This window comes from Rhinolophus ferrumequinum, chromosome 26, assembly GCF_004115265.2.
Source record: "Rhinolophus ferrumequinum isolate MPI-CBG mRhiFer1 chromosome 26, mRhiFer1_v1.p, whole genome shotgun sequence".
NCBI classification, from domain to species: domain Eukaryota; kingdom Metazoa; phylum Chordata; class Mammalia; order Chiroptera; family Rhinolophidae; genus Rhinolophus; species Rhinolophus ferrumequinum.
Genome location: NC_046309.1, coordinates 9,696,109 through 9,984,466, shown reverse-complemented (window position 1 = coordinate 9,984,466; position 288,358 = coordinate 9,696,109). Strand labels below are relative to the sequence as shown.

The 288,358-nt window shown below is 45.3% G+C and overlaps 4 protein-coding genes across 16 annotated transcripts in view; 2 read left to right on the top strand and 2 right to left on the bottom strand.

Annotated features, from left to right (window-relative positions):
* The window catches only part of LUC7L2 (LUC7 like 2, pre-mRNA splicing factor), a 59,723-nt gene extending 12,641 nt beyond the window's left edge, over positions 1 to 47,082 (top strand). For 3 of the 6 annotated variants that reach the window (XM_033099240.1, XM_033099241.1, XM_033099239.1), the window contains exons 2-10: positions 3,112 to 3,206; positions 18,113 to 18,211; positions 20,894 to 21,004; positions 24,327 to 24,470; positions 27,550 to 27,726; positions 28,956 to 29,047; positions 31,219 to 31,248; positions 41,730 to 41,921; positions 45,767 to 47,082. In XM_033099240.1, coding sequence (XP_032955131.1) covers positions 18,116 to 18,211; positions 20,894 to 21,004; positions 24,327 to 24,470; positions 27,550 to 27,726; positions 28,956 to 29,047; positions 31,219 to 31,248; positions 41,730 to 41,921; positions 45,767 to 45,944 — 1,020 coding nt within the window. In that variant the 5' untranslated portion in view covers positions 3,112 to 3,206; positions 18,113 to 18,115 and the 3' untranslated portion in view covers positions 45,945 to 47,082. Of the gene's footprint in view, positions 1 to 514; positions 1,509 to 3,111; positions 3,207 to 6,922; positions 7,086 to 18,112; positions 18,212 to 20,893; positions 21,005 to 24,326; positions 24,471 to 27,549; positions 27,727 to 28,955; positions 29,048 to 31,218; positions 31,249 to 41,729; positions 41,922 to 45,766 lie in introns of those variants that run through there. The other 3 variants (XM_033099242.1, XM_033099238.1, XM_033099237.1) reach the window with 3 other exon arrangements.
* Positions 47,083 to 51,149: 4,067 nt separating this feature from the next.
* Positions 51,150 to 62,786, bottom strand: KLRG2 (killer cell lectin like receptor G2). The gene is made up of 5 exons (XM_033099052.1): positions 61,942 to 62,786; positions 58,795 to 58,896; positions 58,258 to 58,403; positions 51,902 to 52,005; positions 51,150 to 51,351 (listed from the first exon to the last, which is right to left on the bottom strand). The coding sequence occupies exons 1-5, from the start codon at positions 62,714 to 62,716 to the stop codon at positions 51,231 to 51,233; spliced, it is 1,248 nt and encodes a 415-aa protein (XP_032954943.1). The 5' UTR covers positions 62,717 to 62,786; the 3' UTR covers positions 51,150 to 51,230.
* A 13,283-nt stretch (positions 62,787 to 76,069) lies between these two features.
* CLEC2L (C-type lectin domain family 2 member L) lies at positions 76,070 to 93,385 on the top strand. The gene is made up of 6 exons (XM_033099292.1): positions 76,070 to 76,259; positions 83,670 to 83,744; positions 86,111 to 86,277; positions 87,148 to 87,248; positions 88,920 to 89,032; positions 91,327 to 93,385. Exons 1-5 carry the CDS (start codon positions 76,070 to 76,072, stop codon positions 89,029 to 89,031), a joined length of 645 nt encoding a protein of 214 aa, XP_032955183.1. The 3' UTR covers position 89,032; positions 91,327 to 93,385.
* A 5,079-nt stretch (positions 93,386 to 98,464) lies between these two features.
* HIPK2 (homeodomain interacting protein kinase 2) lies at positions 98,465 to 270,529 on the bottom strand. Of its 8 annotated transcripts, none has more exons than XM_033098886.1 (15): positions 270,327 to 270,529; positions 216,167 to 217,250; positions 151,305 to 151,428; positions 150,904 to 151,023; positions 148,974 to 149,060; positions 147,230 to 147,414; positions 142,602 to 142,764; positions 139,214 to 139,421; positions 138,147 to 138,271; positions 130,404 to 130,546; positions 127,469 to 127,648; positions 124,476 to 124,757; positions 115,541 to 115,785; positions 111,421 to 111,581; positions 98,465 to 110,341 (listed from the first exon to the last, which is right to left on the bottom strand). In XM_033098886.1, the coding sequence occupies exons 1-15, from the start codon at positions 270,343 to 270,345 to the stop codon at positions 109,877 to 109,879; spliced, it is 3,591 nt and encodes a 1,196-aa protein (XP_032954777.1). In that variant the 5' UTR covers positions 270,346 to 270,529; the 3' UTR covers positions 98,465 to 109,876. The 8 variants fall into 8 exon arrangements, with proteins under 8 accessions (XP_032954777.1, XP_032954780.1, XP_032954778.1 ...); XM_033098889.1 differs by having other exon boundaries at positions 130,404 to 130,543; XM_033098887.1 differs by having other exon boundaries at positions 138,147 to 138,268.
* Positions 270,530 to 288,358: the final 17,829 nt, after the last annotated feature.

Sequence of the window (288,358 nt, the reverse complement as noted above, 5' to 3'; positions counted from 1 at the left end):
GAAGACGTGTTCAATAATAGGTTTGGTTCTATCATTTGAATCCAATATTAGTGTAACAGGGCAATTGTTTTTTTCTTAAGTAATTTTTATATGACTATATGCCCAGAAAATCCAAAGACAAGTACACTGAATTCATAAAATAATTCTTTGTATTACAAGATTTTTTTTTTTTTTTTTTTTTTTAAACAAATGGGTACTGTTTTACCTAGTTTCTTTTGAAAAACATGGTTTGGGCCAGATATCTTGAAAGAAACCAAAATTACCAGTATTTTTATTTTAAAATTCTGCGTTGGTTTAGCCAAACTCTAATTTCATGGCATAAGCCCAAATTTATTAAATGCTACATGGACTTGGTAATGTAGCCAAATTACTTTAAATGTTACCAAATTACTTTAAATTACTTCAAATGTTAAAAATCTCTTAAGTAAAACTTTAAAAATAACAATAAACAGATACTGTTACTAGTCCCTCAGGGTATTTCTGTATCTCAAATTAAGAGTCTTATTATTTCGCTGTTCTAAAAGTTTCTGTAATATATAGGCTGATATTTGATAGCTGTGTATATTATTTAATGCAGTTAGCAAATGTGTAGAGAGCCACCACTTACATGCAGTGAGAAGTTGTTTTAAAATACTTTCTGGCATTTATGGAAACTAATTTTTTTAAAGCTCATCAGGGATAATGTTTGCTGAATTCGTATTTGGAATTGTTCATATTTTATTTGACAGCTGTGTCTTCAGGGCACATGTATCTTAATATTAGATTTAATGCGATTTCTGAAATAAAAACAGTCACCCTACTTGAGGAAATGTTTGCTTGGTAAAATTTGTGTGAATCTTGATTTTACTCTAAGGCCTGGCTTACAATCTTGAGCCATTAATATGTAGTTCGACAAAACACTGCTGTTGCATTACTGAAAAGCTTAGATACTTGTAGCAGGGAGACTCCTAGATATAGAAGGTATATTTTTCCTCTACTTAAAAAATTTGTATTTAAATTTCTTAGTATAACTTGGGTACAGATTTAAAATAAAACTTCTTTTTAATATGTTAGGAAGCAGAAAGCCTCTAATACAGCATTGTCATTCTGGTGTGAGCCTATCATCATACCTACCAGGCTAACATGAGCTTTAAGGCCCTCACCAAAGTCTCAATGAAATATATATTTTTAAAAAACATTTTGTAAAATCCCAGGTGGTCCAAGAAGCACTATTCCAGAGCGCTAGCCTTGGACTTTCACCTCCGGTCAGTCATATTTTTCTCTTAGCACTCATTAAGTTAATAGTTGAAAAATAAAACACCCTGATTTTGTTCACTTTTGTTTTCATATACAAGAATCTTTACAGTCAACATGTACTTCTAGATGCTGTATTGAAATTGCTGGCACAGTCTATTCCATACAAACTGAACAATCTGGCCCCTTGTTTTATTTGTAAAGGTTCAATGTATCTATGCCTGCCTACTTCAGTCTGCAAGGGAGTGTCAGAAAGGCCCCGCATTCGCCGAGCCGTGAGTTACTGCTAACTTTTCAGATGTGTTAATGAATGTGGAACAAAAGCAGTTGTGTTTAAAAGGAAAAAAGGATCATCAAAATAACCTTTATTATAGTAGCAGGCGTGAACACTAAATGAATTATTCCAAATTGTGGTGTCAAAAATAACCTACTTTACTTAGAGACTAGCCTCTAGAAAACCTATTGTTGAACTGCTCTGAAGCTATCATTTTAGCAGTAAATCACCTTTTTAAAAATTTTTATATACCCTGGTTGCAAGTCAGAATGTTCTTTAAGCCTTTTTAACCAAGTTAAAACAATTTGAACAAAATCTTACCCCACCTAAAAATGACAATATTTAGTTGACTTTGAATTAAGCTCTTCAAAATGAGACCATGTTAAAGGGGTAAAGTTTTAATCTTTCTGTAATTTACATGTGACAAACAAATTAATTGAATCACTTCCTAGATGAAAGTTTTTGGAGTGCTCCAGGCATCATGTGAAGTACAGTTTTATTTACAGTCTATTTTGGTACCAACAGTTCTCGCTTCAGTAATTCACCAGTAGGTTTTCATTCATCAGTGATGATATCAGTTTAAGGCTAAACCAAAACACCGACATTTCTTAGGGCTTATCACTGTACATAGAGGAAACGTCCTTAAGAGCTTTTCCTTTTTTTCCCAAAGAGATTCTAAGCAAAAAAAAAAAGTGTAACTAACATCTGTATTTGCTTATTAGAGCTAGTTACCTTTCTTTTTCTTAGGTTCTTCAAAGTTTTGAGTAGATAGGCATATTTGTTTAGCAGGTTGGATGCTTCTCTTGCTTAGGTGTATTGTGTTACAAGAGGACACAATGAATTTAAATGTACCCAGTTTGACCATATATATATAGCACAGGCTACATAAAACTTGGAGGTATGGGACCTTTGGAGGCATTACAGTTAACTTTTCATTTAGGCAATGTGCCTTTGTTTGACTGGTGTGTAAGTCCTTCTTCCAGGTTTGTACGCTCTTAAACACCTTATTCTACCCTCTCTAACTCCTCCCAGCAGCAAAAGGGAGACACTTCAGCTGGAACAAAATAGTGGAAGAAATGGCGTCTGGGGTTCAGTGGGGATTCGCAGTGTGTATGCAATGTTTGCAAGATTACTTTTATGTTTTTCAATTAATGTAAATAATTACAAAATAAATCAATGCTTAGTGTCAAGTAGGGAACGTTGTAAACCAGTAGAAACTCTCCTAGTGGGTCTGCTACAAGTCGCTTAACCTCTCCAGGCCTCAGTTTCCTCATCTGCAATGTGAAGGAGTTGGACTCGATAATCATTAAGGTCCATTCCTGCTCTAAATCCTATGCTTTTCTGAATTACTCTTTTTAACAGAATGCATTGCTTTCCCACTTTGACTATTGAATTACATGTGCAGTACACATACTGCAACTGCATGTTGTCTAAAATAGTTTTTCTGTAAGATACTATAGAAAACACTAATCCCTCCTGAGCTGATTTATCGATGTGTGTGTGTGTAAGCACACAGGAAAGCTAGTGATAGGAGGGCTCTTAGGAGAGGAACATTGTCCAGTTGTCGGCTAACCTTGAGTGTTATTAACTTTCCTATATTACAGGAGATACTACTCGTCAGCGAATCAAATTCAGTGATGACAGAGTATGCAAGAGTCACCTTCTCAACTGTTGCCCTCATGATGTCCTCTCTGGGACTGTACGTATTTATTAAATCTATTATTTGATTATTGGCATACTATAGAAATGAAGTACTTGATAAAGTCTTAATTCCTTGTCAATTTCTTGCTCAATTTTTTTAAAAAAAAACTGTTACAGGAGGGATTTGCATCCCTTACATTGTGTGTGTGTTTAGGTTGATTTAAATCTGCAAAACTGAGATCCCTCACAAAAGTAGTTGCTATGCCTTTATAATTATTCAGAGCAATTTTTTAAAAAACATTTCTTGTTTGGAATATAGAAACAGTTACATAGCAGTTGTACTTTTAGTTCAGAAATAATATAAATTGTCTTAAAAACAGTTTTCTTTACTGTTGAGCAGAGTAAACTTTATCCAAAACATCATAACATTTAAGATTTGTCATATTTATATTGTGGAAATCATTGTAGGGAAAATATATTAGTAAATACTTAAATTCGCACAGCCTAATGTGTGAGTAGTGTTGTCACTTAAAATTTATTTATATTGCTGACTCCTAATAATACACAGCTCACTTAATTTAGATGCTGTGTCTAGTGATGTTGGTTGATCTCAGAATATCATTTTAGTTTGGAAGATAAACCACATGATGATGGACCTACTTAAATGGAAAAACGGATATGATCCCTTTGGTTTGGATTTGGATGAAATCATTACATAGGCAGGAGCTTCCCTTCACAGGCTACATCTGATGGCAGAGGAGGGCTAGAAGGGGCTAAACATTTAGCTGACTTTATTTCTCATTTACCAGAAATGACTGAAATGAAGATTTTCGACTTCAGTGTTCAGAAGCGTTAAGTTCCTTTACTTACAGACTAAATGAGTGGTTTCTTATTGGTAGGAAGAGTTAAATACCCCAAACAGATAGGCATCGAGGCATATACAATATAGGAAACACCTCTGACTTTTTCCAGTAGGAAAAACGGTTGAAACTGTATAATGCTAAAAGGAAAAAAAAGTCTATATTAAAAATACAGTACTACATTTGTAAAAAGTGTAATACTACAAGGGAAGAAACCCTGTTTCTGAGCACTTGAATTAGGACTACGACAGATAATTAACCCTCATATCTATAATACAGTTGAAATCATCTACAGTATACTTTTATTCTCCACGTTTACTATTGTATTCAATTTAACAATTCATTTTATTTAATGGCTAAATTATCACTTCAAATAAATTTTGAGAACAAAATTTAATTAACAAAATGGCAGAATTTAGTTTTTTCCTTTTTTTGATACATAAAAAACAGCCATAGCAAGACTTTGACATATTGTTATAGTCTTCAAGTTTGGCATTAATAATGGAAATCTAACATCACAGTTGTGTTTTACATTGTATGTTGCAGATAATGCTATTTATGTTCATTTTTTTCATAAAACAATTCTATGAGGCATATGATTCACAGTTAGCCTCAATGATAGTGACTTATTCAAAATCATTCAGTTCTGTTGATTTAAAGTAAAACTAGGACCAAACACAAATTTTCTGAGGTGTAGTCTTATTCAGTATGTTTTCTACTTTGTAGGGAATACTAACTCCATCATGTTAAATAAAAATGAGTGGTTGGTCTTGGACTTCCCTTGTAAAATTCTTGCTGGTGGGTTTGTAAGATGGCATATTTTTTTTCAAATTTTAACATCTCTGAAATACACGTCCTAAAATTGTGGATAGAAAAATGCTATCTTAATTGGTAACATTTTCCTCATGATACAGAATTTGATGAGGCTTAAAATTGTTGATACATTATACCAAAAAAAAAACCAGTTGAGGAAAGCTCATTTAAAGGCACTAGCCAAGGAATCTCTGGACGAGAAATATCTCCCTTTTGTCGTTCTGATAGAGAAGAGATTGTCTTAAGTGAGGATGGGGTTTAGTAGTTGTCAACCTCGGAGAATTTAAGCAGTTTAAGGACTGGCTTTAGGGCTCTGTGAGACTCCAGGGTTGTTGCACAGTGGTATTCTTGAGAACTTAAAACTATCTGTAGTGTGACTTTCTCATTACCCGTATTACTGAAAAGGGCTATTTATAACAGTTTATCTTATGTACAAATGGTTTGCAATTACAGAGCTGTGACTTCCTTAACAACCAATCTCTGTAGAACAAATGCTTTTCTGGCACAGGGTTGAACACTTCATACCTCTTTACGTTAAAAATGACCTTTTCTCTCTTTTTTTTTTTTTTTACACATTACATGAAGGATAAAAAGAACTGAATTCTAACTATTGATCTTGTAATGTTTTTTGTTATACAACTAAAGGTTGCCCTTTAGTTTTCATGACCTTGTTCCACAGATCTGTCATTTTTATCAGATATGATTCACCAATATTCTACATTATTTAGCAGAAGAATACACACAGATGTATTCTCTGGCTTCATTCATTATAAAATGGTTGAACTTTATGTCCAGCACTTGATGATAGTGAGTGTGGTTTCTAAAAATGTACTCATAACTGACAATTAGTATGGAATATTTTTGGAATTAAGTTGGATGAAAATGCCTCTGTGACATTTTACCTTTTATTAATCTAGTATGACTAATTCTTTAGCTAATAAATTATTCAGAGGAAGCAAAATGTAGAGCAAAGAATCAAAATAATTGAGTGTGTATGTTATCTTTGGATTATGATTTTTATAAGAAGTGTGAATGTTAGGAAGCTAGTATTTTTCAAAGGCTTGGGTTTTCCTATTCATCTAGAATATTTTCTTGATTTAGTCCCACTTTTTTCTTCTCTTGGCACACTTGATTTCTCCCTGTTCTATTTGTAGAGAGCATCCCCTTTTAGGCAAAACAAAAAACCTAGGTAGAGTGGTCTTTTCCCCCCACCCCCACGCATATCTGGTACATACCTTCCCTGAGGGAAGATAAGTATATTGAAGTACTTAAAACAAAAAAATCCTTCCATCTAGTTCCTAGTGATCTGGGAAAAAAATATGTGATAGTAATAATTTACAGAAAGCATTAAATCTAAAGCAGAGATGGTAACAGAAGCTTGAAATTTAAGACCTGCAGGGATGGAAATGTTTACTCTCATAATGTGCCTGTCCTCAGTTCAGAAATGGCCACTACTAATTTTGTTATAGCCTTCATCATAGTATAATTTTAGCATTGACAGGTCATCATGTTTTCTTGTGTAAGGTCATCATTTTGTAGATGGGAAAAATTAAAGTTCATAGAAATTGTGCTAGTCAGATGTCACATAATTAAAGAATTACAGTATATTCTGCCACAGAGGAATCTCCGAGTAATTTAAATCTAAATACTTTTGAAATGTTTTTTGTTGTTAGTTTTTTAGATAACACAATTGCCTAGGGTAGTGACTTTCAGATATTTCTGAAATGTCCTTGGAGGCATCACATGTACTGAGGACATGGGGATAGGCCGGTCTTTCCTATTTCAAGTAGAATTTTGCACATTTTAAATATAGAAAATTTGGGGACGTATACAAAATTCCAGGAAATTTTGTTTAAAGAAAAGAAGCTCTGCTCAGAAATAGAATTTAAATTTAAAGAACTGATATTGAGAAATACTTAGGAACAGGGATAAAGTAAAACTTTTATCTGCCTTTTTGAAGTGATTGGATGGAAGTTACTGGTTGTAAAACTATTTTGACTGAGTTGATTTAATGGTGCCCCAGTAGGTTCTGGGTTTTATCCAAAGTGTAATTTTTACTAATTGAAACTCCTTTATTGCTTCTCTAACTCTTTCTTTTAAGGCCTGGTCTAAAATCAGTTACTTGGGTGCATACAAACCTGAACTTTAAAACTGCTGAAGTCTGTTTGATAGTACATATGTAAAAGAGCCATGAAAGTATGGAGAAGCAGAATAAGTGATAAGAAGTAAACCTGCACAAAATTTTCTCATCCAGCCACTAGAATGTAAGTTTCATTATAAGGGCAGGGACATTGTTTTGTTCAGTGATATATCCCCGGCATCTAGAACAGTGTCCCTCTATTGTGTTGAATGAATAATTGATACACCCAAAAGTAGAATGCTAAATAAATCTGTTTCAAAAACTAACTTTGAGTTTCAAAAATTGATAATTGTTAGTGGGAAATGTGTTTTAACAGATAAGGAGTTGAAGAGTATTTCGGTGTTGAGTTGCTTATCAAAATAAGACAGCAGTGGGTTCACATGCAGATGTGAAAAATTAGTCTGTAGATGTTTTAAACTAATCTATTCCTCACAAATGGTTTGTTTTGGGTTACTTTGGTATTTTTTAACAAGTGTTTTTATCATTAGTTCAGGTTAGTGACGTGATTTTTTTCATTTTAAATTAGCCAATTTCTAGAGCTTCCCAATTTGCAAAATGCCAGTTAACACAAGTTTTACAAGATTTGGCTTTTGAAGTATATTATGTTCTTATATAAAGCAGATGTGCTGTTTGTATTTTATTCTTCTCAGTTACTGCAAAAATATATATTCCTTTAATAAGTATTTCTGGAGACTGCCTAAACCAAAAATATATTTGATGCTTAGGAAATCAGAGACATATTAAAAACTTCCCAGTGAGTAATTAAAACTTTACTGTAAAACTTGAAAAACCAAGTCCTGAATATAATTTGGAGCATTGTTGGCATTTGGCACATTAATACACTGAACTATTCAAGTTAGAGTACATATGCTTTTATGAAATTACCTTTTTCTGTCATTATGAATATTTTCAGTCATTCATTTTGTATACTTAAAGTGACTTAATATACTTCAGGCTTATAAAGGTGACTTTTTCTTTTCTTTTTTTTTTTTTTTTAAATAACCAACCCAGAGACCAGGTATTCTAGAATCTTGTTCTAGTTTAGGCTGTCTCTCATTGAGGTTCGTCAGCATATTTGTCCCTTACTTGGATTAGTGGTTAAATATAAATATACATGCATGTATATGATGAACTGTAGCCTGATGCCCAATCTCTATAAATCAACTACAAATTAATTTCACTTTAAATTTTTATTATGTAATACAATATTCTCTAATATATTTTATGATCAGAATCAGTCTGAGGGCAGAATCTTTTTTAATTCCTTTAATAGAAAATTTCAACTATAAATAAAAATAGAATTATATAATGAACTTCATGTACCCACACCAACTCAGTAAATATTTTACCCGTGGCTACCTTATTTCCTTTATAATCACGTATGTCCTCTCCATCCTTTTGTAGTTTTTTTGAAGTAAATCTTAAATCTTGAACCTATCTATTTTAGGATGACTCTTGAAATAATAGAAAGTAGCAAAGACCAGTTCTTCCAAGAAAACAGAATGAGGTCTGGAAGTCATTGTTGAAGCAGATTGTTTTTCATAGTCTGGTACTTGGTTGACATAGTTCAGTGTCACCTTTGTTTGTGTGTACAATGATTTCTCAATAAATGCTGGTTACCTAACAAGGAATCATCTTCTTGGTATTCCCTGAACTCTTCATCCATTTTTTAGAGATATGTACACTTTTGTAAGCTGCATTTTTTCTGTTTTCTTTTTTCTCTTATGTTTCTTTCTTTGTAAACTGCATTTTATTAATAACAAGTCTGAAGAAATAGTGTGTTCTCTGAGGCTCTTTGTTCAAAAAGGAAGGGTTGGGTTAATAAATGCATCGTTTAGACGATATAGACAATGAACACAGAAAAGAGCAAATACATGGTAATAAATGAAAACCTGAAACATATTTTTGTTTCACAGATGATTAACCACAAACACCAAGTAAAGTCATGGATTCACTAACTGGAAATATTTTTTTAAATGTGATGAGTTCTACCTTGATACACAGGTAGCAAGACCAAATGAGTTAGTAAAATCTTCTCCAGTTGGATGGTTCTTACTCATTAAGGGAACTTTTAAAAGCATTTGTTGTTTTACTTTGACCTATATAGAATTAAACATCTTGAATATATATCATCCCATAGACATTTTTAGGTCTATCAGATTAAAAAACATACGTGTAAGCACATATATTGACGTACTTGGATAATGAATTTGTAAATTTTCCAAATTTAGATAGATTTTTGTTTTTTCTCCTTTAATGTATTTAGTTTAATAGTGCTTGGAGTAATGAAATTCAAGTAATACTGGAACTCAGCACTGGAAGAAATAGAAAAGGGTGAGCAAGCGGTGTCAGTTTACTGAAGGCTGAATGGAGAAAGTAAAGAGAATTCACAGTAAAAGTTAACAAAAAATTGCCCTTTAAGAATTGATTTATTATTTCATCTTTCTGGGACTGGTGCTGATGGCTGTGATCAGCATTCATTCATTCACTTAACAAGTATTTCTCAAGGACCTACTATGTGACATGTGCTACACTGGGGATACAGAAAAGGACACGGGTTTCTGCTTTAGTGGCGGGAGCTTATATTCTAATGTGGGAGACACACAGCCAAGTATGGAAAGAAATAATGTGATTTCAGATAGTGATTTAAGTGCTATGAGAAAAAAGCATGGCTAGATAAATTAGATAGTCGGGGACAGTGGGCAAGCAGCTACTCCTGCAAGGTGGTTAGAAAAAACTTTTTTGATGAAATGACATTTGGAGAGATCTAAATGTTAAGAAAAGAACCGGTCTTTCCTGAATGGGAATAAACTTAACCATATGTTGCTTCCACACAAATATTTTAGTGGTTCCCTATTGTATATATGATCAAAAATCTAAAATCCTTGGCCCAGTCTACCTCTCCCTTGAATGAATAAATCAGTTTGGTCCTCTCCTTGAACCAGACTGATTTATTCATTATTGTCTCACTACTTTCCTTCCTCAGCACACTTCTCATTTTTGCCTGCTCCTTTTTCTCTGCTTGGAATACCCTTTCTCTACAGGTTTTGACTCTGCCTGGCTTACTATACATCATTGTCTGAGCCTATAGAGGTTAGCCTGTGAACCCCCATGTGGCACCTGCTCTTCATACTACTGAATAGGCACTTGTTTTATTTTGTTTATGTGTGTGTTCTCTCCCAAGTATATAGTATAATCTTTGTAAGGCACGGCCTTTTATTTTAATATTATCTAGATATCTTTATCTCGAGGGTTAGAAATGGATAGCAAAGTATTTCCTGCTAAATTCTTCGAAAAATATTAATAAAGGGTGGAAGAGCTTTATTTTTCTCTATCCACTCAGGGAAAAATGCAGTTGGGGTTGGAACATACGAGTGGGAATGGGCAGTTAAAAATGTGGGAAGTGTTAGAAGAGCAGGAACTACTTCCTGCTTACTGCTCAGTGTGCCCCATTCCTCTTCACCCAGCACTCCTGTGTGACTTGTTCATTTTGAGCACCAGGATTAGAATTAGGAAAGAAGAACGTCATTATTTTAAAACAATAGTGGCATAACTGAAACGCATATCCGATTTTGTTATTTGAAGACTTTCCCCATATTATCCTGGGCTTTCTCTTGCTCTTGAGCTGGGTGGTGAAGCAAGCATTGAACTTGGATGGAAGAGAGATTTTACAAAAAGGAAGAAAGTGAAGGTGCAAGAAGTGAGGATCAGAGTGTAGAGATGATTTGTGTTTTAGAAAATCACATTGCCATTGGATCTATGTATGGAAGGGTTCAAATGCTTGGCTGCATGTTTGTATTTTTTTGTGCTCTCTGTGCTGCTGTCCGGTTTTGTTTCCCTTTCTCTCCAGCTGGTATTATTCCTTTTAGTGTTTTTTCAATCTTGCCATTTGTTTTTATATTCCTTGGTGTCTTTCAACTTTCTTTTACTTGAGACTCTTTAAACACAGTGTAAGAAAATGTAATAAGACGAATTGGAAGAATTACTATTTTAAACAAACAAATAAATGGAAGAAGTAAACCAGGTTAGATGAAAAGAGAGCTATTGCTCTAATGAAGGTTTAAAAAAAATGTTAAAGAAAATTACCAAGGAATGGGGTTTGTTTTAAATCTTAAGTATGATGAAAGTTCTTATTTACATTATTAAGGCACATTTTATAGAAATTTATACTGTTCCCAAGTATTCTTCCTCACCTTCTTCTTCATTAAATTTTCCTATGGTGATGTATTATGATCTTGCAGGTGACGCGGTTTTTTAGAAATACTTTTCAGTATCTTCAGTATTAATAACTTGACCTAGGGAGGTCAGACTCCTATATAATTTGTTAATGAGGGTCTCCTAGAAAAATACTTGGGCTGTAGTTCCAAGGAGAAGTATGTTACATCAAATTCAACATGTTCAAAACAAACGTCACAGATTAACTCTCCCATTTGACTTAGTTCTCTTGGTGGCATCATTTGCTCATTCTTGAAATACTTGAAGCCTTGATATGACCCCTGACCTTTTTTCTCTGCACACTTCATTTCCATTCAGTGAAAACTTGTTGATTGAGAGTCACTGTGTTACTGAAAGCATATTGATTGAGCTGTGTTAAAGACTGGATTCCAATTTTTACTCTGCTCCCACTAACTTATGATCTTGTGACTTCTCTGAGCCTTGTTTTCCATATTTGTCAGAAGGTGATGATGGAATTGATTTCAGACATCCCTCCCGTCCTTAAAAGGCTTTTATTATTCTTTAGCACTGTTTTATGTCCATCGCTTCCTTTCTCTTCTAGTTCAACCCTTACGGCTTTATTTCTGGTTTGTAGCCTCTCCAGCCCTTGGTCTCTTTCTTCTTGTCAGTTCATCCAGTAGTGTGGTGTTAATGCTTCTAAAACATGGTTTTGTTATGTCATTTTTGTCCAAGTAGGCAAGCATTCTTCTTTGCCTACAGAATAAATTCTGCACGTGTTAACTCATATTTAAAGTCTTCCACAGTCTAGTCAGTCTATAATGTGATCCATACAGCAGTCCTGAAGTACTTGAGAAAAGAGGTGTTCATAGAGATTAAGTGAATTTCTCAGAGTTAAATGGATAAGAGACAAAGGTTTTTGTCCTTTTTAGCCTGACTTATTTCACTTAGCATAATACTCTCAGGATCCATCCATGTTGTCACAAATGGCAGAATTTCATCTTATCGGTGAGTAGTATTTCATTGTATCCATGTACCACGTCTTTATTCAGTCATCCATTGAAGGACATTTAGGTTGTTTCTGTGTCTTGGGTATTGTGAATAATGCTACAGTGAACGTAGGGGTGCATATATCTTTATGAAAAATTATTTTCAAAATTTTCAGCTCGATACCCAGAAGAGGGATTGATGGGGGATATGGTAATTCTATTCTTAATTTTTTGAGGCATCTCCATACTGTTTTCCATAGTGGCTGCACCAGTTTACATTCCCACCAGCAGTGTATCAGGGTTCCCTTTTCTCCATATCCTCTCCAACACTTGTTATTTCTTGTCTTAATTGATAATAGCCATTCTAACAGGTATGAGGTGGTATCTCATTGTGGTTTTTTGATTTGTGTTTCCCTTATAACTAGTTAAGCATCTTTTCATATATCTGTTGGCCATCTCTATGTCCTCTGTGGAAAATGGACTATTCAGGTTCTCTGTCCATTTTTTAATCTGATTGTTCATTTTTGTTGTTGAGTTGTATGAGTTCGTTGGATATCTTGGATATTACCCCTCTATCAGAAGTGTGCTTTGCAAATATCTTCTCCCATTCAGTTAGTTGCCTTTTTGTTGATGGTTTCTTTTGCTGTGCAGAAGCTTTTTAGTTTGATATAGTCCCATTTATTATTTTATTTTATTTTTAGTGAAGTAAGTCAGATGGAAAAGAAAAAGAACCATATGATTTCACTCATGTGGGATATGAAACAAAAACCAATCAACCAACCAACAAACAAAAAAACTCATAGATACAGACAACAGAATGGTGATTAACAGAGGGAAAGCGGGGTGAGGAGTGGATGAAGAGGCTAAAGGAAGTCAAATACAAGGTGATAGAAGGGGAGACTATAGACTTCGGGTGGTGAGCACACAATAGAGTATACAGATGTCTTATTACAAAGTTGTCCACCTGAAATTTATATGTTAATAACCAGTTACTCTAATGAATTTAAAAAAACAGAGGTAAAGGGAGGTTTTCTGAGTTGATCAGTGCCCAGTCTGTCTTATTTTGTTTATTAAGCAATTTAGTCTTCAAGGATAAAAGGATAAAACATGAGTGTTTCTCACTAATATCATCCCCCTTCCCAGACCTAAACCCTGTCAACCGTTTAATGCACGTCTTTCACTCTCCTTTGTGTGCATTTACAAGTGTGCGTGTCTGTGTCTGTGTGTGCGTGTGTTTTAACAAATATTGTTTGAATTTTTCTCGCTTGTCTTAGAGAGGTTTCTATATACCTGGTCTCCTTTTTTGAAAAAATGACTGCATAATATTTCATAATACAGCTGTTGCCTAAATTATTTATGCAGTGACTTTTAATATGTCAGTAGTTTTTGTTTCTGTTTTCCGTGTACAGTGTGGCAATGAAATCCTTGTGTATACATTTTTGTCCACATTTGCGACTGTTAGTTTAATGTTTTTTTCCATTGAGAATATAAATTCCTTGATAGCAGGTATTATATTCTCGTACTGTTTTATAATTCCCTTTAGGATTTAGCTTATAGAACTGAGCAAATGTCCTAACATCTAAGAAAGCAAGAATATTTGCAAATACTTGGAGCTGTTAATATACCCAGTTTCTATCACTGATATATTCATATTACTGCCATTAGTTTACACTTGGCAGTACACTCAGATGTGTAAGTTAACCCTTTAATTTGCTCTACTGAAATACCATTTTATTTGATTTTGATGTATAATTTCCACATACCTCTATTTCTGTTATTTAAATATTTTTCTCTAAAATTAAAGTGGCTTTATTGATTTTTTCTAACTATAAGAATAACATATACTCATTGCATTTAATTCAGCCAGTATATAAAAAAGTTCAAACCAACCAACCTCACAGCAATATCTGAATTTATAAAAATGGCATTTTATGTCTTTGCCATCTTTTCTCCACTTAGTCTCAAGAACGGCATTTCTCATGGCTATGTTACGTGTTATATGGCTATTCAATAATCCAATCCTGTTGCCAAGCTCTTAAAATGTTTCTAATTTTTTAGATCAAAAACACCATTGTTAAATTTTATTACCAATGTCTATTTATGTGTACTTATTTCATTGTTTCCTCAAGTTCTTAGAGGTACAATTCCTTAGTCAAACATCAAGTTTATTTAATAGTCATGGGTTGAGCAAAACCTGATCTTTTATGTAGGATGGAACAATAAAAGAAATAAACCATTTTCCTCATGAAGCTTAGAGTCCATTTGGGAGATAACGTTCACTTTTGGAATTTCAAACGAATAATTAAAAAGCACTTAACAGAATCAACTTTTTATGTTAAATAGTAAAACATAGTATAAAATGCTGTGAGGTTATAAGAGAAGTTACCAGGATCAAGTACAGTTACTTGGTCAAGACTTCATGGAGGAAATGGATTTAGGATGGAGAAGACAAAATGCAGAACTGAATTTATCCAGTTAAAGATAAGCATTTTTTTCATTTACAATCTGAGAATTTGATTATTAAGTAAAATACCAAGAATAAACAAACATGGAAAGAATTTAATAATGAAGTAAATTACTTGTTAAATTAAAAAATTCAAAACTCTTCCTGTGGCTTTCATCACAAAGTCATTTTAAGTTAAAATGAATAACCAAACATTTTCTTTTGTTCAGTTTGAAGCTCACTTACTTGAAAAGAGAACAGCAGCAGTAACTATCTGTGCACCTGGTGTTCAAAGCACTGTTGCACCCTCAGTGATGAAGTCAGGATTGATGTGGCTTTTGAGAACTGGTTCATAGTTAGCCATGGTGTGGTTCCATCATGTGTCCTCTCTGGAGACATGGCTTCTTTTTAATTAGATGACTAGGGTCACGGAGAGCATTAACGTAGGCATATGTACTTTGCCTTCACTCACATTTACGGTGGCCGCTGGGATTATTGGGTTTATTTTGGCTTGCATATTTGTTTTTTATTTATATATGCCTCACATGCATGGCACAGTGCCAGACTAGGTGCTTAGTCACGATGGTATGGACAGGGGAAAATAGATGGCTGGTATCTAGAATTCTGAGAATGTGCCTGACTACACGTGTTGTCCTGCCAGGTCCCTGAAGAAATAAGCACTGGGGCTATTCCAGGCCACAAAAAATAAATAAAAAACTATCACTTGGCCCTTCCTTCTAGGGCTTTGACCCCAAAATCTGTGGTGAGCGAGATTTGACTGGAAAGCGAGCTGTAGGCGCTCATGGTCCAGGATAGTGAGTGAAAAGCCCAAGTAGTCTCCCTCCTGGAGGAGAGGAGCAGAGCACATAGTGAAAAGAGAGGAATCGCTCGAAACATTTAAAGGAAGGAGTCCAAGCAAAGGAGATCATCCAAGGAGAGGCTGTAGAAGACCTTCCAGAGCTCAGGCCAGTTTTTGTCCCGGGTGCATCTTCACCACCTTGCTTGTTAAGCTCTGGGCCCCTTGTGCCAAATGTTCTTCTCTGCCCTCTTTTCCCAGTTTAGTTCATTCAACAAATATTTACTAAGGCAGATACATAACGGGTAAAAAAAAAAAAAAATCCTCGTCCTTGTGGAGCTCACATTCTAGTGAGTAATAAATCTTTCCCCTCCTATAAATTCCCCCCTCTCCCAAGGCATACATTCGCTTCAACTCTCCTCCCCTCACCAACACTCCACCCCTATTACAGTGCTGGTAATATCATTGTGGCCTTTTTGGAGTTCATTTTGTTCTTGACCCACATAGTTGCTTTTCTTCTTTTGGTTGGTTGTGTGATGTTGGTTGTGATGTAGAGTAGGGGGAAAGCCTAGAATTCCTGCCAAAGGGTAGTATAGGTGGGCAACAGAGATATTTAGGTTAAACACAGTGAGGCAAAGTTTATATGTGACTTCAGTTTTTGTTGAGAACAGATTGGAAATACAGTTAGAGAATAAAGATAAGGGAGATAACTGTAGGAAAGGCAGTAGACAGCTGCTTTGAATGTCTGCTGTGTGCTGAGCTTGTTCAGATTGTATGGAGGATGGTTATCTAAAAATATTAAATGATAAGTTAGTACTGAAATAATTGGAATTAGCATGATAAAATAAGTGGAAGGGGTATTAGGCTAGAAATCTAAACCACATTTCTTATCCAAACCAAATAAGTCAGTCTGAGCTTCAGTTCTGTAGAAGGGAAGTAGAACTAGATCAGTGAGTACATGGTTCTCAACACTGTACATTAAAAACCCCTAAGAGATTTTTACAATACAATTTTTGGAAGGTAGGGCTTGGGCCCCTTTTCAAAATTCTCCATCAGTATTATTTAAAAACTGCCCAGGTCCAGGTTGAGAGCCACTTAAGTGGATGAAAGACATTTCAAACTGTGACATCTTAACATTTTATGAAAGCAGTTTGGCCTCCCCTGAGCAACTATAGCTGCGGAAATACATACAAATGCAAAGGGAATTGTTGGAGTGATTAATATTACGATGCTATTAATTAAGAAATGCTATTAATCAAATGGCTGGTATAGCAAAGAGGGTAACAACATTCTTTTGCCATTAACTTCTTTTATTCCTGTCTTATTTTCCTGCATGTTCTGTTTTAAAGAATATTACCTTTTTTTTCTGCAGCCTTAATAAATGTTGCTTAATAAGCAGCTTTGAATTTCCACATGTCTATATAAGGTTTCAGTTGCTGTTTCTCATCACTGGAAAAGTCCTTAGTTTATTAACCCGTAGACTAATGAATGAGAGGAAGCAATGGGGCCTGGGAAAGCTTGGCATTCTCAGCAACACAATGAGACTTCAAAGCCATTAGTGTGATATGAGGGCTTTTATACTCGAGGTGAACATTCCTTATTATTTCCCAAAGGATATCTTCGACGGCATTGTCTACTTACTTGCCCATTTGTTCCTTTATTTAATCAAGAACTGAAATAATGCAGTTCGAGAGACCTTTTTTTAGATAGTCATAACATCTCAGAGTTGGAAGAATAAAAGCTACCTGGTGGTTGAATTCTTTCCTCAATATCCTAGAAAAATGGTTGTCTAAACTATATTTGAATCTCTCCGTTACCTGGTAACTCAGTAACTCCTGAGGAAACTTACTCCATTTTTGGAAAGCTCTGATCATTAGAAAGTATTTTCTCACATGGAAAGAGTTAAAATCTGACTCTGCAGTCCCTTGGGGCCATAATAAAATCTATTTCTATTTCATACTGAAAGTTCTTCAGTGGATAGATGACTAGGTTTACATGTTGATTTTTCCTCCATCTAATTACTTCTTCTCGGGCTTTTTTGTATAGCTTGATTTTGAGACCATTTGTCTAGTTTATTTGTATCCCTTTTGAAATATGTTAGCACACAGAATGTGTCTTTCGGAGAAGAGGTTTGATTTTAAAACCAGCCTTCAGTAAGATTTCTCACTTTGTTCATACTATATCCTGTAAGTTACTTTTATATCACATAAATTTACCTCAGTCATGCCACCTTGTACCCCTTAACTCTTGACTAGTAAGTTTTCCAATTTTTCTATAATTTTCTGCTCATACCTAGTTACTTATAAACTTGTCTTCTTAGATATAACTATAGGACTTCATATTTCTTTTTTACATTTTATCTGGGATATCAGTCTTTTTGAATCGTAATCCAGTGAATTCACTGTCCTTTTTAGCATGGGATATTGTCCAGAATAGGTGATCATATCCTTTGTTATACACATAAGCAGGTTGTGGCTAAGAGCTTTTTTCAGATTCTGACAGGCTTTTTTCCCTGTCTATTTGTTCTTAAGTACAAAAGTGATCACTGTTCCCATCTGTTGGTAGACAGAATTGATATGGTTTTTTTCTGGCACCAAGTTTTATACTTGTCTATGAAATTTTGTAATTTGGAAGTCCATAAATAAAGAAGCATCTGTATGACTTAATATGTATTTTGAAGATTACTGTGATTGTTAATGAGTTTTTGAAAAATGTTTCTATTTCAGTAACGTGTCTTTTTTTCCTTTTAGAGGATGGATCTTGGAGAATGTCTGAAAGTCCATGACCTGGCTTTAAGAGCAGATTATGAAATTGCATCCAAAGAACAAGATTTTTTCTTTGAACTTGATGTATGTGATTTTGCTTTAATGGGTTAGGTTATCTTTTGCAATAAAACATTTTGAATATGTATTAATTTCTCTTAATAGGAAAAGGCTCTTAGCCTTTGGTTATATGAGGTAGTACTAAAGTAAGATCATATACTTTCCTAACTAACAATATTTTTTAACAATGTAAGATGAAGGGCAGCCGGTTAGCTCAGTTGGTTAGAGCACGGTGCTCTTAACAACAAGGTTGCCGGTTCGATCCCCACATGGACCAGTGAGTTGCACCCTGCACAAGTAGATTGAAACAACTAGGTGACTTGGAGCTGATGGGTCCTGGAAAAACACAAATAAATAAAAGTTTAAAAAAAAAAAAGTGAAACTGGGTATTTTAAGAAAACATGCGAAAGTCATGCAATTCATGTATTCTTTTGAAAATTGAGCATATTCTTCCCAATAAAGTCGTCATGATTAAAGAAATATCAATTTAAGTAAAATATAAACAACTAATTTCTAGTTTATATAAGGTCCTCTAATAATCTACTGAATTTTTACATTCATACTCATTTTTATATCTGTAAATACACAGGTGGAGAGAGGGAGGATGTTAAGGACACAGTTTTTTATGTAAAACTAACAGAAGAACTATTAGAGGAAATAAAAGATACCATTTAGGTATCTGAAGGGCTCCAAATCTGACTATATTGTTTTTATACAAACATGGGAATTGTTTATGTAAAAATAGGGAAACTTTTTTTCATACTTCAATAAAACATACCAGTCAGCATTACATAAAACTGATGAGCATAAATCTTACAACACTTTTTATCAGTGAGGTGATAGGTGTTTTATTTGGTTTGGGAGATAACAGCAGTAAGTAGGCCCTCCATCTGCTTTTCTGAACTTCTAATTTCTGCTAATGGAAATGAAAACCATCTATATACACAGAATTTAATACGTGGCTGAAACAATTGGGGGAAGCATCTTAAAGTAATTGGGTTATCATTTAATATACAATGTGCATAAAATACAGCAGAAATTCACCATCTGGATGTAAGGGTATGGGTAGGATATTTAGGTTATTTTTTAGTCTTTTTCTATTATAGTATGGTAAAGTACTATTTTTACATATCAAGTGTCTAGAATAAATGTCTAGATATAGAATAACTGAGTCAAAGAGTAATTTTGCCAGATTGCTGTCCATCAGAATTAACAAGTTAGTATAAATAAGCTTAAGGAACCTGAGAGAAATACAACAACTTTGCTGTTTGTTAATAAATTTAGCATAACATTTCATTGTAAGTAAAATAAAAAGACTTGGAGTTTCAAAAAACAGAATTACCAATTTATCGTCCCACCAGTAATATGAGATTGTTTCCCATATGGCCACATAGTGTGTTGTCAAGATTACTTGGCAACTTTGATAGATGAAATGTGGAATATAAAGTGTAGTTTTAATTTGCATTTCTCTTATGAGTGAGTCTGAACATATTTCATATGTTTTAATATCTGTTTATAGTTCCTTTTCAGTGAATTATCTGTACAGTTACTGGTTTGGGCTATTGGCTAACTTTGGGTGTTAGCATTTTTCTAGCTGATTTGTAGTAACTTTACATATTACAAAAATTCATACGTAATTATCAGAGTCCTTTGTCTCTGATAATACATTGGATTTTTTCCCCCGTTTTTCTTATGGTGGTAATGGGCCTTGCAGAATATTTTTGTCTAATTTATTAATCTTTTAAAGATATGGGATTAATTTGAAAGGCCATCCCTCATTTGAGGTTATGATTTCTCTCACATGATTTCTTCTGGTATTTTTATGGCTTCATTTTATACACTTAAACCTTGGATCCAACTTAAATTTATTCTTGTCTAAGGAATTGAGGTAGATACAGCTTTCTTTTTACAGATAACTACTTAGTTGACACAATACTATTTATTGGTTAGTCCATCTTGTCTCTCCCAATGCTTTGAGATGCCACTTTTATCTTCACATAAGGAAATGTTAATATGGTAGATTTTTGGTTTAATTTAAAGATGAATTTTAAATTAAAAGAGTTAATAGCTATTTGTCATCACAAATAAAAGCTTTAAGTGACCTCTACTGCTTTTCACTTTCAAGAAATTCTTGGGTTGACCAACCATTTTTAGAATTCTATATATGCTGAGTAAATTTATATTTTCAATTAAAACATTTCCCAAATTATCTGTATATCTGTACAGTAACATATGGAAGTCCAAATTGCTTAACTTGGGAATAAATTTTAAAAGTTTACTTTTAAATGAACTATTAAAAATAACACTGTGAAGAACATCTTTGAATATTAATATCTCCATACATCTCTGATTACTTTTCTTAGAACAAATTTCTGGAAGTAAAATTACTAAGTTGGGGGACATTTTTAAGGCATTTGATACCAATTACCACATTGCCTTTTTATAAAGGCTGCCACTGGTTTAGGCTTCTTCCTTCAGCAGAATATGAGAATGGCAGTTTGTTTACAGCCTTACCTTTCCTGGGAATTACTGATGTTTACTCTTTGCCAATTTGATAGATGAATAGTATTTCCGATTCATTTTTTAATCTGCTTTTTATTTTACCTTCATAGTAGCATTTTTTAAAAAAAGTATAATTTTTTGAGAAAAGATATTTCTGAATAAAGTTGATTTTTCTATCAATAATTGTCTTTTAATTAAACTTTGTAGGCTATGGATCATCTGCAGTCATTCATTGCAGATTGTGATCGAAGAACAGAAGTGGCTAAGAAAAGATTAGCAGAAACTCAAGAAGAGATTAGTGCTGAAGTGGCAGCAAAGGTAAGTATTTCAATCATTTCAATAGTACAAAATACAATTTCAGTGTACTATTATTAATTTATTATTTTGAAAAATTATATTCACAGAGATTGTAAAGACATTTACAGGGAATTCTATGTACTCTGCTCTAGCCTCTCCTTACGTTAACATCTCACACAACTATGTAGTACAGTAACAAAGCAAAGAATATTGGTCCAGTCCTTACATTTTATTCAGATATCACCAGTTAATCATGCGCTCATTTGTGTGTGTGTGTAATGTAATGTTATCACATGTGTAACGGGTAACTACCACCATAATTAAATTAACTGGAGCATCACAAGACTCCCTTATGTAGCCCTTTTATAGCCAAAGCCACCCACCCCCTTTTCTCTAGCTGCTGGCAATCACTGATCTTCATCTTTATTTCATTTAATATTACATAAATGGAATCAGAGAGTGTATATCCTTTTGAGATGGCTTTTTTCACTCATCACAACTTCCTTCAGATTCATACAAGTTGTATGTATCAGTATCAGTTCGTTCCTTTATATTTCTGGGTAGCATTCCATGGCATGGATATATCACAGTTTAATCATTCACACAATTAAGGAGACATTTAGGTGGTTTTCAGCTTTTTGGTTAATATCATTAAAGCTTCAGTAAACATTTGTGTACAGATTTTTGTGTGGACTTAAGTTTTCATTTCTTTAGGATAAGTGCCCAAGAGTATAATTGCTGGGTCATGTGATAAGGCCATTTCCAGTTTTGAAAGCAAGTGCCAGACTTTTTTCTAGAGTGGTTGTCCCATTTTACATTCTTACCAGCAGTGTATTAGTGATCCACTTTCTCCACATCCATGGCAGCATTTGATGGTGTCACTGTCTCATTTTATCCCTTCTGAAAGGTGTTTAGTGATATCTCATTGTGGTTTTAATTTGCATTTCCCTAATGACTAATGACTTTGAACATTTTTTTCACATGCTTATTTGCCATCTGTATATCCTCTTCAGTGAAATGTCTGTGTGTGTCTTATGCCTACTTTCCAAATGGATTGCTCAGTTTTTTTAAATGTTCAATTTTGAGTGTTTTTCAGATGTTCTACTTTACTACTTTTTAAAAATGTTTCATTCTGAATTTATATGCAAAAAGTAGAAGGGAAAACTATAGTGAATCAGTGGATTCAAAGCTGTCAGCTTTCAGTTATTGTTTATTTTAAAAGCAAATTCATTTCACCTCTAAAACATAACCACAAAATCATATCCATAAAGTTAGTAATTTTTTAAATATTATCTAATATCCACAGTGTGTTTATTTTTCCTATATAGAGTTGGTTGGTTCAAATGATCCAGGAAGTGCCTGTATATTGCATTTTGTCGATTGATGATTTACTACTTTATAATATTCTATACCATTCAGTGTGGTCTGGTACATTTTATGAAAATGTAGAATGGAGACAGAATTACACAGAGAGATTTCAGATGACATTAAACATAATGCTTAGATATGTACTCATATGTACAAAGGTAAATGGATTCCCTTATTTGAGGAAAGCTTACTTTTAACCAACTTTTTCTAAAATGTTCTCTGAAGATGGGTACTATAAAGATGGGCATCGTAAGTACAAGCGATCTAATACCTCATGGTTGAAAGAGATGCACAGGTACTGGCTGGACCTCACGCTGTATTGGTTATCCATCACTACAAAAATACTGTTTAAAAAAGTACCTCAAAACTCAGTGATTTAAAACTGTATTTATTTAGCCCATGAGTCTGCAGTCGATGATTTAGGCTGAACTTGACTAGCCAGTTATTATTGTCTTAGCTAGGCTCACTCCCATGTCTTCCAGTTAGCTGGATGCTACTGAACTGTGTTCTCATGATGGGAGTAGAGGTGCAAAAGCATGAAGCCTAGTCATATGAGCGTTTTTCAAGCCGTGTATCATGTTTGCTACTGTCCTGTTACATGTCCAAGTTATATGTTGTATGTCCAAGTTGAGATTCAGAGTATACTTGGTTACATAGCAAAAGGCATGGGTGCAGGGAAGGGTGAAGAGTTGCAGGGCATTAATGCAATCATTCCATGACAGATGTTTAAAGAAAAATCCCACTTTGTTAAAGAGGTAAGGTAATGATAATAGAGTTGGGGATTTCTTTGAGGGGCAAATATCTTAGATTGAAAGAAATTTGAGATGTAAAAATTGTTGGTACACTAGTTTGTTGGGACTGGATGTCTGTATCAAATTAGAACCTTCTTTCTGATATAATTGGCCACACAGGGTGAATACTTATTTTGTGGCCAAAATAAAAACTATGTATATGTATCATGTACCATTAAAAGAATAGGGATGAAGTAGATTTCCAGGATGACGGTGGTGCTGCTGCTGAGGAGGAGGAGGCATCTCAAATCCCAAGTCAAGAATTAATCCTACTGGGAAGACATGAGCTAAGGGAGAAGGGGCGCCGTGCTGGTATACTACAAATCAGTCATGTACTGCGCAGTATGTGCACAAGGCACGTGTTCTCAGTTCTCACAGCTGTGTGAGATAGGTCCTAATCCCTACTTCGCAGATGAGGAAGTAAATTCAGGTTAAGTAACAGGGCCAAAACTGTACACCTGGTAGCTGGTTTGGCCATAAGCCAGATCTGTTGGACTCTAAAGCCGTATCTTTGCTTGAAAGAGTATTCACCTATTCATTTTTTAAACTCACATTTGACTTGATGCTATTTGTTGGACATTAGAACATACAGATTGCTATATATATAAAATATACATATATATATATTATCATAAAATATACAAGATGGCGCAAAAGGGGGGTGGGTCTCTGCTTAATGTAAGTGGTGGTGAGATGGGATTGATTTTCAAAAACGTCACAGAATAGACTCTTGAGTTGGATCTTGACAGGCAAGGGAGCTAAGGGATGACATCCCAGGAAGAGGCAACAGTATGTGCAAAGTCAGAGGCAGAAAACAGGATAAATTTGGGAAACAAGAGAAATACGGATTTTGTTGTGAATTAGGACACCACCAAGAGATGGTTTGAGAAGGTACAGAGGGGGCTGGACTGTGGGAGCAAAGGTATCTTATACTTGGAGTGCACTGCCAAAGCGAGGTTGGAAAGTAATAATTATATCAAGATCAGTTGTGTGTATCCTTGACTTTACTGAAGTGAAGACAGGCAGGCTCAAAACATCCTGATATCCCACAAATTCATTTATGATGTGCTTAGAAAGCATTGTTTATTCTCATATTGCCTGAGTTCACTTACGTCTTCTCTGAACACTGTGGACTTTGATTCTTACTCTGCTTTTTATTCACGATCTTTTCTGTTTTTTTCTAGGCAGAACGTGTTCATGAGTTAAATGAAGAAATTGGTAAATTGTTGGCCAAGGTGGAACAACTAGGAGCTGAAGGGAATGTGGAAGAATCCCAGAAAGTAATGGATGAAGTAGAGAAAGCACGGGCAAAGAAAAGAGAAGCAGAGGTAACTAAATTCTTATTGGTGGTGTATAGAGCCTTAGTATCTGTACTTCTTAAAGCACATATATTTGACTTGAAATTATTGCAGTTACTACTATTAAAGGAAATTCAAACCAGTGTAAAAATATTTAATTAGTCCATGTTATACTAATGGGTGTGTGTCAGAATGAATGGTTTTTAGAATTTAGAGCCATTGATAATGTTGAAATTTATAACTGGTAAATAAAATTAACTACACCAGCTAGTCATACTTAACAGTCTCTACACAACCCAACAGGCACACACATACACTCTGCATGTACCTGGTTACAGTGACACCATATCCCCCAGTCTACTCCATGCAGCGTCAGCATTCTCGCTTCTCTTTCCCCCTCAGTACAGTCTGCTAGTACCTTGGAGCCTCCTGTCATTTTTCCTCCACAGCCCAGCTCACAATCTGATGTCCTGCAAACAAAGTCTGTTTTGTTTAGCCCAACTGATGTTTTTTTTAGAAAATTGCCTTCAGATGGGATTGTACTCTCTGCTTTTGCAGTTGTCGTCATTGCTTCTGTGTCATGCAGCTGGGTTTAATTTGTCATTGTAGCATCTTAAAGTAGAAGCTTACTGTGTTTCCCCAAAAATAAGACCTAGCGGACCATCAGCTCTAATGCATCTTTTGGAGCAAAAATTAATATAAAACCCAGTCTTGTTGTACTATAATATAAGACTGGTCTTATATAATAAGATGGGGGCATGCTGTACGGTAATGTAATTCCTGGAAAACAAAGTTATAAAACAGTAAGAAAAGTTAACACGTTACTAATTCTATATTAAATAGCCCCTTACGCCTATGTAAGGAGAGGCTGTCCACTCAGGACCAGCCTGCACACGATGATCCACACGATGAATGCGTAGGCGATGGTGATCATGGCGCAGGAACGTCTCCTGCGGTTCTTGCTGCACGTCACTAGGTTTCCACACACAGACACACATAAACGCAGATAAGTTGATTAACTGTAGGGCATGAAGGTTATTTACTGTTCATTAAGTGGAAGTGGCTCGTCACCAAGGTCTTCATCCTGTCATCTTCACGTGAGGAGGCTGAGGAGGGACTGGTCTGGCTGACTCGAGGGTGGCAGGGGCAGTGGACGGGGGGGCAGAAGACAGGCAAACTGGGGGCATCTGTGGAATCACACCATAGTTTTTGGCGGACCGTTTTGCTTTTTCATTTCTCTGAAGGTTTCCGTAAGGTACCAGTCCTTCTTCCGCTGTTTGTTTTAGTTTCAGTGCCCGTGTTGTAGAAGGGTCCGTGGTGTAAAAGAAGTCAAAAGCAGTTTTGAGTAGCGGACCCCCTTCTGCCCGAGTGTCTGATGTCAGTTTGTGTTCTGACACTGCTCCTCCTGCGTCGTCTTCCTCCTCGTCTGGCGCTGGTTCAGAAGCGCTCCTCTCCATCAAGTCTTCTTGTTAGTGCCTCGGATGTGATGTCTGTTAGCTCTTGAAATTCTCCGAGATCCTTATGTTGAAACCCTTCACCTCACCTGTTTTGTCATGTCCCCAATCTCTGTAGTGATTTCCTTTATCAGCTCTCTGGTGAATCCTGTGAAGTCATGCGCAGCATCTGGACAGATTTCTCCAGCAGGAATTGCTCGTTGCGGGCTTGATGGCTAGAACGGCCTTTTCTGTAACCACGTGCCGTGGCATCTTCAGCGGTATAATCCTAGACTTTCATGGTGTTCGATCGGGGTTCTTTCCCCTCGCGTTGACAGTCCTTTCCATAGAGCATTGTGTGTAATGAGCCTTCAAGGTCTTTGTGACCCCCGATCTAAAGGCTAAATTAAGATACTGTGTTTGGGGGCAAGTAAACCACTGGCCCGTCAATGTTGAACTCCCGGGGTCTGGGTGGCCACAGGCACTGTCTAAGCGCAAAGAACGGTAAAAGGCAGTCAGTCCCTTACTAGCAGGGGACTTCCTGACGTCAGAGCATTGATAGAACCAATCCAGACAAAAGTTCTTGTTGTCCAGGCTGTCCTGTTGTACAACCAGAAGACTAGCAGCTGGTGTTTGTCTTCTCCCTTCGAGGCTCGGGGCAGCAGCTTGATAGATAAGGGCGGTCCTGATCAGAAACCTGACTGCATTTGCACAAATCTCCAAAAAAAAAATTGCCAATATATTTTAAATCTTCATATAAATGGGCCCACGCAGTTCAAACCCATGTTTTTCAAGAATCAGCTGTACATAGTAGCTTAGTATCTTTAGCCTATTATGTATTATCAGTTGATTTTTACTAAGGACAGTGCATCAAAAAATTTACTTGCTCATTATAGATTGTGTTTATCTGCACATAGTAGAAAACTTATAATGGCTTAACCACAGAAGGGTTTTATTTTTCTCATTTAATAAATATTCAAGGTTAGGGAGGTTAGGCTGGTGCAGCAGCTCCATGATGACTTCTGGCATACAAGCTACTCTAGCTTTATGTTCATTCATGCTTAGCTCTATGGATTCATCTTTATACTCATCAATTTGCAGTAGCAATATGGCCACTAAGCCTGAAGCCTTTTCTCTATGTGCAAGTAGAAAGAGGAGGATTAACAAGGCACAAAAATTTAATCGATTTGCCTTTGTGTCATACATTTGTGTTTTCCTTTTTGAAATTGTTTTACTTTGAAGTATTTTTGAAAAGTAAAATAGTATAAAGAATCCCACATATCCTTCACCCGCAGTCCCCAAGTGTTAACATTTTACATTTCCTTTATCATTCTCGTGTGTCTTTCAACTATTTAACAGTAAGTTGCAGATATATGATGCCTCCTTATCCCTAAATACTTCAGTGTGTATTTCCTAAAACAAGGATATTTTATTACATAATCACAGTACAACTATCTGAATCAAAAGATATTTGAGGCTCTGATATTTTATCTCCAGTGGAGCAGTCCAGAGGACAGAAGATGAGGGTAATGGGAAATCTGTAATTTGCATGACAAAATAGCCATGCTTTAGTGTATCCATGAGAAAATATTTTTGGTGTAAACATAGTATATTTTCTTCAATTGTATGACTTTCAGTGAGGTTTACATGACATTGTTTTTCTCACTTTTGTTTAGGAAGTTTATCGGAATTCTATGCCAGCTTCCAGTTTCCAACAGCAGAAACTCCGAGTCTGTGAAGTCTGCTCTGCATATTTAGGTCTTCATGATAATGATAGGCGACTGGCTGATCATTTTGGGGGTAAACTGCACCTGGGATTTATTGAAATAAGAGAGAAGCTTGAAGAATTAAAGGTACATTGGTAAATTAATATCACTCACTTTATCCAACTTAGCCACTCATGCTTTTGATCTGTATTGTCTTTTTGTATAGTATTCTTGACTGTGATTCTCTTAACAATTCATATTGAGTAGTGTAGGATTTTAATGGAGATGATAGCTGGTTTAATGGATGATATCTAAGAAATAGACCTTTAAATACTTAACCCATCATGGAGGCAGTAATTTGTGTTGAATGTGTTAAATTAGGAATCTTGCGAACTGAGTTGTAAACTAATTCTTTTACACAGAGTCCCCTAAATTTTTTATTTTTTTCTGTGACATTAATAATTATAATACTTGAAAGGAAGGTTGAGAAAATGAGTCCAATATTTATTTGAAATATTTTGCAGTTATTCACTAAATAGCAAGCTTGTATGACTTAAGGTTTTATTTTACATTTCTGCCCCCATTTCAGAAGGGTTTAGAATGAAACCTATTTTAAAAAGGACAGTCACTGTCACTTAAATATGTAGGCTATTGTGAGAAAGGCAACACAGTTTTTACTCATCTGCTGAGTGCTTTTGAGAAGAGAAAAGCAAACAAAAAAAGGTATTTCTGAGGAGGTATACACAAGCAGAGTCAGTGGATATTGTAGTTAACAGTGAGTTCTCAGTATTCTGAGTAGCTAGAATGATCTTCAGTTCAGTTTTTTTAAATGATGACTTTTACTACAGCAAATGGTTATTGGACTCTTAAGTTAAAACTCAAAAATGGTACCTTTTTGGGCGTCTTTGCAAATATAAACCTAGCAACAAAACTGTTGACGTTTTACTAGTGTTTTTAAAAGCAACATCAGGATGATAATTGGAAGTGACAGAAGATATTTCTTTATTGGAAATCAGAGCATGGGAACTTGTAGTGATATGTAATGGTTGATTTCTTAGAAAAATACAAAATAATACTAGAAAACATTCAGAGGAGAAAAAGCTTAACAGAAGTGATGTAAAAATATGAAAAAGTCATAGGTAATGAAATTTTTAAAAAGTTCCCCAAAAGGGGAAAAGATTTTGAAAACCAGACTCATAAGCCTAATGATTACAACTGTCAAAACTTCAAATTGAATTGTTCGTAAACAGATTTTAATGTTACTGGTGTAATATGGGAAACCAGATATGGTCAAGTGTAGGATAATGCTCACTAAGAATAGGCCCAGTAAATAATGCTCCTCATTTATATTATTTAAAATGTCATTGTTTTTGAAGAGAGTTGTAGCTGAGAAGCAGGAGAAAAGAAACCAGGAACGCCTGAAGAGAAGAGAAGAAAGGGAGAGAGAAGAAAGGGAGAAGCTGAGGAGGTATGGAGTAATGAGTTGAATAGTCCACCTGTCTGAGGTTGAATATCCCTTGGTTCTAAAAAGAGATGTGATAAGCACAAGATGTTAAAAAATCTGGACATGGGAAATTTTTGTTTACTCTTTAAAATGTTACCATGCAAAACAGTGTTTATACAAGTAAGTTAGCTTGTGGCCATTTAAGTCGAGGTGGTTTCCTTCATAATGTATGGAAGACGTAATAAACAGTGCTTTACATACATCTTTGTTTTGTAAGATAAATAACAAACTTTTGTTTAGCCCTCTGATTTTCATAGTGGGCTATATTTGGACCAGGTTGGCATAGAACTGTATTTTTATGGTATATTTTATAATTGATAAAAGGTTTGATTATTTTATATTGTATTTTCATTCTATACTTCTTCAATTCTAGGATCTATAAGCTATTAAAAATTTTATTAATTTAATAATAGACAAATGTACATAATTATTTTTATATTGTTATTCACTAGTTGATAGAATCCTATAAATCTTCGTATTTAGAATGTTTGAATGTTCTGAGTCACTTTTACCCATTGGCAACAAATTGCATGGCATTGTGATAGCCATGTTCTTTGTACCTTATGTTCATATTTTCTTTAACAACGTTAGGATGGACAGGTGTGCCACACAAGATTTACCTATTCTAATTTCTAGTGTTTCCTTAATTGTATCTCTGAAATTTAAATAACTTCTCTTCAGCAGATGTTGTGCCTGTGTTAATCAAAACCCTTTATAATATGTGGTAGGTCATGCCAACTTCCTCCAAGCTTTGAGCACTATATAGTCAGTCTATTCTGAGATGTTTAAACTGACTTCATTTGTGTTTCATCACTTATAGCAGATAATTTTTTTGCACTGAAATACAAAATGAAACAAAGCTGTATGTGGACATCTTCCTTTTTAGGGGAATTGCTGTTATTCTGTTATTTGTTCATTTGCCATAAATTTTACCTCAAAGCTTTATCTCTGTTCTGTTTTGTGTATACTAAGATTCTATGGTAATATTGCCCAGTATTATAATATTTAAGACAATGTAAATGGCATTGGAAATCTCAGCTTAAAGTTAAAATTTAACTGAAATGAGTCAAATTAGAATAAAAAGTCTTTGCCGAACTACATTTTCACAACTGTAGATGTCGTTAGTCCTTTGTTACCATCTGGCAAATTTCTTTCAACATTGGTTATAAAATGTAATGACTTTCAGAAATGATTTTTAAAAGAAATTTTTTTAATTTACCTGTAACTTGAGGAAATATTGTAACTAAGTATGGAAGACGAAGAAATTACAAATGAGTTAAAAATTAGACAAGATGGGATTCCACCTATGGTAGTGAAAAAGGTAATGATAAAAATTACTGTCACTTACTGTGCTTAATATGTGCCATAATATGTGAGAAGGATTTACTATATTCATCTAATCCTTACCATTCCCCTGTGAAATTTACATTACTATCCCTTTTTTTACAAATGACAAACTAAGCTGAGGGAAGATAATACAATCTACCTAGGTCACAGATATTAGGGGAGGAACCAGAGTTAAAACTTACTTCAGGCTGAGTCCACAGCCATGCTATATATTCTCCACACAAAAAAATCCCTGTGACTTACTGGTAACCATAATATTAGCTATTACTATTTATTGAGTATTAATTGTGTGCAGGAAATATGAAGAATATTTATATAAGAGTGTCATGTGTTGTGTTAAGAAACATGTTGTAAGGTAGAATTGGGTGTTCTACGGATTATAGTATGAAATTGTCGATCCAAAGTGTGTGCATCTCAGATCCTAGAAATTTTACTCTGTTCCCAGAGAGAAAGAAAGATTGACAGAGATATACGTAACAAAGAATTTTTTCCTAGCTGGGAAGTGGTTTCTGGAGAATTAGTGAGTTGTAATGTACTGTTTTTCAGTCTTCTAGAAGCGTGTTCTTTTTTAAGAACTAGGTATCCTAGTTAAGGGAGCTCATACGCCAAGGTGGGGAAGTCTGTAGAATTTGTGGTGCATTTAGGAAAAATTTGTGTGCCTTATATTTATAATACGTGCCTTATATTTAAAGATCAATATAAAAAATAGGTATCAGAAAAATTTAATTTTAACAGCACATTGTACTTATTCTCACTTATTCTAAAAATAGATTTTTTTTCCCCCTTAGGTCTCGATCACATAGCAAGAATCCCAAAAGGTAGGTGTTATACAAGTATTAACTAGTAAAGCTGTGTTTTTCAAAGGTCGTTTTTGTAGACGAAATATCTTTATAAAATGAATGAGAATTAATGGATTAGTACTCTTCTTTTGTAGTTCAGGTTTGAGCAATGTCATTTGAAAAGAAATTGGTTAGGAGATATGCATGAACTATAGTTTAGCTGTAATTTTACTCTGATAAAGAGTAAAATTATACACAGTGCCCTGGAATTAGAAGGAAAGCTAAAAATATTTCAGAATATTTCTTTAAAATCTTCTTTAGAAGCTCACGGTAAATATGTGACGAGATTTATTTTTTAAAAATCAGTTTGGGTGGTACATCTAAGAAACACATTCTAAGAGGTTGTACCTGTTGAGAATAAGTAGGTTGAATAGTGGCGTACATTTTTGATTGAGGGCTCCATGAGGGCTGTTAGGGAAACTAAAATGTTTAGTTTATGTCCCGATCTTGACATTAATTGAGTTTATTACTTATCCCTTTATATGTTATAAAGCTTTTTGATCACAAAATCTTCAAAGGGGTCACTTAAGGGTCAGCCTTAAAGAGGAAGAAGACAAGATAACGCTTTCTTTTGATCTTTAATATTTGGGGGATTTTTAACATCTTTTTTTATAGTTTATACTAGCAACTGGTAATTTTTTTTCCTCTATCTAAGGTGGGAAAACATGGTGTGCTTCATGTTAATTCTTCACTTGCCATTCTCATTCTTATCATTAAGCCTTTCTTGTGAATTTATTCCAGCCTAGAATCCCTTTCTCATTCTTTTTCAAATCTTACCAGTCCTCTTATTTAAATCACATCATTTTGAAACTTCTGAGTATTCTTAACTCTAAAGAGTAACTATTTCCCAAGAACTTTGCCCTGTAAACTAAAGCATTTGTCCTTACGAAAACCGTTACATTTCTTGTAGATGCCCATTTCTGTTAGATACCGCTTAGTGCTTTTCAGAATCTTTTCTATGGTTTTTCTGCTTAAAACACTAAAAAAAAAAACAAAACAAACCTAAGCTATTAGTAAATACGTTCAGTTGTGTTAGCAAATTTATATTGTTGTTGAGTTTCTCAAATCTAGAAAGAGAAGCAGAAACATTAAGTGGTGATACTATTCTTGTTTACTGGTTGATTACTGCAGTCTGGTCCCCTTGTTGACAAAGATGTTTAAAGTATTTGTACATAGAATCTATTTAGATATTCCACCCAGAAGTTTAATTTCTGCCACTTCTTGGTGTTACGATAGCCTCTTAACTGGTCTCATTATTTCTGTGCTTGCCCACTCCCCTTCTCCACCTCAGTCTGTTTTTCATACATCAATCAGAATGAGATTTTTAAAAATTGATATAAATCATGTCAGCTCTTCCGGAGGTATTCCATTTCAGTCACAGAAGCTGAAATCCTCACCATAGCTTTTTGTAAAAAATAATTTTTACTTTTCAATTACAGTTTACATACAATATTATATTAGTTTCAGGTGTACAACATAGTGATTAGAGATTTATATACCTTACGAAGTGATCACCCCGGTAAGTCTAGTACCCATCTGACACTATATGTAGTTACTACAGTATTATTGACTATATTCCGTATGCTGTACTTTACATCCCCATGACTGTTCTTACAACTCGCAATTTGTATACTTCCTTATCCCGTCACCTTTTTTACCCACCCCCTCAACCCTCCTCTCAGCTGGCAACCATCAATTTGTTCTCTGTATCTATGAGATTGTTTCTGTTTTGTTCGTTTTACAATCCACATGTAAGTGAAATCATATGGTATTTGTCTTTTTCTGACTTATTTCACTTAGCATAGTATGCTCTAGGTTCATCCATGTTGTCACAAATGGTAATATTTCATTCTTTTATATGGCTGAGTAATATTCCATTGTATATATGTACCACATATTTTATCCATCTATCTGTCAGTGGACACTTAGGTTGCTTCCATATCTTGGCTGTTGTAAATAGTGCTGCAGTGAACATAGGGGCACATATATCTTTTCAAAGTAGTGTTTTGGATTTCTTCAGATCAGTACCCAAAAGGGGGATTGTTGGGTCATCCGGTAATTCTATTTTTAATGTTTTGAGGAACCTTCATACTGTTTTCCATAGTGGCTGCACCAATTTACAATCTCACCAGCAGTGCACAAGGGTTCCCTTTTCTCCGCATCCTCTCCAACACTTGTTTATTTATTGATGATAGCCATTTTGATAGGTGTGAGGTGATGTTTCATTGTGATTTTAATTTGCATTTTCCTGATAATTAGTGAAAACAAGTTCTCACATGTTTATTGGCCATCTGTATGCCCTCTTTGAAGAAATGTATATTCAAGCCTTCTGTCCATTTTTTAATTGGATTGTTTGGTTTTTGTGGTGTTAAGTTGTATGAAGTCTTTATATATTTTGGATATTAACCCCTTATTAGATGTATCATTGGGGAGTATATTCTCCCATTCAGTAGGTTGTCTTTTTATTTGTTGATGGTTTCCTTTGCTGTGCAAAAACTTTTTAGTATGATACAGTCCCATTTGTTTATTTTTTCTTTTGTTTGCCTTGCCAGGAGACATATTCAGAAAATACTGCTAAGAGCAATGTCAAAGAGTTTACTGCCAAATTTTCTTCCTGGAGTTATATGGTTTCAGATCTTACATTTAAGTCTTTAATACATTTTGAGTTTATTTTTGTATGTGATGTAAGGGAGTGGTCTGGTTTCATTTTTTTGCATGTAATTGTACAATTTTCCCAGCACTATTTATTGAATAGACTGTCTTTACCCCTTTGTATAGTCTTGACTCCTTCCTCATAAATTGACCATATAGACATAAGTTTATTTTGGGGATCTCTATATCAGGTAGCATGATACCTCCAACTTTATTCTTTCCCAAGATTGCTGTGGCTATCTTTTGTGGTTCCATATAAATTTTAGGATTATTTGTTCTAGTTCTGTGAAAAATGCCATTGGTAGTTTGATAGGGATTGCATTGTATCTGTAGATTGCTTTGAGTAGTGTGGACATTTTAACAATGTTAATTCTTCCTATTCATGAGCACAGTATATACTTCCATTTTTTTACATCTTCATTTTCTTTCTTCAGCGTCTTAACAGTTTTCTGAATACAGATTTTTAACCTCCTTGGTTAAATTTATTCCTAGGTATTTTACTCTTTTTGATGCAATTGGAAATGGGATTGTTTTCTTAATTTACCTTTCTGATAGTTTGTTATTGGTGTATAAAAATACAACTGATTACTGAATATTCATTTTGTATTCTGCTACTTTACTGAATTCATTTATTCTAATAGTTTTTCTGTGTGTAATCTTTAAGGTTATCTATATATAGTATCACATCATCTGCAAATAGTGACAGTTTTACTTCTTCCTTTCTAATTCAGATGCTTTTTATTTCTTGTCTGATGTCTGTGATCAGGACTTCTAATACTGTACTGAGAGAGTTTTTATCATAACGGATGTTGGATTTTGTCAAATGCTTTTTCTGCATCTGTTGATGTGATCATATGTTTTTATCCTTCATTTTGTTTATGTGGTGTGTCATGTTAATTGATTTGTGGGTATTGAACCAGCCTTGCATCCCTGGAATAAATTGCACTTGATCATGGTGTAGGATCTTTTTAATGTATTGCTGAATTTGGTTTGCTAATATTTTGTTGAGAATTTTTGTATCTGTGTCCATCAGGGATATTGGCCTATACTTTTCTTTTTTGTAGTGTCTTTGCCTGGTTTTGGTTTCAGGGTAATGATGGCCTTGTAAAATGAGTTTGAGAGTCTTCCCTCCTCTTCAGTTTTTTTTTTTTTTTTTTTGTAATTTGAAAAGGATAAGTATTAATTCTTCTTTGAATATTTGGTAAACTTCTCCAGGGTTTTTGTTTGTTAGGAGTTTTTTGATTACTGGTTCGATTTTGTTAGTAGTTATTGCTCTGTTCAGATTTTTTGTTTCTTCCTGATTAGCCTTGGAAGATTGTATGTTTCTAGCAGTTTATGTATTTCTTCCAGGTTGTCCAATTTGTTGGAATATAATTGTTCATAGTATTTCCTTATACTCCTTTGTATTTCTGTGGTGTTGTCACTTTCCTTTCACTTATGATTTTATTTATTTGGGCCCTCTCTTTTTTTTTGATGAGCCTGGCTAAAGGTTTATCAATTTTTTTTATCTTTTCAAACAACCAGTTTTTGGTTTCATTGATCTTTTCTATTGTTTTTTCAGACTGTTTCATTTATTTCCTCTCTAATCTATATTATTTCCTTTCTTGTGCTCACTTTGGCTTCATTTGTTCTTTTTCTAGTTCCTTTAGGTGTAAGGTTAGATTGTTTATATGAGATTTTTGTTTCTTGGGGTACTCCTGTATTCCAATAAATTTCCCTTTTAGAATTGCTTGGCTGTGTTGCATAGGTTTTGGGTTGTTGTGTTTTCATTTTCATTTGTCTCAGGATATCTTTTGATTTCTTCCTTGATCTCATTGTTAACCCCGTCATTGTTTAGTAGCATGTTATTTAACCTGTATGTGTTTGTGTATTTTTCAGTTTTCTTCTTGTAATTGATTTCTAGTTTCATTACATTGTGATCAGAGAAAATTTATGTAAGCTTGTTTTGTGGCCTAACAGGGTCTATCCTGGAAAATGTTCTGTGTGCACTTGAAAAGAATGTATATTCTGCTTTTGGGTGAAATGTTCTAAAAATACCTATTAAGTCCATCAAGTCTAATGTATCATTTAAGGCCACTGTTTCCTTGTTGATTTTCTGTCTGGATGATCTATCCATTGATGTCAATGGGATGTTATAGTCCCCTACTATTGTCTTACTGTTGATCTCTCCCTTTACATTTGTCAATATTTGCTTTATATATTTAGATGTTCCTATGTTGGGTACATAGATGTTTACAAGAGTTACATATCCTCTTGTAGGATTGATCCCTTTATTATTATGAAATGCCCTTCTTTGTCTCTCATTACAACCTTTGTCTTAAAATCTGTTTTGTCTGATACAAGTATAGCTACCCCAGCTTTTTTTTTTTTTTTCCCCATTTCTATTTACATGAAATATCTTTTTCCATCCCTTTACTTTCAGTCTGGGTGTGTCTTTTGATCTGAAGTGGGTCTCTTGTAGGCAGCATATGTACAGGTCTTGTTTTTTTCCCCATTCAGCCATGCTATGTCTTTTGATTGGAGGATTTGGTCCGTTTACATTTAAGGTAACTATCAATAGGTATGAAGTTATTGGCATTTTAGTAATTGTTTTCTGATTGTTTTTGTAGTTCCTCTTTTATTCTCTTGCTGTGTTCTCTTGTATGTTGATGACTTTTCATAGTGTTGCATTTGGATTCTTTTCTCTTTATTTCTTGTATATCTCATAGATTTTTGGTTTGTGGTTACCATTTGTTTCATATATACCAAGCTATGTTTATAGCAGTCTATTTTAAGTTGATGGTCGCTTAAGTTTGAACACATTCTAAAATCACTACAATTTTTACTCACCCCCTTCACATTTGTTTCTGTCATTATTTTTTACTTCTTCTGTATGTTCCTTAGTTTATTGTTGTAATTGCATATGATCTTCCTACTTTTGTCTTTTAACCTTGATACTAGCTTTACAGTTGGTTGATCACTGCTTTTATTATTTGCCTGTCAGTGAGAATTTTTTTTTCTTTCCTATATTTTCTTATTCATATTTATTCTTTTTCTACTTAAAGAAGTCCCTTTAATATTTCTTGTAGTACTAATTTAGTGTTGATGCACTTTAGCTTTGTCTTGTCTGGGAAACTCTCCTTTGATTGAGAGCCTTGCTGAGCAGAATAATTTCGGTTTTTACATTTCATCATTTTGAATATTTTGTGCCATTCCCTTCTGTCCTGCAAAGTTTGTTGAAAAATCACCTGATAGCCTTATGGGAGCTTCTGTGTATGTAACGAACTGCTTTTCTCTTAACTTTTAAGATGTTCTTTCTATCTGAAACTAACATAATAGTGTGTATATCAACTGGAACTGAAAATTTAAAAATTTTAAAGACCTCTGTCTGTCTTTAACCTTTCATTTTAATTATGATGTGTCTTGGTGTGGGCCTCTTGGGGTTCACCTTGTTTGGGATTCTGTACTTCCTGGACTTTGCCAGATTAGAATTTTTCAGTCCTTATTTCCTCAACTTGGATTTCAATTTCTCTCTCTCTCTCTCTCTCTCTCTCTCTTCCGGTGCCCCTGTAATACAAATGTTGGTATGCATGATATTGTCCCAGAGGTCACAAACTATTCTCATTTTTTAAAATTCATTTTTCTTCTTGTATTTTTGATTGGATGTTTTCTATATTCTTCATTTCAGTGATTGTTTTCTTCATTTCTGACTGTTTATTTTTTTTGTTTCCTATACCCTTTTTTTTATGTTTTCTAACACTTGAAGTTCTAACTGCATCCATATGTTCTTCCCCAAAGTTCATTGAACATCCTTATAACCAGCGTTTTGAACTCCATATCTGGTAGATTGCTTGTCTCCATTTCATTTCGTTCTTCATATGGAGTTTTGTCCTCTTCTTTCATTTGGGACATGTTTCTTTGTCTCCTCATTTCGGCTGACTCCCTGTCTTTGTTTCTATATATTAGGTAGATCTGCCATGTCTCATGGTGTTGAGAGAGTGGCCTTTAGAAGCTGTCTCATGGGGCCCCGTGGCACAGTCTCCCTGGTCACCTGATCTGGGTGCTCCTGGTGTGTCTCCTGTGTGGGTTGTGTGCCTTCTTATTGTAGCTGGGTCTCAATTGCTGCTAGCACATCAGTTGGTGGGACTGACTGGCTGTGTGGGCTGCCCATGATTACAGCCGACAAGCTGTTATTCAGGGGCTAACCCCACAGAGCAGGAGTTGCTTTAGTGGGGCTCTAGTGCTGTCTGAAGCCAGGTCACTGGGTATGTTGGGTCTGGAACCCTTTGGGAGAAGCTCCAGTTTAGGACATGGTCAGCTGCTGCTTTTGCCAGCTTTGGGGCCACTTGGTAGGAGCTACAAACTGATACGCAGTAGGTTGTACTGGGCTTGGAGGCTCTTGGAAGCTGGACTGTGGACGAGGGCCAGCTGCCGCTTCTGCCAGGCTTGCAGGTGCTTAGTTAGAGCTACATTACAGGCCAATCCTGGCCACTGCTTATGCCAGATTTGGGGCCACCTGATGGGAGTAACAATGCAAGCTGAGACCGGTCGCCTCTTGTGCTGGGCTTGAGACCTGCTTGCTGGGAGCTACAATGCACATCAAGACTGCCTGCTGCTGTGAGGGATTTGTAGGCTTTTGAGGAAGTCTGCAGCGCAAGCCTAGGGCATCCACCACTCGTGTAGGATTTGTGGTCTTTTGAGTGAGTCTGCAGCACGAGTTGATGCAGGCCACTCCTGTGGAGGAACCGCTGGAAGAGGCTTGGGCTTGTGAGTATGTTGGCTGTGTCGAGGTCTCAGGGTATCACCAGGATGGGGGTAAACAGTGCTAGCCAGGTTAATGGAGAGCACAGAAATGGCGCCTGCCAGTGTTTCCACCCCTGGAGAGAGTTTCCCCAACCCCTGCCCCTCCAGCCCTCACCCTGAAGGTAGTCACTTCAGTTCCTCTCTGTGTGTCCCTGGTGCTTTTCGAGCTGCTGCTCCTGCACTGGAGCTCAGAGTTAGTGATTCTGCAGGCCCTTTAAGAGCAGTGCCTTGGTCTCTAGTAGCCCTTTGTCTTTCTTGGATACAACAAGCTCGCTTGTTTTCACAGCCAGATGTTATGGGGAGCCTAATGTCAGGCTGGGACCCCTCTCTCCTCAGAAGGAATCTCTGCAGCTGAGATACCTTTCTGTTTCATAATTGCCACACCATAGGTGTGGAACCTGCCCGTTCCAAGTCTCTACTAGGTTTGAAGTGGCTTTTATATCCTTGGTTATAGGACTCTGTTGAGCGTGTCTTCAGATGGTTGTCAGTGATGGTTGTTCTGTAATGTAGTTGTAATTTTGATGTTATCGTGGGAGGAGTTTACCTACTCCACTATCTTGAACAGAAGTCTTCTTCCCATAGCACTTGGGGGGGGGGCGGTTACAATTTTTATTTGACGATCAGCAGTTCTTACCCACATTAACTGTTCGTAGATTTTTGAAAATGGTAGCAGGTACAGTAGTACCTCGGTTTTCAAACATCTCCGTCGACAAACATTTCGGTTTACGAACATCGTAAACCCAGAAGTAAATGCTTTGGTTTTCGAGCACGCCTCGGAAGTCGAACATGTCACTTGGCTTCCGCTAAGGGCAAGATCCTGAGGTCTAGCTGTTGGCTGTTTTCGAACGTTTCAGAACTCGAACAGCCTTCCGGAACGGATTACGTTTGAAACCCGAGGTACCACTGTACATAGGTTACCAGCGTATAGAGCTTGTTTGGTGCATCTTCATCTTCATTACTTTTTTTGGACAACCACACCTGGATACAGTATGGGACATTCCTTATTCCTTTGGCCCAGATGGCTTTGTTGAGCCTGCTGTTAATGCGTACATATGGAGTGCCCCAGGGGCACACTTCTTGAAACCCACTCCATGGAGACACTTGTGAATGTTGATGGTGTATTCTCTGGCCACTACCTCGTTGATGGCAGAATGGTCCTCTGCTACTCACTACCCTTCTTTGTAGGAGTCGTTCTGCCTGGCCCAAGGTGGAACAAAAGTCACCGTAGCTTTTAAGGTGATCAATCTGCCCAGGGTAGTTACAGTGTATGTCTTGTCTCTGCACATTTATTTATAGCTCTTTTTCCCTGTGTGTAATTTATCATTGAGAACATCGTGGTTTGAATGATAAAGTACTTGCTCATCCTGTCTGTAAGACACCCAGAATTACTCCCCGTTCCTCACTTCATTCCTGCCTCCCAGGTCTCTCCCTTCAACGTGCTGAGCTTTCTCCCACCGCAGGGCCTTTGCACCTGTGTGTCCTCTACCTGAAGCACTCTCCTCTGAGGTGATTGATGAGCTGATTCCCGTACTTCACGCTTAATGCTATCCTGTCAGGAAAGCCTACCTTGCCTATTCTAGATAAAAGATTACCACCTCGTTTCTCTTTCCTTTTTTACCCTTCTTAGTATATCATTTCTTTACCTGACCTATCTTTATTTACTGCCTATATAACTGTGTAGACATCTTTCTGGAGGATATGCTCCATGAGGCTAAGGACTTGGTTTGCTACTCAGTCTCCCCAGTACCTAGAACAACACAATCGGCACCCAGTAAATATTTTTTGAATAAATGAATAACTTGTCTAGAATTTTTAAAAAGAATGAAATTATACATTGCAAGCAATAGATTCATTATAATAGCTCAGAAAAAATAAAATTAAAAAAATAAATAAATAATAGCTCAGAATGAGTGGTTAAATTATCATTTGGAAAAACTTGTATTAAATAAATTTTATGTTCTTTTACCCCTGCCTTTTTTCAGAAATATTGTATTCAGTTATGGAAATATTCTATTCAACTCTCGTTGATATTTTGTCCTCAAAATGGGCCTTTGATTGACAATAATGTTGACATATGCTGAATGCTTTTAAACTTCACTTAACAAAATAATCATTTGAAAATAATCTGTTTGTAAATTGTATCACCTGAATCACATGCTTTTGAACTTACTGTCAAATTAAGTAACTCTTTTAACAAAATTGCATACCTTTCTTCCCCGTTGTTTTTCCTCACATGTTCTCTGTTCTGTGCATTTGTCGTTCCCCACCTCACACACACACACACACATACACACGTACAGCAGTTAGTCTTGTGACACAGTGGAGGCTACAGTAGTGTTTTTCCTTCTCGCTGCTTCAAAATGTTTTTCCCTCTCTGTACTCATACACTCGTCGTAAATGCATTTTTTTTCCAATTTAAGTAAAATTGTCTAAAATGGTATATGCATGTTAGTTTTTTTCTTCCAATTAAACTATGTACCACTTGAATAGAGAACTGTCTTACTGTGTTTTGATTATACTGTGACTAGGCATATTGTGAACATTCAAATTTATTCTGATGGTCACATGACCTCTGTAATTCAGAGAATTAGTAACTTATTCTAAACAATAGTCTTTCTCATACTTCTCCCTTCTATCCATGTCCATCAGATACATACTTTGTCTAAAGCATACTAAAAATCTTAGAAGTTGAAATGAAATTAAATCCATACAGCATCTAGATAATACAATCCCTGGTGTGTAGTTGTGGTATAGATTGTTTCCTTAATTTTTTTATATCCTTGATGTAAATTTATACAATATTGATTAACCTTTGAGAGCTTATGCTTAATTTTTATTTTGAAATTTGTGTAGTTATTTAATATACTATCAATTTATTTTAGTGCAGATTTAGCTGACCTGAAATAGAACTATCGTTAAGTAAAGCTACTGAGGGATAGTTTCTCTTTACGAGAAATTACGAGGCATCAGTAATTGAGAAATGTAGTGCTGACAAAGCTGAAAACTAAATCAAATGTCTTTTGTAGATCCAGGTCCAGAGAGCATCGCCGACATCGGTCTCGCTCCATGTCACGGGAACGGAAGAGGAGAACTCGATCCAAATCTCGGGAGAAACGCCATCGCCACAGATCTCGCTCTAGCAGCCGAAGCCGAAGCCGCAGCCACCAGAGAAGTGGACACAGTTCTAGAGACAGGAGCAGAGAGCGATCCAGGAGGAGGTACTGAAGTGTCCGTAAAAGGATAATGAACTACCTTTATGGTTTAGAATTGGAATACTGTTGGTTTGAAACTTGCATCTGGTAATATGTACACATTTGTGTGTGGGTGTATAACATTTTTTCCCCTGATTATATGGGTAGTTCAGAAGGAATATACTTATGAGCCAGAGTAAGAAATTGGAACAAACATGTGCAGAGGTTGTTGCCTTTCTCTTCTTAGTGTGTCTTGGAAAAAGAAAGTACTTTATGGGCAAATAATTTTAGGTACCAGTAGTCTTTTCCGTATGTATTGATGAATTAGGGGCTCTGAGAAGTCCTTTCATTAAAAGAATTGTTCGGCTTTGTTTGACTTACTGTTTTCCAAACTTCTTTGAGCTGGTGCACTTTTTCAGAGCAGACACATTCTAGTATATTCTTGTTTAATCTGCACTGTAGATATGCATTATTATATACAGTTAGCTTGACAGGGCAGATTCAGAATCTTAAGGAAGTTAGGCTTCCTTGGCATGAAAATTCAAAAGGTGCATGGAAGGCAGACCCAAGCTAAAGTATATTTAAGGACCTGAATTTTTAATCAGGCCAAGAATTAGAATGTGGTGGAATCTTAGCACTCAAATTGTATAGACCAAACTCCTAAAACTCAGGTCAGATGATAGCCCTTAAGCTAGTTCATTTCTGTGGAACATAAACCATACTTAAAATTGCTTTTTTCTTGACAACTCTTCTTAAGCATATATATGATAAACATTTTTTGAGTGCCTGGTACCTACTAGTCTTAAATTTTCTATGGATTACTCCACAGAAAGTCCATGACAGAATCCACAGAAAGCCATTTAAATTTTGGTGTTTTTTTTTTTTTTGACCCTCAGCTAGCCATTCTCTGAAACCACTCACAAGCTAAGTTGGTTAATAGACTCAATCCATATTTTATTTCTTATATTCTTGCTTTATTCTAAATAGGTCCTTTTTTTCCTTTATCGAGGTTTAATTGACAAATAAAATTCTAAGATATTTAAAGTGTACATTGTGGTGATTCAGTGTACATGTGCATTACGAAAGGATTCCCACCATTAGTTAATTAACACATCCATCACCTCACGTACTTATCTTTTTTTTAGTGAGAACATTTAAGTTCTACTCTTAGCAAACCAGTAGTTCTTAAGGTGACTTTAATCACTTAGAATTGTACACTTTCTACTGTACGAGGCCTAGCAAAAAATAACAAAGAAATATAACATAGTCGAGCGACTTTTTTCACATGAGCTAGAACACAAGACCAACATCTCTGACAATAATCAGACTGGTAGAAGATGTTAGCACATTATGAAGTGCTAAACGGTATGACATAGAGCAAGTAATAAGAGTTTAGATGAGGGAAATGCCAGAGTAATGAAAAATGGCTTCAGGTAGTAGGTAAAGCTTGAATAAAGTAGGTAACATTTGAATAGGTAAAACCAGGGAGGAGAAAGATGCTACAGAGTGCGTATCAGGCACATACAGAGAATGAGCAGGGACTTTAGACGGGACAGAATTCCTGACAATGTGATTGTAGGCCTTTTGTGTCATATTCTTAAAACTGGGCACGCAGTGCCGTGCACAGAAAACTCATTTAAAAAAAATTATCCATGAGTCTTAACTGCACTGCACATTTTGGGAATCATTCTGCTGGTTGATGAAAGGTCTGGACAATTCGTCTTGAGAGCCTCCCCACCTGTCATTGTTTCTGGTGTCTGTGACCTCTTAAATGTCTTTGCTCGTGGTGAGGATGGAGGGGATGCCCCTCTGAGATTGTGTCACCCCAGTCCCTAATGCTTCCTGCGTTTGCGAAGTTGTGTAGGAAGTTTTTCCACCTTACTACATAATGCCCCTAATCTGATTTTTTCAGCATGTTCATAAAGGGATTATTTTTGTGAAACTATTGAAAGTTTTGTTTTTCTCAAGAGCACTTCTAATCTTGATACTCAAATTACTCTTTCAAAGCAACATTCTTTGTTTTTACTAAAAATTATCAGACAATTGCTATTAAAACCTATGTTGTTACATGTAAGATGACAAAGGTATTGCTACATATTTGAGTTTAATTTTCAAGGTAAAAGTCCTAGTTATGAGTCACTTATGATTTACTTTTCTCCTGTCCCGACTGAAATATTGGTTGGTCTCTGATTCAAGCAGTGTCCATCTGTGACCTTTCCCTGGCAGCAGTCAGCCTTGGTAAACGAGGGCCATTGACGTTTTTCTGCTTCCTGCTCTGTTCAGACACATACAGTGCAGACTCCAGAGTCAGACTCCTTGGGTTCGGTGGCCTTTGGCCAAGTAATCTAATTATCCCACCTTTCTTTCCCCGTCGAAGTAGAGACAGTAAAAGTACCTGCTCTGTTAGGATTATTGGCAGTTTGAGTGAAATGGTGACTGGGAACTGCTTATGTATAGGACATTCTAATCTCGCACAAAACACTCATTGATGCTCATCTCATAATCATTTTCTCAATTATTATTCCTGGCCCTCTGGGACTTACCAGCAGCTCATGTCCTTAGTTTTCGTCATCATCTGTATCTCTTCATATTCCATTCTTACAAAGACTTGTGGGTAGGATTGCTATAACCAGGTGTGCACTGTGTGATTTTTCTTTTTCACACATAATTTTTAAATTAACGTTATTAAAACCTTAATTAAGTAGAATGCTCAAAGTTGACATTATTTAATCTTTCAATCTTTTTGGTTTGATCCTCCTTTACTGTATTTCTAAAACTGAGTATAGTAGTAGTAGTTTTTTCCTGCCTTAGAAGTTGAAAGTATTACTTAATCAGGCCTGAGATCCAAATTCGGAACATGGGTTAAATGAGATAATTATGTAAAAGTACCATGTCACCTGTAAAGAACAAAATAAATGTAATATATGTTACTGATTTATTCTAGATGTTGAAAATATAGAAGATTCCATATTAATTCTGACCCCATAATGTCCTTTGGTTTTCCTTCTGATTGAATCTTTGATATGAGCTTGTTTTGTTATTATTTGCCGTATTGAAGTTGGGTGTGGGAACAGAGAAGGTGGCATTAACAAACAGTTTTGGTTAATCGATTTATTATAATGTGGTCATTTTTCTCTGTTTTCCATTCTGATTTTTTTTCTGTTGGTTGAATGAGCTAACTCAGGAGGAGTAAAGCAGATTTTTAAAATAATAAATGGTTCTTTAAAACCATGTCATTAATTGAGTAGTTCTCTTATCTAAGTCAAGTGTTGGGAAACTGTTGCCTGCAGGCCACCTCTGGCCCCCTATATTATTTTTGTATAGACAGCGAGATTTGAATGGTTTTCACATTGTTAAAGGGTTGATGAAAAGAAAAGAAAGCATATACCACAGAGACTGTATGTGACCTCAACACTGAAAATATTTACACTCTGGCCAGACAACAAAGAAAAAAAGGTTTGCTGACCCTCTGTGTAAGGCATTGATTTCCATCCAATTTGGGATCTATATTCTGTTTTTTAATTGGATCATACTTTTTACTTTTTTAAGGTATTGTCTATATATTATTTTTATATTAAATACATTTGTTATGAATGGGAGAAGCTTTATGATTGCCTCTGAGATAGTGAGAATATTCTATAAATCACTAGTTTAGCATATGGTTTTGACCCTTAGCTATTTGCTTTCACCCATCTCCTGGTTTTAGTACCTTATCCGATATGGTAGTGTGCTTCTGTCAGAACACTGACTCCTGGCTTTCTTGGATGTATTCTGTATATCTTCAGCTATCAATACCTTAATATTTATCCGATTCTCTCATTTGGATTTTGGGTTTCCCAACACATTTTGCTCCTCAAATTAATATTTTTCAGATCCTCAAAAGAAAGATTCAGAGACCAAGACTTAGCATCACGTGACAGAGACAGGAATTCAAGAGACAGATCACCTCGTGACAGAGATCGAAAAGATAAGAAGCGGTCCTATGAGAGCGCTAATGGCAGATCAGAAGACAGGAGGAGCTCTGAAGAGCGCGAAGCAGGGGAGATATAATTAGCTGTGTACATATCCTCAATCCTTAAGCTTCCAATGGAGTTACATACTATTGTTTAGTTTACAGCTGTTCGGGGTGACACAGTAAGCAGTTCCAGACACCGGTCCAGCTAGGCTAGATGCACAGTATCTCAGTGGATCTGAACTGAACTTGCTTTCCTTGATGAAGCCTAAAACTACATCCATAATTTCTGGTGAACCTATAATACAATTCTGAACGTACCATTTTATATACAACGCTGATGTCTTTATTCTTTCTAGTAGGAGTGATAGTGAATGAATTGTTACCTGCATTGGGATTTTTTGAACATTTGTAAAATGCTGTCTTTGTTTCTAGTCCAAACAGCAGAAGCTTTGGGAATTTTCCTTTTTAATTCTTCTTCCTCTGACTTTTGTATCCCCTAGTACCTCCACCCTCTAATGATGAGAGAAGAGGGTCAGGAAGCTATGTAACTTCTATTCCCATTATTAATTAACTAGCTGATTACAGTTCAGAGCATTTATACTGGAATGTGTGCTGGAGGAATTTAAATACTGGGAGTTTTTTTGTTTGTTTAACGGTGCCTACTTAGAGTTGGAAGTTGAACAGCTATTGCATTATATACTTTGCTTTTTTTATTGAAAATTTGAGATCAAACAAGTCTTGATTTTTCTGTTCTATTGAATTGCTATGTTCAGGGTGTTTTGAAAAGGGGGGTGGGGGCAGGGACTTTTTCATAAGCACTTCTTGTTTTATTTTGTGTGTGTGGAGTATAAAGGCTACACCCTTATTGTAAAAAATAATAATAATAAAATGGAAGAAACAATCACCACCACCATCATTAAACTGTAACTTGTCTAGTAAATTGTCACTAGAACTATTTGCTGTGGGCATTTCTTCTATTCTGTTACATCATTAATAGTGCCTTACCGTGCAAGGCACCAAAGGAATAAATACACGCTTGCAAAGATTCCAGATGAACTGTTGTCCCACCGGGATCCCTTGCTGATTATATTCCAGCTACTTTGGGGCCGTTTGTAACAACCGCTATAGAGAAGGACTGGATCTGCAGAAGAAACTGGGTTTTTCATTTGTTTTCTGTTTTGTATTTCTTCTCATTCAGCAAACTGAAATAAAAACATGGTATAACCAACTTAATGAGACTAACGATTTCTGCATTGAAGAGCTGTATACCCAGTGATTTAAACAGTAGTTGGCAAGTATCACTTGTGATTCTAGAAAATCTGAGGAACAAAAATAAACATGAAGTAATGGAATTAGTGTGTGAGTGTAGTTAACGAAGATCGCTTTTCAAGAACTTTGTCTTTGTTCCCATAAGTGACATATTTGATGTTACAGAGGAATGTGGGCCTCAGAAATGGAAACTAATATTCTAAGTGATGTCATATTTACATCTAAAAGGGACACTCGCCTCATTAATTGAGGTTTTCTGCTATATTTGGTTCCACACATTGAATTTACAGTGTAATCTGAGACTCAACCTGCATCTGTGGCCCCATTCCCTTCTCTTTTTGGTGGCTGAGAAATTGCTTGGTATCTGCTCTGTTCTTAGTGGTCTGCACTGTTCTCCTATGTCCTTACAGGCACTTTGGGTTTAGTGCCTTGGGATGCAGTCGGGTGAAAAGGTTAAGCTGGTGGGTACATGGAAGACTGGGACCTGATCTGTTACGGTTAGTGACACGTCTGGGGTTGGACACCAAACTCAAATATGATGAAAAATCGGTTTCAGCATTGTGTTTGTATAATTGGCACGTAGTACTCATTCTCTGCCTAACTGTACAAAAATCTGTATCATCAGCTGTTACTGCAGTCATGATTTGTGGGCAGTGCAGACTGCCAGACCAACGGGTCAGTGGTGGCCAGTGTTGGATGTGGTCACCCTGAGCTGGGCACCGTGGTGGATCCCTTCACTGTGGTTCTTTACATGCATAATCCCACTGTAAAAACCCTTTCGAACGAGTGTATAGCTTAAATACTTCCAGTATTTAGACTTTGGGGTAAAAATCTACAATCATCCTTAAACCAGGGCAGCCGCTGGTGAGTAAGAAGAACGCTAAAATTTCCATCTTAATAGCTCTGTTTTTCCTACAGTTTTTGGTACCTTTGTGTTAGCTGGTGACTATAGTGGAAAGTGTAAGTTTAGTCACATACTTGCGGAAGCTCGTAACCCTCTGGGATGTCCTGCTTAGTTTCTCCTTCAGTAAGGCCTTCGTTTTGCTCTCTTCAGGCATTTCCCCCAAAGCTGCTTTGCCAAGCTGTATCAGCAGCAGGAACCGAAACTGAAGTAAAACCCCTCCATTTCTAAGTAGGCTTCATTTTTTAAAAACTTTCTTGCCTCTCTGATAACCCTAAAACTAATGTTTAAATTTTCCAAGTTCCCAGTTTTCCCTCCAAGAGTCTATTTGCTCATGAAGGAAGCTCAATATTATCAGTCATCAGGAAAATGCACATGCAAACCATGAGACCACCAAACACCCACAGGAATGGCTCAATGCAAAAACACTGGCGACACCAAGTGTTGATGAAAATGTGGAGCAACAGGAACTCGGGTTTTGGTAGGACTGTAAAATGGTGCAGCTGCTTTGGAAAATAGTTTGGCAGTTTCTTATAAATTAAACATATCCTTACCATAAAACCCAGTAATCCCACTCCCAGGTACCCACGAGAGATGAAAACCTATGTCCACACAAAGACTCATATGCAAATGTCCATAGCAGCTGTATTCATAATAGCCACAAATTGGAGACAACTGTAACCACCAACTAGACAAGATAAATCCTAACCCAGTCCCACAAACCAACTGATAACACACAGCAACATGAGTAAGTTGTTAAAACCTTAGACTCAGCTGAAAAAGCAGATACAAAAGAGTACTTCTCTTTCATGTGAAGTCCTAGAACAAGCTGAGCTTGAGCCATGGAGACAATACAGATTTGCTCGGGGCTGGAGGAGGGTGGGTCAACTACAGAGGGACGCAAGGAAACTTTCTAGATTGTAGGCACTATTCCCTGTCTTGATTGGCAATGATTACACAGGTGCCTATATTTGTCAAAAGGTACTCTTTGAGATCAGTGCATTTTCTTTGGTGCAAATTATACGTAAAAGTAGATTTTAAATAACATATGCTTTTCACCCCCTGGTGGCAATCTGGGCTCTCTTAGACAAGGGTTCTCCAAATGTAGTTTCTGGACCACCTGCATCAGAATCACCAAGAAAGCTGATAGAAACCTGACTTGGGGGCCCTGACCCACTGGATCAGAATCTCAGGACTTGAGGGACTGAGTTCCTTGTACTTAACAAACTGGGTGTCCAGAGCCGCTGTCAGAGGCTGGTCTCCAAGCTCCATGAAACAAGCCGCCGCCAGTGGCAGAGTTACTAGATGTTGATTTCAAACAATAGCACTTGGCAGTGCCTGCTGGGCAGAGACTAGAAAATCTACTCAGAGGAATTCCATGCAGACCAACCTGCTCTGTAACTTTTCCAGCTTTTGTTTTGTAGAAAGGGAAAGACGTGCTGTGAAGGCGAGACCGAAACTTGTGTGAGAACGTACATATCTCAGTGAAAGAAAGGGAAAAAAAAAATCAGTCTCTCTGTAACCTCATTCCTGTTCCTTGGAGACAGACGTTTTAGTTTTGAATCTTAGGTGTAACAGCTTGATGAGTTTTTACATGTATGCACCCAACCCCACCCTGATCAAGACCTAGACCACTTCCAGCACCCTAGACTGTCTGTCCCAGGTGCCCCTTTGCCAACATAGCCACTATCCTGTCTTCTGTTACCAATGATTATTTTTAAGGCAACCACTTAAAATCATTTTTGCTGTTTATTCTTGTATTTGTTTCCGTATTTGTAAATAATAAGCTTACACTGCTATTTCTTGGTTTGTCAGCTTTGGACAGTAACTAGTAGCTTCCTAGTGTGGTAAGTCGGAAGTTCACTCTCATTCCCCGTCCTCACCAAGTGAAGATAAAGAACTTCCAGATTTCCAGGCCACAGCACCGCACCCTGGGCACCTCCACAGGTATTCTAAGTGGGACCTGGACCCCGAGGAGCCCCAAGCCAGCGATCCTTGTCCTTGAAGCTGGGAGGAGCCAAAGGGCTCCTGGTAGTAAACCAGCCTGATGCCCCACACACAGGACGTCTGCTGAGAAGGGCTTTGAGGTGAGTTAAAATCGAACATGTTGTTAAGCTCGGGGGTTAATTTGTAGTTGCAGTAGAAAAGCCACAAGAAAGACCAAAGTGTTTCTAAGATGTTTATTGCTTGTCAAGTGTGCCCTTTACAACCTTCTAATAACCCTTTCTCCCAGATGCCTGTACAGTCTGTACAAGCTACTGTTTTCAATGAACTAATGTGGGTCTTTTCAAGGGGAATTGGGACGCATGGTCTGAGTTTAAAGAGGGAAATTGGTTTGTATAGGACAGTTGTGTCGCATGCTTGGCTCTGGTGTAAGATGCAGGTCCGGTCCCCTGCATTGGAGAGGTCCGTACAGACGGGGGAGACTAAACAAGCCTTTCCAGTTCACTGGTGGCACTCCCTCTAGCCCTGAGGCCCTTCATTGAACCCCAACACAGACATCTCCAGGCTGGTTCCCCACAGCTGCAGTGGAAGAGTTGCCTTGAACCCCCCCACATTTCTCAAGTTTCCTTTCTTGGACCGTATGTTTTGCAGCATCTTGCACCGCCCTAGTGTGGGGAGGAGGGGTGGATATGTTCCCTTGGCTCCTCCTGCCCAGGCGGCCCTGTCCTCTGCATTGCCCCAGGCGTGGCCATCAGGGCAGACCCTCTTCCTCCTCGGGCCCACCACTTCTCATCTGCCATGGCACTGCTGCTCAGCTGCCTGGAAATGGCATTTAGAGCAATAACGTCACTGCTGCCAAACCCCATTGCCACAGAACAATGGAAAACACACGGTCTCAATGAGAACCCAGGTCGGGCTCACCTGTGATCGCTAATTCATTGTGTTCCTCTAGGACTGAAAGGGTGTGATTTGAGCAGGTAAGGGAATGGGAAATGGTCGTTTTAATGAAGGAGAGACCAAGGCTCAGAAATGCTTAAAACCATCCCAAGGTCACCAAACAAATCCTCATTAGCAGCTGGAGACCAAAACGGGGCACTCGGCCTCAGGGCCACAGAACGCCTCCTGGTTCCCTGGGTCACTCAGGCAGAGCCCCATGAGCAGGGGGACGAGGCAGCCTGGGTCCAGAAAAGAGGCTGCCCCAGCTCTTCACTCGGTCCCCTGAGGGGGGCTGCATGCCCCAACAGGCTCAGGTGGGTTGGGACACAAGTCACTTGGTCCCCTTGGCGCAGGCCCAGGGTCTTGAAGAGGCGCAGTCCAAAGCCACGAGCTTGCCTCCCTCCAGGCCCCCACACTCGAGATGCGGCTTGTCCTCAGCTTCCTCTGGGAGTCTGGGGAAGGACAGGGAAAGGGGGGTGCTCAGGGTGAAGGGGCTTCCTGGCGTCATGGGCCCTCCAGCCTGCTTGCCTGCCTCCGCTGGCCTGGGTACTGTTTGAATCATGGCACAGGGCAGGGGATTGGGAAGAGCTCTGGGGTAGGAGTCCTGAGGATGCACCGACTCATCAGCTGTGGTGCTGGGCGAACCACCAAACCTCTCTGAGCGGCACACCCCTTATCTGTAGAACAGAATGACAGTCCTGCTTGGGTGAATGTGCTGGGGGTCCCAAACAAGGGATGGGGTGATGGGGACTAAACAAAACCAGGCCCCGAGCATGGTGTGGCCTCAGCCTCCCAAGAGGAGCCCCAGGCCAGGGGTGGAGCTGGGGAATTGAAGCTGGGATGAGACGGAGGACCCGGGACAGCAGTGGGGGAGGAGGTGTCCGCAGAGAAGGGGAAGGCCTGCAGCCCTTTGGCGGCTGCTGTGATGTCACTGCTCACATTGGGGAGCCCAGGCTAATGTATTGGGGAGGAAGGGCCCCCCCCAGCCCCACAGTCACTCACAGCTGGCGCGGCAGGGGGGCCCCGTCGATCCAGTGCCAGCCCTGGGGGCCTCGCCGGGCTCCCACCCAGGAGTACTTGGTGACTGGGTATCTGGTCAGGAAGTCCTGAGGGAGAAAAGCAGCTGGTCATTCTCCGGACGCTGGCACAGCTCACCTGGTGCGTCTGCAAGTTCCCAGCTTGCCAGGCCAGAGAAGCAACACAGCTCAACCCAACTCGTCCCAAACATTATAGGAATTGGAAAGCTCTGTTGCTGGTTGCCAGGCACTGGTCTCAGGAATGGAGACCAGAAATGGGGGTGATCCCATCAGCCCTGAAGGGGAGAGGATGTGAATGCCAACCCTCACTGAGCAATGCACGATGGGTATTCACATTGAGCAGAGAGAGGAACAGAGGGGCTCTGAAGAGACAGGGAAGGCACGAGCAAAGCTGGGCGGCTACAAAGCACACGCAGGTAACAGCAAACAGCCTAACTGGGCAGGAGGCGAGGGATGGGGTAGATTAGGCTGTAGAGGAGGCCTGGGAGCAGACGGCCAACAACACACTTGCCAGCAAGAACATCGAGGACGTTACATCAGGTCAGGACAACACTGGTAAGGCCACTTAAAGTCTGAAGACCATGGAGCGATATGGGGGAAGGTATAGTACGGTTACAGTAAGTGACAAAAGTGAATCGAAGTGGTGACTGGACTATAACAATGAAAACAAATAGGTACGTCCATGGACGCGGACACAGGACCAAGAACCAAAACAAGTACGTTGGAGAGCTATTAGAGATGGTTATTTCTTCTCTTTGTCCTTGATGTCATGTTGCTTTTAACAAAGAAGTAAAGCAGAAGAGTGTATTTAAAATTTTCACCTTGTTTGGAAAGTGCATTTCAATTGTATTTAAAAGATGTCTCAACAATGTACCTCCTGATGCGGGGACCCAGTCCACACGAGTCCAGTCTTTTTGGAACATACGTTGGTGCTATATACATAACGAGCGGTAACATCGTTCCTGTCGCTCTTGGATGGGCGATTCTACTTTGAGGAGTAAAGCCAGTAACATAAAGGGGACAAGAGGAGTTTACCCAGAGGTAACACAGTGCCATTGATAAAGACAAAGTGGAAAACACCCAGGTGAAATTGTGGGACAGCAACAAGATGGAAAAGTACAGTGCTGTTTAAGATGACAAGTACATAGAAACTGTAGTTATGCAAGAAAATGGAAATCCAAGATCATGCCAAGTGAAAAAAAAGTCAGACCACACCAGCAAGTAGATACAAGAAGCATAGATTCATGTTAGCGAAGATCAGAAGCGGGACGGTATACATAAACGTTATGCTCCGTTCTTCCCCAGAAAATGGTTTGGTTGATGCCATCTCTGTATTTAACCCTGGGAATTAGTAAGTAAGCACCGGAGTGATGACTGTGTCTTGGTGCCACTCCCATTCGTCCTTCAGGTCTCAGCTTAAAGGTCCCTTCCTGTAAGGACACCGTGCTGCCGCTTTCAAGATGTGCGCCCTTCCCTGTGCTGCCATAACGCTCAGAGTTGAGAGCTTGGCGTGCAGCATTTCAATGGCTTGCTTACTTGTCAATTATATTAGTGAACTTGGAGAGGAACGGGGGCCAGTCTTTCTCACCATGGAGCATGAGAGCCTAGCACACAGTAGGCCAGCTCAGCAAAACTGCCAGTAACCACCAAGGGCCCCAGGTAACACCCAGGCCAGCAGGCCGATCAGAGATGTGCCCCAGAGGTATCTTCCCAAGGGAGCACAGCCGAGTGAAGCCAAAAGCAGCTTCCGGGCTACCCTTGCTAACCTACTACCTGAGATCCCGAAGATCACACTGCACATGGAAGTGGAGCGTGGGGGCCAGAACAGGTAAGGCTCACACGGCCCTGCCTTGGCTGGCCATTTCCTCTCTGGCTCCATGCCACAGACTGGGGCCTGCAGGCAGGGCTGGGCGGGCAGCTTTGGAGAGGAGAAGGAACCTGGGCTGGCCCTGAGGTGTGAGTCAGAAGGCAGGGCAGCCCCAAGCGTCTTGCTGCCGTGACTGCAGCAGATCTGGGGCTCCTGCTGGCCAGCACCGCCCTCCTGGGAGCAATCAGCTGCTGCTTCAGGGCCGAGAGTTTCTCTTGGGGCTCAGAGCACGACTGCCACTGCGGAGAGTAGTAGAGCTTTGACGCCAGATTACCTCATGTTCAAATTCTGGTCCTGTGACTTGTAAGCTCTGTGACCTTAAGCAGGTTACCCAACCTTTCAGAGCTTCAGCATGGTCCTCTGTAAAATGGGGATGTTTGTAATGAGGTCTGAGTTACTAATACAGAAGGGGCCAAAAAAATGTATACACATTTTAAGAAAGGAAAAAACTGGATTAAAATTGTGATAATGTGTACTGATACAAGTCATGCGTATCCATTTTTTGGGCACCGCTGGTATGTATAAAGCCATAATACACACTTGTTAAATGTCCCTCCTGCTGAGGGAACCTGCTGGGCGGTATGCAAAGCTGCGTGCCCTGCCCCCACACGTGACCTCATTTGATGCAATGCCTGCCCAGAGCTTGCTACCCTTCTTTCTCTCCCAGCCCCAGGCCTTCTGGCTCTCTTCCACTCTGGGTATACTGGTGACAGGAGCCTTGGGCTGTCCCCACCCAGCAATACCCACTCCATTCGGTTCTTCTTTTCCTTGCAGCTCAGACTCCATTAACCTTGTTCTCACTGCCGGCAAAAATCATGGTGTGGGAAAAACAATGTCTCGAGTTATAAATTCCAGAAACTTCCGACTCAACGGACTGCTCTGCAATGATGGCACAGAGATCGTGGGGCCTCACCGCCTTCAGCTTGTGCATCTCCAACTTCCCCACCAGTGTAGGGGGGAAATTCTGATCCAGAGCAGAATTTACTTGAAATCTCATATTTTACATCCTAAAATTCAGGTAAATTATTTTCTCTGCCTTCATACATTTCTTTTTTTAAAAAGTATGGTAAAATATACACATCATAAAATTTACCATTTTAACCATTTTCAAGTACATTCATGTTGTGCAACCATCACCCCCATCCATCTCACGAATTTTTCCATCTTCCCCAACTGAAACTACCCGTTAAATACTAACTCCTCATTCCCTTTCCCCATCAACCACCTACTTTCTGTCTTCATACATTTCTGCTTTAATATTTAATTGCTCTGAATTACTTAATTTTCTTACTTGCATGACATGTATTCAGTCATTTTAATCTTTCTGAAATCAAGGTGTGGCTTCTAGTCAACATATACATCTAAGGTAGCTACTTTCCTCCACCCTACAAAACAAAGCTGTTATTAAACCAATGGCATGTGAATCTTAGATGGCACAGGTGGCCCATAAACTTTCTTTGTTTTGCTAACTGAGCAAAACCAGCCCTCGGGGAGGCAGAGCCCTGTTTATCCTGGAGCTGTGTGTGTTCCGAGCACCTTGGCATGTCCCTGCATCCCAGCTCATGGAGCCTGGCCTTTGCCAGCCTGTATTCCCCCCACCACCCCTGGCTTGGCACCTCCTGGAGCTTCTGGTCCTCATCCAGACCCGGGGAGGACCCCAGAGCTTCACAGTCGTCATATTCCAGATTTCAACCGCTCAGGACCCAAATCTTAGTTTGGGTCTTCTTGCAAGGAGCTTTTTGGAAGCTTTTCTAGAAGAAGCTTATCCAGACTCTGTGACATAGTTTCTGGATGTTTACTTGTGTTTCAAATGATGGATCCTGTGTGTTTAGTTAGTTGTTTGTGTTTTTTTTTTTCCCCCTAAACCCGATCCCACCTGTGAGCACCCACCAGCCAGAAGGAGGCCATTTGCTCAGCCCAGGTCCAAAGTCATTCTGGATTGAATCGGCCTAGAGAGCAGGGACCCTTTCTGTCACTGGCTTCCTGATGACATTTGTTGTGCTCAGTGGGTCTGTCACAGGAGATGGAAAAATGATGCTGGCCTGCTAAGTCCCTGTTCTGCGAAGCCCCATCCCCAGCTCCAAGCACTCTCTACAGACCCCCCCACTGGTCTTCAATTTGCAGATGAAACCAGGCTGGGTCGTTTGACGTCTGACGCAGGGGCCTGGGAAGGTTTCTCTGCCCAGCCTGTACTCATCTCACAATGTTAAGAATTCAGGGCCCAGCCCAGGCCCTGGGCAGAAACTGTTATGTCCTGATCTCTTGCCTCCATGGGATACCATGCCTCTAGCATTTCCCCCTACTTCTAACTAATATTATTTGTAGAACATTTAGAACAGTTTGAAAAAGCTTTAAAGAAGAAAAAAATATCACTCATAATCTTGCCTCCCAGTGGTATTATTACTGGTGTATTTCCTTGCAGTGTTTTTTCTTTACACACATATTTACCGTACTGGGATCACAGACTTAATTTTTCACAGTCTACACTGCATCCTTTTCATTTCCCCAGGGTTTTTTTGTTTTTTGTGTTTTTTTTTTTTTTTGAAAAATAAACGTTATTCCTGGTAATGAAATAACCCATGTTTATTGTAAAATATTTTCTCCAGCAGATTTTTATATCTACTCCCGGGACATCTCCCAGAGAAAAGAAAAAGACAGAAATTGCCCTCCCTACTTTATGGGGCAGAATTCCCTTATTTCAGGACTGGGCAGGAGCAGTCCAAGAAAACAAAATTTCATGCATGCGAAAACCTTCAGTAAAATAGTAACAAGTCAAATCTGGAAGTATTTGGGGAAGAAAAAATCATGGCTAAGTAAACTTGATCACAAAAGTCCAAGACTGAAACAACCAACTGTAATTCACAAGAAGAGATTAACAGAGGAAACAAAAAGAGATTTTATCATCTCAGTGTACAGAAGAAAAAGCATCCAATGAAATTAAACTCATTCATGTTTAAAACTCAGCAAAATAGAAACAGAGGGGAACTTCCTTAAAGGCTAATATAAGGGGCGGGGGGTAAGGGCAACAAGAATGGGAGAAGATAATAGTAGATGAGAAATGTCAACAGAATTGTGGAAGCTGGACAACTGTGATTGGCTTAGCAGACCCACGAGAACTCAGTGGGTTTCCAAGGAGGGGGTGGGAGGAAGCTGAAAATACACCAATTTCTATTACGAAGCACCAAAAGGCTCAACTATTAGAGACAATAGTTCCCCCTGAAGGCTGCCTGGCTCAGTCTCCCAGGCCTTTGTTTTTTTTTCTTTCCTTAAAAGATCCATATTGCCTCACCCACGTTGACCTTTAGGTCACGTCCTTCTGTGATATACTCTCAGAACACTGTCCACCTTCCCTTCACAGCGCAGATCAGTACAGTACTTAAATACCTCCTTCTGTGATTTCTGGATTAACGTCTGTCTCACTGCTCTCTTAGCTGTGCAAAGGTGGAGGCTGGGCTGTTGGGGCTCATCACTGAACCCCCCCACCCCCCCCAAAATAAAACAGAGTAAGTGCTCAATGAATATTTATGAAAGCACTGACTGAAGGAATGCTGTCTTTTCATGCATATCAGAACAGCTAACAGAAATTCTTGGCACCTGCCCTAAGTAAAGTAAAAGGAAGCCAAGAGATGGATCCAGGTTGTATGTAGATGCTTTTTTGTAATTACTCTCCAACCCATTGGTTGGATTGTTTTTCAGCAAATATTCCCTCCCCTACGTCTCTCCCTGGGATGGCGTATACTCCCGTATTCCTTTGATGTTGGACTTGGCTGTGCTATTTGCTTTGGCCAGTGGGATGTTAGCAGATATAACTGAAGCCTTAAGTGGTGCTTGATTCTGCCATTTTTCTCATGAAGACTTTCTCTCAGGTAGAAGGAGGAGAGGCTCCCGGAGCAAAGCCAACCAGGAGGCTCAAGCCAAGCCCAGCTAATCGGTACCCTGCAGCTGAGCTGCCTGCCAGACCCAGCCAAGATGAGCCTGTCAACAGTCCTCGCACAGACCAATGAGCAAGAAAGAAACGTTTCTGGCCTTCACCGAAGTTCACCGACTTCAGCAGTGACTTGTTCCCCAGCATTCTCATAGCAATAGCTGGCGAGCATGAGCACTACATGTAATTTCTGTTCCATACGACCTCCCAGAGGGTACACGTGTCCCCCCACACAGACCTGCCAGCACAGGTTTCTGAGCTCCCTGTTAAGTGCGTGGCCACCAGGCTGGATGCGTGCGTCCCTGCTCCAGCTGTCCCAGCGCCACCTCCACTTCTTAGAATGAAGAGTAAATTGAAGACCTTGGCGACTTGAAGTCTGGTCCCCCTGCATGTCACTTTACTTCTGCAGGCCTTGGTGACTTTCTCTGTAATGTGGAATTGGACTCGATTTTACCAATTCCTTGCCAGTCTAGCAATCTAATCTGTAATACCCACATGCCTAGGCTGCCCAGCCACCCTCCCTCCTCACCTGTGTGTGGATCAGCAGGGGTAAGGTAGCGTGGTGGGCAGAGCAGAAAGCCTGGCTGGCCTCCCAGGCCTGAGCTTCAGCAGAGAGGTAGTAGCAATGCTCCCCGGACCACAGCCAGCCCTGGGGGCATGGCCGGCACCTGGCCCCTGCAAGCAGAGACCACTGGTGAGCTGTGGGGTAAACTGTAAGGTGAAAAATCAAAACCTGGCCATTGCCTTGAGGGGCAAATCTGGAGGCATGGAGTTGGCAAGACTTTGCGTGGCGAGCGGGGTGGGCAGGGCCCCCGGAACACTGTATAATGTGTGTAGTGCACAAAGCGCCCCCATGGGGCGGGCATCCAATTGCTTGTCAGAGCACAGGCTGTATCCAACGGGAGGAAGAAGCTCTTTTCCTGATCTTTGCTCAGCAGGCCCATGGCTTCATTCTGCCTCTGTCCAGTGGGGATGTCCTTTTGTACTTCTCACAAAGGTGCTGTAAGGACTAGACACCCCAGAAGTGGAGCCAGGGAAGAGAGGGGGCTGGGAGGAGGCACCATACCTGCTCTAGAGGCCAGGGCCACAATGGCGACCGTGGACACCGCCAGGAGCACGGCCATGACTGCCAGGGCCCAGCGCAGGGACTTCATGTACATGGGCAGCCCTGGGGAGGGGAGGGGACAACCAGGAAATGCGTTAGGAGGAGACCATCCCAACCGTGCCCAGCTCAGAATCCCTGACTTATCCACCAGCACCACGCGCACCTGAGCACCCATCCCCTCGGTCCAGTGGGCTGGACATCCACTGACATCCAACTCCCTCTCGCCTTTCCCAGGGCGGGCTGGAGGCGAAGAATTTCTGATGTGTGCCTTGAGATGGTTAGGGCCGTTAATTTAGTAATTATTTACAAAGCACTGATGTGCCAGGTGTTGGAGTTTCAGTGAAAGTCTAGACTGTCCCCTTCCATGCTGCCAGGGGTTTCAGAATCCAGAGGAGGATATTTTCAAAGGGACCAGGAAGGCCACAGTAAGCAGTACAAGGACCAGTGCTGATAGGAGCATGGAATAAGGACACGTAATCCAGCCTTGGGGACCAGAGGAAATAACTAACCAGCGCCTCTGAGGATCTGGCTTTCCCCCCAGTTTTAGACTCTCTGCAAACATGTGTCTCCCCTGGGCTAAGTGCTGCCATTGAAAACGTTCTCTGAGTCTTTGATCCGGCTGACAGCTGGACAGTACCTTTGGACACTCGCCCAAATGAGCAGGGGAAGAGACAAAGCAGCGATGTTTCCAGCCCTCTCCACAGTGGCTTCCCTTTCCGGTTCATGCGGAGGGGGCTGTGAAACTGCTGGGTTAGGGCATTCCTGCGTGGGCTTGGGCAGGTCATGGAGCCTGGGCCTTGGTTTGCCCTGTTGTTCAGGTAACCAGCTTGATCCCAGGTGGTAACAGCCACCATTGGCAGAAACCACTCTGCAGAGCTCCTCATCCAAGCAGCAATCCTCAGACCAAGCTTCAGCCCGGCCCTGGGAACCCCAAGCTTCCTTAATCCCAGAGAGCAAGCCCACAGCACCCAGCATCAGCATGCCCCCTCTATTGTGCTCTGACACCTGGCTCTCCCACGCATTCTTCTTCACATCCTGGTTTCCTGTTCCATCCCCCAGCACTGTTTCAATGTGATAGCACTGTCTAATCGTCCAGTCCCAAACCTGCCTCTCCCCTGATGCCTCCACAAGCATTTGACACTGTTGCCCCACACTCTTCTAGAAATTCTTCTTTTCCTGCTTCCACGTGTCCTGAGTCTCTTCCTACCACCGACATTTTTCTTTCCCAGTCCGTGGCTGGCTCCTCTTCCTTTAGATGAGTTCTCTACCTGGAACTCCCCAAAGCACCTTCCTATTTATGTCTCTCATACCTCTTGCCCCGTTTTCTCTCTTGGATGGATAACGCGGTCCATCATCCCTTTACCCCAGGCAACAACATAGGAGCTTTCCCCACTCCTCCCGTTAGCACACCTTTATCAGTTCAGTGGCCCAGCTCACTAATTAACCCCTGGAATCCTCCTCCCTCCCACCTCTGCCATAGATCACGTCTTCATCATCGCTTGTTGAACTAGCTATCATCTCCTACCTGCCCTCCTTCAATCTTATGCCTGTCCTATCCTTCCTCCACAATGCTATCAGGACTCACTTTCTAGAATAAAAACCGGACCTTGTCACCTCCCCGCTTGCTCCTTACTTCCTTTTCATCCCACTCTTTTTAGTCACAGACTCTCTCATTATTAATCTGATTTTTAAAAAGCTATAGACTCATTGAGGTGGGCAGAATAAGGTCCCCCTAAAGATGTCCACATCTTAAGATGTCCGTGTTAGGGAATATGGCACAGGGGAATTAAAGTTGCAGATAGAATTAAGATTGCTAATCCGTTGACCTTGAGATGGGGAGATTACTTAGGATTTTCTGGGTGGGTCCAATGTAATCACAAGGGTCCTTAAAAATGGAAGACAGAGGCAGAAGAGCAGGAGAGTCAGAGAGATGGCAGTGGGAGAAGGATTCAACCTGACATTGCAGCTTTGATTACAGACGGGCCATGAGTTAAGGAACGTAGTGGCCTCTAGAAGATAGAAAAGGCAAGGAAACCCCAGAAAGGAAATCCTAGAGCCCCAGAAAGGAACACAGGGCTGCTGACAACTGGACTTTAGACCACTGAGCCCATGTCAGACTCCTGACCTACATAACTGTAACATAACACATTGCGTTGTCTTAAGCCACTAAGTTTGTGCAGTTTGTTACAGCAGCTATAGAAAACTCATACACCATCCTGCAGAAAATGTGTTCACACCAAACTTTGCAAAAGTTCCTAAGTGATCTGAGTCCCTGTATTCTACCCGTGTTGAAGAACCCCTGGCATATGGGCCCTTGGGATTTGGGGCCTGTCTAGCTGGCTTGTTCTTCCTCTCTGGGCAGGCCACTCACCTCTCCTGGCCTGTTCCTGCAGCTCCAGGTAGAAGGGACCTCTCCCACCCCCAATTCCTACTTTCAAGGCTTAACTCCAGGAAACTTTCCCATGCTACCAAGTTCACCAAACATTCCCTGGATTATTTAGTTGTTTATTATCTATTTCATGCTCTTTCTTTTTTTCCTGCCTACTGCCCCCCCCCCACCAAAGAAAAACCCACACACACCCAGCACAGTTTGGTTCCTGGTCCCCACGCAGAAGCTGCTGAATGGATGAGTGTGGGGCCAAAGGTATTTGGTGGAGAGAAAGGCAGCCTGAGCCTGTGAGAAGTCGGTCCTGGGTAGAGTTGCAGTCCCGCCACCCTGGAGCCGGGCAGGAGTCCGGAACCTGTGTTCCCGCCCGGGGATGTGGGTATGTCGGGGTGTGTGTGGGGGTGTCAGGTGACCCTGAAAGACTTCCCCTCGCCTGGAATTTCCTTCCACCTCTACTTCTCAAAGATGCTGCGCACGATGAGAGGGAATGTGAAAGTTCTCGGGAAGGGGGAAGAATAGTGGGTTTATTCTTTTATCGCAAACAATTTGAATTATAATTATAGACCAGAATGTTATATTGGTTCCAGGCCAGAGAGAGGCCAGGTGGGGTCGGGATGGTCGTCTGGGTCCCCTAGTCCCTCCGCTGGGTGAATGTTGGGGGGGCCTCAGGCTGCGAGGATCCGCATCCGGAGGCGCCGATTCCACGCGCCCGTGCGCCTTACCTATGAGCTTAATCGCCCGGTGCAGCTTCTTGTCGCCGTCCACCTGGGCGCGGTGCAGCAGCACGGCGTCCTCCTGCTCCTGCTCCTTGCAGCGGCAGCGGCACGTGGGGGAGCCTGCGGGCTCCGCGGCCCCCTCGGCGGGGCTGGCCTGGCCCTCAGCATCCAGGCCGCGCTCCGCCGGGGCTGCGGCCAGCTGCGCGCCCCGGCCCCACGTGCTGCCCATGGACGCGGTCCGCTGCAGGAGCGGGGACGCGGGGGAGGCGTGGCGGGAGAAGGCTGGGGACTCAGGCACCGGCACGGTGATGAAGCGCGTGGAGGGCGTGGGCGAGGGAGCATGGCTGCCGCCCGCCGTGCCCATGGGTTTCACGCGCACGTCCACCTGCAGTTCCATGGGCGCCCAGGCTCCGGGCGCCGGCTCCCCCGGTGCGGCCCAGGGCACCAGCTCGGCCCCCGGAGCCTCGCCTTCCCGGGGCTGCTCGGCGGCGGCGGGGCCCGGGGACGGCAGCTCCCGGCTGGTGGACGCCTGGCGGCGGAAGGCGCCGTAGCCCAGGTTGGGTGGCAGCAGCCGCAGGCGCGCGGGGAGAGGCGAGGGCAGCTTCTTTCCGCCAATCGCCTCCTGCACGGCGGTAGCCGGGCTGCTCTCAGGACTCTCCTGTCGTCGCTCCTCGGCGGGGACCTGCGGTTGCTCCAGGCTCGGGACCTGGTTTTCCAAGGGCTGCATCGGGAACTCGGCCCCGGCTTGGTCTCCTCCGGATACCGTCCCGGCCCTTTCCATCCTGGGCACCGAGCAACCGACTGATTCAGAGAGGAGCTCACCTGGGCCCAGGTAGAGAATCAGCTTTGCCTCTCTGGTCAGGATCGGTCCCGCCAGTCGCTGTAGTTGTCAAGCCACACCCCTCTCCGTCATGCCCCACCCACCCAGCCAAGCACCCCGCTGGGATTGGCTGTGTTTGGGGTTCTGTTGGCCTTTCCCCTTCAGGCCATCGACTCCGCCTTCACAAGGCACAGGGGGAAAGAGAGGAGCAGAAGGGCCTGGATGAGTGGTTACCCCGAAAGGCAGAGCTGGGAGCAGACGTTTGAAGGAACACCCAGAGCCTGTCCTGACTTGTTCCTCTTCTTTGTCCCTGGTCCCCCACATTCTTCCCCCACCCCCAGCCCTCTGCCATTGTGCTGGTTTGGAGAGGTACAGTTTGGGCGGAGAGCGGTTGGTTGCCTGCGCTGGGGATGGCTCTCCAGACACTGGTGGTCTCTGCACCCCCACCATTCACCATCACTGACTCAGCTGGGCCAATCAGATTTCTCCCTGGCTGGAATTTAGCACTTGATCTGAGAGATGCAGAGCTGAAAGTTGTCACAACTCACAATAGGGCAGCTGTCTAGAAAGAAAACCCACAAGCTCCTCCTTAGGTCCCCGGAGTCTCTCTGGTTTCAGCCCTTCCTAAAACTTGCTTGTTCAATTCTGTGGATTTCATGAAACCCAGAAGTATCCTTTCCCTACCTCCCTTTTTTGGTCTTAAGTTAGCATAGCAAGTGGTAAAAAAATACTCCAAGTCCAACCACTGGCTGCCTTGGGCTCCCTGGGGCTCTCTGGGGATGAGAACCACTTTTTGGAGCAGTCTCCATTGCACCTTTCATGACAGAGTCACGGAGGCCCTGGCATCGGTAGGTCATTTACAACTTCTGTGGTGGGAGATCCCGAGGCAGGTATATTACCAAAACGTTTCACGGGGACTCAGATCCTGGCCAGCAAAAAGAACAAATATCTACTGCATTCCTTCCTTCCTTCCTTCTCTCTCTTTAAAATCCTTTTTTTCTACTTACAACAGCAATACCTGCTGTGATACAAAATTTAAATATCACAGAAATACATACTGTAGAAAGTAAAAGTTCCCAGTATTTCATGCCCCAGAGATCTCTGTTATTAATGATTCAGGGTACATTCTTCTGGGTTTTTTTTTCTATGCATACCCTAAACTATATTGTTATGATATGTACATATTTTTATTTCCAAAACTTTACTCACTATTAAATGTATACCTATACTTAATTTATTTAAGCAGTCTCCTACTGATAGACATTTGAGTCGTTTACATTTGCGTGACATCATTACTGCAATGCTGCAAATGCCACAGTTATCATTCCTTTTTTTCTTTCTTTCCTTTTTTTCCTTTTGCTTCTTTCTTCCACAGTTATAATTCAATGACCATTCTTGTACATTGTTTTTTATAACTCACATCTCTGATGACATCTTGAGACTAGATTCATTAAAATGGAACTGCTGAGCCAAAGGATGCTCACAGTTTCACATCTGATGGACGAAGCCACAATTACCCAAATTACTCACAAGAGGCCGAGTGAACAATGGAGGAGAGAGCGTTGTTTCCCACAGCCTCACCAGCATTCGATATTATCCATCTCTTAGTCTTTCCCAATCTGGCGGGTGAAAATATGAAATTTCAGCTTGCATTTATTTTAGGTATAAATGAGGTTAACAAATCTTTTCATTTGTTACCTATGTTATGTCTTTGCCATTCTCAGGGCCTGTGTAAAGGGCCACTGCGATTCCCTCTAAGGCCGGCTCCAGATCACCAGCTGGTTCCAGGAAGTGGTTCAGCTGGCGCCCCCGTCACCCTCTCCTGCCCCTGCCCCACAGAGTTCACTGGTTCAGGGAAGCTGATGGTATCTGGGTGAGTGCTAAGAGCATAAACTTAACCATGGCTGGCTGCTCCAGAGAGGAAACAGACATGCCCACCCCTGGCTCTTGGCTGATGTCACCCCCTCTGGCATCTTGGGCCTTTCTAGGGCCCCTGGACAAACAGGTGAAGGGAGGGAAAGGGTTCTGCCTGGCCAGCGCCCTGGCATGGTCCATCCTCAGCTCACATTCCATCTGCTCAGAGGCTCGGGGGCAGTCTCACCCCCCAGACCCATGTCCCTCACCTGTGGAGTGTCCTCATAGCACTCAGCACTGTCTTCTGCCAACATGTTCACCTACTTGTCTTGTTGTTTAACGTTTGTCTTTAGCCCTCTGGAAATCATGGCTGTATCCCTAGAACCGTACCTGGCATGGCCATCCTGGTGCTTAGCTGTTGCTTAGCTTAAGCCCAGTGGCTTAGTGACTATTTACAAAATAAATACTGCCGAACAGGGCATTGTGTGGGGTGTTTGACGTACCTTGTCTTTATTCTTTTTCTCCCTCAATTTTTTCATTGACAAATTTTAAACATTAAGCAAAATGAAAAGAATAAGTTGTGAACACTTGAATAATTTTCACTTAGATTCAACAGTTAGCCTTTCCTTAATTTGCTTCATCTCCATGCAAACATAATTTTGTTGTTGTTGAACCATGAGTGTGCTGCAGACCTGGTGCAACCTTTCGACGCTTCAGCAAGTGTCTCCTATGAATACACATATTCTACCCAAGTACAAACCATTCGGAGGCCATATTTAAATTTCCCCCTTTTTTTAAAACAAGGACCTCATCAAGTCTCATATATTGCATTTGGCTGTTATGTCTATTTACTCTTCATAATAACTGTGAGGAAGGCACTAAAATGCCTACATTACAGATGAGGAAGTGAGACTCAGGAGGTGGAGGAACTTGCCAGAATCACATGAATCCAAGGCAGGAAAGTTAAGATGCAGTTGTGCGTCTCTGACACCAAACACATCTTTTTCCCCCTTTCCTACATCTTGCTCCCCTCATCCTCTTGGTTCCCTGGAGGTTTCAGTCCCAGTCTCTGGCTGGTCTGATCCATGCAAATCATGGGTTGGAGCCACGGTGGAGGTGTCCACCCAGTTACTCATGGGACTAGGCTGCACTTTCAAGTTTCTCCAGCCACACCCCCACCCCTCACCCTTATGGGTGCTGCTGCTCTGAGACATTAGCTGGAGATTGGGAGGGGCAGGATTTCCTGTTTCTGCCTCACTCATTTAGAGGAGGATCCACTTGCAGCTAGGGAAGAGACAAACACAGCACCAGTAGAGGAACAAATGGTGGCATTGGGTCGGGGTGTAGGTAAGCCTGCAACAGGGACTGAAAAACATTCCACCTAGATGTGTGCAAACTCACCCAGGGAGACTTGTAGAAGAGCCATAACAGGGCGGGAAAATGTCTCCCTGAGTCACCCGCGGCTTGCCGGCTGCAAGTCCCAACACTGATCCTCCCGTGTTGGGAGCTGCACTCCTAGAATTCATTCCTGTCGGATGCACGGATTGTGAGTAACTAACGTGTGTGAATAGACAGCCCCACTCAGTAACATATGGGGCAGACCTACCTCTCCTGTGTATGTGGCACCCCCTTAGCTGACCTCTCTGGATCGCAGGCTCAAAACTCGGAAAGACCTGGGTGGGAGCGCGTGCAAGGACCAGGAGACCAGGGCACTGAAACTGATAAGGGGGTTCAAGGGGACCAGAAGAAGCAGCACCCACCACCTCACATCACAGGTGTGTAAAAGACTCTTTTCATAAGGCTGGTGGGGACCCCATTGCTGCAAAAGGAGAAGACACAAGTACCCAGGAGCACACCTTAGTAGGGACACCCCAAATTTGGGGGTAAAGTTATTACCCTCTGCCCCTCTGAGCCAAATCACCCCACGCGAATGAGGTTTGCTAGCGAGTCCTTAGGCATAAGGCATCTCCCAAGTCAAATCAGGCTTTGTGAAAATCTAATGAAAGGGCTTGCAGTGTTGCAGGAAAAGCGATTCCTTGGCTTCACAAAGGAAAGAATTCAAACGTGAGCCAATATAGAGTTTAAAGTAAAAGTAAGTTTATTTAGCAGAGAGTGAGAAAAGAAAGGCCATCTCATAGACAGTGGCGGTGTCTAACCGCTAGTGGAAAACAGACTCCCTCCAACCCCCAGGCTAGGGTTGGTATGTGTTTTCTGCTTTCATGGAAAATTCGTTGGTGTGGGGGAAAAGGAAGATAGAACAATGGTAAATTTATCTTTGACTTCAGTAAGATGCAGGAAGAGTAGGGGCAGGTTGGTTTTTAACTCTTGTAAAGCACAACCTGTGTTTAATTTGCTGTGGGCCTCATTACAGGGATGGTCCTGGTGGAATCGCTAGTCTTCCGGAGAGATTGCTCTGGATCATTGATTAATGTCTGCCTGAGTTCTGGGTCTCGGAGCATGTAGGCAGCAGGCTGGGAATCCACCCTCTTAGTTTCTTCTTCTGTCCCCACCCAGACTCCTCTGTCCTTGGGACATTCCTTGGACCGACACCATGGAGTCTTCTTCTATGCCCAACCTCCCGTGTATGATTATTTTAGTTTATTTTTTTGTATGATTATTTTATGAGTCTAAGCTTTTAAAAATGAAACACTCAACTCTCCCCTGGGGCTAGGAACACTAATTTCAGGACAAAAAGTCCAACTGTCTTCTGAAGGGGAAGAAGCAGAAAATACCTCTCTTTTTTGGTAGTGAGTCTATAGGAAAGTAAGATGGTGGTTTCTTTACTGCCTCAGCTTCCGTGAAGCTCAGCCCTCTCTCACCTCAGGGTCTAGTTGAGTGGCAGGCCCTGGGCTCAGCAGTTCACAGCCTGCACTGATGAATGCACAGCCTGGTCAAGAGCCCTTCTGCTGGGCCCTGTGCCTGAGCCCCGGTGGCGGACTGGGCTGCAGAGGAAGATGTGGGGGCCTCCTTGCAAGACCCTGGCTACCCACCTGCTCTAGCTTGGACTGTGCAGAGCTCAGTGAGGACAAAGAGCCTGAGGTAATTTCAAACTCACCAGATTCTGGGTTCACTTGGATCTAACAGATTGGTCCTCACAAGGAAGTTGGGCTGCTGGGTGCTAGGCATTGCCGAGGCCAGCAGGCAGCCCTGGACTGCTCAGGTTCAAAGGTCAGATGTAAGACCTCAGCAACCCCACAGCCAACAGGGATCGATCTTCCCTGGCTCTCTCAGGCCTTGGACTTGGAGCTATTGGGACTGAGCTGACCTGACTGCCTCTGTCTGTTAAAAACATGGGCTCTCCTGCCCTCCCAGGCCTTGGTCCACTTTCATCCTTTTCTGCTTCGGGGACAGCTCCTCTCACCTTCTTCCACCTGTCCCCTCAGTCCTCTTGGCCCACCTTAAGATAGGTGGACCTGCTTCCTGATAGACTTGTCTCAGATTTTGGAGGGGTCTTGCATGAACACTGTGACTCCCCGAGGACACCTTCACCCCTCACAAGGGAGCAGTCCTTGAATCCAGGGATTGTCCACATGTTGCCACCAAGTCACAGTCCTGCCAGTCCGATGCCAGCACATTCCATGGCCAGGTCTTCCCTCAGGCCTGAATTCAAACCAAACCTGTCCCTTTTCTCTAGGCGTTCAGGGGCCTGAGCCCATCTCCCACCCACTGATCCAGCCACACCTCAGTGGCCCCAAAGGCCCAAGGCTGGCATTGGCAGGGGGGACCACAGCCTGGACTTGCTCGCCCGTGGACGTTTTGTGCCAACCACATTCATGGACTCCATCAAGGTCCACCTTTCTCTCTAAAGGAATAGACACTTCTATTCCTGGATACTCATCAGAGACCCCAGGCCACAGGGGATCACATCATCTGTCCTTGTGTAACCACACGCACCTAGCCTGCACGTTCCCAATTAGAAATCCACATTCATAACCTTAACAGGAACTTCATGGTCCAGATTGGGAGATTAGCCACTGTCAAGTTGAAAGGTCTGGCTCCCATTGCTAACAATTCTAAATTTCATGATGAGCTTCTACACTTTAGAAGAAAATTGAATTTACTGTTCTATCATAAAGATGTGTAAGGAGATGGGTGTTTTCAGGGCAGTAGTCCCTAAATGGTTTGTATATAGATCCCTCTGAGACTCCAATGAAAGCTGGGAACCCTCTCTCTAGTAAAATACATTTTGCAGTTTTCAGTTTTAGGGGGTCACAGATTTCATGAAGCCCACCCATGAGCAGCAATGTAAGGAGGCCTGGTCTACAGGGTGGAGCTCTAACCAGCTGGCTTATTGATTCCACGCATTTCTGCCCATGAAGCTTTCATAGGCCATTCGAGGGCACTTTTCCACCTGTCTCATCTGGGCCCCAAACTGGGATTATGGGTGACTTTTATATGCAACAGATTGAAATACCATGACTCAGATAGCATGAGAACCAGGATGGCCACGATGGTCGAGAATTCAATACTTTGATTTTCAGCTGCATCTATGATATTTCTGCAAGCAACATACATTGGCTAACACAGACATTTGAGCTATCGTTCATTTTAAGGAGACCTTCACAGTGATGGTTAAGAAAGCTTATGATTTCAAAAGCCGAAGGGGCAGCCTCCTGCAAGGTCTATGATGGCTCATGCTGACCAGCCTTTCCAGGCCGTCTACAGAACTGTTTTCTGGCCACTGAGAAATTTCAGGGTCTGTCTGGGCTATCGAAACCTCCCTCTCCTTTGTGGACTGGGAATACATAAACAAGAGATTATCTGTCTTAGAGATTTTATTGGGTACCTGGTGATCACACACAATCCTGAGACAAACCTGACACAGAAAGAAAAGCTTTCTTATAGCATTTACGAACTGAACTTCCTGTCCCTCCAACATCTCCTTCTGTCACCATGGTGATGGGTAGAAGACGAGGGTTTTAGTGCTGTCTTGTTTGGGATCTTACTGTATAGGTTGAACTGTGTACCCCCTCACACTCACGCACACGCACACACATACACACTGAGATGTTGAGGTCCTAACCCCCAATGTCTTATTTGGAGACAGGGTCATTACAGATGTAATTAGCTAAGGAGAGGTCATTAGGGTGGGCTGTAATCCAGTATAACTGGGCCCTTATAAAAGGAGATTGGGACACAGACACCCACACAGGGAGAACGCCGTGTGAAGATGAAGATGAAGGCAGATTGGAGTGATATGTCTACAAGCCAAGGGCCACCAAAGACGGCCAGCAAACCAGCAGACGCTCTGGGAGAGGCCTGGAGCAGGTTGTCCCTGACAGTCCTCAGAAGGAACCAATTCTGCTGAGGCCTTGATCTTGGACTTCAGACTCCAGAACTATGAGGCAGTACCTCTGTGTTGTTTCAGCCACCTAGTGTGTTCCAGCAACCCTTGCAAGTGAATACGGAAATGAGTCAGGGCCCACAGAAGCCAAGGAGTCCTGGGCTGGGGCTCTGTGCAGGAGCCTTTTCTCTAAGGAGAGTCCGCTAGCTCCCCACAGGCTGCAGCTGACCCCCCTACCCCATCTGTGCCTTAGTGAGCCTTAGGAAAAGGGGGCCTCTGAGGGCAGGCACAGCCGGTAGAGCTTGTGGGCCTACTCACAGAGAGCAGGTGAATTCAAAAGTGCGCCTCTTGCTCCCGGCAGACAATGCCTTACCAGGTGGCACTGCTCTGTGATGGGCTAAGGGCTGAATTCCAGATCCCAATGGCCCCCCCAGGACAGGCACCCTTGTGCAGTGAGCAAATTGCACAAACGTACATGGCAGCACTGATTGCTCTTTGCAGTCTCTGTTTGCATCTGCTTCTATTAATGCACTGATCCCATTTGCATGGGGGATTTGTCCTGTTGCCGGAGAATGGCAATGAAGGCCCAAAGCCGTAGACAAGAGGTGCTAAGTGCCCCACATTCTAAGTGCAAGGAACCTGAGCAGTCGGGCCAAGCCTGTCCACCGGGCATATTGAGTGGGGCACATTGAGTGGGGCACATTGAGTGGTGCCACTTGCTTTCCCTCTCCCTGATGCCCTCAGTATCAGATCACTAGAAGGAAGAGAGGTCATCAACCTTTGGGAGCACAGTGCCTGTGAGGACGCATTATCCTTTAGAGGGGGTGGGTGCTTTCCCTCCAAGAAGCCAGGCTCTGGGCTGCAAGAAAACCCCTAGTAAATATTAGGGGAGACTAAGAAAAGGAGAGTGGATTCTCACCAGGCCTGAACGTTTACTGACCTCGGGTCTGTGCCTGGAGTAAGTGGGAGTATGTGTTGGGGGGGGGGTCAGGGGAGGGGTTAGCTTTTGGGGAGACTTCCAGGAACCTGGGAGTTCTGCCCTTCCCCTCCCCTGTCTTCAGGTCTCTAACCGGAGGGGGACTCAGGGAGGCCAGGAGGCAGACCTGTTTTCTCTCTCACTGGTGGAGCTCCCTCTGGCACCTCTGACTCCCTGAACGCCTTTCCCACTGCCAACCAAAAGTGGGGTTTCCTAAGCCAGAACTACTTCCAGACAGGTTTTATGCCGCACTGGGGCTTCCAGAGCCAACCTCAGTAGGGCTACAGGCCTCGCTTTTTGAAAGAACAAGCGTATTGTCCACAAGAGGTCTGACTCTGTATTTGGACCTGACACTTCTTCCTCTGCAGAAATGGCCCCACGCCGCGTGTTGCAGGGGAGCGAAGGGCCACCAGACACCCTCCCCGAGCAGGGTCTGTAATTGGCTCCACTCCCCACCGCACAAACCAGAACGTTCCAAAGTTGTAGCGTTGTATGCCTTCACGTTAGGAAGTAGTAGTATACCCTTGTTGTCACTAGATGGCAACCCTGTGTAAAGGTACAGCAGCACGCCGAGGGAACCGCTCACCACCAGGCCGCCCGAGGCAGAAAGGGGACCACGATTTTTCCCCTAGGCGGGGTCCCTCGAGGGAATCCAGATGAGCAAGGCTGGATAAAGAAGTCGCAGCTTTCCTGTGGGCCCCGGGCTTAGGAGTTGCGGGTCTGGAAGGCAGTTCCTCCCCGGCTCCGGGCGGAGGACCCTGCAGCCCGCCCAGCTCCCCGGGGCCCCGGGCTGTGCGCAGACGGCAAGGGGCACTTCGCCACGGGGTTGGGAACCTGTTTTGCCCCCAAAACGGTGTTTTTAGGCGAAGTATTATCTCAACGCAAGGACGTGGGCCTTAAGAAAAGGAGGAGAGAACAAACACCGAGGGACCAGGAGGCTCCTCGAAACACACGTGGGACTCAAGGCCACCGCCGAGGGGGCGTCCGCGCGCCGGGAGCAGCGCGGGAGCCGCACGCACCATCGGACCGCAGAAGTTTTCTCGGAAAACCAGTGTCTCTGTGTGGTCACAGCTTGTACAATTTATCAACAATAACAGCTCTGACTGTGTTTGGAAGCTCATGGAATTGCTTCGCAGTCCTGCACATCACCGCTCCAAAACCAAAGGGTCTGAGTACGGATGAGTGTGTATAAGACACGAGAAACAGCCACTAAGCGAATTTTCTGCGGCCGGATTACACTTCACGAGTGATGCCAATTCACTCATACCCTGCCAATATACTGGGCTCAGGTGCCTTAGCGTCTGCCCAGAACTTCAGGGTGGAGGCACCGCAGGGATTGGCGTCACCTGGGGGTTATCAACAGCGAAAATAAGGGATGGGGGAGAACTTCAGAGAAACTTTCTACGTTTCCAAAGCCAAAAGCTGGGAAAGCAAGGATGCGTCAAGGCTGTATTTTTACCCCATTCAAAATGAAAAATAGTTTTAGTTCGACAGGGAACAGTGCTTATTCTTACAACCTTGGATACCTATTTAATTGAATGCATGCAAGTAACTTCACCTTTGTAAAAAAAGAAAAATTGTAAGTACAAAAATTTTACATACATTAAAAAGTGCTTAGAAGCACACCGGGTATAGCAAACTCTAAAGACAAGTTATTTTAAAAATGTATGTACTGTTTGCGTGAAAACAGCCAATGAATTAATTTTGTAATAAGAAAATATGTGTTTATTTTTGTCGGTTGAGGAAAAAAAATACAAAATCGGATTTGGGTTTTTTCCTCAGCGAGTGTGAGTTGAATTTTCCGTCAGGTTCCTGTTACCCTTCAGGGAGAGAGCTAATGCGAGAGACAGTGGTTTTTGGCAGGATGATTATTGAAGACATCATTCTCATCCAAAAGTCAGTCTTTTGGCCAGGACCAGCTTTTCTTGACTGCAGATTTGGGTTCCATCAGGAAATGCTAAACATGGTTGCCTGTTCTCTGTCAGAGCTGGTACCCAGGCTCTCATCTTGTGGTGGGTGAGTGGGGCCTGGTGGTCTCTCACTCAGGAATTTCTAAGGAGAAAGAGAGACTACCAAGAGGCTCAGCTTCCGTCCACACCTTTTGGTACACAGTCTTCTGCACCTTGCTTTCTTCCAACTTAACTTATCTTGGAAATTGTTCCAAGTCAGCAGACACAGATTTACCCACTTCTTTTTAACTGGCTGCTTACTATTCCTCTGTATATATGGCAAACATTGGCTATTTTCCCTTCACTAGCAGCAGCCCTTCTCCTGTAACAGTAGCCTGCATTTCCTTTGTCTCTTCCCCACTCAGTCCTGTGATTTGCGAGGGAGTGATCCTGACCACAGCTCCAGGCTTGGACATATGACCCAGACCTTACCACAGTGATTGGTTCGGGGATAGGCACGTGACCCACGTAGCAGTGTAAGGACCCAAGGGGATTGGCTAGCAGAGGGTTTAGTTGCTGCTCCAGCCTTGTCATACAAAACTGGGTCCCCCTCGAGGGGGGCAGCACACAGCCTGCTGGCTCGTGGCAGCACAGCTGCTGCAGCCTTGGCCACCCCTGTCCCCGAGGAGAGCCATCTCAAAACCTCTGTGCTCTCGCAGAGCGAGGGGTCGGGGGTCTGGATGAGTTTTATCTCAGTTGTAGTGTCCATTCTCATGAGCCTCTCTTGGTGACTGCAGCAGCCCCTGCAAAGGACTCTAATTTAGACAGCCCCAATTGTCATTGTCTTAGTTTGGGTTTCCCCAGAGCACATCCTGACATAAAGATTTGAATGCAAGTCGTTTATTGGGGAAGTGATCTCGGGAAGCCTTGGGAGGGAGGCAGGGAAGCCAGTAAGGATGTGTTGGGGACTCTGGGAGTCTTAGTTCTTACCTCTGATCAGGTCCTAATGGCTCTCGATTGGCCATTGGAAAGCTTCTAAGGCCAGCTCCACTGGAAGTGTTCTGGTATTATGGCTTCGTCTCCACTATTTATTGCAAGAGCTTCCTCACTGATCTCCCTGCTCCCAAACCACCTTGCACCTGATACCAGAGTTCATTTTCCCGAAGCATGTTGATCATGGTATTTTTCTGCCCAAATGTCTTTGATGCCCCCTCATGCCTATGAGATGAAGTCTGACGCTTTGGGCCTTGTATTCCAGCCAGGCACTGCGCGAGGAGCAGGGGCTATAGTAGTGCCTACCCCCACGCAGCTGGCCCCCTGGCTGAGGAGACAAGCGGTGACCGTAGGGTGTGGTAAGGGCTGTGATGAGAGAGGAAGAGGGTGTTCTAGGAGATGTGCCAAACACAGCCTTGGGTCCCAGGAGGCTTTTGATGCAGACACTGCTGGTTGGGCGTGTGATCCATTGGCCCCTTCTTCCTAACAGATCTGCATTTTGGGCGGTGGCAATGGCTCCAGCTGAACACCACCACATTCCCCAGACTTCCTGGCCGATAGAAGTGCCAGTGAGAGATGAGCAGAAGTCATTGGGTTTCCAGAAAAGCCCTTTAAAGGAGCCTGATTCAGTAAGACACACCCTTTTCCCCTTTCATCTTTCCTACTTCCTACACCCTGGTACCAGGTGTGATGGCTGGAACTGTAGTGGCCGTATTGTGATTATGAGGGAATCTTGAAGACGGACGTACATGCTAGGGATGATGAGCAGAAAGATTGAAGGAACCTAGGTCTCTGATTACGCGGGAGATCTCAATCCATTCCTGTATTGACCTCCAGACTTCTTTTATGGAAGAAAAAGTAAACTTCTTTCTAGTTTAAGCCACCGTTATTGGGGTTTTCTCTTGTTGTGTGCTAAACCTAATCTGCACCTCATCTGCAGTGTCCTAGAGGATGTGCAATCTGAAGCATTAGCATAAATTAGATTGGCAAACTGGTATTTGAGGGAGCTGCAAGGAGGAAATGTGTGTCAGGCAGAGGGGAGAGAATGGTTCAAGTCCTGGAGGAAAGAGAACATAGTTGGGTGTGTCTGGGGCTAGCAGAGAAGGGGTAGAGGAGATAAGGCCTGAAATAAGACTTTGTAGCCTGGTAAAAAGTTGAACTTAACCCACAGGCAGAGGGAGCCCTGAATGATGGCTGAGGTTTTCACTTGAGGAAGATCCCTCGGGTGCTGAGACAGAGGGGTTGGATTTGAGAGAAGAAGAGTTGACCCGACCATTATGAGGCTGCCACTGTGGTCAGACAAGACATGACATTGACTTGTACTTGGCAAGTAGCTGTAGGACAGAGAGAAATGGGCCGGCTGAGACTTAACAGGGAGGATTTGGAGAGCTGGTGGGTAGTTGGGTGTGGAGGGAGAGAGCAGGAGGAGCTGGGGATGATGACCCTCCAGTGAGACAGGAAACAGGTGGGATTGGGTCTGGGAAGAAAACAAGTGCAGGGTGGGAGGCGTGTAGTCTGAGGTGACTCTGGCTCAGCTGCTTGTAAAGACTGAAGGAAAGAGCTCTGGCCTGGGAGTCAGAAAACCTGCCATCCACACACTTGACGATGCCACCTTCAAAAGTGCCCTTGACCTCTGAAATTCCAATTCTCCGCCTCAACTGAGGATGCTGTCAGCTGATATATGTAAAAGTCCCTGGCGCTTAGGGATGCTCAATGTTAATTGAATTTGAAATGTTGCTCCACGTATCCCCTCGGACCCGTGCTCACCGAGTCTGTCCTTTCCCCCTCATCTGCCAAGAGTCTGGGCCAAGTCACAGCTCCCACCCCTCTGCCCAGAGGAAAGCCCCTCATCTTCCTGAGCTTCGCGGCATCGTCCCCGTAAACTTTCCCCCGCTATTAACAGAGGTCGAGTAGGCGGCTGGCAGGTGGAGCTGGTTTAGAAGCCAGGTGTCCTGGCTCCAGGATCCGCGCTCCTCGCTCTGCGGCATCTGGCCTCCCGCCGAGGATCGGTGGCCGGCGGGGGCCGGGGACCGTGGGGGTGTCCTTGCTGCTCGGCGCCTCCCCCCTCCCTGCTGCCCCCCCTCCCCCACGCCCGCGCGCCGGCCCCGCTCCTCCCGGTTTCTTCCGGCGCCGGGCTCGGCGCGGAGGCTGCTGCGCGGCAGGGCAGGCGCGACCCGGCGCGGCGGGTCAGCGGCGGGAGCCGGGCTCAGCCCCGGCGTGCGCCATCCTGAGGCCGGCCTGGGGGGCCCCCAGGGCGCCCGGAGCGCCGAGTGCGCGTGGAGCTGGGCCCCGCACCCGGGCGCGTTGGAGCCCCGGGCATGGAGCCGGCCCGGCAGCCCCCCGCGCGGGCCCGCCCGCCGCCGCCGCCCGCCGCCCGGCCCGCGCCCGCCCCTGCCGCGCCCAGGCCGCGCTCGCCCGCAGAGGCGGAGGCGCGCGGCCCCGAGGGGCAGCTGCGGCGGTCGGGCTCCGGCTACGAAGGCAGCACCAGCTGGAAGGCGGCCTTGGAGGGTAAGAGCTGAGCGGCCCTCCGTCCCCTGGCTTGGGGACCCGGGAAGGCGGGTGAGAATCACCTTGGCGGGTCTCCCGGAGGGGAGGGCGGGGAGCGCGACTCTGGAACGCGGAGGATTGATTTCAGGGCAATTAGATGCCATCCTGGGGGTGTGGGGACCACCTATAGTTACAGCCTTGACTCTATCTCTGCAGCTAACTCACTCTTTGACCTTGGGAGCAGGTTTCATGCTCTGAGTCTCAGCTTCCTCATGAGTAAAGGGGGACAGTTACTGTCAGGGGCTCAGTTACTGCCCACTAGGTGACCTAGTGGGCATGTTGAGGGGACGGCTTGACTCTGTAGCACTGGAGACACTTTGGGCAAAGTGACAAAAGCTCTAGACCCCAGAGAAGGGTCCGGTGCTGTGTGACAAGGGAGTTGGGGGACACCTCGTCGTGATGGGGCCAGGTAGGGAGGGGAGAGATGGAGAATATACGCAGGCTCTTCCGTGTAATTTCATGGGTCCCCCCGACCCCTTCCAGTCAGAGGGGTGACTCCTGGCTGACCAAGGAGGCAGTAAGCAAAGTGGAAAATAAATTTCAAGTTCACGAGTTCTTTTAGGAAACTTGTGTTGGCCACTGGTGGTGTGTGGTGTGGGACATGCTAGAGTTGGCAAGAGAGGGAGGGTCCTCTGGAGGCTCCTCGGTGCTCCTGACATCCCAATCCAAAGGCTGAGGACCTGGGTAGCGTTACCTAGGAAAGCCCAGAGTCTGGAGCACCCAACCCTTAGGGAGGAAGTACCAGAAAAGAAGGGCTTCCTGGGGTTGGTGATCTCTTAGGAGGTGTGGAGAGAAAGAGGTGAACTAGGCTCAAGCAATGACATGTTCAGGGACCAGATGGCTAGAGCCAGCCTGCCTGTCCCTTGGGAGGCACTGAACTTCAGAATCCCAGGATGGGAGGGAGAGGTGAGAAGAGATGAGTCTGAAGGGCCCAGACGGCGAATGGTCACCAAGGCCTTGCCAGAGAGTTTGGACTTAGAAGGAGCCATTGAGAGATTTAAAGCACAGAACGAGACCTTGGGTTTGCCCTGGGAAGAGTGCCGGTGGCCTAGCGGGGTTAGAGCAAGGCAATATCAGTGAGGTAGGTGGGGCAGTGCTCAGGGGAGGGATATGAGCAGTACGTGCCAGGGCCGGTGCCTTGCTGCGGAGGGAGAGGTGGGCGTTCGTCATGCCAGTGTCTGGCCCATCGGCTGCTGGCCAGGTGATGTGGATTGCCTGAGAAGGAGCTGTGCAGACTCTGGAGGGGAATCGGTGCCTGGGTGGTGATTGGGACGAAAGAGGCAAAGATGTGGGATCTTGGGGCAGAAGAGCCCAGGCCGAGGAGCCTCAGGCTGAGAAGAGTTGAGCTGAGTAAAGGTGGCCTCTCTCTGACACGTATCTCCAGACGCATTGTTGGAATTGCCTGTGACCTCCTGCCTCCATCCTGTCCAACTGATTCCTGGAAGTTGCTCTCTCCTATTGCCTGTATTTCTTCATTCGTTCATTTGTAAGATTTCAGCAAGGTCTGCCCTAATCTAACTCTAACCCCCAATGGTTTGGGCCACGTCAGGGTGGTGTGGCCTCTTTCAATGCCTCTGGAGTGCTAGTTTCTGTTCTCCCTCCAGCCCTGACCTTGGCTGGGCTGACCACCTGTGAGTGAGGCAGGAAGTGGCCCAGGGGCTGTCTTGGGACGCCAGGTCTTCTCTCTGCTGGGGAGTCTGGCCCACTCCCTGTTTAGTGCCTACCTGTGGTCGGCCTTGTCTTGGATATCCTGCTGGGGCTCCCTGCCTGGCCTGCCTCTGTGTCTCATGCCCCCTCTGGTCCTGCCTTCTCCAAATGTTCCACCGAAGATCAGCCCCACGCTTGATACCTGTGGTCCTTGGGGGCTCAGCATCTGGGCCCCATGGACTTCTTCCCCAGGTGTTTTAGGTTCTGGAATCTGCGTCCCTGTGAGGGGCCTCCCATCCCCTGAGAGTCTCCTGGGTGTTTGCTGGGCACCGCCATCTCCTGTCAGAAGGGCGGAGCTTGTAGAGCAGGACTGGTGCTCTCCAGGGTGCTGGTGTGTGGGCCCAGGGCCAGTCTTTGCACGCTCTCCCATATCCGTTTATTCTTCCTTTCCTTTCACAAACATTTATGGAGTGCCCACACTGCCCAGGCACAGCTCTGGGCACAGGGAACATCCCTGCCTTCGGACAAATCACAGGACAGGGGCGGAGGCAGCCTGCTGAGGGGCAGAGAGCATAGAGTGTGGAGTCAGGTGAACCCAAGCCAGACCCTCCCCCTGACCAGGTTTGTAAAACTTATTTGAGCCTCAGTTTCCTCATCTGCCAAGCTAGATAATCATTTCTCTCTCTCAGGGCTACACAGACCAAGGTGCTGGGGGTGGCTGTACACAGGTGACTCTTTTCCCCGGTGACGTAGACGTGGCCTCCTGCAGCCCTGATGGGGGAGCTCAGCTGAAATCCTTTGTCTGCTGCTCTGCCTACCTGGAGTGCAGTCCCCACCTCAAACGAGTTCATGTCATGAACCTAGTCCATGGACACTGAGAACACCCGTGATGGACGAGGGGTCTACCACATTTGGGGGCATGGGGACTTCGTTTAGACAAACACCTGTCTTGAGAGAAGCAAGAGATCTCTTGACTTGTCCAAGCTGAATACTCAGGGGACCTGTGCTCCTTTATTACCATGAGCTGAACATTTATCAAGCACCTACTATGTGCTGGAGGCTTTCACAACAGCTGTCTCCTTTAATCTTCACATCTGTTGTGGGGAGTTGGCAAGTGTTCTATCTATTTTATAGAGGAGGAAACTGACACTCAGAGAAGCCACGTGTTGTGCCCAAGGACGCATGTTGGTTGTTAACACATGAAACCCCGCTGGGTTTGCCACAGGGCCCTCTGACGTGGAAGCTCTTACACTGTCCTGAGCTAACCAAGGACATCGGGCTTGGTGGGGCTAATTGGAGAGACTCAAATTGCACTTCAGACGCAAGTTGCTCTCCTGCTCTTGCTCCTCAGACAATCCCCCCACCTCCAACTCAGACAATTTTTCCTCCTCACAGGTTAAGTGAAATGGAGAGCTTCTTAAATCATAAGGTTGGGAATAGGGCTCAGGTCATTAAGACTTTCCTTAGATGAGCAATTAGCTTTATAAATAGAAAGCCAGTCAGAGGTTCTCTTTATTAGGTCTTCTCGGTTAATATCTGTGGATATTAACCTTTCCTTCCACCCCCAGCCTTTGGGGAGAGGCTGGAAAAGGTGACCCGGAGCTCCTGCCAGGTTCTGGAAAGACTGGAGGTGTTTTGAGATGGGGATATTTCTGGCATTGGGGTGGGAGTAGGGCAAAGTGGCATGGGGGCATGGTGGTGCGGGCAGAGTGATTCTGCATATCTCAAGCTATAGATTTTTTTCCAGTGCTCACCAATTCTGAATTTTTAATGCGAAAGTTTCTTGATTAGGCATAAACCCACGACTTCCTGCTCAAAACCACACATATACATTTAGCAAAGCCTCTTAAAATTTAAAAATTACCCAACTCTACATTGGATAATTTTGAGCAATCAAGACTGTGCTCGCCAGGCTGTGGCCCTGACGACTTAGAGATATCCACTGTGGGTATGAGGGTGATGGGAGATGTGTCTGGGCTTGGGAGCCAGCTTTTTCCCAATTGTTCCTTCTAACATTAGGCTAAATCATATCCATTTATAAACATAATAAGAGCCTTGCCTAGAAGGAAGGATTGCTGAGTTAGACATTTGTTACGGCTTGAATTGTGTCCCTTCCAAAGAGATATGTTGAAGTCCTGACCCCCAGGACCTCAGAATATGACCTTATTTGGAAACATGGTCGTTGCAGATGTAATTAGTTAAGATGGGGCCATACTGGAGTAGGGTGGGCTCCTAATCCAACATGACTGGTGTCCTTCTAAGAAGATGGTCACATGAAGACCGAGGCTCACAACGAGAAGGCCATGTGACAGTGAAGGCAGAGATGGGAGTGATGCAGGTATCAGCCAAGGAACACCAAAGAGCGCCAGCAAAGCACCGGACGCTAAGGCGAGGCAAGGAAGGACTCCGTACAGGTTTCCGAGGGAGCCTGGCCCCACTGATACTTTGACCATGAGCTTCTGGCCTCCAGAACCGTGAGACAAGAAATGGCTAGTGTTTTAAGCCACCTCGTTTGTGGAACTTTGTTCCATCTACCCTAGGAAACTAGTACAACATTGTTTTGGATCGTCCAGCCCCACAGTCGTCCTATGGGAGGACAGACAGTGAACAGTGAGTCGGGCGTCCTAGAGTGTCCTCTCTCTGGCCACAGTGCAGCTGTCCCCATGCGAGGATGAAGAGGCTTCTCCGTTCCAGTGATGCTGGAGACGCAGGCACAGACCCCCTTTCCCCAGAGAGCAGGTGTCTGTCTGCCCAGGGGGCCCTTTCCAACAAACTCAGTTGACTTTGAGGCTGACCAAGGGCATTGCCATTCAGCGTAGCTAAGTCCCCTGTGTTTTCAGTGCCAGTGGGTATTCTGTTACATGCAAGGCTGTGGCTTAGCCCTAGTAGAGGAATTTGAAAGGGGAGTGGAGCACAGCTCTCACCCTATAGGAGCCCGTGGGCTCATCATCTTCGTCAGCAGCATGGCAACGCCTAACACTGACGGAGAGTTAACCATGCCAGACCCAGTTCTAGCTACTATACATTGAATTTCCATAAAATTCTAAGAGGCGGATACTACCAAGTACTTCATTCTAAAGAGGAGGAAAATGAAATAAAATAGAAGCTCAGTAACTAAGTCATTTGGAATGTGACAGAGCTGGGATGTGAACCCAGTTGAGAAGCTGTAAGACACTATGCTCTGATCCTCTGCACAGAGCCAGTATTCTAAGAGAGGATTGAGAGGTGTGAGCAGAGAAGAAGGGCAGGAGACATCCAGTGCACTTGCCACAGGCGGCCGTCATGCAGCTCAAGGGGGACCCACCTAACGACAGCTTGCCACTGAGGACAGCAGAGCAGCTGCAGGAAAAGCGAGGCCCTCGAGGCATGGGCGTGAAGATGGAGCTGAATACAGGAGGACTGGATCAACACTTCTTTAGCAAGGCTTTAGATCCCCAGATCCTCTTCCCATTCTGTACAACTTCTTCCCAGCCCTGAGGGTGAGTCTCCTGAGAGAGGGTCTCTAGACGCCAACACATCTGAGAGCAAGCAATTAAGGCGACATTTACATATGGAATGCCAACGATGGCCTCCCAGCACTCCTTCTGGCCCAGCCTACGCCTTCTAGGAGGGAAACCAGAAGAGCCTTCCCCAGGGCTGACCCACCCAAAAGGAAAACCCAAGGAGGTCCACATACAGAGAGCCCAGCTGGATCAATCTGCCGTGACCCTCCACAGTTAATAAACCTCTCCATGGTCTCAGAGACTCCAGTAAACGCTAGTCCTCCTGCCTTAATCATGACAAATAACCAAGGACCTCCAGACATCCAAGGAAAGTCCCTAACATAGAAGTTAGAGACCAAAACTAATGAACAGAAGAAAAGCAAGTTGGAGGAAACAGAGACTATACCAGGAGGAATAAACTTTCTGCGCCCCGCCCCCAATAAAACCCTATCAGTAATATTCCCCAAAGAGATGAGAGAAAGGATTGCATCATTAAAATAAGAACAGAATGCTTTAAGAGGAAGTCTTCAGTGCACAGCCACAACAAAGCCAAAAAAACTTTGGAAATTAAAAATAATCTCAGAAATGAAAAATTCAGCCAAAGGGCAGGAAAATAAAGTTGAAAAAAGTCTTCCAGGAAATAGAGCAAAATGGCAAAGGGACAGTAGTAGATAAGGGAGAGGGAAAGAGAGAGAGAGGGAAAAAAAAAAGAAAACTCAGAGGACCAATCTAAGAGGTTTAACATTTCCCAATCTTTTGTGAAGTACAATACAAATGAATTACTAGAAATATCATGCATGTGGAAGGTACAGCATGTTAAATTGCTATAAAAGTTTCTAGATACTTCCTCTCACTTCTGTTACTCACGTCATCATGGATGAGTAACAGTGGACAGACGAGCACTAGAGCTGCTGCTTTCATCTATGCTCATGCATAACTTTGCTTTTAAAAACGGACTTTTAAAAAAGGGAGTTCTCACTGCTAGGAAGGCTGTAATACAAATGGAAAACAGGAAACTGAAAAGTGTTGGTGAGGTGGTGGAGAAATTAGAACTTTTGTGTATTGACATTGCTGGTAGGATGTAAAATGGTGCAGCCCGTGTGGAAAACAGCATGGTGATCCCTCAAAGAGTTAAACATAGAATTAGAATATGATCCAGCAATCCCACTCCTAAGTATATGCTCAAAAGAACTGAAAACAGGGACTCCAGCAGATACTCAAATGTGTGAACATGTTCCAATGTTCACAGCAGTGTTATTCACACTAGCCAAAAGGTGGAAACAACCCACGTGTCCATCAACAGGTGAATGGATATATAAAATGTATATATTCATACAATGGCCTATCATTCAGCCAGAAAAAGGAATAAAATTCTGATATATGCTATGACATGGATGAACAAGTCAGACACCAAAGGACAAATACTGCGTTTTCACTTCTGTGAAATATGAGAAGAGGCAAATTCAGAGAGATGCAAAGTGTAATATTAGAGGTTGCCCGGATTGGGGGAAGGTGGGACTGGGCAGTTAATGTTTAACTGGAACAGAATTTCTGTTTGGGGTGATGAAAAAGTTTTGCAAACGAACAGTGGGGATGGTTGCACAATATCGTGAATGTACTTAACGCCACTAATTGTACATTTGAACATGGTTAAAATGGCAATTTTTATGTTATGTATATTTTACCACAATAAAAAGACCATTAAAAGACCCTATGTCTAAAGTCTAACATGATTCTTTCATTACATGTAGAATAAAAACTTTAAATGGTAACAAGGAAATACAAAAAGGGAGCAGCCAGGAGATCAGGAAAGGTTTTGGTAAGAGAATGATGGATGGTGTAGGGGTGGGTGGGATTTCAAGAGGTAGCAGTGGAGGTCAGAACACTGGGGATAAAGACCCAGCTGCAGGGCTGGGAGGATGGACTGCATTATTTCAAGGAGTCTGTGTGGCTGAAACCAGGGCCCAGGTAGAGAAGCGGCAGGAGATGAGAGGCTGGGAAGCTCTGATGGCCACAGAAGGAGTTCGAGTGCAAAGCCCTGGAGGGAGGGTTATCAAGCTGGGAATCACAGACTCAGGACTGTGCTCTGGAATAGTGACTCCCAGTCCTCAGTACCTGGAGGGCTTGTGGCTGGTCCCTATCCCCAGAGTTTCTCGATATTAGGACGTGGGCCTGGCTGTGGGGACTGGTGGTGGGTGGGGGAGTGAGTGGCCAGCAATCGAACCCTTTCTTTTCTCCTCAGACACCACCACCCGTCTCCTGCTGGGAGCCATCGCCATCCTTCTGTTCGCCATCCTGGTGGTGATGAGCATCTTGGGTGAGCATGGATGTCGGAGCACGTATGCAATTCTGTGTATATCACCTTGTCAAAAGCACGTCTATTTAGGTCAAGGAAAGTTCCAGATGTATCGTGAATTCTGTGGGAGACAAAGTAAATAGAAATCCGAGTATTAGTTCTAGAGGAGATTTTAGTCTGTAATAATTTATTCACACATCGACTCCACAGGTCCCTTTTACTTGAATGTAAATGCCACAAGAACTCAGAACCGACTGGGGTGGGTTAGACAGGCAATGCTTATGCTTCTCGGAGGAGATGAGTTTGGGATAAGATCACATTCATTCATTCAACAAACATTTCTTGAGCCGTGCAGTGGTTCGGTAGGCCCTGGGCTAAGGGCTAGGGATTTAAAAAAGGATGAGGCTGACATGTCAGGTATAGAGCTGTTACTGCCGGGGGCTTCCATGATGAGGAAACGTGTGCCAAACCCTGAAGAATGAATACGGGTTTCCAGGAGACCAGGAGGTAGAGGGAACAGAACAATCCAAGGGGAGGCACCTGAGCAGCACCGAGTGGTGTGTGGGACGGAAAGGGCAGAGGAATGAAAGCGGAGGACACGGTCACTAAGGGCAGCGAGGCTAGATGACCAAGGAATTCGGCTGTTTTAAATGCATTCAAGTCAAAGGATGTCATGGGTTTTGAAGGGTTTGCAAAGTGATTTCTGTGCCTCTGTCTTTAATCTTTGAGAAGTGCCGCAGGACCAGAGGTGGGCACCTCAAAATGGGTGAAAAGTCCAGTGACATTATCAGTCCCTATTACATCCTCACGTACAAGGTGTGCACGATAAGCAGGGCGTTTGTAAGTGTTTAGAAAAGAATCTGGTGACCACTGGCGCCAGCTTGGGTTCACCTAGAATAATGCCTACAAATGAAATTGGTTTCCTTTTGTCTTTTGCTGGGTTGGGAGGTCAGTGCCATGTGTAATCGCAGCATAATGTGATATCAGTAAAGCATCACAGAGTCTCCTCAGAGATCCTTGTGGAAAAGCAGTTGGAATGTGGCCACACCATGGTCAGTACTCCCAAGTGGACCTGTAGCTCACCAAGCGGATACGCAGAGTCCGCTGATTCGCCGGTGTCAGTGTGGCCGGAGGTCCCGAGGGGCTGGAGTGCCGTGGGCCTCTTCTCGGCTCTGTCCTGGTCTACATTTAATCAATCACTGGTATGAAAACAAACACAAACGATGCTCATAGAATGTGTAAAATATACGATCCAAAGAGGGATGTTTAATATGACAGGTGAAAAAAAATCAAGATTAAAATGTATCTTTAAAAACACAAATGAGCCAACGTGAGTGAGATAAATGTGGAAGAAAGAAATATAAGATCCTTCATTTGGTTATAAAAAAGCGATTTACGCCATGTTCGGGCCACTGGGGAGACCCGACTTGGAAACAGATCACATGAAAACAATCGCAGAGTATGGTTTATTTCGTTTGGGCAACGAGGCCCTTTGAGAAGCTGTTGGAAGCTCTGGGCTTCCTTCCCAGAAAAGTGCACGTGTGCACAAACCCCCAGATTCTCCGCTCGGAAGCGGTCTGCAGGCGGGAAAGTAGTGGTGCGTGATCCCTTGCTGCTGGTGGTGGGGCCACTTCTGTTGTTCCCTGTCTGTTCTGGTGGCAGCGTTTTAGTGGCAATGGGGGCAGCCTGCAGTGAGCCAGGCAGGATGGAGAAGGGTCTGGAGCGCAAACCCTGCTAGGAATTGCAGAGGAGACGGTGTCTGATTAAGCCTGGAGGAGGTGAGGCTGGTGTCCTTCTAAAAGTCGGCACTAGATGGCAGAGTGGGTTTGCCCTGGGTCACACTGTCACAGGAAGGCAGATTGGAACTCAGAACTGCCTTGTTAGCTAATGAGGGCGAGGCCAGTGAGAGCCGGCCCACCGAGCCTCTAAGTGGTTCCCACCCTGGCTGGAGGGGGAGGACCAGTGGCCTCTAGGGTCCACCCAGGTCGGAGTTTCTGGGGTTCCATGCTCTGAAGAGTTCAGAGAGAGAGAGAGAGAGAGAGAGAGAGAGAGAGAGAGAGAGAGAGAGAGAGAGAGAGAGAGAGGAGGTCTTACCAAGGGGCTAACCTGCTGTCTCAGCCCCTCGTGGTGGAGTTCTGGCCAGTCCCCCAAATTCCTCTTCCTTATGCCTTAGCCACCACCCTTCTTCCTGCCAGGCCCTGTGAGAGGTGCCACCTGAGAAGGCGTCCTCATGAGTCAGGTCAGTGAAGGGCACCAAAGTTGAGGCAGGTGGAGGGACCTGCAGGGAGCAGAGGTGGGTTCTTCGGGAGCCAGGTGGGGCCAGGCAGGGCCAGGGTGGGGGGGCAGGAGCGCTGTTGGATGCTGAGCCCCCTCTCTCTTCCCTGCAGCTTCCAAGGGCTGTATCAAGTGTGAAGCGCCCTGCCCAGAGGACTGGCTGCTCTATGGAAGAAAATGCTACTTCTTCTCTGAGGAACCGAGAGACTGGAACACGGGCAGACAGTACTGCCACACCCACGAGGCCGCGCTGGCTGTGGTTCAGAGCCAGAAGGAGCTGGTGAGTGCCAGGGGACGGGGAACCTTCGGGAGGTATCGCCCCTGTGACGTGTCTCCAGAGCACACCCAGCCACCGCACAGCCCGCCGTGTGCACATGGGCCCCTCAGTGTCTGAGCAGGTTCACGGTGGCCTTCGTTTTCACCTGCTTTTGTCAAGGCCAACGAGGTCATTCCAGGCCGGTTTGCTGAGCTCAACTCAGTATTGTAACATGTAAGGATTGCGCATTGCAAATGCACCTGTGAAATAGAAAAACACACCGGCCTCTCCTATTGGGCCATAGCAGGACACGAGCTCTCATGGAACACCCCAGAGTTTTACCCGTAGAAATGTGAAAGAAACACAATCAGTGAGTCTATTGGCCCTTCTGGATTTGGAGGGTAACAGTGGTGTGGCACTCCAAGATAGCACGTAATCTAAAACTCACTTCTGTTTGTCTCCGATACCAGTATAATGGCCCCTTGCTGCAGAGGAAGCCCCAGAAGTAGGCAGGTAGAAGGACAGCCAAGCTGAGTATGGAGATTTGTCCCAGGTAACCCAGCAAGTGGGCGGTCTCAGCTTCCTGCAAATTAGGAATGCTGTCACCCTGGGCCCTGAGCCAGAGGGACAAACCCTGTTCCAGGCTTCCTGGCCCGGTGGGCAGGCTCCCAGAGCCAGGTCCCTTGGAGGCCGCTGCAGGTAACTGCTGGGTGGTGAGTGTGAGCGCAGGGCTCTGTAACCCCAGTGCCTCACTTTTGGGGTACACTGAGGCACCTTTCCTCTTGGCATCTGTACATGTTGGCAGTCAGTTTTCAAGCTGAGGTTAGTCTCGGGAAGTGTGAGCATCCAGGAGACTGCATCTGACTCTGAGCTTTCCCTCTTTCCTTGGTGCAGGAATTTATGTTCAAGTTCACGCGGAGGGAACCCTGGATTGGCCTGCGCAGAGTGGGGGATGAATTCCACTGGGTCAATGGGGACCCGTTTGAGCCAGACACGTGAGCTGCGGCTTCATCTTCTGGCCACCGAGCTTAGACCGGGCAGGGCCCAGCCCCCCTGACACCTCCCAAGGGAGAACCACTTGGTTTTGTGCTAACTAGAGTCTGTGCCTTGCACGTCCCTCTATGTTGGCGAGAACTTAGCCACATGACTACACCTGGCTGCCAGGGAGCGTGGGAGGCGGGGCCTCTATTCTGGGCAGCCATGTGCCACCTAAACGCTGTTACTGGGGAAGAAAGGGGATCTGAGTCCCGGGCCCCACGAGCGTTCTCTTAGAGAAAACAGCTCTGAGGGAGCTAGGGCTGTGTGCAGTGGTGGTGTTATTTGTGGCCCACGTGGTGTGGAAGTGAGCGTGCGAGGGGGGTGGCAGGTGTGTGAGGCCAAGGCTGGTTTGTGGTGTGGGCGATGGTGGCAGCTGTCATGGGTGCGGGTGTATGGCTGTGGCAGGGGGGCTGCTGATAGTGTGTGGGGAGCAGTCTAGGTTAGGGAAATGCAGGGATTAGGGGAATAAGAGCCTCGGCTTCCGGTCCAAACCCTGCAGCTGGAGGAATAGGCCCCGAGGAGCCAGGTGGGGGCGTAGCTGCTGACCTGATGATGACACGTGAGTGTCCTCCCCCAGGTCCCCACGATCCGAGCCCTCCACCATGGCCAGAAGCTGGTGATCAGCTGCTTTCCCGGCCGACTTAGGGCGAGTGGCCCCCCTGACAAGCGCTTCCCCTTCTCCTGCACTCTTCGTATTTCCACCTCTCTGTGTCCTCGTTGCCTCTTCCTTGTTTTCTCTTTCTCTTTCCTGCCCAGATCTGTTCTTAGCGCTGCTGAGGTCTTGCTCTTGCTGCCTTCTTTTTTCCCCTTCCAGAAGCTTCCTACTCCCAGAACCAGGGAGAGCCCTGGAGGCTGAGGTCTGCACAGTGCCAAGCACCTGGCAACCAAGGGCCTCCGGTCACGTTTCCCTGACTCTGAGAGGTCCTGCTCGCCCCCCACTCCCTCTTGGGGTCATTCTGACGTCCTCTCTTGTGAGGGCCCAGCTCCGGCCTTGGCCGGGGTCTCAGATCAGGGTAAACAAATGAGGTGAAGAAGAAACCTTGGGACGTGAAAGGGATGATTTCAGGCAGGGAGAGCCTCCCACCCCCAGGTCCACGAATGATGTCAGTGGTTTCCCGGGCAACACAATGCCGGGTGTTAAACATTGGGGTTATTTGGGTCCACCCCTAACCTGCCAGTTGATTTAATTCTGCTCCTCTCTACTGAGCTCTTCCTGTGCTACGCTGTGCCATAGGGGAGCCCGCTGTCCAGGAGCTGACCGTCTGGGGCTGCTGGGGACAGACAGACACAGGCCCCTGGGAGGCTGTGATGTGGTGCCCCCCGGAGCAGGCAGGCTGCTGGGGGAGGCAGGGTGGGCAGAGGGGGATCCTCAGTGACTGCTGCTCAGGGACGAGCGAGCTGACCCTGGGAGGTTGTGGGAGCAGATGCAGAAGGGCAGTGTGCCCAGGAAACTGGGGCATCGGCAGGGTGGCTGGGGCCGTGGTGCACAGAGTAGGGAGACAATGCAGTCCCTGCTAGAAAGGTCTTGGGCTGAATGCTCTGGGAGGTGACTGTAGAGAGAGGGGCAGACACCACAGGGCCCGGTGGTGGATGGGCTGTGTGCCAGGTCTCTTCTCTCCCGGCCACAGATTCCCCGTCGCGGGCCTGGGGGAGTGTGTCTTCGTGGAGCCCACAAGGCTGGTGTCGACGGAGTGTCTGATGACCCGGCCCTGGGTGTGCAGCAAGATGGCCTACACATGAGGTGGGTCAGGCCAGTGGCGCCCTGCAGCGCGGCCAGACCTGCTGCCCTAGTCTCCTCCGCGAGGCGAAGCAGAGAGGAAGGTGGCCTCCGCCCCGGCCCCCTGCAAGGCCCATGGGCCCTGGGTCCTGGTCTCCTTGGCCCCAGGCAGGTCCTGTGGCTCAGCAATGCCACATGCTTAGTAGTGTAGGCACCTGGCCCCCAGCACGCGCACACACGCACGCAAGCGCGCAGTCCCCTAGTGCTGACCGAGCGTCACTGTCCACACACACACAGCACCTCCCCGCAGCCTCCAAGCCATTTCTCTCCTGGTTCCTGGGGAGGCAGGGAGGGCAGGCTTCCTCTCACCTGGGTCCCCCTTCCTGTCCCCCGTGGTCTGCCTGGGGAGGAAATGGGGGCTGGCAGTTCCCCTGGGCCTGGGGAGGCTCTGCATGCCCCCTCCTCCAACACACACACACTTGGAGCCCCAGAGCAAGCTGCTGGGGGGGGGCCTCCCCAACCTCTTCCTGGTGCCCCTGGCCGGGTGAGATGTGGGCGGCCTGCCTGGTAGCTGCCTGTGTGAATTTGGGTCCTGGCCCACTTTCAGAAAATAGCTCAGGGAAAGCAGGTGCAGCTCTGCTCTGCTCAGATCTTTTGTCAGCTTTCAGACAAAGCCATCAACTTGGTTTGGTTGACCTTTTCGCATGCTTTCCAGATTTTTAGCAAAATATGGGTACTTTGTGGTTTTGTATTTTGTTTTTATTGGGAAGTGAGTGGGGAACCTGGGTGGACAGTAAGTTAAGGGAGCTCAGTGTGGTGGTGGGGGGGCCTGTGGGGGTGGCAGGAAGCCCCCCACCCTCCCAGCCCCTGCGGGATGCACGTTGAGGGGCTGAGGGTTGAGGAAGTGGATAGCTGCTGCTGCTACGTGGGGGTCGTGTCACCTCATTTAATTCTAACAGAAGTGCCCCAAGGCAGGTGATGCTCCACAGGGGACAAAACTTGACCTTGGCAGGGTCCCAAGGTCAGAAGAAGCAATTGAGCTGTGCTCTGGGGGTTCAGAGGGGAGGGACCAGCGACAAGGTGGGCTGGGAAGGAGCTGCGTGAAAGGACAGGGCCCCGAGAACCCGTCTTACTTCTCATTCGATTCTCCAAAGCGTGTTGCCTGAAGCTTTTGAGACACATTGGCAAGTAAGCTCCCCTAACCTTGGGTTTGTCCTGGGGCCAGACAACAATTCTCATCAGTTTAGTAAAGCTAGAGGAAACCTGACTCAGGGTCATCAGTGTTGTAAGAGTTTTCCCATCTTGTTCTTACCGAGGAAAGGAGCACAAAACTAAAACAAAACGCTGGCACGCCAGGCTTCAGAAACACAGAAAATCCTTCCCAAGGTTATAAACCAGCCGAGCGCCCCCACCCTCCCACGTGGTCAGAGCGAGGCCAGGTTTGCGGTGCTCGCGGGGCTGCGGGGCCCGGCGCTGTGCTCTCCGGCGGCCACACGGGGGAAGCACTGAGCACGCTTAGCTCCAGCGAGCGCTGCTGCTCCCTGGGCGCGTTCGAACCCAAACTCCAGCGCCGTCCTCGGTATAACCTCTGGAGCGGGCAGGGGGTCTTTGGAAGGCGGGGGCACGCACACCCGGCCCCCTTCATGTGTCTTTTGTGAAGATGGAGGGTGCCGGGAGGGCTTTTTCAGGAAGACTCACTAGGGTGGTAGCTGTTCCGCTGCGGTGCTAGGGTTAACTAGTGTTTGCTGAGTGCATGTCCCACAACCCTGCAAAGTCTGCATCATCGGCTTGTTTTTCCCCCAAAGGCTTTTATTTTATTTTATTTTATTTTTTATTAAATTTATTGGGATGACAATGGTTAGTGAAATTACATAGGTTTGAAGTGTACATTTCCATAATATATCATCTGCAAATCACATTGTGTGCTTACCACCCAGAGTCAGTTCTTCCATCACCATATATTTCTCATCTGTTTGTGTTTACAGATGAGGAAACAGGCTCAGAGAAGTTAAGGGACTTGCTCCATATTACACAGCTCGGAGGTGGGGGAGGCAGTATTTGAACGCAGACCCACACCCACAGGGCTTTTGGGAAGCCAGTGTGTGGTCACGGTGTGTCCCCCACCCAGCCACCCAGCTCTAAGGCCAGCTCAGAGGGGGGGTGCCGGTGATGGAGTAGGGGCCACCCTGGGAAGAACGTCCACGTGCCTGCAGGCCATTCTTTTTCTGGACACTTTTATCTTCTTAATGTGATTTCCGTATGAATTGCCATTAGAGACTGGGTAACGCAAACAATGACTTCTGTCCTCTACCCTCCAGGGCCCCGCTGGAGCCTCCCTGGGACACCTTCCAGGACAGCAGCAGCCCTCAGTGCCACTCCCTTTCCCCAGCACCTCCAGCACTTAAGACTGAGCCTCTCCTGTGGCCCATCTGTTGCCTCGCCATCGATGACTTGTCTCTTCATGTCGTCAGACTGCTCCTGTCATCAGATTATAAACCCTGGAGAGCAAGTACTGTGTGTTGTTGGTCTCGGAGTGGCACACATAGCGTGTGCTGCCTGTGGTACCCGCCAGTAAGATAGCCCACAGCATCCTTAACTGTTTGCCAGTTAACGGTGGGAGACAGCAGTGGCCGCCATAGTCAGATTTGTCCTTTGGGCTTCGGTGGGCATGGCATGATTTCAGAGGCACAGCAAAGATGAACTCTATAATTTGTTTTGCTTCCATTAAATGAGCTCACAGCCTTCCCTAAAGCATGCACATACATCCTGGGTGGGCTCAGTAAGGGTGGTCTGGAAGTATGGGGTGGGGGTAGGGGGGAGGGAGAGTAGTCTAGCCTCCAAAATGTCCTTTGCATCGTACGTGGATTCCAGTGGGTGAGGAGATGGTGTGAGTGGGAACCAGGCTCAGGGAGGGTGATGGGGCTGGCTGCTGAAGGTTCCTGGGATCCCCAGGATGTCATGCTAGTATCACTGTGCTGTTCCTCGAAAGACAAGACCTGGTTTTCAAAAATGCCCACTATTTGCTGAGTACTTACAGCAGGAGGGATGGAGGTGGGGGAGGTAACTGCCTCTTTCCTCTTGGTCTGTAGCCAGACTGGGAGTGGGGGCATCCAGGAAGCCTCTTGCCATGCTCACCTCTCTGCCAAAGCAGCCTGGAGTGGATACACGAGGCCTGGCTCTGAAGACTAGTTGGGCACTAGCTCTATCAACGAGCAGTTGTATAGCTCAGGCCACTGTGCTAAACCTCTCTGACCCCAGGCTTCACGTCTATAAAGTAGAAATCAGGCCTGCCCTGCCGACTTCACAGGGTTTTGAGAACTGTAGATGTTAGAATTTCAGGACTATCAGGGGTTAGAAATGATCCACCCCATTCTCACTATCCGCGAGGCCCAGAGAGGTTAAGTAACATGTCCAAGGTCACACAGCATGTGGCAGAACTAGTCAGGTCTCGTGGCTCTTATTTCCTGTTTATACTCTTATTATTGCATGGATCATGCTTTGTTAATTTGTTTACTTGTTTGCCATCCATGCAGAAATGTAAGCTCCTAGAGGGTAGGGATTCACTTGTACACTTTTTTGTTTCTCTAGCGCCTGGTACATACACAAGGTGCTCAATAAATGTGTGTTGAACTTAATTGATCTTGACTCCTAGTTCAAGTGCTCTTGCCTCTACACCACACTTCTTTGATCCCGGAACTCTGCACTTCCAGTTCAGCTGCCCACTACCTATGAAAACGTTCAGATGTTTTAGAGGAAGAGAGAAGAAAGATGCTCGGCTGCCCTGCAACATCCAGGAGTGTCCTGTAATCTAGAGCACGGGATCCATTTGAGCAAATACAGACACATATGTCTAAGACAGAATTGGAATGACAATAACAATTAACACTACTAATTGAGAGCTTATCAGGGCCACTGTGTTAAGCATTTCTTACTTAGCCCGGCCCATAGTAGGTGCTTAATAAAAGTTTATCTTCTCAGAGGCTTCATTTCTCACATAGTGCACTGCTGATTCAGACAACGCTCCAGGAAAGCTGTCTGCCGCATCTTGACTTAGTGTTTCAAAATGTTTCGGTCCTATGAAACCTCCAACTTGACCAATCACGACTGGGGGGAGGGCAAACACGGAGAAATGTGCACCGGTTCTTCCATGCTTCTACCTGGAAAGGACTCGTGTCACTTTTCCTTGGTTTAAAGCAAGACAGCTAACGTCAGACGAACCAGGAAATACAATCCTTCCATGTGCGGGAAGGAAACTGAAAAACTCTTGGTGCGTGGCAGGCCTGCTCCACCACATTCCCTACAACACGTCCTATGTGAACCTCTCCATTCAGATCCTGGAAGGAGCAGAGCCGTTCACCGTCACTGACCTGCATTAATCTGTGGTGTGACCCAGGAAGAGAGCCTTACTTTGTTAAACCTCTGAAATGTGGGCGTTGTTCCAGATGTTAGCATACTGTAATACCCTACTCAGCCTACATTATAGTTAAAGAACCCTAAAATTTCAGTGGCTCAAATATAATAGACTTATTTCTTACTGTTTTGTGGTTTTTGTCCAGTGTGGTTTTATTAGGAGACCAGGAAGCCATTCAGTGACCTGGGCTTCTGGTGGCCCACCATTCTCTAGGCCCTCAGAGTCCTGTCATCGGATTTTCCACGTCTGGCCAGAAATCCAGGGAAGAGAGTGTGGATAAATGTGTGAGAGTTTTCTTAGGGTCCATCTCTGGCCATATTTATCTGCAAAGAAAACTAGGAAATATAATCTAGAAATGTCTTTGGGGAATATCCAGCCAGTCTTTGCCACGGGTAGTATTATCCCCATTTTACTGCTGAGAAAACTGAAGCTTGAGAGGTGAGGTTAAGCGGTATCCCAGCTTTATGGGTGACTTCATAAGCCATGCTTGCAATTACCCTGCCACCAATACTGCCTCCTCCCCTAATACCTGTAATACCTGCCTGGCCCTCGCCTCAGAAAGACTTCCTGCATCTCCTTTGCCTTCTGCCTCGGGCCTTTTATCTATGCCTCCCTGGCCCCTTCTGTGCTATCATCTATCCATCTATCTATCGGAATTTGTTCTTCCAAGTTAGCCCTCGCCTCCCCTCGCCTCCCCTCGCCTCCCCTCGCCCGTTTTGGGAGATGAGAGGCAATATACGAAAAAGAAAGGTTTGCAGACCTTGACGATGACGATGATTTCAATCCTCCAAAGGAGGGTGGGAGGAAGGGTGGGACTCGGCAGCCGGCCGGCAGCTGCCACGCTAGCCCAGTGGGCCAGCAGCGTGGCGCAGGGGGCCAACGCGGCCACCGGCCGCTCAGAACAGCAAGCACATGAGAACAAACAGCCAGCACAGCACGGGCAGCGCAGGGCGGGAGCGCACGGCAGCCACACACAACACGGCGGCACTTGGCCGCTGACTGCCGGCCACTCACTCTGGCTCCCGGCTGGCCGGGGAGCTGTCGTTCACAGCCTTAGCTGTAGAGGGCACGGCTCGCTGGGCCCATGTGGGAATCGAACCCGAGACCTCGGATCTCGGCCTTAGGAGCACGGCACTCCAACCACCTGAGCCACCAGGCCGGCCCGGCAGGTTCCTGCTTTTATACTCACTTAGTGTTTGCTTACAGATTCTAGGGAAGAGTTAGAAACACATAAATCCGGGGGTTCTCTGCGTTTATACTCAGTGTTTGCTTAAGCTAAGGGACTCTAGGGAAGAGTTAGAGAACATGTAAGTCAGGCTCTCACGAAAAATGTATATGTGGCTGTTTGGCCTGTGTGGGAATCGAACCTGAGACCTCAGACCTCGGCCTTAGTAGCAAAGCACACCAACCGCCTGCACCACCGGGCCCACCTGGTGGTTTTCTGCTTTTATACTCACTTAGTGTTTGCTTAGAGATTCTAGGGACGAGTTAGAAACACATAAATCCAGGCGTTCTCTGCTTTTAAAAACATATACCCGGCTGTTGGCCTGTGTGGGAACCGAACCTGAGACTTCACACCTCGGCCTTAGTAACACAGCACACCAACCGCCCGCACCACCGGGCCTGCCTGGCGGTTTTCTGCTTTTATACTCACTTAGTGTTTGCTTAAGCTTAGGGATTCTAGGGAAGAGTTAGAAAACATATAAGTCAGGCTCTCACGAAAAATGTATATGTGGCTGTTTGGCTTATATGGGAATCGAACCTGAGACCTCAGACCTCGGCCTTAGTAGCACAGCACACCAACCGCCTGCACCACCGGGCCCACCTGGTGGTTTTCTGCTTTTATACTCACTTAGTGTTTGCTTAGAGATTCTAGGGACGAGTTAGAAACACATAAATCCAGGCGTTCTCTGCTTTTAAAAACATATACCCGGCTGTTGGCCTGTGTGGGAACCGAACCTGAGACTTCACACCTCGGCCTTAGTAACACAGCACACCAACCGCCCGCACCACCGGGCCTGCCTGGCGGTTTTCTGCTTTTATACTCACTTAGTGTTTGCTTAAGCTTAGGGATTCTAGGGAAGAGTTAGAAAACATATAAGTCAGGCTCTCACGAAAAACCATACACCTGGCTGTTTGTATGGCCCAGGTAGGAACCGAACCCGAGACCTCAGCATTAGGAGCACGGTGCACCAACCACCTGAGCCACCAGGCCAGCCTAGCAGCTTCTTCCTTTTATACTCATTTAGTGTTTGCTTAAGCTTAGGGATTCTAGGGAAGAGTTAGAAAACACGTAAATCTAGGGGTTTTCTGCTTTTATACTCAGTGTTTGCTTAAGCTTAGGGATTCTAGGGAAGCGTTAGAAAACATGTGAGTCAGGCTCTCACAAAAACTGCACACCTGGCTGTTTGGAACTGGCTCCTGGGAATGACACCCCCCCACCCAGTCACATGCCCCCCAACACACCCCGCCACCCCCCACCCATGGGCGGAGTCCTGAGCTGGCCGCTGGGTGACAGCGCCATCTAATGGTTGGTTTGGTCCTCTTCTAGGGGCTCCTTGGCTCAGCGGGGAAATACCCGTAGTACCTGTTGCGGGGTCTAGAATTCACCTTCCTGTTCATCGTCAGTTTGAGTGAGCAAGGAAGACAATTTAAAATTAGTTATGACCACAGTATTGGGTATACTTGAAAGAACATATTGTCAGGAATATGTCCTTCCACTTTAGATTTAAATAACTTTCCAGAGACACTGGTGGCAAGACCCTTATACACAGCTGCATTGTGTTTCTATTGACGCACTCTTATCCCACTGGTGTATGGGGTCTGCTTTCCTCTCCATTTCTACAGGTTGTGATCCCCAGCAGTGCATTTCTAATTTTTTAAAAAAAAAGGTTATGACGGAAGAGTTTTGTCTCAATCTTTTGCATGGATTTTTAGTAACTTGAATTTTGGCTGAGTTGAATTAATCCCAAGTTCAAGAGTTGCCTGCACTTTTGGCTTTATTGCTATTATTACCTGAATTCTGGGAGACACGGAATTTGGAGAGTGGTAAGGTGGATTGTTTGGGCGATGAAAATGGGCCAAGCACATATCCAAATATTTGTTGGCCATCCGCTCTGTGCCTGGTATTGTAACAGATACCCTAGAAAGAGATGAGAGATAAATCCTTACCTGCGAGGATTTTGTAGTTTTGTGGGGAAGGAAGATCAGGGAAAAAACGCTGACACTGTGGCATAATAAGAATTACGCACTAGGGGTTGGGAACCTAGACGGGGACCCCTACCTCATCAGGAGCGTGAGGGCAAGCCTCCCGGAGAGATGACTCCGGCTGGTTCCTGAAGGGCACAGGTGTGAGAAAGCACAAAGGTCCAAAATAGGGTGGGAAAGTTTGACAAGAGCCCTGGAGAGTGAGGGACAAGAGGTAGGTGCGAGGCCCTTCTTCCTGAGGCTGAAGGGACAGACATGTAAGGCAGACAGGTTTGTGGAAGGGGTGGGATTGTGGGAGCTCTGGAGCTGCCTGGATTTCTCTGGGTCACTTTGGGGAGTAGAGGGGCCGGCGAGAGAGGAGGTAGGAGCTTGGAGAGCCTGGTGATTTCCAGTTAGCCACAAGAGGGAGCTGATAAGCACGGAAAGCCGGACCTCGTCCACGGGTTGGGTGGTCTCCAGCAGCTGTGGGAGCAGAGATGTAGGTGGTTGAATCCATCTACAGCAGGTAAGTGTGGCAGGGAGCTGAGGGTACCGGTGAGAAGGTGGGTGGGGTTTAGGCTGGTTGGGAAGCCTGTGAGACCAGGAGGCACAGAAGATACAGGGCCGGGAGGCTGGTGGTCCGAGATCCGAGGACACTGGCAGTGTAAGCTATGGTAAGAGTGCCAGGTGAGGAAATCGGGACCCTTGAGCGTTGCTGGTGAAAGTGTCAAATGGTGCAGCCATTGGGGAAAAGTTTGGCAGTTCCCTAAAAAGTTAAGAATTACCATCTAATCCAGCAATTCCACTCCTAAGTATATATCCAAAAGAATTGAAAGCAGGGACTCAGATGCTCGCATACCAGTGTAGCATTATTCACAAAAGCCAGAAGGTGGAAACAGCTCACCCATCAACAGATGAACAGATAAAATGTGATACATACATACACACAATGGAACGTCATTCAGTCTTAAAATGGGAGGAAATCCTGATTCACGCTATAACATAGATGAAACTTGAAAACATTGTTAAGTGAAATAAGCCAAAAAAGGGGCAAATATTGTATGATTCCACTCACATGAGGTAGCTAGATTAGGCAAACTCAGAGACAGAAAGTAGAGGGGCGTTTGCCAACGGCTGGGAGCGGGCATCGTTTAATGGGTACAGAGCTTCTGTTTGGGATGGTGAAAGTGCTAGAAATAGCTAGTGGTGATGGCTGCACAACACTGTGACTGTATTTAACGTCACTAATTATACTTTCAAATGGTTAAAATGGTAACTTTTATGTATATTTTACCATAAGAAAATGCTGGAAGCCGCAGTGAGAGGAGGATGTGGAGTTTCTTATGCTTCCTGCGGTGGCACGGCTGTGGTGTGGTGGCCAGGATGTGGGTGGGTTGTGGAGCTCACGGCTCAAGCCGGGAGTCCCAGGAGGGTCCTGGTTCCTGGTGAAGGGCCGCCTGACCGGATCTGGTGAGGGCAGGGCCCAGATGCCAAGGAAAGCCACACACTGCACCCGGACCTGGGAACGTTGCAAAGCTCTTAGGGCAGCAGATGACAGCGAGGACACAGGCCTCAGGAAAGGAGTTTGAAAACGGACGGGGCTGAAATGGCTCAGAAGAGGCAAAGGGAACGAGGAGACTCTCCGCTGCCAAGCTGCACAGGAGTTGGCAGTGAAAGGATCTCTATGCCCCCTCCCTACGGCCACACATGGTCATCTTGGCAAATTTTCAATGCAGTAGCGGGTTATGAACATGTTCTGATGTAGTAAATAATTTTCGAAAGACGTCACTGGCAACAATAACCTCTTAGGTCTTATAACTAGTCTGGTTCTAGAATAAATAAGTGTGCCAGGCCGAGTGTACAGTGACTCCAAACAGTTTAATGTAATTCCAAGACAAAGTGTGATTACATTTCTACACATATACAATATGCATATGTGAGTTTACAAATTTTAATAACTCGTTTCACCTCAGAGACCGAAAAAATGATCAAAAAGAAACTGTGAGTAACAAGCTATAACATAGTTCACCACAACGGGACCCCCCCTTTCTCACCCTACAGTTAGTAATATTACAATTAAAATAACTATATTCTTCTATAATTTTTTCTGTTAAAATCATCTCATAAATTTACAATGCTATTATTAGTTTCCAAGACTAATATAAATTCACTCCATTTTTCTACAACGAAAATGATTATTAATTTAGAAGCACACGACGTCATGATGAAAAACACAAGCATTTTAGTAGCAAGGACTTGATCAGTTAAGAATTATTTTTCTTGTAAAACATTCTAAAGCCAAGTAAAATATCCATTCTTATAACATACCTATAATATGAGACTAAGGAGTAGGTTACATAGAGGTCTACGACACATTGGTTTGTCTTTAAAAAAAAAAGTAGACATTTATAAATAAAAAAGAAAAGAGGGACAATTCACATAGGAAAAAGAGGTACACGAGAAAATACTGTTGCACGCAATAATTTTCACAAAGATTAACGTGGATTAACACTTTTTATTACAGAAACCGTACAGTGAAGGAACACAACAGACCAGGGCTTTCCTAGGGTTATTGAGCTGAGATGACCTGGTAGAAAGATCTAGAACGAGATGACCTTGGGGAGGGAGCCATGTCCCTTGGACTAGTGAGCGAGCGTCACCAGGTCTCCTCTTCCCTGTTCTCATTCCGGGGAGTGAGTCTTTCTATCCAGAGTGGACTAAATTCATGGGCAGTTGAAAGGTAAACATTTCTACAGATCCGTTCCCTTTCCATCCTAATGGATACCATTTTCGGAAACGTGATATAATATCAGAGGCGGCAGCTCGATACATGTGGTCAAAGCAAAACAGGATGGAAAATTCCAGTCATTCTGATTTGTTGCCTCCCTCCCGCCCTCATCTATGCCCTTGATGCTGGGGACCCAGAGAGCGCAGTGGCACCTTCAGGGCCACCTGCCTCCACTGTGGTGAGGTGAGTGACAAGGTGCGCAGAGCCCCGCCTCAGGCCGGGTGTGGAAGGTGCGGCCTGGGGCCGCCCCGGCTCCTCTGCTAGGCCCACTCGGACTCCAACTTCCTCCTCATCCGTAAAGCTATACTTCTCCTATCCGGAATTTGGTTTGATATATATATACACAAACATATATATCAACATCTATATCTATACAGTGATTCTACTAAACTAGACATTCTGCTGCCCCAAAGTGTGACTTCCTGGTCTACTTCATTTGGTTAAAAAGACGCACACAAAGAGGATGAGGACATGCTCTGGGGGCCAGAAATGATTGTGCCCTGGCAAAGCCGTGGAAGGAAGTTTCAATGAGCAGTAACACAAGTGAGGAGAGTGACGGGGTGGGGAGAAACCATGTGACGTGGCGGCGGCGCCCACAGGAATACCTGCCTGGAAGGGAGCAGGGGTGAGTGGGGTGGGGGACGCTTTCTGTTCCATTCAGAAGTCACAGGAAGCTACAAAGGATGGGCACGGTCAAGTCACTTTTCACTTCCCAAGTTCTTCCTTATAACCTGAGCCAAACTATTAAAATAATAATAATACGATAATAATAATAATAATAAGTCCATTGCCCCTTCAACCAAGCAGGAGAATATCTAACAGGGAAGTAAGACCACCACTCACAAGGCTAAGTGGGACCTGCTTCCTGGCTCTTGAGAGCTACCTGGGAAGCCTGGGTACCTGGGCGTGGGGCTGTGGTGACAGCAGGGCAGAGGCTGAGGTGGCCACAGAGACAGTGACCCAACATAAGGACGGGAGGCAGCTCCAGGACTGGTTGAAAGGAAACTACAGAGCAATGGCGGAGCCCTTTTCCGGATACAGTATATTTAGTTGTGTGTTTTTTTTTTAAAGCCAATTTCTATACCTCTAGTTTTTAAAAATATGGTTAAGCCCCAAAGATGAGGACATAAAATTCATTTGGTTAATTACAGCAAAGGAGAAAACCAATCAGTGGAAAGCGGGAATTAGGAGGGGCGAGATGAAAAATATTTTACAGTAACATTTCTAACAAAAAACTGTAATAAAAACAGACTACCAACAGAATTCACAGGGAAAAAGGAAACGCATTTAAAAACAAAACAAAACAAAACCAACAATGCACAAACAGTTCCCTGGTCCCAGGTATTTTGCAGTTTTCAAGGTCTTATCTGCTAAAGGGATGCCCTTTAGCAGGTCCTCCTCACAAAACAAAAAATGAACCAAAACTCTTAGAGGAACCCGCATTTTCCAGTCTGTTCCTGCATGACAGTGGGGCCCTCCCTCTGAAACGTCTCTCTTGCCATTACAGTTACGGTCTTCACTTTGATGGGTCTCAAAGGCCCCGGCTGCCTCTCAGTTCCCCAGCTTCCCCTCCTCAGCAGCACTGATAATCTCTAGGAAGGAATGGCGCCTCCCCCCACCCCACTGACCTAGGCTTCAAATCTAAGTTTGACACAGTGTAGAAAGTAAACACATCCTTTTGCATCATTTTGTTTTAAAGGAGCAAAGGAATAAATGACAGCAGATGTATGGAAAACCTAGCCAATGAATATGGGCGTAGGGGTGTGTGACTCTCTCCTGCAAAACACCGATCAGAATACTGCCAGGGGGCCCAGAAACAGCCGCCAGGGGGCCCAGAAACATTCCGGGCCCCCTGAATCCCAGTGTCTCCTACTGCCTAGTGATTGGGAGTCAGTGGATCAGTTAATAAGTTAAACATTCAAATCAGGACAAAATCAACAAACCAGGTATCTGTTCTCTCTGCCTCTTCCAAGATGTCAAAGAGAAGGCTTTGAAGACAAGTGTTGATACAACATGGCATGAGGTCTTCGCATCTGGCCCAGGCTGTGGACTTAACCTGGAAATCCTTTCACATTCTCTCGAGTTCACATGGAAACCAATGACATGGCGGGAAATGCTGGTGTTGGGCTACACAACACAACAGTATGGGTAGAACATACTTGCCTTGGGGGGACATGGCCTCCAACTAAAGAGGCAATCGCTGGGGTTTGAAGATGTCAGCTATAAACAGAAATTTTCTTCAAAAAGTACCAGTTTAAATGTAAACTATAAAACACTTTAACTATAAAATGTAGCCAGAAATATGCTTAAGTATCCACAGTCAATTATTTAGTTTACGCATTTAAAATGTGACTCTTCCGGTATTTTAGAAGGCTAACAGCATTTTACAGTAGCTAAAAACATATATACTTAACATGTACATTTGAATATCACATTTGATTATAACACACAAAGTATAATCTTTGCCTTGGTATAATGTTTGTTGTAAGATTAGCTATTTCAGAATTCGCTTAAGCAACAGTGACCAGAGTGTGCATTAATCATTTTCAGCCCACACGGAGTTCATAGTCTGTTAAATCCCAAGATCAAGCTGGCTACATGATTTCAAAAAAGGCTAAAACCAGGATGAATGCCCACATTTGAGGTAATTATTGCCATTAGGTCACAGTTTGTGTAAGATAATGTATCTAAAACCTTCTTTAAAAAAATCTGTAGGTGTTCTGTCAGAATTCCAGAACATCTATTGAAACCAACCAGGATCTCAAATTCTGATTAGTTGGGTTTGCTTCCAATGGAGTTCAAGTTCTAGAAGGTTCTAGAACTTGTGTAAACTACCTAAGAATTTAGGTAAACAAGCCTAGAGCCAGTCACTAAAGACATTTTTAAAATAAAACAGAAACCAAAAAAAAAAAAAAAAAAAAAAAACCCATCCAAAACAACCAAGGAGATGTTTCATAACAAGAGTTTTCTAAAAAATTAAAAACCTAGTCCTAAACTTTTCTAAATTCTGTCACCTTTCAACCATAATAAAGGTGCTTCTGTTTCTATTAATTACTATTAATCCCATACTTCAGCAAGAGACTCTCCTTCCTTAAGTCTTAAAAGTTGGCTGGTTTCCTCAGTTTACACAACTATTGCTTTCCATGTCTTTGAGAAGGCTATCTCAAGAGAAAACTTAGTTTTGTTCCTCTTTCTAAAAGTCATCTTGTCTTTCTCCTCCTGTTTTTTTTTTTTTTTTTTTTTTTTTTTTTTTTTTTTTTTAACACAAAGAAAAAGGTTCCTGGACACCAGACCCACACACGGTATTTACAAATTTGGTGTGAATCCTGCACCTGGTTCTACCCAGAGCTGAAGAGTGGATCAATTACAGAGACCAGAGTTGTTATGATATTTATCAGTGCAGTAAAAAATAGCATTTAGAAAAAAATATATACCTTTAGTATTGCCTTTTCTAGAATTAACTATAAGCAAGAAAAAAATTATTTTTTTTTTAAAGAAGAAAACACTTTTTTTCTTCACTCTCGTAAGAGTCTGTTAGCAGCACTACTAAAGCTAGTTGGTACACTGGAAAGGAATCTAAAATGATTTCTACTATGAACCAGAAGAAACTCCTACCATTTTCTCTAACAAGTCAAACTAATTCTGCCCCTTCTGCTTGCACCCAATTCAGGACTCCCTCTGCTCACACACCTTGTGGCAAGTTCCACACATGGGCAGGGATGGCGTGGGGTCACATTCCTCCCAGGCCTCTCTTTGTATCTATGCACAGGAGACAGCCGCGGCGAGCGGCTGTGAGCTCCGTTCTGAAGCCAGGCGACCCAGCTTCGAGGCCTGGCTCCCTTACTAGCTGCGTGCCCCTGGGCAGGTTACCAGCTCTCCAAGCCAGCTGCCTCATCTGCAAGAGACTAATATTGCTGATTTCACAGGGTTATTATGAAGACTAAATTAAACAAGATCGTCAGTGGGCAACTTTTAGCACCGTGTTTGGTACACAGTCAAGGGAGTATCGTTAAATGGTTTGTCAGAAACACGAGGCCATGCATTGATAATTAAAAGAGAAACAAAAGCATAGCTCAGTGAAGGCCTCGTTAACAAAAATTTCACTGGAAATGTGGAGATTTCGGACCGCCATTACGTTTTCTTTCCTTGAACACATGCTACTGTCTTAGGGCGTCAGCTTCCTCATCATAAATGGGGTGACTCTGAGGGCTCCACGAAATCACCCTCACACAGGGCTTGGCGTATCAAAAGCATTCAACAAATGTTGGCTGTCACTTACTTGAGGGACTCTGCATGTTTCACCAAATAAGAGCTAGTCAACATAATGTTTGAATGCAGGGTCTGAGCTGAGGGGCGCTCAAAGGCTTGTGGGAGTCGAGCTGGGGGCCTCAGGGAGATCCCGCTGGTACAGGTATCCTGAGAAAGTGTGCCCTGCCGAGGGTCACTTCTTTGGAAACTCTCAGAGTCTGAAGGGAAAGACTGGCTTGGAGCGGGCTCTCTTGAACTTCTGGAAGCTGCAAGCAAGATGTTGAGAAGCTTCCACAGGTTGGGTTACTCTACTGAACAGTGGCACCAAAAGCCTTTGAAAGATTTCTATTGCATTTAAATGTCATTTCACCACCTTCAATTCTCTAGTAGCCCGACTAAGATTTTACAGCGTCTAGTGGATGGAGATTAGAAGGCAGCAAAGTGGAAAATCACTGACACCCCAGCCCAGCTCCAGCATGCACCCAAACGCGACGCAGCCAAACTTCATGGCGGGTCTGCTTCGGTCACACCCATGGTGACACCAAGACCTGTTAAGCTCACACAGTGCTCCCAATAGCAGCAGTGCTAGGGTGACCGGTCTCCACTTCTCTTGAAAGACGAGTACAGTTTTGAAATAAATGCAATAAAAAAAAATACAAGTCAGGATAAAGAGGAGAGGGTAACTGGAACTGCATCACTGACGATGTCATTGTTGCCCAGAAAGGAGAGAGGAATGAATGCCATTTTGTCCATATTTGGAGGTGTCTTTGAGAAGGGTTCTTTGGCTAAAGAAAGGAACAGCTTCACCTTCGTTTCCAATTTGGTAAGGACATCTCTGGCCTGCTCAATTTGGAGGGTTCCCCATCTGAACTCTGTAAGATTCACCAGAAAGAAAAGACAGAGATAGGCCAGAAGCATGCAAAGGCCCTGGGGCTGGAATGTGTCATGGCAAAATCGCTTACGCAGGCCTTGTGAAGTCCCAGATGAGGCCTGCGGAAGGAATCTTTGCCTCTCTGTTGAATTCTCTCTGCTACTTGAGGGCTCCTGGTTATTTTCTTCTGTCCTAGCAGCTACTGGGCAGGCCAGCAAGAGCCCCACAGCCCACCTTGGCCCCGGTACCGGACAGAGAATCTGGAATGACAGCCGAGTCTGCCTGTGGACGCATCTCGTTTCATCAACCACAGCCCACCAGTTACAGCGCCTTAAGCCTCCTCACGTCCTTCCTCCGGTTTCCAAGAAAGTCTGCTCCACTCACACACACTCACACAACTCCAAGTCCTCCACCACAAGCTTGTTCAAAAATGAGTGTTTGCAATTCTAAAGGTCCGGTCAAGGCAAATCAGCCTGTTAGCAGCTGTCTACTCTCGCCTTCCCTTCCTCACATCCAACAATCTGGTGTCTGGGCGGGATGAGTCTTCCAGGGTGAAGAGGATAAGGCCAGCTGGCTCCCACAGCCTGCAAGCCACTCAGCCGCCAGGAAGGCCAGAATGCAAGTACAGTCCAGGAGACAACCCAACCGTCGGTTTGCCTCAACCCTTCTTTTCCCTCTGAATTCAATCAGCCACATGCCCCACTTCACAGTAATAACTGGCATCAAGCCTCAGACTCTCCCACCCACCGGCCTGCTCACCCCTTCCCTTGGAAACAGCTAAAACGTCATGAAAGAGGCCCTGAGCGCAGAGACACGGGTGCAAACACCCAGATGGGTCAGCACCGACCCACTGAGCAGGAGCATATCAACCTGTGGTTCCTCAGGCTCCGAACTGCACGGTTCTCCTTGACCTGTCCTTGGAAATCTTCCCCTCTTACTCTAACGATGTTTCTTCAGCAAAGAAGGATGGAGCCGATTAAAGAACAGATGATGTTCTAGGTTATTTGAGGGCTAAATAAAGATTCGGTTGGCATCCCTCTACTTGAGAGCTTGGTTCTAGGGACGGGCAGCCTTTTATTCCGAGGTAGAGGACAGGATGGCAGATTCGGGCAAGTGCTAACGAGCACACGCGGGGGCCGGCCTGTCTCACTGGGGGCTTCAGATCCCACAGCTCTGTGCTTGGGACTGGAAGAGGGAGGCAGGTGGGGCGCGGGGAGGGTGCACTAATGTTGGCTGAGTGTCTGCGGACTGGCTACCGCGTGACATCTCCCTGTGCAAGCTGCTGCCTCCCTTTCAGCGGAGCCAGCCATTTCAAGCCTTTCTTCACCCAGGGCCGTACTTTCTGGGTTCGGTGGGCAGCGTGTGGATACCTTAAGCTGGTTTAAAGTCCATCACACACAGTGCAGAGCACCGAGGGGTGCAGTCGGAGCCCAGTGGGGATGGCCATGAGGGCCCTGCTGTGCCCCTTTCTGGCCAATGATTTCAGGGGGGGCTGTGGCCCGTAGTCTGGGGAGCTGCTAGACTTTGTCAGTGTCCTCTGGCCTCCTACCATCAGTTCGCCTTTTTCAGGCTCTTTAGTTTGTCCCTAGAATTGTGTGCCAAGAAGATGCACTGGGGGCAAGGGAGAGACAGAAGAAGTGTGGTTAGTGAGAGGAAGGAGGCAACGTGAGGCTGAAATTTCTCAGGGAACGGTACCACCTGCCTGGTACCTTACATCAGCTCATTACACCCAGTGGCTTCTAGGAGGGGACAACTGCCTCTACTCTGAAGGATGTAAGCCACACTCCTGGTGCATTATGGGAAATGGGAGGACATTTGGGAAATGGGCTGGGTCAGCTCTGGGGAGAGGGTTTTTGTTTTTGTTTTGCTTGCTACGTAAATAGCAGATGTGAGGCAGGCCAAGGGTCTAGTTAGCAGATTTCAGAAGCAAGGAGAGCACAGGGAATGTGGGAGAAAAGCACGGCAGCCCGTGTGATGCCTCCTCCGACCTCTTTCCAGGCCACTGAGAATCTAGAAATGTACAATATTGGTCGTGCCCGTGTTCTCTGTACAGAGACAAAGGCCTTGATTTTCCAAACGTTTGCTATGTGTCGGATCTTTCTTGACAGCTCTTAGTGGAATAGAGATGACAGAAACAATTTTCCTAATTCCTGGGTCTTTCCTTTTTTCTGTCTGACAAAACTGGACATCCGTATGTCCCTTCTGTGTACTCACAGACTCACAGATATAATAAAATAAGTTTAAATATTAAAGAGAAAACACAAAGATACACGGAATAAATGTGCATTTCAAACCCCAACTAAAATATCCACATGATGCTAATAATGAAAATAATCACAATGCTACGAACCAAAATAATTAGTCCAATAATATTATCTTTATGAGCAGCATGGAACTTTCATTCCTGATCTGGAAGGGAAGGAAAGAAAATGTCAGGTAAAAGAGTGAGACTTCCAACTTAGTAGACAAAATCATTTTCTTTAAAATGGAAGGCCATGTTTGTTGTCTTTCCCTGTGCAAGAGCAGATGTAGAAAAGGCCAGAAGTGAACTGTGTGCCAGGGGATCCAGGATGCCACCCACTAAGGCAAACAGAGGCTCATTTGCAGCCGAGACGTGTGTAACTGGCCATGAGGACGTCTGTTGGGCTCTGCTGCCATCTGGCTGCCCACAGTCCGGGGAGGACGGGTTTTCTAGGCTGGTGTGGCCCCAGGAGGACTCTGGCTCCTGCGTCCTCCACTTGACCCCACACCCTCTCTGGACTGGCCATCTTCCTGCTGTCTCAGAACGATGGCACTTCCCCACCTCAGGATACAGACTATGGATCATGGCACCACGAGAAGGGCATCTTGGCCCATCGCATCCCACTGGGTACCGGGCGGGGGGTCATGGTGTCCTTCCCTTTAGCCTAAGGACTGGACTAAGCTGGCTCCAGTTTGGGGACCGATTTCTTTGTAAGGTAAGTAGAACTTAGGGTCGGGGAGGGGAAATTTCCAGAGTTATTTCACATTTCACAGCTAAAAGCTAAGGAAACGGTTTGGCTTCCTCACTGAATTAGATCTGGTATCGCTATAAAAACACCTTTCACAGTAAATCATTAAGGGAGGCTGTGCAGTGAGGAAGGGAGCGGGAGATGAGGTGGAGTGCCGAAATGGGGAGCCACCTCTTTGCACTCTGGAAACTTGGCTTTGGGGTTAGTTAAGTACTCAGCATTGAGAGTCAAACAATTAGGACCACCTTTTAAAGCGCCTTCTGTGATCAGCTAGTCTCCTAACCTTCATGTGTGTTAAGCGCAATTTACTGTGAATGGAGAGACCCTCCACCCAGCAGATTCAAAGCCTGAGAAAACTTCCAGAATGTATCAATGGTGCGAGAGGGCAAAGGGAGTATTTCTTTGGAAATGTAACTGGCGGTGGGAGAGTTTTCCAAGGTGCAGTGTGAGACCCCCGATCACCCTCATAAGTGTCCCTCCAACCTTCTGCCCAGCAGAGCCCTTGAAAACCAAAACAAAGTCATGTTGTGAGTAGACATGGGTAATGTGAGGAAAGACTCTGCAGTGACCAAGGGTTGATGGTATATGTGGAGGGAAGGATCCAGCAAGACTGTGAGAGCGAAACACAGCCAGGGAACCAGAGGAGAGAGGGGCAGGGCTGACAGTGACGCATGGGGCAAGTCTGAGAACATGGGGCTGGGGACCAGGCCTCCTCTCCAGCCCCCGGACAGCGACAGGAAGGGTGTGCCCGGCCTAGAGGCTGGAGGCAGCCTTGCCTCCTTTGTCCCTTCCACACCAGGAAGGAGGCAGCCACCTGGCAAGACCAGCGTTCCTAAAACTGAGAGGGGACCTCTAGTTCCACAATTGGCAGAGCTGACCGCACCGGTAGAACTGGGGGAACAGTGCGGTGAGGGTGCGGGGTGGGGAGTCTCTCTTGCTCTGACTCCAAATAGAAGTCAACTGAAACCATCATCGCCATCAGATTCAACCCCGACCATCCATCTGTCATGTCCCTCTCAAGACCGGTGGGCTCTCCTAGCCCTGCCAGCTCCCTGATAGCCTTCTGTAGCAAACGGCCCAAGAAAGACAACGGGGATTGAAACAAAATGAACTTAAAATTAAAAAAAGAAAAAGAAAACAGGAAAGACCAGAGTAAAATGTTACAACAGCACAAAGGAAGAGCCGAGAGGCTCCGACTCGCTTCCATCAGCTTCTTGGAGTACCATGGAAGTAAACCCTCACGCGCGTCTGTCGTCGGTAAGGCACTAGGAGGGAATGGTGTAGAGTCAAGAGTGCGGCAGCGTGCCCAGGGACACGGGGAGGGCGGCGGCCGCACGCACCCCCACACGCGCTCGCTCACGCGCACACGCCTGGACCACCACATTGGTTACTTGCCTATGTTATATCACTTTTTTTTTTTTTTTTTTGTGCAATTACACTGAGAATAGTCTATTGGTATCACTGGAGTTGAACACAAAGCAGAAAACAAGGGTGCAGAGTGCTACATTCCACTAGGGTGTCAGCAATGACCGTGAGCCCTACGCTACGTGACTAGGGATTGGTTCCAAGAGAAAATAAACCTTCAGAAAAGGAAAAAACCCTCAAGTTTGCAACACACATTATTAATGACATTTGAGGCGTAACATTGCTTAGGGATTTATCCAGAGAACTCAGAAAGAGAAAATGTGCCCTCTTGGGGCCTGGGGTGGAGGGGAAAAGTCTTCCTTCAGCCTGGCCACCCCGCATCAGTCCTGGTGAATGAGCCAGAACTGGGCTTTGCCGACCCCAGATCAACCCCCAAATATCAGACCCCTCAGGCCACGGCCTGAGCTTCTAGAGAGCTGCTGACCCTTTTGAGTTCTGGAAAAATCCCTAATTCTTATGTTCAATAATTAAAAATCTATTGGATTTCATATCAGGTGTCCCCTGACAGCAAATTCTTAAATGTCACTTGCTGCCATATGAAAATAATCTTTGAAAAGTTCATAAAGTTCTTCAAAAACTGGGGCCCCCCCCACTTCCAGAATCTTCCGTTGCTCTCTTCTTCTCCTTTCCAGTTTGGTGCAGAATGGGTTCGTGAGCTATGTTTTTTTGTTATTGACGTTTTCTTTTTTTTCTTTTTCTTTTTAAAAATAAAAAGCATAGATTCCCCTCCCCCCCAATCCCTTCCTTTTTAAAATGTTCTCTGCTCTAAGTCCTCCCACTTCCTAGTTCAAGTTTCATTTGCCTCCCGTCCCTGCCCCGTTCCCCCTCCCCTGCCCCATTTGCATTGTTTCTGTGCGGCATCTTCAGTATAAAAAGCCCAGCTCCCACGAGGACCCTCCCCCCACCCCCTCTCGGCCATCTTTCCCTCCCTCCCCTCCCGTTCCAGTGTTTATATGTAAGGGTACTGGTTGACCTTGGCGGGGCTCAGTGGGTATCCAGTGTAGACAGTGGAGGCCGGAGAGGCGCTGATGTAGGTCTGGTGGGCAAACTGGGCTGGATACTGACTCGGGTGGATGGTGGGCGAGGGCAGCACCCGGGGGCCCATGCTCACGGGGACCTGGTGGACGATGCTGGCCGGGTAGGCAGTGTGCTGCACGGTGTGACGCGCCGAGCCTTGGGAGGCCACCAGGTGGGCCACGGTGCCGGTGGAGCCCAGGGCCGTGGGCGCCGTGTAGGTGTAAAGGTGGGGCTGGGTGGGGAGGTGGGCGGCAGCGGCAGCCAGGTGGGGGTGCACAGTGCCGTGGCTGGGGCTGTTGTGTGGGAAGGAGTACGGAGCCTGGGCCATTGTGGGCGTGATGTAGGCCTGCTGCCGTCGGTGGCTCCCGGTGCGGTCCGCGGTGATGTGCTGCTGAGCCTGGAGAAGGAGAGGCACCAGGACAGGGCTGCACTGGGGGCTGGACACACGGGGGAGGGGGCAGCGAGGAGCAAGGAGGAGGGAGAACGGGGGAGGAGGCAGAGGAGAAGCAGGAGGGGAGGGAGGAGGGAGAGGACGCCAGAAGCGGTGGGAGTGACACAGGATGCCTTCCCAGTAACGCTGGGAAGTAAACATTACCCTGCACTGAGAAGGGAACACTGTGCGCTGCGCCCAGCACCCCCCCCCACCGGCTGGATGACACACACACAAAGCCGGCTGCGAGTTAATAGGAGACGGTGTGTCTCCCCAGGACGCACTGCAGCGGCAAAGGGGCAAAGGAGCCCCTTCTTAAGTGATGACTGGTTTCTCTCTCACTGTGAAATCTTTATCTCTAAAATCGATGCCCTCAGAGACTGGGCTGTTTGAATTGGTACAAATATACCAGCCCTCTCTTACCTGGAGAATCTAAGGCACAGTGACACAGAGACACAGTCTCAGTTTACAACCCAGGTGCAGCACTTCACGTCAGGAGTTTCTGAGTACAAACTTCCCACTTACCTCAGCTCCGTGGCTTCTAAGGAAACAGGCCCGTTTCCAGACCTGAGTTGACCCTTTACATACAGGTCAGCTCTGCCCTCGGAGACTGCTTCATTTACCTTCCTCCTAAACGTCACCTTCTTTCTCCAAATCCCCCGACTCCTGCCCTTGGTTTGGGGCTTCGGGTGTGTGGCCTCCCTCACTGCAGGAGTCAGGAAGCCTGTGTTGTGCTGCATGCCTGTCCCTGGCGCCCTGGCCTGACTGGGTTGAGAGAGCAAGGTGGGGGCCATCCTATTTTTAAGCTCTTGCACCTTATCACTCAGTGCTCTGTCATTCTGCTTTGGGACAGCTCTCCGTGAACCAGTGATACCAACTTCCCCAAGAGTGAACCATGGAGGAAAGAAAACAGCAGAGGTCACTCAGGGCACTTGCTGCCACCGCTAGAGGGATTGCAGCTCTGAGGGGGTGGGTCTGCCACAGCGACCTTCTCTGAAGCTGCAAATGGAGGGGACGAGGCAAGACAGCCAGTGGGTGGGGCCTACCTGGCTGAGGTTGAGAGGCTGCTGCTGCTGGAAATGTGGTCCTGGCCGCTGCTGCCGGTAGGCGATGGCTCCAGACGAGCTCCCTGAAGAGTGACCGCTGGTGGAGGTCACGTTGCTGGAGGACTTGGGCTTGTAGGAGGACGAGTGGTGACTGGTGTTGACTGTGTGCAGAGGAGAAACAGGTCACGGATCGCTCACAGGTCCTCAGCTGCCCAGAAGATACTACCCCTCTAGGGGGCAACAGTGGCCTTCCAGGAAGGAACACATTCCTGAGACTGGCCAATCACAAATCAGCCTCATCGCCCCCAGGCCCAGTTAAGATTCTGCCTTGACCCTGGACTGGCCACTGGGCTCTGGATTGTTCCACTGGTTGGGAGCAAACCTTGTGGGCCTTTAGAATTACAGTCTGGTGACACTGAAAAGCGCAAGGAGAGCCTAACAGAGGAAGGCAGGAGAGATCTCTGCAGCTTTTCAGCGTCCCACCTAGGGTTGCAGTTGGGGGCTATCCGTTGAGATACAGAGACACAGTGACAGATACAGCAGGATAAAGATGACCGCCTCTCAAAAAAAAAAAAAAAAAAAGACCACATATGTCTTGGAGGGAAAAAACAACTGGAATAAAATTAACAGGGTAAGAAGTTTGTATTAAATAAGCCATATGAGTCAATTTCGGAGTTAGTGATCTGTGAATACCAGCTCCCAGCTGAGTGGGACCTATGCCGCCAGGGGCCCAAGTCAGAGGACTGCCACACACCATGTGGGACATGGCAGAATTGGGCGCTACTGCCTCTCCAGACATCAAACATCTCTCTCCTGAAGCTTTGCCTAGTACAGATAAATGAAAACCAGGATGAAAACATCCACAGTCAACATGAAAAAGGCGTTTGACACCGGGAATCCAGTCACCCGCCAAAACCTGCGCTGTCTTCCACAGATTCCCAACTCTTAGACTGTCCACCCTCGAGGGAGCTGCCCAGAACAGGGGCGTTCAAGAGAAGAACCATACAGAGTCTAATGGCAAGGACAGGCACAAACGTCAGAAGACAGGTCTACTTCTCATGCTGTTCAGCAGGAAGAATTCGGATTCCCTGGGCCTGAGCCTCTTCGGAAAACAGAAGCCTAACGTAGTCTCAGGCCATGATCGCTAGTGTAAAACGGGTGAATCTGGCCATTCTTGGGGGTAGAGGATGCTAAGTATTAATATGCAGCTCACAGAATAAGGATCAGGCCTTGACAACACTGAGTTGGATCGATTCCACCACAAATCCCAGGGAGACAAAGTCAAAGCCAAAGAGGAGACGCCTGAGGCTGGGGACAGCAAGGGAGAATGCTGATTAATTGTTGGAGAGTAATGTGTAAAACATGGGCTCCATAAACTTGTCTTCTCTCGGTGCTCACCTTTGTGGTTTTTGAAGACAGAAAACTGCTGTGTTCAGCCCGGCATGGCTGGTCTTCAGCTTCCTCATCTGTCTTAAACTAGGGAGGTTGAACTAGGTGGTCTTAAAAATTTCAGAAACTCTTGCCACCATGTTGTTGCCTCCCACAGAGTGGCACCAGCAGTATGGCCGACAAAGCTCCAAGACGGAAGATTCCTACCAGGAAACCTGGCCACTCTCTCAAACATCCTCCATCTTGGTTTAAAAGGCCAAGAGAAATTTAGCATTGGCCACTTTTTGGAAAAAAAAATCAATTCCTAGGGGACCTGCATAAGGTCTGTCATAAACCAATTCTTACATACCATTATCATGCATTTTTAAGGGATAATTATTGTTACAGAATTTCCCAGAGATGTCTTAGAACCAGGCACCCTTGATTTAGAAAACTCACTGTAGCATCCTGTGGGTCTATAATGCCTGATCAGAAATTGCTGGGGTCAGACATTTTTGAAATTCAGAATTTCAGACTTCAGAAAGGTAATTTGGTACCTAGTCAATATATTAGGTTACCCCCAGCGGGACCTCAGTACCACCCTGTCCTCAAAGACACAAATATAACTATGTCACCAATATGATTACGACAAAGGCACTATGAATAGCCTCTTGCTGGTTCAGACCAGGTTTGTTTGTTTTTGTGTTTTATTTTTTTAACCACCAACTGAGTTTGCCATAAACTTAAAATTTGGTTTTCAGAACTTTTTTTGATTTTGGATTGCAGACAAGGGAGGAATATTTCCTTCTCTTCCGGCTCAGTAAAAGGGCTGGTTTTCCTTAAGGATTTTAACAACATAGTTTTGAGAACGTTAGTGTCATCTAAGCCAAGTAGTATGCATTTAAGGCTGCAATTTAAACTGGGGAATGAGTAGGGCTGAGGGAGTGGCAAGTAAAGAGTTAAGAGGTCAACTTCCAGATTCTCAACTTTCAAATGCTTCTTTTCCTAAACTGATTCACAAGCCCTGGGCTGCATCCCTTCCCTTTCCCACCTTCTCTCTCACATTCACACTTCTCCCATTTACAAAAGAGAGGCTTCCAGTGTGTCTCTCCTGCATGTTAATATGGTGTACTGACTGCCAGATGGGATAATTCCAGAATGGATAGCTCCCGAGGGATAGTCCCTTAAGAGCAAAGCCATCTTTTCAGTAAGAAACATGGAAGGCTGTGCAGGCTTCTTGTATCCGGGCTACAAACCCTTTGCAAACCCCCTACCGTATCCATCCATTCATGAGATAAAATTTAGCAGTGAGGTGGCTGCCGCAGGGAAGACTTTCTCTGACGGAGGTAAAGTCAGCTTGGGCCACCGGGCTGACAACCAGGAGTGACTGCTCATTAGGCAGTAAGCACATCCATGTGTTAAATGGGCTGAACATGCAGCTTCCAGGTTTTGACAAACGTATTTAAAACACTTAAATAATGACACAATATACAACATGACAGAAATTACATCCTTTGCAAATACTTGAACTTACAACTGTGTGATGGATATAGTTTTAAACAGTTATTTGTGGGATACTTGAGCAGACAAGTATTGAGGGCCACTGTTCTGGGGCATCCTGTCCCCTGGGGAACACCTCTGTTTGCCCTCAGCTTCCTTTGGTCACTGCTAGAGACTGCTGCTTCCTGCCAAGGCTTCCACTAAAATACTTGCCTGGGAAAGAGAAATCCTCACGTCCCACACTATGCAGGATGGCCTATGGGCGGGACAAGTCCCCAAAGAGCCCATCCTGAATTCCACTCTCTACCCTCAGGTCGTCCTCAGGGGACTACCTGACTCACCTAGGCCGAGTGGGCCTTACCCTCGTGGGGTGGTTACCCCAAGAAGGTTCCAAGGTCTCCTGGAGCAACCTTCGGTGACACAGACGGGATGAATGAGTAATAGCTCTGAATAGTGACTTCTCACATCAAAACAAAATCTTTTCGGTTGTCTCTATCCCTTTCCTTCTAAATGGTGCCGTGAGGGCACTGACTAGCTGGGGTGGGCTGGTGACGGTTTGGGGCAGAAAAACAGATGCGCAAATTTCTTCTGGTTCATTCCCCAAATTCTTCCCCTGGCGAGACTGAGCAAGGGAGTCACTGAATAGATGCTACTAAATCTAGGGTGAGGTGCTAAGTGTATCTGGAAGGTTAAGTTCTCAGCCTTTCTTCCAGGGCCCCGTTTTCAGGACAAGCCTTACACGGGATGGAAGGAGTCCTAATCAAGCAACGCGTGAGGGAGAAGCACGCTTGCCATAACCTGTCCTCCCAACAGTGACTTCCAAGGAGATACAAGAAGAGCCTGTTTCACCATCACTGACGGAGACTTGAAGAAGGTTCTTCCTCCACAGGCAGTGTCCCCACTTCCCCTGGGCCTCTTGGAAGGAGTGAGGCCAGAAGTTGGCCAGGAACTCCCCACACTAGGTGTCTTTCCAGATCGGCGGATAAGGACCTGGGTGGCTTTTATTTTATACAGTCAACCAGGTCAGAGGGAGAGACACTGTAAAGGCAGTGACGTATTAGTCACAGAATTAAACTACGAAAACGCTGCTCGTATGATGTGATGCTAAGCAGAATCCTACCTTGGCTACCTGAACAGGATCCTTGGTGAGGATCTGCCATAACCTGGCGCTTAGCTCTCATGTAACACAACCGGTAACAGCAGAATGCAAGAAAACCAGACACGTTCCTGGCCTGTCCAGGCCCCGAATTACCTGGCACCAGGCTGTCACATTCCACCAACACTTCGCTGGCCTGGGTTTTCAGGGGTGGCACGATGATGGTTCGGGGGTTCCCCGTGCAGTGATTCTCCAGGCCCCCCTTGGTGTCAAAGGTGGTGGTGGCGTGACCGGCACGTTGCTGCACGGCGTACGGGCTGGTGGTGCTGGAGGAGTCGGAGTACGGAGAGTCGTGGACTGTGACACAGCTGATGACGTTTTTCCTCTGCTTGGAGACAGTGCTGAAAACAGAGAGAAGACACAACCGTGAGAAGCGAGACAGCAAACCAGCTGCTCATAGCAGTCGTGTGGGGCAGGGGAGGGAAGAAGAGCGAGAGAGGGGGCAGGAATGTAACTTCTGCTCTCATTCTGTTACCCTAACGGGGAGGCAGGGCACACACATGTCACCTGCCTAACGGGTCAAGGGGGATATATGAAGACATGAGAAAGGGCTGGAGTTGGGCCTACAGGCACTTCTGGAAACCGGGGAGTAAGGTATTTCTGGGTGGGCCTGGCCTCTCCCCTGCAACAGCAGAGCTCAGAACTGCAGGGCAAGCACCTGTAGCCCAGAGTGGGGTGGCCATGCATCTGAGCAAACAGAGAGCCCAGCAAGACCCAGGCCACCTGAGCTCCTGGTTTAGGAGACCACCACCGCTGGGAAGGGAACAGCACAAGCTTAGGATTGGGGCCTGGGAGACTGAGCAAACTTAGGCAGGATGGAATGGAACATCCAAGAGGAAGCAGGACACAGAGATGGGGATGGAAGCAAAGTGAGGTTCTGAGAGGCTGATTCCCATAGTGCAGTTCAGGCTCGTTGAGAAAGAGAAATCAGAGCTGGACTCGACACCCTCGGCCACCTTTTTGCTGTGAGGGTGCTGTGTGGGGTGACTTTGTGGCACAGGCCACTCAGGACCTCTGAGAGGCCCCTTCTGAGGGGAGGAAAGGGGAGACCCCTCAGATCAGGGAGGCGACAGCACTGCATGTGGATGGGTCTGAGGCGCCACCGGGAGGTTGCCTATGCGACAGCTGCTCTGGACCCTGGTCTGTTTCACCCTGTGTCTGAAACTTAATGTGCCAACAGGGAGGAATGAGCTCTGGATGGCTCTTGGCCACAGGACATTTTTTCCCCTGAGATATTTATGTTTGTGTGGTTACTTTGAGAACCAATTCTGTCTGCCTCCAAGCTCCGTGAGAGGCTGGTAGGACGATGGATATGAAATGTGCTACTTACTGTGAAGATTTAAAAAATGGATTTTCATCTATTTTTGTATATTGACCATCTATTTTTAAGAAACATTGATCGCCTAAATGAGATGGTCAGTTTCCATCTAATTTGCTAAGAGAAGGCGCCAGTATTTATAGAGGCCTAATGGGGACACGACAATCCCCGAGGTGTTTTGGCCAAGGTCACACGGCCAGTCACAGGCCAGATTCTCTCCAAGGTCGATCTTTGCCTCCTAAGGGCAGCAGAGAAGTGCGCAAACTCAGGAGCCCCAGGCAGCCGGGCAGAAGGTGAGTGGAAGGACAGCAGGGCTGCTCCCCGACGGGAGGCTGGAGGGGGCTGGGCGGCGAGTCCACAGCTCAGGCCTCCTGCTCCACTGACATTGGGGCTGGATAATTCCCCTAGGGGCTGCGCATTCTGTCCCCCTGGCTCAGGGTAGAAAGGCCCCTCCCTAACTGTGTCTGGGTAAGAACGTGGGCCCTGCAGCCAGATGTCAAACGTCAGCATTTGCTGGTGATGTGGCCTTAGGAAGCAATTCAACCTGAGTGGCCCAGTCTCCTCATCAGTAAAATGTGGATAATAATAGTAGCTAGATCATAGGCTTGTTTTGAGAATTAAGTTAGAAAATACATGAAAAGTGTTTTGAATAGTGTATGACATATAGTAAGTATTCTATAAAAATTAGCTATTAGTATTATTATTATTGTATTTACCTTATTTAACATGTGAAAATAGGTTTACAAAAAATGTAACTAGGCAAAGTAAATTACATCAAGGCATGAATTTGCTGGAAAAGTTTCTACTTTATGAATAAACCAGAAGATTGATATGAAAGAAATTAAAACCCATCAGTTAGATGTCTTGGAGGTCTATGCTAGGTGCCACAGGGAATTCCTGTACAAAGAAATACAATACATGTCTCTGCTCTGCTTGGAAGGAGATTAAAATCTCAGTGGGGGAACTGTATAAAAACATGACAAGTTAAACAGTAAAAGCTTTAAAGTAATAGTTAAAGAGAATAATGGATGTCACAAAGCCTTCCGTGATGAACTGTCAAATGATTTAAATAGATAATTGTTACGACCGCAAAAGGTGAGGAATGAGCATATATTTATATCTTTTCATATTAACTTTGATAAAATAGACAAATTTTAATTAATAAAGACCTACACTTCCTACCTATAACAATTATAAATGCAAAAAGTCCATATGCTTGTTCCTCAGAAAGCTAAACAGGGCATTTCCATATGACCCAGCAAATCCACTCCTGGGCAGATACTTTATAAAGGAATTGAAAGCAGGACTCAAACAGATACTTGTACGCCAGTGTTCACAGCAGCATTACTCACAACAGCCAAAAGGTGGAAAATAACCCCCGTGTCCATCAAGGGCTGAATGGATAAACAGAATGTGGTGTGTCCACACAGTGGAGTATTATTCAGCCCTAAAAGTGAGTAAGTACTGACATATGCCGCAATATGGATGAACCTTGGAAATATTATGCTAAGTGAGATAAGCCAGACACAAAAGGGCAGATATCGTATGATTCCACTTACAGGAGGTACCCAGAATAAGCAAATTCATAGAGACGGTAAGTAGGTTAGAGGTGACCAGGGCTGGGGGCGGGAGGAACAGGGCGTTGCTGCCTAATGGGTACAGTTTGCTGGAGGGATGGGAAGGTTCTGGAAGTAGACAGTGGTGATGGGTTGCACACATTTGTGAACATGCTTAATATCAATGAATTGTACACTTAAAAAGTTAAATGGCGAATTTGGTGTTATGTATATGTTACCACAATGTAAAACATTAATGTAATGTAACGAAAACCACTGAATTACACACTTCACATGAGTGAATTATTTGGCATGTGAATTATATCTCAGTTTTTTAAAAGTCCATATGCTTATTCAGAAACAAAAAAGCAAACGGGATTAGCGGGTGGGTGTGGGGTGAGGAAGTGGAGGTGGGGGGGTCACACGAGATTTGGCACAAGAATTATAAAGTGGGGCACCAGGAGAAGATCCCTGAGGCTATAAAGTTGGGAGAAGGAATCCAAGAGCAGCAAGACATTGTGGACAGCTGTGGAATTAGGAGGGAGTATTGGAGGGAAGGAGAGAGACCTGCCACAGGGAGACAAAGACGAGTGAGACCTGCAGCTGTTTCCTGCGGGCTGGGGCTGGGCAAAGGGAAACTACCGTCCGTGCCAAGTCTGCTGTGCAGCAAGATGCCATTAGAGGGAAACCTGCTTTCCTCCCACAGGGTACAAAGTGGTCCCAGGACCGGGGAGGAGGCCTAGGAGGCATGACCATGCAGCTCCCAGCTCCCGAGGGGATGCAAGGAGACGGCACTGCCCTGCCCTTCACGCTCAGCTTCCGTCACAGCCGGTTCTGGGTGACTAACACGAACCCACAGTGGCTGGTCTGGTCATCTCACAAAATGCAGACACTTCTGTTGCAGGTGTGTGGGCTGGGGGTGGTGGACCCCACAGGAAGAACAGAGGCTGGCTCTCTAATGTGTCCTGGGAGCTGGTGTTCTAGTCCTGGCTCTGCTGTCCCTTTACTGGTGTGACCCCGGACATGCCTCCAGCTCCATCCAACCTGCTATGAAATCCATTAGGGAGAATGGTATTAAAGGATCTGTTGTGAGGGTCCCTTAAAGATTTATTAAGACACTTAAATTCCCTACATGTAGACCCACACGCGGCCAATTCCCGCTGACCATAGCTTCCTTAATGTCTGAGTATTTTTCAAAACGAGCAAATTAAAATCACACACACACAACATTAATTTTGGCCAAGCAGTAATAAAATTCAAATTGGACATATTTTGAATTCTTCACTCAAATTTGGAAACTGTGAAGTTTCAGCTCAATGTAAGAATTTTCTGACAATGGGAACTATCTGAACATACAATGGGCCACTTCACGAACCAGGGGGCTTCCTGTCACCGAACGATGGCTTTCTGGCAAGTCTTGTAACAGCTGAAAGCTTGGTCTAGATGAACTGTAAGAATTTAGGGCCACCTCCTGGTGGAAACCTAACAGGTAGTGGGGTCCCACTCTTCATGGGTCCCCTCTCTTTCATTGGAACTGGGACACCCCTACACCTAATGAGCAAAGAGGTACCACCCAGTCCAATGCTGATTTACCTACCTTTTTGGATCTGCGTGTGATAGGTTTGAAAAAGGTGAATTAATTTGACAGCTCTGTTTTTAATCTCTTCTGTTGTTAGAAATGTCTGTGCTCTACCTGAATATACTATGCAGGTTAGAGAACAAATGGAAAACTGCTAAACGAGTCATGTGAAAAAAGAGCACACACCTGACATTATTACGATGGATTCTTTAGGCTCAAATGCATTGATTCAACTGGGATTCTTTCCACTATAGGGTCTAATTATTATTGATCGCTTATCAATCCCATTATGAATTGGTTAATGGAAGTGAGAAAGTGACAGGAGTAGAATGAGAAATATTTGCTTAAATGGCCTTGAGGGAACATCACTTCTGAATAAAGAACAAAGCTGCCAGAGTTCACCACTGCATTGCGTTGTCATGGCAATAGATGATTTTCATAATTTTAAAATGATGACTAGAAATAAGGCACTAAAAAGTAAAGAAATCAGCCCCAATGGAGAAAACACTGCCACAAGATCATACAAACCCATGACCCGTCCCCTGTGCGGCCCCATCTGGAATGCGTTTCTGATTTCTATTTGCCAGTCTCAGTCAATTCCATCCTTCAAGCCCAGGGTCAAAACTCATCTTCACCAATAAACTTCCCATGACTTACTTCACTTCTCTGATTCCACAGTCAGTGCTATATGTGAAAAATACTACTCCTCTATTATTACAACACTGATTACTAAATCTCGGCAACATTTATCGGATGCAAAACAACCACTGCTCAAAGTGCTTTATATGTGTTATCTCCTCTAATCCTCACGGCAAGATTATGCAGGAAAGAATATTACAACTCTCACCGTAAGAACAAACTTCAGGTGTGGGCAGCTTGGGTCACTTGCTTGTTCAAGGTCACATGGGGCAGAGTCAGATTTGAACTAAGAGCTAGCATTTCTGTGTGTGTGTGTGTGTGTGAGACTAAGCACAACCTTAGCTTTATTTATTTTTTAAAATTTTATTTTATTGTGATAAGAATATTTAACATGAGATCTACCCTCCTAAATATTTAAGGGTGCAATACAGTACCACAAACGCTGAGAATGTAAGCTAACTGAAACTCCTCCTGGTTCCTTTGGGGGCATATTTGGTGGCAGTGGTCTTCTGCAAGCATGGGGGTGTGAGACTAGAACTCCAGGCCTCCCCCTGTAGTTCACCCCGTCAAATGATGCACGACATTGTGCAGGTGAAAAGACCTGGTGAATGTTTGTTGCGATCCCTCCTCCCCTAACTCACTCGCTCCCAGCCTGCCCCCCATGCTCTGGAGTCCTCCCTTCAAGTGGGAGCTGCTGATCACTCATCTGCTCTGGCAACTAACAGTCACCTACTGGGGGTTAGGGTAATACCTGTGCCTTGGCATGCCTTTAAAAATTCTAGGCAATGTCATGTGGTCCTGGAGACTTCGTGACAGCTGCAATGAGGTCTAAAAATGTGAGTTTACCATTTTTGGCCTCACGTTGGCTCTAAAAGGTGCTTGGGGGTGGAGGGGCTGCCATCTGACCCTGCACTCACCACCCCGAGAGTGTCATCGCCCCCCTGACTCTCTAGCCGGCGTGGAGGCTGAGACCCACAGGGGAGTAATCAGCATTTCAGGCAGTTATGGGGCTAGCCCTGGAAATTGAAAGATGCTAGACTTGGGTGAGTACCCAACAGGCCATGAGGTCAGGAACTCAGCAGACTAGAGATCTAGATGCTCACGGCACAGGAGAAGCCAGCTTTGGGAGGAAGAGTGACCAGAGGCGAGGCGGGAAGTCGCCACTGTTCAAACTGAACACTGACGGGCTAGAGAAGCTTCTAGTGGAGAGGAGCCAAGCGTCCCCCAGTGGGTTGCATTTGGGGGTACAGAACTGATGCTTTCCCAGGAGCTCCCCAGTACTTCTGACAAAGCTGACCACCCCCGTCCAAGGGGGGGCCCTCCAGGCCCCCTTTCTGTTCTGAGAAGCCTCTCTTCCTTGCCTCCAGTGTTCTCTCCGATCGGCCACCCCACGTGCTCTTATCCCCAGCCCATCTCTGAGGCTCTGCCCCCCACTTTATGTCACTGGGGCAGTCTTACTTCCTCTACTGTTTGTCCACCCCTGCCCAGACCCAAAGGGGCCTTAAAAAGTGCCCTCTCCCCTGCTATCTCCTCAAGCTATTTTCCCTTTGCACCCCCATAGTGCTCTGCTAGCTTTCACGGGACTGCTGCTGTTTTATGTTACAATGATTTGTAGGTGTCTTATCTTGCTTATTGCCCTGCAATCCTCCTGAGGAGAGACTGCCCACTTTATTAATACAACACCTGCAGTTCCTAGCAAATATGATATGAATAATCATATCCTCCCCATTTTTCTCTTATTCCAAAACGTAATCGCAATAATGGGATCACATTACACACAGTCATTTCTCTATAAATAAAACAGCTACTGGTTTCCGTTTTATCCTACTCAGACTCCAATACACTTTCCTGTCTTCTTGGGCCCTAGAACACTTTTTAAAGGCGACAGTCATTTGATCTTTCCAGAAAACACTACATCTCATTCTCCTGTCCCAACTGTGGAGAGCTGAAACCCTTGGCGATGACACTCTGGTCTCTACCTGCAGCTCCCGCATTCGCTGTTCTGTCTCCGGTACATTTAATTATCCTGGGCAGTCCCCTACATTTTTCATTTTATGACGCTCTGGGACTCGGTGGCCCACTGTCACTGCTGGTGGCTGCTCCTCACACGTGTACCTGCCCCTCGGCTCCTTCCCTGCTCTCCCCTACGTCTCAAGCCATTTACATCACCCGTCCTCACATGCTGGCCAGCACTTGAGCTCTGTCTCTTCCGGGGCCCTTGGGGGCTGCGGCGGGAGCAGGCTGTGCTTCGGCTGCGCCTGGTGCTCTCAGCCCCGGCAGCTCGGACTGGAGAGACGGTGGCCTCGTCCCTCTCTTTCCTCAGACATGCTATTCAATTCTCTCCTGAGCACGTGTGTGGAGAGTCTGTACCATTCAACTCTCATACTTCAAAAACGATATTCCAACCTAGTCAACTGTCATATTTTTAAATGGCTTCTGCTTTTTTCCAGTTGTGGCAAAGGGCTGTGTGAGGCTGTTGGGCCCACCTGATGCCCAATTCTACACACGCGTGGATGGGCCTCTCCAGGCTGGAGGCCGGTCCAGGGCTGGGAAAAGCCTGTCTTTGTGAAGGGACTGCCTGGGCCCATAATATTCCTGGGCTGGGGGCATGAGGCACCGGGGAGGATGGAGTATTGGCTCCACCTAGGGCTGTTACTAAAAAGGAAACTGAGGCCAGTCCTGGCGTAGGTAGGTGGGGAGTGAAGCACTATGCCTGGCCTCCCAGACCCGGTGGCCCCTCTGGCCCCGGGTGCAATGCTAGGACCAGCTGTGCTCCAATTATGTTCTTTACTGAGACCCACTTGAGTCAGGCTGAGCCATTAAACGGGGACAGAGGACACCCCAATGAGGCATATGCTAGGCCTACCACGAAAACCAAACAAAACATGAGTTGATGATAAAGATGGGAAGAGGGATGCCCACGGAGGAGCAGCCATAGTGAAAATGTTTTAGTCACTCATCTGTGTATTTCGTCATGATTTCAAGCGTGGGAATTTATTATCTAATCAAAAGGCCTTCGGATGCCTAATTAGTGACATTGCATCCAATCAAGAATTAGTGATTCAGGCATAATTGCATCCGGTCCTGGGGTGTGTGCTGTCTGGCAGCACTGGGCTGGGGCTGGCAGGCCGCCCTTCCCCGGCCCTTGGTCCCAATGTGAGGAGACAGCAGGTCGGGGTCATGAGGCTTTGGATTGATAAAATCCCGGGACCCCTGGAGGTGCAGAAGGCCAGGGGACACACCCTTCTGGAGGGGCCAATTCCAGGGGCTCACCAGGCGTCCCAAGCACAAACCGCATTCTGCTCAAGTCCAGCGGGAAAACGTAGGAAGAGGCTCTGGTGCCAGAGATAACAGTCTCGCAAATATAATAATATTTCTTCCCTCTTCCCAGGAAGCACAGAGAGTAAAATGAGTTCTTACTACTTTGGAATAAACAGTAATGCGCTCTGGGTGAAGAGCCAACTGGCAGTTTGAAAGATTGGGTTAATCATACACAGGGAAATTTCTGATTAATTGGACAATTATTTTGAATTCTGTGAGAGCCAAGGTGATATTAGAGAAATATTCTGACCAACTGGGAATAAATTCAATAGCCTGAGGCAGAGCTTCTTAAGCTTACGGGGTTTGAAATACACTGGCATCGTGTGCCTGATTTTTTATGGTCTCAAATGCCCCAAATGTATAGAGCCTATAACTATTTTTTAAGACCAAAGTGATTCAAAATTATTTTGGCTTTGAACAATTATGGAAACTCTGCCTGATGTTCCCTTGAAATCACTTTAGGACTCCAGGACGTGGCAAAACTACAATTTAGGGACAAGGAGAGAGTGATGATACAAAGTGGCCTAGCTCCACAGATAACTATCTCTGTGTGAGCCGCCACACACAGCGCACACCTGTCCTGGTTCTCCCTGGAGTCTGAAGGTGGCAAGGCCTCACCTGGTGGGGGCGTGCTTCTGTTCCTCCTCCTCATCTGTGTCGCTGCTGATGGTGATGACGCTGACCGTGGGGCTGGGGGTGTCGGGAATGACAATCGTCTGCCGCTGCCGCTCTCTGGTGGTGCTGGACGCCCCGTCACCCCAGCCGCATGTGACGGAGGAGCTGCAGGCCGGGCTGCTGTGCACCAGGGCACAGCGGGGTGGTGTGTTCTCCTTGACACGCTTGGACCGCTGAGGGGAGCTGATGGCCTGAGAGGAGGACACCTCACAGGTGGAGACGTTTCTGTAACAACAAAGTCACACAGACTCACAGAGGAAGGTCAGCCCAGCAGCGCCTTCTAAGGAGCCTAACTGTCTAGAAATCCCAGCTTTGCCAAATCTCCATAAAGAAGTTAGAGGGTCCGGGCCATCAGGCTTCACCTGTAACCAGGTAAGCGGCCGCCTCTAGAGGGCTTTCTTTCAGGTAGTCCCTACACAGATGGGACAGCAGCCTGGCCTTCTCAGGGCTCTGGAATGGCGCCAGGTGCCAGCTCCAAGCAGGACCAAGGGAAGAGCCAGGGCTCTATGAAGGGGAAGGGTTGTGCCCAAGATGGGCTGGCCTTGTGGGGGTAGAGGTGAATGCCCAGGATTTAAGTGTGTCTGCCCCAAAGCAGCCTCATCTTCAGGGTCAAGGTCTGATTTCCTGAGCTCCGTCTGGTCATCCTCCCAAATGCCCTTAGGTCTTATTTGGGGGAAGAAATGGTATTTACCACATAAAGCTTTCATTTCCTTGCTAATGGCTGCTTTACCATTTAATAAATTAAAGCTCTCATTTCTTAAGAGTGTCTAGATCTAAAAGATCTAACGTTGGCGAAAGTTTAGCCTTTCCTCCTTCCTCCTCTGGGAAAAGGACATGACCATAAAAGTATCTGTGCGTGTATAATTAAAAAATTTTCCTTGCCTGGATTTTGAGCCTGAGCCGCAGGCTCCTGAGCCTCATAGGAAGCTTACAAGTCACTTTCAATTGTAATGAAAAAGTGGACGAGGAAAAGGTGCGCTTAAAAAGGGACCCTTTGATCTTGATTTTGATCAACTGAAGATTCCTCATCAAATACGTCAATGTAATTTCCAGTAACTTTAGGGAAAACACACCTGACCTTTCCCCCTTCCCATCGACACTTGCTGACTGGGTCACATCTGTACAGTGAGACCAAAGCCAACCTGATATGTCCTTAGAGACTCTTCCACCTTCTAGCTACGGGGATGGCAGTAAGATGAAAATAATTCCATAAAGATGAACTTATTTAATTTTCTATTTATTTGGTGTCAGATATGTTACTTGTTCCTTTTGGGAGGCTGGTAATAAGTTTTACTGATAAGACTGTACCATTGTTTACCATAAACCTATATATCTGTTATTGTTAATGTTACAATTTTGAGATTATGTTTTCACCACTCCAGCAGTTAAAATATCTCCACTGGCATTATTAAAGTACGCTTGGCTGCACCACCCAACGTGGAGAACATTCTAGTCTTCAGGCTGTTTGCCTAAAGCATTGGTTTTAAAGATAGGCAAATACATCACTTTCACTAGAATTATACTGATCTTGAAATGCACTGACAATGAACCTCAAAAAGCTAGGTGCACAGTGAGCAAGCGACAGGGAGGGACTTGTCAACAATTTGGCAGGCTCTTACCTGGCCCAGGTGAGCCACAAAGATGCTAGCATCAGCCCTGGGTCAGACCAGTGTTCTGTGTGACGGCCTACCTCGCTGGGCACGACAGAGCCTGAGGATTGAGATGCTGGCCTATGTTGCTGCCCAATCTAATAATGACATGGGTGTGTTGTCACAGGGCTGCCAAATGAAAGCATTTTGGAGGCCTGCCACTGATCTAAGGTGAATTTCCCTGAGTTGTCAGCAACACCCAAATAAGGACTCTTGAAGGACAGTAACTTGAGAGAGTCAGCTCTTGTATTAATTTCTGAATGAGAATGAAAAAAGGCAGGCTTCATTTCCGGTGCCTGGCTATATGAGGAAGTAGGAAACCCAACTTTGCTCGACACTTTATATACTGGACTTTTCTTAATTAACCTATTCCAAATAAGCAATTGGGTTCCTCCACGTCAGGGTTTCCCTCCACTGGAGAGAAACGTAGGGTAATTCTGCCACTGCACAGCCTTGACCTTTATTTTTTCTTTGGTTTGGAAACCTCTATTTTTTAAAAAAAAATCAGGTTTATTGTGGTACAGGAAAAGTTACCCTTTTGAAGTGTTAAGTTTTGACAAATGTATGATCATATAACCTCACCACAATCCAGACACTGAGCTTTTTCACCCCCCTGGAAAGTTCCCTAATGCTCCTGTCAACCCCGTCCTCTCCTACCCTCCTCCCTGGCAACTCCTGAGCTGGTCTCTGTCTCCAGAGTTCTGCCTTTCCCCAAACGCCACATATATGGAATCATACAGCACGTGGCCTTGTGTGGTTTTGATTTTTAATAGTTCACTGAGATGAGACTGGACTGAAAGGGAACGGGCAAGATTATTCTCCTGCTGGTTAGTGTCCAGGATTAACAAAAGTTACTGCTTATATTTAAGTAAGCAGCGACATGACTTCAATTTCTGACTTTAGATTTCAAAAAAAGCACACGACAACTATTTTTAAAGAAAAGCTATTATGGTTTCCACAGCGCAACTTCACGGGTGAGTCTGAGTGTCCGAGAAGTGGCAGGGGACAGACTCGCTCAAGGCCCCGGCACTGAACCCCGGGACTCCCGGCCCCCACCCCTAGGGAGCTGATCAGGCCGGGAGGAGGGTGAGGCAAGAGGCCGGTGCACACCTGCACACACCTCAGCAGGACCGTCCCCTCCAACCCCGTGACCGGGAGCGTTCAGCTGGCCATTCCCTGCCCCACGCCCGAGACTCAGCGCCCACGCGGATACCCCCTAACACCACAAGGTTTCGTGGACTTTGGATCTGCAGCGGTTCCGCACAGCCAGGCCCACTCTCCACCTACCTTGCAGAGGACTGATGCTGCTTACTCTTCCGGGAGGAGGTGGTGCTGGTTGGCTGCTGCCGCATCACGTGGGCCACGCCCACATTTAAAGGCTGCGCGGCCGGAAGGGTCACGTGACCAGTCAATAGCGCAGGCTGCTGCATGATGGGATTGTAATGGCTGCCGTGAGCATGTGTGTTCCTGAAAGGGAAGTGGGAAAAGGCTCTTTGTTGGTTTTATACGCACAGGGCTTCCTTTTAAGATAAAGGTTTCCCCCACCCCAGTTAAAAGCCCAATTAAACCCCAAAGTTGGTGCTTTCAGTGGCTCGTGGGGTGTTGACGAGATGAGCCCAGCCAGGTGGGCTCATCAGGACCGTCTCCCAGGTGCAGTGAAGTCTGTGCTGTTCTGCAGGGGTGGCAGGAACCCAGTGTGTCGCGCAGTGAGAAAGAGGACATTTCAAGTGGGGAGAGCGCCAAGGACGCGGGCTTAGCCTCAGTTTTGAGAGGAGCAGCTAAATATTCCCTCCGCTTTGAAAGCCCCTGAACAGGTGATTGTGCTGTGTATTTTATTACAGAATTTACAGAGTGGCTTCAACAGGTTATCCCACTCTGTGAGGCAGGCAGCATATCTTAGTGATAACATTTTATAAATGAGGACATTGTGGTTTATGTGGGAAAGAACAAACTGTGAAGACTGGGAGCATGTGTTTTTGGTGTTAGGCAGGATTAGCATTGTTTGGAGTTCTCAGTGGCTAACATGATGCTCGGGCATGTAGCAGCTGATCAATTAATTACATGCTTGCTGAATCAACGATTAGAACTGAAGGTTGACTAGACATGATAGTATAGAGTTTGGCATTAAATCAAAACTAATAACAGTCAGACACGTTGATAGAAATACTGGCAGCCACTATCCTGAAGGTGGGTTGTTTCAAAAGTTCTTATGATCTGGGTTGTGTAGAACTCAAAGGCTTGTTTTCCCACAGAAATATTAGAAATGGTGATTCATTCAGAGACTTGCTCATAAAAGCCCACTTAATTCATTTAAAAAAGCTACAGGAGAATTTATTTGAATTTTAAAAATATTATACAATATCTTTGCAACTTGGGGAACAGGATGAATAGGATAAAAAGAAAGAGCAGGACACTTTGTAGGGATTTTGATAATCTTGGACATTACATGGATTTTAGAAAATGATGTTATAGCTTCGTTATTTTGTTGTTGCTATTCTGCAGACAGCACTGTCTTTTTCCTTTGATACAGGTCTGGCATTGGTACTTTTCTTTTGTTTATTAGCCTTGGTTATGGATGTTCTTTGGTCCACACATGAAATGGAGAAAGAAAGTGTGTAGGCTTTAAGTGTTTTCTGAGGTGACCAGGTTAAGAGATGAGGAGGGATGAGGAATAAGAAAACATGTATGACTGAGTATGTGAATATTGCTGAAATTAAATGAGGTATAAATGCTCAAAGACACAGGAAAGAAGGAGTACAGCATACATGTGGTCTTTTAGGAGAAAAAGGGGTGAGAAAAAAGAAAAACTGGTCAATGTTTCCCACTTGGTTGTTTTCCTAATAAGCTGGAGAGGGGACGTGGTCTTGAGCATGAACCGAGGCCAGTAGGGGAAAGGAAGAAACAGATTTATGTATTCCCTGTCATGTACCAGGCACTGGTGTGGTATGTGTTAAATTCAGCTCAAGTGCTTTGTATTTCGTCTTATTTAAGCCTCCCGACAATCCTGTGAGGCAGGAGGATCCCCACCCTTATTGTCCCCGTTCTACTGAAGAGGAAACCCAAGCTCATCGAAGTCAAGTAACTCGCCCCGGCCATGCAGAGCCAGGATTGAACCCAGGTTTACCAACGAGTGGGGTGGACATGGGGGCTGTCAGTGAGAGGTGAGGGGGGCTGTGGGAAAGAGCCTATATACTCTCTTCACTCGGCAGAAAATTAAATGGAGGAATGGAGGAGGCGGCAGCGGAGGCTTGACTGGGGGCTTATAGCGCTGCCCTCCTACGTGTTACTGAGAGCTCTTCATTCATACTCGGCTTTTCGGTCAGAAAAGGAACTGCGGGGGAGGCCCCTGGTGGGCATGGAGCCTGTCAGAGCGTGAGGGCTATGACCTGCCCTAATGTTTGGGCGGAACGAGAGCCCACACTGCCTCTCATGGGGAATGGGAAGCTGGGGACAACTTGGGGGGGTTGCCGTTTGGCTCTGCACTGGTGGGGGTGCTGGGCTGGGGTGGGCGGAGGTACAAGACAAAGTGGAAAGTGGCCGTAAAACAACAGAGCAAAGGGTGGGTAAGGAAGTCAGCCAGGGGGATAGGTGGGCTCCGGAAGCAGAGGCAGGGGGTAGGACGTGCTGGTGGCTGTCAGCTGGGTGCCTCTGGGGTCTGGAAAGTGGACTTCAGTCTGGAAGCTATGACCACGTATTAACTGAAGAGCCACACTCAGCAAACGACTCAGAGTCTGCCGTTCGAAACGAACCCCATCTGTCAAGCCTTTCCCTGGGAGAGCTGAGAAGCCTCCCGTGTGCCCGCATCTCAAACACCTCGAGAACACTTTCTAGACTTGCTGAGGAGCCTTGGGGACTCTCTCTTCTGCATTCTTTCACTGATGACAAATCAGTGTTTTTTGGGAGTGGAATTTAATTCTGAGCAATAATCAAAAATCATCTAGAGCCAAGTTCAGTGAATTACAGTGGTGGTTTAATGATGTAACTGAATTTTGGGGTGAAAGTGACAACTGACCATAAAGTAATGAAGCTGATTTTCTTGTTTTCTGGTACATTTATTTAAAAATTACCTCTCCTCACACTGAAATCTTATTCCACTCAATATTCTTTTTAATTTAAAAAGCTTTCTACAAATCGGGGAATTCGGGGACAGGCCAGCCTGGCAGCTCTGTAGGTCAGCGGCGGACCTGCCTCCCCGCCCAGACATGTCTGCTCTCCTGCTTACCTCCAGTCGGCCAACTGCTGGGTGCCTGCCATGGTCTCGGGAATCACCGTCGCGTGCTGCACTGATGTGTGGGTGGCCACTCCAGTCAGCTGCTGCCACGCCGGGGGAAGTAGGATCTGCTGGGTCCCGCTTGGCCAGGCCTGCTGTAGAACAGAGCACGTTTGCAATCACCATGTTTGTTGATCACGTGATCAATTTGCATGAGTCAAGTACTTATTCTGTGCTAGTCTCTGTGATGGGTGTGAAAGACCTGGTCTTTGGCCTCAAAAACGAAGTTAAGGGGAGCTACAATGAACATATATGAACTACACAGAAGATAATATGTACATGGGCAAAGAGTTGTATGGAAGGGATTCATTAACATAATTCTGACATCACCAAATATCTGGTACTTGCCTGCATCTGAGAGCAAGCAAATGTGAAATAAAATTCTTCGCTAGGTCTTTAAGCTTAATTGAGAATTACCTTGATCTCTCAAAGCAAAAATGAAAGCTAGAAAGCGACAGCTTGATTCTTCTTAAGTATTAAGATTTTTCTAAGAAATCTAAAATGAATTTTCCTGATTGCTCCTTGAATAGACTTACTGGTGTGTGCGTGTGTGTGTTGGTGTGTTTTAAGTTCTCTGTATCCTCAAATCACTATGCTGCTTGTCTCTGGTCATTAAATGATTCAGACTGGACACAGCTGTCCAAAGTTGAACACTTAAAGGAACACCACTAAGGTGAAATCTTCGGCAGGTCAAGAATTTAAAGATTTAGGATCTGAGTTCTCTCTCTCTCTTTCCGTCAGGCTGGACACAACCAACACTGGGTAATTTATACCATGTAGTGCTCCACAAAGTGTGCCTGTGTCTACTGTGTGTATTTGGGCTCAGATGAACACATGAGCACTTCTGGAAATGGGTTACAAATTTGAATCAAGGCTTAATCAACAGCAATGGGTGTAAAAATGATATGATCACATTTTAGATCTGAATGGACAGTTCACCTGGTCCATTGATCTCATGCTACAGAAGAGGCTCAGTGAGATCTCTCATTGTTTTCTTGATAGTACCTGTTTGCTCATTGATCTGTTCTGATATCAGCAGAAAACTCATGGATCACAGATTATACAGCAAGGGCTTAATAAATATTGATAAAGGAGCAATTCTACCAAGGTAGTTAATTATTGTTAATTGTATTTCAGGTTTATTGAATACAAACACAATAAGCAAAAAAATAATTTAATTGTTTAAAAGAGTTACAAGCTCAAAATGTTAAATAAATAACAATTTTGTTGGCAGTAAGGTTGCTACTGACTTTGTCTGAAACTCATTTCAGATTTCATGAAAAGCATGTGTTTTGACTGAAGTCATGTTTAAATAATAAATGTTGACACTAAGCTAAGCACGTCATTTCCCCCATCCCCCTAACGTGGATATTAACATCTTACCTCAAGGACATGAGGTAAATGGCTCTTTTTTTTTTTTTCTTTTTTTTACCTCTTTCACACTGATTGGTATGTTGAACTCATTTGCGATGACACTTCAGCCGACATTGCTACAATTTATAACTTATTACTACTTTATAATTTATAAAATTAGAGCTCATATTTCTTGATGCATATTGTGTACTAAGCACAGCAAAGACCATCAATGGATTTTCTGACTTCATCTTAACTAACATCTATCCTGGGAGATGGAGACTATTATTTTCTCCCATTTCTCAGATTAATAAACTGAAACACAGAACTTAAATAACTTGTCCAGAAATATGGTAAATTAAACATATACATTTATTGTTTTCTCTCAACGCAACTAAAATGATAGCAAAGGAATAAAATATATAGATAGATCTACAAGGACAAAGAGAACAGGGAGAGATAAAAAACAGTTAACAAAATTTTGGAAACTGCAAAACAGAAGTGTAATTACTAACGGAGTTAGCAGACTGAAGGAATCTAAGGTCAAGTTTGCATATTAAACCATGAGATTCCTTCACCTGTTGGTTTCCAGATCTCTGTAATGTAGGCTCCATCCCAAAGGAGAAGGCTGGAGGAATTCTCTCTAGTGAATTGACTAGTTCAATAGAAAAAAATTACAGATCACATTGGAAGATCAAGGGATCTGCCAATGAAAACGCTGGGCTCACTCCTCATCAGCCTGTAGAGAAGCCCATGTTCAGGAGTGCTGCCACCTCCCCCTAATCTTCCCAATTAGTTTTTTAGTGCTTTAGTCCGAAATATGAATGAACAGCCAAGGTTCACCAGATGTTAAAAGCTTCTAACATGAAAGTGACTAAAACAAAAAAAGAAACTTAGAGGAAATAAAAACAGAAGAAAATTTCCAAAAATCTGTAATTAATGTCCTCACAGAGTTAATATATTTTATATCTATATATATGTATATATATCCTCTCTCTCTCTCTCTCTCTCTCTCTCTCTCTCTCTCTCTCTCTCTCTCTCTCTCCCCATGAAAAAAGACCATATATAGGAACATACATCTATCTATATCTGTATTCAGAGAACAAGAAAGAACTCTTGGAAATGAAAGAGATTAACAATTCCATCGAAGTTTTTAAAAAAAGGTGAGAAAATCTCTCAGTCACAGATAGAATATATGTATGAGAAAACAAGGGAGGGGAAGATAATGAAAATCAGAAGCTCAATTCAGAAGTACCAACACCCAATTAATAAGAATTCCACAAAGAAAAACAAAATTGAGGGGAAGAAATTAACAAAGGAAAAATAGAAGAAAAAAGTCCAGATTAAAAAGGTAAATAGGGTGTGTGCAGGACAATGTATGAAGAAAGATCCATAAGAAAGCATGTAGTCAGACCACCAGAGACAAAGGGAGTCTTCTAAAAGCTTCAGAAAGATACCAAAACAACATCATCAGAAAGAGAGAAAACAGTAACGACACACTGAACCTCTTAATATGCTCAAACACATCAACACATCAAACACAGACCTTTTGAAGCTCTGGAAGAGTTTGGGGCTGCATAATAATAGATATACATAGGGGAAACTAACCCCACAAAAAAGTGAGACATCCAAAACTCCAGGAAAAACAAGCTGTACAGGAAAGGAAATAGACTCAGTATAATATGAGGCTCAGCTGAGAATAATATTATACAATATGGATGACAATAATTATGTAAATAATGCAAAGTGGTTGAATGAAAAATGATATGGGAGGAATGAGAGAAGGGAAGAGTGAGTGGGTGAAAGAGAGGAAGAGAGTGAGCACGTGAGCACGCGTGTGTTACGGGGACGGGGGATTAGAGAGCTAAGCCTTTGTCTTCCACAGTAGGAAGTCAGTCGGTGCCTAACATGGAAAAATCAGTACAAAAGCATTTTAAGCATGTTCTGTAGAAAGAAACATGGAGGTAAATAAAATAAAACAGTTAAACATTATTATTTTGGGGGAGTGGATATTGGGGATGGGATAGAGCAGGAGACTATTATTTTTGTTTAAGTTTGTGGTGGCATTTAACTTTAAAAATGGTGTATATGTATTACTTTGAAAAAGAATGAAATTAAAACAAAAACAAAAACTCCCCCAAAGTCATATAACCAGGAAGTGCTGGGGCTGGCATCCGAACACGGGAATTCCAGAGCCCATGCTCTCAGCCGGTACACTCCCGGGAGCTCTTTCTGGAGATGCTACTCAAAATGCACGGCCCTATTCAGAATCAGGCATTGGGGGTAACTGTGTAAAAGTGGTATGAAAAAGTCTTGTTCATTAACAATTGCCAGGTACCAAGCAAGAGAGAATGGTTGGGAAGACCAGCTGCTGAAAAGGTTACCAAAGGAGGTTTGAGTGTTGTATTCTGGACAGTTTAAAGAGTTCAAGCAAACAGTTTGTCCTTAAGGGAAATATTTAATGGGGTTCAGGTGATGAGTTGATTGGCTAGAAGAATGTAAAAAACGTCTTCACAGAAGGGCAGGGTCTACAAGGATCTGGCACACAGACATCTCCACATCTTGGGGGACTGAGTCTGTTCCAGCCTTGCTCGTCCAAGTGGGTTTTGGATCCGGCCATGTGAAGAGGGAGAGAAATTCAATGCCATCTCAGCCAAGAACTGTACTTCCCATGTCTCACCTTTACCGACTCCGTCACGATTTCTAATGGTGGTCAAGATGCTAGCTCTCGCTTTGGGCTTGGGAGGAAAGAGGTGACAGCAGCTTTTAGGCACTATCAAAACAGCATTACTCTAAGGCAATCCACAAAGGGCACTTCATGTACTGAAACAAGAGGGTGTGGTGACACCTTCTCCTTCCAGGCACACATCCTTAGGACGCCCCAGAGAGACTGTTCCCCTCTGAGGGACACGAGACGCTGCTGGGAGGTGTGGAGGGGAAGGGCAAAGCAAACAAAACTAACGGGAGCGATGGATTCAAAAGACTCCGTCTCTAAACTTTCACCAATAAAATACTTGAAAAGATTTAAATATTTAGATAAAATGATGCCAATGTTTTGGATATATTTAACGTAAATAATAGAAACTTAAAACATAGAAACTTATCCAGAGAAAAATGAAGGCGTCTGTTTAAATGTTTAGTTATTGCTATTTTTTTAAATAGCTACCATACTAGTTTCTATAGGTTAGCTTATTTTTGTCCATTTAAAAATTTCTAGGAGAGAGCTCCATCATAACAAGTTAACATATTGGCATGGATTAAGTGACAAGCAGAGAGAAAAAGAAAGCAAGCAACAAACAAAAGACACAACATGGTACTGGATAGGTTAGGAATTTCTTAGTAGAGCTTAGAAATCATTGCGTGTGAAGACACACTGGTCTCCCATGTGCTTCCTAATTGCTACATGGGGTTCCATTTCATGCACATATCAATTTAACAAATCTCCTACTGACAAACGTTCAACGTGCTCCCAGCAGTTCCCTGTTATAAACACTGTAGTAATTAAAATCCTGTATATATATATATTTTTTTGTTGTTGTTCACTTTCCCAGTTACAGCTTTAGGTTAGAAGATTTACAGCATCCTAGAGACTCTTTTTCAAGGGAGCAACAGGTAAAAGCTCTTCCCTGCTATGATTAAAAGACTGATACAAATTCAGAAACACTGAGCCTATTGGTTTCCACCCAACTGAACAATGAAGAATGTCTATTTTAGCTAATAAGAGGTGCTAATTATTATTTCTTTCAGAGGTGGTTCTGGGCTTACTAAGGTTAAATGTGCAAACACAAAAATGGGTCTAAAAGTACCCTTTAAGGTATATGTGAATTCTTTAGGTTTTGGCTTAGAGGAGGAGCGCTGGGAGACTGGCCTGGATTTCTGCCACTCAGATAAAAGATGAACAAGCTGCTTTGGCCTGGAATGAGCTGTAGTTCTTTCTCGTGCTCTGTCCTGGCCTTCTCTGAACTCCCTCCTACCAAACTGGGCAAACAAAAGGAAGCTGTGAGGACCAGTGCAAAAGGTAGGAGTAGAGGGCCGGCTTTAAATACAGAAGGTTCTCTGTTTACACACTTCCAGCAAGACAAAACTGTGCGTGTCACCAGAAGCTGGTGTTAGTGGTGACTTGCAGTGTCAATTTGGATGTACGAACAAAGAGATGAACAGCGGTTAATATCAATCTTAAACAAGCTGTTCCAGAAAACAGAAGAAGAGGTAATAATATCCAACATATTTTATGAGACTGGTATAACCTTGATGCCCAAATCAGATAAGGATTCTATAAGAAAGAGAAATTATATGCCACTTTTCACTTACAAACACAAAAATACTAAGTACAGTATTTACAAACAATCTGGTATTGAAAAGCAATGCAAACATATCAAATGCGACATGATCAAATAAAGTGGATCTCGGAAATACAAGAATAGTTGAACATGACAAAATCTATTATGTAACTTGCTACATTAACAGATTAAGGAACAAAAACATATGAGTACTTCAACAGATGCAGAAAGAACATTTGATGCAATTTAGTATTCATTCAGCAAAAATATTTAGCAAACTTGATAAAGTGTCTCTATCAATATTGTTAGTAAACAAAATACCTAATGGCGAACAGCTAGAATTTCCTTTAAAGTTAGGTACAAGTTAAAGATGCCCCATATCAACACTGTTATTAAACATTGTTTTGGAGGTGCTCTCAGCCCAGTGATATCAGAATGATAAAGTATAAGGATTTGGAAGGAAGAAACAAAACTATTATTGGCAAATAAAAGGACAGTCCACATAGAAAATCAAAGGGAATTCACAGAAACAATCAGAAGTAAACAGAGTTTAGAAGGATTGATAGATAACAAACTCAATAGACCAAAGTCAGTATATTGCTATAAACCAAAGACAAATAATTAGAAATAATAGTTAACATTGAAGAATTATTCCAACAAAAGGAAACTTTAATGAGAGGAATAACAGTCTATCATGTTCAGGGATGAAATGTCAGTTCTAAAGTAAATATAAATTTAAGGCAAGCCCAATAAATACAAACCAGAATTTTTTTTTGGAACTAAAATTCTTATGTAAGAGTGATATTTAAATTCACATGGAAAAGTGAAAGGAAAAGAACAGACAAGGAAATTTTGAAGAACCCTGTGGGAGCAGGGCTTTCCCTATCAGATACCAATACACACATTGAAGTTATAACAGTTAAGACAATAGGATATTAGAAAGGCCAATGGAATGAAACAGAAAGCCCAAAACAGACGTATGTAATTTGACTACATTAAAATGAAAGCCAAAACTTCTAGTCAACAAAAGACACCATAAATAAAATGTCTTTGAAAACACTTTGAAAAAAGCTTTTGGGAACCTATCTTATTTAAAAATAAAGGTGCACACTGTTCCCCAATAAAGTCCTGTTCCCCTTCCCCAATAAAATCTTAAAAATAAAATAAAACAAAATGAAAAATAAAAATAAACATGCTTCTAAACTACCAACATTTAGGTCAAGGTTTCCTTGGTACCAACAACAGAAATGATTATTTGGAAGCAATTTAGCTCGGTGGTTAAACTACAGATGCTGATGTCAGACTTGTTGGGTTTGTGTCCTGGTTCTGTCACCTGATTGCTGTGTGACTTTGGGCCAGTGATTGTGCCTCATTTTCCCTATTTGTCAAAAGAAGACAAATAGCTTAGTGTGTTTCTGGGGATGACATCAATAATAATTTCTGAAGTGCCGGGCATAATTATGATGTCTACATTAAGGTTCAAGTGTCACGACCATTATCTTCGCATCACCATGTTACCTTAAATTTCCACAGCACTTTACACATTTTCAACCACTTTCACCTCTGTCATCTCATTCTACCATCAGAGTACCTATGTGAACAGATAAGGAAGGTTCCAGCTCACAGCTTCTGTGATCCTGGCTTGTCAACTATAAAATAAGGAGATCATCTCCAAGTCTTCTTTGGCACTAAGAAAATAATTTCCATTTTATACAAGGAAGAAAATCAAGGCAAACAAATGTTAACTCACTTGCCGTAGGTCACAGAGAGTTATTCGTAGAGTTAGGATGAAAACTTAGGTCTCCCATATTAATTTGCATTAGAAAGACACAATAATAGTAATAATTTCCCCAGACTCTCCCTGTGTCTAAATTTCTTCTTGGAATTGTAAGCCAGACACTTATAGGTAATTCACCTGGGATCACCCAGAATATGACGGAGGTATTCTAATGATTCGAAGCACCTAACTCACCGGCAGGGAGGCAATGGGGGGAGCGATGTCTCTTCTGGGAACAGTGACATGGATAAATGGCAACACCAGGAGTAAGAACGAAAAAATTACCTGGGCGAGCAGACCTGGCTGGATCTGAAGAGGCTGAGCTCCTGGGGCTTGGGTGACGATGGGAACAGCATTTTCCATTCGCACGGAATAGCCAGCATGCTTCGAGGGAGAGGGCTGCAATCCTGCTTCAGACAATGCGCGAGGGAGAGAGGGGTTAGCTGAGCGATCGGAACCGGCTGGAGGAACGCAGCCTTCCTGACGTGTCAGCGCTCAACTCCCCTTTGCATCAGACCCCACCAGTGTTGCCCGGTCCTGTGGAAATCTCCCCTTTCGTTTCTAACTTAATTTTTTTTAAAAAACCAAAAAGAAAAGAAAAGAGCCCCACAAAAAATAACTACGAATGTGTTCAAAGACTAGAAGGTCAATTTAAGAAGTCTGTAAAACCAAAAGTGGAACAGTTACGCTGACAAATTACGACAGGAAAAGAACTGCTTCCGACAGGAAGAAAAATCATGTACGTCAAAGCCAGCGGTGTTGGGAGAGAACACGAGTCCGTTAGGAGTTGCACTGACTCTGAAACTGGGCAACCGCACATGCTTGCCTCCTGGGTTTGCAAAAACAAATTCTCGAACTTTCCGTGTAAACTGTGACGAAGTACACGGTCAACGCCAGCTTCTTAGTGCTCTCAGGAGAAGAGTGTGGGGATGCATGGCCACAGAATCATTTGGGGGAGGCCTGGGAGGGACTTTTCAGAGAGATTTACATTCTCCCTGAGAACTGGGACCAGGTGGGCTGTCAGGGCTTGGCACTGTTCTGTAGATAAGCCACCCAGAGGGCAACGCATGTGAGAGGCTATCAACATAACAATGGGAGCACACAAACAATGTGCTTATTTACAGACAGCTGGGCGGGGATAAAATCACGGGCAGGTGGTGGAATAACAAATTCCCATTGTTTCTAGGCCACAGTAGGCTAGGGGCCTCAAGTTCGGTGATGCCAGTGCTCTCACCAAAGGAAAGGAAGAGGGCTTTCGCCCAGGAAGTTGCCAGGACGGAACACTGTGGGGCCAGCAGCTCAGAGGCTGTCCAGCCGGGAGCAGGGGAGACGCTGTGTCCGCTCATGCTTACCTTGGAAGCCGGGCGGACACACGATTAGAGCTTGCTGGAAGGGGTCGGGCCGGGCACAAATCTGCGCTGTCCCCGTCTGCAGGGGCATGCTCCGCTGGGCCACTGCAGCCATGGACGCCGCTGAGGGCTGGTAGAGTGCAGAGTGGTAGTTTAGTATGGAGACTTCGGGATTGGCTAAGGAAAGAGTGGCACTGGTGGAGGTGGGAGCCTAAAGGAATGATGGGGATTAAACAAAAATAAACAAAAATAAAAAATGAGGGCGGTGGCAGGTTGGGAGACACGAATCTAAATCAAACAAATGAACTCAAAGAACAAACAAAAATCAAGAGCAAAGAAGCAAAAACAGAGGGGAGTGGAAATACAGTTGAGAAGTGTCAAGAGAAAAAGCAGGCACCTGCAGCCACATGACACAGAATCACCTTTGGTACTTATGTTCAGGCCTGTTCTAACTTGTGTGGGGCCTGGACAAGAGTGCAAACGGATGCCCGCGTACCATACTCGTATGTCTAAAGACTGTGACGTTAAAAATTAGGCTAGAAATGAGGAACGTTCTGCCCTTCCACTCTGACAGATATGCCTTCATCTGGAAGGCCAGGTTTGAATGTAGGACTCCTGGAGTCCTTGGGTTGTGTACTGTGTATAGTGGCGGAGTTGCTGAAGCCCTGCCTTCCTTCCCTCCCGGCCCCGGCTCTGTCCCACAGGTGACGGGCTCTGGGCGCACATATGTGGACCTGGGGTTGTGGTCCATAGTTGGGAGACTTGAATCCAGGCCCAGGGTCCCAGGGTCCCAGAGTGTGCCCTGGAAGCACACATACCTGGAGGTGGGGCCCAGGAGGAGGCTGTCTTGTTCAGGTCTAAGGGAGCACTGTTTAGATACTCTTAGGTGGCTACACAGCAGTTACTAGAAAGAAATATGCTATAGAAACAGACATGGAGTAGGGGGTGTTTCTTCTTTGAGCTTGGTACACTCTTACACTGGTGTTCAGCTACTAAGGCTGGAAGGCAGACAGAAAGATGCTGGTGGGTCAAGAACCTTGAAAAGCAGATGGGTTCGACTACTGTGGAAATTATGTCCTCTCTCTTTTCTCTTTCAGAAAGAAACATCATCTGAGACTGAACCTCCATGTGAAGCAAGGCGGCAGAAGGAAAATAACTTCTAAACTGGGAACTGTCCATTTTCACCCCATCTTAACTTTCTCCACACTGGATCCTCCATCACCGCAGGTGGAGGTTACCAGTGGCTCCAATTCACCACTGTTTACAAGAGATCTGGTCATTAGAGGTTACGAGGACTGAAGAATAAGGAAGACAGAATCACAGGACACCTTGGACACACATAGAAATAGAATTATAGAAAGGGTATGAATGCATGCCAAATTTCATACGAGGATAAAATTTCACTTTATATTTTTTATACTTAGCTTTTATGCTGAATTTCAGTGCAAAGCAAATTCATTTGTTTGAAGGTGATGACTAAACGATGTGGAGTACGTTTGCATTTTAAGATACATGTTGTAACGCTAAACGTCGGTTTGTACAGCATCACATAGCTAGACTCCAGGTCACGTGACTGGGAACGCGTGGGCGACACGTGTAGCCCAGTGTCCGTGTTTTGTTACTGATGACATGTCTAGTATTTCCTGTCTGTTCTCTCCGTGGCCCCGTCTCTCCTGAAGGCCACACACACAGTTCCCACTATCTGCTCAGACTCACACGCCAAAGTCCAGGCTCCCCTCGGGTTTGGGTCCTCCAATCTTCCTCTTTGGGGCACCAATATCCTCAACTGTCTCACCCTCTGATGAGTCCCGGGTCCTGCTGCTTCTCCCTGTGCAGTGTCCCCCGTCCCCATCTCTTTTCGGCGGCTACTTCCTCAGCAGAGATCCTCCCCCCGGTGCCTGCGGCCTGTGAGGCTCTGACTAGTGATGTTTTGGCCTGTACCCTTTCTCTTCCAGTCGTTGGGTACAGAGGCGAGAAAATTCTTTCTAAAAGACTACTCTGTGCATGTCACCAGCCCTGCTCAAAAATCTCTAGTCACTGCCTAATGGACACTGCCTATGCCCTTTGGTCTGGTACTCCCTACCCACGGTTTGGCCAACCTTCCCTTCTAAATGGATCTCCCTCTGCTCCCCGAGCTCTTGGCACCAGCCAGACCAGTCTACTCATTGTGACGTGGTTCTGGTGATGAAGAACAAAACCATGGAGAGATCTGTCCAGGAGCTCACCCGTCTGGCTGCGATGCTTCAGCCTGAGGGCTGGGCTAGGTGCTGGGAGGGGCTGTTTCTGGACTCTAGGCCTTACAGAGCACTAGCTCTTCCCCTCAGGAGAGCTTTAAGAACACCAGTGACCTCAGGCGGCCTCTCCTAGAGTTTAGGCATAGAGAGAGAGGATAGGCTGGGAGGTAAAACGAGGCACTGGCAACCCAACGTGCTGCAGGAACGACCTAGGAAAACAGGTCAGTGACTCTTCAGTGACAGTAGGGGACTGTCCAAAAGAGTGGATGGCCAGGTGGAGGTATTCATTCATACTTCAGGATTAGAACATACACACCCCTCTCCTCTGGAGGGGTGTGTAAGTGTGGTGTGTGTGTGTGTACACGCGCACGCACACGCGCAGGGGAGTGGTGTCACTACAGATTCATATTAAGACTGAAAAAGTCTAGCGACATGTCTTTGGGGGATCTGGTAAGATTGTAAGATGGGAGTAAAAGTCTCTTAGATAACAGAGACCCCCTGAGCTAGGACCTAGAGAGTATTTATTCAAGATTCCCTGGGTGCCATCTATGTTTGCAAGCAGCACGTTAGGTGCTAGATTCTGCTAATTTTCTGCAAAAGGCTGGAAATCTGTGGGAAGAAAACCTTAGTTTCTCGGTCCCTTTCAGTTCCAGATGCTGGGATTCTGGTGACAGACTGATGAAGTGCATTTCCCCAGGACTTGGAGAGAGAACATATTCTATCTGAAAGGAGAACACGGGGAGCCAGCAGAGTGGGGACAAGGGGCCAGGGCCTGACTGGATGATTGCTAGTGTCCCAGTTCTAGAATTCTTTACCAGGCTGACGCGCGATGTACAAGGATCATAGCATCTCCTTGACCTTATTTCCGCTTCAGGACAGACGGAAGCGGTAAGAGGTACCGTCTCAGCAACAACTTCCTTACTGAGTCTTTGCTGGGATCTTTCAGTGGGGCCAGCAGTTGATACAAAGGGTGCCTGGGGCTCTCAGAGGAAATAACCTTGGACACAAACACCTTTTTACGGAACTGAATATGACACTAGCGGAATTTTGTCTCTTGTGTATGACATGGAAGGAATGCTGTCTCCTGACTGGGTTTGGGGGGAAAATACAATTCCCGATGCTGTGAGCCGCGCCTGTGTCCTCCGCTCCCCACTTACCTGGTTGTGGACAGTGTTCAGCTGGTTGTTGAAGGTCATGGTCAGGTTGGTGGATGTGCTGGGGGCCACGTGTGTGATGAACGGGGTTTTGCTCTGGTTCACCGTGTCGTACATATTCACCCGCCGCTTGCAAATCTCCATGTTCTGGAAACATGATTTGACGCTGTTCATGCGAAAGGCAGAGACAGAGGTACAAGGGAAAGAAAAGAGGAATGTGGGGTAACGGGGGAGAAAACGGAGAGGGAAGAGGAGAGAACAGTTAATCTCTACAGGAAACAAAACTGGGGGACTTAACTTTCAGTCTAAATTTCCTGGATTTCTCATGTAAAGTCTGTGTCTGTAACAGTCAATGTTATTTAGACGAGTTTCCCCCACTGCCTTTCTACCTCTTCTCCCCACCCGGGAATGGGTAAAGGTTCTCCACGGCACAACAGATCTGATGGCGCTCACTGCATTTTCCTCATATCGCTGATCTGCCTCCAACTTCACTGCTCATGCTCAGCTTTCAGAGCACTTTCTGGCCCATAAACAAACATACAAGTTCTTTGATTTAGAGCATTACACAGCAGCTTATGATCTGCCTCCAGCTTCCCCAAAGAGGGCTCCTTGGTCTGATCCTTCCCAGCTATTCTGGGGCACCAGCGCCATCTAGGGGACAGCCAGGGAACTAGCCAACCTAATATGGCCCTATTGCCACTCTTCCCACCAGAATTGTGGCTGTCATGAGAACAATAATAATAGCAATAATTAATAATAGCAGCTAACATTGATTCAAAGTGTGGTTGTTGTGTGCAGATGCTTTCACTCAGTCCTACAGCAACCACGAGAGGGAGAGACCATTGTTGCCCCTATTTTACAAGTAAGGATGAAATTTAGAGAGGAGAGGTCATTTGCCAAGGTCACGAGTTAATTACTGGCAATCTTCATGTATGCACACACGTATGCATCCTCTTGAACTGCCTTCATCCTTCCTTTTTATTTTCTAATTCTTGCCACGTTACATGAAATAAAATCCTCTCCCTCTTCGCCCCCACCCTCCATTGCATTTGTGAATCAAAACAAAACCCTCATTATGAAAACAAGGTACAAATGTGTTGCTGACACCAGGATCAAAACCCGCCATAAAGTGTCCTTCAGAATTTATACATGGTTTCTCACTCACATCTGTGTCTTCTTCTAACTAAACTCAGTTTACCTTAAATGCCAAAATTCAAGATAATAAAACAGCATTTAAAGTTCAATGTTAAACTTACTTTAATTATATGTAATAACTGAATATAAATAAATAATTTTCTACCATTCTAAGATAACAAATATGTACTATTTCTGCATATCACAGAGGTAAGCTGTATTTTGGGCCAACCAGGTACTAGCGGGCTATCCTAAAACACTCTTTCCATGAAACGTGTTCTGAACTGATTTAGATATGCTCAGAGAATCCTTGCTTTCTGAGTTGATGATGACTTACATTGGCCACACAATGCCCATGAAATAAATATTTATTGACTGTTGACCCTGGAGAGAAAGGAAAACATACTCTACGGTAACCAACAGCTAAATTAAAAAACACCAAACAAAAACTAACAATGCTGGTAAAGCCAACACGTTTTGAGCACCTTCTAAGTACCAAGCACACTGCTAAGTGCTTTCACATGGAAGCTGAAGCAATAAAATGATGGATTTTATAGTCTTTTTGGAATTATATTAAAGGATTCACTGATTTTGTGACAATTCAACCCAAAGCTTTTAGACTCAGAATATTCTGAAATGGTTTGAGTTTTGAGTTTCAGGAAGAGGCAAACACTTTCACGTTGGGTTAATCCTATGAGAAAGGTGTTTAAGGAATTTGTGCACTAGAGTCCTGGTTTGGAGGGATGGGTGGGGTCTCTTTTAAGTATTAATCTAGATGTTAGGGCAGCTGTGGTCCAGCCCCGAGGGTGGGGTCTACAGCAGGTGGGCCAGGAGGCTTCTTCTCGCCCGGACTTCTCATAGTCTTCCCAGCAAGTTCTGGGGACCCTTAGGGATTAGGTCTACTGCCAGGTAAGCCCAGGTGTGCTCAAAGACCCGTTTTTCCTTCTGAGGCCCATTTTCTGAGTTACAAGTGGTCAGGGGTCCTCTTGGGACCCTCACCAAGTTCTGAATTTGAAGCTGACGCTCACGGCCTCCATGCTCAGTCTTCACCAAGGACAGTGAAGCATTCTACTGCTGCTTCCGCATAGAACCCAGGGACGGTCAGAACCCTGAGGTCATTCAGCCGTGACTGCGACTTTATGTGGGTGACTGTCTCATCGACTTAGTGCGGATGGCTAACGGGAGCCCTCTGGAGAGACCCCTCCTGCTCCTACCCATAGCTGTTCCTCAATCATCCCACTGCCGCCCTGAATGTAAAAAGACTGCTCTGTGGTGCTGAACTGACATCCCCTTGACTTACCCCTACCACACCAAGAAACAGGTCAAATCCCACTACAAAAAGAGTTTGCAAGAAACGGGTTCAAGTTCCTTCTTTGTACTGCAGTTTGCTTGTTTCAAACATGGTTCTAAATTAAAGACTCAGTGTCTGGTTGTTGTAATATGATTTCACTTGCTTAACATTAAATGATAAGGAACAGAACTGAAATTAGAGGAAGCACAGTCTGTGGTGGATGCCACCCATTCATTTCTTGTAGGCTGGTTAAGGTCAAGTCCAGCCTGGAGACGCGGTCTCATTTGAGTCTGGCCACGGCAGGGCCAACTGTACTCTGCAAAGATCTCTTATCCCCAGCCTCTTCTCACATATTCCCTTTTCTTCCTGACCCTAACTAAAATCTGGTGCTCTCTTGAGTACACTGCTGCTCCCTGCAGACATCCAGGGATGTGAATTTCAAATCCCAAGTGCCTCGGGGTTGAGAGGCTGAAGTGAGATTTCTCATTATCCAGTTATGAGCTGAACTGTGCCCCCACCCCATTTCCTATATATTACTCTACTGCCAACAACGTAAGTCTGTCAATCTGTCTTTTTCTCTTAGCCGCCTGGCAAAACTCCAACCTGGATCAACCCAATTACCTGTTTTTTCTGTGCCTTCACCTGGGGAGTTCAGTTACACCCCACATGGTTCGATTCCAACCTCCATGCTCAATTCTACTGTATGTCTCTGTTCAATTTGCTCTGCATTCTGTTCCAACTACCTAAACTTTCCTACCCTCCTTAAACCACCAACCACCTTGCTCTCAACAAGAGCAGACAGAGCTGCTGCAGAACTCCTTCAGCTTTGCGCCGCTAAACCAGCACACCTGCCAACATCCACGACCCTTCCGGTGACAGAGGCTTCTTCCTCTACCTGCGCTCTGAATCCCAGCCCCACCGTCTCAGGAAAATTCTCTTTTGAGCATCCTTTATCTTTAATCTTTCACTTGCTACCAGCCTCTCCCATCAGCATTTAAAACTGCTCCAGTCTCTTCCATATTAAAAGAAAGCCCCCTTGGGCCCTCCTCAGTCTCCCCTCTATTTCCTCCCTCCCTTTTCACAGCCTTCCTTCTTGAAAGGTTCCTATTTCTTCACCTCTCTCTCAGTCTTTCAACCTGCTGAGCTGGTTTCTGCTTCTGCCGTCCCCTGAAGCAGCTCCCACTAAGTTACCAACAGCTTCCATGTTGCCAAATGCCATGGGCTTGTCTTCCCGGCTCACTGACTTGACCAGGCAGCGGCGGGTAGGTCTTCTGTAAACACGCTCTGCTCTAACCAGCCAGTCCCTGCGTACAAGTCCTGCAGTGACGCCACATCGCTCTTGGGCTCAAGACCAAAATCCTGACCACAGAAGGCTCGCGCTCGGCTCACCCTGGGGCCTCATCTCTCCCACTGTCGCCCAGCTCTCCGGCTCGGCCCTGCCAGTGGGGGCCTCTCTGCACAGGCCATGCCCTTTCTGCTTTCGTGGGCCTGTCCCCCAGTTCCCTGTCACTCATCTTTCGGCGGTCACTTCCCCAGGATCTTGCCTGTCCCGCCCCAAGCGAGTCTCCTTCGTCACACGCTCTCATCACACCCTATCCTTTCCCTGATATCAGCCTGGCTATTTGGGGATCATTGGTTCTATACCTTTCTCTCTCCTATGGACCGCAAGCTGCAGTGGGCAGGGTCTCTACCTCAGCCCCCCAAGGTACCCCCAGCACCTGGCATAGCACACAGCACGCTGGATGGATGGATGGATGGATGGATGGATGGATGGATGAACAAAGCCAAATCCAAATTAGACTGAGCCCTCCCTGGAACGGTCCTGGGAGTGACCGCTGGCATTAGAAGTGGCTCTGCCTCTGTATCCAGTCCTTTTGAGCATCTCCCTTCATGCACAGACACCCAGAGTCTGGTCCACGCAACCCTGAACTTTCCTATGCTCCACCGTCCCCTCCTTTATTGGGGTAAAGCAAACTGTGGCCCAGGGTCCCCATCTGGCCACCTGTTTTTAGAAATAATGTTTTACTGGATCACAGCCTCACTCATTCATTTATGAATTGTCCACAGCTTCTTTCAGCCGGAACAGCAGAGCTGAGTGATTGTGACAGAGACTGTATGGCCATTAAACATAAAGATATTTACTATCTCGGGCTTTAAAGAAAAAGTTTGCCGAGCCCCGGTATAAAGCCCCGAGCAGGACACCTACTGTGTGCTGTGGGGAAAGTCGAGTAAGTGTGTCATGGTGACAAAGGGGTGGTTCAGGGTTTCGATCGGAGTGATTCTCTTATCAGCATCTATGGTCAGCATCTTCTTTAACAAGTCAATGAACTCCCGCCGGTCTGCCTTTTCCACCAACATGTCACTGCCTTCCAAATCTGTTGTCATGTTCACCTGGAAGTAAGCAGGGACAGGTTAGAGAGACCCTGCTATGCCGCCCCCGTCCCCGACTTCCCTTATTCTCCTGCAGCTCCACCCCAATCTCTCAGTCACCCCCTCCCAGTTCCCAGGAGGCTGTGTCTGCCCTGTTGGAGGCGCTGCCGTAAGTTGCATAACAATGTGAATGTACTTACTACGACTGAATTGTACAATTATAAATGGTGAGACGGTAAATTTTATGCTATCTATACTTTACCACAATTAAAAAACAATAACTACAACGAAGCAGTACAAAATAAGATGTAAAAAGGTTTCTTTATTTAACCTTCAGAGGGAAATGTAGGGGCCCGAGTGACCACTCCTACATCTACCGTGTATCAGTCTTCTTGCAGCTCCCCGAGTTAGGGCCAGAATCATTTTAGTCCTGGTGTTCATTGGTGTTACTTCTGACCATGACAAGCAGGATATCTGAACACAGAATTTTTCTTCCCAGAGCAAGTCTGTACTAGGATAGCCTTTGAAAAGACTAGTTTTGTGGCGCTGTCTATGTTTTCCAAGGCATGCTCTGGAAAGCAATTTCACTTTCCTCGGACAATCTAAGCTTCCAATCAACTGACAAGTATACTTGACTCACTATCACGGTTTTTGGTTACACTTATCTTCAGTGAGAGGTGTGCTAAGTGTTTATGGGTCTCTAGCTTTATTTCTCATTGCTTTTAAGAAAAATTCACTTTGGGTTGCCCTGATTTTAGACTAGTCTTTATGTTAAAAATAGCTGAAGTTGTAGCACACAGGTGAGAGCCTGCGGTCTCTCCAGTGAGCCGAGAGAGATGGAGTGTAGTGTGTGGAATTGTGTCCCTGTAAAAGATATGTGTACGTCCTAACTGCTGGGTCCTGTGAATGTGGCCTGATTTGGAAATAGGGTCTTTGCAGGTGTCATCAAGTTAAAATGAGGTCAAACTGGAATAGGCTGGGCCCCAAATCCAATGACTGGTGTCTTTATAAGAGGAACAAAAAGAGGGATATTTGGACACAGAAATAAGAGGAAACAGGATGAAGGCCACACGAAGAAGGAGGCAGAGCATGGGGGACGACGGGACACTGAGAACTGTTAGGGGCTAGAAGCTAGAAGAGGCATGAGGCAGTTTCTTCCTAGAGTCTTCAGAGGGAACATCTCCCTGTTGATACTTTGATTTCGAACTTCAAGCCTCCAGAACGGTGGTACCTTGTTACACAAGGGAAGTAATGCGGAATCACGGGCAATGCACTCAAATGTACTACTGGGCTTGAATTCTTCTCAGGAAAACATCAGTAAGACTACTGGCCAGTACTACTTCACAAATGGGAACCAATAAACTGAAGCTATTTTTAAGGAGCTGGTGTAAGGTTTTTCAAATGTCCCACAAACCCAGTGGCATTCTACCTAAGGCTGGCATATCATTGTTTAAGGTCAAGGTCAACCACTGCAGTTGAGTAACGTGGATTTCTACACGCCTTGCTACATTATTCTTGCAGAAGTCTTGCTGTGCTGGGTTTTAAAGGGCTAACATGGCATACTCACCCACGGAGCTTACCTGGGCCATATCATCTAAACAGTTGAAAATGTACTTCCTTGCTTCTTTTGACTTAATCCCCGTCTCTGCTTCATGGTCATCTGGTGTCTGGTCAAGAGAGGCAAAAGCTGATTAGTCATGTGAATTATTTTCTGGTCACTGTGACTTAAACCCTCGAGCTTCTGCTTCTCATGGAGGGTCTTTTCCCTACTTTTTAGAGGAGACTTTGATTCTTCTCAAAGTGACCTGCAAACTAATTACTTTCTTCATCTTCCACACTAACTCATCCCTCTTCCTTCCTCCCTTCCTTCTTCCCTTTCTTCTTTCTTCCTTGTTCCCCTTCCTTCCTTCCTTCCTTCCTTCCTTCCTTCCTTCCTTCCTTCCTTCCCTCCCTCCCTCCCTCTCTCCCATGAGCACCTGCTGGGGCCTGCCCTGAGTCAGGTTTGGAAGGTACCAAGAAAAGCAAGATATGCCACATCCATGATAACTCTACATTCTTCCTTAATTTAAGGGATAAGGTAAAATTTCACATGTGGAAAAACAGAAGGCCTTTCCCACATGTTTGAAAATTTTAATTTAATTTTGTGCATCAAACTCTTACACATATAGCTATCACTACGTGCCAGGCACTAATTCTAAAGCACATGAACTCATTTAAGACTCTTCACTACAATCTTAGGTAGGACGATTACCAACCCATTTCCAGAGGGAGAAACAGGAATAGAAAGCTTAAGGAGCTGGACGGGTCACATGGCCGGTATGTGGCAGCTGGCTCTGGAGGCTGCGTTCTGCACCGCCCCTCTGCCTGGGGCTGGGGCACACTCATCCGGTTTCCCCATTACCCTTCGTCTAGGAAAGTGCTGTTTTCATTTACTATGGGTTTTTGGACTCACCCCTGGATCACAAGTAATTAATCCTCAAAATCTCACTAAGAATACCACACCTGGAACTGCTAAGATCTAGGCTTCCATCCCAGGAACAGCTGGACAAGAAGGACCGAGGCTCTTAACTAAGACAGAAGAGGCCCCTGCCTGGCCTCACCCTCCTCCGTCCCAGGACTCTTTCGTACTGGACCTGACCTTGAGCCACTCACCCTCACAGTTGCCAGATGCCAGCCCTCCCACCAAGAGCCCAAGAGCGCTTGCTTAGCTCCCAAATATCTCTAGTAAATCTTTCGTAACTTACTGGCCTCACATTATCTTTCAATCGTCTTAGAATTTGGCTGTGGTTTTTGTCAAAAAAAACAAAAACATAAGCAGAAAACACCCACCCACTCTCTGGTAAAAAGAAAAAAAAAAAGAAAAACCTAAAATGAACATAAAACTTACTTAAAGCTTCCATTATTTTCTCCTTCCCAGGAAAATACATTAATTTTAATTACTAGGTGTAGATCAAACTGAAAGCAAAATATGTTTCTGTGAAAGCGAAGCCACCAGAGTTTATGGTGTGCAACGGTGCGTTGCATCACCTGCCAGCTGGACAAACAGATCCCTGCCCGGGCCTCAGGATGCCGTGGTTGCCTAAGCTGTTTCCTTTGCCTGGAAGACACTCTTCATCCTTTCGAGCCCGGCTCAAATGCTGCTCCTGGGCCCTCTGCCACAGGTTACGGGGGCTAGGGTTTTGCTACACGTGTTTGGCCTCCCTCTGGACTGGGAGCTCCTTGAGGGCTGGGGGTCATTCATTTCTCTCTCTACACAAACCAGACAGGTCATCAATTAAATCCCGGGAGCTTAGCAAATCAGAGCTTGGGACTCAAGCTCTGCAAGCCAAGCAAAGTGGTACTTTTGAACATTTCCATTCATCCAAACCCCGTATCAACAACAGCTGCCCCTCCCCCATAACGCTGGCCAATCAGGGTGAGATCCAGCATCAACGTGCTGCTGTCAAAAGCTCCCCACTTCTTCCCCGAGCGGTGGGTGTTGGTGAGCAATGGAGGGGATGCTCTTCCTACCTTCAGCCTCCACAAAGGATACGGCGAGTCTGTGTCACGGTTGAAAAACCTGGTTGTCTTTGTCCCTGCGCTTAATAAATATTCAGCTGGCAAACCCTGTGTTTGTGAAATATACCGAATCTACAAGAAAAGATGAGAATGAGGTCAGGGCTTTTCCTGTCATCGTACATATGGTATACTACTGGTCCTAGTGCCTTTGAGGAAAAATGACAATGCTATAGGGAAAGAAAGAAGTAAAAAAAAGAGAGAGGAATAAAGAAAGAAAAGCAAGGTTGGGGGAAGCAAGGTTCGGGAGATGATATAACGCCATAACCCCACCCACATTCATGTTATAAACACAAAGTGCTAATCCGAGTGAAAACTGAGCGCTTGATGTGAATACCGGTGCTGCTTGGACCCACCTGGTCATACTCGGAAGCGCCCGGGTACAGCGGCCAGCCCAGGAACAGCTCTGCTATGACACAGCCCAGCGACCACATGTCAATGGCCTCACAAAATGGTAAACCAAGGATGATCTCAGGGGCCCTGCGAAGGAGGAATGGAAGAAAGCATTAACTATTTGGCAATGCAGGCAGCTATTTCGGTATGAATTCTACATAAAATCCTACGTTTCAAACCCAGGGTGCCATCACTGACCCCCTCTACAGGGCCTGTGTTCTCAGCTGTGTGGCAGTGATCCCTGTGTTCCTTGGCCTGCTCCTCCCCATTGGTGGGGAGCCGGGTCCGATGGCTGGTCTGTGGCTCTGGAACAGACCGACAGGGAACCACCCCATCTATTGACTCCATTACTGCTACACTCCAACCAGATGACCTAAGAACCACTTTAGATACTCAGGCGTTCTCTTTTGTAGCTGAAAACTCGGGAAACCAATCTTTAGACAACACCTAGGCTTTCCAAAGGAATTCCCCAACACAGGTATTCTCTTTTCAATAATCTACACAAAACAAGTTGCCTCCACCCAGCATAATGGGATTAAATCCAATAGCGGTTCATGCCGGTGTCCCTTTCTTAGGAGTTCGTGTGACACTTTCCCAAGGAAACACTAGTGTTTTCATTAGCTTCTCACAAGTTAATCTCCTAAAAAGTTCTCTAATATTACAATTATAGAACCATGTTCATGAATACATAGTCGGGGTGTCAATCAGAATTCCACTATAAACTCGTTCCCGACTGTATGAGTTACGTCCCTTCACAGACAGGAGGTGAAGATTACATACTGAAGTTTCTGAAAGAAATAACCTCAACGCAGAGAACATTTCACATGTAGTTAGTAATCAAAACCAAAGAGACCACAGAGGACATCTTCTTTTCTGAGCATCTGTCCCGAGTAGGGAGGGGTACATTTTGGAGAAAACCAAGTTCAAAGTCTGAGATGGGAAGACAGTTTATGGTTTTTAAATGACATGGTTCAGGGCACTCTACTGATCACGAAATGCATTAGTCCAACTTCTGTTTCCTCTAAAAATTTCCCGCTTGATTAGGCAACGCCAGAAGACGCCCCTCTCCTACCCTTTCAGCAGCCTGTTGTGGGAGTGAAGGGAGCTGGGGAGCCTTTTCTATCTAGGTTATCTTCACTCATTTAGCTTGAGAGGAGGGAAGCAGGGTGTGGTGGAAAACACCTCCACTTGCCTCGAAGCTTTGCGCTGAAATTTTCCCCACTTAAAAAGCATCTCCCCACTTTATTCCGATAAATTCGCTCTCATTGCTCACCTTTCTTCTCCAGATCATAGTATGAAAGAAACAAACCAAAAACCATATGTCTTGTTACAAAGTCTTCTGATTTTTCTGATGTAAAAAGGAGTTTCTTCACTTCCTTTGAGGTGGAGATTCAGCACTGCTGCTGGGAGCTTCTGGAATGCCAGTCATTGGTCTGGGTAGCAAGACATGCTTTTCCTGCAGTCCACGACTGGACCTTCCCAGGACGGAGTTACTGTGGAGGGTGGGGGAGAGTACCTTGGCGCTACTTAATGGGCCTGCCGTGTCCCTGTCCCCTCACTGCCAGGCACCTTCAGCTGCCAGTGTCCTGCCAGGCACGTGGCCCACTCTCTGGTCTGTGTCTCTTCCAGTTCTGGTTGCTGATCGTTTGCGTAAACATGGGAGGCCACTCTGGCCCCCTGGCACTGACGCACTGGGTTGCCTGTGGTGGTGTGACGGCCCGTCAGTGCGGGACTGTCCTGTATCATGGGGCCTTCGATCCCATGGCCTGCCTAGCTCACTGTGTCCAGCCCCCCCGACCCCCCACCAGGGCTTCCAGAGTCACCTGATCATCGTGTGTAATTGATGACGTCATGGCAGGCTGCCTCTAGCAATGCAATCTCTTTAGAGATGGTTTTGGTTTATTTAGAAAAAACAAACCCCACACCACTTAGAAAAGGCAATCTCTGAAAAGAACAGTACAGAGAAACCAGCACGCTTTTATTACACATGTGCACATGTGTGAGAAGCTGCTTCTCTTTCTGTCCTCTCTGTTCTAGGGTCAGGTGTGTCCCCCACCTCATCCCCCCCGTGCAGACTCAGGCTTTGTCCCGGGAGAACAGTTCTGGGGCCAGTTCCTGAGGAGCCCCTCTGCTGGCAGGCTCCTGGCTCCAGGTCACTCATGCCTCGACCTCTGTCCTCCTACTCCTGTGACCTGTACCTTTGCACTTGGCAGCCTGGACACTCCAGTCTCCAGGTTGGGTCTTAGGAAAAGGTGGGTCTGGTTCCGTGAGGACTTCTCTGGACGTGACTGTGGGTCTGCCCTTCCTTTCGGGTTAATTAACTGGTTCTCATGCCCCTGACGGGCCATTTGGAACCTGAGGAAACCTATTGCCCAGTTTCTTTTCCCCAATGATGTGCCAGGCAGAATCTAACAAACGAGGCTGTCACGCAGAGGGCACTGCAGTGGTGTCTTTGGGAAGAAACACCAGACGTGGATTTCGTCGGCTGACGTTACATGAACAGGGCCTGTGAAAATCGCTCGTAGTTATTTTCCATTAGAGAATGAAATGACAGCTGTGTGCGGTGCCATGATACGTACAGCAGAATGTTTTTCTTGCTGTGACTACAATGAACAAATGCTCGGTGTCAGGCTAGATGGTTGCAAGACAAAAGAAATAGAGGACACAGTCTTGTCCCCAAGGGGCCCCGATGTGGGAAGGCAACCCCAAAAGTCACACATAACAACTAAAGTTGAATATAAAACATACACAATATAAACACACAGATATGAAAACAGAGCTAATCCAAGCATACAAACATGTTCCAGCATCTCCCATTTAAAAAAATAAAGCAAAACACAAGAACAAAACACACCAAAACCCAAACGAAGCCTTTCCTTAATCCCTTCTTCTCTCTGCAGCTGTTGCCCTATTTCTCTGTTCTCCTGCCAGAGCCAAATCTCTAAAGTGTCATCTCCTGCCGTTTCCCCGGCTTTGCCGCACATCGTCTTCTCATCTCCTCTAACTGGACTTCCACCCTATGCTCCACTCCAGTGCTGTGTTGGTCAGGATCACCAGTGACCACGTTGTCACATCCACTGGTCAACTTCTCAGCTCTGTGACCCAAGAGCCACATTTCTTTTGCACTGTTGACCATTCCCTTCTACTTTGAAACAGTCTGGGGTTTCAGGACGCCACACACACACCCATATTTGTCCTACCTCTCTGCGTGTGGCTTGTCTGTTTCCTTTGCTGGCTTGTCCTCCATCCAACTGCAAGACGATGACAAAGTCCTAGGACCCTTTCTCTTCTCTCTTTTCATCCTTGTTCTAGGTCATCGTTATGGGTTAAACTATGCCCCCCCAAAATACATGTTGAAGTCCCAATCCTGGTATCTCAGAACATGACCATATTTGAGAGTGGGGTTACTGCAGGTGTAATTTAGTTCAGATGATGTCATCCTGGAGTAGGTTGGGCCCTTGATCCAGTAGGACTGGTGTCCTTAAAAGAGAAAGATTTGGACACAGATGCTGAGGGAAGACGAGGTGAAGACGGAAGCAGAGATTGGAGTGATGCTGTCACACGCCGAGGGACACCTGGGGCCACTGGAAGCTGGAGAAAGGCAAGAAAGGATCCTCTCCCAGTGGCTTCAGAGGGAGCCTGGCCCTACCGACACCTTGATTTTGGACTTCTAGAACTGTGAGAGAGTAAGTATCTGTTGTTCTAAGTCATGCATTTTGTGGTGCATGTTTCCACAGGCCTAAGAAACCGACACAGTAATCGTATCCCTTCCCACAGGTTTAAATTCCATTCGTTTCTTCCAAATGTCTCTCTCCATCACGGACCTTTCTCAGCTCCCGATTTACTATGTTCTGGCAGCCTGACCTCTCCACTGGAATGTCTCACAATCAACTGAAAACTGAGCATGTGTAAGAGGAAACTCTTCCCCTCTGCCCCCTTCCCCACCCAACATATTCCTCCCTCTGTCCCCCTTGTTTCACAAAAATAAATTACCCCCCTCTCTCCCGCGCCACCTCTCATGCTAGAAACCTGTGAATGATCCCTGATGCCTCTCTCTCTCGCTTCAACCTCATCACGCAATCCACCAACATGGCCAGCTCCAAAGTATATTTCAAATTGGCTCCTGATTTTTTACCTCTGCTGCCACCCTGGGCCTCCCGTCACACCTGGAGCCTCCTTTGTGGTCTGTCTTTCCTCCAATCCACTCTCTACGTAGCTGCCGAAGTGACGAGGTCACATCTCCCTTGGCTGTAAGCCCTTCAGGGGCTCCCCACTGCACTGAGAATGAAATCTAAATCCCTGCATGGCCCACAGGGTTCTCCTCGATGGGGACCCTGCCCTGCTCTCCACTGTCATTGAAATCCACTCTCCTGGTTCAATAAGCTCCAGCCCAATCCATTTCCTTTCAATTTCTAGAATCCCTAAGCTACTTCTGGACCTAGAGCCCTTATGCAAACGTATGCTTCTGCCTCAAATGCTCTCTCTGTGGGCTCTCAGATGGCTGCCTCCTTTGCATCCTTCAAACCTCAGCTTAATTGTCACCGCCACAAAAAGGCCTCCCTGGACACCAGTTAGTTTCCATCTACAGTGCCGTAAATGTCACTTTACAGCACTTCCCAATCACCTGCTTACTGTCCTTCCCCCGCTACGTCCACGAGGGCAGCCCAGTGCCCGGCAGTTAGTAGCCACTCAATCAATAATGGTTTGTTGATTGAGTAAACCATTAATAAATAGAAGAAAGTGCCACAATATGTGATTCAGATTAAAAGTTGTAAGGCAGCGCAAAGAAAGGGGAGCAGAAGGGCTGACTCTTCACGAAGGGATGGATGAAAGCCCGGGCACGAGGGGCAGGGTTTAGCCTGCGAAGAGCAGACCTGCGTGCAGGCGGGAACCACAGGCCCAGAGGTGGGCATGACCGTGCAGCCGACGCTCACCTGTGCAAGGCACCTGCAACAGGGCTGGCCCTGAGGGCCCGAGATGCCTACCTGCAAGCGGCTCACCGAAAGGTCACAGCACAAAAGCTAGAGGGAGTGGCAGGGGGGCCGGAAGTGGCACCAGGATAATGCAGGGTGGGGTTGGCACGTTAGGGCTGAAAAGGCCTCTGAGATCTAGTCCTTTAGAGCCTATTCCTTCTTAACTCCTTGAAGTCAGTTCCCCACGAGCTCCTACTGCTACCATCCTAACTGAGCCATCTTCGATCCTACTGGTCTCGAAAGCCCCTACTGGTCTCTTGCCTTTGGGTTCAACCTTTTCCAATCTGCCCTGAAATTCTGCCTCATCCCGACGAATGTGCCCTTTCGTCTGCGCACACGATACATGGATCATGTTTCTGATACAGCCTGCCCACTCCCCGCTCCCTCCCTCACTCAGACACACACTGCCCACTTCCTCTGTGCTGGTACACCAGGTGCTGAAGATACATACATGAATAACCAGATTGGTCCAATACATATTCATGGAGCACTTCCTGTTCTAGATGCATGTCCGCATATCTGCCCCCTACGAGGCCTTCTGAGGGGCAGGGTCCGGCTGTGCTAATCTCTGATCCACACAGCAGGAGCTCCCCCACTATGTGCTCAGCACCCAGGCCAGGAGCCCTGAGGTACGGAAGGCATTTCTCCATCGCCCCCCAGTAATCCCTGGGGGACTGGAGGCCATTCTGCTGTGATCTGCCAGATGCCGTGGCCCCTGCTCTGCTAACCCATAAGGCTCTTCCCTCCTGAAAGTTCAAAGCCAAGTCTAACATCTGTTTCTTTGTGTGTAGCACACCTGAAGCACGTTCGGTGGTTCTAAGGCTTATTTACTCTTCAGTGAAGAAGAACCCAGACTTGCCAGTGGTGATTCTAAGCCAGAATTTGGCTCAAGCTCCACTTCTTCGTTCACACATTCGAATATTCAGCCTCCATTTCCGATATGCCTACTATATGCCAGGCACTGTGCTGGGTGCGAAGATCGAAAAACAAAGCAGACCTCACAGCTCCTCCAGGAGTTCTCTGCCTAGTCAGAGGCCAAGCATGCCAACAGCTAACACACCGTGCCAAGTGTGTGCCCAGTACACAAAGGAGGGACTCACTGGGGGAGCGTGCTGAGCTGAGGCTTGGGAAGCGGACATGTGGGGTGGCCTCCAGGCACGGGGCAGGGTGAGTGCATGTCCCCTTCCGCCCCCTCCCCATGTCACTGCTGTAGCTCCAGGCCGAGCACAGTGCCTGAGCGTGGTGGGCGCTCACTATACGTTTGCACAAGGAATGAATCTTTCTGTTTCAACCCCCTACCCGCAACAGGTACCATCTTTTCCTGAAGCTGGCACCATCTCTTTGGCAACACCTCATATGACAAGAGGCAGACTACTTGGCCTTTCTGTTTCAAAGTTTGCCTGCTTAAAGAAAAAAAAAAAATCACATTTCTGTTTTTTCCATGAGGGCCGTTTCTGTTCTCAGTCCAGTTCCACAGCAGGTAGGACCGCTGACTTGAGAAATGACCTTTCCCATTGGGCTCAGATCACCCGGCTTCTGTTAATGACTCATCCTTCATTCGCCACCCCCCGCCCCCGGGATCATCTAACAGACTCTCTCATTGCTATTTTGGGACATCAAAAATACTTTAAATATACATGAAGTATCAGAAAAAATTTGCACGTAAGTGAGAGAGGGGTTGCTCCTTTCCCACATTCCCATAGCAAGCCACTGAAAATTCTATTTTCCTGTAAAAAGAGAATCAACAACTGTCATTTTTCAGCACATCAATTATTGAAGCTTTGATATTTCGCTCCACCAGCTCTCCTGAGGGCGCACACAGCTGCTAGGCTATTCCCAGATCACGTGCAGGTCATGTGACCCTGTGGGGCAATGACCCCTAACAGCGGTGGGGGGACCACAGAAGCTGAGTGGGGACAGACAACACATGCTGGGTGCCCCGTGCTCCCAGGGACACTCAGCTCTGTAAGGGTCCAGCTGTGCACACACTTCCTGACGCTGGTACGAGGGTGAAATTAAACAGAGCGTGCTAGGAAGCACCCACCACAGGCCTGGCATAGAGGAGGCAGTCAACAAATACTAAATCCTTTTCTATCACAGGCTTACGGTCATGTGACATCAATCAAATGGAGAGCGTCCCTTTTCCTCATTTTTAAAGCCTGTTTTCCTCCTTAAAAGTTGAAACATTAGGACAACTCTCTAAATATATTAAAACATATACATGAAACACTTTTTGTTTCATTTATTTATATAAAAAAGATGACGATTAATATAGCCAACAACCAAGGACCTACCACCTGGCTTTAGAAAGAAAGCTGCTTGTCCACGGCCCCCACTCCCTCCTGGCGGAGGGAAGCAGGTCCCAACTCTGCATTTCCTTTCATGGTACACGCTCCTGCTCGCCCAACCTCCCCGGCCAAGAGTAAGACCAGAGCTATTGTCTCGACCATCCACACAGTGCACTAATAAAACGAGTACAAGGTTCACAGCCACTTCCAACTTAGGCAATCCATCTGCGACACCGATCAGAGAGCACAGGAAGAACGATGCATTTCTGGAAAAATGTTACTCAATTTTTCTGAGTTTTTATTTCACCATCTATAAAATGTGATTATTAATCTTGCTTTTTTTCTTGTCTCTACAGCAGCTTATGAAGATAAATTATGGTCGGTAGAATTATAAAGCAGTTTGAACTCCTTGGAAGCAAGACACTCTATTAGCCCATGGTATTTTATAATCACTGATATTATAAGGTGGACTCGAATTGAACTGCAGTGGAGAAGCCCGTTCCCACAAATATATGTAGATTGAAAGTAACCTCGGTATGGCTGGGGCAGAAGCAATCAAAATGTAAAATTGTATTTCAGAGGGGTTGTTAAATCTTATGTTTCCACTGCAAAAATCAGGAGATTTGGAAATGCTGACATGAGCACTGAGCCACTATTTGATCTGGTGACCCAGAGTGGGAGGCAAGGGATTACATCAAAGCAACACAGGACCCGAGAAACACAGGACAGACATCTGAGGACTAGAAGGAGGCTATTTGAGAGAAACTGGATCTACAGTTTGAAGGATCTGGACAGGCGGGCTGCCAGGAAAATGGGGAGCAGCACCCCTAAAAGGTGGATTTACGCACCATGTCTGGGGGATCCAGGAAGGTCCAAGTAGAGATCTATCTACATATTGACCGAGGCCTGGCTAATCCGAGGCCAGCCTGGGATTTGATTTGGAAAAAGACACAGCTTCCTCGGCAAGGATGAGCGAGGAGAGAAATAGCTTTGTCTGGGACTGGGGTGCTGGGTAGATGAGGAAGACAAAGTGACCCACGGGTGGAGCTCCAGGAACGAAACCGGGTGAGGTTGCCCAGGAGCCCACCCACTGTGTGAGCTTGCACTGAGCCCAGCCGACAAGGAGGTTGTCCTTGTAATGGCCTTGCTAAACACTATGGACCCTAAGATCTCTAGAAATCCCTCCACCCCCCCAGGAGAGTATCTTGCCCTGTAATAAGCTGAAGATGGCCTTGTGATGCAGAGAGCTGCAGCAGAGGAGCAAGGCTCAGACTCCAGACGGAGAGCTAGGAGAGATACCCCACTCGGGCCTGTGAGTGGTTCCAGCTTGATGTGACACGAGATGCTCCAGAAGTTGCACCTTAGGGGCCATCACTGATGACCACAAAGCTGCGTGCTGAGGAGGACCATTTTAAGACCCTCCCCGGTGATTCTGTCTTCACCGACTACCTGCAGCTACCACCAACAGAAACGCTCAGGACTTTAGAACTGGTATCACATCCACGGGGAAGGTTGATTATGTATAGTCACAGTTTGGTCTAGATGTCGACATCATTGCCGTGTCACATTTGGACAGTCTCCCAAAGGAAGCTGGCCTCCTTGGTTCAATTGACCATTTCCAGTATAATGTTAAATTCAAGAGAAGCAGTGGTGTTTTGTTTTGTTTTGTTTTGTTTTGTTTTTCCTCTTGGCTCCGAATGAGACCTTCTTTCCTGGTGTGCACTAAATGTATATAATATCCCCGCCCCACGCTGATCTGTGATTCCCAGCACGAGTTCCACTCTGCAAAGTGCCGTGCCAAAATCTAACTTTCTTGTTTATATACCAGAAGAAACGTTCGGATCTGAAACTTAACTGACTATAATCTCCAAAGGCTTCTGATGGGGTCGGTATAAGTCAGAAACCAGTTCTCAGATGTCCGGAGTATATTCTGATGTTAGCTTCTCAATTCCTTGTAAATCTCAATGAGGAAATGTTCCTAGAACCAGCTTGGACTCCACAACGGGGCATTTCAGAGATGCTCACGCTGCTTTGTCAAATCCCTTCTCCTTTTGAGGTGCCCGGTGCCCACTGAGCCTGCGTCCAGCCCAGGCGCCCATTATCTCCCAGTCTGGTCTCTGGTCTCTTTACCATGAAACTGAGGGCTCCTGGAACACGCCTGCTCTGGCTTCCCAACACCCCACAGGACTCGAGTTTTACCACGTTTAATGCACGTACTTTTTGCCAAAATACATGCTCAATAAATGTCTGTAGAAGCACCTGCCAGCCAGGGACACAGAATCACAGGTTTCTGCATGTATCTACATATAGCAATTCTTTTTACACATGTACTGCTCCAAGTTCTTTTTTAAAGTTTTTTTCAATCTTTTCTAACAGTGAAAGATACCACACATACAAAGACATGCACAAAGCAAAAACCTATTATCGCTCAGTGACTTATCAGGAAACAATGACCAGTGTCACTACCGGCCAGGTGGACAAACAGAATGTGGCCCGCATCACAGAGAACCTCTCCTATCCCCTCCCGACACGATCCGCTCTCCCACCTACATGCGGTGGCCAAATGCAGCCCTCACGGGTGTATGTGCACAGGAGTGATATAGACGCCGAGCCTCAGGTAGACCCTGCCACTGGGCCCGGATACAGACATCTGAACAGGTGGGCTAGACGGGAGCTCCAGCTCAAACCAAGAGGGGCTAAGCCCAAAGGCCTGGAACGGGGAAAATGGCACAGCTGGCTGAGCAAGAAAGGAGACAAAGCCTCTGACATTCATTTCAGTTCCTCTTGTTGATTGTTTCCCTTCTGCTTTGTTGTTCGCCTGTTGACTGGAAGTGAGGGTTGAAACTGTGCATTTAGAGCTTCCCCGGGAAGCCTGCTGACACCGGAAGGCCTGGTCCAAGACGCAGTCACCTGCTGTCACCTTTTAGCTTCCCTGAGTCCACTCCTCTTTTCTGTGCACTGGGAGGGAATTTGGTTATTTCAGTTCCTGTGGATCAATTGCAAATGCAGCATCTTCAATTTATTCAGAGTGGTGATATGTTACCCACCCGTAGAGTGAAAATGAGATATCAGGCCGGGAAAAAAGGCTGGCCTCTTTCACACTAATCAATTAATTCAAAGCTCACCCTCTACCCCAGATAAAAGCATAGTAAGCAGGTAATATCACTTACTAATATGCAACTTCATTGATTTAAATGTAAAACTTCTCATTGGTTAATATTTAGCTTTGACTGGTTCACAGCAAGTACTCAGAATGTCTGTGGGAGGAAAGAACGAACAAACACAAAGCTGACGAATCACGATGCCTCTCTTCCAGCGGCCCCTATGCCCGCACTGGAGAGGACCCGGAGTTCTGAACTCTTAGCAAGTGAACTGTAACAGAAACAAGGCTCATCCTCGGACACTTCCTTTCCCGACAGCCCCACCTGACCACATGGCCTATAGGGCTAAATCATGAGGCACCGTTCATGGCTGATCGTCTGGGACTGAAGATGGGAACCTGCCCTTTCTTTGAAGGGGACATGCATTCAGGGTCGCTGACTGGAGACCTACAACTAAGAGAGCAGAAGCCAGAAGCCTGAGCTATGAAAAAGAATCCAGTGAGTAAAGATGCAAACACACGTTGGAGGGTGAATTTCCGTTGCAGCCACAGGGATGTTCCCAGACCCTCGGGAACCTCCCTCCTGTATTGCACTGTTGGTAGAGAATTACTGAAAAAAAGAGGGCCGAAGCCTGCTAATACGCCCCCTAAGCCAGTCTTCAAATAAAGCCCGGAGCCATCCTGGACCATGAAGTCGGCGGTGACACAGGAAGGACAGGCTGTGCCGTCTCCCAGCCGGCAGCTGTGAGAAGGGCGAGAGGAGCCAGGTGCACGAGGCTGGGAAAGTGCACGTCATTCTGGCTTTGCCAGGAGACCAAACCCGCAGAAGAGGACCGAGGACACAGCCTTCACCCAATTCTACAGCAGGAGACATTGCGGAGTGGCCTGAACTGCGGCCATGGTCAGGACGAGGACGGCGCTTCCCGCAGGAGTTCGGAACGGGACACTTTTGCCAAACAAAGTGGGCACAAATTCCAGATCTTCAGCCAAGGGCCGCTTATTTAGGGAAAACCTTCCAACATTCAACTTTTCCTAAAGGAGCTGAAAAAACCCAACAAAGCCCAAGTTTGCTTTCTCACGTTTAGGCCACAGAGGGAAAACTAAGCTGGCTCTTTATAGCTCACACTAGGGGGCGCTGAAGTGCAGCAGACACGCACGATCTGAAAGGCACCTGAACCTTCAACTCCCAGGGGACCAAGGGATGGAACCCACTGAAGTGCACTGTGAGAAACCCACAGCGAACTGTGGAGCACCCAGGAGGCGCTTCTGACAGTGGAAGGGACGTCACTTGTCCCCCAGTGAGGGCACCGCTGCCCCATCTTCCTAAGCTGTTTTTCTCTTCCTGACAATGGAGCCGCTTCTTAACCCGGGAGCTGGGACCCTCGCACATGCCTCTGGAATGGAGCAGCCTTCAGCAAAAGAGATTAAAAGTTCACTTTGTCCTCCTGAGCACTGAACACCACTAAGCTAAGTGAGCTAACCAGACTATGGAATCAGGGAGCTGCCACGAACCAGCTGGAAGAGGGAGAGGAAAAAGAAAGGAAGAAAGGAGGGAGGGCCTCACTTGGGGGGAGCAAGAAGGAAATGGAGCGGGGGAATGAGTGGTCAGGGGAGCCCCCGGACACCCCCAGGCATCCCCTCCGTCCCCTGCTCCTCAGCTCTGTGGAAAGCACCTCTCTGGCTGGCGTTGGAAGCCTTCAAGGCTTTCACCTCTTATGCTGCCCCCTCCAGCGGTCCTCCCAGACTGAGGCTCTCCTAGTCTGTGTTCCCACCATGTATCTACTGCCGGTTCAGCTCTACTCACTCATCCTTCCACTGACAGTTACTATTTTTTAAAATGAGAACAGCCTATAGTTAGCTTCTCGCCGAGACTGGAAGCATCTTGAGGTGCTAGACGGGGCATTATGTCTCTCTGCACACCTCGCGGGGTGGGGGTCCTCCAGGTATTGTTTGTCATGCTTCACACTCATGAGCTGGAAGGGGCTACGGATTCTTTATCTTCTTCCCTACCACCACACACTGTGCAAGGACATACTGCTCAATCCCCAGATGTTCGCTGAACTGAAGGCATTATCTGAAGAAGAAGTAAAAACGGAATTCTTACTATTTGCTTATTCTTTATGTATGTATATATTTATTTTTAAGGAAAGAGAAGGGGTTGGAGCAAGTAAGCTCTTCCTAGTTCTTCTCTGGCGACGGGGATTTCCATGGAGAAATCTGAATAGAAACCGATAAAGCTCCATTTATTTTTAATGGGAGAAGCTTGACACAGGAAGTGTATCTTTAAAATATATATAAGCTGAGGCGTGGTGGGTGAAAAAGGAGAAACTATTTATCTGGCGATGAAGAAAGAAATAACAAGTGGAGTGTGGTAGAGAGGAGGCAGCTAGGGAGATTTAAAAAAAAAAAAATTCAACTAAAAAAACCCCACAAGCAATTAAATGGATGTTTGAAAGAATGGCAGTGATGATTGGTGTGAAGAGCTGAGTTTCTCTTCTGCCAAAGAATAAAGGTTTTGAAATATCATTTAAAGTAACCGAGTGGCTGCTTGTCAGGCTGCCTCGACAGTGTCAGCTGCATAATTTGGTTTTTGCATGTATGTATTTAGGCTTGCCCTGGGTTCCCCCATGAGATCAAAAGTTCCCTGGGGAGAAAGAAGCTATATTTGTTTCCTAAGGAAGTGCTCAGCAGCCTGAGTGTGGTTACTCTGCATACAGCAGGTGCTCAATCAGCATTAACCAACCAAATGGAGATACCCAAATTCTGTCCCCAGCTGGAACGGCTGAGAGAACTGTGTAGTTCCTTTTCAGTTGGCCTCAAAAAGACTTTGTTTTTCAAGAAACAAAACAACCCTAAATAGCCCCATAATTCAACTCGAGATTTCAGTTTTGAGGCTGAAACAATTCGGCCTGACTCTTTAGTGGTGCTTGCTTGTGTGAAAAATCAAACAGAAGTCTTCCTTCTTTCCTCCTCTCAGCTGGCCTGACTTTCCAGAGGCCGACAGACTTCAGGTGATCACAGAGCCGAAAGTTGGGGACCATCACTGGGGACTCACAGTTCAGACCAGGAAACCAATGCCCGTGAAGGGACGTATGGAGGGTGTCACTCTGAGTATTTTGGGTTACACAGAGAAAAGGTTGATGAAAGACACAAGGGACACATTCCCCAGCCTTGTTATTTTGTTTTTCTCTAGGATTGCAGCAATAGCTTAAACGTGAGTGAGCGTTCTTCCTGCGCACACCTTAACATCTGATTCAGATAACTCTGGTCTGCAAGCCGAACTTCAGGGTCCATCATTGTTCCTACCGAACAGCCACGTGTCCCACACATTTCTCATCCGCCCACCTGCATCCTTCCCGAGGACCATTCTCAGGACTGTCTTGTTTGGCCGGGGTAAGGTGGGGAAGAGAGGAGGAAAGGATACTGCAGGGGTATTTTCTTTCCCGTGCATACCATGTTCAATAAAAACAAATATTTCTGTAGCCTCTGTATTTGCCATTAATACTGGGATAAAGTAATTAGCGGCTACATTTTTCTATGGGAAGCAGCAAAGCTCAGGGGGGAAGCAAAACCCCAAACGGAAGAACAGAAATGCAAAAAGCTGGAATCTGAAGGTATTATTCAAAAACAATACGGGAAAAGACAGAACTGTATTTCCTCTGTTCTTCTAAGGGGAAGTTCAGAAAAGGGTCAGAAAGAGAACAATGCAGGCCATCTATCACAGCAGCCTCTAACCTAGAAAGGTTACTTACGCATTGCAGCCTCATTTCTCAATTCTGTAATCACCACCCCCTCCCCCAGATCGCACGCCACCTCGGCCTTATGAATTATACATTTCATTTCCATTTACCAACACCCGCCTGGTGACCACTGCCAAGGCAGAGAGGGCGGGGTGGAAGGTGGGGCGATGCCGGCCCCCTCCCCCAGGTGCACAGGCAAATGTGCCACGTGGATTCTGCTTGTTTGACCTTCAATTCCCAGTCTAAGGTTTTGTTTATCGAACAAATAAGAACTAGCTACCAGTGGGAATTTTCCTAAGGGAAATCACACTGGGGCACCTTTCCTTCCCCTTAACATTTTTATTAAGGCGAAATCTGGTTAAAATGAGTATGAAGGGTGATCCTGAAGGAAGCAAAGGCAACATGCAGCTTGAGGGTGTGTGTGTGTGTGTGTGTGTGTGTGTAGAACACCAGCAGCACCCCACTCAGTCCTGCTGTGTGAGTTGGGGTGGGGAGTCTGGAAAGGAGCTACCAGAAATGGATCCTGTGGCAGGAATCCCTGATGCCTCTGATTAACTGGTACCCCTCTCTTACCAATCCAGAGGGCCCCAGGGAATCGCCGGGGGCTATCTGTTTTCACAAGTGCTATTATTATATCAAAGGGGGTGCTACTCTTTGTTCCAGATGCTACTTCTTAGGGATTTCTTTCAAATCTTTAAAAAACATTAGGTTCAGTAGAGAAGTGTCATTTCAAGCAACGGAGAGAATGTGAGAAGAAGGAATACCCATGAAGCAAAAGGAGGTGAGCAGTAATGGACAGATCCCTTGCAAGCAGATGGTACACTTAAATCCATCACTCTAAGAGGTGATACAGGTAGCATTTTAAAATTTATTTTTTAAACATGCTTTGGACCCTTTAGGGAAGACAGTTCTAAGACGGGCTATAAAAATAGGATATTTAATTTCTAAAGTTCAAAAATACAATAGTAAATGGCATGAATATTAGGTACTGTGGCATAAATATCATTCCCTTAGGTTTTTTGAAAAACTACTCTCAGTATTGGATCATTTGTTTAAATACGATTGCCTGAGGGTGTATTGTAAGCGCAGCTGTGACAGCCAGCCTCCATGATGCCCACATTGAATGGGCAAACCTGCGTAACCAATAGGATATTGCAGAAGTGATGACACAGGGCTTCTGAGATTAGCTTATAAAAGACGCTGCAGCTGTGTCTCGCTCTCTCTCAGATCACTCGCTCTGGGAGAGGCCAGCGGCCACGTCGTGAGGACACTCAAGCTGTCCTATGGAACAACCCACATGACAAAGAACTGAGGCCTCCTGCCAACCCCCAACACCAGCTTGCCAGCCCAGCCAGGCCCTTAGATGACTGTAGCCCTGGCCGAGAGCTTGAAGGGCAACTCACTAGAGAACTCAAGCAGGACTGTCCAGCCAAGTTGTTCCCAGATTCCCGGCCCACAGAAAATGTGAGGTAATACATGCTTACCATGTTTTAAGCCACTGAGTTTTGAGGACACTTGTTACGCAGCGACAGATAACTAATACCCACGTGTGGGCATATTTCTAAGAGAGGAGGGATCATGCAATATAAGTTGGAGACTTATTCTTTCGACAAGTCTCTGCCTGGTACCCAGCACTGTACTAGCATTGTCCATCTGGTCCCTTCCCTACGAAAGCAGACACTCTGGAAGGGAATCAATTAAACACCCCCTTGAAAAGGTAGGTGGCGGGCCTGCCAGGTGGCTCAGGTGGTTGGAGCGCAGTGCTCCTAACGCCGAGGTTGCCCGTTCGATTCCCACATGGCCCAGTGAGCTGCGCCCTCTACAGCTAAGACTGTGAACAACGGCTCTCCCTGGACAGCTGGAGGCTGGCCTGAGCTGCCGTGAACAGCCGCCTGGGCACCGACAGGACACCTGACTGGCGACCCACTGCCTCAGCCGGAGGGGGGTAGGGAGTGCAAGGCTCATAACACCAGCACGGGTCAGGGAGCTGTGTCCTACACAACTAGACTGAGAAACAACGGCTTGGGGGGGGGGGGCCCACAGCGGAAGAAAGGGTAAAGAAAGAAAAGGTAGGTGGTACAATGAATGATGCCTGAGGGGAATTTTCTAGCACACAAAGGCAGAAAGGCCGGAGGCAATGGAACAAAGGTTGCAAAGTGCCATCCTACTGGAAGCATCCAACACAGAGACACAAACTGTTTGGCCTGCAGAGGATTTAAAAGTTTTTTGAATTATTTATTAACATTTAGAAATCAGGTGACATTTCCTAAAAGTTTGGATTTCCAGCTTTTCTTGAAAATCTAAAGCTCTGGCAACTACACATTTGTTCTTGGCAGCAATTCTGTCAGGCTGAGTCGCTGCCCCTTAAATGGCACACCTGTGTGCCATCTGCTACGTCCTCACTAGCTCACCGACTACCCGCCTGGCCCTAGAGCATTTGAGTTTGCCATCCAAAGGAGAGAGGTCAGAGGCAGGAAGACAAGTGGCTGTAGCTAAGCAAAATTACTGTTTTTAGCTGTGTACTGGGGACTTTTGAGGGGTGTAAGACTACTTTTCTTTTATTAAATAGGTTTAGTCAACAGCTACCCCAGAAGCAAGGGACACCTTAGAACTAATCAGGACTGTAAAACAATTATTCCACTTTACATTAAACAGCATGAACTTTAGTCGGAGAGCTGCCATGTTAAGTTTATGCAATGTTTGTTTATGAAGGTCTTCATTATATAAGACCTCAGCTGAAAGGAAGTGCAATGCTGGAGTCCCACTTTGCTGATTTGGCTTTCTACTACAACAATAATTTACAATAACAGAAGAAAGGAAGGCTCTGGCGCCATAACTCAGTGAGTATCTGCTGGATTCTTCCCTCCTACAAGATACAATAATATACCCGTTTTTGGCCTTCTCCCAACTCTCCATTTGAAGCAGGATTATAATCAGTTTTCAGAGTGGCTTACTCAGGAATTAACTAGCCAACCACTGCATAACTGACTCTCGGACAATTCTATACAGCCTTTTGCAAATTTTTAGAAGAGGAATGTAATGTTAACAGCATCGTGCTTTTAAGAATATCCTTTCTAAATAGTCAAGTGCTGGGTGGGAGGTGGGGAGACCTTAAAATGCTGCTCAAGGTGGTTTTGTGTAAGAGAGCGGGAGAAAGACACTCTCCTGCATCGCCACCCCTACCCCATGCTCAGGGAACATTACTGAGTGATCATGTAATGAACGCAATCACCAGTATTTATTGAGCTCCTTGTGTGTTCAAGACTCTGCTAGAGGGGGATACAAAGTCTTGGTCTCTGTGCTCAAGAAGCTTAGTGTCTGATGTGTATGTAAGGAAAGATGAGTACAGACGGAAGTCTGTACTCATATACTGGGGGTGCCAAAAAAATTTATACACATTTTAAGAAAGGAAAAACCTATACTAAACTTGTAATACTCAATATATACCGATAACAAAAGATGAATACAAGTCATGTGTATGCATTTTTTTGAGCACCCCCGGTATATCAGGTGCCAGCTAAGTTTACAAGGAGAATCACTGTCTTTCAGGCAACAAATGTTTACTGAGCACCTACTACGTGCTGGGCACCGAGTATTTGGCAATGAACAAAAAAGACAGTCTCTGCCCACTCCAGGCTGGGAAGAACAGAGGAGAATTCAAAAAGGTAGGGTTTAATATGACCATTAGGGAGTCCAGAGAAGGAAGAGGGCCTGCAGGACAGAAAACAGTTCGCGCAGAGCCAGAACACAAGGAATGTGCAAGAGAACCAGGAAGGGACACGACGGGCTAGGGCAGTGTCAGGGGCAAATGCTACCAGGGCACAAAGACGAACTCTACTTCCTGTGCCCAGCCCTGGGGTAAGACAATAAACTATTCTTTGATCCCTTTACTCAGAAAGTGCAGAAACAAGGGCGTTTGTCTTTAAATATGAGTAACTGGAGAAGACGGTACTTGGGGATTGTTAAATGTTGTGAGATGGCCAGTGGGTTTAGAGATTTTACGGGACAAGTCACACCTCTCTCGCTGCCACCATACTGGAAGGGTGTGACACACACACCTATGGAGACGGCCACTGAGAGGCAGTAAGTGAACAAGGGAAATGCACTACCACTGCCCCAAGAAGCACAGCGGGATGACCTGACCTGGTCTGACGGAGGTCTCCAAGTCTTATGTTGCATTAGCAAGGCTTTCCCACCTGTGCGATGGTTTTTCCTTCCCAAAGGTGGGGGGAAGGCAAACCAAGCTCCCCCGCCCCCCAAGACTGTGTCTTTACTAGGCATGTGCGGCCTGGCATGCTGAATGACAAAGAAACAAAACAGGGTCCCTATGGCACAGAGACCTGACGGGCCACATGGGTTCACACAGGCTTAATGTATGGGCGCCACGTCCAAATTTCTGTTCCATGAACAAGGCTCACCATCATTCAAAATGCACCTCTGGAACTGCTGAACGCATTTAGGAAGGGGTGGGGTCCTTGGAGTCACGCCTGAGGCTTCGCAGGGCCTGTCATCTGGTTCTGCTGCGCCTCCCCTACAAGAGCACCCAGGGCTGTCCCCGTGGACGGGGACAATGATGAGCAAGAAAGCAAAAGCTCAGCAGGGAGGACAGGTACGGTGCGGATAATTGTAAGCCCAACAAAATTCCGAAGTTTTGAAAAGCTTGCTAATATCAACTCTTGAACCGCTCCCTGGATCACTCACCCAATATTTATTTGGCGCGCAGTTTAAATCAAGAGAAAAGCTATCAAAGTAAAACAAAAAAGTTAAACAGAAGGGGTGCCCTGTGGGTGGGAGGTTGAGAAGGGGGATTTCTAAAGTTCCTGCCAAACACCGTGATTCTAGGATTCTACGAATGCTTTCCTTCTGGTCACACGGAATTAGAGTCACAGGCAACAGAGAGCGACGCAAGCCACTCCTCTGCACGAGGGGCCGTTATGATGGTGGAGGAGCTCACTCACGTAAGCAAGTGGCTCCAGGAAGGAGGTCCTATGCCTGGAGCTGATGGAGTGATGAGCAAGGCACTGAATTCGAAGAGGCCAGAAGGTGCAGAGTTAATGGCAAACACCACACCCACTTAAGGGGCCAGAGTCACAATAAATGCAAAACAGGTAAACAGTGGAGAGAAGTACTGAGAAGGCAAACAAATCAAGAGCAAATGAAGCAATTTATGATCAATAAGCAAATATGTACCTTCATTTGGAACGAAGGAAAGATTTATCACCTCCGGAGCTGTAAGTGGTGAGCAAAGGGGGTTATAGAGTTCATGGCGGGGGGAGCTTTGCTGAAGGAGGCCTCTGTCTGCCTTTGGTGCCCCAGGTTGCTGAAGCCCAGGGAGGAGCGACCCGCAGAGCCTTACCTTGCACCTTATCCCACACTGCAAGGGCTTCTTTGCTTTTGCTTCAAACACGCTCACTTCCGTTTACTCTTCCCCTTGCCCCTGGCTCCCTTTCTTCCTTTTGAAAGAGAGCTGCAAGTCCCAGCTCTCCCCTCTTTAATTCCCTCTCTCATTCTCTCCACTGACAGACGCTCACATGTAGAGCTACACAACCTTCCTTCATTTCCAACGTACTTCACAAATCCAATTTAAAACCTATGATTAGATTTGTACTTCAGAAACATAACTATTCATTGATTATGATTTTGGAGAAGGAGCTCTCTCCTAGCAGGCCCCTGGAGGACCAGGGAGGAGAGGCTGAGCAGGCTGGGGGCAGGGCGACAGGCCAGCAGGTAACTGAATGCTGGAGGAGGTGCCCACCCCACGGACAGAGACACTGCTCTCGCATACCACCACTGACCCCCTTCCTTCTTTGGGGATCCACTGGCCCTCTCCTCAGCTCCCAACCCCAGCTTTCTCTCCCTTTGATAACCCTGTTGACCGTCCAACTCACTTGCAAAATCCTCTCAGGCCTATAATGTGTTTTGCTGGTTCTCTACTGATTTCTCCCATCATTCTCTTTCCTATGCTGGCTCCTCTTCCTTCTCTCACTTCCTCACGCTGGGCCCTCTCCCTCTACCGTGGGTCTTGTTCACTGTCAGGTATCAACAGCCAGCTGCATCGCTGGCCCCAACCTCTTCCTGAGGTCCAGGTCTGGATTCTCAAAGGTTGAAGTATCTCTATTTGGATGCCTCAAATTGACTATGAACTTCCCCCTCCAAAACAGGCGGGGTTCCTTTCCAAGCTACCCGTTATCCAGCAGAACCATTATTTTTTTCATCTCCAAAATGAGGACCCTCAAGAGTCATCTTTACCCATCACATCTTCCCTCACCTCTCAAGTCTCCGCTTTCGTTTTGGAATGTGCCTCATAGTCACCTTTCCCCCATGGTCTCACCCAGATTACTGACAGTCTCCCCGCTGGTTTCTCTGCCTCTCATTTGCCCCCCTTTCCAATCCCATCGACAGACTGCTGCTGCTGGACTTAGTTTCCTCAAACTGCTTTCATCACACCACTTCCTTTCTCCAGAACCAATGTGCTTATTGCACGCCATCCAAATTCTAATTGCTTCCCAGGCCCCAGAGTAGCCATTCCTGTCTCTTTATCTCATCGTGGGTCTCTCTGTTCAATTAGTAACTTCCTCTTCTTTGAGGTCAGAATCTTTACTTCTTACTCCATCCTTCTTGCTTTCTCCATCTGGAATGGCTTCTCCCTCTTCTGTTCAAATTCCAAACATCCTCAGATTTCAGTTCCACTTGCACCTCTGGTAGCAGCCCTTCCACACCTCACCCCAGGCTTCTGCTCGAATCACGAGCCTTAGTCTGTGCTCTGCCCACCTTGCCCGCTGCCACTGTATTATAGCAGCCAGGGTGCTCTCTTTGACCATGTTTGGCTTAGCAGGTCACTATCATGCTTGGGTTTACCCAAATGTCCCTTCAGACTATTTCTATTTGATTTTTCACTCTGCTGGTCCAAAGCCCCAGGCCTCACCTATGCTGAGCTTTCAGACCTCACCTTCAGACCGCTAGATACAGACTGGACCTGCACGTCTTACCTTCAGCCAAATGACCTCTGGCCACAATCCTCTGCTTGCTGGACCCTCATTCTTGCTGGCCTCTGGTTACACAGTCTTATCTCTGCCCAAAATTCAGTTTCAATTCTTCTCCCAGGAACCTCTTTGGTGCATTCAAGAACGCTCTTCTTTTCCTTCACGCACTTTCCATTACACTTAATTTTTTCTAGGTTGTCACAGTTTAATATCTCCATTAAACTGTAAACTTCTTGACGAAAAACTATAGCATCTTCTTTTCGTGGACACCCATATCACCAAACACAGTGGTATGCAACAGGTGCTCACTAAAACACAGCTGGTCGACTTATTAATATTTTTGTCTCATAAAATGTGACTGGCCAAGCGCTCTGGATCAGTGATCCAAGAGACTTGGGCTCTATACCTGACTTTGCCACTTACCTACTTTGTGTTTCTGGTTGAGTCACTTAACTGTTATGCGCCTAAGTTTATTCAACTGTAAGACAGTAAGAATAATTCCTACCTGATAACGTTATATATTGAGGTAGAGATCAATTCTGTCAACCTCTGTGCAAGACTGTTAATTATAAGCTTAATTCACTCAGTCATGCAATGTATGCTCTACAAATGACCAGGCTACTGACTGATGATAAACCAAGGGTTTTCCATGCCACTGAATTATTGTCACGGAAAAATTTCTGAGAAATGGAAAAACAAAAACAAAATTTTCTTCATAGAAACTAACAATGCTAACATTCTGGAACATACCTATTTTCTAAACCCAAGACTAGAAGTTTTGAAGGGCAAGAGACTTTGGAAGCATAGATTAGGCTTATTGATAAAGGATTTCATCCTGGGTAGAGATGGCAGACAATCAGAGTCCTGATGGGAGGTGCTTCTAAAGTGGGTAAGATCTTGCTTCGTACATTCCTAATTTCGAGTGTCTATGACTCCAGCTGCTTTCTGCAACCTTCTTCAGGCAGAACCCCAGTAGGTTGCTAAAATGCTTGCTGATTTCATATTGGAAGGCCAGGCTCAGGTCGTGGCACTGCCACCCTTTCTCAAGGAGGTTCTTCATTTGAACCACAGAACACAGAAAATTACCTGTCATCTGCTTGAGCAGCACCCCAGGCGTCCAGGAGAGAAGCAGATTTGTTACACACATCTTAGGGCAGGAGGGCTAATTCTCCCCTGGACCCGTGATAGGGGAAGGTTAGCTGCAGACCAGTGGACATATTTCTTACTAAGGCCAACTGCATGTGGCTGACCAAAACAATAGGTGCCCTGTTTCTTTGCTGCCACCAAGGGCAAGGGGGGGGGGCGGGGGCAGTGATTTTCTTTACTAAAGAGCACTACCTTAGTGAGCTCAGTGGCTTTTCTATGCCCCTCGTATCCACATTTCTTTCCCTCACTGCCCTACTTCTTTCCGGGGAGTATCCCTTTTCCTAACATTTTCCCTGCTGTGCATCACAATCAGGCCATTCAAACCAAACTCTACTCAGTAAGCATGCTCAGGTATGCCTTTCATGCAGCTGAAGATGTAACAGGCACAGATGAACGGCGGCAGTCGGACTCGGTTCAAGTCAGAAGCAATTGTATCCAAGTCTGTCCTTTTGCAAGGTTCTCCAGGCCCTGAGCCCCGGGGGCAGAGCACTGGTCAGTAAACCCAGCCTGGACGCCAGGCTGCACCTGTAGCTTTCATAAGCCTAGAGTGAGATTCTTTCCTGGGATCTTTTGCCCCAGGTCAGGCCTCTGGTTAAAATGATCATCATGTCACCTCCTGTCATCGTATAGTTTCTGCAGTAGGAAGCCATTTGCTCTTTATTCCGTCCTTGGCCTTCCTTCAAAGGGGGTGTCTCCAGCCTGTGAACTGGGTTGGCTAGAACTGCATTCTGTCTCTTTTCTGTCCTTTCTTCCTGCCTTGCCTTTATTCCTTCACTCAGTTCTTTCTGACCCTTCTTCATAACCCATCATCATACAAGCATATAGCTCATCTCTACTTGGTTTAGTCTCTTGTAAAACAGACTCATTTATAGCTTCACAATACATTACTGCGTATTAAAAGTGTTGGCACTTATAATTCAACTCCTTTGCTTATAACTTGAATATTGAGATTCACAGTTGTTTGCTCCACAGTTCAAAAATCACCTTTGGATGGGTTGTTTTGATAAGAAAACTTTTTATTAAATACAAACAGTTCACTGGCTGGCAATACAAACTATCGGAAGTGCCTTCCACACTTATAGGAGCTCACATCTGGCTTCTAAGCATTTATGCTGTAGTCTGTCTCCTAGGAAACCAATAAGGGGAGGGAGTGGGGACAGGCAGGACTGGGGAAAACAAAAGCCTTTGGGTTTCAAATGTGACCTAGAAGATAGATAGAAGACATCAGAAAAGTGAAAACAATCAATTTTTGCCTTAGAGCCTCAGAACAAACTTAAGTAGAATTTGCACAACCACAGGCTGAATTTGCCTATCGTGTCCACCATAGGACACCGGCTTTCCCCTTACACATCATGATTCAGACTTTATTCAAATCCTCTCTTTGAAAAGCAATGATAAACAACAGGATTAAAATCATTGTTTGCTCTCTGCCCATCAGGCGTCAGGACAGAGGCTGGTCTGAGGTCAGCACACAGCCGGTCCCATGGTCCCATCCCCATCGTTCGGCCCCACCATCGGCTGTTGTCGCCATAGGGCCCCGAGGGCTTTGTCATTTTCATGAGCTGGACCTTGCACCTGTAAGCACATGTTCTCAACAGCCCAGGTGTTTCTAAATCCTATTTCCATGTCTGAATTCATTAGTGATTCACAGTTCTTTTGGCTGGTGCTGAGAACGGAGTGGGAGCCATCTATTCCATAGGGCTGGCCAATCTAGATACATAACAAGGAAAGAATTATTCCAAGAAACAGAAGACATCCGAGTTTCCCTGGCAGATCTGGTGACAGAGAAATTCACAGGCCCCAGATCTTGGCAGGAGATAGGAAGTGGTTTGAGCACCAACAAGCGGAGCTGCACACAATGAAGGGAAACAGAATCTGAAAACAAGAACATAAACGTGGACGTTCCCTTCCCTGATCTGCGTTTTCACATTCCAGAGGATTGCAGCTTCTAAGACACTCTTTATCCTGGACAGAGCTGGTGGTGCCGCGGCGGTGGGTGGGGGCAGGGTGGGGCGGGGCTGGTCCCGAACATTATACCACAGAACTTCTGTGGCATAAATACTGCCCCGATGGCCAAGTTCAAGCCACCAACAGTTTAACTACTAGCTTGCCAAGTCCCTGATCACTTATCAGTCGGCTCCTGCAAGCTGGTACAAACCAGCTCCAGCACAACACTGAAAAATACACAGTAGAAAACATGAAATACAACCCAGGACCCAGTATAACAGGCCTTTCTACAGAATCTCTGACAACTTCATCGAACATCTGCTTAATCTTCCGCTGACGAGCTGCTCGCGAGTCAAAATCTGTTTACCCGAGACTCCCTAAGTGTGTCCACTGGAGGATAAACTCACCCATCCGTGGGGTCTTGAACACGGGAACCTCTACATATTTAAAGACAGTCATCTCGAACCTTGAGGTGTTTCTTCTCCATGCTAAGCAAACATCCCCAGATTATTCAATCGCCACCCTTCACATCAAAAGTAAAACTGTGCCCCCCAATAAAATGAACACAAAATGTTTCGTAGGTAACATAACCAAAACATGATGAAACGAGACCATTACCTCCTTTGTTCTAAACACAGTTTTTCTTACCCTGTCCTAAGGCTGCATTTAGCCTTTTGACAGCCATCTGATACTGACCACTCATCCTTACATCTCTCTCTCCCAAAGCCTTTCCCCCCATTTCAAAGTCTTTTAATAGGCTCTACAATTAATTCAGGTTTCTCCTATTAACTGATTAAAAAAAAAAATCCATGCTAAGTAGATTCTTCTTACTAAATGTTATATGGTTGGCTTGGCCCATGCTTCTGTCCCTATTGATTCTATCTAGGAACTTTTTTATTCTTCCAAAGTTTGTGTTTCCCACGAACGTGGTAAACAAGCCTTTGATGTCTTCATTGAATACACTCCCACAGACAGAACCCTGAGACATGCTATAGATTTCCCTCTAGGGAGCACAATTCTTTAATCTGTGCTTTTTGAGTGTGGTCTTCCTACCAGCTAAAATCCACCCAACTCTACCACTGTCCAGTCTGTATTTCTCCATCTTGCTCCTAGAATTTCAAACATTGGTCAAATTCTGAAATTTAGAACGTACTTTTAGCAGAAAAGCACTACATAAAGGTAAGAATTTGCCTATTCTCTGCTCCTCCCCCTGCAGATCTATCCCTCCAGGAACATTAGGAAGAAAATAAATGGGATTCATTTGGCATGCTTTGTTCTGTCAAGTCACAGGGGCACTTTATGATTGTAGTTTCTTATAAACCACTTGCGAAAGCATCCTTACTAGACACTTTCTGGACATCAGTGACAAGTTTTACCACTCAGGGCCTTACCAGGGTTCTCCAGCTCTCTCCTCGGTATACATCCTACGCCTTCTCCCTCTCAGGGTCTTCTGTCACCTGGCCCACCATCCACCTGGCCGCCACACCCCTTCTGCTCTATTTCGGGCAGCCTTTCTGTCCACTACCAGCTGTGCTAACTCCTGCAACTCCTCCCTCAGCCCATAAACTATCTCCCTGCTTTCGGCCTTGCTAAGTCCTACCCTCATCTTCAAGGTACACCGGAAGCCCCCTCCTCCATGCAGCTTTTCCTCTCCATTTTGGTCCCCACTGACCTTTACCTTCTTTATACAATATTCACTCAAATGCCTCCCCAAATGCCCAAGGTTCAGCTATGAGACTGCACTGAACGTTCTTGAGAAGCTGAAAAGACCCACAGAGTTGTAGGCTACTGGTGTTATGACTGGGATCCCTCCACTAAAGGGTACAAACCATAAACTAACAGACGGGTGAGGAGGCGTTTCAGGCAGGGCCATCTTCATGCTCTTAATATGCATTAGGAACCAAACTAAGGAATAGCTTCAGGTTAACACAGAGACGTTAGAAACAAACAAACACCCTGTAAACGTTAAATTCCATTAGACTCTGGGGGGAAATCTAACCTTAAGAGATTAGCACTTTCCACATTCCCACCCTTTGAAGCCTAGAGACAAAGTAATTGATAAAAAGCCACTAACCCAGAAACCTTCTAAATACTAAGTCCTGGTTTCGCTCACGCCCAGGGCAAGCTGGGAACTTTTTCTTTCCGTGGTCCTCTGCTAAGCAAACGGCACGGGCAGGCTGAAGCAGTGCCAGGCCTCCAAGCGGCCTTGTTTCCACAAGGACCCTCTCTCTTCACACCTGTCACTTGCCTCAGTGCCACCCCTCTCTCATGCCTAACCCCCCAGACTTCTCTGGAACTGAAAAAAATCTTCCCGTTTATCACCCAGCTTTCATCTTTCATTTTTTCCCCGTCACTTGCTTTTTCCCACCTTCTTTCTCAACTACTCCAATCAGCAAACTCTCTCCTGCAAACTCTCTTCTTCATTCCTACACGTTGGTTTCTACCCTCACTGCCATGTTAAAACGTCCCTTTTGGAGGACACTGAGAGTCAGCTCTGCGGGTTGTGAAGCGGGTCTGAGGCCACACGGTGGCCCTAGGTTTCTCTACTCGCCCTTTGCCCCTCTCCACCATTCATTTCATCCTTCCATTGGCTTTCAAGTACTTTCCTTCTGCATATTAACTCATCCAGAGCACAAAAAGTTCCTAATTCTGAATTCTATACCTTAATTGTCTGCAGGAAATCCTACTGATACAGGATATTTACCACACGAGCCGCTCAGAATCCCTCCTCTGATCTTAATATAGGTACCCTGTCCCCAGCTTATCATCAACACCACCTTAACAACCGTTTCCAAACGCTTAACATTCTTTTCGGCTCTTTCCCTTAGTTGCCCTTCCTCCTCCTTATCTCACATCCAGTACTTTATAAAACCCAGCAGATTCCTTTCCTGTAGAAGATCTTACTTTGCTGTGCCTTCCCCATTTTCCCAGCAGATCCCCTAGCTACCATGTTTCCCTGAAAATAAGACCTAGCCGGACCATCAGCTCTAATGCGTCTTTTGGAGCAATAATTAATATAAGACATGGTGTTATTTTACTATAATATAGTACAGTACAGTACAATACAATACAATATAATACAATACAATACAATACCGGGTCTTATATAAGACCAGGTCTTATATTAATTTTTGCTCCAAAAGATGCATTAGAGCTGATGGCCCAGCCAGGTCTTATTTTCGGGGGAACACGGTATGTAGGACTGACCCACTTCAAGCTGGGCTCTTGTCTCCAGCTTCCTGGCTCCGTTAATCAATCAACCGATTGCTTAGTCACAAGTTTTATTCCATTACCCACTTACCAAAAATCCGCAAGTGCTCTTTATTCTCCTCGCATTACCAAACTCATCCCCTTTAAATTAGGTCCTGGTACTTACCTTTCTCTGACAGGCACAGTCCCTCCACCTGCGACACCCTGTGCCATCTGCTGAGTTCATCTGACCCTGTCACTCTCACTCATGTGTTCAAGATCACCCAGCAAATACTTATGATGTGACCTGCTCTTCTTCAGCTTTAAGAACGTTCTTCAGTTGTTTCCAACTAGACTGTAAGCTCTTTAAAAATCAGTAAGCAGATCTTTTTTTTTTTTTTTTAAACACTGAGATGTCCAGATGGCACTTTCAACAGAATAGTTACTTGATAGGCCGTGCTGATGGGCAGTGATTGTTAGTAGCCAGAAGCCAATTTCTATAAGGGCAGCAATAACACCCAATCAAAAACACAGTAAGAAAGGATAGAGATGACACACATGGTAAGCATGTTTCTGTAGACTGCAATTTTTCAAAGTAATTTACCAGCATACACAAAGAGCAAATATTTTACCTATTTGAACCCTCCCTCCTTTAATAAAAAGTCAAGAGTACCAGTTAAATCAGTCTTAAAAGGGGTGGGAATGTCAAGCTATTCTTGAACTCAACCCAGCGACTGCAGATTCGGGTCCTTCTGAGACCTGAGGAGAAGGCGGTGGCCACAAGAGGGACGGTCCCTATGATAACACAGAAAACCCAAGACTCGCTGGAACCATTAAGGACCCTCTGGCATTTCTCAAAAGTCAAAGGTCAGGTGGCCAAAGGTCAGTTTATGTCCTGGCAAATGTCATCTTTTTCCATGAGGTCTTTAACTAGACAGATAAAACACTAGAGAAGGAATTATCCCACTGTGTAAACGACTTTCTGGGCGTCGGTAAAGCACTCTTAGGAAAAGCAGTCATTCTTTCAGGATGCCACAGAGGGATGTAGTCATTTGTTAAATGGCACCATGATACCAGGAGACTCCTTCTTTTGGGTGACATGACATGTCATTAACTAATCCCTTCTATTCCTCCTTATAGCGCTACATAACGAAAACATGTTTGAAAATATATTGAACAACTTTGTAATAATATAAAAAAACTAAATAAAAAATTCATATTCTTACTCTAACATAACAGTTATTCATTTAAATTTTGTCTCCTTTGTTACTTGATAGTTTATAATTTCTCTTGTATACTTTTGGTCTTTATACTTATAATCCAGAGTCCGACAACTATGAATATTCTCTTGCAAACTTTTATTCTTTAACGCTGATTTCCTGATTTTGGTTTTCTCTAATATTTAGTTTTTAAAGGCAATAGTTGAATAATCATATATATGTATATATATATATATATATGATTATTATATATATGTATATATATATATATATACACACACACACAGTATTTTTAAAAAGTAATTACTTATAATTTTAAGGAATGAGATTATCAAGTTAAAAGGAATAAGAATATTTATGGCTGCTGGCATAAATTGCTAAATTGATCTTTAGAAGGATTACACAGAGTTTAAAATTCAATTTTATAATTTTGACCTATCTTTTGTGCTGAGTCACTTGCTGCAGGATCTTAAAATAGTGGCTGCCATTTCAGAAATGGCATTGACTTGCTGACTTTGATAATAAGAAAACAACAACAAAGAATGAGATCTTGAAAAAAACTTGCCATAGTCCCAGGAAAAAATGTGTACATTTGTGTAACATACAAAACATATTGGTTAATTTCCTTTACACATTAGAACAATCTGGTTTCATATATAAAAGTAATGACTACATTCTATTTCACTTTGGGTTACTTTTTAGATAAGAGGGAAGAGAGTGTTTATTTGCATATAATACCCATCAATTAAAATCAACAATATTTTATGCAAACAACAGTCAGGTAATCTCAATACTAACCAAATAACTCTGATTAATGTTAAATGCTGCGGTAAACAGACACGATTTACTTTTTATTTAACTGGGTGTCTGGTAGGCCATCTCTTATTAGAAGCACTGATAAGTGTGCTTTATCACATTTATTTCTTCTCCATTGATTAGAAGAAATTAACAAATGAAATCAATGCTCTTAGAGCATTTAATGCCATTAGTTTTTGTGATTACAAGTTACAAATGTTACTCAGATTTTCTGGGATTGCCTGGTTAATGTTAAAAATGCGCATTAGATTGTTTAATAGCTGTTAGTTGAGACAAAATCCAGCTTTGAATTCAAGTGGTTAAAAATGAAGTAAAAAATGGCTGATGACTGTGTTTTATTCTTCTAAATGTAACTATTTACATTGATTAGCTTTTGTCGATATGCCTTTCAAATGTCAAGATATTTTAAAAATAATCAAATAACCATGGAAGAATTCAAGTGGCAGGATCATTTCAACCTGTGCCTGCTGCTGAATTTCCAGAAGGGTCAATCCAATTTTCTTATCAAAAACAACAAAACCAAGGACTCAGCCTTAAAATCCTTTTCTTTGAGTTAATCCGTTTAGCTAACAAGTACACTCAAAAACGGAGGGCTTATCATTCTGGATAGGGAGTGACCTTTCCAGAAGAATCACAGAGCCCTTCTCCCACCCAGGAGCCACAGTCTATCCTCCAGGCCGTGGGTCACTATGTACTCAGCCTGCTTTGAAGACATTTAAAAGGATGAACCTTAAACAGAAGCCATGATCTCTCACGTTGAGGAGTTGGTGATCTGGCAGAGGAGATAAAAGCTGGGAAGGGAGACAGCTATACTGTGATTCCACATAATTAAAGACAGAGATAACATTAATAAGCCCGTTTTTCTTTTGTAGACTGAGAAAGATCTTAAACATTGTCTTCTTAAATTCAGCCTTTCAAAACTCATTTGTGAATAAGAAAACAGGACTGGAACAGGTTCTCCACAAAGTATCTGTTGAGTATGGATCTTGCACGGATGAAATTTAGCAAATGGACAGATGACCATGAGACCACATAAATGACATGCGCAATTCACAGGGCTCACTGAACTGTTTCAGGAGCAACAATACTATCACGGTCACAAAAACATTCGGCAAAGTAAAAAGTGGTAAAGCTTTGAATCATCAAATAGATCATATCTCACAAAACACTTCAATAATCTAAACTACATTACAATTATGATGGGGGAAAAAACTACAAACGTAAACGTGTTAGTATGGCTTTTAGAGGACATGGATGAAATATAAAGAGCTATTGATGGCAGTCACATGGCAATGAGGTCAACTCCGCGGCCAGGCACAGGCACACCCGGGCCTGAATGTAAACTGGGATAATCAAGCTTTCTTGTGATACCCATCATTTTAACCTTTTATGTATGGAGATGCCAAGACAGAGCAAAACGTAGCACAATTAACAGGTTACATTTATTTTTCTCTTGATTGTCTAAAAGATTCGGTTTAAATTACCCTCAAATTGCTTTCAGACATTTGGCAAATGGGAAGTGATACAATAGAAACTAAACATTTCCAACTCTCATTATTGGTTAGAGGCCGGCCAGAGAGGGATGAGAAGTCGTATAAGAAGGCTGTTCTCCCACAAGTGCACCCCTTTCCCCACAAGGCTGGGTACCCCCGTCCTAGGTCGGCACCCTGAATTAAGATTCTGGACGCCCTCTGCTTGGTTCTTTGCATGGCAAGAAGAACCTCATGTAACTACAGATCATTCCTGCTGACTGCAGCAAAGGAAGGGGGTCTCTGCCTCCCAATATTCAAACAGGTTTTTTTTTTCAGCCAAGCTTAAACATCTTCCAGTTTTGACTACAGCTTGAAAAATAACACTTAAAACCCACAATTTGAAACAGTGAACCCAAAGAGTGATTTGCGACCGAAAGAACATTAAGATAGTTTTATAATACTTGAAAACAAGGTATTACAACTGGAATTCAGTGAAGTGAAAATTGGCACATCAAACAATAATAGGAGATTATAAAAGTAAAAGGTAGAATAATTAAAAGAAATAGTAATTATGCCAAAGACAGGTTTATAGAAAACAACACTGATGAACTTTGTATTTTATAGACTTACTTGAACAGAACTGCTAACGTGACATTTTCTCTAATATTGTGATTTCTTGGCAACTATCTTTACACCAGTCTCTATAAACACTGCCGAATGCAGATCAGAAAATTAAAGCAGATTCAGAAATATTTATATGATGTATGCCAAAATGGATTAGACTCTCTTATAGTTCTTTTAGTTGAGAATAAAGTTTGAATGAAGTAACTTCAATGCATTTATTAGAAATGGGCATTACCAAACTTGTGGGTACTGAATGTTTAGATGGGCAATGAAAACAAAAATTTAATTCCTCCCATTTGTTCACTATTTGCAGTTCTAGCTTAAAATGACACATTTCAATTTTAATATTATAATACATTGTTCTGGATTTTTATAAAAATATTTTTATTGATTTCTTATAGCTTATGTCTATAGCTCATTCATTCATTCATTCATTCACTCATTCAATATTTATCTAGTGACCACCACGTATGCTGGGCACTGTTTTAGATGCTAGAGATAACACAGCCAATAATATAGACGCATCCCTCCAATATCCCTCCCCTAATGGAATTTACATTCTATCTCATAAGGCCTGAATATTAGTAGTACTGATTAGCTTCTGACTTAATGATTTGAAAGTGAAATGTTGCATTTATTTAACTTGCTATGAAATTATAAAATATCTTTGAAATGGAAGACCAGTCAAGTTTGTAAGAAGTGGGAAAGTTCTAAATATATCATATCAACTAACTATTAACTACTGTAAAAAGGTCAGTTCAACTTCTGACTTCAGAACATGAGGACTTCAAAACAATAATTAAAAGCAACATTTTTATTAATCCTGGGGATTAATTAAGCTCATTAAACCAGAATCACAATTTATTTAATCACTGTCTTCTACATACTTAACTCATCTTTAACTCCTATTATATTTATAACGAATGTACACTTTTACTCTTCTCAGACATGGTCAGATTTAATATTTTATACCTTACTCAGTATCCTCCTTGCAAAAAATAATGCAAATTGGAACAAAGCCCATAAGGCAAACTTTTTCTACCTGCAACAATGAAGACAAATATTTTAATAGCAATAAATCTGCCTAGAACAGAAAGTCCTAGTGGTTAGAACAGTGGTGATAAGACAAGCAGTGGTTAGAACATTTTTTTTTAATGAAAAAAGGGGGGGAAGGGAAGCGGATGACAACTAAATTATATTAAAAACCTGAAGAGCTCCCCCACCTGCTCTGCAGGAGAGAAGAGTGGGCCGACGGTGAACTGAGAATACAGAAGACTGAAAGACTGTCAGATGGAAACACACACAGGAGGAGGACGTCAGCTAGCCACCAATGAAGATGGCAGCGGCAGGCTTCTGACCTTGCCAGCGATGTCCTCTCGTTCTCATTCACATTCTGTCAGTTTTCTCTCTCTCACATAGAGGGAAAGTCGGTCAGCCACCAGCGCTTCTGAACACATTGCCAAATCCCCCCTTCTCTCTGAGCAGCAGACCTGATGTCCTCTGCTGCTTTTTGTAAGACTACATGGAGGAAGATGAGGGTTGGGGAAGTCCCTGGAGACAGGTCTGTCAGGCCATCTGTGTGAGGGCTCCGGGGGCTGGCGGCAGGGGAAGCCCCTTCTCAGGCTCTGGGGGAGGGAGAGCTGGCCCCAGGTGTTTACCATTTGAATTCTCACACTGTTTCACGTGGGTCTTCTCTAGCCTTCCACCTACAACGGAAGTAGGGAACCTGAAGGAGTCTGTTCTAAAATTTTTTATTTCCAGCAAATTGTCTGGCACAGGGCACAGCCCATTCACATAGAGGACGTTCAAAAACTTGTTGACTTTTGGTGTGGAGCTCTTAACTATTAAATGTAGCAGAGAGGCTGGGGTATAGAGAGCCAACAGGAATGATGGCATTAAAAGTCGTGTGGCATGTCTTCCCTACGCTCTCTCATCTGCTCCTCAGAGCTGGGCGGCATAAGCCTGCTGTTTATCAGCTCAGTGAGGTCAGATTTCACACTAGGCCAAGTGAAGGGAGACTTTTGGTTTTGGTCTTTTAATCCTTTTCCATTATCCCACACATAAAGCAATAAGAAAAATGACAGGCTAAGCTACATGGTACTGATTAAGTTAAAATGGTGACCTAATCTAAGGAAGGAGAGATCCATCCCTCAGGGTGAGACAGCCTGGGTCCATCTAGAGGGTGAGATGTGAGCTGAGCCTGAACAAACGAGGTTTTAGAAAGAGAGTGCTAAAGAGAGGGCCTTTGTTTGTCGGCAGAATAGGGGAAAAAGAGCACGGACATGGGAATCAGACAAGCTGTGTGGAGAAGAGTAAAAACTGACTCCAGGCAGAAAGATCTCGTCTAGCCCCAAGTACCAAACCTGGCATGGACCAAACAGTGGCTCCTTTCCACAAAAGGAAGAAAAATGAACACAGTAATCATATTAATCAATTAGTCTTCTGTTTTCAACGTCAATTCCCAGAGCAAATTAATTACTTCATTAAGTAGGAGATTCTCCCTTGATTTAGGTCATTAATGAATATTAGTAAGTAAAGCTTGGCTAAATATTTCCAAAACACTTGCATTTCATACCCTTGGTAGGGCTTAGGGTCAAGACGAGAAGCAGGTGCTCGATGGGAACTAGAGGCTCCAGCCCCAAGCCTTAACCTTCCCTCCCTCAGCCCAGGCTCTTCTCTGCAAAGAGCCACCTAACTGAACTGTTCTTGAAGTCCAAAGGCTTTAGCATTGGCTTCTATCGGTCTTCAAACAAACATTTAGGTAAATGCTCTCATCTTGACTGTCTGTGTGCTCGTCTAATTTTAGTTTTATTGTACCAAAATGACTGACGCGGGTTTAACTGCTTTATCTGAGGGATGATGGTGCCTAAGACAGACAGACGCTGGCTCTTACAATTATTAGCCTGATGTATTCTGACTAATTTATGGAACGACATAGGGTATGTTTTCTCCAACAACACATCTTGCTCAGTGACTGTATCATCACTGAACATTTCGAAAAGACTAGTTATGTTCAAAATACTACTCTAACCACTGAGAGAGGTGTGGCCAAGTCCCTGCCTTCAGGGTACTGACACGTTGTGAGACAGGACACTCACCTACACACAAACAACACTAGAAAGTAAGGCTGTGACTTGAGTTTTCTGGAAGGAACTTTGAGATGGACACCCAAGCTAGTGATATGAACCGGCAGAAGGGTGAGGGTTTCTAGCCCAAAGGACAACGTGTGCCAAGCCAACTCTCAGAGAAGACACCAAGTGCTGTACTTTGCTCAGTGATGCCTGAGCAGACGGCTGGAATAAGCTCCTGACTGGTTTTCCGATAGCCAGCTCCTTCCCCAATACGAATCACTCCCACATTCACTTTCCTCAACCATAACCTCTGATCAGGTCAGTCCCCTGAGCAAGAGAACCAAGTGTGTACCTTCGCTTTACAATGTGGTCCTAAGGTTTATCCCTCTGGAGCATAGGTCAGCAAACTCTTGTTGTAAAGGGACAGATAATAACTACTCGTCCTTTCAGCTTAGCAGGCCATACGTTGCAACTACACATCTCTGCTGCCATTGCACAAAAGTAGCCAGACCCCTGGGAAAAGAGTGGCTGTGGCTGGCCAATGGGCCGTGGTGTGCTGACCCCTTCGCGGGAATTCCGGGGTGAACTTTCAGCTGCCCCCCTTCAGGCCTTCCAGCCAAAGGCTGGTCTCCTTACCTGGAGTATCCTCGCACTCATTACTGACTGTCAAAGTCCTACACTTTCTTCTGCCCACCCACCTCACAGACTCCTCCACCATTATACCTTCCCTGCTCTCCCAACCAGCTCCTGAGCACACCTTTGTCCCCACTGTGTGCCAAGCACCTGCTAAGTGCTGGGTAGACAAACAGAAGACAGGCTCCTGTGTGTCAGCATTGTAGACGGACAGGCGACGGTAATTTCAACAGAAGAACGGAGCCAGATGAAGTTCCCCGTCCTGACGTGCTATAGCATCTTCCTCTGCAATGAAACTCCACGTGCTTCTACATTTACACCACGCCTCACGCCGTTCCTTGCACGCAGTGGGTACTCAAAAACATGTACTAAATTGAATTAATGTAAATTTAAATTAACAGCGCCTTACATCTATCTGACACACATGAATACAAATTTTAGAACCTTTGTATTTCTCAAGGTGTAAAATACTATGTTAAGGTGAGAGGACAGACTTCTAAAGAACATGACCGTAAAAGAAACAGAAAATAAATAGGAGCCAGAGGCTGGCATGCATACCTATGTTTTACATAAATATTAAACAACAGAACAACAACTCTGGGACCATCCCTCTTGTCAGGTGAAGTGACTTTTGCTTAGTGGACGAGCTATTGCGAAGATACCACTAAGGAGATGCAGCTATTCTGAGTAGATCAGAGCCATATCAATGGGGCCGTGGAATCAGCTTAGGAATGCCATATGCTCGGAGGTACCAATCTTTAAATTAAACCACCTATCAAACCACCTTCATGGGGCACCGCTAGTTCTAAATGTGCCGTCCCTGCTGGGTGGAAATTCCAGGAGAGCTTACAAAACCTTGTTAGAAGCATTAAAAATCCCTAGCCATTTCATTATTTGTCATTCAGCAAATGTTAATATTTCTTTTTGTATTCCTACTGAAGCTTGAAATTAACATGGCTTTTTGTTTATTTCTTCATTTCTGCATGCTTGTCAGCTCATCTCAGGAACGCACTTTGTTAGCTGGCTGCTGCAGAGTGAAATAAAAAAGCCCCAAGACCCTCACATGCCAACTAGGAAAAGGCTGTGCATGAAAATAATTTGTTTTTTGACCTCTCAGAAGTAGAACGTTTAGCTTAAAATAAATATTTAACACCTAGGACGCCTTTATCAGGACTCACTGTGGCACTAGCCATTAGTCTTTCTCCATTCCCTAAGCCAGAACCCTGGGGAACAAAGCTTTCTGCAGATTATGCCAAGGCAGAGTGTGTATGGGGTATGAGAAGGCGGGAAAGTAAGGGTGAACATGGAATTTTCTAAGGTAAATCGAGCTCAGAAGAATGCCCTGGGTTTCCCCAAAGGCTCTTGAAGCAGAATTTAGTATAAGCTTAGCATTTTCAAACCACTCTGGACAAAGAAGTTCCCCTCTGCCCCAGGAACGTTTGTGTTGGATTCCAGCTGGCTCCCTGCTCTCGCTCTTCCTGAGGACACGCCTCCAGGGGGCCTCCTCCTCATCGGGAGTCCTGATTTATACCCCAGTTTAGCCGGTGCCCAAACAGCTTGGCAGGCTGGGGCCTTAGAAAAGAGAGCCCTCCCCTGGGCCGTAGCGAACTCGGGCTTAGGTACTTAATATTAAACTGATGTTGGGACTTAGAAATCCTGCCTTGGGCGTGGAGGGGGTGCTGTGTTATGAGAGCGTTTGTGGGGGCAAGAGATGTTTTGAAAAGTATACACCATGACAGACGTGGGTATCGAATGTCCCTAGAATCAGAATAATCAGGGACTGTATCCAAAACTGGCTGGAAGGAATGCCTCAAACGTGGCAAATCGTCTTTAACTTCACGTTAAGATCGGCCGAGAGTCCTCAGAAGACAATCTCTTTCACGTTTGGGGGCACGTGTATGTTAAATGTGCTTCCTAAACTTCCCACCCAGGGCGGGAAGGGCACAGCCAGCCCTCCCATTTTGGAACAGGGCCACCTGATCGAGTCTTCTCTTAAGCACACCCCCACAAGCTGTGTGTCACATCTGTCACGGGACCCAGGACCCTGGTGAGACCCCAGGACTGCTGCATTACACAGCACCCGCCCCAGTCCCGGGGGAAAGCCCATGACTTTCCCGTGGAGAACACCATGATGCCACGTTCACCCATCCTCTTGGCTGTCGCTGACTCACTATATGATAAGCCGCACTGAGTCACTATATGATAAAGCCACTCTTCAACCTCTATTTTGGGCAGACTTTGCACTTTGGGGGAGCTGGTAATACACCTTTCCTAATATAAAATGAACAGGAAAGGCCACGAAAGGCAGCTCTCGACGGAGCCTAGAAGTTTTAATTGGGTCAATGTATTAACTGCCACACCACATACATAGACAACTTGCAAAGTTTTCTCTGGCTTAGCTTTTAACCCTCTCCTCCTCGGCTTGTTTTGATCACGGAAGCAGGCTGCCATCTCCAGTGGGACTGGGACAGGATGGAGGTGAACGGGGCAGGAGAGGAAGCGGTCCCGCCTTTCAGGTCCTTCTGAGTGGTCTTAGTTAAAAGCTGATTTCAAAATGCTGTGGTGAATTTTTGGAACATCAGGCACCTCTCAACATAAAGAGAAGCACGAATCCACTTCCAGAACCAAAAGATTTCCAGATTACCTGCTGTTTTACATACTGAGTTCCAATGCTCCACCCACCTCAAACCCCATTATTGTAGACAATCAAGAGGTGACTATGCAAAAAAAAAAAAAAAAACAACGATCTCCAGTGATTGCTAAATACCACTAAGAAAAAACAGCTCGCTTTCTGTGAGTCCCAGTTAAGCTTGATTGCTTCACATAAAAGTTAAAGTGCACATGTAAAGATCCTTACATGACAAGTCCTGGGTCTCCATGGAGAAAAGGTTCTCTCCAAGGAAATTCTCGGAATACAGCCTGGACTCTCCACTGGCCCAGCCAAATCCACTGCAGCATCCACTGCTCCTGGGACTGGAAAGCCTGTAGTTCTCTGAGCTGGAGTCTCCCTGTATTTCTTCGTCTGGTGACCTGGGGCCCCTTTTCCAGGACTTGAAATTGCCTCTCAGACCACAGTGGTTTGGCCTAAGCAGGCCCTGCTCTTTCTAGCCCAGGAATCATAACTGCATCCTGAAGGTCTGGTTCCTTCCCCTAATTTGTCACCTCTGTTACTGGCACGCACCTTACTCCATTTTGGGCACAGATCGTGGACATGTGGGGACTCATGGTAAGGCACCAACTGATGTGGCTCTTCCCCCAGCTGCCCCCCTTTACTTGGTGCAGACTACAGGCCACATGCTTCCACCCTAGGAGGAAATCACCCTTTACAGCCAACTAGCTCACGGCACTCCAGGCCCTTATAATTCAGCTCAGTTTACGTCTCCAGTCTCATCAATCACTATATTCATCCAATCATTCATTCATTCATTATCCCCTGAGGACCTACAGTGAGTCAAGCATGGTGCTTGGCACCAGAGACACTAAATGACACCCATCTCTAGATCAGTTTCCTCAAGAAACTCATACTCGAGTAGGGGCAGATCTATAAACACGAATGTGCAATGAGGTGTCGGAATGAAGGGTGCTGTTGGCGCACTGAGAAGGGAGATGACACTTCTACTCTCCTCAGGGCCCGGTGTGGACGCCACCTCCAACGGGAAGCTTTCCCTAGTCACCCCCAGCTGCGCACCTGCCCCACCTCTGGGTCCTTTTGGGCAGTTGCACAGCTGGGTACCAATTAAACAATAACTCCTCATTCCCCGTCCCTGCAGCCTCTGGCAACCATGTTTCTTTCTGTCTTTAAATATTTGACTACTCCTCATATAAGAGGAATCACACAATATTTGTCTTTTTGTGACTGGTTTTTTTTTTACACTTAGTATAATGTACTCAAGGTTCATCCCTGTTAGAGCACGTGTCAAAATTTCTTTCCTTTTTAAGGCTGAATAATATCCCATCGCATGTGTACACCACATTTTGTTTATTCGTTCATTGCTGATGAATGCTTGGGTTGCTTCTACCTTTTGGCTATGGTGGATAATGCTGCTATGAACGTGGGTGTACAAATATTATTTTTAAACATATTAAATATAAAAATATTTGAAACATTTCAACAATTCATGTCACTGATATAATATTGTTTCAAGACCTTAGCAGAAAACATTCTTGCTTTTGAATTTATGCCAGGGCCGGGAAAGTTTAAGGAATGAGGGTAGATCTTCTCCAGACCCTCCTGCACTAGACTGTCCTCCACCTGGTTCCAGGTAATGCTACTTTAAAAAGTTACATTTTGGTTAACTCTTTAAAAAATAATGTCCTACAGTAAAACATGCATGTTTTCAAAGTCCAAACAAACAGCTCTATTGAGAGACAGTGTATGACAGATTCCAAGTTAGAGCAGCTGCAAAGGAAATAATTATAACCAAACTTTAGCTCTTATAAAACTCAGGTAATAAGTCTAAACAGCTGGGGGTAGGAAATTTAAAATAAAATAAAAAAATCGATAAGTATGTAAAGATAAAAGTTCTTCCCTTCTCTCCAACAGGAGGGCCTATGAAACGATCCCTTTAGTAGGCTGTAGTTACCCTCACTGAGGTGACACAAGGAGATGTACAAAGGAGAGGTGAAGGGTCCCTGCCTGAAAGAGCTCCTAAAGCCAAACCACCCAAAGCCCTGGGGCCATTGCATAGAAGATGGAGGAAGTATATAAAGAAGTACTCTACTCACCGAGGTTTAACCAAGCTGTCGACGGTAAGGACTAAAGGTAAGTGATCAGTGGCAAAATTTTAGATATTGTTCAAAACTCTAAATGCCTAAAAAAATTAATTAGCAACATTCAACAACATATTTATTACTTATAATGTGCCTGGCATAGTTAGGTTCTGTGGTGCCAGATACATTGGTAAAGAAAACGGACAAATGTGCCCAACACAGAACATTTAATATTACTTAAGAATTTCAGTTTTAATTTTAACAAAGGGTATGGGTGATAAGTCACCCCCAATCTTGGTCTCAATCCATCCCATCCATGTGTCAAGTCCACCACCAGACACCCCCATCAGGACCAGTATGCCCACACCTGGGAGGAAATACTAGTCCCCTGGATTCCTAACCTTGCAAACCTCAATCAGTACATGGTGGGTCTAGTAATTAACCTTGAACGAAACAAAATTCTGGCTCAGACAGCTCAGCTTTGTGATCAATAATGTTTTCAGGCAGTTTTGGGCAGGCGGGTGGAGGGGTGGGTGGGAAAAGAATCCAAACACGAGATGAAATAAAATTTCCCAGAGAGGGCAAAGATCTCTGGGAAGAACCAGACCTCAGCTCCTTCCTAGCCAAGCTCTGAAAGCTGAGTTTGAGCACAGCCAGGTGTGGGTCTGCCCTTGTTCTCAAGCAACACACCTTCTTGTCATCCCAACCCACTGTGACATGCTGCCAAGGTCAGCAAACACAGATGGCCCCGTGGGCCTGCAGGGACAAGTCCAGGGGGACACCATGTGTGCATACACAATGGCGCACGCGCACACACTTGTGTACACACACGCTCCGCCCTTCTCGTTGCCAGATCCAGCCTGGGTGAGGTCCTGCTCCTTTCTGACCATGTGAGTCTGGCACTGATGACTCTTTCATCTTGGGATGCTCCCCCTCCCACCCCCACTCTCATTCTCTTGGCTTTGCAGGCTTCTCGGCGTCTCTATACTTACTCTTCCCAGCTCCTCTCCTTACGGCTCTGCTACCTTGTGGTGATTGTCAAATAAATGATAACTTGACCTCAAAATATCAGAAGCAGTTGAGGGCAGCCGGAGACTGGAAGACACAGGAAAGTCTAGAAGAACTAGTTCCCTACTCTCTCACCCCCAGAGTCTAGGTCAAATGTGAAGAGTCAGAAGGTGGGAGCTGATGGCTGCTGTCTGGTTCTCTCCCGGGGCTAGTTGGGGTGGAGGAGTCCTGATCCCACCTATGGGTGGGGGTTGAGGGGGCACTTCAGAGGGCTGGTCTCCTATTTTCCACTACAGACAACAATTTTAGCATGAAATGCTTCCCTGAATAACATGGCATGGGATAATATTTGTGTATCAATCATATGTCTCCGTTGATTACTATTTTGAATATCAGGGATGAATTCCCATGCAAAATTACTTTCCCTTTTCCTGCCTCCCACCCAACCAACATCCTGACAGCAAACTTAAAAACACTAAGGTTCATTGCAAGGAGCAGTCTGCCTATGTGTATATTTAATGTTACCAGTACAGAATGTGAAAAAATCAGTTAGTGAAAAGGACCATTAACTCATAAAAGACTTGGCGGGGACTTTCAGGAACTTTGTATATGAAAATACACTGCAATTTTATTTTCAGTTCATGTCTTATGGTATCACTGCAAGTCAAACCCCAATATTTACAAGGCAAATGATGAGAAAGTCTCAAAATGAAAATATCCCTAATTGCCAGCTGGCGACCTAGAGCACTAACTAGGTGAGAATCCATCTTGCTACAGCCTGGAGATGCCTGCTGAGCACTGCGTTTGCCTGGGGTGTAAATGCAGCCATGGACCCAGTGGTTTCCTCCCCAAGAACTGGGGAAATACTGGGCTTCTGCCAGGGAGGCCTGCTCTGCTACGGGGGAAAACTCCCTAAGTCGGGGGTGCATGCACGCAGAGAAAAGTGGTCACATTTTGTTGGTGTTAACGGGGTGCCCTAATTCAATCACCACCACGAAGTTCACGCACAAAATAGAACCTTGAAGTTCTCAGGGTTAAGGGTTATCCAGTCCGAGTGCATCATCTGAAGGTTATTTACGTTATCTACTCTCTCATGAGAAAGAATCAATCGGCTTGCTACCCACGTTGGAATTAAAATAAATATTTCCCATGAAATAGCCCAGAATTATTTTCACAAAACTCCATTTACACGTACTAGCTAGGTGCCTCGTACTCGGCCTGCTGCAGGGGAGCTGATCAGAAATGTTTATCACCTAACGAACCCCGTACAAATCTGCCCATCGTTGCCTCTCGCCAGCTTCCCACTGGTCCGAGGGCAATCTCGGACATCCCATGTAATCATGTGTGGCTCAGAACTCCAAAGGTATGGCTTGAACGGTGCTAGAGAAGAGTCAGAACTAATTGGGGTCTAGAGAGTTCTAACTCCGACATTAGGCAAAGAGGAGGAGGAAAGAGTTGGGAGAAATGAGTAAATAACCCTGGGAGACAAAGAGCTTCCCTGACAGGAACATGGGGGCCCAAAGCCAGGTACCGGAGGACCAGGGAGCAGCAGAGACGACAGGTTTTAAAGGGACAGCAGGGCGAGTGCTTGGGAAGGAGCTGTGCCCAGAGGAGCCGCAGAGGCTGCAGGATGCTTGTTGGCCAGTCTAAAGGAACAGAGACCACATCAACCCAAGGTCCACCTGCTAGAGCACGTCTGCCGCTGGTTGGTATCACGAGCACCGGACACACATCAGGGCAGCCTGGTCGCAGTCCTGGACCGGGCCCCACTCAGTAGGCAGCGGAGGGCGAAGGGGCGAGAGCGGGACACACGGCACAGAGGCTCTCGGTGAATGCCGGGCCCCTACCAGCCGGGTCTGAACCTGGCCAGTCTCGGCACCGCAGGCCAGCAAACTACCTCCAGCACCTGGCTGAGGGCCTGGCCTCGTGTGTGCTGGACATAAATGCCTTGAACAGGCTCTACTGTGAAGGAGGTGGGATCAGATCATGGCCAAGATCGCTTTCGGCGCCACGGTGCTGGGATTCTGTGGGAAAGGGTCCCCGCAGACAAAAGGAGAAGTGCCTTCCTTGCTGTCACAGGCCAGGATGCCCAATATGGGTGGTTAGCTGCCGAGCCTGGTTTCTAGGTCCCTGTAGCTCGATAGTTTCTATTGTGCAAACATCTGGCCCCGCCGCTGATAAAACTGAGCATCCAGTGACATGGCGGTGGCTGGTAATTCAGCACTCAGAGGAGCCCGTCACCGTTATGATTAATAAGGTTCGGGGTGCTTCTCTGTGCAGGGGGTGACAATGAGCTTGTTCTCTGTTAACGCAGTACGACCACAACGCGAGCTAGAGCCCATGGAATCGGGCCTTGTACTTGGAGCCTCCTCCCCCCGCCTTGTAGGAATATATCACTTGGAATTATTTAAACTCTGACCTGGCACTACTGTATGGAACACAAGTAATGTATGAGAAACAGGACTTAAGTGAAAGCCTGGACGTCGGGAGAGCTGGCTGGCCAGGGCGGGGGACCGGCTGGCTCGACTCCTTCCTGGGTCTGAGTCCTGGGCAAGGCAGTTTCTCAGTTTCCACATATGTAAGTGGGGATGAAACGGAGCTGTTCTGATCATTAAACGATAGAGTATACGTGACCGTGCTCTGTAAAGTATAAAATTATATTTATATGTTAAAAACAAATAACGAATTAAGAACTGTGTTCTACGAAACACCTCTAGACAGTCTTTGAAATACAAATACACTATGTGGTATGCTTATTTCTCCTTTCAGGGAAGATCTTGAATCTGTCATAACCAGGCTGTATAAAAAGAGAAGTTTTTAAAAAATTCTTATATTCAAAAATCAGATTTAAGAAAGGTGAAAGATTTTTAAAGTACCAAGATGCATTCCTATATACAGACAATCTTTTTTTTTTTTAAATAAGCCAGTGCTCAGAGAAAAGACCAATCTGATGTAATTTCAATTATAAAGTATCAGAAACGGTATTTTCTTTTCAGAAGAGATATATAAGTTTAATAACATTTGGAGCTCATTTCTTTGGCATCAACAGCCCCCTAGAATATAATTCAGAGTCTGGAGGTGAACTCCTAAAGCCTTTGAGCACCACAAATAGATGTCCCAGAGTCCACGCACCAAGTTCATGAAGGTGGGTATGGACAGGGTGCAAGACCCTCTGCACAGCCTGCTTCACGCAGACACCACCTTGCAAGGGCAGAGCGTGGGGCTGGCTCTGTGCCCCTGCAGTGTTTCCATATCCCGGACGCACACGGCCATCCTGCTCAGGTGTGCAGGGTGGGTGGTCTCCCTGTACACTCCCTGGTGGGGACGGTGGCCCTGACATCAGGTGGAACTCTGTCCTATCTGTAAAATGGTGGTGGTGTGGGGAAGCCACGTGACAGGAACTGGACTTTTATAATTATCTTCCAACTGAGAAAAAATGCTAACAAGCTAAAACATTGCCAAGCAATGTTTTTTAATATACTAATCACAAGAACATCTACAGGCATTAGGAAAAATACAAGTTGTGTCCATATGCACCGAACATAATTCAGTCTACACACACTATGTGGATGGAACATATAAAGATTTTCCTACATTTGTGACGAATGCTCAGCCGGGGCAGGGGAGCAGGGACCAGGGGCTCACAGTTCTAACATTCCAGGAGTTAATGACTTGCTCAAGGTCACATGTCCAGCCCGTGGCTAGCATCCAGGTCCTTTGGCTCCTGTGCCAGTATTTTTTCATTACCTCTAACAAGTTTGGTTACTTGACTCTGCAGTCATGAACATATTAGAATATCACACTGGAGGGGGGAGGGGGCTGGCACACAGACAGCAGTGAGCAGAGGTGGCCGAGCCCCGAGAGAACCAGAGACCAACCAGTATGAGAAAACATGAAGGCTCTGGAGGCGGAAAGATCTGGCTTATCGCTTAGTGGTTATACGATCATGGGCAGTTTCCTTAACCTCCTGGAGCCCGTTTCCTCAGCTATTCAATGGGGGTGATATCTAGTTGCCAGAACTGATGTATGTAAAGTTCCTGGCACATAATAGGCACTTAGTAAATGGCAGCTCTAGTTATTATTTTAAGAACTCAATGAATACAGATAACAGAAGCCGTTTAACTTTGGAGCAAAGAGAATTAAACATCTAAATAGAAGGCATCTCTGTATTTGAGCACATTTCATCACATTCATGATAACTAACCCTGAGGAATGAAGAAAAGCCTCTGTTGCAGAAAGAGCACACTTTGGTGGGAAGATGGTGTGTGTGGAAGACAGACACATTGCGTTCCAATCCCAGTAGCGCTTGTGTCGCTCAACTGGTTTTCTGATACTTGATTTTCTCATCTACTAAGTGGGGATGATAATGGCTGCCACGAGGATTAAATGTGGGCCCCTGGCCTTTAGCAGGTGCTTACATTATTAAATGTCAGAGCCATCTCCCTTTGTCGTCTACTTTGTATCAGAAGGCAGTGGGTGCGATGGTGTCTTCTTTTTAGAGTGACAACACGTTAAGTGTGGTGTTGAAATGGGTATGTTTCATCACTTGGAAAACTTACACACACAGGATATTCTTTATTCTCTAATACTGCGTGACTCTTGCAAACATTTCTGAAAACACCCATATTCATCAGAGTACTAAGGCACAGTATCCAGCACACAGTAGGCACGCAGCACCTGCTTGCCACACACTGTACACATGAAAAGAGCAATAATCCACCTCTAATAACGAGCAACTTCTACGTGCATAAGGAGCTCAGGCTTCCCTTGAAGCAATTAATTCTAAAGTGAGGAAAAAAATCTGGAATTAAAAAAGCAGGAACATACTTTCTTTCCCTACTCAATAAATAGTCAAGAATGGTTAAGTCTGTGTTGTGCGTTACTCAGTACTTTGGTTTCTCACGTTTCTGTTTTGACCTGGCTAAAACAGACTATTTAATTTCGAGTTTGCAGAAATTCATTTGATCTTCCTGACTCATGAAGCAAATCTATTCCGTTATTATAAATCCATCCCCTGCTACAACTCTCATAGTCAGCCGTGCTCCGCTCTCCCAGAGACACACGCGCACTGCCACGCTCCACAAGACACCAGCTGGGTGGTGAGAGTGAGGTTCTGTCACCTGGTCCAGTGACGAACACCATCTCCACCACAAAGAGAATGTGACCGTGACACATCCCACCACACTCAGCTCAGAGCTCCACATGGTCCCTCCCCAGGGCAGGACCAAAGGCGCACGCAGAAGGGTCATACTTGCCCCAGTGAGGGACCACATCCTGTCTCTGGAGCCAGGCGGGGAGCCTGTTCTGGTCTCTCTGGGTCTAAAGGGCCACATGCCACGTTCAGTGGTCTGGGGAAGCCTTCTGGTACCTGCTGGCCCAATTATTCCTGCACATTGCAGGGCCATCCATGGTCACGCAAGAATAGAGACAGATGGTAAGACAGGAGAATGGGGGAGGAGTGTCTGCTGCGGTTTGGTGCAAAGATGTCCAGTGAGCGTAGGAGTGGAGAATCAGGGCTCAGCACCACCGATGGGGCTTCAGGTGACAGTCACAATGTAAAACTTCACAGGTTCACCCCGTTGTATATGGCCTGCCATGCTGACCGACACTCCTCCTAGCTAGCTGCTCCTAAGCACACCCCTGCCTCTGGCTGCAGGGCTCACCATTTTGTCAAGAAAACAAAACGCCTGTCTAGAGCTCAGTGCATGGACTTCGCTCACAAACACCATCTCCATGAAAACCTAATAAAAAAGTAATAAAAGTGAAATATCGTGTATTGATATTCATACTGTTCTCCCACTGGCAGCAGCCTCCTGTGTTCTGTCATCGGAGGAGAAGGCTGCTTGCAGCTGGGTTCTCAGAGAACAGCGTCCTCAAAGTGACCATCACGGCGGGCAGCTCCAGAGCGCAGGGGAAAGCCTAAATATAACTGCACGGCCGTTAAGAGGTCCGGAGCCACGTTTTGTCCCCAGCTAGCTGGGTGGCCTTGGGGGATTCACCACATCACCTCCTGGGGCCCCGCAACCAGAAACGGGGCTGAGAACGCCAACCCCATGACGTGACGTCAGTGCTACCGGGAGAAAGACTTCTGGACCCATTCATGGTACAGAAAGGGATTTAGTTGAGCTTGAGGACATTTAAAACTTTTCCAAGAGGCCAGAGGAAAGCAAAGGACCAGAGCAAACAAGAGCTGTTCTACGGGACGATTTGCAGGACGGTTTGTTACAAAGTTCCAGTGGCCAAAGAAAAACCGCTCGAGAGAAAAATTTGGGGAAGGGAGATCACAAGTGGTCACGAAACACATCCTGCAAAAAAGGGTTTGGACAAATTACCCCAAATCGCATCCGGGGAATAAAACGGCTACCAAAAAACAGAGTTTAATGAAACCTTATCCTACTGAACACAACCTGACTTGGATCCCACTGGTTTCTAACTTTCCTTAATGGATTCTCCCCGAGGCGGGGGGCCCACTTCAGATTTACTGTGGCTGGCTGCCTGGCTTGGACAGGTGTCCTGTAAATGTTTCCTGACTGAAGTGGGAGGAAGAAAAGTAGGAACAAACCACGATGTGGAGAAGAGCAGACATATTATGAATGTTTAAGACTTGGGAGGACTGGCCAGAGGACAGAAGTGTCCTGCAGACACACGGACACCAGGGCAGGACGGGCGCCTGGAAAGCAAGGCTCACGCAATGTTTGCTGAACTCTGGTTGGCTGTGTTGACAGGAGGAGGGGAAAAGCCAGTATGTAAATACACATGGGGCAATACGCAACTTTTTTTCCTCATGTAAAGGCCTGTGAGAATAAAGTATAATTATCTATGTGGCAATCCAGAGTTGGGAAAAGGGAAACGGAGTCTTTACTGATTAGGGAAGAGAGTCAATGAAAACACCCAGCAAAACCCAGGTACTTTGTACTTCCTCTAAACAGTAGCACAAAGAAAGGGTGTGACACAGAGGGGCACAGGTGTAGGGAAGGGTGAAAAGGGTGAGGGGAGTCAAGAACGAGACTGAAGGGAACAAATGGCACCTCCCTGGAGGTGACACTCTACGGGTGACAGTTTCACAGCATGCTTCTCTTCAGAGAGGTTAATGTTTCTGTGCATTTCCAGGGGCCAGGCACTGCAAGTGTGGGTTCCATTTAATCCTCACGCTTTTATAAGACAGCGTGACTATCTGGTCCCAATGCAGGGACCAGAAAGCTGAGGCACAGGGCAGCTTAGTAACCTGCCCGAGAACACATAGCCAGTAAGCTGCAGAACTGGAGTTCTCTTTCAGGTTTGCCAACTCTAAAATCAACTATACCATGCACTTTAGAGATAGTAAAATATCATAAACAAAATCTTTTTTCCCCCCCAGAAAAACACTAGTCCTGAGAGACGGAGGGAGGGAGGGAGGAAGACAGAGTTCACAAGTGGGCCAGAGGCAGCTAAGCCGGCTCTGGGAACTCCTGGCTCACTGGGCACTGTGCACCTGTTCTTCAGGTAACATTACATTCACCTGAGCAACACCGGCCTTCACTTTTACCTGCTGATGTGCCCAGGGGCCTCAAGGAAAGCTAGGATAAAGCTGTTCCTTTTCTTCCCAAGCCCAGGGGGAAAAAAACAAACCCAAATTTACTTTAGTGTTTTAGCCTAGTACCAGAAAAGTACAAATCATCCTAAAATATTTGCTTTTGTGAGGATTTTTAAAAATCAGTTCCTAGAGCCACTACACAAATATGGCTCTCAAAGCAATTCATATTCTAGCTGGCATTTTTAAACAGTTCTGGGTCCCACGGACAAACAAAGAAGAAAGGGCCTAAATCTCAGAATCCAGTATAATCTCATCCCATGCCAACTTCTCAGCTTGAAAAAGCTTTCTTTCTTTTGAATAATTAATTTATTGGGCTGAAATTCACATAAGACAAAATTAACCATTTTAAAGTGAACTACTCTGTGGCATTTAGTACATTCACAACACGATGCAACCACGACTTCTATCTACTTCCAAAACATTTCCACCGCTCTGAAGTAAAACCCTTCCCCCACCCCCCAGTTTCACCCCCTTTCTTCCTGCTCTCGGCTCCCGTTGACCACCAAATCTGCATTGTGTCTTTATGGAGTCACCTGTTCCGGACGTTCCGTACAAAGAGCATCACACAACGTGTGACCTTTCGTGCCTGGCTTCTTTCCCTCACCGCGGTGTTTTGGATGGACCTCCATTCTCTAGGAGGTATCACTACCTCATGGCTCTTCAGAGCTGCCTCATATTCCATTGTGTGACTGTACCACCACTGGTTAAACATTCTTCCATTGATGGACATGTAGGCTGTTTTCCTCTTTCGGCTGTTGTGATCACCGCTGCTATGAATGTCCAAGTATCTATCTGAGTCCCTGTTTTCAGTTCTTTTGGGTAAATACCTCGGAGTAGAATTGCGGGGATCATATGGTAATTTTGTGTTGAACCTTGTGAGGAACCAGCCAACTGTTTCCCATCGTGACTGTACCATTTCACATCCCACTAGTAATGTATGAAGGTTCCTAAAAAAGTTCTTTTAAACATATCTAATTTAGGGGGAAAACATTCCTGACATGATTTTCATGAATACTGACCTTTGTGGCCCATGAAAAGCTTATGGGATTTACGTAACAGCTTTCGTCTCACAGGCCTTGTGAAATCTGTAATGCTCCAACCCCACTGTCAAGCATGGAGAATGTGTTAATCCCCAGAACGACACTGAGGACATTTACAATCTAGCTGGTTGCCCAGGACTAAAACCCAGGACACAATTACAAAACAAATGTTAAGTCCAAAAGTTCCATCAATTGCGAGGAGGCATAAAACACAGATTTTAAATGCAACAAGAATTTACAGCAGAGAGAGAGAGAGAGAGATGCATGGAGAACAGTGGCCAAAGAATGATGAATAGAGAAATGAAACCTGAGTAAGACCCTGAAAGACGGATTTAATAAATAAAAATAAGCACGCAGAGCACTTAGCACGATAGCCCGCTTGGATCCTATCCAATGGCCTGCCTTCCGGATGGGGGTGCCCTGGCTGATAACGCAGGCGGGTAGCTGGGCAGCAAGCACCCTAACAGGGAGACGTGAGGAGCTGGAACCCTCCACCTCTCTCTCCAGCCCAGGGCACCATCTCATCTCCCGAGGGCCTCAGGGAGCACATCTCCTGCAGAAGAGTTCTCCTCCTTCCTGCTACCAAAGGCAAAGCTATCCTGTTGCCTTAGAAATGTTCAATTTCTGTGGCAAAACACACCTAGCAATTCTCATGCTGTGCAGGCAAAATGGAAAGTATTTAAGTGCGGTGAGTCCAGCTCGTGCAGAGGGATGATAACATGAATATGCACGAGGTCCCTCCCTGCTTCCTCTTTAGTACCTGGGGAACAGGTCCAAGCTGACGCTGTGCGCCCCTCCTTCCTCAGTCAGAACTCTGTGCAGAGAAAGTTTATCAAAGGGCAGGTGGGCCGGCACATCCTGCGGTCGGGGGGAGGGGGGGGGGGGCCTGCGTGGGGAGGATGCGCCCGCAGGGGTCCCTCGGCACCGAGCTCCCGCTGGTCCTTCCTGGCACAAAAGCCCGCAGCAGCACTTGATTGACTGAGCACCAGAACTCACTGCTCCCAGCCTGGCATCGCAGTCATCTGCCTCTATCCTGTTTATGTTTTAGGGGTAAGCTTTTGGGGTCAAGGCTGAGCCGTGCCTGAATCCATCATGACCGCAGCCTGCAGGGCGAAGCGTGGAGGTGCCGCACAGCCACGTGCGCACTGAGGCGTCGCACCCACGCCGCTGGGTGTCCGCCACAGCCTCGTTCATTTCAGAGTCGGCACAGAGGCAGCCCTGTCCAGCATGTCAAGGACACCACGTTTCACTTCCATCAGGACAAAGAAGGAACAACATGCAAAACTGTGCAGTATGCAAATCCAGTGTCCATGCAGACCCAAGCACGGGACTCCCAACGTGAGGGGAAAACGAATCATCGCTCAGCGTACTGGTACTCGCTAGAGGACAGGACACCCGCCTGTATGAGTGGGGAAGACAGGGGGATGGTGGGGTAGGAGGGCGGGGGGGGGGGGGGGGGCGGGGGAGGGAGGGCAAGGAGAGGAAGGGTGCAGGAGGGCAGGGGAATGGTGAGGTGACTAACTGCTTAGATCAAACACATTCCCGGGCCTGTCCAGAGGAGCTTGAGGTTGCCCTTGTGCATCCGTGAGATTTCTCCGCCCAGGGTTCTCAACATCCCTGGCTTTGCCGAGGGAGGCAGAAGTCGCCTGGACAGAGCAGGACACACAGGATGCACTCATGGCTTGTTCACTAGCATGTGGGTGACCCCAAAGCAAGGCACTGACCACACAGTGAGATGCTGTAGGATCTGCCCTCAGAGTTATAATGAAAGTCACATAAAGCCACGTTCCTAGAACACACAGAAAACGTGTCACCATCATCACCAAAGGCCCTGGGCAAATACAAACTTAGGTTTAGTTCACATAGAGAGCTATGTTCCCCACTTTCTAAATGTTTATTTCCTGTGGGTAAGTATGCACTTCATTCTCTGAAATCTGCATTTTACAGTTAAACCTCCCACCCATGTCAGCCTATAAATGATCTTCCTTCTCAGTTCGTTTCTCACGTGATACTTTCTCGACAGAATTCACCGCCAACCCCCACGGGAGGGGGGTCTGGCCCACTTGGCACCTCTGCTAATTTCTTTGGTGCCTTCACATTCCTGAGGCTTTCACCCCAATGAGTGATGCTCATAAGAGCTGTTCTTTCCAAAGAAGCTGCACACGCCCCCAAAGCCGGGGTAGGGTCCCCTTGGTGTCTGCGGTGTCACACATGTACGGGTAGCGTGCGATACGCGCATACAGTGCATAAAGCAAAGCAATGAGGTGAAGACGCGATCTTTCTGTACAAGCCACGCACAGAATATAACCGTAAGAAGTTGGAAAAAATTTTTAATGGCACATTTCTCAGAGAAAAATCTATCTTCAGCCTTACTGTTTCTGTCAGTGCCGGTAGAAGCCTCATTTGGATCTGCAAGGCCCCAAACTGGGAGTTACACACGAACACGTTTCCTGCAGGGACGGCCCTGACATACGACAGTAAAGCAATGAACTGGCAACATTCTCAAAACTGCGATTTCCCTTCACTGTGTCCCCCAGTGCCTGGAGACTTCTCATCTACGCTGCAGTGTCCACGTGGCTTAGCATGGGAGAACTTCAGGAATACAAACAGGTGGAGGGAAGAAAAGAAAAAGGAAAAGCCAGAAATAGAGAGGAGGAGGTGTGCAGGTCATGGTTAGGAAAAACATATTTACAGTCTGCCTCGTGCAAAGACACGGAGGGGCTGTGTGACACCAAACACATGCTTCACACTTCGAGACCCTCACAATTCCCACGGTGCTGGTGCGGATGGTGATCTGTCCCGGCGCGCTGAGGAAAGCGCACCTGAGACTCATCCCGTTCCCCAGCTGGCTAGGCACCGAGACCCAAGTCTCTGTCTCCTGTCACTTCCCGAGACTCAGCTGGTGGTGGCTGGTCACTTAAGCTTGCTGTAAAAATGGTGGATGACATCACCCTGGTTCTTTCACGGGGATTACGCACCAGACCCCGGTCCCAGGAAGTGTAGACATTTTTTGGAGATCAAATGGATGGATGAACGATTAACAAGGCAGATTACGCGAAGTCCAAATGTTTCAAGGAAGAAGAAATCACTTCCGATTGTGGCAAATTTGGCATGAGTTTCACAAAGGAAGTGGGGGCAGGGCTGGATTTAGGGGCCCGGGTGGGTGAGGCATCCCAAGCCCAGGGAGCAGAGTGGGCTCCCAGGAGGCTGGGTACTGAGGCCACATGGGGGGAAGGGAAGGCTGGGGCCCCAAGGTGCAGGACTTTCAGGAACCAGGATGTGAAAGCCAGAGCAGGGAACAGGAAAGCCCACAGGATCAAGGCAGGGGCTTTAGGAAGTGTCTTCTGAGAAAGGACACTTCTCAGTGGGACACTTCTCAGTGGGAAGAAGAGGGAATATTTAAGAGCAAGGAAGGACAGTCTCAGTGCACCTTGGAACTAATGTAGAGTAGAGTGCAGCCGGAATGGCGTGAGGGTGGGTCAGTGGCAAGGCCAGCGGGTGGGGTGGCCATGAGCTCACATCTGCAAACAGACGTCTCACTACCGGGAGAGGCACAGAAAACACGTGTCTTAAACTGGCTGCTCTGAGTTTCAGAGGACACCGTGAAATGACATTCATGTGCTGTTGACCCTCTTGCTTCTTCCAAGGAAACAAGCGAAAAGCTGTCAGTGCAGAGGGAAGGGAAGGAACGTGGCTCTGCGCCCATCATGCAGCCTTGGGCCACGGCCCAATTATTGGGGTGCATGGCCCAGGTCACGCTGCTGGGAACTGGCCTCATCAAGCCTGGGATCAATGCAGGGGGGATCCCTCTCCAAGACCATCACTTAGAACATAGACAAGATAACCCACTGCATCTAAGGTAATCCATTCCTGCAAAAGCCAGCCCCTTCTCTGTAAGAACCATGAAAGTCCCCTCAGCCGGGAGGCTTGCTGTAGGACAAAGCTGGTTTTGGGAAAACGATTTCAGGGAAAGCTATGCTGTTTCACACGTGGGTGTGCTGGCTGTCGTCATTGCCCTGGGATTACGGTCCCAGAGTCAAGGGCAGGACCCGGAAGGCACAGTGATTTGGATAACCAAACTCCACCAACACTTAGTCTGCTTTCTGGACTTCCAAAGGCTGGGCATTCAGAGGTTACCAGTTCATCATTTCTCCGTTTCTGACAGTCACTGTCCTTAACTTTTAGAGGACAAGTCCATGGCCTACACCTGAAACAGCATATAAAATAAAGACGCTGCCTGATGGCAGTGCTTCCGCCATCAGCAGCTGTTTATTTCCCAGACTTGTTTTCATAGGTTCTCCTGGCTGGCTGTTTCCAGAAATGACTGTTACTCTGCTGGCCATCCTGTCACAGGATGGACAAAGATATCTCTTTTACCCAAGCGCGACGCAACAAAACAAAAACAGGAAGAAAAACTGGGCAAGATAAGGTTTAAGGACTTAATATCATCAACAATTTCCTTAGAGGTGTTTAGGGGTAAATAGATTTTAAATTGAAAAAAATTTTTTTAAATTTAACTTTTTGAGGTGAATTCTATGAGCTTTAGGTGATGTACAGATTTGGGGTACCACCACCACAAGCGGGACACAGAGCAGTCCCCCCTCCCCAGGTCTCCTGGCTGCTGCACAGGGTGAATCGTCGGCTTTCCCAAGTGAGAACATCTGATTCTTGGTGCCAGATCTATTTGTATTCTGGGGGTTCACACTTCGCACATTTCTTTTTGCCAATGTAAGTTCTAATTTACAAAGAGAAGAGGAGTAGAACTCCTTCCCTGGAGGTCACTGGATGACAAAGACGTGGCACAAAAAACTTTTGTTTTATGGTCAACAGTTACATGTCGTGACTGGAAAGTACACCTCCCCAGTCACATGAATCAGGACGAGAAGGGGATCCAAACACGGGGACCAGTCTACTTGTTGCCACTCAACACGCACACTCAACACACCCTCACACACTCAACACACACCCCCCCCCCACACACACACACGCGCGCTACCTTCAGGGGTGTCTAGATAGTGAGTCTTGCATCACCCCAGTCTCGGCTCCTCGACCCTCTGAGGTCCGTGGAGATGGAGTGGACGCAGGAAGCACAGCAGGTGTCCAGTGCAATAGAGCTTCAGGAGCTGGCAGTGCCCTGCTCCCTCTCCCAGCCCAAAGAGTGGGGGCTTCACAGCTCAGCTTCCTGCTACCGGCGGCAGCAGGAAGGTGTTGGGCCATGTTCTCAAGTCAAGAGTGGTGCACCCACCTTTCTCGCCAGGTCTCCCTCCTGACTCAGGGAAGAGACGTCAAGAGAGGTCGCTCCTCTCCTCAAATGTGAACCCTTTCACTGTTGCTCTGGTCAGTTCCTTCCTGACACCGGAGGAAACCCAGGAACACACTCCCACCACAGGCCCTCATCAGCAATGACGCACTGAATGGAAGTACAGTGCTGGGCCCCCAGGTGTCTACAGGGATGAGGAAGGACTGAAGCAGGACCCCAAGAAGCTTGGCAATGCCGCAGATGTGGACAGCTAATAACCATACAGGCCAAACAAAAGGAACGCCATACCAGAGGCACGTGAACTGTGAAGGGAGCGCAGGGGAAAGTGTGGTGGTTGTTAACGATATACAGGCTGAGTGCCAGGCAAGGTGCCCACAGGTGAGTCACACACGTGCGGCTATGTCATTTCGTCCTATAACAACCCCAGGAACTGTTGTTACGTCTCTTATACAAGAACAGAACAGTGAGCCTCAGAGGGGTTTAGGACCTTGCCTGAAGTCACACAGCTATAAACTAGCAGAGCTAGCATTCAAACCCAGGTGTGTCGGCCACATAAAGTAAGAACAGTGGTAATAGTGGATAGCAAGAACAGTAAGAGCAGCTAAGATTTATTGAGCGCTTGCCATGTGCCAGGCACATGTTGAGTGGTGTACAGCTAGCCTTCTTCTCTACAGCAAATCTCGGTTCATTCGGCTCAGAAGTATGAACACAAAGTTACAGGGCACACGTCTGGCGTGTCCAACGAAGGCTCGAAAACAGAAAAGCAGACCCGAGTTGAGAGGCCCGGAGGATGGCGCTGTCTTCACAGCCTCAAGGTTCTCCAGCCAGGGCTTCATGCTGCAGAAGCCACTTCTAATCGGCTGTACAGGGAGAATGGGACATGACAGATGTTGGCTGATTTCAGGGAACTAATCTGTTAAATGCTGACTCCGCTGTCTTCAGGTCTTAAATTGAAATCTCACAGGTGGAAAGGCATGATGGGAATGAACATTTTTTGGTGAGATGTTTATGCTCCCCAAGAGGCGGATGTCGGGGGCCTGTATGATCCAGTGCTTAGAAACGCCAGATGCTGTGTGCCCAAAGTTTAGGTAAACTGTGAAAGGACTTGTATGAAAGACTACAGGAAACCCAGCATGTGAGGGTTTCTGCTGTGTGACGGTGTGAGCTGACATAGAAACATATGAGGCCACTGGTACCATTAATTAATTAATTATACCATTAATTAATTAATTAATTAATTAATTAATTAATTCATCCATCCATCCACTCACTCACTCAGTCATTTACTCATTCTACAAAGGAGCCTTGGGGAATGGTATCTACAACAACTATTGAGCACGAACAGAGAAAACATGGAAGGAGTTTACCTCCACCTCCCTCCACTGTTTCTGACAAACTCTTATTCCAGGCCCTCAGGTACCTCCCCTGCTCGGGTGTTCTCCTTCAAAGCCCACCCTGTCTCCCACCTCTCACTGCAGGCCAGCCAGATAAAAAAAGGAGGGTGGGGTAGAGGCAAGATTCATTATTTTTAGCTTTTATGTCAGATCCCCAACTCCTAAAAAAACAAAGTTTAGAGTTCAACTCTGAATTCTGAGCCAATAGTCCTTAAGTTTGTCTAAGAAGGCATTTCCCTTTTATTCTCTTTCCATTTAAAGATGCCACACGTGTAACTGGTGGGGAGGACAAAGATGGATGTCCTGGGCACGGTGATGAAGCTGACACCGTGGGGTCTCCCAGGATGCATGCTGCACTCCCTCTGACTTCAGGGTCTGTTCTGGGCACCACATCATCTCGCTTTGTGCTTCATGGGCTCCTGAGTCTGCTCAAGCCCACCTCGCTCTCGCACAAGCTCTGCCCACACAAAGGCACAGGGGCGCTAACACTGATGGCCCTCGGCCCTCAGCCCCAGGGGAATCAGAGCCCCACCTTCCGCTCTTCTGAGGCCCTTGGAGGTAGAATGGAGCAGCTCCCTAATTCCTTCTGGCATTACCCTGCCCCAGTCTCTTACTCCAGCCTCCTGAGACCTTCTCCCAAACAGACTCCCTGCACCCGAGGACTGTCTCAGGCTCTGCTTTTGGGGACACCCATCGAAGGTGATCGCTTCCATAACGTCGCCATCACCATCTCTGCCCGGGAACCAACATCCCTGATCCTCCATCGCCTTTAAGACGCTAGGGGCCGAGGGAGAAAGGAAACTTCATGGCTCAGCAAGCCTGTGGCTAGGAGCTCACCCCTTCTTCTCTGGGGAGCTGGTGAGGGAGGGAGGGGGACAGGACGACCCAAACTGTGCCAGCTGTGATGCAGAGACCCACTGTCAGGGGGAGGCCACGGGCAGGAGGGAGACGGGCCATTCACTGGGGACAGCACTCAGGACTTAGAACATACGCGTGGCCCGAAAAGCCAGGGAGAATGAGCGGCCATCCCAGGGTGCCAGCAGTGCCTTCTCGGTTTAACGCTCGCTGCTATGCCGGGCGGACGAGGACAGCGGTGACTGGCACACCCAAGAGCTGGCTCCCCAGGGGCAGCTCATTCTAGTACAGATTTGAGGCCGAACTGCATAGCTGAGGGCACTCCTACTCGTTTCTTGGAGCCTCAGCACAAAGCACAGTTGTCTGGCACATCTCCGGAATTCAAAAAATTACTTGTTCAATGCATGAACGAGGATTAAAGCTCCAAACCCCGCTGAGGCTACAGGGAGAGTTCGATAGCTGCTTAAGTGCTACATCTATGGCCAATCAGGCAGAAAGTAACATACACTCGTGTCTCCCCGGCTGTTCGTCTGCTCCCCCACTGCCACCCAACTCCTATCGTTCTCCTCCAAACGACCCACTCGTCAGGTCACCGACCCACGGGGCCGCTCCTGTCACGCTCACCAACTATTTTTGGATCTTCACTGTTACCACCGCTGGGCTGCAAGGGGTTTGACCACAAGCAATGTAACAACTGGGCCCCACGGAGGGGCCGTCAACCACTCGGATGAAAGAGAAGAGCTCGATGCCAGCCTGCCACCAGTGGCCCCACTGCTCCCACCTTGACAGGGCCCTTAATACATCCCCTGCGGGCGATGGACTCTGGAATCCAAGCTGTCTGGAGCACCAGTTCTCAAAGGAATAATAAGAACTAATAATAACAATCCCAGCAGGAGGAAACTTCTGGAGGTGAAGGAACTGTTTAAGGCATACATGGTGGTGATGCTTTCATGGATACACACTTATCTTCAAACTCCCCGAGTTGTGCATATTCAATACGTACAGCTGTTTGTATGTCAATCATATCTCAATGAAGTGGAAAAGAAGAATTAGCTGCGGAGCTTGTTTAAATGTGTATCACCTGGCCCCACCCCAGGGGCCTGTTCCTTACATCTGTTTTACAACCGAGGAATCTCCATTTTTAACAAGTACCTGGGTGATACTGGGGCAGGAGGGTCCTTGGCTCACACTTTGAAAATGACTGCCTTATACCTCGAGCCCACGAGTGGGTCCAGCCCTACCGTCCTCAGGTCTGGGGACACGGAGTTGGAGCTCTGCACCAAGGCAGAAAATTGGGCCAAGTTTCTGGGGCACTCACACACTTTTGTACCTGGGCCCTCGGGGTGGCTTAGGGGAGCTGTAAAGGTGTGAGGTATTTCTACGTCTTTGAAGGTGTGTGTGTCCTCGGGTGTCTGTCGCATGTGTCTGTGTCTCCCTCGGCGTGGTGGGCATCTGTGCATGTCGGCATCTGTTACAGCTGCGAGTTAGCTTCTGTCACCAATATGCTCATAGCACACCTATGCCTGCCTGTCACGCGTGGGTTTCTATTGTGTTACCTGAGTGTGAGCACACGTGCGTGTAGGGGGGGCTGCAGACACACACTCAAATACACACAGAGCTTCCAACTTCAGTTATTTCACAGTAAAGAAAATTTTAATTGTAAATTATTTCACTGTACAACGCAAGGTCCAAGAGATGAATCAGGGAAAACTGAAGACAGTAACTCAGGTAACTCATTACTTCTCCCCAGAAAATAGCTGCAACCCTGAAATCTTTCACGTCTTTATAACAATCTCTCTGGGTGAATGAGATTGGCAGTGGGTTGAATATTTCATTTAATATCCTCAAGTGTAAAATAGCAACTTTTCCTGTTGTTTGTACTAATAATACAAGAGAAATTAATTTAAAAAGTTAACGGCTGCAATGCATTATCTCACTTTCAGCTCTTTTCAATAAAACCTAACTTCTAGTCAGTCACCTTTCATACTTTATAGTCTGCAGAAGCTGTGCCATTTTTGAAACTACTCATGTTTATGGCTTTACAGAGCTATGGCCCTTTTCTGCAGTGACGTAGACTACAGGTCCGCCTTGGAGATAGTGCGGTTTTGGTTCCAGACCACCGCAATAAAGGGAGTTGCGCACTAATGAGAGTCGTAATCTTTTTGCTGGTGGAGGTCTTGGCTTCAATTCATAAAACACACATCTGTGAAGCGCAATAAAGCAAAGTGAGATAAGATGAGGTCTGCCTGTAAGGCCTTTGGAATACGCCATGTTCCCTGTTGATGGGAAGAGATCACGGAGGGGTCCCAGTTTGGACTAATGTGGCCCAGGCCAACCCACAGGACATAAAATTGTCCTCTGGCCACAGACTAAACTCTGGCCAGAGGACAAAACGGTCTCATATACACAGGCCCTGGCCGTAACGGGTTCCAGATTCAGGAGTGTGGATGGCTCACAGTTGCCATTCTACCAGTAATGACTCAGTGGAACACAGTTAGCTGGGGACACACGTGGCCAGAATTGAGCTAAGGTGTCTCAACTCTCCTTCCAGAGTCTATTACTAGATAGCAGTGGTGGGATTTGAAACCAGGTCCTGAAGAGACCAGAGCTTCAGAACTGTGCCTCAGAGAAAGCAAAGTCAACGAGCAAACAACAATTCCCTCTACGCCCATTCTGTACCCATAGCACCAGAAAAGTTAAAAGCCCTGTAAGTGCTCACTTATACTCGTGGGGGGGTTGGGGGGAAGAATCCCCCATCACAATCCACGGCCTTTTCCCTTTACTCCTGAATAACTACTATTGTCTCCTAGCCTCTGGGATTCTCCCCAACGGAAAAAAAGGTTTTTTGCCATTTTAAGGGATTAATCTCATTAATATCCTTAACTTCATTAAATTACTCCTTGTTAAACCCAAGCCCCTCAAGCCCACATCAAAATTGCCATCGTCAGTCCTCCCTCACCTCCCTCTCATTTTGCAGCCGAGGTCTTCAACTCCTTTCAGGTGACACTGTCACTTCCCTCATCTTCCCTTACTTATTCCAAGCTCCATGGCTCCCAGGTTCCCCCACTTCCATTTCTCGTTTCCTTTTAGACCTACCTCAAGGTTCCTCCAATGTAGCTCTTGATCTATAAACCATCCCTATTAACCCATTTACAAAACCTGTCCTTGACTTGAATTTCTTTAACTGGTTTTTCTCATCATTTGTTCTCCAGAGTCTCAATGAGTGTTCGCTGATTGAGAAAACATTTGCGACATCAAAGCATTGGAATGACACTTTAGGCCGTCTGTGTCTTTTAACCTCCTCAGAGAGACCGTAAACTCAAGACTAGAGCGCATGCCTTCTCATGTACCCCCGACAATGGAGGTGATAAGGACATGGGAGGTACCCAATGAATGTCTGATGAGTTGAGCTGAACTAAAATATACCTCTACCCTCGCCTAAAACGACCATGGAATCAACTTGCAGTGTCTGTAACCAAAAGAATCAGACAAAAAAGGTTAGATTATTCTGAAAAAGTAGATTACTGGCCATTTTTTTTATGTCCTAAATTTTTATGCCCCTTTATTTTTTCGGGGGTCCTAGTAATGGTCTTAAGCATTTCAAATTAAGCCTAACAGACAAAAGTATTTTGAATGGCCCAGAGCAGAAACAAAAAAAATCTACACATTGTAATCTCTATCTTTTGCCTGAATGGCATGCCTTTTTGTTTGCTTTTCTTGAGAGTGGAGCTTAACGTTGGTTTTGTTTTTAGTTTGCTGGTCACACTGAGCGTGGAAATATACCTGCATCAATGTATTGCTTGCTCCAAAAAGTAACTGGCATCAGTGCAGAATCCAACAGGGAAATGGCTGCCACTTCCAAGGTGAGCTGAGTAAACAGGATTACCTACAGCTCCACCACACCTCCAGTTCCGTGTGTGGTGGTGGTTTTCTTTTTTTTTGGGGGGGGGATGGGGGCAGGTGGAGATTGCGGTGCAGTGGGTCTGGGGCAGGATCCTGGCGGTAATTTGTTTTTAACAAGCTCTCCAGGTGACTCGTATGCATAATAGAGCCTGAGAACCAGGGCAATGTGACACTTCACTGTGTACCTGACCTTCCCACACCTCAGACCTAAAAAACTAAAAATATACCCTTTGTTTCCTGAAAAACACACAGACTCGCCTCACAGAATACCTAGAGCCAGTGCCCCAACCTCAGCCATGCAAATGCCTAACAGCTGGGGAAACAGTTCACTGCCGGCGATACCACCTACCTTTCCAGGTGCCCCAGGCTGGGGACAGGAACTTCTCTTTATATCACAGTTTCCAGGTCGTTGGGTAGGACCGAGGGTGGGATGACGCATTTATTACTGTCCCATTTAAAACAGGGAGGGGCATGTAAGTGTTCTCCCCTTTGAAAGTGAGAGGTCCTGGGATGCAAGGAGCTTAGACACAGGGGGACCCCGGGTGGGGTGGGGGGAACCAGGCTCTGCCTGCGGTCAGGTACACAGTGAGGCTGCCTCTCCACAGGCAGCTCAAACAGACACACTCTCTAGATGCAGCTGGAAACACCTTCCTTCTCAGATTAACAATGGACAATGGAACAGCCGCCCCCATCCCCCACCAAATGAGACGCCATCGGGAAAACCGACTTGATAAATGTGGCCTGGAGTTAGTTGGCTGTCCCACACAGCTAGGGCTAACACACTAGAGCTGGAGACCGCCCTCAAACCCTCGGTTTGCTCTGCATGGCCGCGAGATACTGGGTTCAGACCAGGCCAGGGGGAGAAACAGGACGTGGTAACGAAGCATCATTTCAGGCAGAAAAACTAGGCTGGATTTCATGTTGACTGTGCCCTTGAAACCAGAGCTGGGCCCCGGGGACCTCCATGAGGACCTGAAGGCCAGAATGAACACTTGCCTTTTTTGGCCAAAGCAACTGTGAAGAGAAAGAAGTCATCCTCCTCAGAACATTAGGCAACAGTCACTTAAGGGTTAAAGGCAGGGGATAATATCGCGCCAAGAGAAAGGGCCTTGGGAGGGAAGTGGGGTGGCAGGGGCGGAAGTGGAAAATGGAAGGTGGGAGATGAGCTAATGTGAACACTGGGGGGTCAGCAAACCAGCCTTCACCACCCTCCAGAGGTGTTTCTTCTGCCCCCCAGACTTCCTGATGAGGGTCCCTGGCACCAGGGCACCAAGGACAGAGCTGAAAGCAAAGTAAAACTGGAGAGTCCATCTGTTGGGGCAGGAGTGGGGTGTGTCACAGGGGTACGAGGTGAGAAGATGAGAGCGCTTGAGAATCCCAAAGTCCACTTGACTCATCAAGTTTTCTCTAAGTAGACATTGCCTTTTAAATGGAGTTTTAAAAAGCCATTTGACAAGGCACACGCTCAATTTTTAGTAACTTGAATAATGCCGGTATCTGTTCATGAAACAATTCAGGATAACTAAATCGTAAAAGTCCGACCAGCCCGCCTTTGCTGCAGTTCACCCTAAATTCACCCAAGACCTAGGACAAAGCAGTCTTTGCCATGCTCAGTCAGAGCACCTAAATAGAAGGCGACAACAGCAGCGGAGAGCAGGCACTGGCTACCCCTCCAACAGGCTGGTGACCTGTGATGACGCCCCAGAGCGGGCTTTCAGACACTTTCTAAGGAGAACCCGTGCTGTTCTCCCACGGCCCATTCCCCCTCTTCCACCCCTCCCCCAGGGCCCATGCGGGGTCCTCGCCCCCTCCCTTCAGGCCCAGGTCTACCTTCTGCAGGGGCCACAGCCCTGAGCTCTGGGCTTCCCTCTCCACGTAGCTCCATAGCTCTGAGGAGAAACGCCTGGCTCCAGAGCACAGGGACCGCAGCAGCCCACAAACGCTTAAGAAATGAGTGCGTGGGGGGCGTGAGCCATGGGAGGCTCCTCCCCAGACCCGTAGGTGCACCTGAACTTAGAGCGAAAGGACTGACTGGGGAAGGGCGGATGCAAGAGCCTAGGACAGAGCAGCTGTAGCTCTTTAGGAAATGCCTCCCAAAGAGAGGGTGGGCCAAGGCAGGGAGAGCATAGCACAGGTGGAGGGACCAGAGACCAGTGGGTCAGGATTAAGACGAGGAAGGTGAGAGAGGCCTTTGGGGGCCGTGTCTTGCAGGTTGTCTACCGAGGCCACAGGTTGAGAGCTGGGGTGGGAGGAGATCTCTGAAGTTGTCTGGGGCCAGGCCTGGCCCGAGGGTGAGGTGTCAGTAAACAAGGGGAGCTGGTTGTAGAGGTCCAGGGGTCGGGCCAGCTCTGCCCACCCAGCTCTAGCACATTTCCCAGCCTTTCCTCCGGGGCCTGGAAGGAGGTATGGAGAAAGCACAGCCACGATCGGCGTGTCAGGCATACATGAGTCCTGCAGTTCTGGTTTTACTGCCTACATGTCAGCCTCTTACATGTGTCGTCAGGCCCATCTTCTCATGAGAGTTTGGTTTCATTTCTTGCCAACTTCCATTTTCACTGGACTGTTCAACATCACCTCAAACACAGCCCATCACTGTCTCTGCAGAACGGACTGTCTTGCTTCCCATTCTATCCACTCCCTCAGTGCGCCCGCCCTGTGCAGGGCATGGAGCAAAGCCCTTAAGCTGTGTCACAGCATGCCAGCATCCCAACAACCCCACAGGCTGCCAGTGACCGGGCTTTCCAAGTTTACGGGTGAGGAAATGGAGGTGCAGAGAAATCAGGCAACAAGCCCAAGCTGCACAGCTTAAGCGAGTACGGGGAGCAGGGTGAAACCCAGGTTTTCCTGGCTCCAAAGCCAGTGCTCTCAGCTGGGCCCCACTGGAGCACTTGTTCTCAGAAAAGCTGTTAAAAACACCTACGCAACCTCTCCCCTCCTCCCCTTGAGATGGTGATTTAGTTTGTGGGGACTGAGAGCCAAGGGAGGTGATTTTTCAAAGCCCCCAGGTGATTTCCACGTGTAGCCAGGGTGGGAAGCAGCATGCTAGAGGCTCCCGGATGGCGAGGGCCTTCCGTCTGCTGTCGGGGCTATATTCTGGTAGCAGCACTGGGCCTGGCTCACGTTGGAAGTGAAATACATCCTGCTGAACGAGTGAAGGAAGGACAGCTTTGAACTTCCCGACGCCCATCACCTGCCCAGCACCCAGCCCCCAGGCCTGGCACTCTCTCAGCACAGAGCACGCCGACCGGCCCTAGGCTAGACTCTGCTCTCTGATCCCTCCGCCACAGGCGGTAAATGCCATCTTCTCAGAGCATCTCTTTCATCCTGGCACTTCGTGTTCAAGTGCCTCAGTGCTTGCTCCATATTTAAGGATACAGTTGCAACCCCTTCATCTGGTATTGAAGACCCCAACCACCTGGTCCCAACCTATCCTTGCCATCACAGCTCGCACCACCCACAGATTCTCTGTTCTGGCCAGGTGGGTGCCCTCGTCTTCTATGCGAGGCTGGCATTTCTGCTGGAGCAACGTCAATACTGCACGCTGCCCCCTCTCTTCCACCCATGTCTGGATCCTACCATCCAGGAGGACCAAACTCCTGCTTTGCCTGTTCTTTGCTTCACCCCAGTCCCCACGAGGCCCTTGCAACTCTGAAATCTACGCCAAGAATCTTACTTGGCTCCATTCTGACATGGCTTCTAATCATCATTGCCACGTGCACATGTCCTAACTTCCCGACTAGATTAGGATCACTCAAGGGCAGCAACTGCCGGCACAGAATTTTAGCAGCGTCAACAGGGACGAACACTGCACATTTGCTGTGAATATGAATACCACTGGACACTCAGCGTCTCCTGTCTTGGTGCAATCGGTCGGTCTTACCTGTAGTATCTGGACTGCAAGTAGGTGGAACACACAGCCTTGGACACGTGACTGGCTGAACCGAAATCGATGACCTTTACTCTGTACGGTTGTCTAGATGGATCCACCAGCATGATGTTTTCCGGTTTGAGGTCAGCATGGATCAGACCCAGGCTCTTGAGTTTCATCAGGGCTGTGGCTACCTGCTGCAGGACTGGGCGAATGTACTTGAGGGGCAAGGGGCTGAACTTGTTCTGCTTCAGGAAGTCATAGAGGTTCTGCTCCAGCATCTCAAAGACCAAGCACGTGTGATTCTTGTGCTGGAAGCACTCGTAGGCCCGGACAAAGTTGTAGTCGTCGGCACTCTCGGTGCTCAGGCGGGCCAGAATGCTCACTTCAATCTGACCTTGCCGGGCATAGGACGGGTGGTTCTTCAGGATCTTGATAGCCACGATCTCATTGGTGCCCCGTTTCCAGCACTTGACCACTTGTCCAAATGTCCCTCGGCCCAAGAACTCTAACACTTCATACGTGTTGGTCATGGAGCACAGCACCTCATGCTGGACTAGCTGGTAATCACCCTCACTGTTGGAGCCACTGTTTTTGGAGGTGGCAGTTGATGTGGTGGCAGTGGCTACAGTGGCCCCACTGGCATTGTTCTGAATCATGGGTGGATGCTCTTCGATGATCTGCACGCTGCTTGTGTTCTCAATCTCCTCACTCTTCCGCTTGAGTCCACATTTTTGGTAGGTATCAAGAAGGCTCACAGTGCTTCGACGCATTAGGTTATGGGGTCCACCGAGGACCTGCCCAGTGGCAGAAGTGCTGCTTGCTGATGTTACGACTATGTGCCCGGTGCTTCCTGGGAAGATGATGGTCTGCTCGTAAGGTAGGCTTGGGTTCGGGATGGGCAAGGAGGTGCTAACGGTTGTGGTGGCTGGCTGACAAGGTGGTACGTTCTTGCTCTGGCTATACACTTTGCTGTGGGAGCCGTACCCAGTCATGTCCCAGTTGGAACTCGGCTCTACTTTCAGTTTCTTCACACTACAGAAGGCACTTGATTGAAGGGTGTGAGGGGAGAAAACTTGCACATGTGAGGCCATACCTACAAGACAAAGAAAGGGAAAAATAAATCCTGTGGTCACCATGGCATGAATAAACTCAACAGATGCATTTCCGTTCTGACTGGTGCCTGGGATCCTACAGAGAATTTTCCTTCCACTTTGAAGCAAGGTTGGAAAAGTGGATCTATTCCACCCAGAAGCACATTCCGGTCTCTCAGTTTGTGAGGCCACGTAGTTCCTGTGTCCTACCTGCCACTGTTAAGAGGGCGAGAGACTTGTAGAGCAGAGCCAGGAATACATCAGGACTGAGATACAGAATTTGAAAGTCAGGACTTTGTTCGTTACTTGTTTTTTTGTACATATTGTTGGTGATAGAAACGAATTCTTCCTCAGTTCTCATTGGGTTGCAATCCTACTAAAACTGAAGACTGTATCAGGTGGCCCAGTTAACTGCTATGTGACTGTTATGTATGTTGTCCTACATGGTCAGCTACTCCTTGTCACACACCCTCACTGTCTAGTTCACTGTTTGAAGAAACATCTTCCCACATAGGTCCAACCACGGAGCCACTCACGATCTGATAGCTTCTGGATGAACTATAATTACTTCTGGATCTTAGTCATCTTAAATGAATTCTGTGGGGCTGAGAAGATCAGCAGTTGGTCGGATGTTTTCATTTACATGGTCTAAAACATTCTGTCAGCTTTTTGGGGGGTGGGGGAGTGGGTAGCACAATTCACGGGCTCTATTCACTAATTTTTTCCTCTAAGTTCATATATCAATAAATTTGTCTAGAAAGTACTATGATTTCATACATTTCACCCACCATTTAGATAATCTCAGAAATCTATGAGAGCATAACTCTGGAATAGTTGTCCAGTTTATAATTATGGTGATCCAAAAAACTAACAAAAATTCATAGAAAATGTATGAAGGAAAAATAGTAAGACAATGGGGAAGCATAAGTTCTTAAAGGGGAAAGTAGAAACCAACACCGTCCATCTTCTAAGCCGCAACAGATAAACATTTCTTAGAGGCACGAGGAAAGTGGGGTTTCCATCAAGCACTGTTGGCGTTTAGCCACCCTCCCGAGTGTTTGTACCTCTCTGACCCCCTAGCATGGTCTACTGTGGTTACTGGACATTTTCCTGGTGACGCTAGTCCATCCTCTCTCAGCAGGCCACCCACCTTCCACTTTGTCCAGAAGTCTGAGGTCAGCAGCCTCACCTTCCATCTTTCTTCTCTTTATTTCAAAACATTCCTGAATCTACATCTATCCTCCATCCTTTCTTCCTTCTCTCCGGTCACAGAGGAAGAGGTGTCTCTTTTCCAATACTGAAAGTTCCCCGTTCTCATGATTCATCCTCTCCATTTTCTCTTGAACCCCGTTCCCTCCACTCTCCTCTCTTTCTCTTACAGCTTTTCAATTTCTCCCTGTTAATTAGACCTAACTCCTTAGTTTTGCCAAACAAATCAATGACTTAATCTTTGTCTTCTGATTCACGCGTGTGTACACACACACGCCCAACTTGGAAGGCAAGAGGAGTAACAACCATATTCAACCCTGTTAACTCTTTCCTTCTCCTCACCTGTAATCCATGGTTTACGCTCCCTTTTCTGCAAGGCGCACTCCTGAATCCATCGCCCTTCACATGTACACACACACTAGAAGACTGTTCTTAAAGGTAAATGACTTCCTAATTGCCTAATCCAATAGCCTTTTTTCAGGCCCTGTTCTCCTTGACTTCTCTGCAGCATCTGATACTGCTGACCACAACTTCCGTCTTGATGTTCTTATCTGTGCTTCTGTGAATCTGTAACCTTCTCCTCCAGGGTCTGACTGCACACTTTGTGCCCTGGTGGTTACTTTTCCTCTTCCTCCTTTTAAATGTTGGCATTTCCAACGTTTGACTCTGTTCTCTCTCGAAGATATCATCCATTCCAACAGTTGAAGCTGTCATCTCTATGCAGGCGACTCCCACAGGTTTATCACAGGCCAGGCTCTCCCTTGTACCTTCCTGTAATATATTTCTGCCTCCAGCTACATCAAAGACTATCTCCAAAGCTAAACTCCGTATCTTTTCCTAAAAATGTAGCCATCTGAAGCGTCCATCCTAACGTTCGCATTTCTGTTCATGAACTATTCTTCTAGTCACTTGGTTCCAAAACTCTGGATTTACCTTTGATGATTCCTCTTTGCCTCCATGGACAAGAAGGTGCTAAATCTTATTAATCTCTCTTTCCTTCAAAATATCTTATATTCATCTCTTTATTTCTGTTCTTGCTGCCATTTCTATAGTTAAATTACTTATCACTTTCTAGCGGGACTAAAGCAAACGCAACCATCTGGTCTACCTGAGCACCCTTTCTTCCTCTCATTTGCCCATATTCAGCCACCCGATTAATCTTCCTAGAATATTTCTAAGCATGTCACTCCTCTGTCCCAAAGCTGTCAATGACTTCTTAGCGTCCAGAAGATAAAGTTGAGGGCTCTAACTTAACACCATCACGTTTTATTTCAACTACCTTGTTGGCTTCATCTGCAACTATTATCCTTCCTTCACCCTCCACTCTGATTACACTGTTCTACTCACTGTTTTTAGACCATCTCTTATACTTGCTACCTCCACATTCTTACACCAGTCCTCCATCTGCCATGCCTTCACCATTTCTCTCAACGTATCCAAAGATAAGACAATCCGGATCCTTCTCCTTCCCAGACCTCCAACCCACAGTGGCTGCTTCCAACCCTCTGTTCCTATGGCGCTTCCATGTATACTATCCATTTGGCCAGAAATTGCATTTCTGCCTTGCAAAATCTCTTATCTTGTTGAATTGAATCATTTATCTTTTGCGCTATTTAACTTTTTACACATTTAGGTCATGTTTCCATAACTAGGCTATATTCTTGGGGCAAGAACTATAGTTTATACCTTATACTTCTTATTATACTTTATAATAAACCAAGTTTACTATACATGGTAGGCACTCAGTTGATGGAATAAAGCACTCTAAGTGGCCAGGCCTCCAGGATGGCTTAGTTCTCTGGCTTTAGAGCAACTACTAGTCACAGGACACTTACGGAACCCGGCTTCACTCTGGAAAGTAAAGAACCACCTGCCAATACTTTTCTATCCAAACCAAGACTTAAAAAAAAAACACAAACCAAGGTACACGCTTGGCAGCTCCTGTCCTGGGGTCAGCATGCACGCTCTGTCTGTACTTCAGCCTGGTCATGCTAACTTCCCAATACCTGTTGTGAATCCTATCTCGAGCCTGATCCCACAGAGCCGACAGAGGTTTCCTTCCTTGTTTGAATTCTAACCTCCAACATCCACCTGTGTAATATAACTATGCTTCTATATACATCCTTCTGCCTGGCAAGACTATTTTGGCTTGCTTATTCAGAATCTGTACTTTCCCTGTTTCTTCCTACTGCTCTTTTTGTTCAAGCCAACCTCCTGCTAATTCTATAATAACACAGAAAATGGGTTTTCTATATTTATCAGTATTGAATATCCTTATTGTTCTAGATGTTGTATACAATCCCTCTAATTTGCCCAGATTCAGCCACCGGATTATCTTCAGTAACTTATCCACTGAAGAGGCAAAGTGACTAAGCATTTCCATCATCCTTTGGTATCTAGCTTGCCCCTTACTCCTCAATCCTCAAGTACTTGGGGTGGGGGAGGCATCAGTCAGGGCTGGCAGTGGAAGAAATATGCTGATGTTACATAAAAGAGATGTGGCTCTGTTTTCACTGTTTCAAAAAAATTTTGGTGGAAAGGCCAGGGTTGCAGAAGTGGAATTTTACAGAGGGGAAGAGGGTGGCTTATGACTTATTGGGAAGACAGCCAAGAGTCATCAAATTGTGGAAATCATCGTTGGCTACCTCTGGTGACAGAAGCCCAGGATCAGAGGGGACCTGTAGGACTAGAAATGCCCTTCACCATGCCAGTTGCCTCAGACTCTGGTCTGGTGCGGTGTGGGCACTGCTGCTCTTGTATAAGGTTACCAGCTACCATTCTAAGAACTAGACACAATTTCCAATACAGCCTTATTTTTGCCTCAGCTTTACTGAGAGATAATTGACACGTAACATTGTGTAAGTTGAAGGTGTACAATGCGATGATTTGATACACGTAGATATTATGAAATGATTACTGCAATAAGGTTAGTCAACACGTCCATCACATCTCATAGTTACCTTTTGTGTGTGTGTGGTAAGAATACTTAAGATCTACTCTTTTAGCAACTTTTAAGTATACCGTCCAGTATTGGTAACTATAGTCGCCATGCTGCATATTAAATCTCAGAACTTACTTATCTTACAACTGGAAGTTTGCAAATACAGCCTTATTACCTTTATTCTGTAGCAGAGGCCATTTTGCTCTGGGAAGCAAAATGCTCAAAGAAAATATAGCTAAAAAAAGTCTTTAATGTTACTAATCATAAATTAATACTGTTACCATTTTAAAATCTCTAAAATATCTTATAAGCAGTTAACACTGCTGGTGGTTGTGCAATTTAATCTTAAAATAATCTTACGGCAACATCTCAACTTATTTCCAAATATTCCTCCTTGAGAGTATTTTTCTGGAACAAATCCTCTGATCAGTTTAGCTCCACGCCTTTTACATCCTATTTATTCAGATCCCTAAGGCTGGGGACGAGGAAGGGGAGAACCTTTATGTTTTCCACTCTCATCTCTTTTTGTATTGACCTCTGTTCTCTTCAAGGACTACATCCCTCTTTCTTTGTCCATTTTCTTTTCAGAAAAGATAGGGGCTAAATGGACATTTCCAGTTTGATCCTGTGGCAAAATCTCAACTGTTTTGTAAGTCTTCTCTGCCCTTCCAATTTGGCTCTTGAAAGACAAAGTGGGTTTTGCTCTCCTTCTGTTGGGAGACGGGGAAGCTCTACAACCCGACTGTGAGGGTGGGTTTTGAGCCCATGGGGAGCGAGTGGTGTGAGGGACCCGGGAAATCACTGAGCAGAATAAACCTGCCATAATCACACCTGCTTCCTAGAGCGGTCATTCGACCTAGACCATTCCACAAAAGCTTAAGCAGCCTGCCAAGGTTAACACCTGACAAGATGTCCACATTTTCACTCATGACAGCATAGCAAGTCACCAAGATCTAGAGCTAAAGCTTCTAAAAGGCAGTAAGTATCCTTATTACCATGCAGCTCTGGCTCAGAAGCAGGTCAAAGTCATAAACTCTGGATATGAGATACACAGTGGGGCCTTATGTGCTTTTTAACGATACCAATACAAGTTGTTATAAAAATGATCAGTAAAAAGCATTTAAAAACAAATTTCTTAAAATTTAAAACAACTTATACAACTGTATGTAATATATTCCTCCTAGCATATGGCAAATGAAAAATAGCTCTTCTAAAATTGACACTAAAATATATCCTTTAGTTAGTAGAATTAAAGTCCGTTATTTGTAAGAAGTCATTTCTTACTACCACAAAGAGAAAAGACTGCCTTTTTCATGCCCCAAACAAATCCAGGCTCCCCAGTTACTTTAGGGTGCATTTTGATAGCATATATACTAAAGGTAATGAAGGCATTCGGGCCTCTTTTGGCTACTTTATTCCAATCCGTATTTTGCATTTTAAAAAAAATGTGCAAGTAAGTCTGCATTTCAAAATACTATTTTAAAAACATTTGTCTCCTAGCCTTTATCATGGATGCCATTTATGTCCGTATGATGCTGTCACACTTGATTTCAAACCCAATTCCTCAGGAGTCTCATGATTCTCCAGATTTTAAAATCTGGAGCTTCTGGTACACCCCAGGCTCTTGGCCGGATGTTTTATGAACGGAGTAAGCATACATCTGACTTTGGGACACTCCAGAATTACCCTGGGTAAGCCAATTCAATTAGTAAGAGTACCCTCTCCACTTTCATTCTCACAAGGGTCCTAGTTTGAAGGCTAGAAAGTCAAATGATGGGTTTGACAAATGATGGGTTTTGACTATGATATGTGGGAAAAAACCAGATTCTCACCTAGAAATTCAATCCTGAGTAATTCTATGTGCCTCTTTGTCTTAATGGTTTAGTGAGAAATTTATTCCTTTGGGTTGAGGATAATTTTTTCCATGAAGAAGAAGAAGAGGGAGAAGAAGGAAAAGGAAGAGCAGGAGAAAGAGGCGGAGGAGGAGGAGAAGGAGGAGAAGGAAAAAGAGAAGAAGAGCTAAAAATCTTCATGATTTTCCTGAGGTCTTACAAGATTTTTTAAAATGTCATTTGTTAAAGGATTGGCTCATTTAGCTCTTTTATTCCCCCACTTAGTTACTTAGTTTCTTCATAATTTTGTATTTCACAATTAGATGAACTGAAAAGTTGCTTCATATCTGAGTACATTTCCTTTCTATTTCACCACCCCAAAATTATCTACTGGAAGATCAGATTCTGGTGAAACCACAGGGATGAGTGAGGGTTCAACTATGGTTTAAGAAAAAAACACACAAAAAACCCTGAAATTCGATTTCATTGAATTCTACCAAAGCTTGAGAGAAGGAATTATAAATAAAATAGTGGCACCATTTTTATCAGTGTATAACGTTTAACTTTGGTTTGGCAGACATGAAACAAATTACCAGTCAGAATCCATCATTAAAAGGAACACAATCAACACTTTAAGCTTACCTGAAAGAGGTACCTACTTTCCCACTTCCTGAACTCCTGTGGACACACACTTCTGCTGAATAATCAGTATTTGATAAATACTACAGATCTTTTTCTTTATAATCAGAAACTCAAAGGAGGAATTAACTCCCAAAGCTAACAGAATGCCTCCTCTGTCTTATATGTAATGTTATACACATAAAATACAATAAAATTATAGAGTATGTCCAAAGAAATGTCAAAAACTATGATTGTCAGAAATATGCATCTGAATGGACATTTTAAAACATCTAGAAAAGGGTTAATCTGTATAACCCTTGATTATCCTATCTGACATGATAAATTTGATGCCCCTGGGGATTGAGAGGTACTAGAAAAAATCTTCTTCATTGACATACAAAACAATATTCATAAAATTTGAATGATACTCATCTTGCATGTCAAGTTTATATTTCACAAGAAGTGCAAGGATAAGTTCAGATTCACCCCATTTCTAAACGATGCACTTCCAAAATAGTGTACACTAAATGTCTATGGGTCTCTTATATCATTTGCAGTCCAAGTCTGTTAATCCACTAGTTGCATAGTGTTAAACATATAGCATATCCCACCAGGGCACAGTTTAGGATCAACCACAAGCTTTGCAGAATTCATTTGTCAATAACTATGGTAACAATACTGCTGATTGCCTCAAGGGTCCTCGATATAAAAGACTGGGGTTGGGCCCCAAAGGAAATGGAAAGACATCTAAGACATCGCACTGCCCGGAAAGAGCTTAAAATCTCATGGGGTTGCCAAGTTCATGGCAAATGAAGAGATTTGCCATGCAATTCTAGGCAACAGAAGCAAGTTGCCAAAGTCAACTGGAGAGGAGTTGGGAGGCAGGAATCACTATGGCTGTGGTTAGGCAAGGGTTCACAGAGGAGCGAAGACTTGAGCTGCGATTAGAAAGATGGGGTATCACTGGAAAGGCAGGAGGACAATGTTCCCGACCCTGCTAACCGCGTGTAAGCAAGTGGAGGGCGAACAGCCACCACGATGGCCTCTGCCCTCAGGAACCTGAGCCTTTGCTTGGGGACAAATTAGGAGCATTTATGTAGTAGTAATGCAACCACAAATGCTAGAGCAGTAATGAACCACTGCTCTACACTGGGCACCAACAGCCTACTTATCCAGAACTGTCATCTTCTGGTAACTTCAATTTTCTAGCAGTATTATTAAATTACTCATAAAAGCTGGTGTGAAGCTCTGCCACCAAAGCCACTCGCTTTACTCTTTTAGCTTCACTCGATCTTACCGACTGCCATCTAACACGCAATGAACAAGTTGTAGAGGGACTGTCATCACTGAGTTTGCTCTCTGTGTAAGACTCCAGGTGCTAACAACCCACAACTGCAGGGAGAGGTGCACGTTCCCTGTTTTACAGATGAACAAATGCAGTTTTGGGAGATGACATAGTTTGTCCAAGGTCACTTTGTTACTACTAGCAGGGCTGGGATTTGAACTAAGGTCTGCCTGACTCCCAAATCCATGCTGTTAACCATTCTTCTTCTTCACTCTTTAGGTTCTTAGACTAGAAGCACCACACAGGGAGATGGGAACAATAACAGCCAAGGGAAAATGAAAGCTGATATGTAAGAAGAAGCAGATCTAAAGTGTGGGGCACCACCGACTGTACACTACTTAGTAAAATAATGGACACCTACCAACAATGATCCTGTCAGCTATCATATCTGTATCCTCTGGTTATGATGACATTTGAGACATATGACCACTCAAAATTGTTCAAATAAAATAAATGTACCCCCTTAAAGAGGTAAACTTCACTTATCTGAGGCATAGGGGCACAGTGGACAGAGACTGGTCTTGAGTAAGATGACCGGGGCTGCCACAGCAGTGCAGGGGTGAGGTAAGGAGGGTCTGGACTAAGGAGCTGCCTGAGGACATAGAAAGGAAGTAGCAGAAACATAAGACTTTGCAGAGAAGAAAAGGCAAGACACGCTGACAGATGGGATGCAAGGGCGAAGGCGAGAGAGGAATCAACTACGTCTGGGGGACTAACAGGGGTGGGCTTCCAAGGATGGTGACAGGGATGACGGGAAGTGGTACTGAAGTGCTGCTCATCTCAGGCGGCACGTGATAACAGAGCAGGCTTTTAGTAAGTTGAATTATAAGCACTGGCAAGATATCCAAGTTGAAATATTCAGTGTTCAACTATTCATAGTAAAACTGATGCAAGGAATTGCTTGATTTATCACAGTTAAAGTGTCAGGAGCCGCTGGTCATTGACAATCAGCATCTAGTTCCCACTTGCTAAGTTGAATCTTGAATGAAGACAAACCGTGTTGAAAAGAGAATGAAAATCAATAGGATGGGCTAAGCTTGCACAGGATTAATCAGTGGGGGAAGAGGGCAAGGTGACCCTGCACCAGTTCGTGCATAAGGCCAAAGACAAAGGATGGAGCCAAAAATACTGCTAAACAAAGATGAGCAGGACAGATGGACCCCCCAAAAAAAGGTGGGGTGGGGGTGAGACAGAAATCAAAGGTTCACATCCCAGAAACAATGAGGAATGGAGTGGCCGATTGTGAGAGCAGAGTCCAGCTGTCCAGCTGGAAGAGCTCTATTTTGGATAGATTTCATTTTAGGCATTACTAACAATGTAGAGGAAATGTTCTATATGTACCAAAACGGAAGAAAACCAGGACAGGAGAATGGGCAAGAGGTCGTGGCTGCAGATGTCGACCTAAGGGCTGTCACCAACACCTAGATGAAAGTGGAATCCATATGGCTTATCTGTTTCCCAGGAGAAACGGTGTAGAAAGTAGAGCAGATGGCAAATAAAGTAATCCTTGGAGACATAGACATTGTCAAATAGTATCAGAAGGACAGTATGAGTCACAGGGAAAGGTCAAGGATAAAATGATAATAAACGCAATTAAGGGATTGACCCAGGAGAATGTCAACAGAGAAAGAGCTATCGGGCCTGGCTGGGAATAAGCCACGAGCCCCGCTTTCCCACAGGATCAGGATCAGAGAAAGGAGGGGTGCTCTGGGGAAGAGAAACAAATGTAGCACGTTATGCCCCCTGCTTTTCCAACAAATGGGATTCTCTTAGGACTTTCAAAATCTTTTATGTCTTCTTCCTTGAATCGGCAAATGCCACCATAAGCTATATTTCTTCAGTTGAGAAAACATCCTTTTCCTACCATTTGCAAATTCTCCACATCGTCTCTACCGACTGGCTCGTTATTTGTCGAAATCAGCCCTTCTCCATGTTCAGATTTACTTCTCCTTCTGAAAGTTGCTAACCTCACCCATAAAGCTTCAAGCCTCTCTTTAATTCACCTTTCTGTGACTCTGCCATGCTGTCTTGGACTAAGCCGTAAATCTCTAGGGATGAGCCAGCCTTTCATCGCAGTGGGTAAGGACACATAGTCCATAAACTGATTATCTAGAGGCCATGTTACCAAGTGTTCACACGCATTCTGAGAATTACCACCCCCATATAATTCTGGTGAATTACAGAATGGTGCTGATACCACACACACGCTTGTTGATTTCTTTTCTGCAGGAAATTGGTGGAACCAATGAAAACAAAACGACTCAAAGACTCCTTTTTAAAACAACAGTTGCATTAATTATCTTAATTACTAAAAAAAACCACTTTCTAAACATAAGTGTATTAGTTTGCAAAGGTGGCACAAAACTACAGATTGGGCAGCTTAAACAACAGAAATGTGTTGTCTTGCAGTTCTGGAGGCTGGAAGTCCAAAATCCAGGTGCCAGCAGGATTGGTTCCTTCTGAGGACTATGAAAAAAGGTCCATTCCAGGCTTCTCTGTGGTTTGTAGGCGACCATCTGCTCCCTGCGTCTCTTCACATCGTCTTCCCTCTATGTGTATCTGTGTCTAAATTTCCCCTTTTTATTAAGGACACCAATCATATTGAATTAGGACCCACCCCTAACCACCTCGCTAGAACTTGACTGCCTCTGTAAAGACCCTACCTCCAAATAAAGTTATGTTCTGGGGCTTAGGAATTTTACATATAAGTTTTTGGAGGACACAGTTCAACTCACAAAAACAGGTTTCAGGAAACCAAAAGCATTTACTAAAGTATAATTTTCTCAGAATAGATAGTCATGATATTCCAAAGAATTCTGTTTTTCCCTCCTTGGAGATAAGACATTTCATTTTGTGATTTCCCTATATCTTACCTTATGGGACCTATGGGAGCATTTCAATGAGTCAAAGATGGAAACAAGCAAAAGCAAAATGATTATTTTAAATTGAATTCTGCATAAGTTTATGTTACAGTGCTTCTGGAAAGGCCATGCAAGAATGTATCTAATATATATCAAGGAGTAATTGTAGTCACTTTGGTATAAAAGAGAATTGGCAGTGGCATATTATTATGCTTTCCCAAATGGGAGAGCATAAACTATGTTTCCGATTCTGAGTGTGTCAAACATTTCTCAAGTAGAACATGAGGAAGCTCAAAAGACAGGTGAGCTGTGGGCTGGCACAGGGTGGGTAAGGGTTAGGAGGTTTTGTCCCTCAGGTCCCCGTTGGGGTTAATAAACAGGCTCAGGTCCCTCTTCTCATTCCAATTCTCTTCTGTTACTCACATTGTCCTTTTAGTCCAACGTCTGTAGAGACTGTTACATTTTTCAACTTGGCATTTTCCTGCTTCTTGAGGATCTCAAGAAGATAACCTTTCAAACAAACTTAGTAGATGTTAAGGCAAACACCCCAAAACTGTCAAAGTAGCTACACTTCTCATCTCAAGCCAGAGGAACTCCATTTAAAATACACAGTTTTCAAAGATCTAGAAAGCCATTTACTTTGGCCCGCAAATGTTCTAAAGAAGGTGGTTAAAGTTTCAACAGTATTAATTTTCAGGTGTTTGAGTCACAAATTTTTATACAAGCATTGTCCCCTGAATCTTTCCACCACCCCCTTTTATTGGCATACCAATTCCCCTCTGCTCAGTATTGTTTCAAAATCATTACTGAGCACCCCAAGAAAGTAGTAAGGTGGAGCTGGGCAGTACTCGGGAGGTAGGTGTGTGTCGGCCAATGTTCAGATTGAATGCTCCAAGCCTCTGAGTGATTTTTTTCCATCCTTTGGAAATGATTTGTAAAGTCTAAATCATGACAAAAAATCTGGTAGGCCTTTTTTCTCTTTTCTGCAGAAAAGAATTAGCTATTCGTAAATGCCTGGAACTATATTGCTAAAGTGAAAATACGTGTTTTACTTAACCCTTCCCCGCCCACTGATTTATCTTGTTGAGCTTACTCAAGTTTCTCCTTCAGAAATGTCTTGCACGCTCAGAAACATACTATACTCTTTCCCTTTTTGGTGTTCTTATTACTGCGCCATTGCCAACTCTCATTTATACCAAAACAATGTAAATTCTACTACTTTATGATATTCTATTACTCTGTGTAAATTCTATTACGATGTGTCCCTTCAAGATACTCACACGTTGGAGTCCTGACCCCCAGTACCTGCCAGTACCTGTGAATGTGGCTTTATCCGAAAATAAGGTCTTTGCAGATGTTACCAAGATAAGATGAGGCAGTTCAGGTGAGTCTTAGTCTAAGATGACCAGTGTCCTTATAAGGGGAGAAAAGACACAGACACACACAGAGAACGCCGCGTAACAACAGAGGCCGAGATCGAAGTCATGCAGCTGGAAGCGAAGGGACACCCACAAGTGCCCGGAGCCCCCAGAAGCTAAGAAGAGGCAGGAAGGATTCTACTGAAGTGTCAGTGGGCGCATGGCCAATTTGATTTCGGACTTCCGGCCTCCAGAACTACGAGAGAATACATTTCTGCGGTTCTAAGCCACCCAGTTTGTGGTACACTGTTACAGTAGCCCTGGGAAACTAGTACGCTCTGTAATATAATTCAGGATGTATTTCATTGAAAAAACACGTTTGTGCGCAGGCGGTGCTGCAGTATTTCTAACAACTGTGGAGCCATGCTGGCTGACGGCCCCTACGGCCTCGCCTGCCTTGCATCCTCTTGGTTGAAAAGCTGTAGCCGCATCCTCAGCCTTACTCCCATGGCTCAGCTCCACTTCCTGCCAGGGTGCCAACACCGCCTTTCTTTATGCAAATATATTAGTTCATCATGACCGACGTATGACCGCAAAACAATAAAGTTTCTAAGGCAGGCATCTGAAAGTTGAGTCTATGCTCAGTAGCTGCACCATCGGTTATGGTTAAGGAGTCCCGGGATGGCATTTCCTCAGACCTGCCCTTTCTATAAGGAAACTTTTTGCTGTGAGATACAAAGAAAGCAGGACAAAGGACCCCGGCCTGCCAGCTGCTGTCAGTGCAACACCTGTTCACTGCCTCCTGTACTCATGTTTATGTGGTTCTTCAACATTTGTCCCCTAGGCTGTTTCCTGCCTGCAAAGAAAACTTTGAGAAATGTCACGCAGGCCCAGCAATGCCTGGGACATCAAGTGCACAGAACCCTGTCCCCTGGGTTCTCTTCAAACGCAGGACTCATTCCATCCTTCTCTGAAAGCACAGTCATATATCCTTTCTTGATTTAAATGGCAACTGCTGTTTACGACAGTAACTCTACATTACAGCTCCTTTGGTCCCCAGAGAATTTTTTCATTACTCTCACTTGGCTTTAACTGACATCTGACGAAACTTAATTAGAGGTCACCTTGGGAAAGGCACAGGAAGCGCCACCCCCACAGGGCGAAGGGAAGAAGGAAAGGTGGGAAGACACAAAGGAAGAAAAGCTGGAGGAACTGGGGGAAAGGCAGTCAGGAAAGCTGGGAGGGAGTAAGGGAGAGGAAGAAGAAAAGGAAAAAGAAATAAAAGTGAGAAAACAGACTCAAGTGGAATTGTATCGGGAGCACACTCAGGATAATAAAGCACCACTGTGAGCGCTTTGTAAACTATAAAGCACAACACAAATGCAACACAGTCTTATGTACGGTATTTCAGTAGGTATTTGTGTGTGGGCGTGAGAATCAGGTGGCAGCAGGATCCCGTGGCAGTGCAACCCGCAGCCTCTTCTAAGCGGTGTATATTAAAGGGGGTTCTCTGGTCTGTTGTAAGGACATTTTTATGCTGTGAGTCTGTCATCAAACCAGTTCTGGTGTGATTATTACCCAACGACTCCTCAGTGCCAGGCCCCTCGCACTCGGCGGAGGGGAAGTGCCCACTCGGGGGCACCGCTAAAACATCAGATGCCTCTCATGTGTCCCGCTTTCTAACACATAGAAGGCATCCGGTGACACGGACGGTCTGAGTTCCAAGGGTCCATTTCAGATTGAATTCATAGTTTCTGAGTTCCCAGCAACTATGTTACGGATGCGGGCACCGTCCCTGGCTGGTTGCATGGTCTCAGCAAGTTACACGGCCTCTCTGTGCCTCAGTTTCCTCATCTATAAAATGGAGACAGTAACAGTATCTCATAGGGTCACGGTGAGGATGAAATGAGTAAGTATTTACAAAGCACTTGAAACGGTGCCTGGCACGGAGTAAGTCCTAAATAAACGTTCAGTGAATGATGAGGAGACCAGGCCAGCTAGCTCAGCGAGGCCTACCTAACATGTAATGTGGCCGACACACCGGCCGTCTGAGATGGAAGCTCGTGCTCATGGCACATAGCAGGATGCTAAGTCGGCCTGGCACATACATGGGATTCAGCGCGCCATTTCTGAACGACTGGACAAAGGAGACAGGAAAACAATGAAACGGGACAAATGCTTGTTTGTTACTTATCTCAACGCTATTCCTTCAAGGAAAGGCAGGTTTGGTCGGGAAGAAAGCCCCTTCCAACGATTCTGAAGAGGCTGCCTGGGAAACTCTAAGGGCTGCAGAAGACTCAGATACAGACTCTATATTTTACCTAGTTAAGCATAAAAAACATTTCTTTTGCCATGTGCCATTTTAACTATAAGGACTACCCTTGGTCATAAATTGGGACCCAGTTTCTATGTACAACATGCCCACAGCAGATTTGTGTCTATGATCTATGATCTACACTTTTTGGACTGAATTCTTCATCAGAAAAAAAGCACGAAAACAAACTGAACCCTCCTAATACATGCTATGTTTATTTTTAATAAATTATGTATGTTTTACTTTACTACTATGTTTGCTAAAAACACAAAAATAGAAATTTTTAAAGCACAAGATAAAATATACATATTCTAATATTCTCTTCTGTATCCCAATAAATTGTCCTGAGCCCTTCACTTTGAAAACCCCTGCTGTGACTTAGGTAACCCAAGCCAAGTAACTTAAGGGCTAGTCTTGGCCCTGTGAAAAACTCGGCCAATAAAAAGTGAGTGGGAAGTGTCATTTCTGGGCAGAAGCTTTTCAGAGCCAGTGTGCAATTTGCGTACTGTGTTTCCCTGAAAATAAGACCTAGCCGGACAATCAGCTGTAATACGTCTTTTGGATCAAAAATTAATAAAAGACCCGGTCATATAAGACCGGGTATAATATAATATAATATAATATAATATAATATAATATAATATAATGTAATATAATAAATACCGGGTGTAATGTAATATAATATAATGTAATATATTGTAATACAATATAATACCGGGTCTTATATTAATTTTTGCTCCAAAAGACGCATTAGAGCTGATGTTCCGGCTAGGTCTTATTTTCGGGGAAACACGGTATTTGGTCCTCCCTCTTCCCGTTGCTGTGGGAAACAGCGATGATGGAGGTGGAGGGAGGCAGAGGCTCCTTAGCCTGGGACTAAATGAGCATAACAAGGAGCAGAGCCCCCAGCTGCCCCATGGCGGACAGGTAGCGTGGATGTGAAACCCGCCTTGGTTGCCGTGAGTCCCCGAGGTACAGGGGCTGTTTGTTGCTGCAGTGTAACCTAGCCCACGCTAACGCGCGCTGTCACGTCCCTTAGTACTGAGATCCCGAATGAGTCTGAATGAGTGAGGCCGAGTGTAATCTCACCTATCAAAACCAGAGCACACAGTTTTCGAGATGCCTTTAAAAATTCTAAGCAGTTCAATCCCTGTGTTCCACAGTCAGGCATCCCTTCTGGGCCCTGTGAAAATGCTTCATCATATCAATGTGACAAGTGATGGAATAGCTCTGATCCTCACAGCTATTGGTGATTTCAAGTGTGCCCACACTAATCGCCGCCAATAACTTCCCTTAACAAGTGGAAGGTATGGGATCATCCGTCACAAATGCCACCCGTTTGGTTTGGAAACATGGAGACAAATGACTTTCTGGTGACTTTAAAATGGGAAGCTGCTCTTCAAACTGACCAGAGGGGTTTGGCACTGCTGAATTCAGGCGTGAGGACCCTAATGGGAGAATCAGCTTATGCCCTGTGACACTGTTTTCTCTGGGAAAATGGGTGTTTCACACCCTGCCCCCCAGTTGCATGATGTAATGGCTGTGTTCTAGGTAAAGAATATTCAAGTTCTGACATCATAATAACCATGGGTATTACTCATGGTAAGCTTATAAGCCTGGCAAGGCACATTCTGTACCCTTTATCACTGAAGTCAGCAATGGGTTTAAAAATAGCATGGCTCACACACCCAGGGTACCACTAATATTAATGACCGAACAAACACTATTCTGGGCGCCTTGCTCATATGGGGTTTTAGACTGAGACTCCTAGAATCGAGGCACAGCACTGGTCATTCCCCTAGTAGGGGTGTTATGTTGTACGAATTTATAAATAGAGATCTGCAGATCCTAAAAGAAGGAATGCTCAAAATGACAAAACCAGGTTTTAAGATGCCCTCTTATGTGTGACTAAAAAATGGTCCATCTAAAATGTGATTAATAAGAACTACCAACTTGGGCACTATAGAATGCCAAACATACCAAAATAAAGAGGGATGAGGTTACAGTCGTCTTAGTGAAATCTACAAAGCAGAGTGTGAGATTTTTCGTCGTTAAGAGGTAGTTCACTCTAGATGCCTGCTTCAGGTTCTTTAGAAGGAACAACCCCTAGAGCAGAAAATGTTGGCATAATTGACAGGTAGCCTGAAAAGCACGTGATGCCTTTTGCTCAAATTCTGTGCTCAATAAGCAATCTGTGATCTCTTACTGGGATTCCAGAGAGGGCCCTCTGACTAAGGAGAGATGCCCTTGTATATGCCGGCCCAGCCTCCCTGGAACGCTAGGATGGTCTCTCCTTAAACGATTCGGATTGGTCAATCCGTCGGTTTCTGTAAGGTTAGTTATACCTTATGAATCAATCAGTCCTTCTGAACCTAACGATTCCTGATGAATTTATGAAGTCAAATGTCCAGATCTGCCAGGTCCTGGGGAGCACCCAGGATATCTGCTGAGCGCCTACTGTGTTCACATGCCACCGGACCGTCGTGGGACGGCTATGGGCACCGTGAAAAACAGCACTGTTTGCTTTTCAAGAGACCAACACGACGAGGTGGGTGATAGGAGAAAAGATTACAGAGCACATAAGGTAAGTAATCTTCACTGACTGTATGCTGCAGGGTTCAGAGGGAGCAGGGAGCACAGAGAGAGCACCCCAAGAGGAAGGAGGGGATAAACTGAGGCACAGGGGCCAAGGGACACACGTCAGGCTTAGGGAACAACACTGGACCCATTTTACATAAGGTTTATATGACATCTGCTTTCCACAGGACCTGGAGTAGTTTGCAGATACAATATAAAACTAAAACAATTTAAGATAAAATGGGACCAAACCCACTAAAAGGGAAGCAAGGAAAAATAAAGGCACTTGACTGAGGCTGAGGGAGGGCTGCTGAGGGAGTGGCAAAGGAACTTGGATAAACCACCTGGAGTCTGAAGTAAAGGGCCTTTAGCGCCTGGTCCTTTTCAGTGGCCTCACTGACTTGGAGCGACAGAGGGAGGCATGCCTGGTGTTCATGGCCAGACCCAGTTGGCACTGGGCCCTCTGAACAAGGGTGATCACAGGGGTGTCGAACTGCTGCTGAAAAGAGCTCGGACACGCCAGGGACCAGGAGGCCACAGACCTTCCCCGAGGGAACTGCGGTGGCGTCACGCAGAGGGCACACGCGGCAAAGCCCCTCCAGCCTGCCTGAGTCTCAGCAAGTGTATCTCCACGGCCAGAGTTGATCTGAAACTCAATCAGCCCTCAGGCTGGTTCTGAGTTTGCTGATTTGTGACAAGCAGAAGCTGGGACATAAAACCTTAATCCTTGGGGGGCAGTCCGGGACAGACAGAGACCTACAACCTGTTAAAACACGTGACAACCCCTACAGAAGCACAGCGTCAATCAAAGCAACTTAGCCAATGAGGGTACCTCTTGTTACACGTGAGATATTCACAGAGAACATCCCCATTGATGCTGTCCTGATGGCTGGATGGATACAGTGAACGCACTCGGGTTCTGTCACCGGCATCAAATACCTCCATTTACTCCTCCAAATGAGCTGAGCGGACCCAGCACTGAAAGTCATCTCTACAGCAGTTCTCGAGGGGTGGTGAAGGGCGAAACCTCACTGCCCGTCCTGTACACACAGCTCTCCGCGGGTCTCCTAGTGGCCTTGACCCTGCCAGCCAAGCCCTTTTCATTCTTTTTTAGTTAAGCAGAAAATGAAGCTATCAGCTCCATTTCCACTCTCTCTGCATGAATCCATTTCCCCTTTCTTTCTTGGCGCAAACTCTGTGGCTCATATAGGATTCCCACCGAGGCTGTCAGTGGCTCACCTTGCTAAATATTTTTCTATTCCGAGAAATGCCAAGTCAAAACAAAAGGTGGGAGAAAGTGTGAGAATACATTCTAAGGGGCAAATGGAAATATAAAGAAGGTAAAAGAATACGCCTGTTGATTTCCTGTTTCCCAGTTTTTACTCCCATAAAATGCTATGAATTATTGGGAGGGGGCGGGCGGCGCTCCATGGAAGTGAGGTCAGGAATCTGTTTTCCGTACTTACCCATGCCCTAAAATCCCATTAGTCCCCCAGGAACCCGTGGAGGATAAGCTCTAACAGCAGTTGTTTCCTCACCCACCACCACCCCCCTCTTCATTCAAAGCGTGGTTGAAAATTGCCAGGAGTCTGCGTTTGCCCTGGACTAGAAGAACGTGAGCGGAGCATGGCCAAGGTCAGTAGCACCTGGAATGCAGGACGGGCAGCTCAGGGCCAGGCAGATCTGGCCCCCACGACACAACCAGGGCCGGAAGCTCCTCTGTGCCCTTGTCCCGGGCCACGGGAGGTGATTCAGAGCCCCGGGACCACAACGCAGCCATAAAACAGAAACCAATGAGGAACAAGATAAGCCTTGTTTCAGCTGAGGCTAAAATCTGGGAGAAGTTATCACAACAAAGAAAAACAGTGTGGTTGCTGGGGAGGCGGTTTCTTTTTCTCCCAGGAAATCTTCTCTGCTGATTTAAGAGCACAGCCACACTTGCTCAGAGACCACATGTCAGCGCAGGAGGGGGCGCCGCACCTTGAGCTATTCGACCAGCGACACTCCTGAGCAGCGAGCTGCAAGCACACGAGTCAGAGAAAGGAGCTGGATCTGTGCAAAGAACAGCCGTCCTATAGGAACACCCGCAAAGCTTAGCAGTGTGGAGTCCAGACGCTTCCCTGGGCACAAGCCAGGCTGACTGGGGCCACAAACAAGATTCAGTTCCAGAAGCACTGAGAACATTACTGGGTCGACTGACAAAACTGGCGTGTGAACTGTGGGTTAGATAAAAAGGACTGTTTCACTGTGAGATTCTCTAACGTGAGTAACTGTACTGTGGGGTGGAGCAGAGGACCCCATTCTCAAGAAACACAGTGAAGTATTCAGAGGTCCAGCGGGCTGTCCCGAGAACTCCGTGCACACTGGAAAGAAAGGCGCTGTAACCTCTTCTGTCCAGCGCAGCAGCCACTAGGCACAGGTGGCTACGGAGCGCTTGAAAATGGGGTTGGTGTGACTGAGGCACTGACATTTACATTTTAGGGAATTTTAATGTAAATGGCCACATGTGGCTACTGGCTGCTGTATTGGATGGTGCAGAAGTCAAAGGCCATGGCGTTTATAGCTGACCCGCAGGCCACCCAGAAAAAGCAGCACTTATATATACACACACGTATAAGTGTATACACGTGTGACGGCAAAGAGTCAAACAGAGCGTTGTGCTAGTGCATGCAAATGAGAAAGCAAATAGAGTCAAATGCTAATCCATGAATCTGGGTAAAAGGTCTGGAGCTACGCTTTTGTTTTGTTTGCTTGTTTTTTTGTTTCTTTCTTTTTTAGCTTCAGGTGTACAAAACAATCTAATAGACATTTACACCCCTCACGCAGTGATAACTCACCTCCCCAACCTACTACCCCTCTGACATTGCAGGTAGCTGGTACCTGGAGCTATTCTTTCTATTATTTTCATTTCTGCAAACTTTCAGTAAGTTTAAAATTATTTGTAAATAAAATGTTTTCTAAATGTATGTGGATGAATATTTGCTAGTCAATGAAATCTAACAGGGTCCTCCTGAACGTATACGCAGGTAGGGGGTTGGAACTAGGAAGTTCAAGGCATTCCAAAAATTTGAACAAACACCCTGGATTTCACAGAACATGCCATGTGTCCCCAAAGCGTTGCTTGTCCAACCCCACCCCCCCCGCCCCACTTGGTGCTTCTCTCCAGTGGCAGTATCACAGCTTCTCTCTCACAAGGGGCCTCCCACCTCTTTTCACTGACCCCCTAGAGCCTGTACAGGTCCACAAAGGACATGACTGCAACGGCGACCTCAGGGCAGCTTTTTAGATCACAGCTTTATTGACAGATACTGTTTCCCCGAAAGTAAGACCAGCCGGACAATCAGCTCTAATGCGTCTTTTGAAGCAAAAATTAATATAACACCCGGTCTTATTTTACTATAAGACCCGGTCTTATATATTAATTTTTGCTCCAAAGGATGCATTAGAGCTGATTGTCCGGCTAGGTCTTACTTTCGGGCAAACATGGTATATTCAGAGTTGTGTGATCATCATCACAAAACGCATTCATCAGGGGCCGGCCGGTGGCTTAGGTGGTTGGAGCTCCATGCTCCGAACTCCAAAGGCTGCCGGTTCGATTCCCACATGGGCCAGTGGGCTCTCAACCACAAGGTTGCCGGTTCAACTCCTCGAGTCCCGCAAGGGATGGTGGGCTCTGTCCCCTGCAACTAAGACTGAACACCGCACCTTGAGCTGAGCTGCCTCCCGGATGGCTCAGTTGGTTGGAGCGCAGACCTCAAACACAAGGTTGCCGGTTCGACTCCCGCAAGGGATGGTGGGCTGTGCCCCCTGCAACTAGCAACGGCCACTGGACCTGGAGCTGAGCTGCGCCCTCCACAACTAAGACTGAAAGGACAACTTGACTTGGAAAAAAGTCCTGGAAGTACAGACTGTTCCTCAATAAAGTCCTGTTCCCCTTTCCCAATAAAATCTTAAAAAAAAACACAAAAAAACAAAAAAGCAAACGCATTCATCACTCTGAACAGAAATCCCACACCCCTTAGCAGTCATTCCCCATTCATCAATAATCTACTTTCTGTTTCCATCGATTGGCCTATTCTGGACATTTCATATAGATGGTGGCATACAATATGTGGCCCTTTGTGTCTGGTTTCTTTCCCTTAACATAATTTTTTCAAGGTTTATCCATGTTGGAGCATGTGTCAGCATTTCATTCCTTTTTATGGCTGAATAATATTCCACGGAACATACAGAGCACATAAGTTTATCAGCTGATGGGCATTAGCGTAGCTTCTACTTTTTGGCTGTCGTGAACAATGCTGCCATGAACTTGTGCACAAATGTTTGCATTTCTGTTGGGTGCAGACCTAGGATTGGAACTGCTGGGTCTGTGTGGTAACTCCAGGTTTAGCCCTTTGAGGAACTGTCGCACTGTTTTCTAAAGTGGCCTCCTGAAGTCCCCAAGAGTCATGCCATTATGGGGTCCCAGTTACAGCCCACAGAAGGCAATTCTGGAGAAACGACTGCCGTTCTGTCATTCTGTGAAACACCACAGCCTACATTCAAAGCAGAAGTCAGGGTTTGTTTGAGACGAGGTAAATAAATTAGAGAAGCTGTGACTCCCTCGGTGCCAGCAGCGTGCTTAGCCTTGTCCCTGCCTGGAGAATGAGCCAGCACCTGGCCTGGCAGACAAGGTCTGGCACAGCGCACACTGGGGCCAGATGAAGAGGCCCTCTGTGTGCAGTGCAGCTGGACAGGGTACAGGCTGGCACTCTCTCCAACTGTCCCCTCACCACGGCAAAGCTCCTTGCGCTCCTGGTCAAAGCGCCATGGACAGTCTTTTACTGCTGCCCACAGATTGGGCTCCTCAGCATGCCTGCTGAGAAACCGGCAGAGGGTGAGGGCCAGGAGAAACCCAGAGAGCAATCAGACGGGAAGGTGTCAGAGTGACTGGTCCTGGGGGGCCTGTCACCTGTGAGTCCTGACATCTTCCAGAGCGAGGGCTGAGACGGGAACACACATGGACGGAAGCCTAGGAAAACAGCCAGGCCACCGCCGACGCAACTGGTGATTCAGGATCAGGCAGGTGGCCCTTCCAAGCTGGCCCTGAACAAATGTCTGAGCTTCGTGTTTGGGCACCAGACTAATCTCCCAGGCAGAGGTACCAATCCCAGAGCCACACAAGCACGTTTTGAAGATGGGGCGATGGGTGTCGGAGGTGAGGACGATCTCTGCGGAGGAGAGAGAAGGCCGCCAATGGCTGGCGCTGCATTCAGCACCTTCAAAGCTGGGACACCTCTGCTCCCTCACAGCCCAAGGGAACCCATTGCTCATCTATGAAATCAAGAAGATGGCAGCCAGAAGAGGCAGGTCCGAATGTTCGAAGCAGAAGGCGTCAGAGAGCTCCACTCCGGACGGCCACTCCTATAGGATTTGAACACTGAGAGGTGCCTGCTGCCCTTTTAGAACAAGTAAGCATCATGCAGAGGTAACTGGACAGGCTTTGTCCTCCAAAGCAGACTTCCCTGGGCATTAAAGAGATTCTAAACTGCTTTGACTGACTTCAGAGGAGGAATCAATAGCATCTGTCCACAACCCTTCAAACTCACGTCTAAGGAAAGGCCGCGTCTTAGGGCAGACCTGTGCTCGGCTCTTTCACAAACGCGTGGACATGGCTCCCTGGTGGGGCGGTCCAGGCTGGAATGCCCAGGCCTTCACTTGTCCGTGGGCACCTTTTCCCTGGGAGGAAGAGGCCCTCACTACAGAGATCCTGAGAGGCTTCTGGAAGGTGGGGGAGACCCTGCTAAGCCCTGAGAGGTTACACACCCCAGGTGGGAGGGATGGAGAAAGAGGATGCCAGCTGCAAAGGCAAAGGGGCAGCAAAGTAAGGAATGAGTCTTGGGGACACTGAGCACAGTTCTCAGAACAGAGAATAATTTCTAGGTCTTCTAAGGAGCTTAAAGGGTTTCCCGTAAAACTTCTTTCTCTTTAAAACAGACCCGTGGTTTTCCTCGGGGCATTTTTATATGTGACTTAAAATTGCCAGGTCACTCTTGGAACATACATCACTCATCTTGGCAGTGGCACCGTAGAAAGAAGCTAGTGTCTTCAGGCCCAACACCCAGAAGCCCGCAGCACAGGATGGAGGACATCCTGGTGTAGCGGTAGGAAAGGGAAAAAAAAAGCTGTACAATTACCCCTAAAGTCCTCCCTCCAGAAAAAACAAGACTTAGGAATGGCCACTGCCCCCAAGGATTCCGCCAGAGCTCCCTTGCAGACCACAGCTCTCCCCTGCTGTTCTAGGTTCCAGATTTGGGCTCCCGGATCACAGCGGCTCAGGGCTCTGTCCTAAGAAGAGGTGTGGACAAGATATCAGGGCTTAAGGCCCAGGATACTGGGAAGTCAGCATCTAGAGGCCCCTCAAAGGTGACAGACTTCTGTGAGAAACCTGGGAAGAGGAACTAACGCTGACTGCATGCCTACGTCAAAGCCAGGCCACAATATTCAGAATACATTAAGAACTCTTACAACTCAATGATAAAAAGACAAATAACCCAATTTTTAAAGTGAGCAAAGAATTTGAATAGACATTTCTCCAAAAGAGATAAACAAATGCCAAAAAGGCTCATGAAAAACGCTCATCATTAGGCATTGGAGAAATGCAAATCAAAACCTGGATGAGATACCAAGAGAACTGAAAACACAGGTCCACACAAAAACTTGTGCACAAATGCTTATCACATTATTCAAAACAACCAGAAAGTGGAAACAACCCAAATGTCCATGAAGAGATTAATGGATACACGAGAAGGGGTACATCGATACAACGGAATATTACTTGGCAATAAAGAGAAACAAAGTGCTGATACATGCTACAACATGAATTGTGAAAACACTAAGCTGTGCTAAGACACAAAAGACCACATGACTCCATTTATATGAAACGGCCAGGACAGGCAAATCCATAGAGACAGAAAGTAGATTCATGGTTTCCGGGGACTAAGGGGAGCGGAGGATGAGGACTAACTGCTAATGAGGGTGGGATTTCTGTATGGGGTGAGGAAAATGGTCTGGAATCATACAGCAGCAACCAATGCACAGCTCTGAGAATATACGGAAACCCAAGAGCTGTACACTTCAAAAGGGTGAACTTCATGGTACATGAATTATATCTCAACAAAGTAGTCTTAAAAAAAAAAAGACACAATGGTAGACGCTTGATACATATGATCACCCAATGAATCTGAAATGCATACATATCATCATCACCCCTTTACAGGTGAAAATTCTTCAGGGTTGGCAAGGAAGAGATATTGCCAAGAGTCACACAGCACAGCCACGTCCCGGAGAAAAGGATTTAAACTCGGCTTGCTGACTCCAAAGGCCGGGTTCTGCCCACCTCACCTGGCTGCTTCTCACCAAGATGATAAGCTCACTAGCAACTGCAGAATTGTTCCGATGGAAAAAATAGCACTCCCTGGACAAAGAGTCACTGACTGACATAAAATGCTGGCGTTGGAAGTCGTGTTAAAGGGCATCGCGCCAAATCCCTTAATTTACAGATGAATAAGTAGAGCTTCAAGGCAGTCAACTGACCTGTCCAACCAAGGCGGCGAGGCTGGAGGGAACGCTCACCCCTGTCGTTTTACAGGAGACGAGCGCGTCTGCTGTTCAGTGCGATTAGGAAGGAATCAAAAGGCAGATGGAGTTCAGCCAGTTGGGGCATTCAGGTCAACAGGTATTCACCAACCTTCAAACATGTCAGCCTCACATCCAGATCCAGCTGGAAGATCACTCAAGCTGGTTAGAGCTCACATTATTCTGCGGTTACCCTGAAATTTCTCTCCCAACCCCAGGAGTGCTCTGAAAAGTCCCACCAGGGTGCGACTGTTCCAAGGAGCCCTCGGAGCTTTTGAACTACTTAGCAGAAACAGGGAGTTCTGGATTTAGCATTCGAGTGTGAGGATAAAGGCTGGGGGGACTGAAGACACTTTCCTCCCCCCTCCTCAGAAGGGGCTCCAGGGGGAACTGCTCGCTCAGGGAAGGGAGGGAACGCTGAAGCCAAATGAATTCCCGCTCTAACTGTATCTTCGTCGGGGTCTTTTTAATGCCCACTGAATGTCTCCACTGGGACGTCCTGTCTCAAACTTAAAATGTCCAAGTCCAGGTCACTAGCCTGTTCTGCACCCCACAAACCTACTCCCCCTTTCCCCACATGGTCCCACAAGGTCCCCGTGGCCCTGCTGCCCTGGCACACCCTTTCCCCCTCTCCCCACCCGGGGCAGGGGCTGGGGCCTGCTGGCTCTAACTCCTCGTCCGCTTGAGGGCCGGAGTCCACCTCTTCCTCTGTGTGCTCACCACAAGCGCTGCCCTCGACTCCATGTTTCCTGAACCGAGAGGTCAATCCCACCCGCTACTAGTTAAGCCCTTCACTGCAAGTAGCAGCCAAGGCTATTTAAACACGGAAAACGGGAAAAAGAGGAGATGGATGAATAGGTCATATGAACGGGTCGCAGAGAGGTCACTAAGTAAAAGTCAGAGCCAGGAAGAGCAGAGCAGATGGGGCTGAGAGCTGCTCTTTGCATGGATTCTGCTGGAACGGAGGGCACGCTGACACTGGGCTACTGACCGCCTCTGCAAATTATTAATTATTTCAGGGCAGTCCCTCTGTGCTCCCCATCTGCTGATGGCTACTACAGTCAAATAATTACAGTCACACGGAAAAGCCTGTGACCTGTAACTTGTTCCCGTCACACCGAGTTAGATACCCACTGTCCCAATGCCCGGAGCACCCTCCGACTCTCTGGCTGCCCGTCCACAGCAAGGCCACCGTTCAAAGACCAGGTCGGGTAGGGCACCACTGCTCGTTAGGGACCTCGGGCTTTTCTCTCTGTGCCTCTTTGATGGTGCTCATCACGAATCACCTTGCGTCACTTGTCATCTTTGTTGCTTTGCTTCACCTCATCTGCAACGGGTTTCCAAGTTCTTGGAGAACGGGAAGCTTGTGCTTCAGTGGGTGAACACACTGCGATGCCATCTATATGAGCATTACTTACTGTTAGTTACCACTGCTTATCGACGTCCCCCAGTCCCTGAGCGCAAGGCCGTGCACACGGCACAAGCTACCAGATGTGCTGAAGGCTGACAAGCAGGTCTCCCTCCACCTCTGTTCTCACCCGAACCCCTTCAGGCTAAAAGCCCTGCCCTCCAGGACCCGGAACCTGCTGCTAAACATCCACGGGCTTATCGCCCCTTCCTTCCACGACACCCGACACTGGGTAGAGTCCAGTCTGCAGAGTGAAGGGAGCACCGAAGGGCAGGCACCCTTCTGACATAAAGCGTCTCTGCATAACACCCCTCGTTTGTCTCAGGGTTTAGAAAAATCATAAGATTTGATGAACCACTGACTTCTCTGTGAAATTAAAATGATAACTAAGTAGAGTGGGGGAAAAAAAGCAAATTCTAAACTGTATTGGGCACCAAGTCAAAGCCAGTGGTGATACAACAACAACGGCCATTTGTCCTGGGCCACAACACTCACAGGGAGCTGCTCTTTTCCAGTGTGAAGCCGCAGCTAACAGTGCCCGGCTGCTGGTGCATCTTAGATTCTGAAAATCCCACGTGCGCTGTCTCCAAAACAGCGTCCTCTGGCCACACTGTCAGTGCAGGGGGCGGGGGGCAGGGGTGGGGGTGTGGGGGAGGTTGAGCTCTAGTAGCATTTACCAGACTTCTGCACACAACAAACCTGGTGTAAAACACACCTGGGTGACCGACCCTCCAGAGAAGACGGCCTAGCCTGGCCATCCCTGCCTTCCTGACCTTGGGACGGCAGGCCCCACCCCGTCCCTCCCAGGGCACACCGCAGCCAGCACACACGACCTGTATGTGAACTTCTCAGTCCACCTGGACCCACGGACACAGCTGCCCCACTTCCTTCTCACGTTCGCTCATTTGCCCCATCTCTCTATTGAGTACAAAGAGTCTAAGATAATTTGGGCTCTGAGACGTGTACAACATTGCGATCAGTACCAAAGGTTCTGTTAGACAAAACTGTTCTGATAGAGAAATTTATATTTGTAAGCAGCTAATTGAAAAAAAAAAACCTCACCTAGTGTTCTTGCAGAACAGATGTCCCGCCCTAAAGGACAAATTGCTTTCCCTAAGAAACCCAGTGAGGTGAAGGTCACGACCTCAGAGCAATGCCTCCCACACCACAGACACGCTCTGCAGAAGCGGGTCTGCCGGTCCGTGCCACTTCTCTCCTCTACTTCCTGAAGCCTCGGCCTTCCACCCGACTCCCACGCTCCAGGGGGAACTCGCACCAACACTTCTTCTCAGTGGTTCTTACTTCTCTTCGGGAGTTTTTAAGTCACTGTTTCTCCAGGAGCCTTGTATTAGTTTGCTGGGGCTGCTGTGACACAGAGGCAGAAACGGGGTGACTTCAACAACAGAAACGTATCGTCTCACAGCTCTGGAGGCTGGGAGTCCCAGGTCAAGGTGTCGGCAGGGTTGGTTCCTTCTGGAGGTTCTGAGGGAGAATCTGCCCCAGGCCCCTCTCCCTGGCTTCTGGTGCTTTCTGGCCATCTCTGGTGTTCCCTGGATGGCAGATGCATCGCCCGATCTCTGCCTTCATGTTCACATGAGGTTCTCCCTGTGTGTACGTCTGTGTCCAAATCTCCCCCTCAAGGATACCACTCATACAGGGCCAGGGTCCTCCCATTCTAGTCTGAACTCATTTTAACTGTGTATCCAAATAAGGTCACATTCTGAGGTACCCGAGGTTAGGACTTCAACATGAGTCTGGCGGGGTGTGGGTCACCATTCACCCCATTACAGCCCTCCAAGCAGAAGCACTCCTCCGGGCACACAAGCTGTCCTCCATGTCCTATTAACAGGAGAAGATGTGTTAAGAAGCCACCAGGTACTCAGCTTTGTGGGAGTAGGTGGGACCCCAGGCAGAAGCTCATTCCACAGAAGGCTATTCCCATTGTACATCCAGCCAAGTCAAGCCCACTGTACTAGATTCAACAAGGTGCAAAAACCCAAACCCAACCCTGGATGTGCTTTGAAGGAAGTGCAAAAGGAACACTGCCACGACGGGCACGGTCATAGTATGCACCACTGGGAAGTCCCCCCACGGGGTCCGCCCGGGTGGACGGCCTCATCTCCCTGAAGGGCGGCGAACCCACACGGAAAGTCTCCTCCTTCACAGGGTGCTCGGGCATCACCATCCTCATACAGATCACTGCCCGAGCTTCTCGAACAGAAAGTCTCCCCCCGGCACAGGGCACCCAGAAAGGTGCCACGGCCCACTCCCCTGAGGTACAAGACACTAGACAGTCATTTACAAGTTCAGGCAGCACAGAACAGAGAGAAACCCACAGGCTCCAGCGCTAGAAAACCTGGCTAGAATCCCAGCTTTGATGTTAACTAGATGAAAGATCTTGGACAAGGTAATGAACTTCCTTAAGCCTCAGTTTATCTATCTGTAAAATGGGAAGCATGAGACCCACCTCACATGTTCTGAAAAGACCTGTTTATCAGCATCATTCTAATAACTAACATTTACTGACACTGTATTCACGACACCCCACAGGGAGCGTGTGGGGTAAGGGACCTTCGTTATCCCCATTTTCTGAGTGAGGAAACTTGGGCTGAGAGCCTACAGCTAGGTCTGTCTGAGTGCAAAGCCACACTCCTCACCATCTCATGACACGCCTGGTACACAGTAGGAGCTCTATAAATGCTCGTTCCTCTGGTATTGCACACTCTGTCTAATAATCCATGCTGTGCTGCCATTAACCACTCTTCCAATCTGCACAAAGATGGAAGACCATCAAAAGTCATTTAGAATAAATACCACTTGTCAGGACACAACCATCTCGTCTGACGCTCCCACAAACACGCTTCCATACCCTCTCCCTACATAACACCCCTGGGAGCTGAGGTTCCTGCACTGACCACTCTCCCCTCTTCCCTGTGGCTGTCCCACCTCCACCCACACACTGGGGACAGCAATATGGACCCGAATAGGCTGCTTTCAACTCCTCCACTGCTTCTAATTGCTTAGCCTGCATATAGATGACACTGTCTCTGGGTAAATGGTGGTTTCTTGGTTATGGCCTCGTGGTTTTAACAGTGAGCCTTCGTCCCTGGGAGTGGTTAAATAAAGACAGATATTAGCACAGTTTTCCACCCAATTATCCTATTTACAGAAATAGAACTCTCCTCTGTGAGTGTTTCAAATAGAGCCCTTAATTTCTACAGACGATGCCAACCATACCAGGTCAGCTCCTAGCACCTCAGTCAGTGAGCTAGAATGAGAGAATACTGCGCAGTGGGGCACGGAACCGCCAACGGTCTCTGCTAGATCTATGGTATCGCACAAGTACATGAGGCTGTGTGTGAACACACACACCTATTTCTACACACACACACACCAGTCCAAAGAAATAATGGTGAGAAAGACGGTCTGATGGAAAAGGAGATCAGCAGTGCTGGTATTCGGGGTTCTAGCATTGCCTCAAACCATACTAGTAGTAGGTTAAGTGCTGACATTGTTATTTCAGCCTTGGAGAATTGCATTGGCTGAATTATATTCAGAGGTCCTGCCTTGAGGTTGCAGGGAGGACTGCTGTGAAAAGGGGTTTAGGAACCCAGTTTACATTTGCTCTGGGGACGGTCAGCAACTCATTCAAAATACCACTCAGTTCTTCCTCGGTCAAAGTCCACATGCAGAATTTAGAACTAAAGAACTAAAACTCTGCTTCTCTTGAGGACTTCGTATGCCCTCCAGCTCTGGCAGCAAGAATTACTGAAGCGACCACTTTGTCCTCTTCTCTTTGATCCTATGAAGCTCAGAGACTAAAGTAGTGGAGGGGCCTCACTGTCTGTGCCTCTTCTCTTCCCGGCTTTGAACTTCTACATTTATTTGTATTTTCGTGGTCCTGTTGTTAAATTCTTTTTGTAGTGTATTGGTTATTACATGTATTTATACTGTAAAACAAATAATTTGTAGAACAAGGTGAGGTATAAATAATTAATTGACTAGAACTCAATTAAGATAGTTACTATAGTAAATATAGCCACATTTAGCAAACGCTGCAGTTTTTTAAAAAATGACACAGGATAAAGTGTAAAAAATTAACATGGTGAAGCAGACAATACAAGCTCCCTTCCTAACAGCGTTTCCTGCTTTCTCCTCTGGCAGAACCCCGATTTGGTTCAGACGTCACCCCAACACCTCCTCCAACAAGCTCCCACCTTCCCCCACGTGAGACGGGAACCAATTCTGATTAGTCTAAACCAATCACTTCCTGTGCCTGGCAGTAACTGATCTGAGCCGGGCATGTTACCAGTTCTATCCAAAAGGAGAGGAGAACAGCTGGGGGTCTTCACTGAAGATTTCCTTGTTTGATGAATGGTTTGGACAGACGGATAGACGGATGGATGGATGGATGGATGGATGGACAAATAAACATGGGCTTCTGTTGGGCCAACCACACATACTAATTTTTGCCACTACTAAGTGCTAGGCACTGAACTGCACACTTAAAGAGAGAGAAGAATAAATGAGAAATGACAAAGGGCTGGAAGAGGTAGATGCCGTAACTAAAACACTCCTGAAAACATTCTTTAAAAATGCAGCTATCTAGATTCTCTCCTGAACCATAGGAGGGCTAAAATGTTAATCTCTGATAAACGCGATTAGAAACTCTATTAACTACCAAGTTTTCTACCACTATATACAATAACTCCTGCTCTTCTGCAAAAGAACACAGAAGAGAGGGAGGGAGGGAAGGAGGGAAGCAGGAGAGTTTACTAAGTCCATTCAAAAGTATACTTTGTATAATCTCTGGACCAGGTAAAACTGTTTCCACATTGAATTGCAACTGTTCTCAAGTCACCAACAATGTTGCCTTTTCTGTCTTTTTCTCTTAGAGGCACCAGACCCACATGGGCATTATCTGCACAGACTCAGAAACTATTTTAAATGTTCTCAGCCCACTCACCCCGCCACCCCCTCCCGCACAAACACATCTTCCTTTGGTTGAACAGGGACTGAAAAGCAAGCTGTGGCTGAGTCCCTCCCTCGCCAGCTCCTGCTCCCACTGCCCGCTGTCAGTCATTTCCCACTCTGAGCCTGCTCCCTTGCATCCTGAGGACACTTACATAGATGTCCCAGAGACACCTGAAATGTAATGCATCAGAGAGCTCTTTACTCTCCAATCAATTCTGTACACGGCAAAATGAACTGATATTCTTTCAGGTTCTAGTAACCCTCAACTGCCAGATTCTGCATGCCCTCCTCTGGTGTGTGAAGTCTGTCTTACACCTCCTCATTTCTCCAGGTGTCTGCATGCGATTCACTCACTTCCACGCTCACCTCTCTTCCTTCTGCACCCAATCACGTCCACCTTGCTTCTTAAATGCTGAAAACCCAGAAACTTCCAGAAAGCACCCAAAGCTAACTTATTGGGGTTAGGACCACTATACCCAAAATTTTCTCAGGACTCGTATCTTTAGGTTTCTTTTGCTTTTGAGGACCTGATTCTCTAAGTCATCTTCTGTAAAGCAAATCCTAGTTCTCACTGAGCCGTATTTCCTTACAGCACAAAAAAACACAAACACAATAAACTCTGCCAAGCATGTGGGGGAACCAGCCGCAACTGCTCTGCTGAAATGCGAGGGGCTTTCCTCAGACTTTCCAGGCCGAAAGTTCCTGAACTTCCAACATGAGCCTAACACCACCTAAACTTCTGCAGGTCAGATTTCATCACAAAGAGGACCTGTGACAAATGACGCAGACAGGAACACAGGTTTGTCCCCAATGCCAGGAAACCAACTCCAAGTGCACACCCCACAGGAGGGGGTCCCTGTCTGCGCTCGGGAGAGCACAGGGGGGCGTCTGTGCCACGGTTCTCCTGACCCTCCTTCAAGGGCTCCGGTTTTCTCTTCTGTTCTGTTTTCTGCTCAACCAGCTAGCACAGGGCTTTACACACACACAGTGGGTCTCGAATGATCCAGAAACACTGACTTCTGAGAGTCAAGTGCTCAGAAACAGCAGCTGCCTTCATGAAACAGAGGGTAGCAGCAGTTACAGATGTGCCCTCAGAGAAGCCACTGGTTTAAGTCGAGTGGCAGGTCGTAATAAAAATCCAGGTTCCAAAGGAGCTCAATCGAATGGGGCTGGCGTGTCGGTTGACCTGGAAATCAGAGGATGAGCCACCACAGCAGACACTCTGTTTGCTGACCAGCCCCGACTGTGTGAATGGAGAACACCATGGCACTCACCTGAGACTGGGGGTGCAAGAGGAGAAAGAGGGGGATCAGTGGAGAAAGACAGCAATGTCAGGAGTGATAAAGCAAAGTCCATCTGGGGATCATGCAGAGAGAAGAATATCTCTCGGTTCAGCTGCAATTTTTTCCAGCAAGATCCAAAAAGCCCTGTGCATCATAGTAATCACAGCCTGCTTTAAAAAAAAAAAAAAAAAAAAAAAAATTCTTTTTAGGTCGAGCACAATAGGGAAAATGCAGAAGTAAGGCTTATGCATACCTATGACTCTTCACACTTCTGAAAACGAAGTGGGCTGAGGGGTGGGATTCGTGCGTGTGTGCGACACACACCCCAGCACGGCCCCCACCCACCCACCCTGATCGAGCACAGTACGAGCAGTTGAAAAGGTGAACCTGTTCCTTTAATTATGCCAATCGTGAGATGGGGAAGGCGCCAGGTGGGAAGGCATTTAAAGCAAATTGCCCCATTTAGGGAGATATGATTCTTGGAAATGAACACTGGCACTTTTCCTAGACTAAAGGTTGCACCGAACAACCAAGGAACAGGAGGGCAGCGGCCCTGCCCGTTGGGCTTCAACCTGACTTCAAAGAGAGGCACCACCTCGGAGGCAGACGTAGAAAGACAAGGGGGAAAGGATGAATCGCTCACGGCCCCAAGCCGCTGTCTGCTCCAGCTTACGATCGAATCCTGGTTACCTCGGAGTCCACTTCTCCCTGAGAGACACTCACAGAAAGTGGGGGAAAAGATGCCCATACAGGCCTGAACTGAAGGGCTAGAAAAAGGAGATACGGTACGTCCATCAGGCCCTTGTCCTTTAATTTCAGGACCAGTTAAGAACAATAGTGATTTTATCTAAGTCTCCCATAACACAAGGAGCGCAAATGGTGGATGCTCAATGAACATTGTCATCTAGCTTTGGGTCAAGGAAACACCCAACTGAAGCTTCATTTTGCATTGATGGAGAACAGAATGGGGTGTATCAGGACCTCTTTGTGGAGGTGATGAGGAACAGAGCTGGGACCATGGCCTTCAGACGCATCCTGTGGGACCAGGCCTAGTCCCTTCTCTCTCAGAAGAAACTGTAAAGGTTAGCTTGTCCAACCATCCATCTGGATCCTCCTCTCCAGCAGTCCCATCAAAAGGTGCTCATCTTGAATCCCTCCAGTGCGAGAGGAATCGCGTTTCCCGGGACTGCCCATTGCTGGGGAGACTGCAGCATGTTCTTCCTCTACAGTCTGATTAATTCGACTCCTTGTGGCCGTCAAATCATTGGTTCAAGATGGATCCACAGCTACCTTTTTCTACCCATCTGCCCTTCAGATAGTGCTTCTATTTCACACAGTTTAATTCTTAACTAATTCCTTTCAGACAATTATTTCCTCACAGCAAATACATATTCTTTGAATCGTGCTCTACCTTCCCCCATCTCTCCAGCCCAGACACTTCAGGGAAATCAATCTGTCTCCATCAGCCAATGAAGGAGTGAATCAGTGAACAAATCAATCTCTCCCACTCTTTCTCCTACCCTGACCCCAAAAGTGCATCTTAACAGAAGGCTAAGAATCATGTTAAAAGTCACATATTTTAGACAAAATTGTGGCAATATAGAAATCCAGTATTGTCAGCCTCTAAATACTTGGACAGTGCCCAAAAGTCTCCTGCAAACACACACACACACACACACACACACACACACACACACACCCTCACCTATTTCTAAAATTGAAATTTCTTCCTTCATACACTGGCTTTAAAGAGAAATAATAATTTCTGATGCAGTATTATTTTTTGGCATGTAATTATTTCCCTTTTCCTATAAAATATATTTATTTCAGCTATGCTCTCTTTAAAAATTTTTCATTAGACTTTATTTTTTAAAGCAGTTTTAGGTTCACAGCAAAATTGAGCAGAAGGTACAGAGATTTCCCATGTACCCCTTTGCTCTCACACATGCATCAGTTATGCTCTCTTAAATATTCTTTAACGCTAGCTTGAGACCCTAATCTTACCTGATACCACTTTTTCCCCCCTTTTGTTAAATGTGATCCATGTCCATGCAACCAGATTAAAAATTTTGGAACACAGCCCTTGGTAAACTTAGGACTTCTTAAATATGCATGAGCTGGTCGATCTCATTCGAAACTCCCATACCCAGGCCAAGAACACCTTTACCGAAATTTTCATCTCTATCTCATATATGTTACCAAGTAGTCTCAATAGTAATAGGATCTAGGGTTTAATAAAATCCTCCTCCTGAAAAGATAACATGTCTCCTCTTAGACACATGTTCCGGCAACTCTCATTCATTCTAATGTAAGAAAAAGTAATGCTGGTCACCGCATACCATGTATCATACGAAATGCTTTTATTGCACTGTTGGGTTAACACGTCTTTCCCAGAGAAGGGGAAACACCCTCTAATTATGTTATTTTGCCTAGGGTAAAATAAAAATTAATTTATGTGTACTAAACCACATTTTAACTTTAAAAAGTAGAGGTGGCCTAGAAATATAATAGATCCAATCATTTATTCATTAACCATTTACTGAATACCAAATATTTGCCAGAAACCATGGTAGGCACTAGGGATTTAAAATCAAAAGCCCACTCCTTACCCTCACGCATGATATCTCACTAGTGTGGGTGGCAAAAGGAAACTAAATACACTTAGAAGTCAGTGAATCGAAGCCACAGCGAGATACCACTTCACACCCACAAGGACGGCTATGATAAAAAAGACACCTGCTCATGGATACACCTTGGAAACACCGTGCTAAGTAAAAGCAGACACGTACAAAAGAACGTTTTGTATGGTTCTATTTATATTAAATTCCAGAATTTAAAAAGAAAATAGTGGTTTCCAGGGACTGAGGGAAGGGTGGGACTGGGTAAAGACTACTAATAGGTACAGAGTTTTTTTCTGGGGTGATGAAAATGTTATAAAATTAGAGATTGGTGCTGACTGCATAATTCTGTAAATATCCTATAAACCACTGAACTGTACCCTTTAAATAGGAAAATTATATCTCAATAACACTGTTTAAAATACGTATGGAAAAAAAATACGTTTGGAAATCACCATAACCAATAGAAAATAATGAAAGACTTTAGAAGCATAAACTTAAGATATGTATAACTACATACAGAAAACTTTAAACATTACAAAAAGAAAACTTGGAAAGAAAACATGATCTTAGATAAGAAGACTCAACTGCATAAAGATTTTAATTCTCCGTAAGTAATTTATAAATTTAATGTGATCCCAATGGAAATACGAACAGGTATTTTCTGAAATCAAGACATGTTGATTCCAAAGTTCATATGGAAAAACAAACAAAGAGAATAGCCAAGAAAACCATGAAAAGGAAGAGTAATGAGGGAGAGCTAGTCCTTTCAGATATTAAAAGATAATATAAACTTCAGTAATTAACAACAGACTGACCAATGGAAAAATATATAGAGTCCAAAAATAGACTCTCAAGCCTATAGGAATTTAATATACGACAAAGTAGACATTACAACACTGCTGGAAAAATATAAACCTTTTCATAAATGGTGTAGAGACAACTGAGGATTTGAAACATATAAAATTGGCTTTGAACCTCAGAACATACCTTAGTGTAAACACCAAATGAACCAAGATATAAGTGGAAAAAAATGAAATTATAAAAGTACCAGAAGGAACTTAAACAGGAAATGTCTTTCTAACTCTGACTCAAAATATAGACGCCATAAACAAAAACAAATTTGATTACATAAAATTAAAGATTTTCAAAGGGAGAAAAAAAACCCACCATAAGTGAATCAAAACATACACAACTGACTGGGAAAAAATATTTGCAACTCCTATTGAAGACAATACATAAAGAGCTCTTAGAAATAAAGAAAAAGACCAATAGCATAGTTGGAAGATGTATAAAGTTCAAAATACAGTTCACATAAAAATAAATATAAAAGGACATTTAAACAAATGAACTTACAATAAAACTTATAATAAAAAATATATACATTAAAACTACATACATCAAAATACCATTTCTCACCTACCAGCAAAAAGCTGAAAGTTTGACAACAGATTCTGAGGGCAGTGCTCTAAGGAAACTCGCACATTTACATACAGCTTGTGTGAGTGAAGTATGGTACAATTCCTAACAGGAGGCATTTGTCAATACCTTTGAAAATTTACAGGTGTACTCACCCTTTGACCATACAATCCTACCTATAGAATCCTACCCCATAGATGCACCTGCATGAGTAAGAAATGACATGTATATGAGGTTATCCATTAAAGATTGTTCCTAAATAGCAGAGGACTGGATATAATCCAAGATTATGTTAATGTTTCATAATCTCTATGTCAACAAAATGGAGTACTTTGTGGCCGTAAGAAAGACTGAAGATAGCCTCTGTGAACTAATTTGAAAAGAGCTCTAGAACATATTGATAAGAGAAAAAGTTAAGATGTAGAATCATATATACGGTATGTTACCTTTTGTATAAATAAAGGAGAATAAGAGTTTGTGCGTACACACACACACAACTTGAATCAGCAAAACGAAAGACTCAAAGGGTTAAGCAAGATGCAAATAAAAATGATTATCATGAGGGAACAAAGTAAACAGGGCAAGATTTCACTGTGTATGTCTTTCTATATGTATTAAATTTAATTATTTTAACTTTAAAACATGAAATGTAGAGAGAGAAGAATTTAACAAATTCCCATCTAGATTTAACACTGATATAGTTTTGAACTTTCCGTCATGTAAATGCATTACCTACCTCCAAAAAGCTAAATTAGTTTCTTAAACTGAAAAGAAACTGAAAGATTCAAATCTAACCATATGTCAAACGGGTGACACAGTTACTCCACAAAAGCATTTTTAGGGACTTTAGAACCCAGTTTTTAATTACATATCCTTAGCCGGATGCATTCTAAGGACAAGACAAAAATAATAAAGAAGCGTTATACTTTCTCTGTACTTTCAACATTTGTAATAATATACATACTGGTATTTTGAAACTTTATTCTTATGTTTATAGGTTAAAGAAAAAATAAAGATTTTCTGTAGAAGAGAAAGGAGTTACAAAATTGATGAAACTACGTGAAAGCACAGGGAAATTAAAACAAAATTGAAGATGTCAATCTGAACTCTTAATTTTTAACAATGTGTATTTTCTAGCTTTGCCCACTGAAATTGCCTAGAAACAAGTCACTTCTGCTGCAATGACCACCCTAATGCCTAGGGTACAGTCTCTAATACCGGTGTCCAATTCCACTGACAAGTCCGAGATGAGCCTGGGGAATCGTGCGCCATTAGCAAGAAAGCTTTTCAAGAGTAGGGAGGTCCTGTGCAAGGGTCACAGGAGCTAGCTAAAGGGCTCTCACTGCCTGAAGTTGTAACAAAAAGATTAATGATTAAAAAAACACCATTTCACAAAACCTAATGAACGTATGAGTTCAGGCAAGAATTAATATTCAGTGTTAAAATCATTTAGCAAATGGTCTATATGCCAACGTTACACCACACAGGTCATTTTTTGGTCTCAAGGGGGAAGATGGAACTGGGCGATGATGGAAGGTTCGTCCAGGCTGCCACAACCCTAATCCAGGGGGTAAATTTTAGCTTCACTAACAGTGAGTCACTGGGAGGTAAGTGAAGTGTACACAATCGCCTCTGGGATATTCTAGCCAAAAATGAAGAACTTGAATCTGTCAAGCCTGTAGATACCTAGAGGAAACCCAGGGGATGAGACGGAAGCTCAGCACACAGCCAGGAGGGGAGAACTTGGACCGGCAGCTGGCCCATTTCTTCAGTGAGAGGCTGTGCCAGGCTGAGAGACTAAAAGGAAGTTACCACCAGATGCAGTTCATAGTCCTCAATTAGATACTAATTTGAACAAACTGGCTTCAAAGGACATTTGGGGGCCAAATATGGACAAGGAATTAAAGGAAATGAACTCTAGTGAAATACAAAGTTGGAAATTGTTCATTGGAAAATGCAGATTGCAGAACAGTAACATATCATTTTGGTTAAAAAAAAAAAAAAGTATGTGTTCATATACATGCATAGAAAAATGCCTGTGAGGTATAACAGTGATAATCTCTGGAGAGAGAAAAAGTGTGTGTGTGTGTGTGTGTATATGTTGCTTGCCTTTATTTTCTAACTTTTTATAATGCACAAGTAGTGTTTCTATAATAATTCATTTTAAAAAGATGAGTTAAGTAAGACTTTAAATTTTACCACTGCTAATCTACAAAAGGCCACGTAGGAAACAATGTTTCCTAAAAGATGCTACATGGTCTTTCCATTTATAGCATGCAGGATTCTTGGAATAACTTGGGAATGATCTCTGATTTGGACTTAATTGCTAAAATAATTCTGACAAATCAAAGATTTCTCCCCCAGACTATGGCAGTGCTGTAGAAAAAAACTAATAAAGTACTAGTTAAGGTCTCAGAGGAATGGGGTGACGGTGAAAGAAGAAATTAATGCCAATTTTTAAATGTACCAAAATGCCTCCTTAAGCGCACTTTACCACACTTCCCTGCGTGAAAACATTACCACCAATGTTCAAAAAATCTGTAGGAGAAAAGGCAGACTAACGGGATTTAACAGAGCACTCAAGGCGCAGGGAGAAAACACTAGACTAGATAGAACTGTTGGCAGAATCACCCTTTGACAATAAAGATACATTCTCACCTGTTTACAAACTCACTTATCAGGATGACTTTTCTCTTTAATCATCTCTCTCGATTTTAGAAGACATACTACTATATGCTCTAAATAGGTGACTTTTTCAGGTTTCTCTATTGTAGCATCATACAAAAATCTGTATAAACGAAACTATATTGTACAATCATTTGCTGATTTAACGAGTTCTAGGAAGTGTCTACAATGTGTCTGAAGGCAACACTGGTAGAGAACACAGACATATTCCCATCTTCAGAGTTTATGGTCTAATGGGGGACACAGGTGGAAAACAAATGCACCCTAATAAATGGTACCTGACAGCTCTAGTGTTATGAAGGCAAACAGGGTGATCAGAAGAGGGGTGTCTAATTTATATGCTGGAGGAAGCGACATCTCAGTTATGACTACAGAGTGAGTAACCGTTAGTTAGCCAGGCAGGAAGAATGTAAAGGCAACGAAGCAGGAAACAGCTGGGAACAGTCACGGACATGGAAGAGGCCAGGATGGGCAAGAAGGCCGGCCTGGAATGTGATTGGAGACGGAAGCAGAGACCGTGCTGCAGCCGTGACCTTCTGGATTGGGGGTTTTATTGGAAGTGTGATGGGGAGCAGTTGGACATCTGAAGTGGGAGTGATCAGATCTAATCTACACTTAGAATCACCATGGAAATCGGCTAGAGGCTCAGGAACAGATGGGGGGGACAGGTCAGAAAGGCAGTCCAAACGAGACCTGATGGGGGGTTAGACTAGACTACGAGCCGCTAAACTACATCCTGAGAGCGAAACCAACCCAACCCGTTTTTGTAAATTAAGTTTTACTGGAACACAGACCCGCCTACTCATTTATGTATCTACAGCTGCTTTCACCACAACTGCAGAGCCGAGTCATTGCAAGAGTCCTTTGGCCCCAAAGCCCAGTATAACTGGCTGGCCCTTGACATACAGGGTTTGCTGACCACTGGACCAGAGGGCCGTCGGGAGAAAAACAGACAGACAGGTTCACCATAGCCAGTTGATCTGCATTATTCACGGATTCCGTTTTTATGAATTCAGACGCACTGAAAATGTATTTGTAACCTCAAAATCAGTACTCGGAGAGCGCTTTCAGGCCCTCGCTGGCCTGCACAAGCCGCAGCGAAGAATTTAGGCTGCGTGATGCACACGTTCCCGGCTGAGGTCAAACAGGGTTGTGCTCGGTCTTCCTGTGTCAGCTCTCACCCTGTAAGTCAAGTGTGCTTTCCACAGTCTGTTTAAGTACCCCATTTTTCACACTTGTGTTTCTTGTTGAGGGTGAAAAAATGACCCCCAAGCATAGTGCCGATGGGCCGTCTGGTGTTTCCAAGCACAGAGAGGCTGTGATAGGCCCTATAGAGAAACACGTGTCGTAGTAAAGAAGCTTAGTGGTATAGGCCGTGAGTTCGATGTTAATGAATCACTGATATATTAAGTACGGTGTCTTTAACAGAAGCACACATAATACAAAGTTACATATTGATCAGTTGACAAAGCTATGGCCAGAGGCTCGCAGGAAGCTAATCTAAGAGCAATGGTTTACATTCGCTAATTCAGTGTGGGCGACTTTATAGACCCGAACCGCAGCGAAAACCAAGAATGGTTACATTTAGGAGGCAAAAATCGATAAAATTTGGGGGTAGATTTAATGTGAAATAAAACAAAGTCAAGGAGGACTCTCAGGTTTCTGATGTGAACCGGTAGGTGGAAGAATATGCCCTTTATGGAAATCAAGAATTCTAGAAGGTACATATTTCAGAGGGTCAAACAAGATTTTTCTCTTTGTATGTTAAGCTTGAGAAGCCCGGGAGATACCCAAACAGAGATGTCAAACGTAGATTGATGGCTTTATGAGCTCAAAAAAGAAGTCTAAGTAAAAAAATAACTCAGGGAGTCACTGACATATAGAGATGGTGTTAAAAGCCTTTCTTTGAAATGACATGTCCTGTAAGAAGAGAGGGCCCAGGAACCCCTAAGAGCAGTGAGGAACTCTGTTCCTTCCTGAGTTAACAGGTGGGTGAATTTAAACCTTTATCTAGGTGCTTTGATTTGTTGAATATAAAAATACTTTGGGGAGGAATGTCATCTGGTGGTATCCATCTAGAACCCAATAAATGTTCACACCCCTTGATCTAATAAGTCTACTTTGGAGAACTTATCCTAAAATTCGGACACCCCTTAATGTTACATTGAATAACAATGAGAAATACTTCATGAGAGGAAAACCAGAAATAACCTTAACATTTGGAAATGTTACACTGAGAAACTATTGATATTTTCCTCTGTGATTTCTTCTACAGATTGTAAGCTTAGAAATTTCAACCCCTCCAGACATTTAATACCCACCTCTATTTATTTCAAGCTTTAAGAAACAACAACGAAAAAACGGATGATTTACCTTTATCTACTAAAATGTGCACTGCTTCAGCTGAGGGGCTTTCCTGTTTTGTTCACTGCTGTCCACTCAACACCTAGAGCAGCCTTTGGCGTACTGAACGTGCTCAACAGGCTTCTGTTGGCTGTAACATTTTAATCACACACAATTTTTGCTGGTATAATGATGTCAAGCGGTAATACCCAGTGAGGTGTTTCAATGCTGCTATCACATGGTCCCATCCCCGTTCGTTCAGTCGGACCTCCTCTTCCCACTGCTGTGGCACCTCCCACACCATCCACTAAGTGCTCAGATAACAGGGCCGTAAGCCTGGCTCACCTATGCTGCCCACTGACGGGTCTGTCCATGTTTGTGCCCGTTGGAAGCGTTAAGGTTTAACACATGGGAGAGCCAGCCCCTTCACTACTCTTTATCTTTCACACCTGACGATTCTCTGCCGACCTCATCTTTCAAGAAGACCAACAGAAAGAAGTTTCTCAAATTTTGAAACATTTATTCAGATTTTAATCAAAACAAAGAAGACTTAACATTTGGAGAAGAGCACATTTACAAATTTCACTCCCTTATCTAGGAAGGGCTTGGGAAAACTCTCCCCTTTACAACTACAGCCTGGCGGGCAGGGGTACAAGCTCTGGATCCAGGCTGCCTGGGGTCAGTCTCAATTCTGGCCACTTTCAGGCTGCAGAACCTTCCCGTGCTTCAGTAAAACACAACGGTAGCAGAACCCACCTCAGAGCTTTACTACAAGGATTCAATGAATGTACATGAAACCGTGGAACAGAACTGCCAATAGCTAGGGCTTGAGAATTATTAGCTGTCACGAACATCTTTTCGTAACACCTCTATCTTAGAGGTCTCAGTGAGAGCACTCGCAGACATTTTATGTTTTGCTGCTCAAAGGGGGCTCGTGGCTTGGCTGCCCTTCACTGTACCCCTCCTACGTGCCAGCCACTGGGCCAAGTGCTTTACACCCACTCTCCTGTGACCCTGTTCGATGAAGAGGAGGCAAATGGGACAGCAGAGCCTTGGGAAATGCGACCGTAACACTCGAATACCATCGGCCCCACCGTGGTTGCCCCTTCCCCAACAATGGTCCCAACTGCTCGGTGTTGCATGGACCAGTGTAACTTACCTGTGAGGATAGGGCAGCCTGCCAGTCAGGACAAGGGCACGCTTTGGTATCGTGTGGGGCTCAAGCCCTGGCTCTACCAGTTACTGCCGATGAGACTTTGGACGTATTATTTAATACCTCTAAGCCTCAATTTCCTCTTTTGTAAATAGAGAAAATCGTAGAGCTGTTTCTGTTAGTTAATAATAATATATTATTATTGCATGATATCTGCCCCTTCTGTTCTGGGACCCCAGGGCCAAACTGGATGAACCACAGATGGAGTGGCTCTGGAAGAACGAGAGAACGCAGCTCCCACACTTATGGGGCCTCGTGTCTCCTGGCACCAGAGGCAGGAAGGCTGGAGGCTGGATCTGCACAGTGTCCTTCAGCTTTCAGACGTCATGGCCACACAAGGCAGCTGAACTGCAAATAATGCTCAAGCCAGGTCTCCGACTCTTACAGATCCAAGGAAAGTTGTAATCAAAACAAAACCTATCTAATTTCATTAACCAATGTCACCCCCAATACATTTAACTTTTAAAATCTGATTTTAAATATTTCATTTTTTCATTCTGAATGCAATCCTCCAAAACAGGGGTTCTCAATAAGAAATGCAAATTCTCGAGCCCCACCCCAGACCTACTGAAACAGAAACTCTGAAGGCGGGCCCAGTGATCTGTTTTAACAAGCCCTCCAGGTGACTGCTGATCGCCAAAGTTGGAGAACCACTTCTCCAAAACAGTTCCCTACACAAAAATACCCAAGAGAGAACTACACGTACCTCCCCGCTTAGACCCTCTCACCTACAAGTGTAACAAGGCAGATGCACAGCCAAGATATACAGAACCAAACAAATAGGCAGGGAAAGGAGTCTGGCTGTGGGTAGACAAGTGGGACATAAGAATAATGATAAGTAGGTAGAAGCAGAGGTAAGAAGACATCAGTCAATGAAGGGCAGTAGTAGGAGAGGTCACGTATGTCAGTGGCTGACACAGACAAAACAGGAAAGCTGCCCAATGTACTAGGTAGGTTTCACTGCAGAAGGAACACAGTGGTTACTGACCTTGCCTGAGGAAGCAACAGGAAAGGGGTCAGTTTCACCAACTATGCTTTATGGAGCAGCCGTAAGTGTGAGATCACGGCTGAGGAGGGAAAAAGAAAGGGGCAGAGTATCCAGTGAAGCAACCGCAAGCCATGGCTTATGTAAATAGGAAACATTTCAAGTTGCCTTTGTTGCCCCAGGTTTTACAGCAACAAGCCCCGTTATCTTATCAGCACTGCCCTTCGAACAGGGCAACGGGGGCACCACCCTGGACCCCATACTTTCAAGGTGCCAGCCACACCCCTCTTCAAGGCAAGAGGAGTCCCAGGGTTACGAGGGGTGCCCACTCCGACCATGCTCTGGGTCCCCGGGAATCCCTGTCCAAAAGGCCTCACGCCTACTTCCAGTCCTTCTCCAGGGCCTGTGGATACACACGTGCACACACCTCAGCAGGTGGCCAGGAGGCACCCCTAGGTCCAAGGGAGGCGGAGGTAGTTTAGTATGGACACACAGACCAGGCGTAGAGAGAGAACTGGTGCTTCGTAGGCTGGGAGCTTTGGTTGGCACCATCGTCCCAGGACTCACCAATGTCAAGGCAAGCCTGCGTGTTCAAATACTTTCATGGGTGACCATTCTGGACGGGCATCTTCCAAGGCAGGTCAGGAACAACACAAGACAGAGAGCAAGGTAACAGGATCCAATGTGGGGCCAGAATGTCACGCGTGAAAACAGAGATGGGTCTCTAGTTTTGGTCGTGTCAATGGGAAAAAAAAATGACTCTAACACGTACCTCGGGAAGTCAGAGTTTTTTTAAAAAACCACTTGACTACAAAGTGCTCTGAGGTTCTGTGAAACTCATGATTGTACTGGTCTCTCTTCTGTGATTTTTGTTGTTGTTGTTAATAAGTAGCTTGTGGTGACAAGCTGCGAACTTTCTCAGGGAAACATAAGGGACAACTTCCTGACAGAAGACTCTTTAGACACTGGAGCTGAGAGCGCGCGGCCTTGTTTTCCTTGGGAAAGGGGGACTTTCGCCCTCTCGCTGGGCTCGGTGAGGCACAGTGGACTGCAAGGGGACCCAGGAGAACCACCACCAGTAGCTCCCTCCTGGGTCTGGGGAAAAAGCCTCGTGGCTCTGACGTCCTTGTGAGAAGCATCACCCCTGCAGCTCCCTCAGGTAACGCAGCCCAGGGGAGCCCACGCGTGCTCCGGGCTTTATGTGCACACTCTCTGGGGGCCAGGGCCCGGCTCTGCCTCCCCCCAACTCTCCTGGCGGCACTGGGGCAGCCTCCTCACTGCTCTGGGTTCCCAAAGGTTAATACTAATGTGTGAGGACCCCACTTGGGTTATACTGTGGCCCAATAAGATCCTGAGAGAGTGTGATCCCAATGTGGAATGTGAGAAAGCCTATAAAAAGAAGAAATTCTTTAGAAAAGAAGAATATCATGGTACTGCTAACACCAGCAACCTTTCCTGATCCTAAATCCACGAGGCGTGGGGAGGGGAGCGAAAAGGAACACATATGTATTGAAGCCCTGGGTATGGCGTGCTAAGTGCTCTCCACGTGTTCTCCTGTGTGACCCCATCGCCACGGTGCTCACACCTCCCACCACACCACACGGCCTCCCAGCATGGCTCCCCCCTGGCTGCCTCATTCCCTCCAGTACGTCCAGGCCAGGAACAATTACCTTGCTCAAGTATCACGTGGATTATATCAGTCCCCTTCTCCCTGCACACCATAAAATGTCTCTTGAATTAGAACCCCTTCTAAACCTTTTAACAACTGATCCCAAACACTCTGTTCTCGTCTGCTACTCTACTTCGTGCTTGCCACTCCAAATGAATTCCGTTAGACACTCTGCTTATTCACCTTATTAAGCCAGAACAAGAACTCTGACTGGTTCTGTGGCCTCTTCATATAGGAAGACCCCCATTTATCCGACCGCCTTGGAAATCAGCGGCTCCACAAAACTGACCTACATAAACGCCCTCTCCTCCAGAAACGGAGCCCTTTCGAGCAGCCTTAAATCCTTTTCAGAGTAAGTCATGGTATAATCCAATGAAAGAGTTTCTTTATTTTAACCATTTTCTAATGGAAACATTTCTCTAATACATTAGAGACCCTCCCCGTCTCCGTTAACAGAACATAATGAATATCGATTAACCTCTTCCTGATGGCGCACGTCACGCTTAATGAATAACAGTAATCATGCTGGAGCTGGAGACGGAAGTGGTTCAGGGGTAACGCCAAGTGCATATGTTCTCTCTCTCTCTCTCCACACCCCACCTCCCCCACCCCGTTATGGGTTCCCCTGAAATGTATTCCCCTGCAGAAGCTCCTGCTATCAGCCTGGAGTCTGGTGAATAGGTACAGTTACACAGAACTCAGGAGGGTGGAACTTACTGCTTTTCTGCACAATTTCAAGAGTTTACAGGCCGGCTTCTGTCAGAGCCTATAAATTCCTCATTAGAGAAAAAAATAAAATAAAAAAAGAACACACTTTCACTACCAGCAAGGAGCCAGAGCTTTCCAGATTTCCTTACCATGTGACTTTCACCAGGATTCCGGGAACACATAGCATTCGAATGGGCCTCTTTAGTGCTATGAAATGAGAAGCTCTGTGTTGGACTGGATGATGGCTCACTTTTCTTATGATAAGCCCTTGGAAAAATCATTCTACATTGTGAATAACAACTCCATAGGTTGAATCAATGAGGTAATATTGATTGATAGGGAGGAAAACAGTAAAAATAGAGGAACAAACTTTATTTCATCAGGATGTAATCTGTAACTGCATGAACCAAAAGTGCTTTTTTGTACCCAATGTTCTGGCAGGTTCTGTAGCAATCCTTCACTGAGGAAGGACAGTGCGACCTGGGGAAAATGCCCTTATCCACCCATATATTAGACTGACTTCTTATTGTGACAATGAAGGTTTTATAAAGTCTACAGCATTAGCACATGTAAGAGGGAATCGATCTTCATTCTGCTTAAACACAGTGGCATTTAATTAATCAGATCCTACAGAGCAAAAGAATCACTAAAACGGACCACTTTCAAAAACAATACAAATCTGTTCAATGCCGTGTTTGGAAATTAGTGGCTGAAAAACCACAAAACTATTTTGCAATTTTAGAGGCTTGTTCCTTTGTGTTCCATTGGCAACTATTTTACCAGCTTACTTTCTAATGGCAAAATCATCCTTTAGAGAATCACAAGCTGAATGGCTTTGTCCATCATGTCTTTTGCCTTTTCCATCGACTTTAGACCAAAGAAAGGGAGGAATTCCCACTGCAAGTCTACTTCCAACCACTCTCATGACACCTAGCTGACTCGCTGCAGAGAACCTGGTAAAACAGGTATGGCTTTAGCTGACTCAGAATCTGTAAAGATTTTGACAAACTGTCCTTTCTAAACCTGGATGAACTAAGATTACACTGAATCATCAAGATTATTCTGTGTGCTCTCACCTCTTCTTTCAAGAGTAGTTCAACTTTTTTTTATTTATGTCCTCTGCATTTTGTTTGTCGGATCTGCAGGAGAAAATTAAATAAGGTTCTAAGAGAGCTGGAAGTAGAGGGGTGAAATTCAAAGTGACGAAGACTAGATTCAAAGAGTCAAGCAGAAGATGACACTGTTGGAGTGAGGGCAACCGAGACATGAAAACAAGAAAAATACTCAGAATTGAGGTGAAAGCAAGGTAACCAAGAGCCATCAACCCAGGGCTCGTGTAATGTCAGTGATTACCTAAATATATTAAAAGGAGGAGTCAATGCAACAAATATTTATGAAGTGCCTACTAGTTTAAGGAACTGCACAGCTGCTGTGGGGGACACAAAGATGAATCAGATTTGGTTCTTGCCCTCCAGGGGTTCACAATGAGGCAACAGCCCTGAAGTCGTTTTTCTTGTATGAGCTGTACTAATGAGACCATTATTAAAGAACTGTATTCAGTTTTGATCACCACCATTTGTTTTTAATGTGGAGAAACCAGAGAGAGTTCAGAGGAGGGAGGACACAGAACAGGCTCTGTGAGGAATACGCTACAGCGACCCACTTATTATCTTCGAGTGTATGAAAGGTTTTAGAGAAAGGAACCGAGGAAAAGAAAACAGGCTTGAATGACAGCAGGAGAGGTTCCAGGCCGGCCCAGGAATTTCTTGACAATCAGGCTAACAGAATACTGGAATTGGTCACTGAGGGAATTCCTAGTGTGGCCTTTCCCTGGAAAAAAACTTTTTTTGAAAAACTGACTATTTCAAGTCGCCTTCCTGAAGGCAGGAGGGTGAACTGTATTTCTCCCAAGGTCCTCTCCTGCTCTGGGCTCCCAAGAGGCAGGCAGAGCTGGGTTTTCTTCTTCAACTCCCTACCCTGACTGATCTGCTGAAGGCCCACCCGACCTATATCCCTGCCAACGAGTGCCACAAAACTACCTGGAGTTCAAGATCTCAGTCAGGCAGCAAAACCAGGAATTAATCTTCCAACAGCCGCATATGATGCAAGGATCCATTCGCAAAACAGCCTGTAATGCTAAACACCAAAACCCAAGTTTCCAAGCACCATGTGCATATCAGAAATGACCAGGGCATACAATCTAAGTCATGAAAGAGGAAGACAGAATCTTCTGCAAATTAGAGGTGGTAATTTCTAAGGAAATTTCTAAGGAAATTTGTAGTAGCTATTTTCCATAATCACAAATACTTTTTGATTCCAAGAAAACATTTCAAGAGAAAACAAAGAAATGGGATCTTCCCTTTACACCTTAAGAAACATTAGCATGTAAAAAGTAAGAGCTGGCACATAATACGTGCACATAAAAACAGCCTTCCATCTTGAGCCACACAGCGAGCTGGCGAGTCCATGTTTCGTTTTGACTTTCACTTCCATCCCCCCTGAACTCCTCCAGGACAGGGACCTATATAAATGTATAAATGGTTGTTAAATGAACACACTAAAGATGTGCCCTGTCTAGACAGTGCCTACCTTGTGGGTCTGTTAGGAGGAGAAGTGAGTTCATGTGGGTAGAGAGTGTAGCACAAACTAAGCGGGGGTCTGCGTCACAATCATCACTACAAACTGCAGGCGCCTCATTTTCTTTTAGATGAAAACTAAAGACCTTCCTATACTCCAGGTTTTCAACTTCCCTTTTCTTTTTCTCCCCAATAAAGTAGTGCCACGTGAAATGGACTATTATGAGCTCGGGCCTTTCAAGCGCACACTGTCATGGTTATATAAAGTCTGCTGGCATTATTCTGAATCCTGCCTTTGATGGCAACCTGAAGTGCCTCAATTGTCATCATAAGACTACCAGAAAGCACTGGCAATACCCTCTTGATCATCACTACTTCGTTCCATCTAAACCTCAAAGGTGGTTCCCCAAGATTGGTTTCTATGGGAGGAAGGAAGAGAGAAATGAAAACACAGACCAAATACAATACGAAGAATATGAGCGGCTGTAATTTGCATAAAGCACCAAATTCCTTTTGTAGGAAGATTATGTTTAGTGCATGATGAGCTCACGGGCAAGTGGGGGCCTCCCGGAGGAGACCCTCGGGGAGCCAGCCCTCGGTGCTCCCTTTTCAGGTCTAGCGTCTGAGTTCGTAGATCCTGGTTTAGGGCAAAGGTTATAGCTTTCATTCTTTGGGATACTTTCCCAGAGGCACAGCTGCAGCCTCTGAAACTCTGTTCTAACAGTTTGTTTCCTCATTTTTAAAGTGGCATAGAATGTGCCACTACAGAAGAGAAATTCTCTACCTGAAATCAGCAGCAGCTCAGTGGGAATCAAGACTCTGGAAAGGTCACAGAGGGGGTCAAAAAATGCTCTTTCTTCTGTGGCCAGAGGGGGTTTATTGTTGCTGGTGCCCAAACTGGAAAAGGAATAGCAGGAGATTAATAATTGAAATGTTGCCATTATTGGTTTTCTAAACTATTTGTGGGTTATTCTTTCCCTGGAGTCATCACGCCTGCAAGCAGCTCAAAAGATAGATTTAACACGCACTGAGAAAATGCCTACTATAGCCAGGCACTTTACATATACTGGTTTCTAGCCGAGTCCTTACATAATCCAATAAGGCTTAAAAAGAAAGAGCTCAGAGAAGTTAAGTAACATGCCCAAAGTCATACAGCCAGATTCAAACACAGGTTTCTCTGATTCAAGTACTGTACCCACACTATCTGGAATTGAGGACAAAATTAACGAGGCTTGATTCACTACTCGAATGTGGTGAGACTGAAAACAATATTTATACTTACTCATTTTAAAAATATAAAACATAAACACAGGAAAAGATATTTTGGAACATGTGTCATCAAATTCTTTTCATGGAAGATGATTCAGAATCCACATCTTGGTAGGTAGGCATCTTGGTAGGTATATTCAGGCCCATCTGATGATAGATTTCGGCACTGCAGTATTGGGAAATCTGGCTGTGTAAGTCCATGGCTCATCTCAGGTACAGCAGAACATAATTAACTTGGAATTTAGGGTCCTCTCATTCAGAACCCATGGCAATAGAGAACTTTTGTGGTTGGCCTTTGCACTACATATTGAAAAAAAAGCCTTGCTAAGCAAGTTGATGGGGTAAACAACAATCGCTAGGCGAATGTTTAACCTTCTAAAGAAAATAAACCTTATTAAAGAAGTTTAACTTAAACAGTACCAAGCCACTGAAAACAAATGTGCTATTTAGAAACCTATCCTTAGAAACATATTGTGGTAGGTAGACAGACTACACTTTGCTACCCATTAATTCGTATTATCAAACATACCCTGTTTCAAAGATAGCATTTCTCCCTAAATATCTGGCAGTTCAGAATGCTCCCCTAACGCATTCAGGCCTCCACCCCATTTAAACAAATGAGTACACTCTTGAATTTCAGATGAAATGCCTCACCTCTCATAGGTCTCCTAAGAAGAACCCCATGTTTGATTTTTTTTTTAGTAATTCAAAAACTGTAAGAAATCACTCTTCTTGGAGAATTCCACAGGAGAAGCCCTGCTCCTTCAGGACACACACAGGGAATCCACATACTCTGATTGGGATATGGTAAAAATCAGGTCCACTGAATCCAGAGGATGTCACCAAGGAGGGAAAAAGGAGGTCACTGGAGTCTCAAAAGCACTCATCCCAGTAAGTGAATGGAGGTCCCCGCAACACAATCCTTGATTATAGAGGTCACCTGTCTATTCTAGAGCACGACCTACAGTCTCTTCCAGTAAGGCCCAGGCCTGGCTAGTGCAGAGTGATGCTGAACTGGTGGAAGAGGGGAGAGGAGTCAGACTAGGCAAAGAATTATAGAGATGCACAGAGAAACTCTGCAGACTCCAAGGGTACAAAGCAGATAGGCATGAGTAAGAGAGCACAGAGACGAGACAGAGTGACACCCAGGCTTCACGGAGGGAACCAGGAAGGTCACCTGGGACAGGGCGGGAGGTTTGCAAATAAAAACAGTGCTCCTGAGACCTCTGAGATCCCTGATTATACTTCAACCATGACACCTTACACACCCGCAGTCCTTTATCTGGTGTGAAGCCCTGAAAGAACACTGTGGTACGAACAGGAGTGCCCAGTCTTTGCCTCAGGGGTATGGCTTACATTCCACGTGGATTTAGAATGAAAGGAACAGGAGAGGACCAGCGCAGTTCCCAAGATGGCTTTCTACAAAGTTGACAAAATACATCCCAACCCACACACCCAGCCCGTGGTGAAAGGGAAAGCAGCCGGTTACTATAGTTCTGAATTCAATGCCAAGTTCCTTCTCTAATGTTCACCCGGAGTGTCCAGCAGAGGGAGTCTCAAGGAGGTACTTAATAAAGAGAAAATTGTTTCATTTTAACACTCCATAGACAGTGGGAGCACTGACTGTAGCCCCCTCCCATAGACACAGGCGAACAATGAATGCCCATCATGGGTTCTCCTCGCATGTTCACAGAGCCACGGGCTCGTTCTATTCTGCATGGTGGAGTGATCAGAAATTTCGTTTTGTTTTGTCGAATGGTTAAATGGACCTTGTGTTCTTCAGAATCAAAGAGGAAAGCCCCTGGAATAACATCTCTCTGTTGCCTTCTAAACAGCCCCTTTGTTTCCAAGAGAGTCTGAAAAAAAATATTTACAGTCCATAGGTTATTTACAGCCTCGTTATCCAAGGCCTGACTGGTAACTTTATTCCACCCAGAAACCTAATTCATTTGGAGCCCTGGAACTAATAACAGATTTTCTTTTCAGATAAGTTTTTTTTTTTTAATCTGCCTCTTACAACAGAGATAAAACTATTAATGCGGTCCCTGTTTCACTCGCCACCACTGCTCTCCGGATTTACAGGATTAAAATCTTTCCTCGCCCCTCGTCTCTGTTCCACACAAACCCTTTCCCCCTCTCATTTGCTATTTCATCCACAGAATATCAGAACAAAACCGAAAGAAAGCCAGATGGACTGACGCTAAAAGTATGTAAAGGCTGCTATTCCAATGATTTCATGAGAAAAACATTTTCACGATGAAATGACTGAAGAATTAGGCACACTTAGGTTTAAAATCCCTCCTACTACAAGCACATAGACATACACACACGCACAAAAAAAAAAAAAAAAACCCTGAAGTGTAAAAAACTTAGTTGATTCTGGTTTGATTTCTGGCTGGAAGCTGACAGAACTGACTCAAGAGAAACGAAAGAGGGAGAGGGAGTGCAAGAGAAACGTAGTGCTTTTGCCTTACGTTCTTTTCTTTCTTCCTAAAAGACAGTCAAATCAGAAAAAAAGAACGACCCAACGCCAGGTGAAGGTGCACCACGCAGGTTTCCCCAAACCGATCCAGAAAAACGTCTTGGCCACCTCCTCGACTTGAAAACCTAAACTACATTTTGCCTTACACACGCTAATGCGGGGACATTTTCGCCTATTTCATTGTTCTGCCCGGGTCTGAAATGGACTTTTCCTCTCTCTCCCCTCTCTCATCACCGAGCCCCGCACGTTCCGATTCCACAGCCCCCCAAAATCAGAGGCTCGCGAGGAATAAAGGAGTGTGGGGTGGGAGTGGAGAGAAATGGAAAGGGAGCGGTGAGGACAGAGTGGAAAGGAGATAATCCATCCTAAAGGTAATCTTCGTTGGGGGTGGGGGGTGAAGATGAAAGCTAAACCGCATCACCTTTATGTGTTACAAATAAATAAAAAGCACAGTCACGGATCGGTCTTTTCCCAGGCGCCCCCTCCCAATGTCTCTTCTTCGGGCAGCAGCCCACCCTCGCACCCCCACCCCCCTTCTCCACCCTGGAAATAAGATCCTGTTAAATTCCGGATCCCGGTTGTTTTCTGGGCAGGCGAGGGGGTAGCGGGGAGGGGTGGGGAGCCGGTGGAAGCCCGGGGGTGGGGCGCGGAGGCCGGGCGCCCAGGGGCTGCGGGCCGGGGGCTGCCCGGCGAGGGGCCGCGGGCAGAACAAAGCTGCGGGGGCCGCGGCGGCGCTGGGCTCGCGGGGTCCGCGGGCCGGGCACCCCTTACCTTCGTACACGGGGGCCATCGGGGCCGGGGTGTCCGCGATTCATGGCAACGGAGAAGGGAACGCGGCGCGCGAGCTCGGCCCCCCCAGCCTCAGTCGGAATCTGCCATCTTGAGCCTGTGTCTCCGCTCTCGGCGCAGCCGGGGCCGCCAGCGCCCGCATCACCGCCTCACTTGGCCGGCGCCGGAGGAGGGGGCCGGGCGCCGCCGCCGCCGCGGCCCGGGCCCTGCGCGGGGGCTCCGGGGCGGCCGGGCGGGCGCAGCGGCCGAGGCCGAGGGGCCGAGCGGCCGCGGCCCCCGAGCGGGTCCGCGGTGGGGCGGGAGCCGGGGCGGGCAGCGCGCGGCCAGTCCCCGGCCGGAGCTCAGCTCAGCATGGCTGTGTGTGGGGGCTTCGGCAAAAGTTGCACGGGAGGCGGAGGAGGGGCGGGAGGAGCCGGGAGGAGGGGCGGGGGGCGGGGGCCGGGGGGCGGGGAGCGGCGGGCCGAGCGCGAGCGAGCGAGGGAGCCGCGGAGAGCGGAGTCCGCGCGCAATCGAGCGCCGATGGCACGGATGCGAGGCGGAGAAGGCCGAGCCGAGGGCAGAGCGGCGGGCCGGCCGGGGGGGCGGGGCCGGTCGGGGGCGGGGGCGGGGCCTGAGGGGCGGGGCCTGAGGGCGGGGCGGGGCCTGGGAGTCGATTAAAGGGAGCGAGGGAGGCGAGGGAGGGCAAGGTGTGCGCCCAGATCAATTCTCATTAGCCAAGGAGAGCGGGTCCGCAGAGGTAGCAACCAGAACTTTGTGCGTGTGTGCGCGCGTGCTGGGGCGGGAGGGGGAACAGACTTACAAGGGGGCCCCGGCGGCAGCGTGTCTCCCCCAGTCGCACCTGCTTGGCGATCCCCGAGAGCGGTGTGGGAAGAATGGGTGCAGGAGTGGGCGGGTGCACGCCGTCCTCGGAGGGAGGATGAAGTGAGTCGAGGAGCTGGAAATCCGTATCAGGTCAGAGATGCAGAAGGCATGCGTGCACACTTAGGAAATGCAGCACCCGGCGGTCACTGAATTACGGTGAGAACCTGATTGCCACGCTGTCCTCACGTCCACAGTGTCTTCTGAGGCTCCTCTTCCATCACCAGGACCGGTGGTTCCCGCTGACTCGTTCCCAGGCCTCTGCTCCTCTCCACCCTCTCTCCGATCGCGGCTTCAACTAAACCTCCAAATTCTCCTCAGCCCGGAGCCTCTCCAGATTCACTTCTGCAGCCCCTTCCTGGAGTCTTTGACAGGAATCCCTGCCATCGCCTGCAACGTAAGAAGACTGGAGTCTCCTCCTAGGCAGTGTTTTGAAAACTGTGTCGTGACACATTAATTGATCGTAAAAAAAAAATAAAGTCAGTGGATGGCAATCAGCTTAAAAACTGAAATGTAACAGAATAGAAAACATTAGAATCCCTTGTGCTTAGTAACCGTCACTGTGTTTCGTAAACCTTTTGTTTCAGTTATATGTACCTGGACAAGTGTACTGTACCATGATGTACATTGTATTTGCTAACACTGAAAGTCAAGGATCAAAAAAAGTTTAAATCTGTTTGGGGGTGTAAAATCTCTAATACCGCACAACTTTCTTGAAACAAACCCATTATATTCTCACTACCACTTATCATTCCCAACCTCCGTACCTCATGATCCTGCTCCCCAGAAGATACACCCTTTCATACATTTTGCTCATTTTGTTAGTGGCGCGTCACTCCCCCTTCATGTCAGGATGACCTTTGACTCTGCCTTCTTCCTCACCCCCATATTGAATGCCACACTTCCTGCTGCGTCTCTTAGTCTGTCATTCACATTTACAGGTTTCTAGATGCCACTGCTAAAATGGGCCTCAGAGATCATCGGAGCCAGCCCTTTCAGAATTAAAGAAATGAAGTCTGTTGCCCAGTGTTACACAGCATTGAATCTTAGGGTCACAGCTCTTGGCGTCCACTCATTCATCCCTTCCTTTCCTACCCCCCTTGTCATCCTTAACTGGTCTCAGCCCTGTTCACCTCAGCACTACAACCTTTATAACACACAATTCTGCCCATGCCAGGGTCCTGCTCACATCCCTCGGGGACCCAACCTGTGCACACAGGTCTGAGGTTCCTCACTCTTTGGGACAATCAAGGCAGGCAGGCCCTGACTTACCTTTCCAAGCACTTAAGTTCAGCAAGTCACTGCCTCTCCAGTCAGACTGGTTTACTCATGGTTCTTCACCAGCTTTGCCCTCTGTGCTTCTGTGTCTGCCCAAACTGCCACTTTCCCACGGAGGGTACCTTCTCCATCTTTTCTCTTTAACCAGATTCTACCTGTGCCTGACTCATTTCCTCCACAAAACAGCCTGAGGTAGCATGAGGTTAAGACAGACCTGCATTCAGATCCCAGCTCTTCTGCTTAGTAGCTGTGTGAATTTGGTCAAATTGCTTAACCTCTCAGACCTTCTGTTTCTGCATCTCGATTGTAATAAGATTAATAATAATAATAATAATAATAAATAATGTTCTTCCATTGCACCTATAAGTCTCTACCGTGACCTTTACCATACAGGTATGATCTCTCTTCCTTGTTCCAGTGCATGCCAGAACTTTCTCCCATGATGGAAATGTAATGATTTGTGGCTGTTGAGCACAGGAAGTGTGGCTTAGTGTGACTGAGGACCTAAAATCTTTCATTTAAATTACTTTTAATAGCCACGTGTGGCTAGTGGTTACCATATTGGACAATGCATTTCTAAACTATACACTCAGTGAGGGCAGAAACCACGTTGATCTTGCTTGACGTTATATCCCCAGCAATGAGCACACACCTGGCACAAATATTTGTTGAATGAATGATAGCTGCCATTGAGCACGTGCTGACTTGTGTCAAGTGCAACACGAAGAACTTGATGTAAGTTATTTCCTTATATCAAGTTATCTCCTGATAGTCCCCCCTCCAGCACCTGACAGGGGATTAGAATAGAGCTAAGAGTTTGTATAGAGTGCTAGCAGATAGTAGGGGTTTAATAGAAGGTGGTGGTTGTCATTATTAAGACCTCTCCTTGACCTAGCAAACTGATTTTTATCTCTTCTTCCTCTGGACTTACAGAGCAGTACCTGCTTGCCGCACATGCTCTGTTGTCCATGGCACAACCCACCCTAGACGGCTGACTCTCCTCGTCTGTACAGATGCCCTGTCTCCACGACGGGGTTGGCAGCATCTTGGGGCGTGGCCCATGGCATACTTGTCTAAATAGCCCTCAGCTCAGTTTACACTAAACACTAATTAGTGTTTAGTAACTGTCTCCCACTTTGTCCCACTTGCTGTCTAGCCATGAGTAATTCTAGACAGCCTCACTCTCTGGAATACCCCTCTGTCCCCCAAAATTCATGTTAAAATCCTAACCCCCAGTACCTCAGAATGTGACTGTATTTGGTGGTAAGTTCTCTAAAGAGGTAATTAAGTTCCAATGAGGTCACGGAGCTGGGGCGAATCCAGCATCTCTCCGAACTGAATTAGAACTGAATTAGAACACAGAGACACACAGAGGAAAGACCATGTGAAGACAGGGAGAAGGCAGGCATTTGCAAGCGAAGGGGGGAGGCCTCAGAAAAAACCAAACCTGCCAACACTTTGACTTCTGGCTTCCCGAATTGTGAGAAAATAAATTTCGGTTGTTAAAACCACACAGTCTGGGATACTATATTATGGCAGCCCTAGCAAACTAATGCATTCCCCCACAGGAGGTGAATTAAAGTGACGAAAGATCACATGTGTGAACGGAAAACATCTCAAGAGTGGTTCTCCTTCCCACAGGAAAAGAACCATCTTGGGCATGGAAATGAGTCCCACGAAAGGAGAACTGGATGGAGCCAGACAGATAAGCTCTCCGTCTCCTCTTCAGGACACCGTGACGAAAGCTATACCTACTCGATGCACCACTGCAGTAAAAAACATTCGGTCGAGCTCGCATACGTGGCATCATATAGATGGGAAACGTTACTTAAATGAATTCGGAGTTGTTGGTTTTTCATGAATTGGCAGATTGAGTATGCCCATCTCCCTTCCCTCTAGGGACTGCAGTCAAGTGGGAACAGGATATAAACCTAACAGTGAAATGCCACTGAAGGAGAAAGTGAGAGCAAGAAGGGGAGAGAATCTGAGGCAGAGCCCAGGGAGCACCAGTATTTAAAGGATGGGAGGAGGAAAAAAGACTCCCTGTGGAGGAGAGGATGGGGAAGGAGATGGACAACCTGGACAGAATGGTACCTGAACATCCTCGGACAAAGACCGCAGAGAGAGGCATGGTCAGCAGGGCTCAGGAGAGGTCACTTCAGATGCAAGTGGAGAGGCATCCACTGGATCGAGCAACAACAGTTACATCCGTGACTTTGGTGACACTAATTATGGGGGAAATGTAGGGTTCTTAAATTCAGCCCGAAAAGAATGTGTAGTGCTTGGTAGGGGGAGGTGGGAGGAGTGTGAGGAGGGTTAGGGAGGCGCCAGAAGAGGGCACTAGAGAACATTCCAGGTAGAGAGCGGGATCCAAGTCACCCTGGGGGTGAGCCAATGAGATGGGTCCAGGAGCGGTCACCTTTGGCTAGAGATAGTACGCATTGTACCTTAGTTATTTAATAAACACATTAGCACTTAGTGTTCTAAGAAGTTTACAAATATTAACTCATTTAATAAACCTGATTTTTGGCCCAAATGGGACTCTAGATTGCCACAAAACATTTAACTTCAACGTGTTGTGAAAAACAATAACAAAGGCAAGAGCTAGAAAGGATTTAGTAATCATCTATGCCCGTGACCTCTTCTTAATATGCCTTTCTACAAAATGGCACAAGTAACATCTTTGTCAAGGGTTGGCAGAGCAAACATAGAGGAGTTTTGACCTCGTTTCACGTTCATTTTGCTTACAGGACAAGCGACAGATGGTCTTCATTTACGCCTATAGTTGTGAAAAAGCACAACACCATGATGTCTTCAAGACCACACGATGGAGAGATTTCTTTGGGGTGGACATATTCAGGTGTGCATGTCTTGTAATTCTTCTCAGGGGGTTCACAGTACCACGTCTGGGCAGCTCGTATCTTATCAGACTTGGTGTGTATTGCTCTCATTATCCTGCCTGGTCCTTATTTCTGTGTTGGGGCCTGTGGTTTTTTCTTTGGAGGACGTCTCAGAGGAGGCAGTTACTTTTCAGGATATGTCTTTCCAGATCACATCTCTCTTTTGGTCTCTCCATCAATGTATCTGTTTTTCTCTTTCTGACAATGTATCTGTCTCATTTTCTTTTACTCTGTAGCTTTCTATCTCTTCCACATTATTTCTCCTCTCTCTCCTTTCCTCTTTTTCATGATTCTGTTTCCTAACAAATCATAATATACACCTATGTTGTTTTAGTTATTCCTAAGAAATTACTTCATATTTCTGCTTTAAACCTTTGAACAGCTTAAAAGATACATTGTTTTTAAGAGACTGGTATTCAATAACGACAGGACCCCTTAAATAAAAGCTTCCAGGATAGGGTGTTACACTGACAGAGGATGTGAAAGAGAAAACATTGCATTCAAATGCCGGAACAATCGGTTTCAAGGGCAGAGGGTAAAGAGAGCTTGGCGGGGTGGAGGGAATCTGATTGTGAAGTGGCAGTCTTGGAGAGATTACACTGGCAAAATCAGGGAAATGGGAAAACATCACTCATTTTCTGTTTCTGCTCCTAGAAGAAGAATGATCACACACCTGAACAAGGATACAGAAATGGCAAAGAGAGGCCAGAATGGCATTCAGCAGAAAGCAATCACAGCAAAATTTTTTTAAAAAAATTTTTAAAAAATGCCATCGCCCTATGAGTGTAAAAGAAGCTGTGACGTAGATGTGCCGAAGACAGGGGCAATGTTGTTGGAGGTGGCAGAAACGGCAGATTAGGACGCATTTTCTCTTGAACAGCAAACCAGTCCAGCAGAGAAATTTATGTGATGAGGGGAGATGGGTAATAGCTTGCTTTGCCTGACATGTAGTCCAGGCTGAACTTGGACAAACTAGGCAGAAATGGCACAGAGAGTAGATGCAAAAAGGAAGGTAGACCCAGGAGAGCTCTTTTGAAAGCCTGAGAGTCCTGTTAAACCAAGTTAAGCCGAGCTCAGTGATTAACCAGTGGGCTGTGCACAGTTCGTACCTCTAAGTTTCCTCCCACCAGCATGAAAGAGCTTGCCCCTATGTGGCAACCCTTAGAGGGAGCTTGAACGTCATGGCAGAGCACTGTTAGGACTGACTGCTCTGACGCTGCCAATGCACTTTTCAGTGCCAAATCCAGTGCCCTTTTTCAGCCCCTCCCCTGCTTGACCTCTAAACAAACACTGTCAGAGACTGTTAATCCCTTCATCCGTTCTTGAATCAGTTCCCTCCCTTGACTTCATAAGGATGCACTATTTAAATTTCCCTTCAACACTCCTGGTCATTCCTTCTCTCTTTGTCTTTCTTTCACCAAGAAATTCAATTCATCAAATGTGCAGTGACTGCTTATTATGTGTTAGATTCTACAGCTGGAGCTGAGGGTACAAAAAGGAATAAACCACAGTCCCTACTTTCAAGCATCAAGTTCAAAACCACGAGGTAAAGAGCGCAATACACTATGATGAGTGCAGAAACAAAAGGATACATACACGTGGTCAAAAGCTAGCACAGAGGGACAAACGGCAAGGAGTACATTTATGGGACGAAGAAGATGGCACGTTTGTGCCCAGCAGCATGAATTCTGGCAGGAGGAGACAGCGCGTATCTGTAAGACGCCACCATATTGCTAAACACCAAGAACAAGGTACAGGCAGAGGTCAGCAATGAGGCTAGAGATACAGGCAGGGTCTCGTATGCTAAGCCAAGGAATTTATACTTTATTCTATATGTACCAGGTGTGGGGAGAAAGTGAGCTCCATTTTGAACCTGTTGAGGTTAAAACAGGTATGAGATATTCAGGTAGGGATTTCAGTTGCCAAGTGGCTGTAGAGGGCTGGAGCTCAGACATGCTTTTGAGTCATAAGTATACAATGGGTGGCTCGTCCAAAGGAGCTGCAGGATCACACAGGGAGAGGTTACATGGTGGTACTTCTCAAACTGTGGCCCTCGGGTCACCTGCGTCCAAACCCCACAGCAGCCTCCTAAAGATGCCGATTACTCAGGCAGAACCCCAAGCCCACTGACGCAGGACTCTCTGGGGATGGCGCCTGGGAATCTGCATTTTAAATGTACTCTCTCGGAGATATAGTTATAACAGAGAATTTCAACAGACACTGGTAAGGGACACCCCCTGGTGTGGGAAGCTAAGATGTTTAAGGATGAATTGGGAAGAGGGAAGCTCCATCCTGGGAGAAGCTGTATGGTTTTCTCTAGGGCTAGAGGGGCCAACCGAGAGTCCTGACATTCTGGCAACGAACAAACCTCTAAAGCACTGACGTCAGGCTTGTTGAGTGAGAGCAGCCAGGTCTTAAGCCACCTTTAGCCGGGCATCCCATTACTTAGCGCCAACAGCATCTTAATTAACACGAGGAAGAATTCAATTTTGTGATTTTTCAGATAGTGTTTTATCATAGACCATGTGGAGATCTTCTTAAAATATTTCGACAGCCTCAAAGTGTCATTTTTGAAAAACAAAGGCTCTTTTGTCACAGAATTCTATGGATGTTCACCGTACATGTGAGATGAATTTGAATTTTTAAAGAATTTCTTTTGAAACAGGGCAGTATCTTCAGCTCATTCCATTTGCCCTAGGTGATACACTTAATCAACATTCAGAGGCTGCTGATTTGCTTATCTTTTCTTTAGGAGACATATACTGCCTGGCTGATTAGAGCTAGTTTGTCTGGTTGAGTTGGACATTTAAATAGAAGGCAAAACAACAACAGAAAGGAAGATTTTAAAAATAGCCTTGAATTTCCCTGTGTTCTTCCAACCTTATTTTGTTGATTCGGAACTTCTGAATGTTAAATCCTGTGTTAAATAGCCACTGAGAGGGGAAGGTGGTGAGTGGCAGGGAGGTGTCAGAGTTCTTTCACCAGTGACACAGGCTGGTAAACAACAAGATGGCCTCACTAGGCATCTGAGTCTGAGCTTTGGGGGGTGGCCGCGGAGAGCTTGTGCTGGAAACGGGTTCAACTGGGCATTCAGCATGAGATCAATGCTGCCCACTCCAGTAACCATGGGGATACATTCTAGATGCATCACTAGGCAATTAATGCACATCATAGACTGTACTTACACACCTGGATGGTATAGCCTACTGCCCACCCAGGTTGTATGGCAAAGCCTCCCGCTCCTAGGCTACAAGCCTGTACATCATGTTGCTGTATAAAACAACATGAGATTAAATCAAGCACAAGAGAAAAATGGTGCAATCAAGAGATGCAGTAAACACGAGATGTATGACGCTGCTGCTGGCATACTGTTTTGTAGCAAACTTTTTTGTTATAAGTAGAAAAAGTACACTCTTAAATAACGATAAATAGTATAGTAAATACATTACCACAGTTGTTTATTATCACCATCAAGTATTATGTACTGTATATAATTGCACGTGCTATACTTTTATACGATTGGTGGTGCAATAGGTTTGTTTACCCCAGCATCACCACAAACATATAAGTAATAAGTAATGCATTGCACTATGACGTATGACAGCTAAGTGATAGGAATTTTTCAGCTCCATTATAATCTTATGGGCCCACTGTCGTAGACTGAAACATCGTCAGGTGGTGTGTGACTGTCTTGCAACTCATCCCCTCACCCAAACTGTCCTGCACTGCACCCCCCATTCCCTTATCCAGCGTTCTTAACTTTTTTTGTTCCGTGAACTCTTTGGCAGTCTTGTGGAGCCTGGGGACCGCTTCACAGAATAATGTTTCTAAAATGTACAATGTTACAAAAGAAACTATTTATACCGAGATACAGTTGCAAATATATGTGTCTTTATTGATACATTAAATAACAAGCTGTAACTGCAGGCCCAATAGCAACAAAGTAGCGATGAGTATAAACAATAGTTCAGGATACCTGTAACAACTGGCAACGTGATATAAAAATATCTGTGACTTTCACTGGTAACAGAATCACAGGTACTGCGATTACTCCTGTAGGTTGGTTGCCTACCGTCAGAATTGAAGATTTAAAGTTAATGAAAGTTCACAGAAATTTCCCCATCCAAGTTCACAGACCCCCAACTTCTATCCACGAACCCCTTGTGGACCTGGGCATCCATCATAAGAATCCTTGCCCTTATCCTACTGTGCTACTTTCGCATAGGATTGATCATCTTCTCCCATCATATGTTATTTATTAATACTTATCTTTTCAGTTTTTACTGTCTGATTTTCCCTATTAAAATGTAAGTTCCACAAAGTCAGGAGTCTTAGTTTATTTTGTTCACTGATGTGATCTGAATGTCTAGGACAGTTTTGGGCATTTCTATGAATACTGGTCACATGAATGAGAACAGAATGCAGCAGCCTCTGAATCTAGGCAGGGTGGCAAGGAGTTCTCGTGTCTTCTCTCTTTTTCCTTTCTTCCCTCTCTGTTTTCTATCCTCTTTCTTTGACCTTGACAATCTCTCTTCATTCCTTTCTCTTTTATTACCTCTTTTCATTTCTCTCTCATTCAACAAGTAGGTACTGACGATACAATTGTGACAAGACAGACCTGGGGCTCCTAGCTCATCACTCACACTGAGCAGTGGCGAAGGATATGGCCTAAAAGTCAACCCAAGTTCAATGTCTGCCTCTCCATCATCCTTTCCATCTGACCAAGGGCAAATCTCTTAACTTCTCTGTGACTTGGCTTCTTTTACATCATTTAGCCAGTCATAAGAGGGCTTACTAGGTGCCTGACCCTGTGCTAGACACTTGTGGTCGAGAGGGGAGAGAGATGAGGAAACACAATGATATGGTGTGACAACAGTTGTGATGGACAAAGGGCAAGTGTTACAGGAGGGTAACTCTTGCAATCCCATGAAATTCGATCTCAGAGCACTGCAGGACAGTCCATGAGCTCCAAGTGATTTCAAGTAAATTCCATTGGTTTTTGGCATTTCTGGAACAACACTGAGGGGAACTTAAGGTCATCATGCACGACAAGAATTATTAAGTCTCTCTTCATTCCACGCCCAACTTTATTTCCTTTTCCCAAGCACCCCAGCATTTCATTGTGTGGACTGACTTAAACTCACCTCCCTTTTGGGGTTAAAGGGAGGGGCCAGGGCACTCATTTCAAGGCTGGTGATTTCAGGGTTCTCTTTGGTAGACAGTGGAGAAGAAAGTTCTGTGGACCCCCTCTTAGTGCTAACTTTGCTCAGACACAGGGACACATGGGACGGGAGACATCCTGAAAGAAGTGACGTGTAAGCCAAACCTGAAGGATGAGGAGGAAAGGGGGGTGTTCCTGGCAGCATGGAGGTCTGGAGAACAAGAGATCACGGCTCTTCACGGGGGGAAATTCAGTCTGCCTGGAACATACGGGATGAGTAGGAGGCCAGCCAGAGAAAGAGTGATGGGGAAGGTGGCAATGGAGGGAGGTCAGAGGGGTAAGTGGGGCCAAGTCATGCAAGGCCTTATAAAGCTCATCAGAGATGTGGTTGTCCAGAGATAACGGGAAGTTAGGGAGTGACAAGACCACACAGAGGTTTTAAAAGCCCTTATTGACTGCAGAGTGGGAATAGATCAGAGGGCCACAAGATTACGAGGCAAAGGATGAACCAGACCTGGGCCATGGTGATGTCAAAGGTTAGGAGAAATGACTAGTTTCAAGAGACATTCCAGAGTTAGAATCTCTAGGACTTAATGACTAATAGTGTGAAGGACAGGGGGTGTGTTACGGATTAAATTGTGTCCTCCCTGCCAACCCCAAATATAGTGAAGTCCTAATCCCCAGAACCTCAGAACGGGACTTTATTTGGAAAGTGGGCCATTGCAGATGGAATTAGTTAAATTAAGACGAGGTCACACTGGAAGAGGGTGGGTCCTAATCCAGTATAACTGGTATATTTATAAGAGGATGAAGACAGAATTGGAGTGATGTATCTATACACCATGGAACACCACAAATTGCCTGAAACCACCAGAAGCTAGCAAGAGGCAAGAAAGGATTCCCCTCCAGGTTTCAGAGGGAACCCAGCTCTGCTGACACCAAGATTTCAGACTTCGAGACTCCAGAACTGTGAGACAATAAATTTCTGGTGTTTAACCCACTCAGCATGTGGTACATTGTTATAGTAGCTCAAAGAAAACGAATATAGGGGGAGTTTAGCCACACCTGTTCCGTGAACATTTAGGCTATTCTGACCTTTTATTATTATGAACATTAAAGAGCACGAGGAGCTAGAAAATATGAACAAAAATTAAAAGGAAGACCACACCATGCTTTAAACGGATTCAGAAATGCCTGAAGACGCCCAACTGCTGCTGGAATTCAGCACCCTCACTCCACAGGTCGGCTGTGTGGCTCGGGTGAGGTGATGTGTGTGAAGTTGCTTTGTACACATAAAGTGCCCTAGGTATGTTAAAGCTTCATCTCCGTTTTAATTAAATAAAAACACAAGGCCATATGTTGCAGTTGCCCACACAAATAGTTCCCACCCACAGGCCTGGAGACATAATTTGTGGAGCTCAGTGCAAAATGAAACTGTGGGGCCCCTTGTTCAGAAATTGTTAAGCGTTTCAAGACAGTGACAGCAGAGCAAGAAGCCACACACAAAGCCCTGTGCGCCTGCACTCAGGAAGCCACCCTGTCCTTTTGGGAGCCAGGAGCCCCGACCTGTGTGGCGATCTCAGAATGCAGAGAACTGAGCATTGGACACATGGAAGGAAGCTGGAGGGAAGAGGAGAGGCTCAGAGCTGAGAATGAATGGTGCACTGCACGGAGATGGCCCAGCCCCAACGGGGACAGGTGTTAGGCAATAGTGACTACGAAGGATGTTTAGACAGTTAGCTGGGCCTGGATAGGGGAAGGCCTTTGGTGCCAAGCAGAGGTGTGTGACCCTATTTCTGTAAGCAACAGAGAAGCACTGAGCATTTTTGAGCAGTTGGCAGAGGATGAAACCTGGGAAGACTGGGAAACAAAAGCTGTAAGGGTTTGAGGCGGAGTAAGTGACCATCTTACAAATTGTTATCAAACGCAGGATATAACACCTTTCTCCAGTTCTGTATCTGTGACACCACCTATTTGCTGCATGGGAATCCTTGGCGTGATGGTGTGTCATTTCGACCTGGTTTAGCACCCCACCAGACATACATACATATTCACCTTTTTGTTTTATAACACTTTGTAGACATGCTTATACTTTGAATATGCTTACTATCCTTATTAGTGAAATGTCTGGCTCAGGGGCTAGGATTTGACCGTCTTTTCACTACGGTCTCAACTCACTGTATCTTGTATTTTTTTCGAGAGTATTTTTAAGTCTGTACATGTATTAATAGTTCTAGGTCAATTTCTCCATCAACCCACACTGAGCCCTAACTGCTGCTTTGTAGTCTGAGCCACATGATTAGTTAGGCACGTGGATAAAATGCCAAAGTCATCTGTTCGTATGTTCCATCGTTTCCTCTTTACCACAACGTATACACATCTCTCTACAATAATTTCCTTTAATCCCACCTACCTGTGACCAAGGGGCAATCACTCTATCCCAAACTACGACACCGAGTGCTGAGGCTTACTAAATAATTTGTCTTAGCTACAAAGCCTGAGCTTGCATTTTCAAATGCAAGTCGGGACCAAGAGGATTCTCCGGGTTTCATGTTTGAATGAAACTTTCAAACCTCTCCTACTACTACTACGATTACTAGTAACCGTATCGTGGTGACTTTTGAGAACTAGAACAACGCAAGTCCTGCTAATTTCCTGGAATCCTCCTTTCCTCCACTCCCCCAACTGTTTTCTATTCCTCCTTTATCCTAACGTTAAAGCCAGAAAAACTGAAATAATTATTTAGAAAGTTTCCACTCCTGTCAAGACAACAAACCCAAAATCATGTGAGTGATTAAGCAAGCACAATGGATAAAAGGACAGTGCTCAAAAAGAAAAATGATTCCTGAAACTCTTGGAGAAAGGAAATCAGGTTTGCACTGCGATCAACCTAAATTAAGTTACATGGCAGTAAGGAAAAAATTTAATGTCAGACCATTTTATTTTTCTTGCTCTTATGTATTCATTCTCATGGATAAAGTAGGTGGCTTAGAACTCCATATTAAATCTGCATTAATTAGTGGATAGTAAGAGGATGTTTAACAATGACCACACTAGTGGTTGATACAGGTTCTGGGTTTTATATCTGGTTATTTATTAAAAACACAGAAACATGAATACACTGGAAGCTCGTGCCTCAGTGAAGTAACACAGGCTGCTGTAACAGATAAGAAGTAACAGTGGCCTAACAGTGGAAACTGATTTCTCACTCTTAAAACAGCCCAGAGAGGGTGTTTATCAGGCGGCCTTCCACACAGTGATTCAGGGACCTAGGCTTCTTTCAGCTGTGTGGGGGACCTGGGAGCTCTTAGTTTCCACTGGCAGACAAATAAGAGAGGATGGAGGACCCCTCATAAGAGGGGTCAAAGCCCAGCCCTAGGAACTGTGCTGTCTTGCAAGGGCACTTCAAGGGCAACAACTCAGTCACGTGGCTGCACGTACCCATTGAGGGGGGAAGAGGACACGTTTTGGGAACACCATGCAGTACCTTAGCCTGCTGTGCAAGGCTGCGCTGCCAATGGTCCCGTTCCTGCACGGGGTCAAAGACACATAGCTTCAGCCTCAAGAAAGAATTAAAATAAGAAAATTAAATTTAAATCCTAGCTGCAGTCACTCGAGAAAGTTTCAAAGAAGAATCGTCTTCTTAAGGTGCAGGCAAACTTTGTAAATCTTCTCATGTCTCCCTCTCTGTGTGTAGCCCCTATACATGGCAGCCGCCTCTCCTCCCTATTCCAAGCTCCCAAATCTCTTTGCAACTTAGAGCGCTCAGGCTTTTTCCTCCTTTCCCCCTAATTGTGCCTCATTTAACCCTCTGGGCTTCAATTTCCCCATCTGTGAAATGAGAAACTCGAACCAGATGACCTTCGTGTATTGAACACTCTACGAATATTTATTAAGTGCCCACTGGGCCAGGCCAGCTCACACATTCTCAAATGCTGTCGAAAGGGTGCAGTGCTCAAATCAGGGACTTTCTCCCACCGTGGCTGGAGTTTTAGAAGAATCTACATCCCATGGGTTTAACAGTCCCTTTTGGTGAATGGGGGATATATTTTTCTGATAAACATAAGGTCCTTATCTTTGTGTCATTAAGAAATGGTCAACGAAATTCACTGTAATTCATAAAAAACAAACAAACAAACAAAAACCCAGCGTATAGACCTGGAACTACCATTTCTTTTAGAAAGGCATTGACCCACTTTGGGAAATCTAGTTTATAGAAACAAAAATATCAGTATCTAACAAAATATGCACAGAAATGTTTAACATTTTGTTGTTGGTGGTGGCCAAAGACTAGAAGGGACTTAGGCAGGCACAGCCACTCAGACCATGGAATATGAGGCAGCTATAAAAAGTACTGAACTTGAATTTAATCCATTCACTAGGAGGAGGGTCCCTGATGCACTATGTGAGAAGAGTAAGGTGCGTCATATAATCCCATATTTGTAAAAGAAACCTGAAAATCCCCAACTGTGCTGCAGTTCATTGGATGATCCTGGTGAGAGGTGCAGAAAGCACGGCATCTCTCCACATCTGTTACTCTACAAGGGCTGGAAATGGAGACCACGGCAGAGACGTGAGTTTATTAACTTTTCCTTTACACATCTTTGGAGTGTTTGTTCATTTCTTGCAATGATCCCATACTTTGGAATTAAACGAATTTTAAGTATGACTTTCAAGTGTTGAAACAAAGAAGCATTTTATAATGACTCATGGAAATGGGTGGCAGTCCTCATGAAATTTAGGAAAAAGGGAGCAAAGTGGAAGAATGGGTCTGTATGTCTCCACCATAATATTCTTTCTCCTGGGAAGATATTTTCTAAAGCAGTGGAGGGCTTCTGTGGGTATCCAGCTATGCTATTCTCCAAAGAGAGTGAGTCCCAACACGCTAATTCCATGCTTTGCAAGCTGTCTCTTCCTTAGAAATGTAATTTATCAGTTTCATGTATATCAGAAGGTAAGTGTCCTAGACCTAAATATTTGGACCTTAGAAGGATATATATCTCTCACTCTAAATTAATACATTGGTATTCTGATTTTGATGAGGGTGGGCGTGGAGTTGGGGGAGGGGAACTAGTCTGTGGTTTGGTTAGAATGGATCAACTCATCAGATCCTGAAAACTCATGGGTAAACTGATAAAAGCAAGTCACCAAAACCACAAGGCTGAGACCTGGCCCACCCTCTGGCTTCATAAGATTCCTCAGAGATAAATCCCTGAGGCTGAAAGTCAACTACCCTCACCCATAATCTGTTTGCTGTGTTATCTGTGTTACCACCCACTCTCTTGTCTAGATTCTTTCTGCAGGTCTCAGTGGTTGAAGACTCTGTCTTTGAAGTAAATTTACTCTAGAACTGGGCCCAGAATCTGCATATTTTATTGACAATAAGAACAAACAAGCAAAACAGTGATCAACGAAGTATAGGTGGTTATTCTTTAGGAATTCCATGAAGTGAGTGGTTACCAGTCCCCTTCAGTCACCAGGGCTATGGGGCAAAGACAGGGATCAGAAACCTTGTCCCTTTAGCTGGTCACAGGAAAATGAGTTTGCTTTTCCCAAGGGCTGTGGCTACTAAGTCAACTCTGCCGCAAAGGATGAAGGAGGGAGGAGAGAAGGGATTCCTTTCGCTCCTTTCCTCCAAAAGAGATGCCTTGGAAAATGCACTTTTTAAGTTATAAGCATCCTTTAGTATCATTTGAGGCCCAGAAAAGAGACTGTCAATAGGAAACAAGGCAATATAATAAAGGGAAAGAAGAGTGGTATGAAAGCTTCGTTCAACATTACCTGACCTACACAAAGACGCATCATTGGGTTGTTTGCAGCCTGCCTAATTCATGGCTAAAAAGGCAAGATGTTCAGATCAGATCACTAGTTTCTAGATATATAATCAAATGGTTACCTATTACATAGTTATCTGAATGGTATGCACTAAAACTTTGTGAGGAAGAAAAATAGCATAAAACATCCTTGCAGGAATCCTATTAGTCATCAGTACATTTTAAAAGTATTTATTGAACACCTACTATGTGCCAGACACTGTTTTCGCGCATGGTACACATCAGTGAACACCTGTTTCACAATCTTGTAGTAAAAGATAAAATAGAGACCCGGAAAGAAAATGAACACACAAATAATAGAAGGACGGTATGTGATACTGGCTAAGTGAAAGATTCTTATTATAAATTCTATTGACTTTTAGGGAATGGAAAGATCACAGTCTTCAGAAATAGTCAAGGAAAGCTTAAATTTTGAGCCAGACATTTAGGGAGGAATTTGATTTAGAAAAGCAGAGAAGAAAAGGCAACATATTTCACAGGAGATGGGACAGCATAATAACGGGAACATTTACAAAGTGTTCTACAGTTTGCAGAGCATTTTGTCATGCATGCTGCAGAGGTGACAATGAGCAAAGCTTTTCAGGGCCGAGTCTTGAGATCAACCTGACTTCACAGAAGGTAGCCATGCCTCCTTTCCCCTCTGCCCTTTTTTCTCTTTCCTGATCAGGGTTCATGGTTTTATCTTGACTTGCTAATCTAAAGCCTCTTTACAGGGCAATTGTTCCACACAAGAGTGGCAAAAGAGAAACAAAAGGCTGTATTTCTTAAACCAAGGGGCAGTATTATTTCTGTATATCATGCGCGCGCGCGTGTGTGTGTGTATGCCAACCAACAGCTGGCATGAGACACTTTTTATTTGGGGTGAAGATGACATTTTGTAGGTTTTAATCCCAAATTAAATACCTCCTTGACTTTGAAGGACTTCCCTTTCTTAGCCCGCCTTACTTCCCTTCCTCAATTCAAAGTAAATCTGTTCTTCCTCCCCACTTCACACCACCACCTAACTTTCCTACCTCTTCTCTTGCTGTGTGCTCCTTGCTATACCTAACAGGTCCTACCACCATCCTTCGGTCTTCAGATCAAGCTTCACTACCTTCATCAGCTCTTTTCCATTTATAAATGCCACCTCTCCTCATCTCTGCAGTGGTTCGTAATCTTGGAGGGGAGGTGTAACACATCCCCTCAAGAATCCGATGAATTCCGGGGACCCTGGACACATGTACAAAAATGTGTGTCTAATTTCAAGAGATTTATGTTCCCCTGAAAACATCACTTTTCTAGATCACATTTGTTTTGTGCAAACTATATACTTCAATGCTTCATAATATCCTTTTATATCATTCTGTCTAACGTATGTCTCATTTTCATAATTAGACTAACCTTGGAAATAAAGCCATTTTAGAATTTGGGGAGTAGCCCTCATAGAACTGGGTAGAATTTGGAGCACGTGGTAGGTATTTAATTTTTTTTAAAAAATAAATAAACTGTGGTACGTCCATACAATGGAATATCATTCAGTGATAAAAATCAATGAGCTATCAAACCACAAAGAGATATGGAGGAACCTTAAATGTGTCTTGCTAAATGAAAGAAGCCAGTCTGAAAAGGCTACATGCTGTATGATTCCAATTATACACCAGTTTAGAACAGGCAAGGCTATAGAGACATTAAAAAGGTCAGAGATTTCCAGTGATCCAGGGGAAGGGGGTAGGACAGGTAGAGCACAGGGGATTTTTAGGGTGGTGAAACTGCGCTGTTTGATACCACAATGGTGGACACTCGACATTGTATATTTATCAAAACCCATAGAATGAATGAATGTACAACACAAAGAGGGAACCCTGGTGTCAACTATGGGCTTTAGTTAATAACAATGTATCAATATTGGTTCAGTTGCAACTAATGTACCACATCAGTGTAAGATGTTAATAATAGAGAAAACTAGGGGAGTGGGAATAGGTATATGGGAACTATCTGTATTTT

What these genes read in the sequence shown, in the direction of transcription:
- KLRG2 (XM_033099052.1), bottom strand. Translation starts at nt 62,716, where the DNA reads ATGGAAAGGGCCGGGACGGTATCCGGAGGAGACCAAGCCGGGGCCGAG. An exon ending in CCGGGCGATTAAGCTCATAG is followed by an intron (nt 58,897 to 61,941) that starts GTAAGGCGCACG and finishes TCCCCTCCCCAG; the next exon opens with GGCTGCCCATGTACATGAAG. An exon ending in GCCCCCCTGCCGCGCCAGCT is followed by an intron (nt 51,352 to 51,901) that starts GTGAGTGACTGT and finishes GTCCTTCCCCAG; the next exon opens with ACTCCCAGAGGAAGCTGAGG.
- CLEC2L (XM_033099292.1), top strand. Translation starts at nt 76,070, where the DNA reads ATGGAGCCGGCCCGGCAGCCCCCCGCGCGGGCCCGCCCGCCGCCGCCG. An exon ending in GGTGGTGATGAGCATCTTGG is followed by an intron (nt 83,745 to 86,110) that starts GTGAGCATGGAT and finishes TCTTCCCTGCAG; the next exon opens with CTTCCAAGGGCTGTATCAAG. An exon ending in TTCAGAGCCAGAAGGAGCTG is followed by an intron (nt 86,278 to 87,147) that starts GTGAGTGCCAGG and finishes TCCTTGGTGCAG; the next exon opens with GAATTTATGTTCAAGTTCAC.
- HIPK2 (XM_033098886.1), bottom strand. An exon ending in GACTTTCCCCACAGCACACA is followed by an intron (nt 142,765 to 147,229) that starts GTAGGTGTCCTG and finishes TCGCATGAACAG; the next exon opens with CGTCAAATCATGTTTCCAGA. An exon ending in AGCCTCTCAACCTCAGCCAG is followed by an intron (nt 110,342 to 111,420) that starts GTAGGCCCCACC and finishes CTCCTTCTCCAG; the next exon opens with GCTCAGCAGCACATCACCGC.